The 288,358-nt window shown below is 34.6% G+C and overlaps 8 protein-coding genes, 2 long non-coding RNA genes and 9 pseudogenes across 11 annotated transcripts; 7 read left to right on the forward strand and 12 right to left on the reverse strand.

The window, feature by feature from the left end:
- Positions 1 to 18,519: 18,519 nt before the first annotated feature.
- LOC128172702 (uncharacterized) lies at positions 18,520 to 19,367 on the reverse strand. The gene has a single exon (XM_052838468.1). The coding sequence runs from the start codon at positions 19,336 to 19,338 to the stop codon at positions 18,535 to 18,537; it is 804 nt and encodes a 267-aa protein (XP_052694428.1). The 5' UTR covers positions 19,339 to 19,367; the 3' UTR covers positions 18,520 to 18,534.
- A 1,085-nt stretch (positions 19,368 to 20,452) lies between these two features.
- LOC128174638 (uncharacterized) lies at positions 20,453 to 23,415 on the reverse strand (annotated as a pseudogene).
- Positions 23,416 to 28,120: 4,705 nt separating this feature from the next.
- Positions 28,121 to 28,566, forward strand: LOC128172796 (uncharacterized). The gene is made up of 2 exons (XM_052838542.1): positions 28,121 to 28,320; positions 28,459 to 28,566. Exons 1-2 carry the CDS (start codon positions 28,126 to 28,128, stop codon positions 28,564 to 28,566), a joined length of 303 nt encoding a protein of 100 aa, XP_052694502.1. The 5' UTR covers positions 28,121 to 28,125.
- Positions 28,567 to 51,893: 23,327 nt separating this feature from the next.
- Positions 51,894 to 52,501, reverse strand: LOC128172859 (uncharacterized). Its single transcript, XR_008242371.1, has 3 exons — positions 52,385 to 52,501; positions 52,251 to 52,295; positions 51,894 to 52,062 (listed from the first exon to the last, which is right to left on the reverse strand). It is a non-coding gene; the product is annotated as an uncharacterized LOC128172859 (long non-coding RNA).
- Positions 52,502 to 59,099: 6,598 nt separating this feature from the next.
- Positions 59,100 to 70,264, reverse strand: LOC128172712 (uncharacterized; annotated as a pseudogene).
- A 12,428-nt stretch (positions 70,265 to 82,692) lies between these two features.
- On the forward strand, positions 82,693 to 83,154 carry LOC128174640 (uncharacterized protein K02A2.6-like). The gene has a single exon (XM_052840146.1). It carries the CDS (start codon positions 82,693 to 82,695, stop codon positions 83,152 to 83,154), a length of 462 nt encoding a protein of 153 aa, XP_052696106.1.
- A 2,310-nt stretch (positions 83,155 to 85,464) lies between these two features.
- On the forward strand, positions 85,465 to 86,433 carry LOC128174641 (uncharacterized). Its single transcript, XM_052840147.1, has one exon. It carries the CDS (start codon positions 85,465 to 85,467, stop codon positions 86,431 to 86,433), a length of 969 nt encoding a protein of 322 aa, XP_052696107.1.
- A 4,687-nt stretch (positions 86,434 to 91,120) lies between these two features.
- On the reverse strand, positions 91,121 to 92,069 carry LOC128172774 (uncharacterized). Its single transcript, XM_052838524.1, has 2 exons — positions 91,732 to 92,069; positions 91,121 to 91,535 (listed from the first exon to the last, which is right to left on the reverse strand). Exons 1-2 carry the CDS (start codon positions 91,775 to 91,777, stop codon positions 91,186 to 91,188), a joined length of 396 nt encoding a protein of 131 aa, XP_052694484.1. The 5' UTR covers positions 91,778 to 92,069; the 3' UTR covers positions 91,121 to 91,185.
- A 1,042-nt stretch (positions 92,070 to 93,111) lies between these two features.
- Positions 93,112 to 94,897, reverse strand: LOC128172778 (uncharacterized; annotated as a pseudogene).
- A 280-nt stretch (positions 94,898 to 95,177) lies between these two features.
- On the reverse strand, positions 95,178 to 96,825 carry LOC128172659 (zinc finger protein 182-like; annotated as a pseudogene).
- A 9,783-nt stretch (positions 96,826 to 106,608) lies between these two features.
- LOC128172666 (neurogenic locus notch homolog protein 2-like) lies at positions 106,609 to 193,119 on the reverse strand. The gene is made up of 6 exons (XM_052838438.1): positions 192,807 to 193,119; positions 191,206 to 191,305; positions 190,942 to 191,115; positions 108,325 to 108,438; positions 107,154 to 107,393; positions 106,609 to 106,895 (listed from the first exon to the last, which is right to left on the reverse strand). Exons 1-6 carry the CDS (start codon positions 193,110 to 193,112, stop codon positions 106,681 to 106,683), a joined length of 1,149 nt encoding a protein of 382 aa, XP_052694398.1. The 5' UTR covers positions 193,113 to 193,119; the 3' UTR covers positions 106,609 to 106,680.
- On the reverse strand, positions 124,378 to 127,614 carry LOC128172653 (mucin-2-like). Of its 2 annotated transcripts, none has more exons than XM_052838430.1 (5): positions 127,202 to 127,614; positions 127,078 to 127,119; positions 125,216 to 125,349; positions 124,867 to 125,069; positions 124,378 to 124,713 (listed from the first exon to the last, which is right to left on the reverse strand). In XM_052838430.1, the coding sequence occupies exons 1-5, from the start codon at positions 127,242 to 127,244 to the stop codon at positions 124,698 to 124,700; spliced, it is 438 nt and encodes a 145-aa protein (XP_052694390.1). In that variant the 5' UTR covers positions 127,245 to 127,614; the 3' UTR covers positions 124,378 to 124,697. The 2 variants fall into 2 exon arrangements, with proteins under 2 accessions (XP_052694390.1, XP_052694389.1); XM_052838429.1 differs by adding an exon at positions 126,029 to 126,949 and having other exon boundaries at positions 127,078 to 127,614.
- A 16,346-nt stretch (positions 193,120 to 209,465) lies between the features above and the next one.
- Positions 209,466 to 211,392, forward strand: LOC128172647 (uncharacterized). Its single transcript, XM_052838423.1, has 2 exons — positions 209,466 to 209,815; positions 210,210 to 211,392. Exons 1-2 carry the CDS (start codon positions 209,466 to 209,468, stop codon positions 211,390 to 211,392), a joined length of 1,533 nt encoding a protein of 510 aa, XP_052694383.1.
- LOC128172826 (uncharacterized) lies at positions 211,285 to 214,965 on the reverse strand. The gene is made up of 3 exons (XR_008242334.1): positions 214,845 to 214,965; positions 212,602 to 212,740; positions 211,285 to 211,422 (listed from the first exon to the last, which is right to left on the reverse strand). It is a non-coding gene; the product is annotated as an uncharacterized LOC128172826 (long non-coding RNA).
- Positions 214,966 to 241,114: 26,149 nt separating this feature from the next.
- Positions 241,115 to 247,153, forward strand: LOC128174642 (uncharacterized; annotated as a pseudogene).
- Positions 247,154 to 253,511: 6,358 nt separating this feature from the next.
- Positions 253,512 to 255,454, forward strand: LOC128174643 (uncharacterized; annotated as a pseudogene).
- Positions 255,455 to 256,042: 588 nt separating this feature from the next.
- Positions 256,043 to 258,580, forward strand: LOC128174644 (uncharacterized; annotated as a pseudogene).
- Positions 258,581 to 258,755: 175 nt separating this feature from the next.
- LOC128172728 (P2X purinoceptor 7-like) lies at positions 258,756 to 259,659 on the reverse strand (annotated as a pseudogene).
- Positions 259,660 to 266,878: 7,219 nt separating this feature from the next.
- On the reverse strand, positions 266,879 to 269,916 carry LOC128172631 (uncharacterized; annotated as a pseudogene).
- Between the last annotated feature and the right edge of the window lie 18,442 nt (positions 269,917 to 288,358).

Below are 288,358 nucleotides of genomic sequence, written 5' to 3' on the forward strand. Positions count from 1 at the left end.
TGTAATCTCCGAGCTTGTGTGGGATATCATCTAGTTTTATTGCAGGGACGTAGTATGGGGGGGGGGGTTGTCGCAACAATGATTTAGCTTGGTATATTTTCCGTTTGTTAAAATAGTTTCCTCTGCATACATAGATCGTTGAACTTCCTCATATATAGAAACGAAGTTGAGCCTTTCTCTCTCTCTCTCTCTCTCTCTCTCTCTCTCTCTCTCTCTCTGAAGTATAATTAAACTAATAAATTAAGTTCAGTAAGTAATAAAACAAAACATCCACACACAAAAAATATTCGGATATTTCATCTGACTTCATGACCTAATGTAAATGGGTAAATTGCAAACCCTTGTTTCATTTATTCACACCTAAGACAGATACCCCAATCCCTTACACCCGCGCAGGTTTTACACGTGTGGATACACCAGTGTACATTGTATATGTTTTACTATGATGAAAAGATGTTGTTGTGATCCCGTGTACAATAAATTGTAATTTTAGCGAACGCAAATAACTTCATGTAATTTTCTTTTAAACTGACCTTGAAAAAAAGTTATTCAGATTTAGCAAATCAATTTAACCCTCATCCTAATCCTGACTCTGGGGAAGTTTGCTTCAGTCTGGACGGACCGGGAACACAAAGACAGTGCTGTTTTGGGCCCGGCTCCGGGTGCGGTAGCCCGCCTCCGAAGCGAACACAGAACGTACCCGTTGACGCCCGACTCCGCATAGGCTCTGTGGTGATGCTCGTCTTGTCCGAGCCGGCGCGACGGATACAGCGGCAGACGGGGAAGAAGGGCCTGTCCGCAGAGGCTTTGCGGCTATGGTCCGGCAAGTCTGCTCCGGTTCTGGAAGCGATGACTTACTCGAAGCACGGATCCACAGAACCATCGGACGAAATGACAAAACCCGGCGCTCGGTTGGAAGATACATGAACATGTATTAAGCAGGGGCCTTCTCTATGAAGTGGATAAATCGCATTTTATCCGATGAAATTCTCCATTAGCCTCAATATCTGCACTCAATGTCAAAATTCGGAACCCGCCTGTAAAGCGGAGAAATCGCACTTTTCCTGATGAAATTCTCCACTAAAAAATCGGCTCTCGTCAAAATCGGGGGGACCGACCAGAAGACAGAAGCAATTTCCCTGGTTGGTCATGGTTAAGGTTTACCATCACCCAGAGAGAGAGAGAGAGAGAGAGAGAGAGAGAGAGAGAGAGAGAGAGAGAGAATTAGAATTCAAATGAGGCATCTACATGTCGTAAGGTCCTTACATAGACATATCAATATCTGTAAAGTTTGGGAGGGATAAAAAAAGAAAGAGGAAGATATTTGTCAAGTAAGTGCAGCTTTTTAATTCGGAAAGGGTGGCCAAATAAGAGGGGTCTTGAAATTCAAGTATCTTGACCTCCTTTTGATACAGAAATTGTTTCTGTTCTGAATCATTCATCAAATTAAGGTGATTGCAATAATTATTGCTGTCCAATTAAGAAATAAACACAATTGTTACAATGTAGAATGGTTTGCGCTCACGCGATTACCATTAAGACTTAAAATAAAAGAGAGTTCTTAGACTACGTTTTTGCTATTTTGCAGCTTGACTTAAGGGAAATAAAATACATTTGCAAATACTTATATTTACATATAATTAATGATTTTACATCATTAAAACGTTCATATACCGGCCCTGAAATCAATTGTGTGTATGTAAAATAAATGAGATGGAGATGTGTGAATATTTTTGGAATCAATATAAATGTTTTCTTCAATAAAATCACGGACTGTGTTGACTCTATGAACAAATGACAAATGAACAAATGACAGACTTCCAACCGTGAGAGAGAGAGATATTAGATCCTTACAATTTTAAACGTGCAAGTCATATTATTTACGGAAGCTTCATGATACATATCCCCAAATTACATAGGAAAAACTTAGATTAATCGTTTTATTATTTTAACAACATCAGAGAAAACATTTTCCTTGAACATGTTTCCAACATGCATATTTACGATGTCTCGCTTTCAAACATGCCTGCGTCAATTATTGTATAACGTCTGTCTATCGATGGAGGTTTTTTGCACTTGATGTCATCTTACTCGCAGGCACGTAGCATCGGGAAGGGGGGGGGGGGGGTCAGTGGGGCCTGCCCCCCCCCCCCCCCCCCGCCTTTTTTTCGCAACAACAATTTTTTTTTTTAAATTTACGAATAAAAATTTGAATTATCAAGGAGTTGCCCCCTCCCCCACCACTTTTTTGGGAGTATGTAAAAAATTGATATGAAAATAAAGAAATTAGGATTGATTATGATTTTGAAGATTTTGGGAAATTCCTAATTTTTTTTTGATTTTTTTTTTGCTTGTCAAGATTGTTTGGATGAGTCTGCCCCCCCCCCCCAGGCCTTTCAAAAATGATGCTACGAGCCTGACTCGTATGACGACTTTTTTTTGTTGCTTGACTATTTGATAACACAATTCATTTCTAAGCGATTATGTAAAATATACTTTTATATCGCCTGATGATCTGTGATCATTACAAAAGTTGTTATCTTTGCGTCACCTCAAACGCTGACGTCGCCATTTTACTACGAAATGAAATTTTTTATTGGTTAAAAAATGAGCATGAACAAATGTTATCCTCTATTTAATTTTTTTATTATTTAATTTGAAAAGTACTTTTCGTCACGATATCCATATCTGTATGCTGATTTTAACTTTTCATTTTTTATTTTCATTATTGAGTGAATAACGCTACTTATCTACGCAATTTTGGGACAATCCTCGTACATTGTGCTTACAAATTACAAACAGTGTCTATTTTTCCATTTTTTTTGTACCTACATGTATGTCTCTCTCTCTCTCTCTCTCTCTCACACACACACACACACATAACAGTTTGTGACATAAAAGGAACATCTATTCCGTTTGCCAAAACACTTGAATAAAAAGAGAGAGAGAGAGAGAGAGAGAGAGAGAGAGAGAGAGAGAGAGAGAGAGAAAACGTGAATAGATCGTAGAGCATGTTACATATCGAAAGAAAACACGTCGGATGTTCATTGGGAAATAAATCTAGACTGAGTGAGTCGTCTAAGGTGCGGCCTAATTAGTGTAGAACGGTTGCCGTGGAGCCATGCTGTGTCGTTTTTGTATTAGCATAAACAGGTCAGTCCAAGCTATAGAATTGTTTTGAACAGATGTTTACAAGCTTTGCATTTCGAGGATACAGACAACGTATTCGATTACGGCATGTAAATCATGGATGAAGAGGAGAAACATTCTAAGTCAATGGTACGTTTTTAAATTGTTGAAGTCAAAATATAAAGAGAAAATAGACTACTTTGCGTACAAATTGTACGTCATGAATATTTTCATTTTTTTCCAACTAATAAAATCATAATCTAAATAATTCCCTATATTTATACTAACGATGTGGACGCTGAGAAAATGGGTCAAGGAACAGACGATTGAGAAGATTATATAAATTACTCTCGATGTTTCTCTTTTGAATAGCGGGTCATGTCGAGAACAATTTAATTGCCTATCATGCCTATTGGCAAATAACTCTATAGTTAAATTTGGAATTTCTATTTCATGCAGTGCAGTTTTAGGAAAAATATCTCAATAACTTTGGTGTTAATTTCGGCATTTCACTCGGCGATTTGTCAAATAAGTCTGAATTGACCATGTTAAGAGATGGCACAACATCACTGCCAAATTATTCTAATGTTCTTTTTTTCCGTCTAGAAGACTCTTACAAAGCCTCCGTGATTTTCTCGAACACATCGTAAAAGGCTACACACTCGGACTCGGAAGTTGCTGTGATCATTATCCTACGTTTGAATCAGATGTCACAATACTAATATTCAAGCGCTTGTTAATGAATATACTGGCTGAAAAGATCCATTCAAAAGCATTACCCGAAGGTAGGTTGTCATACACTAAACGTTTATAGAATATATGCTTCGATCTAGAACCTTATATATAGTAATGATTATGTTTATAGTCTTCCTTTAAAAAATCACAATATCGCATCAATATTTGGGCTACTGAACTCCGAGCTAGATAAATTCGTCTTAGTCTTTAAAGGTCTGACAAAGAAAACACAAGTACAGGTAGAACAGTTTGATTTTCATGCATAACTAAGAAAAACGTTTTAGTAGTCAGGCTACATGAAAAGTCAGAACAGTTTTGCAAATTCAAAAAGAGCACACATTTAGTTTAATCTGATGTATACTGGTATTTATAATGATATATTTGCCTCTAAGATTATAACACATGTTTAGATGTTGGTGTCTGTTAAGTTGGATTGCGGTGTCTATTTTTATGAAAGAAATGAATTGCAAATGTTAGTTTGGATATAGACAAAACCGTTGAATGGATTAAGTGAACATACCTCTTTCTATTTACGTATGACCACTGTTCTCTATCATTTAAATATTATTGCAATACAGAAAAATGTTATTTGTGTAAAGTTTATATACAAAAATCTGCTTTTATGTATAAAACCCAACGTCACTGAGGATCCCATAGTCTACAATAATGTATGACAGATAATGATCACATGTTAAGTAATTCAAGATCACGTGAAGTATTGATTAAATTTAGATTTGAACTACAGGAATTTTCAATCTCCCAGAGCTCTGATGCAAAATAGCGTACTGATTTTGTATGCATCATACAGAACAAGTTTTGTGTGCAGCGATATTCATTTTTTTGTCTGTAAAAATACCAAACATTCAAGGTAAATCCCTGTTGAAAATCAAATAAAATGAAGAAAAATATGTTCAATTATATAAAAGTTGCATTAAAAAAAATATTTTAAAACTTGTAGTATACAATGTCCTTATAGTAAGTTAAAAAAATCCCTAAATAACTACTTGTCTATTAATTGAATTAATTATCTGTCGAAATGAATTTTTGTCATTCACACAAAAATCGGAATTTTATCTTATCCTTATTCATGCTATCAAAGCGAAGTGCGTTGCCCAACTCAGCCGAGATACACACTGCGCATTATCTCATTGTTATCCCCTCGTGCAACTTGTTGCGAGGGGGATACAGCATCGCTGCTGTGCGTGTGTATGTATGTATATACATTATGTGTGTGTTTCCATTATCAGCTCTTTAGCAAAATTCCAATAAACACTCTAATGAATATTCATCAAACTTTTACACTTCTTTGGCATGGTAAAAGGACAAACCCTATTGATTTCCAAGTCAATTGCTTTAAGTACTGTTCTATGTAAGATTCAGGCAGAGGGTGGCACATGTGCATGATGAAAAATATATTTGATCATTTTTATGTAATGTATGTTCACAGACTTGAGCTTTGAACATAACTTTTTTTTTCATTGTTAATCGTTGCTATGGTAACCAACTGGATATCATTCTTGGATGAAAGAACAAACAAATGTGCAGGAAAATTACAATTTTAAAGCTGCTTGGTCCGATTTTTTTGTAATTACAGTATCAACATTTTTTCCATACAAATCATTTATCTTAGAAAGTTATGGACTTTCTCCTATTTACACCAGCAGAATCAGTCTCCTTTCAAAGTTAGAAATATTCAAAGTAAATAAAAATAATTTCTCTTTGGGCAAACGAAAAAACAAACCAAAATGCATCACGGGAATGTTTAGAAAAGGAAACCGATTGGTTTCGTCCCCCGAATGATTGCGGTTATTCAACCCGCATGCTATGCATCGCTTGTAAAGAAAGCAGATTTTGGAAATATTAGCGAACAAAACGTACACATGTTTATTTGTAATTTGTCTGATCACTTCGACCTTTATTTAAAGCGATGTCAAAGTCGTAATACAACCATACCCGTCTCGTCGTCTGGGGTGAAATTTAACATGAGGCGAAATAACGCGGTACCTTTTAATGTCGTTTATTTTGTTAGCAAATTTTGTACGTATTTTTCTTGATTGAAATTTGGCATAATTGACGGGTAAAACTACTGCATTGTCTATTATTATACATATACTAAGCGTAGCCATCGTTTAAAAGCGTGCATAAAATTTGATATAAAATCGGACCAAGCTGCTTTAATGTATTTTCAACACAAAATCCATCAATCACTGCAAATTTCATAAAAAAAAAATTTGTTATTTTCAAAAACTATAATAAAAAAGGTATTTATTTCAACAATTCAAGTTTTGATTTTTTTTAATGTTTCTTAGCAATACTGATTCTTGAAATCTATAAATAGCCCAGTTGAGCAATTCTCAAAAATGCCTAAATTTTAATTACTTTAAAGTGGAAATTCATGAAAAAGCAATCAGTGTGTATAATTTCATTGATGAATTCAGAAACTGTAACCTTAGGATATGTAAATTATCAAATAAAAATTCTGCGTTTTCAGTTTTTTGATGAAACACACTTTGGGGGAAAAATGCGTTTTTAACGTATTTCGACAATTTCTAACATTAAAGATTCTGAATATAATCCTCTATCCCCTTAACAAAATTATTTTATTAATTGATAGTTCCACTAAATTAAAAAAGAAATGATATACAGAGCAAAAGTAAAGTATTGAATCATAAATAAGTGACATTATTGGTTGCTATGGCAACATTTGACATTGACCTTTTTGCCTAATAGAGATCTTATGCAAATTGTATAGCATTATTGCATAAAGTTTAATTACAAAAGATTAGACAAATACAGATGTCATGAGTAAACATATATTATTACTGGTATATACATGTAGGAATTGACATTTACATTGACCTCAAAATTAATAGAAGGCTGTTTATCCAGGAATCTCCATGGGTCCTTATTTAACCAAATCTGATTCTACATCAAATGTGAAAAATTTACGCATGCAAGACAATGGACAAAATGAGAAAGCAATAGGTCACCTGGCCCTAGAACACAATGCTATACCCAAGAAATTTTTCCTCTATATAATAAAATGATTTGAATTTGCCCAGTGGTTTTGAGAAGAGGTCAAACCATCAACTCCAAACAAAATTTGCTCAGAAAAACACAATAGAGCTTTCAGATCGGGTGAGATAAATTGGAGGATTTTCTAATGATGATGTTCAAAATTCACAGCAGAAGCCTAAGGGAAAATAACATCCAAAACAAAACTCAACAACATGGCATTACTAAGTTTGACCACACTATGTTATGGATATGCCATATAAATATCTTGGATGTAAACTTGACTCAAACAAATGTGATTTTTGTTGACAAGTATGAACTAGGTTCAAGTGATATTTTGAAAAACTTCAGCATTTTGAAGTTCACTTAGAACACTCAGCAAGTCACTGTCATCTAATCCAAGCTTTTCGGCACAAATCACATTTGCTTGACTGGAATTTACAGTAAGTCGTGAAAAAAAGGATGAAATTTGACTTGGCTGTAGCCATTCACACGGTGAAAACTTCTTCCTTCCATCTTCCACCAGATTCCGCATCTCTAATGCAACAGCTGTGGGATTCTCCTTTCTACCACTTTCCTCTCCTTTCTTAAATAAATCAGTCAAGAAACCCTTCACTTTTTGAGAGAATCTGCTGTATCTTTTTTCTTTCTTCAAAGCCCATCCTCGAACTGGCAAATCCACACTGTCTGAAGCCTCTGGTTCATGTTCAACTCTAGGACGAGTAGTTGTCAGCACACTGTTGCACGTTTCTGCCCATAGTTTCTTTGTTTTATCACTTGAAGATTCTCACAATTTTTTTAACACATGATTCCCAATGAGCAGATGCTCATTAAGTTTACCAAAAGTCTGATATGACTTCACACATCCATATTCAGGACAAAAGAACAATTTAGAGTTCATTCCAGTAGGTTCGTTCTCACACTCCTCCTCGTCATTTGATATGCTATCAGACCGATCATGTGATCCTGATTCATCATCTGTATTTGGTGTCTTGAGATGAATTTTACCATGGTTCTCAGGATAGTTAAAGTCGCTGATGATTTTCAGACAGGTAGCCGACTGGGTTTGTCCTAGTTTCTGAAGACTCTCTTTGTCCTTAAAGCACCCCTCTCCGATTCCGTAGGCCCTCCATGTCGTATTTCCTGTTGATGTGAACTATATGTTCGAAATGAAGCTCACTCCCTTCCATGAATGTTTTGTGACTTCTTGTTTGGTGACATCAACATCAACAACAGCAATGCAAGTTCCCTTTACTCCTGCTCCACTATCAATTGCTTCCTTCATTTGGGTTGCTGTATATATATTGTGACCTTCTGAAGAAAATATCCTCATCTTTGACCTCATATGAGCAATTTTAGCACCGCAGTAACTCTTTCCACTCTGTGCTTCATTATAGTCATAACGCTTCACAGTAATACCTAAAATAACAAGAGGCCCATGGGCCACATCGCTCACCTGAGAAACAATAGGTATGATAAAATCAGCTTAATGGAGTCATAATACAAACTATCTGGACAATGTACAACCGCATGTTGTAACTAAGCATAATTGATTCTCTCTCTGTGTTGAGAAGATACTTTCAATTGAACATCTGATCCAGGACCATATACAAAAGCATGTCTTCTAGCTTTGTCTATCTGATGTTTTGTTATCTCTGGAAATGTTGTCAATAGTTCAGCCTTAGAACACCTGTGTACTACATGTATCAGGGACAAAAGTTGACATCTGCATCTTTGATATTCTGGTACATTTCACAAACAACGAAAAAGTCATCATCAGAAGATTCTGAATTTGGCAATACTATTTTCTTAAGTCTTTGTCCTTGATGAGGAGCAATCGCATCTAGCAGAGCTGTACAAGTCTCTTCTGCTTTCCTTTTGTAGTACCTAATAATTACACAAACAATTAAGATACAGGTAGTTAAGAGTGCATGACACAAAATGGACAAAAGCTACACCAGTGCATATGAGACCAAACCATTGTGGGCATGCTCGCAATTAACTAATCTTTGAGTATATTTGGACATAACTTCAAAACACATTTAAACTTTGTGTGAAGAATGAACTTATGTTCATTAATTAGAAAATTATACATCAAACACAAATTTAACACTTTTTTCTGCCTGTAACCTTGAAATTGTCAAAATGACCTTTGCTTAGATTATGACAACCCTAAAGTCATTAGCTATCTTCGTGTCAAGTATCAACTTCTAAGTTGTAGACAGTATATTTTTTGCAAATAACCTTGAACTTTTAGAATGGTCTTGGGGCATACTCATTACACAGCCTCAGGTTATAAACAATTCTTTATCCCAAGTATGATATATAACTGAATATCCATTACAAAGTTAAAGCCCGGCAAAGACAGACGGACAAGGTAATTCCTATAACCCCTCTCCGGTATTGTTTGCAGGGGTTATAATAAACAAATTTTGTTGTGCATGGAAACAATGATGGTCTCGTATTATTTTCATCCAAGAAAAAAAGTTAAATCCTAGGACATTAGTGAAATTAAGTCACCTTAAAGTTCGTTCTTTAACATCCACCATGTCTGTGTCTAGTCTTGAGCGAAGAGGACAAATTTGACCTTGGCTTATGATGTTGATGGCTGCATTAACATCAGCCAACTGAATTTCATGAAGGGGAAGTGCCTCCTCTTCCTGACTCCAGTTAGAACTTTGGCTGCAAACTGCGCTGCTTTGACTATCACTCTGTTACAAAATCAAAAGTTATGTACATTAATAAATTACAGCTACATGTACTACAATGTATACATGCATATTATGCATGTACATGTACTTTGAAGACAGCAAATTTTAGTTTTTGCAATATATATTTGTTAGACATGTGATCCACATAACCCACTTGAGCACATATTACAGTTTTGGTTCTTTTTCATGGACACTACTTCCTTCAATCTCTTTATATGGGTGTAGAGAAGGTTTTCACTCTAATGACATTTACAATTTTAATAGATGCACTTTACAGTCTGACTGCCTCTCCTAATGAAAATGTATGTGAAGAGGTATAACTACAGTATTTCTTCAGATTTTTTGGCGTTTACATGAAATTCATTCAATTCATTCAACACTTACTAAGTCTTCATAAATGAAAGTATCCGTCTGTCTTGTACGGAGTCGGCAAGTCCATGCTTCATCATTTGTTTCATTCAAAGGCTGAGAAAAAGACATGATGGAAATGTTATAGCAATGTTCATTTGATAATTCATTAAATAAAAGCCAAATAATGAAATTAATATCTTTTTTTAGGCTTTTCAATACTCTACAGTCAGAGCTGCATGAAGCAATTTTAAATGCCTGTCTTAATGATCATGCAGAACTTTCTGATTCAAATTTCATCATTGGCAAAATTTACAATTTGAAATTATTCTGAAACAGCCTCTATAAATGCAAAATTTTATCCCTTTACTTTTCTTGATGTGGTACATATTGTTCTGTACATATGAGATCACTGATTATGTGGTTTTAAATACCATACATGTTGAATACAACTTGAAAGGTTCAAAACACTTTAAATTAACAAAATATTGACTGCAAGACATGAGTTTTACATACAGCATCAGTACATGAAGCTTTTTGGTTTTTGAGAGAGTCTGTTGTATGTTCTCTGTTGTCTTCTATGGGAACTTCAACCTAATAAAAATAATATATTTTACAATTTAATTAAACTTGGATACATTCATTTCTTTTTATCACAGCACACAGACCTACATATTCTTGTGTTGCCTAATGAGCAGAGTAATTTACACTTAGAGATCACTTTACCTGGAGTCTTTGTCTGAAACACCCCTTACATCATCTCAAAAACTGATGCCAAATTCATTCAGTTTTTCTGAATAAGTATTGCCTGATGGATTCAGCAAATATACCATCTGGGCCATCCTTTACTAGCATGGAAAAAACACAAATTAGTTATAATTCTTCATGAAAGCAAAAAATAAAATAAAAATATTTTAACATGAAAAGCAATTTCTTTGAATGCTTTTTTGTAAATATCATTAATTTAAAATGGGTGAATTTTAATGATATTCTGTAGAAATTTAATCAAACCCATTATTTACCTTGGGGGTGAATATCACAATATACCAAAGAAATGATTTTTTTTTATTTCATAAAGTTAAAGAGGTTTAATTTGAAAGACAATTGAACAGAAATTAACAAATTTAAAATTTAATGTGTGCAATGCCTGCATAGGGCCTGACTCTTACACGGAGCAGTACTTTATATTTAGATGTTTAGAAAATATTTGACATGTTATACTAGGCCTATATAATAATAAGAGATAAAAGAACAGAGGAAATTTAAACTATGCAGTTGATATTCAAATAAAATACAAAGTCGAAAAAATAATACTCGTTAATTTGTCTCGAGCAAATTCGCCAACTCCATTAAGTATTTGCTGGTAGAAATTTGAGAAAACAATGCCCTGTAATGCACAATATTATATTACTTACCGTCTTCTGTACCCCGAATTAAACCAAAGAGATGTAATATTGAACAGCCAAAACTCGATAACGAACCCGATTGTAATAATACACAAAAATGTACAAACATTACTTGACACTAGTTTACAGAACTTATTTGTTAGAAGTAATAAAATGATACAAGTGATGCATGATTTTATTTCTGACCACATACCATGATACCATGCATACTGGCCTTGTTCATTCACTACACACCGAACCAAAAAAATATTCAAAATTCCCACTACATAATACATATAGTATTATTATAATACATATATAGAAAGAATGTTCAAGTTATGCTATTGAAATTCAAAATAAAATGCTATAAATTACAAGACATTTACCTAGATGAGGTCAACATCCATTCAGTGAACCGGATATTACCTCAAGAAACAGAAGAGTTCATAAATAACCACCCCACCCCTCCATTTTAAAAAAAAACTTGATAATTATCCAAATTATCAATAGATTATTTTTAATATGATTAAGGTTATTTTCTATAATTTAACAAGCAACCTCTTGCGACATTACAGTGGTGAGACAACTCAACATCGCTATAACATATCAGGGGCATGCCTGTTTACATTACTAAATGTTCCTACCTTTTTCTTTATATCGTTTTCTAGGACTGCTTTCAGCTGAAAATGTATACATATTATGCATATATTTATTATGAACATGAGGTAAACTCTTTACCGTTTCACTAGATAAGCTAATTATACAATAAATCTTTTTTGTGCCAAAATCAACCATGACGTCATATCATCTATAACATGTGAGTTGCGTCAAGCGAAAAGGGACCTTCGTGACAACATTTAGGAAAATGGATTTTTGCTGGTTTATTAATAAGCAAGTCTTTCTGAGTATTTTGATGCAAAATGTATAATCAAATACTCAATTTCAGACTAGATAAAATGCATTTGAAATGCACTAACAATAAATTTCTACATGTACATTGTACAGTATAAATGTAAACAATGCAGTCTCTTCTCATGTTTTGAACGAAACAACACAATAAATTGATCAGAAATTCATCCACTGTATAAAAACACAGTAAAATAGTTACTTTGTTATCTGGTTTATTATTAATGCACTGTTTATCTATTCTACATACCTGATAAATCATCAAAAGATCGTTACCATTGGGAACTTCAGTTACACGTGTTTACATCAATTACAGCGTCTGACAAGCGCTTTCTGGACGCAGATTCAGACCCATACGACAGATGTGATATAGAAATTCTTCGTATATTCTCGTTGTTGTAAATTTCTATATACACATATGTGTAATTCGTTGTTATAGGTTTTCCCATGAAGTATTTAATCAATCAAACTACTGTTTGCGGTGTATTTTCCATATATGGAAATACTGATGCCGGGCATGTATTATGACGTCATATCTTATTATCCCTTCATTAGCATATCAGAGCGACGTGTAGCCTTATCTGCACTGCGTTAACTTGAAGTGTCAAAGCAAACTACTTTGCTTCTATCCTATTTTCAATTATTTTAGCAGTGTCTTTTGAAATGGTCAGCATCTCGAAGATGTCTAGATAGTTTGTTTTACTGAACTATTGTTGCTCAGATGATCAATGGATTTGATTTTGCGCCTTCTGATCTTTATTAATACATTTTTATTTTCTTCTGGTTTAATCGTCGTGGGAAAAAACAAGATAGACATGTTCTTGAACAGGGAACAGCTCCACCAAAGCCCCCTGTGACAGCGGCTACAAGTTTGCCACCTCTACTTCAGAAGCTCTCAAATCTCCCCACAAAAAACAAAGGAGACGTCCACGAATTCAGTCTGCCACCAAACACAGCAGGTACAGTCAAACTGAAAAGAAGAGTGAAAACCAAACCACCAGTACCTGCATCAACTCCTTCCAAGCAAGAGACTGTAGGATCACCTGTTGATCAGCCTTCAGTTCAGCTTCCATGTCATCCTTTATTATTCATTCCCCCGACATTTTCTCCAACTCTGCAGCATCTGCTCCCATTACTCCTACAGCTTTAAAGTCAACCAACTCCATCACTGCAGCCATTCTCTTCACCAATTCTACATGTTATCAGGGACATCCACCCAACCAAATTCCCCCTTGCCAACATCATATTCTGCCCACAGATACCACAAGAGGAAGCAACAGGAAGAGGAAGCTGGGATCAAGCGTAGAAAGTATGAAAGAAAATCATCTGTACTTTGTCGAAAGTACAATAAAGAGAGGCATTCCGCCGATCATTCCCAATATTACGGGAATGTTTTTTTGTTTTATGATATTGACATTGTGTACTGCCAATGATTATGACATTGTGTACTGGCAATGATAGTGATATTGTGTACTGGCAATAATAGTGATATTGTTTATACTCAATGAGGATGGCATTGTGTATATGCAGTGATACATGTACCTACAAAGGGGGGTATCTGCCACTAAAGCTATACCATCGGAGATAGAGACCAGTCAGACCACTGCTGCGGTTCTATTTACAAGGGGAAGGACCTACTAATCCCAACAGAACACTATTGCAGAGCCTTTGACAAAATCTGAGAAGGAATCCACAGAGGAGGAGGCATCAACTACTACATTGGGTATAAAGAACATAAGTAACGCAAACAATTGTTTTGATTTTTAAAAATATGTTTATTTATATTTTTAATACCTGTATCTGTTCTTCCTTTTGTTTTATATGTATCTGTTATTAGATACAAACGTAAGGGAAAATATGATATCGAAAAGAAAAATTGAGAGAAATCAATTGAAATGACGGGTGTTTATCATAAAATAACTCAATCATTGGAGAATAGTTTAGATAGTTTTTCATTTGATGAAATGAATTATTTAGATGGTGACTATGAGTCCATTCCAAGTCTTTTATGTCATAATGAATATCTTGAACCCCAAAACACTATGTATGTTAACAATTTATGAACATTTTTTATAGCTGTGCTGGAGACCATCATCGTCATTTTGGTGTTGTGTTATTTCCTGAGACAGTTAAGGCGACAACAGTAGCACTACCGCTTGCCACTTCACATGAATCCAGTGTATACACCTTCGCCTGCACCAACCTTGACCCCCGCATCATATCGTTCATCTGTCTCTTTAGTTGGTACAGCCCCCTAACAGTCACCTTCCCTTTTTTTCAGAATCGGATTCTGAAATTAATGCGTTTAACTCTACTTTAACCCCCGCTGCAGCTGCTGTTGCAACTTTAAAATGATAAAGATCAAGTCCCTTTTGAGTCAATCTCTCTGAATATGCTTAAAATTGAGTCTGGTGAAATAGGTGCTACAGTTAAAGTTAGGAAGAAATCCTGGACTCCTCGCAGTTTGAAAAAAAGGATCTGATTGAACTGGAAACAGAGGAGATTGGACCAATGACCTTGTCAAAGGCCACAAGGCTCAATATGAATTAAAACTATGCAATTCCAGATTATTTTCGGTAGAATTATGTTCTGAGTAATATAATCATAATAGGGAAAAAGACGAGCATTAATGATTTAGTTTGTGTATAATGGTCAAAATACAAACCTTGAGCCAACACGGATCTCCGTTACATTAGAGGTAGTGTACGTAAGTAAGTTAGAGTGAGTAACTAACTGATTGAACTCAACTTCTGTCGCGCTATTTTTACTAAGTGTCCGCTCCTAACGACACAGGGCACATTATAATATCACTACGACAAGGAATCAATGCACTGCACACAGTTAATGGTCAGTGTAGAATCAGCAGGGGGTAAGAGAGGGGCGATAAAGACACGGATTTATAACCTAAATGTAAAAAATGTGTGAACAATGAAGAGTAATGTCAATTAATTTAACATTTTTTTAACCGTTATATAATCCACCTTTAAACAGCTTGTATCCTCTGGTAATCTAAAACAAGAGGCCAATCGGCCTTAACGGTCACCTGAGTAGCATTTATACCATACACAAACTTGTCATGGAGTCTCATATATGCATCTAATTAATTATGTTTCATATTGGAGTAGAAAAATTATAAATTTATAATGACGACCACATTTCAAAAGAACTGTGAAACCTATAATTTTGGTGAAAAACTAAAAGATCTGGTCTACAAAATCATGAATTCAGTTTTCCTTTCAGATGTGTGGGAGTAAAGATAATTTTTTAACGTTATATGCATTAACATCTATACATCAATTTGGTCACTGCCCTAGAGTCAAAACCCATACTTGAGGGGACATGAAGTAGAGGACTTCCTGGTAAACATAATTATTAGTAAGTTTTTTATACAGATGTGAAAAGAGAAGAAAATTTTTAAACATTATATGCATTAACACTATATTGCCATATTGCGACCCCCCCCCCCCCCCTTTATGTCCTGAACCTCTGACCCAGGGGCCATGAATTTTACAATTTAGGTAAAGGAGATTGTGGATATCTTAACCATGTATTCAGTTTTTTGCCCACATCTGTGGAAGTAGAGAAGAAAATTATTTAAGATTTAAATTTTTTTTACTATATGGCCATATTTGCACCACCTTAGAGCCTGAACACCTAATAAAGGGGTCATGAATTTCACAATTAAGGTAGATGGCTTCATGGACATCATAACCATGCATTTAGTTTTTAACAAATATATATGGGAGTAGAGAAGAACTTTTCAAAGATTTAATGCATTTTTACTATACGGCCATATTGGCCGCACCCTAGAGCCTGAACCCCTGACCCAGCGGTCATGAATTTCACAATTAAGGTAGAGGGCTTCATGGACATCATAACCATGCATTTAGTTTGTAAAAAATATATATGGTAGTAGAGAAGAAGATTTTCTAAGATTTAATACATTTTTACTATACGGCCATATTGGCCCCACCCTTGAGCCAGAACCCCTGACCCAGGTGGCATACATTTCACAATTTTGGTAGAGATTTTTATGGACATCATAACCATCAACCAGTTTTTTCCTCACATGCGTTGGAGTAGAGAAGAAGATTTTTGAAAATTTGGAATTTTTTTGTGCATATTTGGCCCCGCCCGTGGCATCCCAGGGGTGATAGAGCTATGAAATTCACAATATAGATTTTTCTCACCATAAGGATGCTTCACACCAACAATGGTAACGACTGGCCCGGTAGCTTTTAAGAAGAAGTTAAAAATGTAAAATTGTTAACGCACGGCGCACGACGACAGGCTTCAAAACACCTCCAGAATTTATAAAATAAAACACCAAAAGTAGCGTTTTCACAATTTATATTACACGAAATTTCAAACAAATTCATGGACTGATAGTCGTCGTAAGGACACTGGTACACTGAACTTCACAGGTCACTCCATTCCTGTACACAACACTACTCAGTGTTCGATATTCGGGACCTCAGAAGCCGTGTCTGTATAATAAAATTAGAGAATTGAACTAACGAAACTGATAATATCAGGAAGAACGTGCAGGTGATTGCAATAGGTCACCTGAGTGACTCAGGTGACCTAAAAAACTGTCGATGGACACTAGTGTCGTGCCCCTGAAAAGTGGCCAAGATATCCTGCAATGGTTAAGTCAGGTTGCGCAAGAGTTGCGAGTTGTTTCCTTAGTCTGGTAAAGGTAATTGCCGTAGAATTTGGCACACCTGCCTCTTTTTCAAACCTACTTAGACAGTCTCCAGAAACCTCCGTATTTTGTCTCTGCTTTAAAGGATTTTCATTTTCTTTACCATCTCATCCATAAGCAAGATAACAATTTTTCTCTCCTTTTCCCCTCAATTTCAAATCTAGTATAAGTATTTCACAGCTTCTCAAATTCTTTTAGTGTGCTTAAAACTACTTTCTGAGGTTTTCAATTTCCTCCTCAGCATCAGAAAATTCCTCTTCAGCATCAGAAAATTCTTGCAGTTTGATACGTCTAGCTTCCCCACTTCTACGTCGGTTAAATAAAATCAGTTGCGCTAAGCACAGCTGTGCCATATTTGCATATAATGACAAGCAAAACTCATCTCCGCTAGCCAAGTGTCCGATTCGTTTTTCTCATCTCCCCCTTGGCAGATTTAGCAAGTCCATTGCTGCCATCTAGCGAGTTTTACGAGTCACTGTTCCTTGCGAGTAAAAATTTTAGCCAATCAAATTGCGCGTAACATATAACGCACTGTTTACAAAAATGGATTTGACAGAGGAAAAGAGAAAGGAGATCGAAACAACATTTAACGTGCCGTCTCTTAGAGAAAATCAAGTCAATGGAATAAAAGCAATATGTAACGGTAAAGATGTTTTTGTAGGATTAAAAACAGGTAGTGGAGAGTCGATTATCTACGAGAGTTTACCTTTCAACAAATTAGATCTGATATGATCAAAGAAGGCAAAATTCGAATCTTAATTTGTACGATCTCAGCTGGGATGGGTGTAAATTTCCATGAGGTTCATAATGTTATTCACTATGGCCTTCCGAAAGAGAGATGGACACTCTGGTTCAGCAGATGGGTAGAGCAGGAAGGGACGGTGAACCATCACATGAACTAATTATGTATAAATGCCATAAGGGACAATTAAAACAAGTAGAAGAGGAAGTTGTGCTAGTAGCAAAAGACTCGTAGTGTAGACGTGACATTTTACGCGCTTCATATGGAAGCAAAGTTGAAAAAGTTGATCCAATGCACATGTGCTGTGATATTTGTGAAAAACTTTGCAAATGTGAACTAAATGATAGTCCCAACACTCATCCTGCACTTCTGTTTGAATTGCAAGAAGATCCACCTGATCAAATGAGCCGAGATGGTAATTCATCAGAAAGGGTTCTTTTAAGACAGAAATTGGATGCATTAAAATTCAAACTGTCCAACTTTTCAACACTTGTGAAATCAGACTTTATACATGGTCTATCTGATGATGTCAATTATTATGTAGTTCAGCATGTAGAAAACATTTTTACACCTGAAAACATTTTATAAAACTGTCCAATTTGGTCATATGATGTTGCAGATCAAATTTCAAATGTTATAAATGAAATATTTGGCGATGATATGTACAATGTCATAGATACTGATGATGAAAAAATTTTTTAGTTCCTCTCTGAACGTGTATGCTTTTTATTATGAAAAAGAAGAGATTGCGAGTTTTATAATTAATGAACATGTATATCCTCCAAATATTTAAAAAAAAATTAAACAATATAAACACTAGATTTCATTTCTTTAATTGCGTGCTTACATGACATATCCTCATATGGTTTCGAAAGACAGTCTCTCTTTTTGTTTACATAACCACTTGTGCAAATCTACTACGTTTATTCTTGAAAACATGTCACAAAAAGTTTTAAAATTTTTATATTTTCTCCCTGGAATATAACTGAACACATTTCCAGCAGACATCTCATTCACCATAAGAACAATGTCGTTGTTGGTACGGGCTGGGCGAGTGGTGCCAGATTTTTTCAGGCCAGACTTTTCAATTAAATTTTCCCTAATCTCATCCTGAATTTGGAGAGTTAATGCTGTTTTTCGGGCACTTTCATAAGTTACATTGGATCCTTGGGATTGCAGCTTTGCTTTAAGGCGAAAAACTAAAATCTCTACCAAATTATCATTGGGAATGTTATGACCTGCTCCTCCTTTTAAGTTGGTAGTGCAGTTCCCTTTGTACTCGTACGCTTCTCTCGGACTAAGCAAGCAGTGATAATTTGCTAAAAATCTGAATAGCCATAATTGGTATTTTGTGTGATGTCCGATCCCTGAGAGAAGCATTTGAAATTTAGAATTGTTCATAATTCTATTACCATCTCCGAGTTGATAGGCATCACTAGTGTCTCTAAGTAAAAGAGCGCATTTCATAAATGATGCCCTATAAAGGGCGACTCGATCAAGATTTTCACCAGCATCTTGGTTCTGTTGATACAGCTGCCACTCGTTTTCTCTTACAAGGTGATTTTTCAAATGTCCAAGTGTCTTGTAAGGTCGCCGACATTCAACACATGAGTATTTTCCTTCACCTGCATCAAACATGTCCTTGATTTTCTGCTCCTGCATATCAAGTTCTTCAGAAGTGTGTTCCAAGGTGTGCAGTTCTAAGGGGAAAAATTTGATTAATTATAAACCATGTCACTTTATATCAATTCCTATTACCGTAAAAGATTACATGCATTTCATCATACAGGATTCTAATTCTTCACTTTATAGAAAAAGCATGTACCATATATATACATACCATTTTCCAGATTGATATACTTCCTCTGTATTTCTGAAGCAATATTTGCAATGAATTGCACCGTGTCTTCAGATGAGACTGCCTCAAAGAGAACCTGATTGGACTTTGGTTCAGATCCGATGTCTTCCATGCCCAAATGATGTATGCAAGCTCCCACTATGAAAGCATCAAAGCAATCGTCAATGAAAGCTGAGTGGGCCTTAAGAACAAACATAAGATCCTCATAGTGTCTTGAGTTTTTAAATATTACAAAAAGTTAATGAGAGAGAAATTGAATTGCTTTCAGAAAATTGATTAGTTAAAATCAATGAAACAGGATGATATTCATCTGAAGTTGAAGAGTACACGCAATTGTAATTGAAGCTTGGTATATTTTGACTGAGCTTTTTATTTGAAATCTAAAGTCATGGATACATACAGGTGTTTTGTTAATAACTTGCAATAACAAATTTGAGATGAAATATTCCAATGAACGTGATGAAAGCTAATTTTAAAAAAATAATTTTAAATCCTAGATTTTGTAATACATGTACTAATAATGTAGTAGCCAATTGGTTTACCTGTAGCTATCAAAAACTCTGTCTGATCCCTGGACATCAACTCTGTGAACACTGTTTCTAAGTTGGGAAAGAGTTCCATGGTCATTTGTAGAATAACTAGATGAAGCCTTGTAGAAATGCTGGTAGAAAATCTGCATGGAACAATTAAATGTTAGTTTTTCAATGGAAATTGTTTCATAATCACATTTTTGTGTACAGTGTATAATTTTGAAATTTGTTACTTTTATAATCACAAAATATAATGTATATATATAAAGCTTTTATGCTGAAAACCAGTCTAATACAATTTTTAACTGTAAAATGTCTTGCACAAGCATGTTTACTTCATAATGTATCTTTACACATAATATTTATACACATCATGCAATAAAATTCAATGAATATATAACATGCATCAAGAATAACAGTAAAACCAAATACAAATGCAAAACACCAAAACGTATGCAAGAAAATATGTGTCTAGAAGCTTTATTCCCTCTAAAACTTGTAACTACTGCACTATAGATGAATAAAATAACAACTGTTGATGTAACTACATGTAGATGTATTTCATCATAACAACATCCCAGACCTATCCACTGAACTTCAAAGAACATACAGTAATGGCTAATTTAAGAATGTAATCATATTTACCCAGTTTATAATTTTTCATACTTTAATTTATTTATACACAATGGATATTTAGCTTGATGAAATACATGTAGCTCTAAAGGGACACTGTAAAAGGAATAAATAAAACAAACAGTAAGTTGTCTACCTGACATTTGAAACTTTGAACTGTAACTTCAAGACAAACTTCAACATGGTCGATAACTTACCAGACATAGATTAATCATTCTATGTAGTCCTTCTGGTCTATGTATTACACCAGCTATTTGTTCAAAATCTGTTGCTCCATTTAGCATTGCTAACTGTGCAGTATAGGCTCTTTCATTGGTGAGAACACCCCCCCCCCCCAAATACTTTTTTTCTGATGACAGAAGGATGTTCCTCAGCTGTATGGGGGATGTAATTACGGTTGATATGCTCTAATATACTGATCATGTCCTCGTTCTTATTCTCACTTTTGTCTAGTAAATCTAATATCACAAAGTCAGATTTTGTTGACAGTTCTTGCATGTGAGGATGTTAAATACATTTTGGAATGTAAGGTTCATATTTTTGAAAGCAAGGGAAATATTTCACCATAACCTTCATGATATGATGAGTAAAGTTACTCTCCAGAGACTGGCAATCTGTGACAATGGGAATAAAGATGCTGTTCTCAACTGCTGAAATAGGTGTCACAGGAACTTTTATACTTAAATCTAAGTTTGTAACTCTCCGTTTCAAACCAACCAACAAGAACCAATGCCAGCTTTGCCGTTGCTTATCTTTGCTCATATGTGAGGGGCTCTTCCCTAATTATTTCCTATTATATCAGATGGTACTCTATCCTCGCCTGTATTTCTCTGATATGACAAGTTTCTAAATATGATCAGTTTGTTTTGCTATGAAGTCTGTCTTCTTCTTTGCAGCAGCAGATGATGACACACAAAGACCAAGCTTGTTCAGAAGATTTATGCACTGAAATATTAATTTCAAATAATTGACAAGAAACATAAACATGCACTGAAGATAATACATGCAATCAAAATATAGCAAATTATACCAAAACTCACTTTGCTTTCCAACGTTACAAAGCAGGATGTCATGCACTTTAAATATCTGATATAATTTATAATAATGTAATTCTTAACTCATTTCACAAATATTCTGTAACAAATAATAATACAATTTTATTAGTAAATACCTCATCTGTTGCACCACCATTATATAAAAGTTGAGATACTGCATGATGAAATGCAGACATGTGCATGTTTTTCTGTTTCTGAATAATAGCAGAAATCACAGCAACGGCTACAGATTTTTGATCGTCAAAGACACCAGAAATAATCTTGAATAGGACAGGAGAGAACAGTTGGAACTCTAAATTCCATGTTTCAAGTTCACTGTGGCCAAATCATCACTTGATGTTCTTCTTAGACATGAACCAGTCTTAGTTGATGAAAGTTTGGATAGCTTTTTTTTTTTTAGATCTTTGAGAACAGTTCAAGATATTTTCTTTCAAACTGGATTGTAGAGAAGCTGTGATATTCTCCGTTGATAAGCTATTTAAAGTCAATAGAAACTGTTTACTCAGCAGTTAGAGCTATTCATTAACGTATTACCGTATACGCAGCCATTACAGATACATGTACGAGGGCTGCCCAAAAAGTTCGTGGACAATCGCGTTTTTGTCATTTTAAACGGGTTTATATATGCATATTGTATACCAACATATTTGTCATAAAATTCCAAATCAGATTAAAGTAGTTTTGAATGTTTTAATTAAAATTAAACTTAAATTTTACTGTATTAAAGTGTCTCGAAAAGCACGAACGGCCCATTGTCAAAATTGTCCAAACTTTGAGATTGAGTTTTCAGATAAGAATATTAACAGTATTTTTAATACGGGTAAAAACGTCAAAATATTCAACTGTGACGTAGTCAGAATTGTGAACGTCATTTTCATACGTCATTTAAAGCCGTTTTTAGTTGAGCAGAGGATATTTCAAGGAGTTTACGGCAAGAACATGTCTTTGAAAACGCCAGAAAAAGCGACGTCGGCGGATCGCATGGAACAGCGCGCCATCATTAAATTCTGCGTAGACTCGGGGAAAACACCTATCGAAACGAAACAAATGATGGAGAACACAAAAAGGCATTGACACATATCAAGATCACTAGTCTACAAGTGGCACAAACGATTTTCGGATGGAGTTTGCGATTTAAAAGACGCTGAAAGAAGTGGAAGGCCTTTGCTTTGTGACGATAAAACGAAATCCCGCATTCATGACATTGTCATGAAGGACAGACGTCTGACGTTAAGAGAAGTCGCGTCAATAAGTGATGTTAGCAAATCTTCGGTTTTTAATATCCTCACTGAAGACTTTTGTATGAGTCGTGTTTGCGCAAGATGGGTGCCCAGACTTTTATCCGATAAGCACAAAAAAAGACGACTGCAGACAAGTAAGGCTTACATGCAGAATTTCAAAAGAGGAGGAGAGAAGTGGCTTGACAGAATCATTACTACGGACGAGACTTGGCTGCATCATTTTGATCCAGAAACAAAAACAGAATCCAGCATTTGGAAACACCGGGGTTCACCAGCACCGAAAAAGGCAAATGTTGCGAAATCCGTGGGTAAACAAATGTACATATTCTTTGCTGATCGGCACGGAATGATTTTGGTCCACGCTGTACCCTCCGGTCAGACGGTGAATGCTGCATACTACTCCAGGGTAGAGAACTACCCATTTCATCACATTTAAATTGTAATTACAGATTTAAAAACGTCCATTTCGCTACATTTAGCATAACGTAATTGATAAATTTAATACCCGGACATTCTAATCTTAATTTTGATTTATTTAATTACTATATATTAATAAACCCACATATTTTAAAGCCATACCGTGTACCAAACGAAACATTGCTTTTATTTATTACAGGTGTTACGCCGCGACTTAGTTTAGGCAATTAAGAAAAAACGCCCTGCCATGGCTGTGGACCTTCGAAATATCATCCTACACCAAGATAATGCACCTGCACATACGGCAGCTTCCACGTGTCTGGAAATCGAACTCCTAGGATTCAATCTTCTTGAACACCCGCCATACAGTCCGGATCTTGCTCCGATGGATTTTGCAATTTTTCCTTTCATCAAATCACAGCTAAGAGGAGTAAGATTTGAGAATTCTGATGAACTTAAATATGCTACTCGAACCATTGTATCTAAAATCGACAGTAAATGGTATTCGGATGTGTTCGATTCATGGCTAAGAAGGTGTGAGAAGTGTTTGCAGTGCAAAGGTGACTACGTTGAAAAGTAACAGAAACCAACGCGCTACATACGACGTTATAAAAACGTAGTGTAACCGTCAGACTGGGCCGTGCCGCCTGTACAGGCAATGTGTTGGTAGTGATAACTACATTATGAGAATGTACATTGTTCTGAATTTTATACACATGCATAATTATAGTCTATATTAAAATATTTTAATACTTTTCTAAATATAGCGTCGTTATTTAGAATGAAATCACATGTGTCCACGAACTTTTTGGACAACCCTCGTATGTTTAATAGATCTGTGAAATAAATCCCAATTTTTATGTTGCTTAATTGAGTAACCACGTGTCATTTCTCGGAATTTATACCTATTTAAAAACATGATCAAAAAAAGTTGATATTAAAACAGTTAATTCTGAAAAAAATGTCACTCATCTACGTCCTATCAAAGCCATTGGTACACACGTTCGCTTGCCACTTATTCCTGCTGATTATCTCGGACATTCAATGTACCCTTGGAGAAAATCAATGTTACAACTACTCAGAATTTTTGTGTTTAAAGTAAGTTTTTTTTTTCATTAATCAAGAAGAATAATACCTTATGTAATAAAAAAGCCCCAAAATACATGCCTTAACAATTTACTTTTATCACTAGAGTCTCCAGAAGACGCATACCCCCTTCTTCGATCACATGATTTCAACTAAAATCATTATTTGGCTCATATTAAAAAAATATCAAAGCAAAACAAAGATTCAAATGTTTTAATTAATCATTAATAATGTAAGAAAGTAATAATAGGTGTGATTATCATTATTTGATTTATTAAAATTAAATTTTAAAATAAAATGTAACAAAAATGCTATTTCATAATTTTTACTTAAATTCACATTTTTTAACTTATCTTAAAATGTTTTTGGTTAAACACAATTTTTTAAACTTTTAAATATTAGATTTATGTCTACTGCAACTAAAAAGCAAAACAAATATAGGACTTCACATGCTTCTTTTTTTTCTACGGCCTTTAGAACACATATACCCCCTTATCAAATGCAGCTTAAAAAGTGTCACGAACACAATTTAAAAATACATCAGTAAACAGCATTTTATTTCTTTGCTTTGATAAACCCTAAAATTCTTCTTTCAAAACTACATGTTTTGAGTACTAATTAATTTTTTGGATAAACAGTACCTTTCCTCTGCATATATAAACACAAACGTACTAAAATCTCAGTACAAAAATTCACGATTTCCAACTTTTGGACTCAATCAGATCAAAACATTTATATACTTGTAGACATTATTTACACTTGACTGCTTCTATCAGAATTATCAATTAAACATTAAAAATTAGGGCAAAAAAGGGTTAATCTGAACAAATATCGTTTTCAATTTTAAAGCAAATTATATCTGCTACATTGATGACGCGTCTGAGTAGGGATCCACCTTAAATGCTGATTTAGATGAGAGTGTGCCAAACTAGTAAAATATGGTTTCTTTTTTTAAGGACCTTTGTGCCACTTGTGGGAAGAAAGGGAGAAGAGGCCTCCTTTGGCTTTGCTGCGATGCATGCCAGCAATGGTATCATCGAAGTTGTGCAGGGATTTTCATACAGGCATGACCATCGGAGGAAATCCCTGGAAATGCAGACATTGCCACTGAGTGTTGCTGGGAACCAATTTGATATTTTGAAAGGAATAATCTCCTTTTTCTGGCATTATAATTTTTTTAAACAATTTCAATTTTATGCATTAATTAATTAATTTGATGGAATTAATTTGCAAATCATTTTCAAACCTGTTTGAACATTGGCTTTTGTACATAGCAATATCAAAATTGTATCAATATATTGCTGAAATTAGCACTCCAAAGTTCAAAGTTTTTTATTCTAAATTTGAACAAAATGTGATGGCACAAAGAAAATTGCCAATGATTTTTTTTTTTATTATTAAATTCATACATCAATCTTAGCATGTGCTTTATAACTTACGGAAATACGGGACTCACGATTTTGAATCTACCGCGCAACTCCGAATGACGTAAACCAATTCGCAGTCGTTTAATCTGTTTGTTCAATTCTAAGGTATTTAACTACAATTTTTTTTGTGGAAACGATTTTATAGTTTCTTTTTAAAATAAAACGTGAACATAAATGATAATAAAAGTAAATTTAACTCAAAAATCTTATTTTACGACATAAATATCGGTTCGGTTTTCGGCAATGCGGAGGAAACGTGGATTTAATTTTGAACGCTCAAAAGACATAAAAGTTGCTAAAGCTCATATAAAGGATGGTCGAGTCACATAATGCGAACGTTGACGCTCTCTTGGGCAGACCAATCATATATTTTGATATTACAGCTGAATAATTCTCATCACAGATGGAGGAAGATGACTCGACGCCAGCAGAAGCGATCTGTCCAGGTTTGACCCACATGTACATTCATTGAAAGAGTAAAAGTATTTGGTAATCTCAGCGAGGTTAAGTTCGTCGAGACTGAAATGTTTTGACACACGTTTTTTTCCGTTTTGGCGAATCTTGCTGAGATTAGAGTAAAAGTAAAATTGGTATGGACATCACCGAATTTTTCTTATGCCGATGTAATGCACTGGTGCTTGCATGCATTGGCCTCTGCTCATAAATGTGTACATGAAAGATGCCTATACCTATATAAGTAGGCATCGTACATATTCGGGAGTAAAGGCCCAATCACCAAGCATGGTGCCCAGGATCGCCGCCCCCTGTCACTTTTATCCAAGAAATAAGCACAATTATTTGCCGATCGCATCACATTTTGTCATTCGCAATGGCTTGCAGATTTGTCAATGGACGGCCTGTGTGCCCTGGTAATAATCCTTAAACAGTTTTTTTGCTCAAAATAAGGGAAGCGGAAAATACACATATCTTTAAAGTTATTAGCTATTGTTAATAATGTGTTTTTTTTTCTCCCGATAGACGACGCAACCACCGCGAGGATGCCGGCAATGTGTAAGTATGTGCATGACTGAAGTTATTGATCTTGTTTTATTTTTTATTTGTTGAATACTTTCTCGGGTGCAGATACACCTAGAAATTGATTTTTGTTTTTTGATATTCAATTTTTAGCAGATACTTCCTCTGTTCAACCCTCCTTAAGTCAAATATGTGTCGGACCAGTCGACCGTACAACACACAATTTCAACACGTACATACCCTCAAACTGTCACAGCGACCCCATTTACCAACGTTAATTCCACGCTTACAATCCATATCAGTACCCCGCATACTTTGACATCAGACATCACTACATCACATCATACACTCACCGCAGACAGCAGTACACTGTCTACTCGACCCACCATTCTCCGGCCATACAGTGCACATTACACGCAAACTATCATCATTTCTACTTTAATTACTAACATTTTTAACATATCACATTCCGTCAACATCAATACTGGTAATCACGTAGAACATACTCCGTCGACAGAGAACATAACAGATACCACCCAGCCAGGTACAACGACCCATCGAAAAAGAGACAGCGACACATACCGTAAAAAAGTACACAATTTGACAAACTTTACTTCTTGTGGTTGTTGACATTATTTCCTTTTGTATCAGCATGCGTGTGGCTTTATAAAATCAAGCGAAATCAAAACAAATTATCTCTGACGAATTTGTTTTTCTGTATTAATACCATGAAATAAATTGGTTTCAAAATTTTCGCAACGATTTCTTAGATTACACTTTTTACAACAAGTAAAAGTTATATTGTTTGATTGCATGTTTTCTTTTCGTACAGTGCATGATTTATAAACTGTTTTTTTTATTTTTTTTTATCATTACTACATTTGCATTGCATGAGGTGAAGTTGCATGATCCGGTAGTTCATATTCATGTAAGTAAATGTGTGAGGTATTCTGGTAAAATAAAAAAAAGAAAAAAAAGGGGCGGGGGGTGATTAATCAGAGAAATGGCAATATTAGAGAATACAGAATATATAGTGATTTATTTATAAAGAAATAGTCATGTCAGACAATAATAGCATTTAAATAATAAATTAACTCTTAAATTAAAAATAAAAAGAAGGCATTTACAATATCATTTTATTAAATCACAACAAAAAACCCCCCAACATTTTCCCCTCTCTAAACATTGTTTTATTTTGATATTATTTTAGTAACTGAAGCTTATAACATGGGTGTGGCGGCGCTCACCCTTGTAGCGGTAATGGTTTTGGGGTGCTCACTGCGCGCACTCCTCAGGCACTACAATGTTCAGTGCCGGGCGCCAGTGCGGAGGCGTCCGCGCTCCAAGGAAGAGTGTCGACTGGAGGAGGGGTCCCGGTCCCGGATCTCTCCACAACCCGCCCTCAGCGGAGGTGGCCTGAAGGTGAATGATATTTTAATTAAAATTCATTAGATAGTTATATATCTTACTTGATCATACATTGTGTAAATATCAGTAGAAATGGTACATGTAATATTTATGGTTATAAAACACAGAATATATGATAGAATATTGTTTTAGATCGAAGAGGTGGAAATGACAACTAAAGGAAGAAGTGGGCAACCAAGCGACGTGGAGGAAACGGACAACTCCCCTTCTAGCGCAAACACGCGCTCCAGGTCCTCATAAAATAAGTACTCTAAACCATTAATATTACAACTTATAATTTGGTGTCCAAGTTAGTTTTGTTGGGTTATTTTTTTCAATTTATTTTTTTTTTTGGGGGGGGGGGGGGGGGGCATATAGGACCTTCGCTTAAAATAATTATTCTGATTTTATTTCATTTGATGCTTCCACTATACTATTATTCTGATTAAATTTTTCAATTTTCTTTTTCAGATGACCAGGGATATGTGTTGTGTTTATTACATTTGAAATAGATCACAGCATTTTGAACAAAAACTTTCTTGTTTTGTTTTCATTAAGGAATATTTAAAGGAAACCTTTAAGTGTAAAAAAAGGTCATATGTTTTAAAACAATGATAAAGCTTACTGGTGTGTAAACAGGTTTTAACATGTGTCAATGACACCATCTCTTCATACGTTAGATCAGATGGATTCGTCAATGAATACCAGGGTGGTATACAAATACGGATATGACAGATTAATGAGGATCACTGCTGCGTATAGTTTTTTTTTAAAACCAAACAGAGAAATGTGCTATTAATACAGATAGATATACAGACCCTGACCACATGTACATGGAACAGACCAGACTCCTCTCCGAAGTCTTAGTTTGACCTGTGTATTCTAAGGTGTGTGTATACTTGCATATACATGCCAATAAATATTGACAGTATTCACTCGTCTCACGACATTATGCCACGCTAAGAGGATGACAACGTTTTAGGGAAAATTTTGAAATTAAAGGATTTGGATTGCAAGATGGGAGATTCTGGAAATTAAAAATGGTTTCCTTTGCATTTTATGGGAAGACAATACATGCAGATGGAGAATATGTGCCCCTAAATCAGTTGTAAAAACCACAATGTGGCACCTGCATATATCAAAAATATCTGGTCATCTCGGTATTAAAAAAATATCGAAAATCACAATTATGTCCATTCTTCTAGTGGGGAATGATACATGATGCCAAAGAATATGTACAAAAATGCGAAATATGTGAGGAGCGCAAAAACCCCTCCTACAGAAAGCGCCATTTATTGAAGAAATGCAATGTGGGGGCCCGTTTGAAAGAATCGCAACAGATATTGCTGGACCCTTTCCCACGACAGACAGGAAGCATCGGTACATTTTAGTAATCGGCGATTACTTCACGAAGCTTACAGAAGCTTACCCGATGGAAAACATGCTTGCAGAGACCGTAGCTGATATATTATTTAGAGCTTGGGTTAAACGCTATTGTTGACCGAGTGTGATACATTCCGATCAAGGACGACAATATGAAAGCGAGCTTTTCACAGAAGTATGCAAACTTTACAGATAAACAAAACTAGGACAACACCGTTCCACCCACAATCTGATGGCATGGTTGAACGAATGAATAAAATAATTTTAGACATGCTGTCTAAATGCATAAAAACAAATCAGCAAGACTGGTACCTTCATTTAGACTATATCACCATGCATGCAACGCGACACCCCATTAAGTACTTGAGTGACACCGCACTAAATGGTGTTTAACATAGAAATGACGTTACCCTTAGATATTTTGTCTGAAAACATTACAGAAAAGTTCAAGCTTAGAACAGATTATGCTAAAAATTTGAAAAAACAGGCTAATTAACACACATGATTTTGTAAATGCCTACACAAATCTTCTGAAAGACAAAACCAACAGTATGATCTAAATGTCAAAGAGAAAAATTATCAAGTGGGAGACATGGTATGGAGAAACCAGAAAATAAATGCTTTATGAAGAAAACAGAAAAAAGTAGAAATTGGAATGGTCCGTGGATTATGACTAAAAGAATTAAGCAGTATACTTTATGAAATCCAGCACAAGAACAGTTTGACATCTATTGTCGTACATGCAGATAATCTAAAACCATATAGAGGGGAAAATAAAGTAAATTGGTTTTATCCAGAAAACGAAAGTGAAGAGCAGGTAGAATTGCCTCATTTAAATGATTTCCAAAACAAAGATTCAGAAGTAGCACCAAAAACAAATTTTGAAAATAGAAATAGCAAACAGTGAAAAACAGCAGAATAATAAATTAGAGCAGAACAACCTAAACCGGCCACCGACACTGAATTAGGATCCGGCGCAGGCGCCAAATTAGAGTCGGTCACAAACGCTGAATTTCAATCGGGCAAGGACGCAAAAATAAGATCGGGCTCAACAAGCAAAAAGTATCAGATTACGAGGACGGGAAGATCAGTAAACAAACCAAGAAGTTAAGAAGATTACTACATTGATAACGTTATGAAAAAGGGATAGTACGTTGTACCGAGTGTCCAGTGACTTTCGCTAACTTAAGGAATCTGAAAAGACACAAGAACCAGAAACACAAAGATGACGTGAGTATGAGCAAATGTCCTATCGGAGGCTGCGAGGTATTTTCGTTCAGAATGGAGTATCTTGCTTCACACTTGCACATATCGCATGCAAAAACTCTAGAGGAAGCAAAAATAACAGCCAGAAAAACTCCTCTAGAGGTGAGGAAACGCTTAGAAATTAACAGCAGGAAGAATGAACAGAAACAAAAGAACATGTAATGTGTAAATGAGTCCAGTCGCTTCTTTGCTTGTCAATGCAAAATTAAAAGGCAAACAATTTTTCTCAATCACTAATTAGATTTATATTTAATATCATATGTCCCTACTTTGGGTAAATCAAGAATGAATCAAGATTAACAAATGATTGGCAATGAAGGAGGAAAACATAACTTCTGCTAATATTATAGATGTACAAGTTTCAAGGACAGGTCGGCTCTATTCGGGCCCCTAACCCTGACACTTGCTATCTTCCCTGACAAACTGTCAGTAATGTGTTTTACAAAGAACTTAGCTATAATTCAATCTTTAACATGCATATATGAGCATATCAAAGAAATACGATCAGAGCATCGAGATATATTTTTCTTTTATCTCTACTTTAACATGTTTAACAGTACTAATTTTCTAAAATACAGAAACTTTTTTGTCGGGTGACACAAAAAACCCAATGTTGATGCATCATGATGAAGAAAAATCGCACATATTTGCAATGCGCTATATTACACAAACTTCAGATGAAAAAAAAAACATGGGTTAATTTCAAATATGATAAACAAGTTTTTGAAAGCTAACAAGCAGTTTAAGTGAATGCTAATTGTAATACATTAACAATCATAACCACCTCTACATTGGGTTCCAATTTTTATAAGGGGTGACATTATACACAAAACCCTTTTATAAACATAGTTGATCACTGATTACAAATACAAAGCTCACTGAGACAAATCATCATCTTTATGAGACCACCTTTATTATATCATATGTTCATACTTAAGAAACATCATTTGTGCCCTATATATCTTAACAAAAAACTGACTTATTACAATGGTGCATCATTGTCACGCAAAACCCTTTTTCTGTATAGCTCGTTTGCACGTGTGGGCTTCCGCATTGACTGCATGATTAAATTGGGAATCTTTCATTCCCCATTTATTTAAGACCATGCAGGCAACTCAGGTGGATCACTAACAGAGGGGGGTCACTAGCGGGTAGTTCCGCTTTCACCGGCACACGGTGACCCTCCTCTTCTGGCTTCTGAATTTCCTCTTTCGACACAGAGATATCTGATCTAGAGCGACAAAAATAGGTATCCCATCTCCCCTTCTTAACAGCAATGTTAATCCCCATTACCATCAATCTTGGATGGACTAGAAGAGCCACATGGCCGATTCTGCCTTGGCTTATCCCGACAATCAGTCCACTACTTGGGCTGTCAAGCCCCAAAAAGTGTGAAACCCTGTTCACCACCTCCTGCAACTGCGCTTTCATAGCCTATTGTTCTCTCCTGTCCATCTTGAATCTGACTTAACTCTCCGCCAACAGCAAAATCTGAGGCGTCTGTGTCAAGAATAAAATGTCCTGCGCTTGTTGGTATTGCTAACACTGGTGGCTTGAGCAGTAAACTAATCAGCTTATCAAATGCTTCTTGTTGTTCCGCTTCCCACTGGAACCCCTTCTTTCCAGTCAAATCATAAAATGGTGCTGGAATTTTAGAGAAATGAGGAATGTAGCTCCTGTGATAGTTTGCAAAACCGACAAATCTTTCTACTGCTTTGACATCCTTTGGCATGGGCCATACCCGTACTGCCTCTAAATACTGAACTCCCATCTCAACACCATATTTGCTTACTGTGCGCCCTAAAAACTCTACTATAGGGCGGAATAGCTCACATTTGCGAGGTTTGAACTTTAACCCAAAATTGCGGAAACGCTCAAAAACTTGGCGCAAAATGTCTAAATGCTCTTGTTCAGTTTTGCCTAACACTAGCACATCATCTAAGAATGCAAGAGCAATTTTCAAGTTAATGCGGTGCAACACTAAATTGATAGCTCTGGCAAATGTTACAGGGGCGTTACATAAACCAAACCCTATCCGCGTAAATTCAAGAAGTCCATACTTCGTGATGAAGTCAGTTTTCTTCATATCATCTGGATGTATTTTAATTTGCCAGTAAGCTGCATTAGCGTCAAGCTTCGAAAACCATTTGTTTCCTGATAGAGTATCCATACATTCCTCTATTAGTGGCAAAGGAAAACTGTCTTTGATTGTGACCTTGTTCAGTCAACGCACCATCTCACGCTTCCATCATTCTTACACACAATCGAATGATTTCGCATCAGTTTATTCTATGAGTGTATCAATGCGAGGTTGAACAAAGACCGACAGAATTTCTTATACAATATACAATATCTTTTGAATAGAAATAAAATGTCAAATTCCCACGGACGGATGGAGGTAATTAAAACTTAAAACAGAGATTAATGTGAAAATGCCTAGCCTGTTTATATTCTAAAATGTAATTGGAACCAAATCTGCCAAGTCCCACGATGTGAGCGATAAGGTGCGAAAGATAGCGGGGAGAACTGTCAAAGCCTCTCCCCCATTCATAATTTACTAGTACATCATTTGCTGACCTTACAAGAATTTGTAGAATTCTTACTACAATGAAATTAAGGTTAAAATCTACTTTTAGCACATATAAAATTTATTTTTCAAAATGGCGCCTACCACGTTGTCTCGGCGTTGCATTGAATTTTCAATTTTCCCAACTTACATAAAAATTGACCCTGCTCGCAGCGCCATTTATCCCACCGCTAAGATGGCGAGATAATCGGTGAAACCGATAGGAATGAGCAACAACTTACCAGGTAGGCGTTAAATATCTTTTATATACTTCTAGGTATGACAACAAGCATTTACAAAAATGTGCGTCCTGCAGACGATCTCTGTCTATCTCTCTATATATATGCGCATGGGCGTATTTATCCGGTGCCCCATGAATTCGCCCCCGCACTAAAAATAGTGGGAAAAATTACCACACTTTCATCAATATTTACAAACTCATTAGACCAATCAGTATGTCGCGAAAAATATTATTTCTATTCAACCTATTTTTTACATGTTTACAAGTTATGTTCACATTATGATATCTATCAAACATATGTCTTATTACCTCTATATACCGCTCGAATGTTTGGTATTTTTGAAAGCCTTTCCACCTGGTCTTTCATGAGGGCAATCAACGGACAGCAAACGATTACAGTAAAACACGGTTATAGCGATCACGCTTATAATGAATTGACGCTTACAGCGAAGTGAATTTCATTCACCAAGTCTCTATATCATGTTGTAAACTTGACGGATATAACGAATTACGCTTATAACGAAGTTAAATTGGCCGTCCCTGGGACTTCGTTATAAGCGTGTTTTACTATATCTTCTTTGGCTCTCTCCCCACCGCTCTCTGTTGCGGAATCGCAATCTGGTACGGTAAACTCTTCCCGTACTATGTGGTAACATGGCAAAACAATCCTTGTCGTCCAAAATGCACCTTAAAGCTGACGTGAATTCATAAAAGCATTTGGTCGCCATATTAGTTTCGATCGCTCCTCTACTGCCACTGGGGTATATATACCGGTTGAGAAAGTTACGGTCGGTTGCTTTCCGATCGAGGCATTCGCGTTGCACGGACTTCTAAATGCATGAACTACACATTGTAGTTAAATGTAGTAATAAAGAATAAAGAAAACAATAATCAATGAAATACAAAATATATTTAATCTTTGAAAGGATGTCAAAGGTATCCGTATTATTTTGCACAGACAGTGCTGCCTTACTTCGCATGCACATCGAACACGTGTGTCATTCATACAGAGTGCATAACGTCTGCATCTTCTTGAAAACCCCGGCGACACTACATCCATCACAGTAGCTGAATGATAGTAAATCCAAGAAAGTAACAAAGTTTCCATACGTTCCTACAAAACCTCACCGTTTCTAAAATCCATGCGATAATTGACATTGCTCGATCTGCCACAGTGTGTGGTTTGCGCATGTGCGATGTTATAACATACACAGAAAAACGGTCTACAATTATCGAGGAATTTTCGAAATATCTGCGCATGGATTTCAGTATTTCTTGTTTCGTCGTTAATTGGATATATCTTGCCAGAGAAGTGTTTGTCGTATTTTTTTTTGTTCAAAACGCGTTTTTACAAGTCTTTTCGTCCAGGGTAACGTGTTCGGATGTATGAAATTCCTGAATGTTTATTAAAATTCTTTCTTTCATTCTTACTGTAATTGGTAAACATTTTCTTTACATACATGTAAATGTAACAAAATCAATATCCAATTACCTATTTAGTATTTACCTTCTCTACTATAGCCCTAGCTTTTTGGCCTCTAGAGGAATCCGAAACACACACACACCAATAATTAAAATAAATAAACGTACATGTATATATTGTTTACCCTGATGTGATTGTCATTTCACATCATTAAGTAACACATTTATAATTGAACATGTATAAGAATATAAAATGAACATGATATTTTTAAAAAATGATTTCTTTTTCAATTCAGTATTTAGCATATTTGACAAATGGTGAGATTCTCAAGAGAGCTATGGGAATTCTGAAAACATGCATACAAGGTGACATAGATCCCATGAAGAATGAAACCTCAGTGATCTGATTGTTGCTGTTTTTCTTACTAAAGCTTGCAAAGGAATAAACAGTTCCAAGCACACGAATTATGAAAGTGATTGATATCATATGACATGGTAAATTATGACAATCTTGATGATCATCTGCCGATATGGATAGTCACTACATTTCAGGAACACAATATCGTTTATGGATTGAACATTTTTTCTGGAGTCATTACTTAATTAATGCATGTGTGGTACAGCCAATGTCGCACTGGTGTGAAAGTTGATGGGGTCAGTTCTTTGATACCTTGATTACTAAAGACACTTACTCTCTATGGAAGAGCTACTCAGGACTGTGTTTTCAGCAATTTCGGGTAGTTCAAAAAGTTAACAAAGTGAAACATAAAAGTGACAGCAATTTTAAGTGAATAAAATTCATTGTTCCTTTTTTTAGCGAACATGAGCTGAAAGCTTGAGTGAACTCAGCTATTCTGATCACTTTTTGTTTGGCGTCCGTCTGTCTGTCAGCTTTTACATTTTTAACCGGGTTATTAAAATGGTGAAAATGGCGGGCGGGCGGGCGGCTGCCAAAAGGGTACCCTCATTGTACGGATAACTCCTCCTTCAGTTGTCAAGACAGGAAGTTGTTCTTTTGCAGATCAATTGTACATATATCAGAGGTGTGCATATTGCAAGGATTTTGATTTATGATAATTTTTGAAAAAATACCAGGTTTTGAACTTAGTCATTTTTTGGCAAAATTTTGCATATAGGGTAACCTCATTGTACGGATAACTCCTCCTTCAGTTCTCAAGATAGGAAGTTGTTCTTTTGCAGATAAATTGTACATATATCAGAGGTGTGCATATTGCTAGGATTTTGATTTTTGATAATTTTTGAAAAAAATACCAGATTTTGAACTTGGTCATTTTTTTGCAAAATTTTGCATATAGGGTACCCTCATTGTACGGATAACTCCTCCTACAGTTTTTAAGATAGGAAATTGTTCTTTTGCTGATCAATTGTACATATATCAGAGGTGTGCATATTGCTAGGATTTTGATTTTTGATAATTTTTGAAAAAAATACCAGATTTTGAACTTGGTCATTTTTTTGCAAAATTTTGCATATAGGGTACCCTCATTGTACGGATAACTCCTGATAGGAAATTGTTCTTTTGCTGATCAATTGTACATATATCAGAGGTGTGCATATTGCTAGGATTTTGATTTCTGATAATTTATGAAAAAAATACCAGCTTTTGAACTTGGTCATTTTTTGGCTAAATGTTGTATATAGGGTACTCCATTTCACTGGATACGTGTTGACATGGATTATGGATACAATTCACATTAAAAAAAACCCGGTTTGCTGTCACATTGACAGCTTTTCTCTTGTTCGACTTCTTTTCCCAAACCACTGTGCCAATATCAACCTAACTTTGGACAAATCATCCTTATTTAGGTGAAGTGATTCAAGTTTATTAAAACGAAGGACCACACCTTCCCTCAAAGGGAGATATTTAAGGTGGTATGGGACTCTTCCATGTTGTGACGTATTGTTTATCGACATCAACAATAAAATAAAGTGTAATTATATAAGTAGTTTCTTTCCAAAAATGGTTACCTTACTCCGTAGTGCAGTGAGTTAGAGGCTTTACTTCGAACCTGTAAGTCATGAGTTCGAATCCCGCTGGGGTTTTTACAATTTTTACCTTTTCAAATATTTTTAAAAGCTATTTTTGGTTAAATATTGTAAAATTTGAAAATTCTAAACTGGTGAAAGGTTTTCAATTATATAGTACTTTAATCCACATTAATATCGACAGATGTCCCATACCACCTTAAGAATTTTTAAAATTTGTTGGTACATGTTTCTTTTAAAAATCCTCTTCTCAAAAACCATTGGACCAGATAAGGTGATACAGAATGTACTTGTGTGAAAGCATCCTCAGGTAGTGTAGATTCAAGTTTGTTCAAATCATGGTCCCTCGGGGTAGGGTGGGGCCACAACTTTTTGTGCAAGATCTACTGTACTTATTTGTCAACATATTTTGAATTTGATATTGTACACTAAGTGCTTATTTGAAAAGCTTTTGTCGCTCAGGTGATGGGTGTGACCTCTGGGCCTTTTGTTTAATGATTTAGAAATCTGTGATATTTTCATTAGAACTATTATACTATTTCACCCAACTGTATAAACTTTATAGATAAAAAGTTGTTTTAGATTATGAAATATTTAATCAATTATCTGATGTGTAATTTACTAATGCATGCACTATACAATTATAACAAGGAGAAAAATATGCAAAAATTTAAGATTTTTTGGGATGAACATTAGTCAGTGGTGGTTATGTTTGTTAATAATGTAATGTGTGAATGTTAGAATTCACCTTCATTGAAATGAAGTATCAATTGTTTTATCAATAAAAAAAACATTTTATTATGAAATTGAGTTTTAGTCATCTTTAGAAAAGGGGTTAACGTTGTGATTAATATGTGGTAATGAATGATGAACTATGTCATTATAAATTATTAAACAAATATTGTCCCATTAAATCCTCCAAATTCTTAATCTACATTGTCTCACTCCACCCAGCTGAACTTGGGTATTGGCATATGCTGGGGTGGACTGGTGTTCCATTCAGGGAAAGTGTATGACTCCCATCCATTTAGCACCATGCACAGATACTTGGGATAAGCACCGGCTCTTTAGCCGTCATGGTTCGGACAAGGATTTAACTAACAACCCATCCACCCCCACCCAATCCAACCCCCAAAACTGCTTGTTAATTTTGTTAATTAAGTTTTTTTTTTTATTTTCATTTAAATTATATGGTAATTTTTTTTTTAAATATCACAGGACTTCTTTTCTTTACGGAGCAATAAGTGTTAAAAACAAATAATCACTGAATGTATGAGTTTTTGTGCATAAATTAATATATGAATTTAATTTTTACTGCAAATTCAGATTTTGGTCATTAATTTTCTATCTGCAGTTTTTTCTTTGAATTCATTGTGTTCTACACTCATTTTAATACCATATAAAAGAAGCATACATATGCATACAGTACATAAATATTCTATTCAAAAGGTACTGGTATATAACATTTCCTTAAATCTTTTCTTTTAATATGAAAAAAACCCTTTTTATCTCAAAATTGAAGTTTTAGTCATTTTTTTGGTAAAGATTTTGTTTTCATATGAATTGTTTTATTTTATTGTTGTAGGAATCACGATATTATCTGATATAATTTTGAAAAGACAAGATATTTAAAAAAATCCCGAAATTAGTGATTTTTTGGCTTTTTTCATATGTTTGACCTCAAAATGACAAAAATGTAATTTTTCATTAAAAATATGGCTGTAATAGGGTTAACAGATCATAATTTACTAAAAAAATAACCATGAAATGTTTTCAATGCATTGGGAAAATTTTAGGTCTTAATGCTCCTTCTTCTTAGTGATTTTTTGGCTTTTTTCCTATTTTTGCCCTCAAATTGACAGAAATGTAATTTTTCATTAAAAATATGGCTGAAATAGGGTTAACAGATCATAATTTACTAAAAATTACCATGAAATGTTTTCAATGCATTGGGCAAATTTTAGGTCTTAATGCCCCTTGTTCTTTGACCCCCGGGTATTCTACAGAGTCACTTTTCGTCGTTACACCGGGTATATCGAATCAGTAGTAGTTAAAACTACGAAAATTATTTGATACTATAAGTAATTTTCTTTTATTCCTAGAAATGCACTAAATCAGTTAAACAGTAGTCATATGCAAACACACTAATTATTTATCAGTATGTAATGTAATCAGCGTACTACATGTCATGCATGGATCGGGGGGGGGGGGGGGCGTCTGGTCGCCATCAACTTTTATTTATTTAAGGTAGACCCAGCCTTTAAGAAATTTGTGTCAAAATTTTTTTTTCTTTGAAACAACTTTAAAACTTATTAAAAAGACCGAAATATTTATACATTTGCACGTTTGTTTTAAAGGCTTTTTACAGCAATCAAACATTGAGAAGTAATTAATATATATACAACAAAGGCAAAAATGTAAAATGTCCCATACTTTAGAAACATGCAATATGTCCTTTGTATGCACTTGTTCTTTTTATTGGTCAGTTTGGACTAATTGGTCATAGATTTTTTTAGTCAAAATGAAAATATGTTAGTCTGAGACTAACAAACTAACGTTTATGTCAAATCCGCCCCAATATAAACATTTTCATTTATATTCCTACTGTACCATACATGTTTAAAATTGGTTCCTTAAAGTAGAAAATTAACCAATTTGACCTACATAGCACCCAACGGAAACTAACTTGAGGAAAATGCATTGCATTCAATGCAAACATCAAACCTTTTCACAAACATAGTTACTTCACTTAATTACATACAGATCTTTTGAAAAATGTGATTTAATGACAGTAAAATAAAAAGAAAAGTGATTAAAACCTGTCTTTGCCTTGCTCATGAAAAGGTTGTGAAGTTCGTGACTATTTCCTCGAGTCACTTGTGCATCACCATGGGACAAGACAACGGAAAAAAAATCACATCTATGAAAAATTTGGGTCAGCACTTATAAGTAAAGTAGAATTGTTCGAAAAAGTGGAGTCAAACTTCTTTTTTCCTCAAACCTAAAAACAAACTCAAACGTCAATCTTGCTATAATTTCTCTATTAAGAAAAAAGATAGGTTATGTCTTACAAATTGAGTGAGAACTTCAATATTTATAATAACAATATTCAAGATGCAATTCAAGAACTTTTTTTTAAAACTTGTAGGCAACAATTAACGTCAAACTTGTTGGTTTCATTGAACATCCAAAACAAATAAGAAAAGCTATCGTTGCCGATGACACTAAAAGCATGAAGATATCTTTCTGGAATGAAAAGAGTGATAATGTAACAACAGGAGAAAGTTATTCTATCAGCGGCCTTGTTGTGAGAAGTTTTGAAGGAGCACTTGTTTTAAACACCACTACAGACACTACTTGCAAACGTATTACCCCTATTAAAATTATCCATGATGCCAAAACCTTGTTTAATGAAAAAACACATAATGTATATATACAACAAATTCATGTCAGTGATCTTCGCCGCTGCCAGGCCTGTCACAAAAAAATAGAAGTAAATACAGAACACGTTACTGTCAGATGCTCAGCTTGTATGACCAAACAGAAAACAACAGAGTTGAAGAAATCACTCACTGCATCTCCTACCATTCAAGACGAACAGAACAATGTTTCAAAATTTTTTGTTCCACATGTTCTGAATGACGTCCTACAGTCATGCAACAAAGAAAGCCTCATTAATGAGGCTGATGACCTTGAAGACTTTTTCCTAGAAATAAAAAACATCAAGATAACCCACGGAAATGACAATGATGCCGTCACAAATATCAAAAAAGTTAATTAAGTACAACTTCCGATCGGAACGTTTTTGTCTGCCTACAAAATTCCTTAAATTGTTCCATAACATGAGTACATGTATTAAGTTTCAGGTGTTGCAGTAATCATATCTTGGGTTTGCTCAAAGTGACGGCACTCAGTGATTGTTTGAAATGTTCAATTATGATCAGTTTTTTATTCTTGTTGCATTTTTATTGCACGATCTATTGGACCGTCACATTTAAATTTACATATTGTTAAAATATATCAGGACATGTAGAATATTCAGGTTAACACATTTGTTGTAGTAATAATACTTTTTGATCAATGTACTAACTGTCTGTATTGCTGTAAGAGTTCGATTACACCAGTACAGTTCGCACATTCAGGTTAACATATTTGTTATAGTAATACATTGTAATACTTTTGAATCAATGTACTAATGGTGTGTATTGCTGTAAGAGTTCAATTACGTCAGTACAGTTAGCACATTCAGGTTAACATATTTGTTGTAGTAAAAATACTTTTTGATCAATGTACTAAATTTGTGTATTGCTGTAAGAGTTCGATTATATCAGTACAGGTAGCACATTCAGGTTAACATATTTGTAGTAGTAATAATACTATTTGATGAATGTATTAAATCTTTGTATTGCTGTAAGAGTTCGATTATATCAGTACAGGTAGCACATTCAGCTTAACACTTTTGTTGGATCAGTATGTGTAATGCAATAACTTTTGGTAATTAAAAAAATGAAGAAAAAAAATTGCTCTTTAATTTTCTTTGATGGTACTTCTCAAAAAGGACATTGGTTGGTACAGAAGTTGGTCATTATCTTTAAAGCTGAACACATATCACCAATATCTTTAAGCTGAACACAGATCACCAATATCTTTAAGCTGAACACAGATTACCAATATCTTTAAGCTGAACACAGATCACCAATATCTTTAAGCTGAACACAGATCACCAATATCTTTAAAATGAACACAGATCACAAATATCTTTAAGCAGAACACAGATCACCAAGTTGAAGGATAAGGTTCAACTGGACACTGAAAGATCTTGCCTACCTAAAATAACTTAGGAATTCTTTTCTTTAAAAAATTCATCCTTGTTACATGTTAATCATTTTGGAGTAGATGAGCACTGTAGGTACACATGTAATATAATTGCAAGTTTAAGGGACAAACTAAACATTCATGTAGGAATAAACCTACTACTCAATACTTTTTCACTTGACATATTTCAATTAAACTATGTACATAAAGACTAGATTAACCCTTGCATGGTTAAAGTTACTGAAGAAAAAAGTATTGCTTCAACCAAAAAAAAAATTAACCCATGTCCTTCATGTCATTATAAATATTCAATTTTTCTACAATCCAAACCTCATTCTACTAATTACAAACGTACTTTAGTTATTGGAAAATTCTTTCACGATACTTGTGTTACGTAAAAGGCCAATGGGCCTCTTGTTTATTAAAGCTCTTGGGATCAGAGTGGGTAGCCAATGTTGCTCAGGTGAGCGATGTGGCCCATGGGCCTTTGTTAAAGATTGACTTATAATTAAAACGAACGCTTGCTGATAATATATGTACATAAATAAGTCAGCTGATGCTAACAGCTTACATGTATATACATGCATATGTATCTTTTTGCATTGAACTATTCTGGACTGTTTTGGCTTAGTTAAAATAAATGCTTAAATGATGCAGTTATGTACCAGGGGAAAGCACAGAGTCTCCCACGAATCTTTTTTTTCAGTACTAAATCGTACATCGGAAGTTTTCCTATTCGACGATATCTCATAAATATGCTTAGCAGCGTTGAGTAGAAGGGAACAAAAAAAATAATACAAAGAAAGGATTTTTAAACTTAGTCTTAACAGAAATTTTTTGGAAATTTCTAGAATAGCGATTTCTTTACTTCCGAAAAGAAAATGTGCGTAGTGTCGATTTGCGTCCTTCGTTAAAAATTTTACATTATTAACTTTGAATCTACAAGGTACATGTACCCTTTCTTAATGTGAATCAGCTCTATGGAAATAAAAAAGGCAACTCTAGCCATGTGGACATGTTTTAATCAAAGTACTTGTTTTATGCGAGCAATCCATCTGCTGTTTATGTGTATAACTTTCCAGCAGAAACATTCATGTTTTGGACAAAGCAAAGAACCCGTAAGACATTGCAAATTTGCATCTCCTGCCAAGTTAGCAGCATTGTCTTCAGTAATGGCAACTACGTTTTCTTTGCTACCAAATGAGATAAGACATTTTATTTTATCTTCAAAGATATTGTAAATCCAGTCTGAGACTCATACCCTGCCTTACTTTGTAGAACTTTGTTTCCTAGAGTCCAGTCTTTAATGAAGTGAGCTGTTGTAAAATCAAAGTAGAACACCACTCAGTTGGAACAAATTGTTATTCCGAGGAAGTCATGATGTTGAGAAAATATTTGTACAAATTTAATTGTAGTTTCCTAATTTTACGCGAGTACTTTATTCCGCGATTTAAGCTTTCTTGTAGGGATAGAACGGTTTTAGAAAGGCACCACATCCTCTGCCAAAGGAACATACATCGGCTTCTTGAATTTGTCAATATGCAAAAATGTCTGCAATTTTCATTTAGCATCATTCTTTTCGATTATTGCATTTAACTTCAAGATTTTGGCGCGTATGCTTAGGCTGTGTCCCAGTTTTAAGTGTTGTGAGGGAGTCTTGTAAGAGTTGTCTTTTTCGTCGTGGCCAGCTAACGTTTTGATTCCAAGAATAAGTGTGTCCTAGTTGTCTGGATTTAGTGCAGAATTAATTGAGGTGATTTCAGTGTGATCTTTCCTATTAAAACATAGAACTTACAATTAAACAGTTTTCTTTTTCAACAAGATTGCAAAGATATTAATTTAGGGCATCATGTAAAAATTACAATGAAAATTTAAGAAAAAGTGGCCAAAACAAGAAAAAAAGGAAAATGATCCGGATTTTTTTCCTCAATAACAAATGTAACTATCATATACTAGTGCGTACCAGTATCAAGCTCACCAAAAACATTTTTAATTCCTTCGTTTTTTAGAAATCCACCTTTCCTGATTGGGTAAGTAAGAAAAAAATATAATTAAGTGCTCTGTATTGATTTAGGAGACACTCAAGCCGCACATATTTTTGTAGAGTTTTTTGATTTTGTTTGAATGGCAGAAAAGCAGTGAAGAAAGATATGACAATTTTATTTTATTTGAAGATGATTTTATTTCATCATAGAGGTATGTTTGATTTTGTGGACCATATCAAAGGAAACACAAAAATATTGGGCCCAGTAATATGCCTGTAATAAGTATATTACTGAAGTTTCCAAAATTTAGAGTTACCAAATCTTCTAAAAAGAATAGGTGTTTTAGAAATTCAGTTAATTCTTCGCGGGCATGAACAGACAACTCTAGATAAGCGATTGTGTAAAATTCTTCTGATCGATATTACATGACAATAAGCAGCATGTCATAGTTAGCATATAGTTGAGCAATATGGCACATGGGCCTCTTGTTTTTATTTTGCATTTGAGCTTGCTCACTGTTTTATCCATCTTAAAAATATTTTTGCTTTTCAGAAATGGCAGTCTTGATGCATTCCAACTTCATTTTTCAGGTGGTCGTAGAGGCAATGTAACATTAAACCGTATATTGCAGTTTGTTACCGGAGCAGATGAGGAACCAATACTTGGATATGCACTGCCCCCATCTTTATGTTTTGTCTTGTCTGCAGCTTCATTTCTACTTACCTCCAACACTTGCATCAATAAGTTAAACCTTTGCATTCTAGAGAAACTTGAGGACATTCCAACTACTGATGTTTGATTTTTATGATTATTCTTTTCGCAACAGTTACTTTCGATTGAATTATTTCATTTTGGAACCGTGACTTCAAATAGATATAGATGCCAAACTATGTATAATTCTGGTTTTTTTTGCAATTTGATTTCACTCATGTGACATATTTGTCCATTATTGTCAACAACTTTTGAACATTTTCATCTTTTTTTCTGCAATTATCAAATTGTTGTTAAGCATCTAAACGAGGACATTTTCATGCCACTCCTATTATATATTTTGAGTAGAAACTGTAAAAATAATTGCAATTTTAAAAACCCTTTTATCCTATTGTACTATCACCTTATAGAAAACAAATTGATATCATTTTTAGGTCACCTGAGTGACCACCTGAGTCACTCAGGTGACCTATTGCCATTGGTCTTTGTCCGTCATCCTATGTCGCCCGTTCACATTTTTAATTTGTTGCTGAAAAGGACAGGGCCAATTGTTACTGTTCTTGGTGTTAAACGTCTCACCATCGGGACATTGTAGGCAGGGCCAAATGTGCATTAAAAAGCCAAATATTTTAAAATCTTTTTCTCTACTCCCATATGTGTGAGGATAAAAATGTATGCATGATGTTTATGAAGCTCTTAACAAAATTTGTGAAACTCATACCCTGGGTCAGGGGTTCAGGCCCTAGGGCAAGACCATTATTAACTGCCAAAAAAATATAAAGCTATCATTTTTTATTACATGTATATTACATATCACCTTTATGTAAGGCAAGGGTTATAGTTAAAGGGGGGAGGATGTCATAATTATTTATTCTGCTCTGGAATTTTAATTAAAGAAACGAGTAAATTCACATATTTAGAAAACACAAAGAATAAAGTTGTTTATCAAAATTAAGATATTGTGAAAGAATATGGAATTTTTTTTGGGAGGGGGTGTTCAACAGTTAATGGAGTTATCTTCCCTTGCTTGTTAATATTTAGTAATTAATCATTAAAAGTGATGTAATTAGAAGAAGGTTGTATGATTAAAAGAGTTAAACAAGTCTTTTTATTGCTTGAAAAAGCTGCTTTGGAACTTTCTAAATAAACAGATAAAATTGCTAATAGTAAAGTATTAATTGACTAACTAAAATGATTGATAAGGAGAACATTTAAAATGATTAAGGGATAAATGTCAGATGGTAATGCAACAACAATGGTTGGATATTGAAAATCTGGAAAATTAAGAATGGAGTAGATATGATTGATAGTAGGGGTTTTTGGTCTGGTTTTCTTCAATTAAATGCCCCACAGGGAGAGTTTCTGTCTAACCCATGGGGATGGGGTATGGTAGGTTAATTGAAATAAAAGGTATAAAAGTCATCTTGTTTTATTTTATGATCTATGAAAATCTTGAACGTTAACAAACGTGGGTCCTAACAGTCTTGCACGTTTTCCGTATCAGGTTATGCAGCTCTTTAATGATCTTAGACCGGAAGTGACGGCCGTTCATGGTTTTACCTGATCACCCCTAGGAATTCAAAAATATATTATTCCTGAGAATTTTAATGATCTATCTTTAATCGTTTTTGAAAAAAAGGGAAGTATAAATCACTTTAAAAAAAAAACTGAACATAACGGTTGACCAGAAGTGACGTCATCAACAAAAATGCACGTGATAAAAGATCTCGAATTTTTGTACTATTCGTGAAAATTTCTTAAGAATCCGCTGTAGCATATTTGAGTTTCAAGAAAAATGTCAAAGCTGCTCTGTCCGATTTTATATCAAGTTTAATGCACGCTTTTGAACGATGGCTATGCTTAGTATATGTATAATAATAGACATTGCAGTGGTTTTAACCGTCAAGTATGCCAAATTTCTATGAAGAAAAATACATACAAAATTTGCTAACAAAGCAAACGACATTAAATGGTACCGCGTTATTTCGCCTCATGTTAAATTTCACAACTGACGACAAGATGGGTATGGTTGTATTACGAATTTGACATCGATTTAAATAAAGGTCGAAATGATCAGACAAATTACAAATAAATATGTGTACGTTTTGTTCGCTAATATTTTTTAAGTCTGCTTACTTTACAATCGATGCATAGCATGCGGGTTGAATAACCCCAATCATTTGGGGGAGGGAACCAAGCGGTTTCATTTTCTAAACATCCCCGTGATGCATTTTGGTTTGTCTTTTCGCTTGCCCAAAAAGAAACTATTTTTATTTACTTTGAATATTTCTAACTTTTAAAGGAGACTGATTCTGCTGGTGTAAATAGATAAATGATTTGTATGAAAAAAAAATTGATACTGTGATAACAAAAAAATCGGACAAAGCAGCTTTAAAAAAAAAAGAAAAATAATGATAATAGTGAAAAATATAGAAAAAGAAACCTTACAAAAAAAAATTGGGTCTTCCGTTGGAAACGGAAGGCCATAATAATAGTTATAATATAAGCAAAAAAAATTAAGCTAGTTAACGCACTAAACACCAGCAGTATTGTTATAGTCTTTTTGAACGGAAAATACAATTTTTGAAAAATAAAAGGAAAGGAAAAACAGTCTGCTCGAACTTCAAAAAAACTTTTTTTTTATGAAGATAATCTTTTACAATATTTTAATATCTTACTTGAAAAATAGACTTTAATTTGCAAGCAATATGTTTGTCTAAATGCATTGATTTTACAAAAAAGAAAGTTTTGATAAGATATTGCAATGAGATAGTGTATATCCATTTTACCTCAAACTTTGTTAAGGTGTGGAAGAGTAGCAACGCTGTTTGTTGAAGTCAACACCGGTCTCACCAATCTGAATTTGAAATCAAATATGAATATATTATGTACGCTTGTACATACTCAAAAAGACACCGACGTACAATGTACATTATTTATACATTTACACTTTTTACTTGTACCGGGCCAAGGCAGAGTCTTGTGCAGTTAGCCAACGAGGATACTTCAGCCATAGTAAATGTAGTCGGGAAAAAGATATGTCTTTATTTTCTTCTCATCCTCTGTTAACTCAAACAGGGTGTCCATGATCTACAAAACAATATTCAAATAAACTACACAATATTCCTATAACTCATATAGATATACATAGTGGGAGTTAGTATTTGTGTTTATTTTGGTATGTTTTTTGTTTAAAATATAAGGACGTAAATTAAAAACAAAACCCAAAAAAGCAACTTACGATTGAGTCCGCCTAAGTTCGTTGCCAAAGGTGGGGTGGCACGTGGCATTTACGAGCCTATAATGCCTCCCCGGCTTCAGGGACTCGATAGGCGTTTTCTTAAACGTAGAAATGTTTTTGGTTGTTGTCTCCCCCTGGACAATAGCCGGAACGTAGTATTTTAAACTTCTTCCAGACTTTTCATAACGGCTTATAATTGTCCTTATAGTATGTTCATGAAGAATATACACTCTGACATTCTGAAATGCTTTGAATAAATAGAAAGAAATATTCATTTATTGATACTGTTTGGATGTAAATTATGCTTTCTCAGGCAAACAAAGTCACCAAAAGACAACAGCACGTATTAACAACAACTCTTACTTTTTTGTAGCCTGATCCTCCATACTTTCGTTTCTTCAGGAAGCCGGAATGAATTTAACAGATTTATGGTGCAATATATATACATGTAAAAAGTGCTGACTTGGCAGTTCTTAACCTTAAACTGTTAAGGGTTTTATTTTTATTGGCCAGTTGAATAAAACAGTAGTTTTTGATTGGTTGTTACCAATCGCTCTATTAGTTGTGTTCGAATGGATCTTTGTGAATGACATTCATGCTCCGCGTGCTTACGTGGAAAAGTGCTGAGTAGACACTTGTAGACCTGAACATTTTGTTTCTTTGCTTGAGTAAACGCGATGAATGAATTGGCAACATAAATGACCGCTGTAGCGGGCTATTTATTCCAACTGATTTCTATGAAATCTAAGAATGCAATACACATATTTATGTACATATAGCATTGACATATTAACATTGTTTTGTAATATTTTACATATCCACTATATGTTATTAAAATTAAAACCACAATGACCATATTTTTAAGTTACAAACAAATTCCTTCATGAACAAACATTGCATGATAATAGGATAGATATACAGTCACCATGGCGCATTTAGTTAAGCGTCGCCTCTGTAATATAAGGGTCGTGGGTTCGAGTTCCGTTCGGCGTGTTCACATACTATTATTTAAATTGTGAGTGTAAAGTCAATTTTATGAATTTGTAACTGTTTAAAAAAAGAAACGAATAAAAATCTAAAATAAAAGAAATCCTTAAAATAAGTATGCAAGTTTATTAGTAAAAAAATAATTCAGGGATGAGGGGACTTTTTTCGGAAAAAGTTCGGATGTTACGCCATCATTTTTCAACTATTGAACTTGATTGAGTGCGCATCTTTCAAAGAAGATGGTAGGTAGATGACATGTGGATTGTCATTCCGACACTTAATTATTTTTATATTTTAGTATGGCGGGGCTTGATGGAAAGAAAATACTTGTTAGATTGTGAAAGGTGTAAGATGTACTTAACTCACGATCCATTTATTTTCCCATTAAAAGATCGGATTGCAGACGATGATTATCTGTCAAAGTGTCATACCCCGCGATTTAATTTACGGAACACGAGGTCACACTTTTTTAGTTGATGCATCGCATCAAAAAGTGGGGGGAAAAGGTATAAACAGTAGAAAGTTAACATATAAAGAAGAGAATACCTTGTGTTTTGTTATAAAAATACCTGCATATTTTTCAACTCGATTTACCATTCGAATTTCATCATCGATTTTTTGGTAACAAGATGATGCACGTGGGGGCCAAATTTCGATAAAACATTCACACCTTGATTTTCATACACCTTACCAAATGTATGAGTTCTACTTTTTAAAATTGAATGCAGAATATATATTAATTATTTTTATAAATTATTATGCAGAAAAATATAATATAATACCACACCTAGGGCCCCAAAAAGGAATTGGTAAGTGTAATATTAATTAATATAATAATGTCAGAAAGGGGAAAGGGGTAATCTGATCTCATAGTAAATATATCCAATATTTTCACTATTTATAAGTTATCTCTCTTTTCTCAGTAAACCAAGAAGACTTAACCGGGGAGAGGACAGTTCCCTTCAGTGGGAACTGTCGCCCATTGGGTTAGATTTTATTTTTATTTATTTTTTATCGCTCACAAGTCTTTTTAATTTAAATATTAAATAAAACAAAAAACTAATTCCAATTATTTCATAAAACTTATAAATATTAATATACTGTTTTACAGTGCAGACTCCAGCATCATCAACAATTCGTCGTAGGTTTTAATCTTCTTTTGTTTCGTATAGACTATCAATTTTCATATTCTAAAAGAATTCAACTAAGGGAAAAAATTGGGGTTGTTTTTCACTAAGATTTTATTTTTTTTTCTCAGTTCGGAAGTTCTAGCAATTCCCTTGTAAGTTTTTTTTTACACTACCTAAATTATCTAAAAAAAAAAAAAAAAAAAAAAAAAAAAAATTATTTTTAATACTCGCTCTTGTTTCTAATATAAAACTTTTCCTTTGTTTTTTTATTTCATTGCAACGATAGAGACCTCTCAGAGTCCGAAGAGATCCCTGTGTAAGTTCATTCACTTAAATTGTATATATTGTCTCTCATTTCATAATTTTTTTGTAGTATTTGTAACGACTTTTTACAACAATTTATATTTCAGATCACAGGACTGCGTGGACGAAGAAAAGAATTAACTATTGTACAATTTAATGTTAATAAATTATCAATGTGATCTTTTAAAAAATGTGTTTTTCCCTTTATCATATATCAATGATTCCATTACGAGAATATTGGTAAACTTTACTAGGAGGGTTAAACCTCTATAATTTTACGACTTGCGGACGGATCACTACGCAACATTCATGCACGGATCTAGAAAAGGAGGAGGAGGGGACGAGTCAGAGATACCCTTCAAAATTCCATTTTTTTTTTAAATTATATTATATTTCCAAAAATAATTTCAAATAACTGTCAGACACCCCCCCCCCCCCACCTCCTTTCGATTTTTTTTCTTGGATCCGCGCATGACATTCCTTCCTGTTCATTTTTTAAAAAAAGAAAATACTGAAATCATGTAAAAACAAATTTAATTATTTAAAAAAAACAATCTTCTTCTTGGAAGACCTTGCCGATTGGCCCCATGTACTCTGTCCTTGGTCTGAAATTAAAAAGAAAAAAGATATATATATATATATATAAAATTGGTTTTGAAAAAAAATGAAAATTAAAAATACAGTTCGACATATTTTGAAAGAGAAATGTTAAGAGCTTGATCATATTTTCATGTAAAAAAAAATACATTGGTATGAGAGAGAGAGAGAGAGAACGTTAAACATTGAATTACCTCTTTACTGGGAAACTTTACATGCAAACTGAGTTTAATATGACTCAGAATGAATGATTTAAGAGTTTCAAAAATATTAATATAAAACTAATAAGTACATACACGTTCCTTTGGAATAGTTTCCAATCCTCTGCTCCTCCTCCTCACTCGGGTGCAGTGTCTCATAATCCTCTTTGCTATCCACCCGAGCAGGAGGAGGAGGGCCAGAACCAATGACGTTATACTGATGTATAGAGCTGTAATAAAAAAAAAACCAATGAAAATTGATCTATTTTCTTGTTGAAATCAATACAGTAATGTATTTTAATATAATAAGAATATCAATACACTTTTTTAAATCATTAATTGACTTATTTCTTACATACACAAAACTTTCAGTGTCAGGTATTAATACATCATGTGAAAAAGGAAAATTTCTGGAACATATATAATTAAAACATGATGGAATCAATTGAAAGAATAAAACCATGCAAAACCGATTATTAATCAGATAAATATGTTTTAAAAAAGATAAACATAATTACTTTGATTACTGAATGATTGGTGTTCCTGAAGGTCTGGCTGTTAGTCTGAGTAGTGGGAAAGGGGGTGGTGAGGGGTAGAAGGTTCCTTACCTAAGAAGTGAAAGGGGGGGATGTCTAACACAAGTAGTATTACAGGTGGGGGCGAAGGTAGTATGTGTACTATCTGAGTAGTGAGGGGGGGGGGGGGGTAGTGTGTGTGCTGACCTAAGTAGAAAGGACGATGGAACAATGTTCACGAGACGGGGAATAAATTGATGTTTGTGGTTATGCTAGGGGGTGAATACTCAAGTGCATAACAGGGTAGTATCCAGGGGTTGGATTAACACGCGTGTCCGTTCACTGTCAATCGTTATGCTCGTCGAGGTTTAACGATGAGGGATTGTATCTGCAGTAAACGAACAACTAGAAACAATATACATGAGTAAAAATACCAAAGTACTATCCTTCGGCGTTTGTAATGAAAATAACAAGAAAAAAACAAAAAAACAAGAAAACAAACAAAACGAATAAATAACAAGAACAGGAATAAATAACAATGTCAATACAAAACCAACTCAACAAACAATGACTTACATTCATCGGACTCCTGGTCCCGCATTCTTGGAGTGATAAAATGCACTGAAAATAAAACAGAATCATAAATATTTCATCAAAAAATATATGACCGTATTATCACTTCGAACACATGTAATGCAACCGCTATTTACCTGGCGGGCACACAGCACGGCCGTTAATTAACCGACAGTTCGTGTCCATGTTGGTCCGATCGAGCAGTTCAGAAAATGAAATTGTCGTTACATTCCTTGTAGTCAGCAGTATTTTACGATATTGCGATTGGTCGAGATTGCTTCAAACTGACAGGGGGCGGTGTTTTCTCACGCAGTTGAGTTCCTCAGGATTAACCACCTGTTAAAGAATGAAAGAAAAGATAGACAGAAAAAACATTCCTTGTAGCTAGCAGCATTTTCTACAATATTACAATTGGTTGAGATTGCTTCAAACTGACAGAAGGTGGAATTTTTTCACGCAACCGTGTCCCTTAGGTTAAAACATGATAGAAAATGAAAGAAAAAGATAGATAGAAAAATATTCACGTTCAGGCATCTTTACTCAGACATTTACGTTCAGGTATCTTTACTCAAGCGACAACGAGATTTAAATCTACCCAATTTCCGTATCATTACTCAAACAACACCGATATTCAAATCTAGCCGATCTCCATTCATAGTTTCCACTCTGTATATTTAAAAGGACACCTTTCACTCCATATCAATTTTCTTTTACTACGCTCGGGTAATCAATCTACTCCATTTTCATTCATAGGATCGTGTCCTTACTCTACCCCTGTTTTAAAAGTACACGTTCAGTTTTACTTCACTCAGGTCTCCTTTCCCTTTCCTCTTTGTTAAGGTCAATGACAAATACTTGCTTTTGTCATCTCTATACAATACCCCGTTGTGTTTTGGTGGTCTACATATATCGGGTCGAGTGACCACCCCCCACCCCCCTACAATACCCATTGTGTTGTGGGGTTAAAAATCTTCATTGTCTTGTGGGGTTATAAATCTCCATTTCTTGTGGGGTTATAAATCTCCATTGTCTTGGGGGGTTAAAAATCTTAGGGGGAGAGGTGGGGCAGGTGGTCCCCACCTGCCTCCAATCGATACTCCCCCATTGTTCTCCTATTGTTCTTTTTTAAACAATAGCCCATTTTTTTTGGGGGGGGGGGGTTAAACATACGCCTATACTACTCCTATCGTGTATCAATCCTATCATATCGTGCGTGTATACTGTTCTATCGTGCGTTAATCCTATCCTTTCGTGCGTGAATCCTATCCTATCGTTTATCTTGTAAAAAATAACGATGCGGGTACTCTATATATATATATATATATATATATATATATATACACAATTTTGCAGCGGCCTTTAAATTTTAGCTTTAAAAGTTTTTATTTGTTAAAAATGAAAGTAGTTTTTAACCGGGTTTTCCAACGGAAAAATCCGGTTATTAAAATGGTGAAAATGGCGGGCGGGCGGGCGGCTGCCAAAAGGGTACCCTCATTGTACGGATAACTCCTCCTACAGTTTTCAAGATAGGAAGTTGTTCTTTTGCAGATCAATTGTACATATATCAGAGGTGTGCATATTGCAAGGATTTTGATTTCTGATAATTTATCGAAAAAATACCAGGTTTTGAACTTAGTCATTTTTTGGCAAAATAAATTTTGCATATAGGGTAACCTCATTGTACGGATAACTCCTCCTACAGTTTTTAAGATAGGAAGTTTTGTTTTGCTAATCAATTGAACTTATATCAGAGGTGTGCATATTGCTAGGATTTTGATTTATGATAATTTTTGAAAAAAATACCAGATTTTGAACTTAGTCATTTTTTGGCAAAATATTGCATATAGGGTACCCTCATTGTACGGATAACTCCTCCTACAGTTCTCAAGATAGGAAGCTGTTCTTTTGCAGATCAATTGTACATATATCAGAGGTGTGCATATTGCAAGGATTTTGATTTCTGATAATTTATCGAAAAAATACCAGGTTTTGAACTCTGTCATTTTTTTGCAAAATTTTGCATATAGGGTACCCTCATTGTACGGATAACTCCTCCTACAGTTTTTAAGATAGGAAGTTTTTCTTTTGCTAATCAATTGAACTTATATCAGAGGTGTGCATATTGCTAGGATTTTGATTTCTGATAATTTATGAAAAATATACCAGCTATTGAACTTGGTCATTTTTTTGGCAAAATATTGCATATAGGGTACCCTCATTGTACGGATAACTCCTCCTACAGTTCTCAAGATAGGAAGTTGTTCTTTTGCAGATCAATTGTACATATATCAGAGGTGTGCATATTGCTAGGATTTTGATTTCTGATTATTTATGAAAAAATTGTCACATTGACAGCTTTTCTCTTGTTAATGCTTACAAAGGTACATAATACAATACATACTTTTTATATTTTTTTTTAAATAAAAGTTTAGTTCTTTAATCAGATTACATAAATATCAGTAGCTAAATTATTGCTAACTGTTTCAAGTATTGCTTGTACTTCTAATTTTAATTCATGAAATAACCTTGCAGATCGGAGACGTTGCCAAGATAACTAAATCTCGCAGTGAGATTCAGATTTCCTCAGAAAACCGGACCGCGAACCTAACACTCTGGGGAACGATCGCAGAAGACTCATGTATCGAAGCAGAATCAACTTATAACATCATTGCCATTAAAGGTCATATGAAACAATATCCTGACCATATTGAGTTATATACGGGAATGAGTTCATAAGTGCCTATTTAATAAGACTGACATTATTTTTTGGATATTTTATGCAAAATGTGAGCGCCACAGTCGATCAAAACTACTTAATCGGGATAAGGAACATTGACTTACGTGGCTTACCTCCCTTGCTTATCACGTCAGTAACACCCAATCGCCTTATAAAGCTATGCTGTGAATACAAATATCCATGTCATTTTGCAGCATTTTAAAAGAAAAAAAATACTATTTTATATAAAAACTTGTATAATTATACAATAATCAACCACGTCAGTATTTTTTCTCTCAAGAAATGAAATCGTGTGCGTTTTCATTTACATGTAATAGCGTGTACATAATGATATTCAGTTTCTAGACTGCAGGGAGAATAAATGATTTTCTTCATAGATCCACATGCAAGTATAATATACTTTTAATATAAGCATATTTATATGTTTTATTTTGATCTTTTTAATGAAATTGACAAATTCAAAAATAAGTCTGCTCGTTTTTTCCCATTTGCACGTCCATGCAAATTCATTAAATTTTTTTCTCTAAACAACTTGTAGGCCTCATTGTGCCTCATTCGCTTCACGATTATATTGTTTGTTTCACTTTCAAATTCACAAATATGTTACCATTTAATTATATTTAGTCTAAGAGAAATTTCTTCAAATGTTTTGTTTTTGAAACGTGTACTTGAATGTGCGGTGTTTTGATTTTAAAACGTGTATGTGCGGTGTTTACTCACAGATTCCTTTTATCTCACTTTCTTCTGCAATGTTTTCTATCGTATTTTTTATCATTATTGATGCTTGTTCTTAATAAAATCTGTTGATTATCTTCACATTCGTTCACAACTATTTTTATCAAACAACCGATTTATTTTACCGATACATTTCTAAATCCTGAAATGCCATATTTCCGCGATCTATTTTAATAAAACGTTAATACACGTGTACACAAAGTATTTTCTAAAGATATTGCTACATGTATATATCAATAAGTCAGAAATTTATATTATTTCGAAATAAAATTTAAGAATAATTTTGCGGCATTTTATAGCAGCTCTTAAATACAAACTATGTACACAATGCCTCAAACATTTTCATTGGCCTGCCTTATATACTTTTTCATGTGACAAAATAAATCAAATCAATTTAAATGCTTTAATTCCCTTTAAATGTAGCTCAATCATTATACGTACCGAAGAAGAAAAGGATGTTTCTATTTCAAAAGGATAAGGATAATTCATTAATCAGCTGTAAATGTTGGAGCTTTTCTGTCGTTAAATTTCCACTCCAGTACGGGATCTTCATCATGATTTTACTTTTGTGAGAAGCTGATATTAGATTTATTCATTAACGACCAATTAAAACTAAGTCATCTGTAGGCTACTACGAAATCAAATGATCTCATTTGAAAAGAAAGACACGTTCATATATGCAAAAATTTCTAAAATTTAATCAATAAACTACTGTAAAATTACACAAGTTTTAATGCATTGTTTACATCGGTGGGTCTTTGTGACGTCATAAATCCACAAAATCAAGAACGATAAGCGGGTAAGAATTTTTTCAGGTGCTCAGTTTTCTGTTATCTCTCGGTAATGCAAAGGCAAAGAAATCTTACATCATGTATTTTAACATTTGTTTATACCAAGCTTTATATTCATGAAAGAAAATCATAGTGTTAAAAATCGTTTCATATGACCTTTAAGGCAGAAAATGAATTCCGAGGTCAACTGGCCTTCAACTCCACCCCTTCTACTATATTTGAAGTAATTGTTCTTCTAACATTATATATATATATATATATATATATATATATATATATATATATATATATATATATATATAAATCTGATTTAGGCATTGAGGAGACCATACCCTAAAATGTAGTTTAGGGAGACAATATACAAAATTTTTATATGTGCATATTTTTTATTGCAAATAGTCATTTAGAGGTCTTCAAGATTCAAATAACTTTACGTGTGTTTTAATTTTTCAATATATCTTGTCCTTAAAAAAATACAGCAAAAATGGTCCCCTTAATATTTTGTTACTCTCTCATAAGGCTTAAGGAGACCGTGCATATATTTTCATATACATTTTTTATGGCTTAAGTAGACCATTCTTTTTTCCCATAATTTTCATAATTTGCAAGTGCTCTATCATTTTTTATCGCCACGCAACATAGAATTAAGATATAATGCAAGGTCACTGTGTACATGTGCATGTATATGTAAGCTTTGTTAATATCTCACATAGTTGATGGTGTGGACTTTTAATATTCATAGATGGTCATTTAGAGGTCTGTGGAATGGCAATAATCTCACATTTGTTTTAACTTTTCATTACTACTAGCCCTTAAAAATATACTATATTGTCCCTCTAATATTTTGCTACTGTCTTATGCGGCTATGGGATACCGATAATACATTTTTATTAATATTACTTAATTAGGGTTTAGGTAGACCATTATTTTATTTTTTTTACCATAACATTCGTGATTTGCAAGCCCTTTAATTTTCACTGTCCGGTTTTTTTTCGCATGTCACGGAATTTGCGAAAATGGGGAAAATATGTAGCATTTAAAATTTGCGTCCCTACTGAAGATTATATTCTCAATTCAATCCATTCTACATGTATCCTAATGTGTTTTAGAATTTCACATTAATAAATGAAAAAAAAACATTTCAAGTTCATGAACAAACTTTACTAATCATCAAAACTAATTTCAAATAGATTTCATTTATAATTTATGGACCAGGGTGTAAACATTAGTTCAATTTTGAAAGTTTAAACAATTAATCATTTCAAATTTATTAATAGAGCAATCATTTGCATTCAAAATTCAGTGTACATAACATGTCCATTATTTTGGTGAACTTGCAGTTCAATTACAACAGTTTCATTTTTTTCTGTGCAACAAAATCATGTATGTAAGGATCTGTAAATTTATGAAATCAAAATATTCATAATCTATTTTCAACCTTCATATTTCAAATTTCATACATTTCAAGAAAATAAAGTTTTTAAAATTGATTTACTTAATATTCTTCATAGTTCATATATAACAATAAAAAAAGGTGATCAAAGATCACGTATTGAATGAACCATTCATTCATAAATGTTAATGAATAACATTGATAATAAGTACACATGTAAGAAATTGACAAAGTTTAAAAGTTACTCTGGGAGCAAAAATGACTGATCAAATGCATGGCATAAAAAATATTAAAGGACGAACAGGATTATGCAGCTAAAAAAATTTCAAAATGTTCAAACATAAAGACATTAGGATGTCGTCTGCAATACATATCACGTTTAGGGGCCACTTTCTTGCCTTATAAGAAACAAAGGTAATCACAGATTACAAAGTACCGAGACGAGGCATCACCTTTATAAAGCATCACCTTTATGAGACCACCTTTATCATATTACCTGAAAATCATAGTTAATGATCGTGGATATCTATGGATACTGTTTCGAAACAATATCATATTACTATATCATATGTTAAAAAATTGGATAATAATCATATGTTCATTTCATATATTAATATAAGATACACACATATAATAATAAAAATAAAATACTGTAATAAATAATGATGCAATATGATATTGTAACATATGATATGACATAGTGTCATGTTAAATACATTATTGCATTTGATCACATAATACAATATCATAATATATGATACAATGTCATATCACATAATACATCACAATTTTGTAACACATTATATTATATTGTATACTTAAGTATGATATTATATCATATTTGATACATAATATGATATTGTATCATAAGATACAATATAACTTGATTCAACATTGTATCAAATCATATGATACAATATCATGTGATACAGTAATATATTATATAATACAATATCACTTTATACAATATCGTATCATATGTTACAATATTATATATTCCAATATCAAATAATACTATTTCATGTGATAAAATAATATTTTATATAAACCAATATCATTTTATACAATATCATATCATGTGATAAGATATTATATATTACAATACAATATTGTATCATATTATACAAATTTGACTGGGGTTGAGGGCAACATTGATTATATTAGCCCCCGAGGGACGAAATATTGCCCGACGCGAAGCGGAGGGCAATTTTTTCGTCCCAAGGGGGCTAATATAATCAATGTTGCCCGAAAACACAGTCAACATTTGTTTTGTTATATGAAGAAACAAACCAAAATTAAGAAAGTAATTGAAAACAGATCGCCGTAATTTTCTCGGCTCAACAAAGAATTCACGAATTCAATTCTGTGCAAAGTTCATTTCCAAAATATCCTCAGCACCAAACCGCTGATATTCCGCCGACCGAAAGAATTAATATACAGATGTTCTACCTGATTTTACTTCACAGTAATTCGCAAATCTTCATATCCGTTATGATAGCAAACCGTCGCATTGCGCGTCCGTTGTTTACTTGCCTTGACTGACTGTCTATTATGACGTCACCTTGTTTTGGAGTCGCGAAGAGTTATTTACGTCATCGTTTACGAATCAACTAATCAGAGGCGATTATTTGAAAAAGAGGGAATGTTCTCTAGATATTATTCCTAGCCAGTCAATATAAAAAAAATATTGACCGGTCAATATTTTTCGGACGAGCTAATATTACAACTATTGACTATTCGTCTATATAGAGTTATATAGTGAGAATATACTACTGAATATAACAATATACCATATTAAATATGGCAATAATGATATAATATGAAACAATAGCATGTGATAAAATAGTATATAATACATTATCATATTATACAACATTGCATCATAATAAAAAATACTTTACATTACAATATAATGATACAATATCATATCATAATGCACAACAATATTGATACAATATCCTACTAACTTTTTATAATATAATATATGATATAACATTGTATCATATAAAACAATAGTGTATCAAATCTGACAATACTATATCATATGAATCATGTTATATCATTTAACAACAAACACATCTATCAATCAGGTTAGAGTGAGGTAGGATATTCTTTTTAAACATCCTTGATAATAGAGATCAGGATCTGAAACTGAAGCTACCTCTATGATTCATTTATATTATAGTTAAATTAACTATGCAAGCTATTGTCTATAAATAATGTGACCTGTTCCAAAATAACTAAACCTCATCCAGCATCCAAAACCTATGACTCAGATTCGGCATTCAAGCCTGCCAGATGCATCAGTATCATAAGACGCATCATCAATTCAAGTTTGGTTAAGTTAGGACAAGTAATTACTAAAATATATTTTTTAGCATCCTTGATTATGAAGATCAGGCTCTGCATCTGAAGCTACCTTTGCAATTCATTTATATTATAGTTAAATCAACTATGCAAGTTTGAAATAGTACTAAATAAATTTAATATATGACCTGTTCCAAAAAACATAACCTCATCCAGCATCCGAAACCTATGGCTAATATTCAGCATACAAGCCTTTCAGGTGCATCAGTATCTTAAGATGCATCATCCATGCAAGTTTGGATCAGTAGTAATTTAGAAATTGCTATCAAAGGCCACAAACTTTAACCTGTTCCAAAAACCTTAACCTCCAGCATCTAAAATTCATTGCCCAGATTCAGCATCCAAGTTTTTCAAGTTCATAAAAAGGTCCAGATGCATCATCCATGCAAGTTTGGTGAAGATAGGACAAGAAATAACTAAGATACAGGACCTGCGACAAAAACTTTTACCAGGTCCTGACGCCGACGCCAGCAGTATAGCATAAGTTCCCCCGAACTTCGTCTCGGTGAGCTAAAAATAAATTATCATACATGCCCTACGTCTTGTTGTTACATTACAGTTACATTACATGTAAAATGATGAGATTCATGTTTGCTTTTTCATTGATTTCATTTCATTTTTTAAATGTCCTAAGTCTTGTTGTTTTTCTCTCGTTGAAGATTTTAGATCTAATCTTCAAAAATTTGGTCCTCTCATCAAGCCGTTCCAATGAATACATTTCATGTTTTTCCAAAAACTCCTAGATTTCTCTTTTACCTTGAAAAGATTTTAAAAATAATATGAACAATCAGAATTATTATATTGTTACATATTCATGTAAAAAGGATAATACCTATGTATAGATTCAAGGCATACCATACTCTGTATGGTTTTTGCTTCCACTACTTCTTGCTGAATATTTTGATTTTCATAAATACATTCATGCTCGAACTACATTCATCCACTTATATGTCAAGATTATCTGTTTTGAAATGCCCCCTCTACCGCTTTAGGCTTCAATACACAACCCAAAATAGAAAGCCTATAGGGATTTTGCATTGCATCGGCCATGAAATAGCCTGGATGACATAATTGAAAAATTGTATGAGGTTTTTTAAGTGGGTTCCGAATGGTGAAAAGATGTAAACATTTCACATTATAAATCTCCATGAGAAATTTGTTTCCATTCCTGTAACGGTCACCTGAGTAGCATAGAACCCATACACAAACTTGTCGAGGAGTCTCATATATGCATTTAATTAATTAGGTTTTATTCTGGAGTAGAAAAATTATAAATCAGTAATGACGGCCACCTCCCTGCCTGAAATCTTTCAAAAAGAACTGTGAAACCTACAATTTTGGCAAAAAACTTAAAAGATCGGGTCTACAAAATCATGAAATCCAGTTTCCTTTCAGGTGTGTGGGAGTAAAAAGGATAATTTTTTAACATTATATGCAATAACACCTATACATTCATTTTGGCCCTGCCCTAGAGTTAAAACCCATACTCCAGGGGACATGAAAATTAAAATTTCAGCAGAGGACTTCCTGGTAAACATAATTATAGGTCAGTTTTTTATACAGATGTGTGAGAATAGAGAAGAAAATGTTATAACATTATATGCATTAACACTATATTGCCTCCCCCCCCCCCCCTCATGTCCTGAACCCCTGACCCAGGGGCCATGAATTTTACAATTTAGGTAGAGGAGTTAGCGGACATCGTAACCATGTATTCAGTTTTTTGCCCACATGTGTGGGAGTAGAGAAAAAGATTTTTTAAGATTTAAAACATTTTACTATATGGCCATATTGGCCCCACCCTAGAGCCTGAACCCCTGACCCAGGGGTCATAAACTTCACAATTTTGGTAGAGGGCTTCATGGACTTTATAACCAGATATATATATATATATATATATTTATATGTGAGTAGAAAAGAAGATTTTCTAAGATTTAATACATTTTTACTATATGGCCATATTGGCCCCACCCTAGAGCCTGAACCCCTGACCCAGAAGTCATGAATTTCACAATATGGACATCATAATCATGCATTTAGTTTTAACAAATATATATGGGGTAGAGAAGAAGATTTCCTAAGATTAAATACATATATACTATATGGCCATACTGGCCCCATTCTAGAGCCTGAACCCCTGGCCCAGGGGCCATGAATTTCACAATTTATGTAGAGGGCTTCATGGACATTATAACTATGCAACCAGTTTTTTCCTAACATGTGTGGGAGTAGAGAAGAATATTTTTTAAAATTTGGCTCTTTTTTTGCAAATTTGGCCCCACATGTGGCGCCCCGGGGGTAGTAGAGCCATGAATTTTACAATTTAGATTCCTCTCACCATAGAGATGCCTCACATCAAAAATGGTAATAATCAGCCATGTAGTTTTTAAGAAGAAGTTAAAAATGTAAAATTGTTAAGGCACGATGCACGATAACGGACGAAAACCGATAGCAATAAACTCAGGTGATCTAAAAATTGCTAATTCATCAAATTGTGGATAGATAGACCAAGCAACAAAGATATATCACCTGAGCTGCTTTTAGTCTTCTTGGCTGCAACTGGGCTTGCAAGAACTTTAGTTCCATTATCATCTTAGATCTCAAAGGAGCACTCTGTAATAACAATATCATGAATATCTTACTTTGCAAATACTAAGGACAGGCATGCATAAAACGTAATGAAAAGAGAAAACATTATGGATGGGTTTTAATTATTAAACGATGCAAATCAATGTACCATTGTCATCTTAAATAAAGAAAGAAAATTATTGAGAAAAGTTTTTATCATTTCAATAATATGACTTCTATTACCCCCCCCCCCCCCCCACCACTACCACACACAGATTCACACAAATAAAAAAAAAGACTGATCACCTTGTGGTGTAACATCCGATGCATTTGCATTTCCACTCTCGCAGGGTTTGGACATCAAATCTTCTTCAGTCTAATGTGATTCAGGTGCTGTACTTGGACCTTTAGGATTGTGCACATGTATTTCCGACACTGACCCTTTTAGATAAAATTTCAAAAATGTATACAAATACAAAAATTATTTAATGAAGAAAAAAAAAGAAAGAAATACATACACAGTGATTTACCACACTAAAGCACTGCCCATATGCAAATGTGGGGGTATTTTACCCAGTTTTAAGCTTAATTGTAAATTTTCCCTTACATGTAAATAATCCCTTTTACAGTATTGAAAGTGGTACTCAGCAAATGTAATTAAACACTTTACATTTTCATTACTATCTGAACATTTCTTGAAAGTCAAATGGAATTGTGCACTACAGCCTCTGTCACAAGTCACAAGGAAATAACTCCATCTATACATTGTCATTCAAAAGACTGAAGCCTTAACACCTAGCTGCAATAATGTCGCCCTCTCCTGTTTTTTTTTTTTTGTTTTTTTTGGGGGGGAGGGGGGGAGTAAACATCAGTTATAAAAAATCGGAGAGGGCTACATTGTTGCAGCTACATATGTATGACTAACCTATTATCAAACAAGAAAAACATTCACAAAATAGATTGAAACAAACCTATCAAGTTGACTTCTTTCATCACAGGAACTGAGAGAGGGAAAACAATGGTATGGAACTGCAAAAGATCAAAGAATCGTTATTGCATAAATAAAGTTTAAAACAAGAAATCTTTTAAAGAAAAAGTTGCCCCTTTAGTGGATTTATCAATCTTAAAAATGATTACTTTCTTTCACAAGTCAAAATTAATTATTCTTACTAGACTTTGACCCGTGCGTGCACGGGTTGACATTGCATATGATATCTGACATTTACTACATCGACGCACCGTATTGTTTACAATTACATAACCAAGCTTTAAGGGTGTTGTTTACTCAGGGTTTGAGTTCTCAAATTCCAATTGTTATAAAGTTCAATGTAATGAGTAAAATTTGTTCTAAACACAAAAAGTATTTATGAAATGAATTATTATTGACAAAACATTCAATATTTTTACTTTATTATGGAATTAGGCTCAAACAAAAATTGACTTTTAGCCAAACAGAGGAAATTCGGACTAAATTTTGCAGATTTTGTTTTCTGCTAAAAGTTTATTGGCAATAGTCTATTATTAAAAGTAAGGATTTTATATTTAAGTCTATGTAATTTTGCATATTTTCCGTTGGATTTACCTCACTTATTCATTAAAATAATCTTATGGCACGAATTATAAAAATATTGAAAAATGCTTAAAACCGATAAAAGACACCATATCTCAAAATGTTGATCATTGACCTCATATAAATTTTATGACAACAGAATAAGGTCAATATAAGTAGTTTAATACCATAAATGTTTTTGTATTATCATCATTCAATTTTTTGTAAAATTGGATCAAAAATGGAAAGGGATTTGACAACTGATAGAGGAAATTCGGACTGGATTATTTCTTAAAATTGTTGCTGAAATCTTAATGCTGTGTACTTATTTAGTGCCACTACCATTCATAAACTGTATCTTATTTTTAAAATGTTTAATTATTTGTATTATTTTTATACTTAAGAAAATCTCAATCGTAGAGTAAAATCTTTTGGGATTTTTCTTGATTTTTCAATAAATATTCAATGGCCATTAACTCAAAAAGTAGGTCATTGACCTACTTTTCTGAAAGTGAAAAATAACAATACAAGCAAAGGTCTATAACACACAATAGATGGTTTTTCATTATCATCAGTGGATTTTTTTTTCATTCTGAGTAAACGTCATCCTTAAGCCTACAATAATGCTATTAATTTCACTACAGTCTGCTTAGTTATAATAATCTGACAGGAATGCCTCCCATATACCCGTAATGTAGCAGAAAATTGCAGAATCGCTCCGAATCGATTTTTGAGAAAAATAATGAAGTTGTATTGAAAATAACAGTCAAGTTATTCATAACAAACCATTCTGAGGCTGTAAATACTTTTCATCTAAATATCTAATTCATATTATTAAAGGATTCAACACTTTTTTGCTCGCTTCAAAGTTACACACCATGTTGATATTCGGATCTCTTGGGATTTTACTCTAACACAGTGTATTTATATTTAGGAATATTATTACATATAGGAGAATTTATTACATCCATTACATTCCACTCATATCATGGAAATCAAATGCATTATCACAGCATTAGGGAGACCAGACAAACATGTTAATTGTTATACATAATAACGTTGCAACTTTGATTCTAATTCATTTACTTTATTCAAAATGCTCACTGTTTTCTCTGAGGTTCAAGATGTCCTGTTTTTCCATTGCGTTGCGGCTAGCTCTCAATAAATCTGTGGTGGACTCTGTATAAAAGTACTAATATATTGTATTGTAAATACAAACTTCAACATTTACTTTTTAAATCATTGCAAATTTTATTCCTTATGACTAATTAAAATAAATATTACAAATATATTACCGGTACATCCATTACATTCCACTCATATCATGGAAATCAAATACATTATCCCAGCATTAAGGAGACCAAGCCCCAGGATCACATAATAACATTGCAACATTTAGTTTAATTCATTTACCTTGTTCAAAATACTCTGTGTTTTCTCTGTGGGTCAAGATGTCCCGTTTTCCCATTGTGTTGCGGCTAGATCTCAATGAATTTGGGGTGGACTCTGTAAAAAGTACCAATATATTGTTTTGCAATTTCAAGTCTCTAAGTTTACTTCTTTATATCATTGCTAAGTTTATTCCTAATGATTAATAAAAATAAATATAACAAATATATTACATCCATTACATTCCACTAATATCATGGAAATCTAATGCATTATCACAGCATTAGGGAGACCAGACAAACAATTTTATTATACTTTCATGTTAAATGTTAAATACTGAAATCTGATTGGTTTAGACGCAGTTGGTAATCCGTTCTATTACCCTCAGCGTTAGCAACACACTTGGCAATTGGTAACACAACGAACTGTTACATGCGCTTAAATTATGAGCGTACGGTTTGTCGTAGAATTTACTTCATTTCTAAATAAAAGCAGTTAAATTTTCTTTAGAAATAAGACATTCAGTAAAATAAAATGAATAGTGCCTGTTTGGGAGGGTATCTATTGAAATTGACACCCCTCGAAAACCATTGTCAACCTCCGCTCACTGCTTTACCTTAGGGTCAAGCTGTCCTGTTTTTCCATTGTGTTGCAGCTAGATCTCAATGAAACTGGGGTGGGCTCTGTAAAAAAGTACCAATATATTGTATCATAAATACATGCCTCTAAGTTTACTTCTTTATCTCTTTGCAAAACTTATTCCTAATGACTTATACATGTACTAATAAGTATAACAAATATATTACATCCATTACATTCCACTCATATCATGGAAATCAAATGCATTATCACAGCATTAGGGAGACCAAGCCCCAAGATCACGAGCAATCTTAGAATTGAGTAGTAAACTGTACACTGTCAGTGGCGTAGCTACCATGTATGCTTATATGCCTGAGCATGCACATCATTTGGGGGAAAAATCAGTAAAAAAATAAATAAAGAAAAAAAAATATAAAAAAAGAATTCAAGTATTAAGGTCCATACTTAGTTATTCCATCAGCCCGTTTCCGTCAGTCGGTCCTACTTTATCCGAAATCAATGCTAAACAAAGACGTATTAAGCACCAAATATAGCCACGCAATATGGTCTTAAAGTACCATATTAAAGAAACAGTACACAATGCATGTACCTAAAAAGGCAAATATTTATTTTGCAATTGAACTTTAATAGTTTTACACATTTTAAATTTCCCCGATAGAATATCACAGCTTTATTGATATATTTATTACCATAAACTATGTGAAAATGAACTTAAGAATAAAAGCTTTGAGTGGGTCAAAGGCAAATGTCCAAAAAAAATTCTTCTTTTAACTTTTAATAAGTTTTGTGATTTTATTTTATGCCTAAACTATAACCAAAACAATTTTAACTGCCTAAAAATAGGCTTAAATAGTAAGCATTCCTTTCGATTTCTGCTTTAATTTTTGGTGTTAAAAATCGTCAGAATCCATGAGCTTCCGGGGGCTTTCGCCCCCTGGGCTTTGTCCTGGACCCACTGGGGGCCTCATGGTGGCCCCCACACCCCCTGCCATTTTAAGCATGCACTTCGTTTCAGGTCTAGCTACACCACTGACTGTATTAATGTTTCTTGCTTAAAAACATAATAACATTGCAACATTGAATTAAATTCATTTACCTGCTTCAAAATGCTCACTGTTTTCTCTGAGGGTCAAGATGCCCTGTTTTTCCATTGTGTTGCTGCTAGCTCTCAATGAATTTGGGGTGGACTCTGTAAAAATACCAATATATTGTATTGTAAATACAAGCTTCTACGTTTACTTTTTTAAATCATTGCAAATTTTATTCCTAATGATTAAACAAAATAAATATAACTGTTACAAATAATTATTACATCCATTACATTCCAGTAATATCATGTAAATCTAATGCATTATCACAGCATTAGGGAGACCAGATCAACATGTAGATTGTTATACACAACTACATTTCAAAGTATATCTAGTTAATATAAATGGAATTACTTCAGTCTGAATTTAAATGACTGGGCTCTTAGCCTCTTGTTCTTTCAGGTATTTTTTGCAAAGTGAAAATGGACTGCAGATGCAAAATTATTCTTTAAATAATAAGATTATACCCAAAACCTTCTTATTTTCATCTGATTCAGAATCAGAACTTGGCGAGTAGTTTGATACACTAAATGGGTCAGAATCCACATCAAAGGGAACTGAAAGAAATTAAAACAATATAGAAAATTTTCTTTCATAAACATTCATCAATTATTAGTTTACCACATTTGGTAATTGTTGTTTCTTTTTTGTAAATCTGACAACAGACCAGACTAAATCAAAATTTTCAGCCATGGTACAAAAACAAGACTGTACCAATATTCAGTGAAAAATGAATTCCAATTCAGATTGATGCTTAAATTAACTAACCTACCAAATCTGATAATTCTATGTAAATGTATATTTTTCAAGAAGTACATTCTGTAAATAATTTGCAAAATATACATATTTACTACAGAAACAGATTTTGTAATTTATCTAACAAAAAACAATTTTGTTCTGCAAAGGAGACTCTCCACATTAGTGACAGATTCACAATGCACACTAACTTATATTAATAGCTTTTTGTTGGCATGGGTGTTAGCGCGAGTGGGTCATGATGTGGGAAGAAGTTGGGGTGACTGGAGAAAACCCACGTGTCCAAGCAGGCGACCAATGTACCCTATCATATACAACAACTGTCGATCATGGGGATTAAACTTGGGTCGCAGTGGTGATAAGCAGGTGCATTGTCCACTGCACAACTGGACACCTCTTTCAAGCTTTTAATTTAATAGTGCTTGATAATGAAAACTAAATAAATCTATTCAGGTCGATCAGCACAAGAACCGTATATAATGTTAAAATTGAAAGAAAATCAAACAACTATAAACAAAATAAAGTGAAATAAAACCTAACAAAACCATTACCAAAATCAAAAGGATCACAGCCTTTTCTGAAATCAATCAAAACTAGTACCGGTAAAAACATGTACATGAACAGGGGCTAGTGTTTGTCACGATGATTGAATTTCAATCAATGATCAGTTGAAAAGGTTGGTGATTTATCATAATCGATTTTAGATTTTATAATCAAATATACTCAGTCTGGGTTTATTACATCAATATTATACCTATCATTTTGTTTTTTAATCTGTATTGAATGAAATGAAAACTGTTGTGAGCTGGGGGTTTTATTCAATCTCAAAAGATGTGTAACATTCTACTTAATAAAAATACAGCAAAAGTCTTATAAGCTTTTAAAAGGAAGTGAAAATAGCACTTATATATTTTAGATTATACATAGCATAACATTTAGTGCCCCATATTATTGAATTTAATATAATTTGTTACCGATTCGATTATTGATCGACCGATCATCAGTTGGCAAGAGACAACCAATTCTGCTGATTAATTGATCACGATTGTTAACCTATTTAACAACACTAACAGAAGTTTTAGGCTTGTTTTACAATAAAAACATATAAATTATCTATTCTGATACTTTTTAAATTCTTGAGAAAAACCTATTTTTTAGATTAGTTTAAAACAAATCAATGTACGAAAAAATGCAAAAACAAAACCAAAGCCAGATAACAAGATATCCAAAGCCTGATTGTAAATCACTAAACTCTCTTAATAATTATTTTTTGTGTATAATTAATCCAATCATTTTCCTACCTTGCTGCGCCACCGCAAGCTTTTCCCATCACAACCATAGTCATATACATGAAGTATCTCTTCCCCAACCACAATGTCTCTCTTAGCAAACAGTCATAGGTATTCCCTTCCATTAAACACTCTGAGTTTATGGTGGAGTTTGCATCGTCCTTGCCATCATTTACAAACTGGCAGATACATGTATGGTTGTTCACTCCTGACAGCATCAATACTACAGTGTACATAAAAAGAAATCAAACCTTAAATAAGAAGCATATAATTACTGGTATTTTTGCTTGACTTAATTAGAATTGTTTATAGTTATTTCTAGAAACATTACTGCCATACATAAATGTTAAAATATTACATTTAGCTGCAGGTCTGTATCTCCTGGTCTGAAAAAAAAATTTGGATAAACGTTGCTTCAATTTTTTTTTTCACATCAGGAGCTACATACCTCCAGCTTCATGTAAATATGTATAAATCGTATTACCAAAGTTCTTTTCCATTATATTTATAGATAAATATTTTGTTTTCTGTGCTTGTCTTCAATCTCTCCTCCCCATCCTGTCCTTTTAATGTTTCTCCTGCAGGAGAAAATCTCCACTGACATGTTTGGTTGTGCTAATAACTCCAAAACCTACATTAAAACCACAAGCACCTGTGTGAAAGCATTGTTTATATGCAAAGAAAACTTTTGGATTCATAAACATCTACGTTAAGCCCCATTCACAATTGGCGTACGAGCACTTTACAACTCTTTGCGATCGGAATTTTTTAAGATTCGCACGAGCTCTCTCATATATTGCATGAGGTCTCGCATTTGTTGCATGCGTTTTAGTGCTTGCATCAAGTCTCCTTAAAAATAGTGGACATGCACACTATTCAGACGCGACTGAATGCGATCCAAATCATCGAGGTGCAATGCACGAACAATATATAGTACGAACATATGAATCGCTGCTGTAGAGAGAGAGAGAGAGAGAGAGAGAGAGAGAGAGAGAGAGAGTTGAATGTGATAATAGTCTACCATATATCATATGTGCATGTTCTAGTGAGAACATACATTAAATTGGTAAACAACAAAATATTTACAACCATCGACCATTTCTAATGCTATCATGTATGAAACATGTCATGTTATTCTAATAAATCAACAATTACAGGGGGAAGGGCGCCCCGGGTGCGCATAAACATTACAATTAATACAAGTATCAAAAAGTAGTTTTAAAAGTGTTGCTACATTGGTCATGCTTCTGGATTGAATGTTCTTGAGAGCACATTGTGCTGTGCACAACGCTGTGTAATCAAGACATACATGTTTTGCCTGGTCAACAGATCACACTCAGCCCAACGGGAATCTGCAGACACATTGTTTACATTATTATTAATCATCAAAAGCCAAAAATTTTACAAACCTGATAATATCCGAAAAGCCAAACGGGAGTGATACTATGATATGTCACATTTGTAAATGTGGGTCACAATTGTAAATGTGGGGTGAGCATCCCGGTTGTAAACATGGAGGCCTGACTATGGTAGCAAGGGACAGTTTCGAATAAAGTACCCGTCAATATTTTTGTAAAAATGAGAATTGCTGTACTTGAAGGCTTATGAGTGTTGCTAAAATTCATGAAATGATTTTTAATGATTATCATTAGTTAGAGGGGTGTCTCTTGTTGAAATTGATATGCAATATGTAGGCCCCTTATGTTAGGTACATGAGAATCAGAAGTAAAATGCGAAACCTGCGGCTATGACTGTTGTGCTGACTTTACACAGTGAAATTGCAAGTTACAGACGGGAGGTAAAATAACACGAAAAGTAGGTGGATGGGACATTGTAAACTATACAGCGGTAAGTTTCTGACATGTGATAGTGCAACATGCACGCGGTACGGAAGGTCAACCCTCTGCAGGGAATTAGCTGGGGGAGGTCTAAAAAGCTGAAAAATCATGAAAAATTAGCAAAATATGAAAGGGTCAAAATCTCATCAAAACCAGTATGTAGAGAATTTTACAGGTTTTGACTAGTAATTTTCTTCAAAAATTGGTGATTGGCCTTATAAAGAGTGAATTAAAGGTATTTGTGCTGAATGGGAACTGAGGAAATTCTAGTTACAGAGTTCCGAAGACATGCATCCCTTGGCTACAATGAATTGTATCAAAAAAACTGTCCCCTGCCGCCTTCAAGACTACATGGTATTTTCATATTTCTCCTTTAAGTGAAATTTTGAGTGGATTTTGTACCATAAATAATACATTTTGTGAAAATGGATGATTTTCTTTGCTATAGATGTCATTACATGATTTATTAGCTAAAATGTTCAAGGGGAGTAACTCCCTCTTAAATGTGTAGAATGACCACCACTAGAGTAAATTGGCTAAGAGAGTTGGTATTTCCTATCCTGATGACAATTAATAGGCTTAAGTTAATTACTGAGATAAGAATAAATACTTTAAAACAGTTTTTATCAATTAAATCATTAAATTTATGATTTTGCAGTCATTTTGCTGTCTGATTTTATGAAATAACATTAAGCCACCTGACTTATATCACCCAATATTTTTAAAACAGCATATTTTTATTTCAAATGAACTTTACATGTAGACAAATGCAGTTATCAAAGTATACAATATGTCAAAAAACTCAAGTTTTTGCTCCTTCCTATCAAAAAATGGTATTTTAGATGTATTTACAGAATTGAAAAAGCCACCCCCTCTTTCCAATGGACTCCATTACCATTACATGTAGGATGTGTAAATGTACATTTGACCTTGAAATAACATCTGTTATGATAATTACTCTTGAAATGAACAAAAAACAACATATTTTTACCCTTTTATTGTATAAATGCATCAAAAATGTAGAAAAACATGAAAAATTTGAACATTTTTCATGGAATTCTCATCCGTCCCCAGGAACTCGGGTGTGTTTGGATTTCATTTTAATTAAACGCACACATCACACTCATAGGTCTTAATAATTTAGCAAAGTTAAAAGGAGACTAGAAACCAGAATATATAAGATATCCACTAAATATGATTATAGGCTTAGTTTTTCATGAAAACAAGAAATCACATGTAGGGCGACGTGACTTTTTGTGAATAAAAATGCTACAAATCATCCATTTACCAAAAAAAGATCAATTTTAAATATCAGTGATGGTTGTTTTCAAATATGTGTAAGAAATGACTCAAGGAAACGGCCACAAGTTTCATAATATTAGGTTAAAGTGTTCAAACTAATACTTCTTGTGAAAATCAAAAGATAGGGGGAGGGTATACATGTAAGGGTATTTCTAAGTGATGTGATGCTTTTATCATGATAATATCAAGCAGATGTATGTAGTATTGAATAAGGTTTCTTATTTTAGGAGGTTGAACAACAGTTGACCTCTAAAAGATTAGGTAAAGATGCTTTATTTGTGGAGACCCCTGTGAATCTGTGTTAAATAGAGGAAAGTGGAAATGGTGGGTTCACTTAAATGGCCATATTTTTCTTAAACCTCAATGGAATTGGCAAAATGTGGTGTACTTTTTTTCAGAATAGCATAAGCTTTTTAATTTTAAGACAAGATGACTTTTCGGAGAATGTTAGTGTATGTTAAAGGTAGCAAGGGACAGTTTCGAATAAAGTACCCGTCAATATTTTTGTAAAAATGAGAATTGCTGTACTTGAAGGCTTATGAGTGTTGCTAAAATTCATGAAATGATTTTTAATGATTATCATTAGTTAGAGGGGTGTCTCTTGTTGAAATTGATATGCAATATGTAGGCCCCTTATGTTAGGTACATGAGAATCAGAAGTAAAATGCGAAACCTGCGGCTATGACTGTTGTGCTGACTTTACACAGTGAAATTGCAAGTTACAGACGGGAGGTAAAATAACACGAAAAGTAGGTGGATGGGACATTGTAAACTATACAGCGGTAAGTTTCTGACATGTGATAGTGCAACATGCACGCGAGCCGGAAGGTCAACCCTCTGCAGGGAATTAGCTGGGGGAGGTCTAAAAAGCTGAAAAATCATGAAAAATTAGCAAAATATGAAAGGGTCAAAATCTCATCAAAACCAGTATGTAGAGAATTTTACAGGTTTTGACTAGTAATTTTCTTCAAAAATTGGTGATTGGCCTTATAAAGAGTGAATTAAAGGTATTTGTGCTGAATGGGAACTGAGGAAATTCTAGTTACAGAGTTCCGAAGACATGCATCCCTTGGCTACAATGAATTGTATCAAAAAAACTGTCCCCTGCCGCCTATCTTACCTATAATAAGTCAATTCGTACATAGAATAGTCGGCTATCTTGCCACTATACAAGTGAAAAAGAGCAACTGATCTTAATTTGCTTTTAATTCATTTAGGTAACAAGGGGTACATGTACATATATCTACATTACGTACATAATTAATTTAAAACAATATTACTGGTACATATAACTGTAATATAGAAAATTCTTCATGTCGATCTATTTACATAAAGCGACATTCTTCGGTTAACTTTTCTGTCCATTTTCAATAAACTAGCTATATAATTACAGGGATTTTTCAGCCTTTTTTTATTTTGAAAATGCCATTTTTTTTGGAATTGGGAAAATTGTATCGACAATTTCATGCAGTTGGGAGAAATCATATGTTGCATACATCATGATTTCTGAATTTATTATCATAATGGAAAATCAAAGAGCTAGACTTTAATTGAATAGAATCTAATTAACTTCACAATATAGATATATGTATAATATTCCTATATTTATAGTTATTAGAACAAGTCTTTTTCCCTGAAATAAACACCTTCAACACTGGTCATAAAAGTATTACATTATTAAGAATTTATCAACATCCCCTTTTAAATTGAGAATGTATTTTTCTGTTTGAAATATTTCATAACATTTACCTTTTACTTTTATATCAGTCTTGTGTGTGTAAAAAAAAACATGTCCCATTTACAGTACTGTACTGTATACCACAAAATAACGATGTTTTAGAAAAACAGAGGAAAATCGGATTAAAAGTTGGCGATGTTTATAGCGTGTTTTGAAACGTTTATGACTGCAGTTTTGCTAAATGGGTTTAATCATTTGTTAATACTGAACAATTATGGACATTCTGGTTATTTTACGAAGTATTGTTTGATAAGAAATACACATAAGAACTATTTACCAGTTGGGGAAAAATACTGCTATACTAATTGGGATCATAATTTGGACAGCTGCTGAAGTGAACTTATTTCCAATTGGGAATGGGGACGAGTTTTGCTTCGGAGAAGGTACTGATAAATCCTTGAATTACATATTACATCAAACGTACAGTGGAAATGAATATCATGCTTTTATTGTTAACTTCGTTTCGAATGTCCTCGAAGATTAATCAACAATTGGTGTAAAATAGTCAAGTTGAACACATTATCGCCCTATTTTATTTGAATATTTAAAAAAAAAACTTCATAAAAACATTACTAATTGTTCAATTGTAGTAGGATTATCAAAAGTACTTACCATAAAATGGCTTTGATTCCTAAAAGGCAACACGCTAGCGTTAAAAGGTCCATTGTTTTAACCCGAGACGTTCCGAGAGTACTCGGAACAAATGGCGGAGAGCACTTGCCAAATGTTCAAACATGGTCAAGAAATTAACGCCTTTTTTTCTAGTTAGGCTTTATACATAAAAAGTGAAAAAGTATTTTGAAAACAAGTTCATTTAGAATAATTAAAGGCTAAACAAATTATATATGTTAGATTTTTTGCAATATTGCAAGTTTTCGTTGGTCTCCTAAATGCAGAAAAATAGTCATTGCTAATTATACGATGGAGGCAGATTGAATTCCTTTTTACGAAAAAATATAGACAAAAGGCAACTATTGGATGTCAAATAATGGACACATTGATTCATTTTAGGCAAAGACACACCGTTCATTCATTTAAAGATAAGCCAATTACATTTTAGACAAGGTCAAAATAATACGGAGACCAAAATATGTCTCCCTAATCTACTGGTCTCCCTAATAAAGATAAAATAATACAATCGGTCTACCAAATGCATAAGTCAGGTATATATATATATATATATATATATATATATATATATATATATATATATATATATATATATGAATACTTTATGGAGGCTTTGAATACTAAAAAGTAGTCATAACTAATATTTCTTTTGATAAATCTAAAATACGTCAAAGAATATAGTAAAGATATTTCATTAAAAAAAAAACCTTAGTGTTGTAGCATTGCTTCTTTTTCTTTATCTTTTTTAGAATCTTCCGTTTTTAACGGAAGGCTCTTATTTTTTTATTATTATTATAATTACTATTATCATAATTATTATTTTCATAAGTACTTTTCTGCGGTTTCTTTTTATTCATATTCTTATTATTCTTTTTTTTATTTTTTTCCAACTCAAATATTTCAAATACGCTTGCATCGATTGCTTTGAAATTTACAGGTTTTATGTGTATCTAAAAGATCTCTATGAATTGAAAACATTATTTGATGCCATCATCAAATTCGTCAGATATTGACGTTTTTCACGTTTTAAAAAGTGATTTTGTCCGGAGCTATTCTCATTTTTGACTTGAGATAAAGCTATGAAATTAATAGAAAAGGTAGAACTATCATTTTACTTATGACATAAGACTGGAAACTAAATTCGGACACTTCCGGTCGAAACCGGAAGCAAAATCATTTTTTTAAATTTTCATGTTTTTTAATTTTAAAAATTAAACAAACGTATCTTACGGTAATTTTCATGCTGATTACGAAACTGAAAACCGTTTTTAAATCGGACAATGCACTACAGCGATATTAGACTTTAAAAATTGATTTTCCGGAAATTTTAATTCCGCGTTTTTTGTTAAGAAAGTAGTGTTAAGTTCTTGGTTAACTCGTAAATTAACTCGTACCTTAAATTTTAAAATATGTTTATCTTGTTGATAAATAATCTTTATCTTAATTGCCGATCTCGATTTTCTTTATAATCTTATCAATCAAATATAAAAAATTAAATTTATCGTTATATAGTACCCCCTGACTCATATATTTAAATTTGTACTATTGTAGAAAATAGAAAACGCCCCCGAAAAAGAGGAGGAATTTCGAGGAGGTGTGGAATCCGTCTCTTTCGAAAGGTATATGTTATGCATAATTAATATTAATATATGATTTAAAATTTATTTCCACTTATACCCATTCTTATTGTTGTTAGGTTTACATTTTTGTTTACCAAAACTGGTATTTATAGATACAATTGAAAGGTTATTGAAATTGTTTTCGTATAATTTAAGATTTATATATCACCATAATCATAAAGCATCAAAATCTAACGCAGTAATGTATTTGCTTAATAAGAAAGTAAATGAAATAAAATTTAAGTTGTAAATAATTCACTAAAACAAAATAGCATTCAAGTTTTGAAAGGAATTTCTTCTTTTTTTCAATTTTATATCAGAAATCATTTCATGTAATTTCAAATTCTTATTTTAGCAATCTCATCGAAGTTAATGGCACAATCCTAAATGTGTCATCATCGCAACTTAAACAAATATTCCCCACCAATACTTTTGAAAAGGTACAGAGAGAGGGGAAGAGAAAACAAAACAATGTGTCAGAAATGTGAGTAACTTTTAAAAAATATACAAAAATAATATTGCACCCACTGCTGAAACATAAATTGTACTAATGCACCTTGTTTCTGATAAATGACATTATACAAAATGTTTAATTACTCTTTCTTTTTATTGCAGACAACTGATCAAGAAACCAAAATCAGAATAAATAAATAAATAAAGGTCACATAAAAAGAGACCTCAGAGAGAGACACAGAGAGAGAGACACACAGAGAGAGAGAGAGAGAGACACACACACACACAGAGAAAGCATGGTCACCAATAACTGTCACAATTCTGCATGTTTGTTTTTTAGGTACTGTTATTTGAGATTGAATTGTAATAGTGTGTTTTGTTATTGTCAGTTTTCTTACCATTTGGGCATAATCCAATAAAGGAAATCACCTTTACTTTGATGCCTTTGGGTTGTTACTAGCGGTATAAATCTCCAGATTAAAGACTGCATAGTAAGTGTATTTATATATATTTTAAATATTTCCCTCTATAATGTCGAATGGAAATCTCCGGAAAGGAGATCAACCGCGTGATCAAAGGGCCAATTAGAAAAAATAAAGTAACTATTAACTTCTACAGGGAAGATATTCATATACACCGAATTAGATGGATTACGCCTATGCATTATTCAAACAGAACATATGCGATTTTTGCTCCAATATATTTGATTTCACCGTGAGAAAATGTGAATTAGATTAAGTCACGTGACTTTTAACGTCATAAGATTGGCCAATCGGGTCAATTATACTTTTTTTTCTACTATGAAATGTGTAGTAGAGTTACATGTAGGAGTTATAACTCTTACTGGCATTGTATAATAAAAGATGGTTGAATAAAAGTCTCAAGCTGCTGCGAGAAACATATTGGGTTTTTTGAAGGAAAACCCCGCAGTGTTATCTAATTAATGACAAAACTGTCGAGTCTAAGGGTATATATGAAATTTAAAAAAGTAAATTCTTTCTTGAATATAATGTATATTTTATTCACTATCTTTATCATTAAATATTCATAAAAAAATTAATAAAAAAAATAATTATAAACCTTTTAGGAATTCAAAAAGCTTCATATATCATTATTGTTTTATTTTTTAGAGGTAACTTACAGTACCATGGAAACAACAAAAGAAACCACCAGTGCTACCAATCCTCCTCTGAGACATCAGATTAACACTAGAGATACCAGAGCCCATTTAACAGTAAACACGACATCCCCATATACTACTTTGTCCAAGAAAATTGGTAAGTTTTTAAATGTTAATTAAATGTACATAAGGATGTAAAGAAATAATTCTTAAAATTGATTGAACATTTGGAAAGCATAACCAAATTTATTTTGGGCTGCATAAACGTTTTATTCGTCCTAACAACACATCTAAAACAGATTTTGACCTTGAAATTCTTAACCGCAAAATAACATCAACTCTCACATTGATTCATTTAACTTGTCTAAATAAACATTTTTCTTGTTTATAACTGATGTATATGTATAGCATACTTTATGGTTTTGGTGATGATTTTGTTTCAGGTCTCTGATGTCTTCAAATCGAAAACCTCCACGCACAGAGTAATTAGACTCGACCAAGGGGGTGGTGTTCCTATAAAGCTATGGGGATCCAAGTCATCCCTTTTCCCAGCAGTTGGATCAAGTATTGAGGCTACATCCTGAAGATGGCCTCGTACAAGGAAAAAAAAAGAATTTCATTCTACGCCAAGCACAACAATCAAAGTAAAGAGATATATTATTTGACAAACATTTTGAAATCTAATTACTTTTAATATGCATTTATTTCGAGAGAAAAAAAAACTAAAAGTGTGAATAAATGCAATACTGTTTTTTTAAAAAAGCTCAAGACTACCTTGATTATCAAAAGTGTACTCCAAAAAATAATGTTGATGTTTGATGCCACCAGTTTTTAGACTCTCAATCTTTAAAAACCCCCAGAAAAAACACTCATGAGGATTTACCCCCCCCCCCCCCCACAATGCAGTGGTTTTTTTTTCAGAAATCATTCCAATTTGGTTATTGACTACTCATTTAGAAATACCTACCTTTTAAAAACAAATATAAAGACAAATACATTAGTTTACTACTACTACTTTCTAATAAATGAAATAATTAGTTTTAATCAGATATCGGTAACTAAATTAAAATTAATTACAAATTGACTTACCAAAAAAAGTTTTGAATTTAAAAAATCTTGAGTTAAAAATATCTTAAAAGTTGATGATCCAACTCAGATTGCTACACGCTCTAAGTGTGATAATCCTTTTCAAAATAACTTAAAGCTTCAACCCATTCTAAGTGGGGCTTGAAGAGTGGTTACTCAAGTCAAGTGACACTGATTGATTGGTGATCCAACTCAGGTAGCTACACTATCCAAGTGGAAAAATTCTTGACCAAGCATTTGAAGGATTAATTAATAATTTATTCCCATTTAGCCTTGGAAGAATTTCAACGTAAGCATAAAAGAACAATTTCTACGAATGCTTTATCCTTTGTATTCAGACAGTTGGTGTGTATTCAAAACACTTTTAAATTGCTATTTTAAATCTGTACTGCAGGGTTGTCCCATTTGTATATCAGGCTTTACACTATACAGTTTACATAAATGTTTAGAAAACAAATGAACACTATAAATTTATTTTATTATTTCAGGAAGAATATTACAATGACTAGGCGCAGAGCAGGGGCGGGAGAAGAGAGGTGAGTTGTTTCAATTTGTCAAAAAATAACTTACTCGGTGAACGATGCTTTTTTATGTTTCTTCATTTTCTCTTTGGTCTGTCTAATGTCGTCCAATCTGTACTTTGTATAGGATTGGACAATACCGATACCATACCATATGTAATATCCGGAAATTTATTGTCCATTTTGTAATGGTTTCATGTTTAGTGTATTGTCTTGTTTGTGACGTCAGTTCCGTAATTAATGTGTACGACCACATGGTGTTATTCTTTCCCAGCAATTCATCAATATTACACTGGCGACGACGATGGCAATGAATCTGCCTCAATTTCCTGAATTCGCAGTACATGCAGAAGGAAGTACTGCAACAAGATGGAAGAAATGGAAGGATCGACTCGAGAATCTGTTGATCGCAGTGAATATCAGCGACAAAAAGCGCAGAAAGGCAATTCTTCTACACTACGCAGGTGAGGAAGTACACGACATATTTACCACGTTAACGCTAGCACAAGATGATGAAGACCCTTACAAACAAGCGTTAGATGCTCTCGATGCATACTTTGTTCCCAAGCGGAATAAGGAGTATGATATTTACAAATTCAGGCAGTCGAAACAGGAGACAGGAGAAACTATAGACACTTTCCACAACTTGCTGAGACATGTGAGTTTGAGAACATAGACAATGAAATTAAGTCACAAATTATTCAGTCGTGCAGCTCTACAAGATTGCGGAGAAGAGCTCTTCGTGAGAGTGAAATTAACTTGAAACAGCTACTTCTATTGGCACGTTCATTTGAAATAAGTGATGAACAGGCCACTGGTATCGAAAACGACGCTGCGCATGTCAACGCAATGAAAAACACTACTGCACGAAAACGAAACTAAAAACCACATCAACCTAACAGAGGAAGAGGCAATTATCACAGAAGAGGATACAGAGGCAACTATCATAGAGGGGGACACAGAGCAAACTCGGGAAGAGCAAACTCGGGAAGAGACAAAGAAGAAGAGTGTCGCAATTGTGGAGGATCATACCCTCATCAAGGAATGTGTCCAGCAAAAGGAAAGCGATGCAATTCCTGTGGAAAGGATGATCATTTTAGTCGCGTGTATAGATCAAAATCAGTGAAACAAATTCAGATGCGGGAGCCTGCTAACATTGAATCCTCGAGTTCAGAAGACGAATACACCTCTCATATCAAGAGACCCAAAGTAAGCAACATTAAACAACCGAAAACAAAGGTGAAAATATGTGACACAGAAATCAAAATGCTGGTAGACACAGGTACAACCATAAACATTCTTGATGAATCAAGCTACAGTAAACTAAGAAATTGCCCAGCTGTTAACCCTACTATTACAAAGGTCTTTGCATACGGAGCAGAAAAACCAGTTAACTTAGTCGGCAGCATTTATACAAACATTTCATCACTCAGTAGACGGACGTCCGTGATGACAGAAGTTTACATTGTGAGAGGCAATTGTGGATCCTTGCTCAGTTACCAAACAGCGGTGGACCTAGATATCATTCCAGTCATCAAGTCGATTACATCAGACCATATTCTTGGCGAATACTCAGACCGATTTGAAGGTATCGGGAAGATAAAAGACCTCCAGCTACATATTCATGCAGATGAAAGCAAAGCACCTGTTGCACAGTCACACCGACGCATACCGTTTCATATGAGAAAAGAAGTCGAGGCTGAATTGGAAAGACTAGAACAACTTGATATCATAGAGAAAATTGATGGGCCCACACCCTGGGTATCTCCCATAGTAGTCGCCCCTAAACCAAAGAAGCCAGAAGAGATAAGGATCTGCGTAGATATGAGACAAGTAAATACAGCTATCAAGAGAGAACGACACATCACCCCCACCATAGACGATGTAATACTGGACCGAAACGGCTCACGTGTCTTCTCGAAATTGGACCTCAACTCTAAATATCACCAAGTTGAACTTGCACCCGAATCACGAAACCTTACAACATTTACTACACATGTTGGACTCAGGAGGTACAAGCAATTGATATTTGGAATCAGTTGTGCAGCAGAAAAATTTCTGGCCATCATCAGATGGGACTAGGCGCCGTTCTGACTCAGGAAGGAAAAATCATATCATATGCAAGCAAGGGGCTATCAGATGTGGAAAAGAGGTATTCACAGACAGAAAACTAAGCATTGGCCATAGTATGGGGAATTGAACACTTTCATCTGTACCTATTTGGGTCAGAGTTCATACTGACCACTGACCACAAACCATTAGAAATAATGTTCAACAACCCTCGCAGTAAGCCTCCGGCGAGGATCGAGAGGTGGCGTTTACGGCTACAACCCTATGATTTTAAAGTGGAGTATCGACCGTGCAAAGGAAATTCCGGCGGACTATCTCTCAAGACACCCTGGACAGGAGGTGAAGACATTCAGACACTCAGACACTCAAAGATTGCAGAAGAATACTTGAACTGTATTGTTTCCTCATCCAAGCCAAAAGCACTTACTATCAAACAGATAACAAATGCATCAAACAAGGACCCTGTCATTCAAGAAGTCATTACAAGAATGCTCAAAGCAGAGTGGGAATCATCTCCAAATGATCCCTGCATTCGATCATACTTTGTCAACCGTGACAAACTTACCATCGCTCCTACTGAAAACGGAAGCATTCTTCTCTTCGAAAACCGTCTCGTCATACCAGAACACCTATAGAAGACAGTTGTAGAACTTGCACACGAGGGTCACCAAGGAATAGTGAAGACAAAGCAACTACTACGAGACAAAGTATGGTTTCCTGGAATCAACCAGCTAGTCGAAGAGATCTGTAAGAAATGCATACCCTGTGCTGCTAGTACTCCAACAAAACATCACGAACCACTACAGATGACAGACATACCTGATGAACCCTGGTCTCGTGTTTCCGCTGATTTTTGTGGTCCGTTTCCAACTGGAGAGTACCTATTGGTTGTGATAGATGACCATTCAAGATACCCTGTGGTAGAAGTACTGCGATCTACATCTGCCAGATCTGTAATTCCTCTATTTGACAAAATTTTCTCATTGTTTGGAATACCAGAAGAACTGAAAACGGATAATGGCCCACCATTCCAAAGTTTTGAATTCAAACAGTTTGCAGAAAAATTAGGATTCAAACACCATAGAATCACACCATTATGGCCGAAGGCCAATGGAGAGGCTGAAAGATTTATGAGAACCCTAGGCAAAGCCATCAGAACAGCCCATATAGAATCCAAGAATTGGAAACAGGAAATGTTTACATTTCTGAGAAGTACAGGGCAACACCCCATAGAACCACCACCCTATCTCCGGCAGAAAGTCTCCTAAACAGAAAAATGAGGACCAAACTACCACAGATGAAGGAAAAGAAGAAGAAACTGATTGATATCTTCAGCAAGGACAGACAGGCAAAAGAAAAAATGAAAGTGTATGCTGACACGAGGAACAACGCGAAGGAATCTTACATCAAGGAAGGCGATACAGTGCTCGTGAAGACTCCAAAATAAAACAAGTTATCAACACCGTTCAGTTCCAAACCGTACATAGTGAAGGAAAGAAACGGAAGTCAGATAACCGCAGAACGGGGAGGAAGAACCATAGTTCGAAATTCATCTCATTATAAGAAAATCAAAGTTGATCCTGACACACTGAAGGACCAAGAAGAAGGCAAAGATGAGCTGGAAGAAATCCGAATACCGAATACTCCGACTATCATTGAGCCCGACAAAGATCCTCTCCCATATGTTCGCAACAGACCAACACGCGCAGCCAAACAACCGGAGTACCTGAAAGATTATGTTATCACTTGAGTGTTCTTAAAATTGTTCGTGTGGCTTGTAAACATGTTTATTTGTTGAAATTAGACTCAAGATTCTAGTCATGCAAAGGTGTGTTATCTAGTCATGTTTTGTGTATCTTCTCTTACAGCAGTGAATTTTTTTTTTGACTTTGTGTACGAGCACATGGCGTTATTCTTTCCGAGCAATTCAACACCATAGGCCAACCGTTCTGAACCTGAAAGAGGCATCTACCGCGGAGAACGAAAGGCGGATAATAGGACCAGGGGAGGTCACTGAAGTATGTAACAAAACATCAAACTGTCCATACATTAATCTTGTGCCTTTTTATTTTCATAATAGCTGGAAAAAATAAAAACAAACATTTCAGTAGAAAGTGTTGAACAATACCAAAACAAAGTATTTTTATATTTCAAATATGTTGTATATATACTTACATCAACATTGAATTTACGGTGGTCTATACGATCTTTAATCACACAGACGATACAGTATCATTGAGTTGAAAAAAAATCCCCATACGACTGACGACATTCAAAATTAAAGTAAATTAAACACTAAAATACACAGTACTTGGTGATACTAGTATTTTTAGCAATGCAATTTTGTTTACGTTTACATTACGTGGCAGTTGTTCATTCCTGCAGCTATATACATATGATCCGAATAGACAGCCCTAGACGTTGCCAGCTGGTTACATTTTCCGATTATATATTGGGACTATAGTCTGTCGATCCCAAAATATTCATGCAGCACATCTGGACGATTAAAAAAAAATACACATAGCTGTTAAAGATGCAATTGAAATAGATCAAACGGGAAATATCCGACAAAATTTCACTGACACATCATTTTTAATAGGAAAAATTCACAGGATCGAAAACAGATTTCTTACGGAGATTTATAATGAAAAATGTTGACATCTTTTCTCTATTTGGAAGTCATTAAGAAGACCTTGCACAATTTTTCAACGTTATCATCTGGGTCTTTTGAAATGCAAAACCCCGTAGACTTCTTAATTTTTAGCCGTGTATTTAAAACAGCTGATGAGCTAAATAGGACGTTTTAGAGAAGGAATACTGAGAGTTTTTCATACTTCTGAAAGAAAATCGCTTGAACCCTGAAGTATATATAAATATCGAGTTATATTCAGCAAAATGAGAATTGGGGATATTTTAGGACAGAATATAGTGTCAATGCATGTAATGTTAATTTTGAGGAAATAATTATTCTTGAATAAATAATCTAATATTGCAAAAGAACAAAGGATTATAAAAATTTTAAAAAAAACCCTGTATACGCCGATTCACAGCACCATGATATTTAGCAGTCACAAAGTCAAGTCTCTGATCTCTCGGCAGCATTTCCTTCCCAGTCCATCTGTCTCACTGGATCGCTCGTGTTACTCTCTAGCATATTCGATTAATTCACTTTGCAAGTAGGTAAAGAAGTTCGCCCAGTCTATTTAATGGGGTTTGATGAATCTTGAAGTCGAAATTTGATGGTTTCGTTTCACTGTTCAAATGCCAGTTGGTGTAATTCTTCTCGCTGTTATAAGATTTATTGTTATCGTTTCAACCACGTCTGAGACGTCTGTCGCTGAACCAGGCTCCTAGCGCTGCACATCTTCAGTTGGATCATGGTCCATGGCCTCGTCCTCCTGATTGCAGTGATCAAGGTAGGAATTTTGAAGGTGAGGTCGTGAAGGAGCTATGTAAAATATATGGTATTAAGAAGTCACGTAGCACGCCATATCATCCTGAGGCAATGGGAAAGATTTAACAGGACACTGCACGACAGGTTGAGAACGTTCAACGCAGATCAAAAGAGAAAGTGGACAATGTATTTGCCAGAACTTGTTTATGTGTATAATGTTACTCCTCATTCTTCTACAGGGTTTTCCCCTTATTATCTCCTTTATGGAAGAGAACCGAATTTACCCGTAGATTTCTTACTAGGGATCAACAATGACAGCGAGTCCTTCGAAGTAGATGAATGGTTACACACACACAGAGAACGCCTTCGATGCGCATGGGCTGCTGCTGAGAAAAACACAGAAAAAAGTGCAGAAAAACGACGCGAGTTCCATGAGAGGAAATTTACTCCTTGCTCTATTGATGTCGGAACAAAGGTTCTCTTGAGAAATCATGTACAAGGTAGGAACAAAATACAAGATGTGTGGAAACCAGATCCTTATATCATAACTGAGACATTGCAAGAAAATGTTTACAAGGTTAAGTCAGCGGATGGGTATGATGATGTAAAAGTTCTACACAGGAACGAGATCTTAGATACTAAGGAAAAAGCCAACAATGATATTGACCTTTGTGACGAGCCTGACTCAGACGAGGAGATAAAGACATTCGAATTTACAGAAATAGAAAATGAAAAAGATAACCCTGATCCAGAATCTCAGGTAAGTTTAGGTGAAAACGATAATAAAGAAGACTCGATGCCTCCGGAAGATAATATTGCAGAGAACAAGCAGTCTGATATTTTAGATTCTCTATTGCAATTTACCCCGGGTCAGAGTCCCACTGACAATAAGGTTTCTGCTGGACATGGGCAAGAAATACCTCTTACACGCTCTAATAGGTCAACGGCGGTTAAGCATCCCAACCCTTTCAATTTGCCTAAATCAGTGTTATCCAGAAACATGTCAGTAAACGCAGATTCTTCTAGTTCTGAGTTTCAGGATTTCGGAAATGCTGTAGCAGCATTAGGTGCAAGTCTAAGCGCAAGCTCAAGTCAAACGTTTTCAGAATACTTGCATATGAAAAACAGGTCAAACTCAGATGATTGTACATAGATTTTTTTGAATGGGTATCCAGTTTTATATGTTTGTTGATGAGGGCATCAACATTATTGCGCGGGGGAGATATGTAATGGTTAAAAATATACGTGGTATTTGCGCGAATCGCGTACTGTAAAGTTTACCTGTGTTTATTCTATTTATAGAGTTTCTGTTCAGCGCAAATTCTTTTTTTTTTTAGAGATTATGTTTCTTTAAACTTATTAAAAATATCTTTTGAACATTTAACTAGTTGTTTTCTATTCTATTATGATAATCAGCAAAGTAAGACTAATTTGGGAAATTATGTATTTACTTATTATAATGTTTGAGATTTAAACAAGTTTATACGGAGTCTCACTTCGCTGACGCCCTTGAGAGTGTTCAGGTGTGAAACGGGTGAAACGTGTGAGTGATACTAGTACCTTGCATTATTTACGGTTAGAGAGTTATTTTCATGTTTGGAATAACTATTCATTTGTATTTTATTCCATACACAGTAATTTAAACATCATTTATGTGAGAATAATAAAATTGTTTTATATACAGACTGTTTAGATTTTGAGATAACTTTGTCTGTAGTATTTCTAGATTTAAGCATAAATATATATGGTGTTTTTAATTATATATACAGTCATACCTGTAGCAAGTGAGTGCGCTAGTCTACTAATTGACTGTGTGTGGCACCGCCGCCATATATTGGAGGTTTGTTGATGTCAGATTTTGAATTAAATGCAAATTGTGTATTATGAATTTTTTAGTGTTTCTGTGTTTGTCTATTTGTAATATGAGTTATTTTGTTTATATAGTAGCTCATTGCCAATAAATTTAATATTTAATTGAAATAAAGAACTTGAACAGAAAAAGCGATTTTATCCTATTACATATAGGTCTCCCTACATTTATTTCAATGTGTACGAGGAGGTGGAAACATTCAAGCTTATGTAACAATTTCAGGTTTTTTTGCTTACATAATTGGAAAGGGGGGGGGGGGTAAAAAACACAGGAAGTATAGTTCGGATATATCCGGTAGTCATAATGACAAATGATTATGACACTGAGGAAAGATTGATTTCCAGACAGAATCAGTTAGATCTAACACAATTTACCCCGGAAAGGAACCATGTATAAAATGTTGCAATAAATATGACTAATAATTGATATCTTTATTTATATCTTTAAATGTAGTATTTCGGTACCAGGACTTGTACGAAGTATGCTGTTCGAGAGCGGAACAAAAGAGGGAACTAGTGTTGCTTTGATTGATCGTCAGAATGAAGATTTATGCGATACGATTAAACAAAACATCATTCAGGGGGCCTAGTATAATATTCAAACGCTACAACAAGACAGCGAAATCTTTCATCCGTGCTACCCCACAAAAGCCTTGTGGTAGATTTTTTGGCCTCGACGCCAATGCACTATACCTATACTGCATAGGAAAAGAGTTGCCCTTAGGCGCTTTTGTGCGCCGCCACCTAAATGATACTTATAAACCCAGGAAGCGAGATAAATACACTTTCGCATACGATTGACCCGCTGTGGGAAATACGGCTAATACGGAAGGCGTCGTTTGGAAAGTCTGCGTAGATTTGTACAAAAATCTTATTCCACCTGAGGCTATATTTCTTGGACTTAAACACAACTCAATATATGTATATTCACGACAAACCTCATTCGTCGAACTTGTGCAACTGTTGAGAAAACTAATACATGAGTGTAGAAAGAATGAAAAAGTACCTTAAAAATGTTAATCCATGTGGAGGGACAAAGTTGCCTCAAAAATGTGTGTAAATGTAGGTAAAGATACCGATTTTAAAAAAATAGGGGCATAACTATTCAATGTTTTATCTGGTAATTCATTTACTTGACACATATTTTTTAAATGTAACAATTGTTTTTGCAGAAGCGAAAATTGAAAAATTCCTTTTAAGACACACCTCCACTGTGCGTCTCTAAGCTACTACTTATAGGCGGGAATAGACGAGTTTTTTTCCAGGCGTGGAAAAACAAGAACATTCTTAGACAACCGAAAGGAGATCTGAAACAAACACATCTCATCCCCTGGGCTAAAAGTAACGAGAATGTGAAGAATCAATTGTTACATGATGTTATCCGCGGTAATATTTCATTTAGGGGGTTTAAAGATCGATATAATCATTTCATGCATATCTTTTACAATTTTAAGCTATGCTATGGTATGCGATTTTAATGATATGCTATGAGATTTGTATGACATGCTAGGAGATTTGTATGCTATGGTATTTGAAATTAAAGTGAACCTCGTCAGTTTCTTTTTATCACTTTCCTCTCAATTGACGTACAACTCATCAACTAATATTCTCTTGTCTATTTGTTAACTCGTTCTTGTGATCACTGATACCCATAGAAAAAATCTTATTGCTAGCGCTTTCGAGCGCTACCAACTACGTTAGTCTTTTATTTTACTGGAATATACATGCTCGACTCCTAGTAGGGGGTTCTGGGAATACTGTAGAAAAACTGTACCATTTGAATTCCGTTTTCTCAGCTTCACAGGAAATTTTGTGTTTTATTGAAAAAGTAGCTTAGGTCTTAAAATGCGAAGTTATTTTAAATATTATAAAAATTGCTAATCATTCAAGCTCGGAAAACAACCTCGGATATGTTTTCCGAGCTTGCCGCAAAGGCCCGAGAAGATACTATTGCTACACAACAGTACCAATGGTTCTTTAAAATATTCACATCGAAATTGAAACATAATGAATAAGGTACAGTTAATGAGCTATGCCATTGCCGATGTTAAGCCTACTCTAGATTCGAAATTGACACCCCTCTTCAGCACAATTCCAGTACACCACTGTGCCTTCTTTTTGTTAATTAATTGTTTTATAAATCTGCTTCTGTGATTAAGGATGGCGCCGGTGCTAGCTCACCAATCTTTTTAAAAGGTAAGCTTGTATAGTTCAAGGTCTGTATTCCTCAACAGTTGTTGTACTAAACTTCCCCCACAATCTTCCGGTCCTATTCCTGTAGCACTACCACTTGATCCCGTATACTACTGAGGTCCCCTCTAGCTTTTCCCCAGCAGTAGTGTCTGTCTGCAATCTTCTCTTCTTGGCTTCCTCTTTACGGTGGATGTCTCTGGCCTGTGTCATCGGAGCGAGGGGCATTAACCTGTCTCCTGGTGGTCTGTACTTGGTGTTAGCCACCAGAAGCCACCGGTAGAGGCTCCACCGTACCCCTGTGTCTGATGTTCCCATGACGGATAACCTGTCCTAGCACTGATATACGGGCACCCTTCAACAGGACATCTGTATACTGAGACACATTCTTGGTGGTACTCCTGCAGTCCTTATAACTCTGGAAAAACAATCCCTCACACCTTTCTACTTCGCATTACATTCCACCCTCCTTCCAGAGGGGACGTATATCCCGGTCTAGTTCCATCAATTCTTCCTCGCTGACAAACAGGTGCAGTACAAATCCTTCCATTGACATCTCCCCAAAAATATTTAAACCAATATACTAAATACTTTTATTCAAAATCTGCATGTAGTTACAGGGTATAGAATAGAGCGCTCAACAGACCAACTGTCTATGAAATGTTTTAAAAATGGCCTTAAGTTTCCATTAATTCAGCATTTAATTTATAAAATGGCATTGAAACTGGTTTGCCTTCACAAATTTCACAATTTTTCTTCCATTTTTATCGACTGAAATTCCTAATGTGTTGTAGTCTAATAGTAATAGCTTTTTAAGACTCAAGTCATCATGATAAAAATATCGTTATTAAGGTTCCTTAATGATACACGTTAAACGAATTTTAGAAACATACAACAATAAAACAAATAATATATTCATAAATAATAAAATTTTACCATGTTTTATTGTCCTTGTATACATGTATTTTTTTTCTATAATATAATAATCATTTTTTTGAAGCAATATATTTATTGCTGGACAAGAATGCATCATACATTTTGTCCATCTATCATATACAGTAATCTCTGACAGATATTGAAAATTATATTTAGTTTTTAAAAAAATATACAAGTATAAAACATGTAAACAGGTAAAAAGATGTTATGTTTTACAAAAAAATACAAGCATATACAAAAATGGAAATAAAAAAAAATCATCTTCACTCCCTTCATCATCATCATTGATGATCTCAATGTAAGCACCATTATATTAAAAAAAAGAGAAGCACCATGAGTACATGAAAATCTGTAAGACAATAATAAAAATATGTAAACGAGCAAGATTAGTTTTTTAAATATTTTTGTATACATAGTTTTATGTATTACACATTATGACATTTATAGATAACAAAACTAAAAACAAAAGCTTCTTAAACAGTTCAACAGATTCTTGTGGAAAAAAAATACAACAAAAAATGTTACTGACCGAAATTTGTCTCAAAATAATCCTGGTTGGCACAATCACATAATTTTATTTAATGATAACTCCATATACTTGCATGTAAATATTACAATATCACAATGAATACACTACCAAAGAAACTAATATTTATTTTGCTAACAAGATAGTCAAAGGGAAGTAACTTCTAAATGCAAAACAGAAAACATGAAAATGTAGCAGCATAAAAAAAATTCTGAAAACAAAGACAGTTTACCATTAATGAAGAATGTTCAACAGAACAACTTGTAACTATTGACAAAAAATATTGTTTCAAATTAAGACCAAGAATATTGCTTTATATTCTATAGTTACTTTCCTTTGCATATCTAATTCATCTAATCTAACAACACTTGATCAAAATTAAAACTAAACTACACTGGTTTTAGACCAGTTTAGTCTTCGGGCACAGAACAGTCTGGTTCTGTGCCCTACTGGCTCTTCCTCTTCCTCCTCCTCCTCCTCCCGGTTAATCTCTGGCGTAGTGGCGACACTAGTACTAGACGGTGAACCACTGATGGTGGAAGATGGTGGTGTGTGCATCACCATCAGTGGTATCACGTTCAGCTGTCCTGGGGAGAAGGCCGGGTTCAAAGTGGGCTGCTGTGTTGGCTGGTTATTTGTTGATGGCTCTTCCCCGCAGCATTTTTTGAGAAACCATTTCTTGAGTAATACCAAGAATGCGGCAACCGATGCCATAATCGCCCACATTAAAAATCCTACAATTTTTTTTAGAAAAAATTAGTCATTTGACACCTGAGAAAAACATAAATTTATAACGTACATTAACAGATCATTTTTTTAAAAATTTAAACAGTTAATTGTACTGATAATTAGTTACTCTATGAAATTAAACTTCTGAAAAATGCATGATAGTTAGACAACATGAAGTTCAAATGAAAGTGAAGTAGTTACCTAAGGCCATGTCCGTAAGAGATTCAGTTTCCTCCGCTGAATTCATTGCCTTCAGAAACTTCTCTTTTAGATCCTTTATAGTCGTTCCTATAATAAATAATCCATAACCCTTTTTTAAAAAAAGGTTCAATCAATTTTCAGATTATTTTCTTTGTGTCCACCCATTTTTACATTTAACTCTCATTTAAAAAAAAAAAAACTTACCATGATTTTTAGACAGGGTAGTGCTTGTAAGAGTGGTGGTCGTCTCTGTTTGTTTGGTTCTTACAGTTGTCTCTATAAAATAATTTATATTTTCTGTAAGAGTTGTAACTCTTTATCCTACTACCAATTCTTTAAAAACGGAAAAACTAGATCGCTTTATTTTACTACACATTCCATAGTAAATTTTATTGACTCAATAAACCAATCATTTTGACGTTATAAGTCACGTGACTTAATGGCCAATACAGTGAATGAAAGTTCACACATCCCATGCTAACACAGGTGAGTTCAAAGTGAACTCAGCTCAAATGGGATTTAAACCCAGTTTACCTAAACTTAGCTTACTACTTAAATCTACCTTACCTAAGACACTGGTGTGAATATGGACATATATGTTTCCTTTAAAAAAATGCTTCATTATTTTCAAAAACTAAGTCTTGTCAGCGGCGATGATTTGTGCTTAGGTGCAAACACAGTTTCAGTTTCGGTATGCTAGAGTAACTGCATAGGAGAGTTGATTAAAATCAACTCCCAAAAAACACAATTCCTCACATGAATCATGAGTACATGTAACAATGCTTGCTACCCTCTGAAAATTTAACTCGCCATTAAACATCTCATTTTTTAAAGAATGTTTGAAACGATTACATAAACTGTGTTCGACAGATAGTTTTCCTAAAACATTTTCTTTCTTTCTTTTTCAAAACACGTTTTATATACAGGCTTTCAATCACAACACATTTTTATAACAAAAGCAGAACTGAAAGTTTAGTCATTATAAATTATTGACACCATATCACATACGTTTTCAACTTGCAGCAACAACGGAAGACCTACTCGTGGTTTTGCCACGAGCTCTGCTCTAGTTAATTCATTATTATACCAAGTAGAAATTGATTTCTGTCTAATTCGTCCCTCAAACGAAAGAAATAATATTTAATGATTATCTTTACTTTACTGTCCATTCAAAAGGTATTTGTTTGCCCAGTGTCCGAGGTACAACATAAATTAAATATCTAATCATTTCGTAATGACCCTTTCCCCGTTCAGCTTCTAATGCTCAATCTATAATGAGCCATATTGAAATGAGGATTTGTATTATCTTTTAATGCATTTCAGACATCATCCTGTCAACTTTTTTGTTCCTTAAAATTCATCAACAAACAAATTCTCACATGTTCAACCTCTCTTGATATATGTTGATAACAGATACATTTTAACACATCGAAACTTTACAAAAACAAAAAATAGTTTCTTTACAATAAAATAAGTTTGACTTTAACAGTTCATGGCCCACACGCTTCAAAAACCATATTTCGGGAGTGCTCTCCTCGCACGTCGCGAGCGTCTAAGAACGGGGACGGGTGTCGGCTCCCTTTGATGGTGTGCGGGGATCTGGACTGGCGTGGGGACTGTGACGGTTGGTTGGCGGCGACATGCAAGACACTTCCAGAATACGAAAAGCACTATATACAAAAGAAAACTGTAGTTAGTCTAGCTTAACATTTTCATTTCAAACCTCAGACACAGAAATATCGTCCATCGCTGCTGAAAGTCTTTGAAGGCTTTTTCTCCTGCCACATTGCTTGCGCACGATGACGACAAACACACATATCTCAATACAGTACAGGGCGAGGGACGATATTCCTGTGACTATGACACCCCTGCGAATGTTATTGTCATTTAAATTTAGACCATGTGGTTTTTATTTGACCCTTTCAGTTTTGCAGTAAAAATTGTGCCTCGTGATAATAGTCTATTTCCTAGAATTTAAAGGTACTTGAAGTCAAATTTAAAATCTAGGCTTTTATTGACTTTAAACTTTACCTTCATTTATAAGAGGATTAAACGAGTTCTAGAAATAAATATATAAATAGAAATTATAAATTTTCTGCTATTGCAACAATTAACATGCTTAGTAACGGTTCCCCTTTTAGGATTAATGTGTGATCCGCACCTGACCTAGTAATAGCATCAATTGTAAAACAGACTATATTATTTTATGCAGAATATTCAAAGAACATAGCTCGATATACTAAGTTTTATTGCAAACTAGACACCCATTTTTTTTTATAAAAAGCATGGTATTGCACGCCAAAAGCATCAAACATGGCTATGATTTTATTAGGCAACCAATGTTTATACTTTCAACCACGTGTAAAGTGGTTGAACACGAACGATAACTCTGTTCTTAATATTATTGTTTAGTTTAAATAACCTCTAGAGGATGAAATAAATTATATTTATTTAAAAAATTTTCACGTTTTACATAAATCATAGTAGGATATGATATGAAAAATGACCAGAACTTACGTATTTTGAGAATATTATCCGAACACTTATACTTCCGCTCAAAATTTCACAGGAACTGAACAAATCTCAGTGAAGTCTCGTGAACTTTCATTCGAGGATCTCTGGATTTATTACATTTTTAGCAACGATAAAGAAAACATTCCGAACACATTCGCAGGGGTGTATGATCCAGGGAGTGTCTAGAAAATAACAGATATGCTCAAAGTTTCAGTTTCAGTTTCAGTAGAGCATTTTCATTTTTTAAAAATATAACTATTCATGATTTTAAAAAAATATGTTTTACTATATAATAAAATACACTTTCTAAACCCAATGGATGCCGTCTCCATCATGGCCGTTGTCGTAGAGGGGTAACTTTTCATTCGGGTATTTGAAGCCTGACAAAATAATGGCATCAATCACAATATGTACAAGTTTACACAGTATGCACGTAAAGTTAGCATTTGAGCATACATTACACTTACATGTGTACACAATCTGCCCCCCAAGAAGACTTTGGTGCCTGGTCCACACTGCAGGTTGGAAAACTGCACCATGACTTCTACACGTCGTAGGCCCTGAAATTTAACTGCTTCGTCGGGACTCTGGCAATGATAAGGACCCTCACACCCTCAAGACGTGGAGAAGAAAAGAGTTTTCGACACACCATCACGTCATCCCATCTTTGACAGCAAGATGCAATGCAATACAAGTACGAAAAAAAAAACTACTAACACTGTCTTCATCATGGTTTCCTCCGAACGAATGAGAGTGTGGGGTCTGCAGCTGGTCAGTCGGGGACTTCACTGTGTATATACACAGAGTCCCCCGCGTTTGCCCAAGCGTGAAGCGCTAGCCGGACAACGTCCAAATCTAAGGCATTGGTTATGGACAAGCTAAACACAAAATAAAAAAAAAATACACATATATACAAGAGGGTTAAGTCGCCATCAATTCAAAATATATTTCGTCCTAAAAAAACGATTTTTATGTTTGTAATTTTGTCAATCCTCCACTTGCTGTCCGGCCTATGTCGCATCAAATGTTCAAAAAGATTTATATAGTCCATTTGAGATTTGATTTTCTTTCCCACATCGCTTATAGTGCTGATGAGAATAGGACTGGGAAAGAGAGTTTCATTCCTGTCCGGAATGAAATATCGGTATTCCCCCGTTTCGATGTGCCGTAGGATAAATCCTACAGAAATATTCATGCAAAAAACCATTTTTTCCCTCGGGCGATGTCTTCTACTTTCCGGACGATATCCGTGGTTGTGATGAGGTTGTCGGCTGGATAGTTTATATATTTTTTTAACTAAGCCGGTTTCACCTTTGCTTAGTATGAATTTCTTATCGGCCATGTAAGCAGATTTTAATCTCTCATCACCATCCCACGGAGCCGGTTCTCCCGTAGCCTCCCAAGGAAAATCCCCCACTTCACCGCTTCCAGTCTGGTGGTCGACTTTTTGGTGGATAAACAAAGTATTTCTATTAGGAAATACTTTGCTGCATATTCTGCACGTCGTTCGGGTTGACCTTTTTCTACGGAAGGTTTCCCTCCTCTGCATGAAATTTTCTGTGAGCGTTTAGTTCTTGTTTGTTCGATGAAACGTGGTCACACTTCCTGCATTTTATTCCCTTTTCCCTCTTCTCTGTGCTTTTTCTCCCTTTTCCGCTGTCTTAAAAAATATATGTCACATTTCAATCTACAAGTCCTTCACAAGTAACAATAATTCTACAAACATGTAAATTTGCCTCTTAATTATTTACCGATTTCTGTTCGGAACTTGAATTTTGATCCTACCCGTTGCACTTTGCCTCGTGTCGTATTGCATTTGTCTTGTAATCAAATGTTTTTTACATTTGTTACCCAAAAATGACACGTTCTAATGTCTCGCCTTCGTGTGAACTTTAAGCTCGTTTTTACGTTTAAATGACTTCGGACAATCTGGGCATTGCAACGAAGACGGCCGTACGACAGGCCTCGGTAGTACAGCAAACTCGTCTCTACAATTAAAAGGAAATGCATAACAGATGCATAATAGGCTTACACTGACCATTGTTTAAAATACTTGTATAAGTTTATGACTTCACAAATCTTACTCTGGGTCTTGTGTCGGAATCGCTCATAACTTCGTTGCTCTTTGCGACTCTTCCTTTCTACACACATACAAAACAGTGAAACAATACAATAATCTAGTGTACATTTTCAAACATGCAAGATATTTTGATAAGGGAACAAACTTACCCTGCAGATTGTTCTTTTCCCGTATCGATCTCGATCCTTATCACCTCGTCATCATTAACACTTTAACAGAAAGAAAGAGATAAAATTTAGAGAGGAGAGAGAGAGAAACACGTGTTCAAATACATGTTTGTTATGTAGATAAAATATATAACACTTACCTAATTTCTACCCTTCCGCTCTCAACTCTTCTAATTTTTCTACAACTAGTGGGTGATTGCTCAAACCATTTTTCTCGGCCCACTCTTCAACGGACTCCACAGTATTTAGGTCTCTCAAGAACATCTCAATAATTTCTTCCTCTGCGTTGAACAGAAAATCTGTAGACAACATTTTGATGTAGTCTCTAAGCATAGAGTAATCGCATCTTCAAACTGTCGTCCTTTTAAATGGTGCTCCTCCCTTAATCGGCAATGACACGCTGTTACTTAGTTACGCCATTAATATGTCAGGACTAGTTTCAACTCGTTTATACAGTTAATTATAATTAATGCATGTTGATTTCTTATTCATAATATTTCTCCCCATAATTGGTAAATGACTTTCACGCACCTGTTCGGACCCGACAAATTCACCTGCTCGGACCTTGAACAAGTCGCAGTCAGGATCCTGAATATTTTATATAAAGATAATTCCTCTTCTCATGTAAGCCCTTTAAGTTAGCTGTATGATCAAAATCTTTAAATGAACCAGGATCTCGGGATCATTCAGGATCAGCACGAAATGCTACTCCCTATACTACTAATGATGCTCGGAGTTTATAAGATTTTTAACCACGTTCTGTTCTTGGATCATCATTCTTATGGATTTAACCCCCATGGAAACCTACGTATACATTGAGTCGAAGATGTCAGTGATCACCATCATCATCATCATCACAAAATAGGTTTAATACTGTTAACCAGTGCAGGGCAGGATCATGAAGAATTAGAATAAATCTGGTCTACCCTTCGGTCAGTCGTCATCAGGGTAACCCGATTGATAAAAATCGTCCACCGACCTCGAAAGTTTGTGCTTGACGTCCATCAGCTCCAGGTCATTCTGGAATGATGGCTGAAACCGCTGGTGTATGGCGTCTTTGATGGTTCTTTTAATCACGTCATCCACGGCGTAAAACCATAAATTTGCAGCTCCAGTCAAGTGAAAGGGTAAGGTGTCGATGGCCATCTTCTCAAAGAGTTTCTGTAAGTTGATAACAGTTAAAAATTTAACCACTACTTTATGATGGAGGTCTTTCCATCATACTTTTCCAACTTGACTTTGGGGTTGGCCGTCTGATGAAGTGGTTCTGTTGGTCTTTTACTCTGGTGTCGCAGCTGTTCTTGTAAGTGTTCAATTTCTCCTTTCTCTCTGCCTTGCTTCCATTTCTCTCATCTGCTCCTCCTCATACCTCTCCTGAAGAGTAGTGATTTATCTCTTCACATTCTGGTATTTCATCCTTATGTGGTTTGTAATTGTTATAAACTTGATCAAACCAATATGATATGTCTGGATCTTTAATTTGTTTTTTATTAACATCAATACTTTGAAAGATTTCATTATGTAATGCACTGATGTTCATTTTGATAGCATCTTCAGTGACAGGTAAAGTTTCAATAAATGGACATATGTTTGATGCATTACATATTGCAGTGACAGAATTTCCCCAGTCTGTGTAATTTCACTAATCCTGTTGCAAATTCTTCTCCTTTGATGATACAGTAGTCACATCTTGTTTTGGTAGTATAGATATAACTGGTAAACGAGACAGGGTATCTGCATCTGCATTTGTTTTACCTGGTCTATACTTAAGATCAAAATTGTAAGCAGACAAAGCTGCAAGCCATCTATGGCCAGTTGCATCTAATTGTGCAGTTGTAAGTACGTAAGTGGATTATTATCCGTATATACTGTAAACTTGTGGCCATATAAATATTCTTTGAATTTCTCCTTGACAGACCACTGCAGTGCAAGAAACTCTAATTTATGAGCCGGATAATTTCTCTCAGCCTTGCTTAGACTTCTACTAGCGTATGCTATGACATGTTTCAGTCCATCCTCCTTTTCCTGATATGACAGCACCTAAGCCATGTAACGAGGCATCAGTGTGTAATTCAGATGATTTTGAATAATCAGGATAGGCTAATATTGGATAAGAAGATAACTGTTATTTCAGAAAGTTAAAAGAAGTTTCGTGCTCTTCTCTCCATTTAAAATCTGCCTGTGGATGATTAATAGGTGTTTTCCTTCTACTTCGGCTTTTCTTTTGTGTTGTAGGCATAAGATCTATTAAAGGTCTGGCTATTTTTTAAAAAATTCTTGATAAATTTCCTATAATAGCCTACAAAAACCTAAAAATTGACGGATTTCTTCACGTGATTTAGGTTGAGGCCATTCCAGTACCTTTGATACCTTTTCCTCATCAGACTCAATGCCTTTTTCTGAAACAATATGACCAACATATTTCACACGTGTTTTTAATAAAGATCATTTCTTTGGAGAAAGTTTAACTCCAGCTTCCTGCAACTTTTGAAAGTATAATCGGTCTAAATGTTCTTCATAAGTCTTGGAAAATATAATAATGTCAACCAAGTATATAAAACAAACTGTTAGGTGTAATTCTCCAAGACATTGTTCCATGAGCCTCTGATAAGTAGCAGGTGCATTTGCTAACCAGAAAGCCATTCTGTTGTATTCATAGAATCCTAGTGGACCAACAGTAAAAGCACTGCGTTCTTTATGTTTCTCTTCAATTTCAATTTGATGATATCCTGAATTCATGTCTAAAATTGAAAAATACTTATTGCCAGAAAGAGAATCTAAAATCTCATCAATATTTGGTAAAGAATAACTATTTTTTATGGTTCTTTGATTTTATTCTCTGAAATCTATGCATAGGCGTAATTCACCTATTTTCTTTTTGACAAGTACACCATTTGAAGCATAAGGAGAATGTAAACGTCGAATTATACCTGCACTTTATAACTGTTGCAAGTCATTTCTCACCTCATGAAACATTGATGGGGGAATTCGACGATACATTTACTTAAATGGAATTTCATTGGATAATTCTATATTATGCTTTACTGACTTGCTATAGCCAATATCTGTTTCACTTTTTGAAAAGATGTCATTGAAGTTATATATCAACTCAGTCAGTTTTTGTAAATTGTCTCTTGAAAGTTCATCTTATGGAATGTTAATTCCATGATATCAACCTCTTTGGGCACACAATCATCTTTAAGAGATGTAAAATTCTCAACACTGACTGGTTGAACTTCACAGAGTAAAGCATGTGGAGTCAAAGTAACAGTTTTTGTAGTAATATTACTAATATGTACAGGTACTACTCCATTCTGTCTATGGGGATATGATATATGTACAGGAGACACATATAAGTCTTTAGGTATCTTTGATTTAGATGTTGTCTGTAACAACGCACAAACTGGTTGATATGGAAGTTCTTTATGTAGATACCATTTGACTACAATATCTGTATTTGGGGGAATAGTAACTCTAGATGACTCAGCTAGTCTAACTAAAGCTAAAACATTCTTGTGTCTTTGTAACTCTTTGTCTCTTAAAGAAACACATCTAAATGCAAGGTGCCATGGAGCAAATACATTTGCTTCTTGTAAGTACCTAAGACCATGCGATTCCTTAACTAGATTCATTAGAACAGAGATAATCCGATTCAAAGGGGAACACATTTGTTATATGATGTGTTTGGTACAATAAGGAATAAACCATCTACACAAACTTGATTGTTGTCGATACCTTTAGCTTTCATAGAACACTGAATATAACCGTATATATAATATATGTATGTAACGAATATAACTGAATGAAGTAGTGTAATGATTGACCATCTGCACACTCTACATGTAGATATTAAAAATATTTGACAAAGATTGCAGTTGTATATTATACACCTTTTTTTTTTTATAAAAACTCTGACAAATTGTTGAAATTGAAGATCCAGTATCAACAAGTGTTGTTGTTTGATAATTATATATAGTAACAGAGACCTCATTTGTTGAACCAACTAAAGTACATGTATTGATGTTTTCTTGATAAGATTTTGATTTTGAAGTTTCCTGGTTGCAAAATCACTTTAAATGATCTGTTCCAACTCTACAGTATAAATCTGAATGTCCAGTTTGCCTACAATATGCACACTTTTCTCTTGCTGGATCATTTGATATGCTTTTAAAATGATTTTCAATATTGATGGAGCTTGGTTCTACACTTGTGTCTGCTATCTGCTCCTTAATGCAGACATAATCTAGTTTTTTCTTTCTGAACTGTTTGCTCCTCGGTTGGAATATCCTCTATTGGAATATCCTCTGCTACGGTATCCTCTGCTGTATTGACCTGGAGTCTCATATGATCTGTTACTGTTCATGGAATCTGTACAACTCGACCATTGTTGATATCCTTGCGGAGTTGACTGTCTACCATATTGTTGTGTTGATAGGAAGTTGATCGTTGCTCCTGGCTGTTGTACCTACCTTGATTACCTCTTCCTCGCCAAAATGGACGTTGACCTCTTCCTCCTCTGTTAGGTTGCTCTCCTCTCTCTTGTTTGATTTCTGATCAGGTGTTTTCAAAAGTAGTCATTTTTGCATCCATTTTTTCAATTTTCTTTAAGATATTCTCTAAGGTAGTATCAGTGAAACTTGTTATTGGATTATGAAGAACAGAGGTCCTAGAACTTGCTTTGGAATTTGAAATCTCTAATTCAATAGCTCAATAGCTAATTCAATTTCTTTTCTTAAAGAATCAAAGTCCTTGGTAGTTTCATATTTATACCTACTTGCATTTTTAAGTTCCGAATCTCTGAGACCTGACCATAATATAATCATATGTTTGCTGAATGATATTGAGTGTGTGTTTACAAAATGAACAAAAATATGGTTCTAGATCATAATAAGCATTGTATCATTTTTTTAAATGTGTGAACAGCTGGCAATTCCAATGCTTGTGCGGGATATTATCATGTGTATTTAAAAGTAAATGCATTATTTACCTTAAGTTTTGTCAGGTTTGTGGAGTTAAGACTCACAGTCTCTTTCCAGACAGCAACTTGTACACATGTGGCAGTGATACTTAAGTCTATGGGTTAAACTACCAAGTCTGCAGTTTCCCCCCATAACTTGCATATTATAATGTCTATGGATCACGTTTACAAAATTACGAACATGTTAGTGGCGTCGGAAACAATTTGAAAGTGGGGGGGGGGGGGGGGGGGCTGGACAAATCCTTAGAATTCTTGACGAGCGAAAAAAAAAAAAACCCTTTATCCCATAATCATGAAAATCTTAATTTTTTTTTGGGGGGGGGGGGGGCGCTAATATACACTATGACTCTAACTTCTCAATATTTTAATCTTTTCATGGTATATTTGTGAATAATTATGTTTACTGCGAGAACAAGTGGAGGGGGAGGGGGGCTCAACCCTCAATAATGCTATGTGGCCAATGGTTGTGTCTAACTTTGCAAAAATAAGTGTGGGGGCTAAGCCTCTCTAGCCCCCCCCCCCCCCCCCCCCGTTCCGACGCCTATGCTTGTAATCACCGATTCTCCATAGTAACAGGTAGATGGCATAATATTGAAAACAATTTAAGAAAAAAGTACAATGTGTGACTCTAAAAGTATTGGGGATGAATTTCATTATATTTTAGAATGTTCACATTTTGTAAACGATAGAAAAATGTTTTTGTCAAAGAGATATTATGAAAACCCTGCCCCCCCCCTCCCCACTTTTTTATCGCAGAAACAAACTTTTTTTTAAATTTCCATATAAGAAATTGAATTATCATGGAGTTGGCACCCCCCCCCCCCCTTACTTTTTGGGAGCATGTAAAAAATTCATATGAAAATAAGGAAACTAGAACTTTTTTTGTCTTCAACAAAAAGTAAGGGCTTTTCGACATCCCCTTTCCCTTTTTTGATTGTAAATGTCTATGTAATGTAATAAAAATCTATTTTTTATTTAATAATTCTTCACCGCCTTGGTATAATGAGTTCCCTATTAGAAATATAACTTTGTAAATAATGCAATGTCAAAAAAAAGATAACTTTGTAAATAATACAATGTCAAAAAAAAGATAACTTCAGAACTTTAAAAGTAAATATACTTTTAATTTCTAAAAGATTATTTCCAAAAAATCATAAAAAGTAAGTATTCCTTTCTCAAATAGAAAACGTGGTACATGTATGCCTAGAGTATTAATGTTCCACGTTCATTGAGCAAAGCGAGATAACTCTTTCTAAATCACTTTTTCAACTTTTAAAACGTTGCAATATTCACGCCCTTAAAACTCCTATAAGAAGTCAAAAAATGGCCCCACGGACCATAATTTTTAAATTGTACTCTTTACTCAAAACTTAAAACCGCAAAGATTTTAAAAATCGGATGAAAAATAAAAATGATAAAGCTAAAGGGTTGTTTTTAGCTTTGAGCCCTCTAGATCACTTATCTTTCAAAATGTTTATCCCAAAACATTTTCTGGTCTGCAAATTAGGTCCCTCAATAAAAATATAAAATATGAAAAAATTACTTGAAAACTGGTTGAGAAAAAGTGGCACGCGTTAATTCAGTTAAACATTAAAACACCCATAGACGATTTTTTTATCAACTTATAAAACCGGAAGTTCTTAATGGTTCAAACAAAACCTTAAAGATATGATAATTATGACAGTTTTTTAAAACATTTTTCGGTCCTCATTAAAGAAATTGGTGGTTATTTCAATTTTTAGTTTTTTCATCCCCCCTTTTTTCATAGTTTGAAGTCTAATATCTCAAAAACAGCAAGAGATAGAACAAAGTTGTCCCTTACGATTTTGTATATCAGACTATGAAGTATCTAAATCCAAAATGTCTTAAATTATAATCAAAAAATAAAATTGATACAAAGGTCCTTTTAATATTTTGTTTTTTGCATGTGTCAACTGTTGCCCCCCCCCCCCCCCTTCCTCCTCCTCCGGAAAAAAAATCTTGTTAGATGCATGTATCCCTCATTAAACTGTAAATAAAATGACAGTTTTCTTAGTAAAAAAAACAAAAAAACTTGCATTTCTTAATCCTTAAAATTATAAAAAAAACTTACATTTACACTTTTCTTAATTGTTGAATGATCTATCAAAATCAAAATATAATTTGGGATCTAAAAAAAGTTGATAAACTGGTAAAAAAAAATGTTCCTTAATATGTTTTAAAAACATCACGTAACGCTTAATAGACAAATGATCTATTGACGGAGATATGATCAGAAGTCTTTTTTTTTTACCTGAAGATCAATGACAAAATAATATTCAGCTTTAATCATTTAAAAATAAATGATTAAATCAAATGCCTATTTTCCACCCCCTCCCCTCAAAAAAATTACCTGGTTCTAAAGATTCGGAGTCTTTGTACATTCTTACATGTGTACAGTAGCAAATTTTAAATCATTTCTTGATTGGTATGTTTCTCTAAATGCACAGTACGATCTTGAAAACTGCTTTATAAATTGGGTTAAAGACAACTTCTGAGGGTCATGTACACATTAGAAAGAAGATTTATGATATATGGCCTATGGTTTAGGAGTGGAGATCTCAACAGTTTTCAAGATACTTGGTATTTTCCTGTTTCATTGGACACTCCCAAAGGGTCATAGCCTACATTATATTTGATGCATCATCATAAATTAAGAAAAAAAGACCCCTTCCTTCCTATTATAGCTCGTATTAACATGACTCTACATAACATACATATAATACACAAAGTCACAGTGTCAATATGGGGTCAACTCAATAGTGCAAGTCTGAAAAATGAAAAAAAAAACTTTAGCAACTGTTTAAATGCGACAGTATAGGTAACGATGATAACCTTATTCAAATATCAAAAGATGATGATACGGAAATCACATATTTAGAAAGTGAAAGTAAAACTTATGTATACCGGTGTCCCATGATATTGTGCTACTACATGTTTTATGCTTACCTATATTGTTAAACATCATAATGATAATCCAATTAGAACACAATATGAATCCATTAAGCTGATCATCACAAAAGACACGTTTATGCATGGTAATTAATGATTTTCTGCGTTGGAAAACACATACTGGTATGTACACCACGTGAAACCCATCTAACCGAAGAGCTGGGTAAAACTAGTACCCGCTAATGCGGCCTGCAGACATGTGTTCTTACTTCAGACAAAGATCAGTTATTTGTAACATGCATGTATTTTTATGACTTAAATCTTCAAAACCTGTTCCACTATTTTATTAGGTAAATAGCTATGTAGAGAACACAATTCAGTCTTAAGGTGGTACAGGACACCTGCATATTGTGATGCACTCCCTATTGAAATAAACTATGAATGTAATACCCCCCCCCCCCAAATAAAAATAAAAATAATGTTACCCAACAGTGAAGAACAATGGGTTAGAGCGTTAACTAAATGTCCGTAAGTAGAGAGTTCAAATCCTGCTGGAGCTTTTTTATATTTTATTTAAGTTTTAAAAAAAAATTTGGCCAAATACATGTATTGTAAAATTTTAAAATAATAAAACATCATCATGAAAGAATTTTGATTATAACGCATTTTTATCCACATAAATATTGACAAGTGTCTTATATCACCTTAAATCAGTTATTACATCCTCTGTCCTAGCAGTTCTGCATTGCTGGCTGTCAAATTAGTGATCCAGAGGAATCTTAATTCTTCATCTATAGCTATTTATTGGGGTATATTGTGTGCAAGATTACAATATTAACCAAGTTACAATACAAATTCTAGTTATTAGTCCCCTACCGGTTTTCACCGGAGGGGACTATAGCTTTCCTCTGCGTCCGTCAGTCTGTCTCTCCCACTTTAGTTTTCCACACTTTTTTTCTTTATGCGTTTGGGGAATAATATGAAATATGCTGAACAGCTTCAAAATGTCAAACTACAGATCAAGTTTACACTTTTGTAGCGTCTGGTTGACATAATTTCGAAAAATTAATTTTTTATATTCCAATTTTTTAATATTCGGGTTCGATATTTTGCATTACACAATTTCAACAAACCGGTAGGGGACGTGTATTGCTTATGCTATACACTCAGAACGCTTGTTCTTTGGTAAGATAATAGTATTTTTTATGGATTTAATGTATCCTTTTTATGTAACATTTTAATTTTTTTAAGTTATACATATTCATACAAAGTCTTTAGTGTACCTTGTTTTTTTTTTTTGGATACGATTTATTTTATCTTAATATAGTCTTTAAAATTAATCTATTTAACATAGTAAACAAACATTTTAGGTAAATATTTTTTAGTTAAATTGTCGGTGAGTACATGTATTTTGACCTTTTATGTCTCGAACTACCGAGCATGGGGAATCATTTGGATCAGGAAAGAAGATAAACATTTTAGAAGATGAAGATATGAGACATTTTTGATCAGTAGATGTTTTTGTATGCATCCAAGAGGAACTTGTTGGTTTTAAGCGCATTTATTAATTGTAAAAAAATGCTTTATTTACTTTGACATTTTATGAAGAACTACTTGATATTCCGCGCAAGCACGGGAATTAACACTTCTTAACATTAACTTGATACCATGCTAAAAATGTTTAACAAGATTTTTAAAAAATTGTTTGTATGTACTGTTTCCAAAACTTTTCTTAATTCCTTTTCTTAAATTGTTCTATAAAATTGAAAAAAAGCAAGTGCAAAAACAAAGCGGCTGAATTTTATTAGGAGCGGACAGTAACGAAACTCTAAATTGAAATTGATTTTATATACATGCACATGTACGTGATGACTAATTTTCTTTCGCTTTAACTGACTTGAAGAAATGACATTATTTTTGAAATTGAAAGGAGATCAATTCTGAAATTGTTTGATATTGTTATAGCCAAAAAATCGAAACATGCAGCTAAAAAGGAAAACAACATATCTGCAGATATTTTATTGACCCCAAACAAGACAGCAACAAATTAAAACTTAACACATACCGTTTAATTATTATTCAAGTTATTTATGAAATATTGAATCAAATATCCCAATAATAGTTTATAAAAAGCTTTACATTTTATATCAACTGCATGCAGTCTTATAATTAAACAAAACAATCATTAAACAAAGAGTTTTGTCACAAAACTAAACATTAACCTCATCTAAACATCTATATACTAGAAATTGATTGGTAGGAAAGAGAGTCATTCAGATAAAAGATATCAGCAATAATAATTAGACAGAGTATCCAAACACTTCAACTTCACAAAGAGTGAGATACTCAGTGATTATGGAGATCTTTACGAATCTCCCCTGTGATAATGTCGGACAGTCGATGACGGCCAGCTGTGACAGAGTACCGGGACCAGCAAAGAAACCACAGGGAGTATTGACATCTGATTCTGTCAGCCCTACAGTGACGGTGACATTCCGCAGACGGTCTGACTCATCTATTTAAAAAAAATCCACATATATTATTGTAAAATTTTAAACTAATAATACAGAAAACTGCATAAACTCCATTATATTCTTTTTTTCTCCTTGCTAAAAATAGAATAGTAAGAGATAAAGAGGTTTTTCCCGTTTTATTTTCACGGATGTAATCAAAGCTGTACTACACTACTTATCTTCGGTTTATAATGACGTAACTTGTAGACTATACCGTTAGTTCGTTGTACATTGTTACTATGGTTACTGTGTACCCTTACCTTTTCCATTTTTGTCCATTCCTCTATTGAATATTCTGACAGATTTCACGAAATAAACATTCTGTAGATCCACCAACCACCACGGGTTTGTGTCTCCACCCGCTGTGGATGAACACTTGTCTACGACAAAGTCTGTACCGTTGTTGCCATCAACTGCCAAATTGGCATAGTAGGTCACTCCTGCCCCTGTAAACCTTGATGACTGTTTTGCAGGTTTATTCAATGCAAGGTTGGAAACGGCTGTCGACAATATTATAAAAATGCAGATATTGATAGTTAAGTTTGGTAAAAAAAAAACCCAACACAATACTTAAAACTGATTAGCAACAAAATACAATTAAAATATTGTTTTTTAAACAAGATATAACATGTTCTTTAACAACTGTTATTTAACAATGTAGTTTTTTCTCCATATGTAGGTGATCGGAAAGTAATACTGTAAAACAACTTTTTTTTCGCGTGCGAGAAATTTTTGCAAGGTTCGTAAGAGCCTCATTTTCGCGAATACTTTTCGCCGCGGACCAGTATTTACCATAAAGTTGTGATGAAAAAAAAACATGAGTGGATAAGGCTTGGTCGTAAAAATTAGTCGCCGCAAACTAGCTAATCTCAGATAATTCGCGTTATAAAGTCATCGAGAAGTATAGTTGGTTTACAGTATGTCATTTTTGCTTCAGTACATTGTTTTACAGAATAACTTAATACAATGTTGCAACTCTTTAAAATTGAATGATCATCTACGCCCAGACATTTTACAAAAGGAATCATTTGGACCCCCCCCCCCTAAAAAAACCAAACAAACGAACAAAAACAAATGTCTTTTTGTATTTAATGGTATTAGATATACAATTTTAATCATGATTATAACATAATGTTTAAATTATATGTAGATTAATTACATGTACATTAAAGATAAATAGAGTAAAATCATTAGATAATGTTATACATTTAAAACAATGTGAAGTCAAAAATATTTGTAGGGGTCAAAACTATTATGAAATATTCAAAGTAATAAGATTTATGTTTATGAACTAGGTACGTGTGTGTTAACAAAAAAGTATCCGTTTTATCAATCTGCTTTCTTTGGTATCTAATGTTGAAATCAAGAAGCTACAGAAAGGTATATTTATTTTTTATTAAAAGAGAGGGGGAAATACATATAAAAATTTACCTTCATTACAGCGTGCCCCTGTCCATCCATCTGTACACGAACACGTGAAACACCCGTCCTTCTGTGTGAAAGTGCCGCCGTTCTGACATGGATTGTCCAGACATTGATTCATGTCTTTAAAAAATAAAAAAATGATAATCAACAGTTTTGGATTAGAGATGAGGGCAACATATCACCCCAAAAAGGTTCGTTTTTTTGATAGTACAATGCCGTAGTATTTGTTTCCACAGACAAAATAAGTTTGTTTTTTTTTAATTGAAAATAGGGGCTTCTAGATAATTGATCGAACAGACCCATGTATTTTTTTTTTTTATATTTTCCACAGTTTTTAGCGACTTTGTAACATCGGTAAAAAATAATAAAAGATTTCTACTACATATTGATTACTGTTTTGATTGGTTTTGTCCTGTCTTATTATCATTTATTTCGACATTCTTGTAATTGATTGTTATATGAAAGCGTTAAGTGATGTTGAAATGTTAATACTCGAACTTATAACAAGTCCTAATGACGCGCTTGTGTAAGATTTTTTGACATCCTGTTCTCGTACTTCCGATCATCACAAGAAAGATACTTTGAAACAAACGAAACATGTTTTATCAGAAAAAAAAACGACGAATTTTAAGAATTAAACTTATCTTACACAAATAAACTAAAACATCAGTGGTGTTTTTTTTTTACCGATTTTTGGGAGTTGATTATAATCAACTCTCCTATGCAGTTACTCGGACAAACCAAAAGTGAAACAGTGTTTGGACCTCAGCACAACTCATTGCTGCGGACAAGACTTAGTTCTTTAAAATAATTGATGAATTCGATGTAATGTATGCTAAAGCATTGTTTTTCAAGGAAACTTATTTATAAATACCTTGAAAATAGTCATATTTTAAATGGTACGAACAATTTAAATATTTTTTGTAGTCTTATGTATTCCTACGCCAAAGTTCAATATAGTCTCGTTAAACTCGACGCTCGGCTGTTTCCGTAAATCCTTGTCGGAGATTTACGGTGTTAGCCGAGCGTTTGGTTGAACGAGACTAGAGTTCAATATTGCTTGGATCCGTACAATTTTCGAGAAATATGCCCATCACTGATACATAGTTTGATTGAATTAATTTTATCTTTAGATATTATTTAATATTATTCATATGGGGTTTTCTCGACATTCTTGTCGAAAAAGTCCAAAAATTCATATTATAAAAATGTGCGTAATTCAAATTAGAAAATACTTGTACATGTACTTGTCATGCAAAATAACATATCATTGATTTTAAAATAAATAAACATCCACAAAATCAACTCCCGTCAGTTCTTCAGTACTTTGATTATATGTGTTGTCCTAAGCTAGGAGAGTGAAAAAAGTCAAAATATTTTGAAAAGTTCTGAAAATTACCAAGAATAGAATTCCTGGCTCCCCCACCGGTCAAGCATTATACTAGTATCGACCAATGCTGATTTTAGAACTTGACCAAGGTAATAGTGTTATAAACATTTGGTATAAATTGAATGAAAATCCGTCAAAATGTGTAGGCATGAGAGCGCTTACAAGGTTAATTTTTGGATAAAACGGAGTCATTATTGTGGTCAAAGTCCCATAACTCCAACAAAAAGTATCGACCAATGTGATTTTCGAACTTGACCAAGGTAATAGTGGTATAAACATTTGGTATAAATTAATGAAAATCCGTCAAAATTTGTAGGCATGAGATCGCTTACAAACAAAGTGTGACGGACGGAAACACGGACCCACGGACGGACGCCCAGCATTTCTATGTCCCCGCTCCGCGTTGCGGCGGGGGACAAAAAAGTACGAACATACTTTCGTCAGAACAATGACCGCTGACTCATATATATATATATATATATATATATATATATATATATATATATATATTAATAAAAAGCAGAAAAGCACCAGAATAAAAATCCGAATAAGATTGTAAAAAAAAAATTAAGTGCTTTTGATAAAAAGATCAAAGTCATCGTTTTTTGAACCATGTTGACGATATTAACGTTAACCTTATCTATATATAATGAAATAGTAATCATTTGTAAAGAAGCTTAACGAAAAAATAAAAACAGTAGCAGTTTACTTTTGCACTACGCTTGAACGAACATTTCTATATCATAATAGTATGCTCACACAAGTAACATGTTCAGCTTTCTTTTGTGATTGTCATCTACTCTACATTTTAGTATTTAATCTACAGGTGATTATACTTAAACTATATACGATTTTGTGAACGCGTTACATGTGATGAATCATAGCATTGAGAGTATTAAACGCTAGGCCAATTTGATATGTGCCACTTTAAGTATAAAAATGACAAACTATCCCTACTGTAAACTAATTAAGCGATTGTACGTTTTAATGAAACAAACATTTGACTGAGTTTTTATCCACATTTCTGCAATGAAACGACTTATTGAATGACAACTTTCATCTAATTAGTGGTTCAGTACTTTAAAAAAAAAAACATTTTGAGAAAAGGAATGTGTCCATTTAAAATGAAAGCATATTTTGTTTCTCTATGCATTAAAATTAGATTCCTTATGAAAATATCGGTTATTTGGTAATGAAAATATGTATACCCGATCATTAATACTACAAACATGGTTAAAATCCCAAACATTGTAATTTTTCACTTAACAAACGTGTGATTGTTAGTTGTATACAAAACCTTTACCCTCCTACATTTAATACAATACAATAAATGGTGTTTTTTTTCACGTGAATTTTTTATGTAAAGATAATTTGATAAATTTTGAATTGTATTCCTATACCCGATATAGCTTGAGTTCAACAGTTGGTTTTTTTTTATAAACATGTTTGCATATTGCTATTGTTATAAATAATGTTATAGGGATAAAAGATAAAACAAATTAGTATTCCAAGAAAGTAAGGGATTTAACTTGCTTTACCTTAAAATGTTGATTTTTTTAGCTTGTGATGCATAAAAATCAAAGATTTCTAACTTTTATAGATTATTTTTCAAAATTAACCAGCTGCTATGAGAACAACAATTAGTAATTTTTTTTTCTCAGATAAACGTGCGAAGAAGTTTGAATTACAAAAAGATAAGATACTTTTTGAGACAGAAATGGTAATCTCATCTTCAAAACTCAAGGGTTTCTGATCTGTTCCGCTCTACATAAACCCTTGGTCGAAAAAACGACATATATGCGGGTTAACGATTATGCCATCTAGTGAGAGTACTCATTTTTGAGACCTCTTGTTCTGACCTATCAGGGGATGCGTTATAATCAGAAACAACATAGCAATATGGACGTTCCCATAAACAAAATCAAATTTGTAAAAAAAATGGATTTACTTGGACTACAAACCGATAACAGTAAGTCAAATACTTACTAGCCCGTCTCAAATTTATTTGTCATTTGTTCACCACTGATCAATGCACAATTAACATAATTATTAAAACGACATTTCTTATTGGATCATGCACACTTGTGTGACACCAACCAGCGTGTGAGATATCTAACCCCGTCAAACACTATCTTTCGGTCAAGGATTTATGTAGAACGGAGCGAAATCATTATTTTGTAAGTTCTATGGTCGATACAAGGACCTTGTCTGCAGTACAATCTTCCGCTAGGTTGAATTGTCTACGGATTTCTTTTCGTTTTCCCAATTACGTCAAGGAGCACACGTAATGTGCGTCTATATGTAATTACATTGAAGACAATTACTGGTCTGTTTCTGTTTAAGGTATTCAATATAATTTTCATTGAGTTTTTCCGATAATTGCCGATAATTGGCAAAATTAAAAATCAATTTTAAATCAATAAAAAGTAGCATGTACAGATTGAAATTAAAAGAGATTTGTTTCAAATAGTATTTAAAGTATCTTCCAATTCGTATATTTTCTCTGAATCATTATACTAAATTTTATTTGCCCCCCCCCCCCCCCAAAGTTTTGAGGGAAATGCCTTAAAGGGGCATGGTCACGATTTTGGTCAAACATTAATTTTCCGATTTTAATGATTACAATGCTTTAGGAAGACATTTTTAATAGGCAACCAAAATTTGAGTGTCATTTGTTGAGTTATAAGCGATGTTTCGTTTGATATTAGAATTAAGATTAAAAAGCTATAAATTTTTTACCAATTTGGTAGTTAAACAAACCAAATCAATTTCCGACAAATTACTCAATCCAAACCTTATCAGGTTAAAATACGATGCGTCCTCTCATATCTGATCTGATAGCAGTAAGGAAAATAGAGTAACTTGTATTGTAACATTAGGGGGCAGTTTTGCTTAAGGGGGTTTACCTTTTACTTTTTTCCCCAAAAAGCTTACAGTTGTTTGTGATATACTGAATAAAGCTATGAAGGAACTGATGAGCAAAGTTGACTGCTGAATGAATACAAATTAGATACGTTCCTTTTGGAACATAGTAAACGTCTCACATTTCTATTATGCATAAACACTCAAAATAGATTTTTTTTTTACTGACAATTGATGATGAATAGTTTTGACAAGAAAATGAAATGTACGATTGAAAATCTCGAAATGGTTCCGATAACATTACTTTTCGATAATTATGATATTTCAATTACTGGCGACCGTTTCACTAACGTATCGTAGATCGTAAACGTAGACGTAAACGTGAACGTTGCACGTAAGTGCGTTTCACTAAGAGTTGCGAGTTGCGAGTTACGATGGAAGATGCTCTGTAGTCTACGAGCAGTCAGGGGCACTCTTAAATTGATTTACGTGCATGTAAACAAATAAAAATGGCCGCCGTGTTTTTATTAGCAGACGACGAGCAGAGAAAACTAATAAGAAGAGAACGTGTTTTTCGAGACAGAACAAACCCCTTAGACTTTTTGAATGACACGGAGGTGATCGAGCGGTATCGTCTACCAAGGGAATTTCTTTTCCGCCTCATAGATATTGTCAGAGAGGACGTTAAGCCGGACACCAACAGGAACCATGCACTCTCAGCTTTCACACAGGTGAATACATTTACCGAAGACCGAGTCCGACTAGAACTATGTTTATTTAGAGTTATCTGCCGTTATATATTTCATTTCATGAATGGTACATGTACACACGAAGGGAAAATACAACATGCAGTCACAGAAATATGTTAGTGTCAACTACTATAATACAAAGACCTTACTATGTAACTTTTATACTATAAAATCTATATACTTTTAACTTTTTTTCCACCTTTTTTATTAAATTACACATTGACAATGTTCGCTCTATGATTAGGTGTGCAGTAAAGAGAGAGAGAGAGAGAGAGAGAGAGAGAGAGAGAGAGAGAGTTTATGTAGGCCTAGATACGATTTCGCAAACGATATAGCATCTTTTTAAATATAAGAACATTTTAATATTATGTAAAATTGTGTAAATATATATCAAGTAAAATGCAAATTACACCGGTAACACTAATAAGTAACTTGCTTTTTAAAAAAAAATGTGCATAAAACGACAGCAATAACTTGGCATCTTCTGGTGTTTAAAGATGCATATAGTAAATTGATGAGAATACAATAGAAAGTTACATACGTATTCATATAAGTATATTTGAACCATTATAAACCATAACCCCATGAAAAATTATTGTATACTATATGTTATAAAGTATCGTAGTGCACAATAAAAATGAATTCATTCGTTTTGGTTGAACGCCGTCTGTGCTGTCCTGGAGACAGTAGTATAACTGTGTAAGGTAAAAAGCTGAAAGAATACAAAAACAATTACAGCAATGTGACAATAGAGTAGAAATAAATGACTTATGACAGGAACAGTGTTCCATACTTTTTTAGAACAAATACGGGAGGTTTGTAAATAATACAAATTTCCTAACAAATTTCTTGCTAAATTACTTATAGATAATAGTTAAATCACTTACAAAATATAGAAGACAGAATTATGAGTAAATCTTTCCTAAATTGCAATAATTAAAAGTTGACTGTCAACCACGTGTAGTACATGTGTATAAAACATCGAACAGTTATTTTGCAGAAATTAGAAATCATGCATAAAAAAGGTTGCATCAGAAGCCTACATTCATATCTAATCATTTACACAATGCATAAGACAAATAAACATTTAACTTACACTGTGGTAGGCCACAATTGCCTCGAACTACAAACAACGATCAGCAAACATGGCTGACGAGACTTTCCTAACAAGGGCAATAACTCCAACAAATGAAAAGAAAGATAACTCTTAAAAAAACAAAGGCAACACACTCCCCGCCTGATGTTACAAACATCACTATGCAATAATTCAAATCAACTGAGTTTCAAATATACAAACAGCACCAAGTTAATGCAAAACAGTTCATTCATTTTGGATCAAAACGACCAGTTCGGTTACAGGTCGGACAAACGTTGTGGAGTGTCCGTCGCGATACACTACACAAATTTCTGCTTTGCGTACTCGTCCATCAGTGCTCGGGAACACTCTGACGACTCTTCCAAGGGGCCACGAGTTACGGGTCACCGAATTGTCTTTTAGCAAGATCACATCTCCAATGACCAAGTTCCGCTTTTCTTGTTTCCATTTCCTGTAATTTTGCAATGTCTGAAGGTACTGGGTTCTCCATCTCTTCCAAAAGGTGTCAGCCAAATGTTGCACTCTCCTCCACTGGGAACGTAAGAGGTCCTTACCATCGGTGGGTATATAATCAACTGTATTGTCTGGTTTATGAGTCAGGATTAACGAAGGACTCAAAGGAAGAGGATCCTCAGGATCGGTCGACACCGGTACCAACGGACGACTGTTCACGATGGCCGATGCTTCTGCAAGAAACGTGGTAAGTATTTCATGCGTCAAACTTCCTGGTGGTATTTCCAACAGCATGGAATCAAGGACGCGCCTGGTCACTCCAATGAGGCGTTCCCATACACCTCCAAAATGAGAGGAGTGAGGTGGATTGAATAGCCATACAACTCCACTTTTGTACAGATACTCTTTCACGGGTCCATCCTCAACATTTACTGCGTTGATGCGAAGATCATCCGTGGCGCCAACGAAATTTGTCCCCCTGTCAGAGCGTATCTGCTTGACTTTACCTCTGATGGCAACAAAGCGTTTGAAGGCATTAATAAATGATGACGAGGACATCTCCTCAACGACCTCAATATGTATTCCTCTGCTAACCATGCATGTAAAGAGAATGGCCCATCTTTTGGCATTAGCAGCCCCACCTCTTGTCTTCCTGGTTACTACTTCCCAGGGGCCAAACGTATCTAGGCCGACGTACGTAAATGGTGGACCTGGCTCGAGACGATCAGGGGGTAAATTTGCCATCTTCTGATATGCAAACTTTCCACGCAGTTTTCTACATTTCACGCAATTGTAGATAATGGACGATATCAAGCGTTTGCTGCCTGTAATCCAGTAGCCAGCATTCCTAATGGTTCCAGCGGTAATGTGTCTCCCCTGGTGTTGTGCTAAATCATGGAAATGTCTGGTAAGGAGTGTGGCTATGTGATGCTTTCCTGGGATCACAATAGGATTTATCTCAGCTTGTGGCAATATGTTACTCCTATTCAAACGTCCTCCCACTCTGAGAATGTCATCTGAGTCAAGGAAAACTCCTAAACACAACAAGGAGCTCGTGCAAGGTAAGGCTTTGCCTTGCTTTAGATAGTCAATTTCCTCTCTATAAGCCTCTTGTTGAACGGTCTTGATGATCAGTTTTTCTGATTCTTGATATGCTTCAACGGTTCTTGATTTTGTGCAATAATGCCAACCCTTGCACTCGTTGTGGCCACAAAATGATCTGATGATGTGTTGAAGGAATGCAAATGTCCGTATGAGTATCGTCCAGTTTGAAAACTTGGAGAATCTAGCAATTGCACAGATGAGATGGTTTTTTTATGCAGATAATGGGTCTGATTTCCTTATCACTCTCAGGATTCACAATGTCAAAGTCTTGCTCTTTGCCTTTGCCTTGTTTAAACAGGTAAGTGGGACCTTTCAGCCAAGAGCTGTCCTTTAATTGATGAGTCGGCAGCGGCCTAGTGGCTGCATCGGCCGGGTTGTCTTCAGTTGGTACAAAGGCCCATTGCTCTGGCTTTGTAAATTTCCGAATGTACGATATGCGGTTGGCTACATAGGTATAAAACCTACGAGTAGTGTTAAATATGTATCCCAACACTACTTTGCTATCTGAGTAAAATTTGAAGTCTTGGATTGGTAGAGACAAGTGGTCTGCAATAGAGCATGCAATTTCTACTGCTAGCACAGCAGCACACAACTCCAGTCTCGGAATTGAATGTCCATGAGTAGGAGCAAGTTTTGCCTTTCCTAACACAAATCCGAGATGGCTTTCATTATCTGAGGAGGTTATCTTCATATAACCAACTGCCGCAATGGCGAGTTCTGAAGCGTCGCAAAATACATGGATGGATTTGTCCTTACACAGTTGCAGGGACTCAGGTGAGTAGTTCCGTGAGATGTGTAGGTTCTCTAAGTGAGATAAAGAGTCTCTCCACTGTGTCCAAGTATTTAGCTGGTCTAAGGGTAATGGATCATCCCAGTGTATGGTGCCAAGAACCAGGTTCCTCAGAATGCTTTTTCCTTCTATGATGACGGGTGCTGCGAATCCAAGGGGATCGAATATACTGTTTATGCATGACAGTACGCCTCTTCTGGTGAACGGTTTGTCTTGCATCATAACCTCAAAGAAGAAGGCGTCAGTTTCCAAGTTCCAGTTGAGGCCCAAACTGCGTTGACTTGGAAGCAGGTCAATTCCGAATTCTAAGTCCTTCATATCCTTTGCAAGATCTTCTGGGGGGAAGGCGCTTAAGACCTCTGACTGATTTGATGCAATCTTGTGCAATCGCAAGCCGCCTTCTGACATCAAAGCTCTCTGCGTCCTCTTCATGAGATCAATTGCCTCTGATGGGGCAGGTACAGAGACAAGACCATCGTCTACATAGAAATTGTTCACAACAAAGTCTGTCACATCTTTACCGAATGTAGACTCTGCCATCAGTGCAGCTCGACTCCATGCGGGTAGACTTCCAGCCCCGGAGGCTTTCACACCTCTAGAAATTAAGCCCACCCCCCCCCCCCCCCCCTCACCTGAGATTCACCACCCAGTAAAAATGTTCGGCCTTTAAATTGATTTTTCGTTTTTTTTTTATCTTTATTAACTGAAACCAGTATATTGGTATATTGTATCATAGCAAACAAGATAATTTCTTTCTCTCTCTTTCTCTCTCTCTCCATTCTAACGTACAAATATTTTAGTATTTGAATAAAGTACCACCGGTAACATGTATATTAATGTTGACAGCGGCTAATTGTACATGTTGGCATAACAAATGATTTCTAGTTACCGGATAATGTCCACGGATTCAAATAATTTGAATTGAAGTTCGTAATTGAATGATTGTCATTTAAATTCTTAATGAATGAAAGTCAACGCTAAAAAGTAATTTTTAATATCGACGATGTATTGTCTCCTTCTTTGTGTATGTCTACAGATAAAAATCTTTTGTCTGTCTTGGAACAATGAAAAACTCGGAACAAACGGACAAAGGCGCAGACTATTCACACGACCGGCTGACTGCGTCGAGTTGTTAAAACTGACCACCTGTGTATATGTGTTGTAGCGTAGTTATAAATAGATGTAAACGTCGGGGAAATACACTGTTAAAACAAAAATCTGAATTTTCACTTTTGATTAAAAAACCCATTACGGTTGCCGGGTGTCTTAGGATCATAATGAATTATAATCTGTCTTAAAGATTTTTTTTATTTACTTACAATTAGGTCTACTTGCATGTTATGCTTACAAAAGTGGGATTTATTACTTATTGACTTCGGTAAAGATACCTGTTGTCAGAGTTGGGTACATGTACCTCAACTCTGACAGGTGCCCCCGTCACGACATGCAGCTCGTGTGCCTATATGAATTTATTACACGTGTAATATAAATATACAGTCTTAAATAACTTTGGTTGATATGTTTTAAAAGCAATTGTCTGAATATACTACTTAAACTTACAAACCTTGGTGAATAAAGTGCTTTTTCTCCTATGTAGCGTTTCGGTGATGAGAGACTACTGCAGTCTCATAACCCCCGACTTCACCTTTAGTGGTTTTAGGGGCACCACCCCTTTCTTAGAAACCTTTTCCTAAAAAAGGTACATATATGAATTGTAATGCATTTGTGTATTTATAATGACAAACTTTACGCAGTTCATTGAAAAAAGGAAGGGGGGGGGGGGGTGATAAATGAATACTAACGATTTGAAATATTACATCAATATATTACAACATGTTATGAAAAATTATAAATGCACGATGGTTTGAATGGATTTATAGAGGATATCTATATTGTGTGATTTTACATTTGCTTTATCCAACGAGTTGAAATGGTGTATATATTCGCGAGGCTTGCCGAATTGAATTCACGCATGTAACGTTTTCTCAAACAGTTTTCAAGCAAATATTTTTATATTTTGTATTTGCAATAAGGGACCCAATGCGCAGACCGGAAAAGGTCTTGGGAAAATTTTTTTGAAAAATAAGGGACCTGAAGGGGTCAATATTAAAAACGGTCCTTTAGCTGTAACTTTTTTATTGTTTATCCGATTTTCAAAATCTTTTCGGTTTATAGTTCAGAATAAAGAGTACAATTTAAAAAATATGGTCCGAGGGGTTACTTTTCGACTCCTTATAGGGGTTTTAAGGGTCTGAAAATGATAACTTTATCGCAATTCAATTTCAAGAGTTATCTCGCTTTGCTCAATAAATGATTAGGATAGATATTGTTTAAATAGACGTAATTAAGATATATTCCAAGTTTCATTGAATAGTATTGAGTACTTCCGGTTTTATGAGCCGATGAAAATTGTCTATTGGAGTTTCTATGTTAAATTGAATTCACGCATGTAACGTTTTCTCAAACAGTTTTTAAGCAAATATTTTTTTATTTTGTACTTGTAATGAGGGACTAAATGCGCAGACCGGAAAAGGTCTGAGGAAAAAAATTCCGAAAAGTAAGGGACCTGAAGGGGTCAGTATTAAAAACAGCCCTTTAGCTATAATTTTTTTAGTACTCATCCAATTTTCAAACTCTTTTCAGTTATTAGTTTAGAATAAAGAGTACAATTTAAAAATCATGGTCCAAAGGGCCACCTTTTGACTCCTTATAGGGGTTTTAAGGGCCTGAAAATGATAACTTTATCACATTTAAAAAACATTAAAATTCAAGAGTTATCTCGCTTTGCTCAATGAATGATTAGCATTAGAGCTTTTGGCATACCAAAACTCTTGAATCTTAAATGAGTATTTTCTTATATATGAATTTTTAGAACTTTTATTTCAGGAAACAAACGATATAGTTGGATAAAAAATTCTGAAGTTGTCTTTCTTTGGGCATTTAATTTTTTAAATGTTAACGTGTGGGTATATGCTCATGATATTTTTTTAATTTTTAAAATACAGATTTTGAGAGAAAATATAATAAATTTAAATAAGGGGTTTTAAGGGCTGTCGAAAAGCCCTTCCTTTTTGTTGGAGACAAAAATAGGTCTAGTTATTTTTCTTTTTCTCGACAGATTTTCCGTCAGCGATTTTTTGAAAACGGAAAGGATTTTAGAATTAACTATGCAATAGTCTTATAGCATTTTCAAATGTCACCAGTATGTAAGGTTTTGGACTTCCGGTTCCGGTACTTCTGGTTTACACAAGCAAAATAGTAGAAATTAAATGAATCAATATATTGTTTTTATTTTGAAAGGAATTTCGTTGTAATTTTAGAGTTAGATCAAACATGTTGAGTTGTTTAAAAAGTAAAGCGGCGGCGAGTTTCTATCTCTTACCAGTTTTGAGATTTTAGGCCTCAAACTTGAGAAAAGGGGGGATGAAAAAATAAAAAAACTCAGAAAAGCTTAGGAATGTTCTAAGACGGATATATATTGTTTAAATAGATGTAATTAAGATATATTCCAAGTTTCATTGAAAAGTATTGAGTACTTCCGGTTTTATGAGCCGATGAAAATTGTCTATGGGAGTTTCTATGTTAAATTGAATTCACGCATGTAACGTTTTCTCAAACAGTTTTCAAGTAAATATTTTTATATTTTGTATTTGCAATTAGGGACCTAATGCGCAGACCGGAAAAGGTCTTAGGAAACAAATTTCGAAAAATAAGGGAGCTCAATGGGTCAATATTAAAAACGGCTCTATAGCTGTAACTTTTTTGTTGTTTATCCGATTTTCAAAATCTTTTCGGGTTATAGTTCAGAATAAAGAGTACAATTTAAAAATTATGGTCCGAGGAGGTACTTTTTGACTCCTTAGAGGAGTTTTAAGGGCCTGAAAATGATAATTTCAAAAAAATTAAATTTCAAGAGTTATCTCGCTTTGCTCAATAAATGATTAGGATAGATATTGTGTTAATTGACGTAATTAAGATATATTCCAAGTTTCATTGAATAGTGTCGAGTACTTCCGGTTTTATGAGCCGATGAAAATTGTCATTGGGAGTTTCAATGTTAAATTGAATTCACGCATGTAACGTTTTCTCAAACAGTTTTTAAGCAAATATTTTCATATTTTGTACTTGTAATGAGGGACTAAATGCGCAGACTGGAAAAGGTTTTAGGAAAAAAATTCCGAAAATTGAGGGACCTGAAGGGGTGAGTATTAAAAACAGCCCTTTAGCTATAACTTTTTTATTACTCATCCGATTTTCAAACACTTTTCAGTTAATAGTTTTTCAAATTCACAGTTCTTTAAAAGTAAATATTTTTCCACAAGAAGCCTGTTTTCAATTTTCCTTTTTGAGTTCCAACACATTTAAAGTTGGGTAAGTTTTAAGTCTACAAGTGAAAATATACTGTTTTACAATATAACTTAACAGGTTTTGTATTCTATACATATGGTAGTTTTTATATTTACCAAAAAGTATACTTTGCTTATCAAACATTAGGGACACCCTGTAGTTTCTTAAAAATAACTCTTCAATGTCACTCCATAGTTCTTTTACAATGGGCATTCCACAAAATGATGACTGATTGTTTCAGAATCTTGTTTACAAAAAGAACATTTAGGGGATTCAATAAGTTTAAGCTTATGCAAGTAATAATTTGTTGGTAATATCCTGTGTAAAATTTGGAATTGTTACCAATGGAATTTAGATTCTTGGGTTGTCTTAAAAGGAAGTTCAAATATTTTATACCAATCATTCTCATTAAATATTGTGTCATTCTCTTCCCATTTTAGTATTGCTTTATTTTGGACCCTCTTTTCCCTTATCAATATATTATACATATCTTTACATCCTTTTCTATTTTTGTAGAATATGGCTAATGTGTTTGGGATATATGGTCCAACTGTTGGTTTAATTTCTTTTATATTGCAGTCACCTATTCGTTTTAATATACTCTTTTTTAGACCATTATATTCAACAAAGTTAGTCTTAATACCAAGTTCAATTAAAGATTCAAAACTTCTAAAGTCACCATCTATATCAAAAAGGTCAATGATGCAAACAAAACCAGCATTAAGAAAACTTCTCAAAAATATACTTTCCTTGTTTATCTTTACCCTTGGGTTATACCATATGTGTTCAAAAAGTGGATTGGTGTTTTGGGAGATTGTCTCACTTATTTGTATGTAACTTAGGAACACCTCTGACCAAAATTTGTTACCTATACTTTTACTGTGTTTAAGTACATAATCCGAGCCCTTTATCCATAAGTTATTTATTTTTAGTTTCATTTGAGCTTCTAATAAATTAACCCACTTGGATTTTGATGTGAGGAGTCTACGAATCCAACTCGATTTCAAAGCAAGTGTAAAATCAGAGCAATCAATCATTTTCAATCCCCCTAGTCTATAATCTTGAATGACAATATTTTTTTTAATTTTGTGGACTTTGCCACATCATTTATATTTTATAAAAAAAATATATATAAACGTGATTATCGTTACAGAATTACTAAAAGAAGACGGTGTGAATCACTGGCAGATTATGTTCTACTGTATTCTGGGTGTTTTTGGCGTTTCGCTAATCATCAATGGACTACTTGTTCAGTGTGTGCATTCACGGTAAATACTCTTTACTTCAAATCTAGTTATTGTTACAATTAAACAAAAGCTACCTTTTTTTTAATCATAAGCAACTTGTTATCATTTTTGTCGATTAAATTTTCAGAGGAAGACGATTGAAGAAACAGAAAACAAATGACGAAGCACAGCGGAGAAATGGTGATCTTCTTAATGTCTCGCAGAACTGTAATGAATATGAACATTTACAGCAAACTCCTGTTGAAATATACGATACTGTCGTATAGGTGAAATATGTAGATGGTTTTGATACGTTATATTTCAGTGATTTGATTATTTGCCATTCTTGTGTTTCTTAAGTTTTAGGCTTCAACTCAATCTAGCAAAATTTACTAAAAATGATCAATCCAGATAAGTCAACACTGGATGAAGGCAGCGAATTTCGCGTATATCTTTCAATTGTTTTATGAAACTCTGAAGTGATAAATAACACACACACACAAACACACACACACATATGACAAATACCTGCACGGACGAAATTCACTTACATTTGAGCTCCACCTCTGCCCCGACTGGGGCTTGAACTTACGACCTTTGAAACCCACTCTCCTAGCAGTGAGCGGCCCACCGCGTTGACCACTCGGTCATCTAGGCAAGTCTAATATATATATATATGTTCTACGTTGTGTTGCTTTAGACAATAAACAGCGACTGATGAAAACCGGTATCACGGTCGAAATATTTTGAAACAGTGTTTTAAAGTTATATATATGTTCCTGTCACCCTCTTTATGGTGTCTAATTGCTTAAAAAACAATTCACTTAGTAGTAATAGCGACCATACAGGGGGTAGAGAACAAAAGACCTATTGTTCTGAGAACAATAGAAATGGTAATTGGATACCCTGGGGGGACTGAATAATGACCGAAATGGGGTCACCCAGGAATGGTAATTGGATACCCTGGGGGGACTGAACAATGACCGAAATGGGGTCACCCTTAGAAATGGTAATTGGATACCCTGGGGGGACTGAACAATGACCGAAATGGGGTCACTGTTCTAATGCGTAAAAAAAACTGAAAACAAAATTTACAATGAATGGACGAGTAAAAATGATCATGGTATCATGTCACATACGTACAAAGGGCAATCACTCTAGTATCTTTCCAGTACACCGATAAACAAAAAACGACACAGTTTCAAGATAAGTCCTCTACGACATGACACAGTGTGCGTCTGACCCCAGTTGACCTAGAATGATCTCATACAATAGAAAAAAGTGATGATAGGAACATTTTTTTTATATATATAATGGTATTTATGTCTATAGCAAACTCATAAATCTTACGGTACGCCTCTACAATGATGGTTGACACCCATGAAAAGCGTATTTTATTTCAAATTGCTTTTTTATATAATACAAGAATTCGAGTCGACCTTAGAATAATGAGTAATCTATCACACACAAAATACTATTTGTTTGGCTTCAGTAAATATGATTGCGTGGTGCAGACTTTTAGGCATCCTCTCCAATCCTGTTAACAATAAGATTCATTTTTACAACGAATCTGATTACACTTTGACTCAAAATAGATGTCATTTTATCACGAAAAAGATCGATGTGCTCTTTAAGAATTTGAACCAAAATATATACTTTAAAATTTACACCTGTAAAAAGATGTTTCGGTAAAGAAATTAAAAGTTACATTCATAAAGTATTTAAAGGCAAATATGGTACTAATACGAGGGTCATGTTTGACAAGTATAATATGTGGCTAAAGGTTTTTACTGTGACTAAATAATAAAGAAAAAAATAAAACAATGTTATTACACTTTTAATTAAACCAGAATATATTTTGTGATTTCAGTATCTTCTGAAATCAAATTTACAGTCTCACAAATGAGTCAAGGCTAGATTTGCGCCAATGGGGATATTTTGTGATTTCAGTATCTTCTGAAATCAAATTTACAGTCTCACAAATGAGTCAAGGCTAGATTTGCGCCAATGGGGATATTTTGTGATTTCAGTATCTTCTGAAATCAAATTTACAGTCTCACAAATGAGTCAAGGCTAGATTTGCGCCAATGGGGATATTTTGTGATTTCAGTATCTTCTGAAATCAAATTTACAGTCTCACAAATGAGTCAAGGCTAGATTTGCGCCAACGGGAATATTTTGTGATTTCAGTATCTTCTGAAATCAAATTTACAGTCTCACAAATGAGTCAAGGCTAGATTTGCGCCAACGGGGATATTTTGTGATTTCAGTATCTTCTGAAATCAAATTTACAGTCTCACAATGAGTCAAGGCTAGATTTGCGCCAATGGAGACTTCCATTCCTACTACACTATCTTCTGAATCACTCAGTTCTTGGTCTAATGAATAAGAAAAAATATATGAAGTTAGGTCAGACATCAGAATTTAAATACACACACTTGATCATAAAACAGAAAGAAATCATAAAGAACAAAAATATATTTACATATATAAAATTCAAACAGAGTAAAAAGAAATAGAAGTAGTTTTACCTCTTAGCAGGACGGAGGTGGTATCTCCCACCACCCCTGGCTGGTGGTGGTGTGGGGGCCACTCGAGGAGCGGGGCAGGGTGCCGCCCGGGGTGGGTGTAGTGTGGCCCCCGCCCGGGGTGTTGGTACTGTACTTACTGCCTGGCGTGGAAAGGGACCCATCTGGGGTGGTGGGGGTGGTTGTCTTCTTCTCTCCATTTCCATCTAATATAAAACAAATGCAAAATTTAGGATACATTGATGGAACATTTTATTTAGAGGAAGCCTCAATACACAATCTTAAAATAATATGTAACAGATTGTATAATAAAGGTATTTAAAATATGAATGTAAAACAAATTATTACTTACAGCTGTCTCTTTAGGGACAGTGTCCCCTCTCCTCCTCCTCCTGATCCGGGCCCACCTCCGGAAGAGGGTCTTGATGACCCAGCCAAGGAGGAGGAGGAGGGCCAACACTAGACTGGTGACACTTATCTCAAAATCTGAAAAAAAGGAACATAAAATTAATTCTCCTTTAAAAAATGTATGGAATGACATCTAAAATATTAACACATGAATATATATACATATATATATATATTAAAAATAGTTTAGTAACTCAGTTACTTACATATATATGACTTGCTGCAACAGGTGTTATTATATCATGCAGAAAAAGAAAAAATCATGCTAAAAAAAACTAAAACAGGATCCAATCAATACATTTTTTTTTTCTTAAATATTGAGTGACTCAGTTACTTATATGCACAAACCATTTTGCAACAGGAATTAGTACAAAAAAAAAGCATGGAAGAAATAAAATTAAGACATAATGCAATGAAATGAAAAATTAATAACATGCAATGCATACAAATTAAAGGTAAGGCAATCTTTATTTCACATGAAAATTTTAATATATTATATACAAACAAAACAAAAAATTAAATCCAAGTTTCATTTGTTTTCATGGATTTCATGTCTCTTAAAGATTTTTTCCACTCAAAAATAATGTCTTCATTATCATTTTGTATTTCATCATAATTGTCAATAATCACATTCATTGGAAAATCATCTGGAAGAGTTAATTGGTGTTTATTTTTATTTTTTGACAGTAGATAAAGCAACACAGGAAAATAAATATGGGAAGAATTAAGAAGCTAAAGAAAAAATAAACATATTTACTTTGATTATTCGATGTGATAGTGTTCTTGTAGGTGGAAGTCTGGTCACTAGCCTGAGTAGTGAGGGGGGTGGTGGTATGTGTCATAACCTGAGTAGTGAGGAATGTCCTGACCTTAGTAGTGAGGGGCATGGTGGTATGTATCCTAGTCTGATTAATGAGTGTGGTGATCACACGTGTTATAGCCTGAGTAGTAAGGGGGGTGGTGGTACGTGTTCTAGCCTGAGTAGCGAGGGGGGTGGTGGTACGTGTTCTAGCCTCAGTAGCGAGGGGGGTGGTGGTACGTGTTCTAGGCCGAGTAGTGAGGGGGGTGGTGATACGTGTTTTAGCCTGAGTAGTAAGGGGGGTGGTGGCACGTGTTCTAGCCTGAGTAGTGAGGGGGGTGGTGGTACGTGTTCTAGCCTGAGTAGTGAGGGGGGTGGTGGTATGTGTTCTAGCCTGAGTAGTGAGGGGGGTGGTGGTATGTGTTCTAGCCTGAGTAGTGAGGGGGGTGGTGGTACGTGTTCTAGCCTGAGTAGTGAGGGGGGTGGTGGTATGTGTTCTAGTCTGAGTAGTGAGGGGGGTGGTGGTATGTGTTCTAGCCTGAGTAGTGAGGGGGGTGGTGGTATGTGTTCTAGCCTGAGTAGTGAGGGTGGTGGTTAAGGGTGCCCAAGACTGAGTTCTGAGGGGGACGGATATATGCACACGTGTCCTAGACTGAGTACTGAGGGGGGGGGGGGGGGTGGATGCGTGTATAGTAGACCAAGTAATAACGGGAGTGGAAGTATGTTCATGAAATCGGGAAAATATTGATGACTGTGTATTGTAAAAAATGGATGTTTGAGTATGTAGCTGAGTAGTAGGCATTGGTGTGGAACTAAAATGTTGTGTCCGATCAATGACGATTGTTGTACCCGTCGAAGTTGAACGGTGCGAACTCGTATCTACAGTAAATATTAAATAACTGGAAAAAATAAACAGTAACAAAATTCCAAAATAACAATAAAATAACATGATAACGAAAAAAAGGAACGAGGACAGAACAAAACTAACTCAACAAATAATGACTTACATTCGTCTGTTTCCCCAGGCATCTGGGGTGATGGTGTTACTTCTGAAATCATAATTATTTCAATTAAAAACGTAATCATATCATCGTATTGAACACATGTAAGTTATGCAATTATGATATGTACCTGGCGGACAGATAGGATTCCCGTTCACTAGCTCGCAAGGCATCGTTACGAAATGAAATCTGAGATCACGAGTCGCGCACACTTTCCTTTGTAGTCAGCAGTATTTTACAAGGTAGCGATTGGCTGAAAGTGTGTAATCGGATAGGAGGCGGAGTTTTCCCACGAGACGGTACCCTTAGATGTTTGAGAAAGAAAGAAAAGATAGATAGAAAGGATGATTTTATCTGACCCCCCCCCCTACACTTTGGAAGACGGAGTGTGTTTTTAGGACAGAACGATTTGTTAACAAAAAATTACCTGAACAAATGAGAGGTTCTGACTTTGCCTCCAGCATCACAATTTCCCGTATGTTATTGTTAAAACAAAAATGTACAAAATTTTCAATGGAAGCACACTGTCCATTAATTAATAACTGTCCGATGGGCTCACTGGAAATAATTTGTTTCACATTACACTGTACAGTTACAACTTTAGTGTGTGTCGGACAAACAATTTCACCCATGCAATGTGAACCTAAGGCAGTAGGTTGATAAAAATCACACGCTGCTATATTTCCGATTAGAAGAGCACAAAGTATAAAACAAAACATGTTGAAATGAGCGGTTTAAGTTGTTACTTGAATGAATTTAATGTAAATGATTTGTATGTGTATGATTTTACTTAAAGTTCACGCAACGTATTTGTTTAACTGATTAGAGTTGACACCAATAATGAGAAAAATGGAACATTTCAATGTGTGACCCGCATAGCTATGTAAGGTGATGTCAGGTTACCCTGATCACCTTTTAAAGTGATGATGTATCGCTAAAGGTCGTTACTCAATTTGATGGAAAATTTCAAATTTAATGTGAATACTCCATTTTTGATTTTTTTTTTGCGCAATTCAATGTCAGTTGAGTAAATGGTTTTTTAATTCATATCACGTAAAAACCAGTTAACCCCCCCCCCCCCCTTTGTTGAACGTAATTCCACACTTTAAGGATTTGTTTAAACAAAATTATTTGTGGTGAAAAGAGGGTATGTATCGAAAATTTACCAATGAGATACATCCAAAAAATCACATGAGTTTTTTGTATAAAACGGAGGAAACACCCCAAAATTACGTCTTTTTTTCTCCAAAATGGACTTGTATGTATTACTTCAAATTAATAGTTTAATATACTTTTATGTGGGCTCACTCCGTTTAAAAATTTTTATTGACTATATATATATATAAATATATATATTTATGTTTAAGGAGGTGTATTTGTGCCGAAAAGCGGGAAATTGTGGAAGAAATCACAAAAATCGAAGGGAGACTTCGAACACTACTTCCACAGATTGAAAATATACCATGCTCGTGAGTGCTAGAACAAAAATGATGAAATTTGGAATTTACTTTACACTTGTCAGATAATTTTATTTATCATTTTTATTTATTATTTAAAGAAAGGATGCCGTAATGAACAAGCGAGCAGCAAGGTATGATATTTTGTAAAATGTATTAAAATGGTTTTTATTCCTCTTCTTATGGCTTTTAACACTCTTTCTGTTCTTACAAATTTCTTTAACATTTACATTTCAGTACACCTATCACGTGAGTAATACATGTGATGAAAACTAACTTTATGGTATTTATAACTACATTCACATACTTAAAATATTGCTTTCATATGGTATACTCATAAATATATCTTTAATTTGTATGCTTAGTGTCGATTTTTCTGTTTAAGATCTACCTCTTTGGAAGAATTCAATTTAAGTCAAAGGTTTGTTTTTTTTATTATTATTTTTAACACAAATTACATATTTTAATGTAAAACTCACTAACATGTCACTACCGTGTTAATGAAAACCTATCGTGAATTATATGCGTGTATCTGAATATTAACATGACACTTATATATTGCTTTAAACCTTTTTTACAGCCTGTCTGTTTGATGTGAGTGATTTCTAAGAATTATCTAATTGTGATCCTGATTATTATTAAAAGTTGATACACACACACACACATATATATATATATATTTAAGAAACTAAATGTATGTCCTTTTTCCATTTTCTCACAGAAAAGAGATGGACTGTGCCTTCATGGCAGACACTGTGTAAGTATTATTATTTCCAAAACTACAAAAGACAATTGTAGAGAGGTCATTGTCTGCTGTCCATTTAGTAAAACAATACTCTTTAAATTGACGATGACTATATTCCTACTTTTTATTCGTTTTCTTGTTTTTTCCTCAGTGTGGACTCTCCACCCGTGGAGGATAAGTCCCCGGCCGCTGAGCGTTAGCGAGGAATCCAACTGTCAAATTTCTTGGGCCATCCCAGCCACCTCACTAATACCTCTTCTTTCCCGCGAACTTTGCGTTTGCGCAAAATCTTATCAATTCTCCAGACTGTCTTTTCGTCTTTTAAGACTTTCTGCAGTTCGCTCGCATGAAATGTACCTTGAATCGGGTCATCTGCTAGGTCTTTTAATTTATAAATAGCAATGCCTTGAGACACAAATCTTTCTCGAATCACAAACACTTCTTCAGTGTACGTTTGATCATAATCCCGCTGAAACAGATGTCGTAAATGCGTAATTCGAACTTGGTCTCCCACTTTAAAGGTATATGGTAAACGCTTTTTCATCTTGGAGGATTTCTTCAGGGGAAGCTGTCGTTTTTCTTTTTTCTGTCGAACCAGGTAAGCATCTAACCTCACCTCATCTTCGTTCTCTTTGGTCACAGATGCCGGCTTGCGCCCATTTAGAGATCGATTCGGTGTGTGGTTGATCGATCGAACTACATCTTGCAAGATCTCGAGGTATTTGTATTTTTGCAGATGAGTGAAATATCGATACAATCTTTTTTTTAGTGTCTGAATGTATTTCTCGGCAAAGTTGGCCTTAGTTTCATTCAAGGCATAAACAATTTTGATTCCTTGGTCTTTGAGATACTGTTGTAAAAAACGGTTGTAAAATTCCGATCCTTTATCAGTTCGAATGGTTCTGGGGCGTCTCGGTCCCACCAACACATCTTTGAAGGCTTCAATAACGGATTTGGCTTTTCGGTCTTTCAATGGACGAACCCACAGGAATCGAGAGAACACGTCAACAATCACGAGAAGGAATTTGATGCCATCGTTGTGTTCGGACAAATTCTGAACATCCGCTAAGTCAGCTTCCCACTGGTAGTCCAATCCCTGTACCACGACTCTTCTTCTTTTAAATCCCTTTCTGCGTACTTTCTTTTGTAAGGAGTAAGCATCTTGGTTTTGTAAAAACTTTTTAATTTTACTCATACCCACGTTAAATTTACCCTCTTGTTTCACAACTTTGAGGGTCCCGCGAAAGACCCAGGATGAGCAGGATCATACCATATTTTTTTCAAGTACTCTTCCATGTCTTTGCGGTAAGACGGAGGATATATAAATGAGAGTTTATTCTATGTTTCTATCAGTATTGATGTTGATAGAATGTGATGTATTAAAAGTGATGTATTAAAAATGATAGTAATTAAAGTAGAAATGATGATAGTTTGCGTGTACTATACACTGTGCGGCCAGAAAATGGTGGGTCGAGTAGACAGTGTACTGCTGTCTGCGGTGCCCGTATGATGTGATGTAGTGATGTCTGATGTCAAAGTATGCGGGGTACTGATATGGATTGTAAGTGTGGAATCAATGTTGGTAAATGGGGTCGCTGTGACAGTTTGAGAGTATGTACGTGTTGAAATTGTGTGTTGTACGGTCGACTGGTCTGCGACATATTTGATTTAAGGAGGGTTGAACAGAGGAAGTGTCTGCTAAAATTTGAATATCAAAAAGCAATACCAAAGTGTATCTGCACCCGAGAAATTATTCAACAAATCAAAGGCCTGAAGGGCCATAATGGCTTACGGGTTTGATATGACTATATTTACATGGAGCGATTATGATTCTCTCTATTTCTAACGGAAACTTTAGTTTATTTATAGCTCTATAGAAAGTAACTAGCTACATGTAATTCATAGATCTATAAAAACTAACAGGACCAATATCATCATGCCCCATTTGTTGATTGGTTGAACCTTAGTGACCGAAACAGACAGGATTGAAATCTAGACGCCTCTTTTATCAATTGATTGAAACCACCATTACTTTTAGGAAAATCATAGACTGCATAAAATAATAATGATGATGTCAGACTCAAACTCCAATATGAGACAATTTGTTTCTTTCTTTTATCCAACGACTGTAGTATATTAACTGTAAATTCATTCAACTATATAGGACACAGAAACACTTAAAACCAACATGCTCTCAAATATCAGGGGATATACCTTGTATTCCTACGCACTATGAACTTGCGCGAGAGTTGATGCACGGTGTGACGTAACAGCGCCACAGCCAGCGCGAAATCACTGCGTGTAAAAATAATATAACCAAATGATGAAATGGACTGTATGTTATGTACTATAATTAGTGAATTCTCAACAAGTATTATTCCATTTTATTTGTATCTCCTAAATGTATATTTAAGGTCTTCCGTTTTCCAACGGAAGACCTTATTGTTTTCGTTCGGTTTCTTTTTCCCTATTATTAAGGTCTTCCGTTTTCCAACGGAAGACCTTATTGTTTTCGTTCGGTTTCTTTTTCCCTATTATTATTTTTTTTTTTCTTACAAAATTTGTGCAGGCGATTTCTCGAAAATGGCTCAGCCGATTTTCGTGAAACTTTCAGATCTAATAGATATTAATCCGAACTTAATATACTTTTTTTTATTTTTATGACGTCATTTCCGTTCTTGAGAAAATGACGTTTTAACGATTTTCAGAGGGTCGGCTTGTCCAGGGATCTCCTCCTAAACGGTAAAAGATATTGAGTTCAAACTTTCAGGGATTGTAGACAAGAGATTGTAGATGTGCTATTTGGCGTTCATATTTGTCATGCTCAAAAGGCGTTTAAGCTCGCCTGGTCCCGAAAATTTAGACTAAAAAAACGTCGTAATTTTTACTGGTTTTCTTAGTTTGTCTCTTTTCTGAAAAATATTTTGTTAACACTTGTAATGCAAAAAAGATTAATTTTTACAAGACCTTTCATTTGATATCAAGAAAAAGGAGCTGGCCCCTCAAATTAAGGGACCAAAGGGCTCTAAAGTCTTTCATCTGTAGCCCTTTACTGAGGGATATTTTGTGAACAGTTATAGAAGCAAATATGTTTATCTTACAGTTATGTATCCAATAAATGTAATGATTTTATCATGTGGTACGTAATTAGGGGTTTTTAAGGGCCAAAAGTCCAGAATTTTGATCACCCATATCTCAGAAAGGAAAAATATTTTGAAATAAAGTATAGAAGGAAAGATGCTCAAAATGATGTACTAAATAATATGCAATTTTTAAAATTTCGTTAAATGGCCCCTATAAGGAGTTATGGGATCGGCCCCTAAAACGTTCTTTCCTATATATCTCAAGAACGGTAACAAATTTCTAAACACTTGTTGAACAAAATGTGTTGAGATTTAAATGACCTTTTATTTGATATCAAGAAAAAGGGGCTGGCCCCTCAAATTAGGGGACCAAAGGGCTCCAAAGTCTTTTATCTGTAGCCCTTTACTGAGGGATATTTTGTGAACAGTTATAGAAGCAAATATGTTTATCTTACAGTTATTTATCCAAGCAATGTAATGATTTTATAGTGTGTTACGTGATTAGGGGTTTTAAGGGGCCAAAAGTCCAGAATTTTGATCACCCATATCTCAAAAAGGAAATATATTTTGAAATAAAGTATAGAAGTAAAGATAGTCAAAATGATGTACTAAATAATGTTCAATTTTCAAAATTTCGTTAAATTGCCCCTATAAGGAGTTAAGGGATCGGCCCCTGAAACGTTCTTTCCTATATATCTCAAGAACGGTAACAAATCTCTTAACAATTGTTAAACAAAATGTGTTGAGATTTAAATGACCTTTTATTTGATATCTAGTTAAGGTCTTCCGTTTCCAACGGAAGACCTTATTGTTATTGCTTTGTTTCTTTTTCCCTTTTATTATTTTTTTTTTCTTACGCTTTTTTGTACAAGCGATTTCTTGAAAACGACTCGACCGATTTTCGTGAAAATTTCAGATCTTGTAGATATTGATAAAAAGCTTATATATAATTTTTTATTTTAATGACGTCATTTCCGTTTGGGAGATATTGACGTTTTAGTGATTTTTAGAGGGTCATTTTGTCCTGCTATCTCCTCCTAAACGAAAAAAGATATTGAATTTAAATTTTCAGGGATTGTAGACAAAAGATTGTAGATGTGTTTAAAGGCATTTATGGTTGTCTGGCTTCAAAGGCGTCGAAGCTCGCCTGGACCCGAAAATGGAGTTTGAAAAAACAACGTAATTTTTAATGGTTTTCGTTCGTTATCTCCTTTCCTGAAAATATTTTACCATAACATATAGAGCAAATAAAATTTATATTTACAAGATCTTTCGTTTGATAACAAGAAAAAGGGGCTGGTCCCTCAAATTAGGGGCCAAAAGGGCTCTAAAGTCTTTCTTCCATAGCACTTTACTGAGAAATGTTTTGTAATATGTTTAAGAAGCAAAAATGTTCATCTTTTACTAATAAAACTATACATTATAAAATTGTTATTATGCGTTACGTAATTAGGGGTTTTAAGGGGCCAGAAGTCCAAAACTTCGATCGAATATATCTCAAAAAGGACAAATATTTTGAAAAGCAATATAGAATAAAAGATGCTTAGAATGATGTTTTAAACAATATTCAATCATAAAAGTTTCGTTATCTGGCCCCAATAAGGAGATTAGGGGTCGGCTCCTAAAACGTCCTATCCCAGATAGCTCTAAAACGGCAAAGAATTTCTAAACACTTGTTGAACAAAATATGTTTCATATCAAAAGAACTTTCGTATGAAACCAAGAAAAAGGGGCTGGCCCTTCAATTTAGGGGCTTAAAGGGCTCTAAAGTCTTTCTTCCATAGCACTTTACTGAGAAATGTTTTGTAATATGTTTAAGAAGCAAAAATGTTCATCTTTCACTAATAAAACTGTACATTATAAAAATTTTATTATGCGTTACGTAATTAGGGGTTTCAAGGGGTCAAAAGTCAGAAACTTCGATCGAATGTATCTCAAAAAGGACAAATATTTTGAAAAGCAATATAGAATAAAAGATGCTTAGAATGATGTTTTAAACAATATTCAACCAAAAAAGAATCGTTATCTGGCCCCAATAAGGAGATTAGGGGTCGGCCCCTACAACATTATATCCCAGATAGCTCAAAAACGGCAAAGAATTTCTAAAGACTTGTTGAACAAAATATGTTTAATATCAAACGAACTTTCGTATGATGCCAAGAAAAAGGAGCTGGCCCTTCAATTTAGGGACCAAAAGGGTTTTAAAGTCTTTCTTCCATAGCACTTTACTGAAAAATATTTTGTTATAAGTTTAGGAAGCAATAATGTTCATCTCACATTTATTTAACAATTTAGTATAATTATTTTATCATGTGTTCCGTATTAAGGGGTTTTAATGGGTTTTAAGGGGCCAGAAGTACAAACCGTTGATAACATACCTCAAACAGAACAAATATTTTAAAAAGCATCATTTTGAAAATCAATATAGAATAAAATGCTGAGAATGATGTTCCTAACAAAATTCAACCATCAATTTTTGTTGTTGTTGCCCCGATAAGAAGATAAAGGGTCAAATATCAAAGTCAAGGTCATATAACCTTCAAAAAATCGCACGGAAGACCTCCTCGTTGCTCGCAACGAGATCGTGTCTAGTTATTATTTTTTTTCTTACAAAATTTGTGCAGACGATTTCTCGTAAATGGCTCAGCCGATTTTCGTGAAACTTTCAGATCTAATAGATATTAATCCGAACTTAATATACATTTTTTTATTTTGATGACGTCATTTCCGTTCTTGAGAAAATTACGTTTTAACGATTTTCAGAGGGTCGGCTTGTCCAGGGATCTCCTCCTAAACGGTAAAAGATATTGAGTTCAAACTTTCAGGGATTGTAGACAAGAGATTGTAGATGTGCTATTTGGCGTTCATATTTGTCATGCTCAAAAGGCGTTTAAGCTCGCCTGGTCCCAAAAATTGAGATTAAAAAAAGTCGTAATTTTTACTGGTTTTCTTAGTTTGTCTCTTTTCTGAAAAATATTTTTTTAACACTTGTAATGCAAAAAAGATTAATTTTTACAAGACCTTTTATTTGATATCAAGAAAAAGGGGCTGGCTCCTCAAATTAAGGGACCAAAGGGCTCTAAAGTCTTTCATCTGTAGCCCTTTACTGAGTAATATTTTGTGAACAGTTATAGAAGCAAATATGTTTATCTTACAGTTATGTATCCAATAAATGTAATGATTTTATCATGTGTTACGTAATTAGGGGTTTTTAAGGGTCAAAAGTCCAGAATTTTGATCACCCATATCTCAGAAGGGAAAAATATTTTGAAATAAAGTATAGAAGTAAAGATGCACAAAATGATGTACTAAATAATATGCAATTTTCAAAATTTCGTTAAATGGCCCCTATAAGGAGTTATGGGATCGGCCCCTAAAACGTTCTTTCCTATATATCTCAAGAACGGTAACAAATTTATAAACACTTGTTGAACAAAATGTGTTGAGATTTAAATGACCTTTTATTTGATATCAAGAAAAAGGGGCTGGCCCCTCAAATTAGGGAACCAAAGGGCTCCAAAGTCTTTTATCTGTAGCCCTTTACTGAGGGATATTTTGTGAACAGTTATAGAAGCAAATATGTTTATCTTACAGTTATTTATCCAAGCAATGTAATGATTTTATCGTGTGTTACGTGATTAGGGGTTTTAAGGGGCCAAAAGTCCAGAATTTTGATCACCCATATCTCAAAAAGGAAATATATTTTGAAATAAAGTATAGAAGTAAAGATAGTCAAAATGATGTACTAAATAATATGCAATTTTCAAAATTTCGTTAAATTGCCCCTATAAGGAGTTAAGGGATCGGCCCCTGAAACGTTCTTTCCTATATATCTCAAGAACGGTAACAAATCTCTTAACAATTGTTAAACAAAATGTGTTGAAATTTAAATGACCTTTTATTTGATATCAAGAAAAAGGGGCTGGCCCCTCAAATTAGGGGACCAAAGGGCTCTTAAATCTTTCATCTGTAGCTCTTTACTGAGGGATATTTTGTGAAAGGCTATAGAAGCAAATATGTTTATCTTACAATTATGTATCCAAGCAATGTAATGTCATGTGTTATGTAATGAGGGTTTTTTAGTGGTCAAGAGTCCAAAACTATGACCACCTATATCTCAAAAAGAAAAAATATTTTGAAATGCAGTTTAGAAGAAAAGATGCTAAAAATGATGTACTTAACAACATGCAATCTTCAAAATTTGGTTCAGCGGCTCCAATAAGGAGATAAGGGACCGGCCCCTAAAACTTTTTCTTCTAAGATATCTCAAGAACAGTGACGAATTCTAAACACTTGTTGAACAAAGCTCTTACACCTGTAACAAAATAGTATCTGGCCCCCTAGAATGTAGACTCTGTTTTTTTTTATTCTAAATCATGTTTAACTATTAAATAGCAAAATCAAGATAGAACAAATTCTAAAATCAAACGGAAGATCTCCTCGTTGCTCGCAACGAGATCGTGTCTAGTTATTCATATTTTTCTGGGTTTTTTTCAATTTTTTTAAGAGGCTGACCTTCACAAGCTTTTATAAGAAATATAGATTCACAAGGCAGTTCTAACACCTTCTGTTTTATTTTTTTCCATTTGTACAGAGATATATAAACTCTTTGGGGGGGGGGGGGGCAAGAAACAGGCAGAACTATGCAATTACAGCAAACTTGTTTTGACACCAAATTTAATTAAAACTAGACTCTTGTTGCAAAAGCAACAAAAAGGTCTTCCGTTTTGATATAGAAGTATCAATTTAACTGTAAGACATTGCTTCTCTAACATAAATAAAAAATGGATACGAAAATTATTGTGAATGATAAAAATATCAAAATTGGGTGTACTTCCTTTGACGACCGGAAGTTACGCCGGATAAAACAAAATAATGTTAACACATGTACATAGATAGGTCTATCATCCCACAAAGTTTGGTTGTTCAAGTCGTTACTGTTTTTGAGATCTCGTCGAAATAAGGTTTTTGGTCTCTGGACAGGAAACGGGCAAACGGCAGTGTTAAATTTAAATTGTATTCAATATTTCTTGTATACTTGCCTTTTATACATTATTTTTCATTTATCTAACTAAAATATATCAAAGGAAAACAGTTAAACTGATAGACAGCTCTTTTTTTTAACTCTTCCGGTATGGACCGGAAGACAAAATGAAACCGGTTAAACACATCTTCAATCAAATGTCTATCATCTATGAAAGTTTCGTGTCTTGATCGCTTATAGTTTCTGATATCTCGCGGGTACAAAATGTGTTTTAAAAAAGCTACCTGAGATAATTGAGATATCTCACCGGAAGTAGAATTTTTTTGTTGATATTACATCGCAGAGATTTCCTATGAATAGATTTATTCTTATATATTTATTCTATTGACAAAAAAATTGATGCGTAAAAAAAAATATTTTTTAAGTGCTTCCGGTGACGACCGGAAGTTATGACGAACAAAACAAAAGTGTTTAAACACATCTACAGCTATAGGTCTATCATCCCACAAAGTTTGAATGTTTAAGTCTTTACCGTTTCTTAGATCTCGAGGTGACAAGCTTTTTGTCGCGGGACAGGAAACGGACGACCGGAAGTGAATTTAGAACATTTTTAATTAAAATCCTCTAGATCTTTTTATTTTCTGTCATTCCTAAAAATTTTATAAAAATCCATCAAGACATCTCTGAGAAATTCACGAGAGAAAAAGGGGAAAAAAATAATAATAATAACTAGACTCTTGTTGCTATAGCAACAAAAAGGTCTTCCGTTCCTCATGTATTAATCTGCACAAAAAATCCAGTTATCTTGTAAACAAAAAATGGATATAATATATATAATCTTTGTGTCTTGATCTATCACAGTTTCTGAGATCTTATTTATACTTTGTTTTTAAAAAAGAAGGCTATCTGAGATATATGAGATGTCTCACCGGAAGTAGAACTTTTTTTACCATGTGTAGAAGACTTTTTGTATTTCTATAGCTAAATGTTACTTCAATGCTAAATAACCAAAATATTTTTAAAAAATCAAAATTGGGTGTACTTCCTGTGACGACCGGAAGTTACGCCGGATAAAACAAAATAGTGTTAACACATGTACATACATAGGTCTATCATCCCACAAAGTTTGGTTGTTCAAGTCGTTACTGTTTTTGAGATCTCGTCGAAATAAGGTTTATGGTTTCTGGACAGGAAACGGGCAAACGGAAGTGTTCAATCTGAATTGTATTCAATATTTCTTGTATACTTGCCATTTGTACATTATTTTTCATTTATCTAACTAAAAAATATCAAAGAAAAACAGTTAAACTGATAAACAGCTCGATTTTTTTAACTCTACCGGTATGGACCGGAAGTGACGGAAGACAAAATGAAACCGGTTAAACACATCTTCAATCAAATGTCTATCATCCATGAAAGTTTCGTGTCTTGATCGCTTATAGTTTCTGAGATCTCGCGGGTACAAATTGTGTTTTTAAAAAGCTACCTGAGATAATTGAGATATCTCACCGGAAGTAGAATTTTTTTGTTGATATAACATCGCATAGGTAACTTATGTATAGAATTATAGTTTTATGTTTATTCTATGGAAAATAAATTTAATGCGTAGAAATAATAATTTTTGAAGTGCTTCCGGTGACGACCGGAAGTTACGACGAACAAAAAAAAAATAGTTTAAACACATCTACAGCTATAGGTCTATCATCCCACAAAGTTTGGGTGTTCAAAACTTTACCGTTTTTGAGATCTCGAGGTGACAAGCTTTTTCAACGCGGGACAGGAAACGCACGACCGGAAATGAATTTTGAAAAAATGAAAAAAACGCCTAGAGATATTATCATTGTCTTTCATTCCAGAAAATTTCAAAAATATCCATCCAGCCATCTCCGAGAAATCTTGGGGACAAAAAAAGGGAAAAAAAAAAATAATAATAATAAACTAGACTCTTGTTGCAAAAGCAACAAAAAGGTCTTCCGTTTTGATATACATGAATCAATTTTACCGTAGACATTGCTTCTCTTACACAGAAAAAATAGTTAATATGATAAGTATTGTAAATGATATATCCAGACGTTACTTCCACGTAAAACAACGAGATTGAAAAAGAAATCAATTTTTGAAGTACTCTCTGTGACAATCGGAAGTAATGCCGAACTAACAAAAGAGGTTACAAAGTTTGGCTGTTAAAAATATGATTTATTTGAATCCTTTCGGTGAAAACCGGAAGTGGCAGTTGACAAAATAAAACCCACTCAACATATCATCAATCAAATGTCTATCATTCATGAAAGCTTTGTGTCTCATTCACTTACAGTGACAAAAATCTTGCGGGCATCAAATTTGTAAAAGGGAAAGCTACATAGAGATATTTGAGATATCTCACCGGAAGGAACAGTTATTTGAAAATTTAACATTATAAAGATGACGCATCTAAGATTGTATACTGATATATTCATTTCATGTAAAAGAAACAAATAAAGAAAAAACATTATTTGTAGTGCTTCCGGTGACAACCGGAAGTTACCCCGAACAAAATAAAATAGTTTAAAAAAATGTACATATATAGGTCTATCATCCCACAAAGTTTGATTGTTCCAGTCGACATCGTTTATGAGATCTCGTCGAAAAAAGGTTTTTTGTTTCGGGACAGGAAGCGGACAAACGGAAGTGTTCAATGTAAATTGTTTTAAATATTTCTTGTATACTTGTCTTTTGTACATTATTGTTCATCGAGCTCACTACAAATATCAAAGAAAAACAGTTAAACTGATAAAAAAATTCGATTTGTTTGAACTCCTCTTGTGTGGACCGGAAGTGACGGAAGGCAAAATGAAACCGGTTAAACATATCTTCAATAAAATGTCTATCATCCATGAACGTTTTCCGCTTTGATCACTTATAGTTCTGAGAACTTGTTTGTACAAAATGTGTTTCAAAAAAGCTACCTGAGATATTTGAGATATCTCACCGGAAGTAGAATTTTTTTGTTGATATAACATTGCATTGATAACGTATGTATAGATTTATACTTATATATCTATTTTATGGCAAAAGAATTTAATGCGTAAAAATAGTTATTTTTGAAGAGCTTCCGGTGACGACCGGAAGTTACGCCGAACAAAACAGAATAGTATAAACACATGTACATACATAGGTCTATCATCCCACAAAGTTTTATTGTTCAAGTTGTCACCGTTTTTGAGATCTTATCGAAATAAGGTTTTTTGTCTCGGGACAGGAAACGGACAAACGGAAGTGCTTAATGTAAATTTTATTAGTTATTTTTTGTATACTTTCCCTTTGCATTTTATTGTTCATCAAGCACACTACAGATATCAAAGACAAAAAGTTAAATTGATAAACAACTCGATTTGTTTGAACTCTTCCTGCGTGGACCGGAAGTGACGGAAGACAAAATGAAACCGGTTAAACACATCCTCAATCAAATGTCTATCATCCATAAAAGTCTTGTGCTTTGATCTCTTATAGTCACTGATATCTCGTTTGTACAAAATGTGTTTCAAAAAAGCTACCTGAGATATTTGAGATATCTCACCGGAAGTGGAATTTTGTTGTTGAAATAACATCGCAAAGATTACTTTTGTGTAGATTTTTGCTTAAATATTTATTCTATTGAAAAGGAATTTAATGCGTAAAATTTGTTAATTTTGAAGTACTTCCGGTGACGACCGGAAGTTACGACGAACAAAACAAAATAGTTTAAACACATTTACAACTATAGGTCTATCATCCCACAAAGTTTAGATGTTTTAGTCTCTACCGTTTTTGAGATCTCGAATGTACAAGCTTTTTCAACGCGGGACAGGAAACGGACGACCGGAAATGATTTTTGACAAAATGAAAAAAACGCCTCGAGATATTAACACTTTCTATTAGTCCTGAAAATTTCAAGAAAATCTATCCAGCCATCTCTGAGAAATTTTGTGGACAAAAAAAGGGGAAAAAAAAAATAATAATAATAAACTAGAGCAAAGCTCGTTGCAAAGCAACGAGTGGGTTTTCCGCTAATGTCGAAAGCAACGCTAGAAGTACGTCTAAGAAGCAGAGTTCTTTATCTAGTAACAAAGAAACCTAAGTACAAAAAGATAAAAAAAAAATCGAATGATTCTTGGTACAACTTAACATAATCCGAATGTTTTTAAGTACGACTTAACCAAAAACCCTTAACCATTTCAAGAACGACTTAACAAAAAAAACAATGTGTTTAAGTACGACTTAACAAATTTGACTTCATTTTAGGTACAAGTTTACTTTACCTTGAACTAACATCTTTTTTCTTAACCCAGAATGCAAAATTAAAATTTACGAAAAAAAACAATTTTGTTTAAAACATAATTCTGAGCAACTTTTTCTCTTCACTGCTTTTCAAAGGGTTGACCTTTCGTACTGTGTGCTCGTTGCGTCATTAATTGTCAGAAACTTATCGATGTAAAGTTTACTGTACCTCTGTGAATATTTTCTATGTAAAATTACTATGAACCAGACAACATTGAAATGGTGAACATTTCAAAGGGCCCCGCTTATGTTATTTCAGAGAATTCTGCTTTGACCTTGACCTATAACTTGAAATTTTTCCAGCTGGCATAGAACTTTTAATTCAATTTCATTCCCCCTAACATACATGCATTTTTGTTCAATCTGACCAAGATTAAGCATATTTGGAAAATAATCTACTGTCTAAAACTAATTTTAAAAAGATCTGCTATGACCTGGCTTCACATTGACAGACTTGGTTCAAGGTCACTGCACGCCATTAACCAATAAACTCTGTAAAGGTAAAATATTAGCCAAATAGGGGCTAAAAGGAGAGTATATCTATGCTCTTAAAATATGGATTTTTGTGTGATCTGATATGACCTTGACTCTTCATCTACAAATATCATTCGAGGTCATTGCATATATTTTGATCAAAGGCATCATGTGGGTGAAGTATGAGGCTGAATGGAGCAAAGGGAGAGAAGATATACTCCGGACAAGGATTTTTAAAAATATAATTCTGCTATGACCTTCACAGTTTCTTTTCACTGAAAATAGGTTCAAGGTCACTACAGACCCTTTCACCCTTTACTACAACGCTCTGCTTATGTGAAGTCTGAGCCAAATTGGGGTTAGTAGAAATTATATATGCTCTCAAAAAAGGATTTTTGCATGATCCGATATGATCTTCACCCGTTACCTAGAAATTTCATGCAAGGTCACTGCACATCGTTTAACCATTGAGACACTCTGTGAGTATTAGCCAGATTGGACCAAAGGGAAAAAAGATATGCCCCAGACAAGGATTTTATATATATAATTCTGCTATGACCTTAACCTTATACTTAAAAACATGGTTCAAGGTCACTGCACATCCTTCAACCAAAGGAACCCTGTGGATGAGGTATGAGCCAGATTGGGCCAAGGGGAGAGAAGCTATGCTCCTGTCAAGCCATCTCGGATGGACAGACGGACAAATTGATCACTAGAAGGCGCCCGCATTAACATGCCTTTTTATCTAATTTAAAATAGTATCCATGCTATCTGCCCATGGTGAATAGTCATCAAAACCATTCATCAGCAAAATTTGATTTCCCTCCTTTTTAAGGTAGTATGGGACATCTGTCGATATTAATGTGGATTAAAGTACTATATAATTGAAAAATTTTCACCGGTTTAGAATTTTCAAATTTTACAATATTTAACCAAAAAATAGCTTTTAAAAATATTTGAAAATGTAAAAATTGTAAAAACCCCAGCGGGATTCGAACTCATGACTTACAGGTTCCTAGTAACCCTCTAACCCACTGTGCTAAGGAGTTAGGTGACCATTTTTGAAAAGAAACTACATGTACTTATATAATTACACTTCATTTTATTGTTTATTTCGATAAACATTACGTCACAACATGGAAGTGTCACATATCACCTTAAACTCGGAACACCTCTGACCTAATAAGATCGTCCATTAAATACAAAGTTTGATTTAACTCTAATTTGTTTATCATCAAGAAATTGTGCATCGCTGACAAATAAAGTTTTCTTCTGTATAATGAAATACCAATTAACTGACTATTCGGACAATAGCAAGTTTATTGTCCCACTCCACAGCAACTATTTCCCTTGGCTTTGCCTCATTAAATAGTTGCTGTCTTTGGGGACAATAAACTTGCTATTGTCCTCATACCCAGTAAATACTAAATAGGCATATAATATCCCATCCACCTACATTTCATGTTATATAACCTCCCGTTTGTAACCTTCAATTTCACTGTAAAGTCAACATATCTGTCATAGCCGCTAGTTTCACAATTTATTTCTGCTTCTCATGTACTTAAAATTAGGGGCCTTAATATTGCTTACCAATTCCAACAAGAGACATCCCTCTAACTAGCTATTGATAATCATTAAAATTCATTTCATGAATCTACGCACAATGATAAACCTTCAAGTACAGTCACTCTCAATTTTACAAAAATATTGACGGTACTTTATCCGAAACTGTTCCTTGTACCTTTAACTTAGTACACTAACATTTTTATGAAAAGACTAAGAAAGCTAATGCAATTCTGAGAAAAAGAATACCACATATTGCCAATTCCATTGAGGTTTAATAAAAATATGGCCATTTAAGTGAACCCACCATTTCCAATTTCCTTTAGTAAACACAGATTTACAGGGTTCTCCATAGTAAAACATCTTTACCTGACCTTTTAGAGGTCAACTTTTGTTCAACCACCTTTAAAAAGAAACCTTATTCAATACAACATACGCCTACATGATATAATCATGATAAAAGCTTCACATCACTTAGAAATACCCTTACATGTATACCCCCCACCCCCCAATCTTTTGATTTTCATAAAAAGTCATGGTTTGAAATGTTTTACCTAATTTTATGAAACGTGTGGCAATTTCCTTGAGTCATTTCTCACACATATTTGAAAACAATCATCAATGATTCTAAAATTTGATCTTTATTTGTTTATTGTATGATTTGTACCATTTTAATTAACAAATAGACAGCTGTCCTGCTTGTGATTTCTTGTTTTCATGAAAAAAGTAAGCTAACAATCATATTTAGTGAATATCTAATCTATTCTGATTTCTAGTCTCCTTCTAACCATGCTAAAACAGTAAGTTACAACCTACAAGTTAGACATCTGCCTTAAATTAAAATTAAATTCAAACACACCCAGGTAGCTGGAGACAGATCGAGTTGATTTCCATGAAAAATTTTCAAATTTGACATGTTTTTCTACTTTTTTTAATGCATATATACCTTAGAAAGGTAGAAATAGGTTGTTTCTTGTTCATTTCAAAAGTAATTATCATAGCAGATTTTATTTCAAAGTCAAATGTACATTTACATATCCTACATGTAATCTTAATGCAGACAATTAAATAGAGGGGGGGGGGGGATTTTTCAATTATGTAAACACATCTAAATATCTTTATGAAATAAAAAATAAAGGAAACATAATTGCATACTTTTATTAAAAAACAAATTTTCACAGCAATTATGAATTTCTTTATAAACAGCCTTAATTTTGTTTTCATAATTTCTTATCAAACACAAACCACAACATGGCATGATGCTTTCTTCAAGTTCCATTATTGTTCATGCATTATCGGATTTAATTTGAATTACCGGTAAATAGTCTGTAGAACACAAGGAATATGCATGTGGATAGAGGTGACAGGTTAATCTCAGGAGCTGACCCACAAGAATCAACAGGTACCGGTAAAAGCCATGTGGTAACAAGAGGCTGTTTTGAGCTGAAATAAAAAAAAATAATTAGCTGTGTTTACATACATGTACTAGTAATAGCTGTGTTTACATTAACATATGCATAGTATTTCTGGAAAAAATACACTGACCATGCAGTGTAATAGGTATGACATATCCCAATACATGACATAACATTTAGGCAGTACAAGATCAAAAATTTGCATATCAAGTCATAATATAATATTAAAAAATTTTCATAGGTATAAACACTTATCAAATTGAGAGAGAGAGAGTTTGAGAGAGAGAGAGTTTATTACCGTACTTGTAGTGCAACAGACAATATTTCAATTCGTAAATTACAAACGAATATTACCCACCGAACAGCGTCAAAGTACATGTACTGGTATTAGCTTCTGGTATACCATTTTTTATCAATTCTACTGTGTTTTTTTTTTTGGCAAATAAATTTAGCGAGGGTTTTTGCTTATTTTCTTATAAATTACATGTTTTAAAAACAATACTATGTGTAATAAGCATAAAACATGTATGAGTAAACTTAATGAAGAATTTTTAATAGATTATTTTTCACAGAATGTGGTACATTTCATGTATGTCAATCTTTATAAAACTAGCGTATATTTCGTGTGCCATAAATTGCAAGTTTTTTGTAAATATCATTTACTTGCATGATAGGTATATATGGTCTAACCAAAATTTTCTTCATAAAGCTACAGCTGTATGTACCACATATATGTTTTGTCACAAGTATACATTTAAAAAAAAAAAAAAACCCAAATTCCAACAGTTGAAATAAACTCAACTCATTCTCTGATAAGTTCATTGTGTTTTGTGCGTGCATATCTTATTTGTCCGCTGCAACAGCAGCCAATCAGCGGTAAGCTGAATCCACAAAAAGAGAGTTTGTGTTTTAGGAGCGGGTAAATTGTTTATGCGACACTGTCAAGAAAACCACACCAAATAATAACAAGAAACAAAAATATTCACTTATATGTATTGTGTTGTAAAGTAAAGGTTTTTAACACTTATTGCATCTTGCAAAACATGTGATGACCCTTAATCATCTGTCATATATCTGATATACATGTATATGTAAAAGATGGGAGAAATAACGACGGAACAAACTGGGATTCGAACCTGGCCCTCTGAATCTCTAGTCAAGTGCTCTACCAACTGAGCTACATGTATCTGGCACCGGTATTCAAACCAGTCTGACCGTCACATTCCTTCCCCCTTAAATGATCTTCACCCTCGAAGATCACCCCTGGCAGGAGTTAACCTGTTAGTTCCAGGGTTGGTCACAACACCAATATTGTAACAGGATGGGAGAAATAATGAAGGACCAAACCGGGATTTGAACCTGGGCCCCCTGAATCTCTAGTCAGGTGCTCTACCAACTGAGCTATCTGGCACTGGTATTCAAACCGATCTGATCATCACATATATAAAGAATTATTTTAAACAATGTTGTTCAATAAAAAATAACAAGCGCAACCTTCAGTTTTTGTCTGTAATTAATCAATATTGGCGTGCGATCAGTTCTCGCCGAGTACCATTTCTCACCAGTGCACTGTTACGTCATTTTATCAACACATAAAATTATATACGAAAATATGATGTAACAGTGCACCAGCGAGAAATGGTCCTCGGCGAGAACTGCTCGCACGCCAGTACTGCCAGTAGTCAGATTAAAAAAAGAGAATAAAAAATTACATTTAAAACATTAACAAGGACAATTTAAGTACACATCATAACTGCTAAACAAGAAAAATTATGTGAACTGGTAGAATAGTACGCATAGTTCTAACTTGTAACCTACATGTACAAGTACATGTACCGGGTACCCGTTGGTCTGCTAAACCTTTCTAATGATACAATGATTGGCATCATAAAGATATTAAAGTCAAGTTTTAACTCTGAAGTCTGAAGTATACAATTTTATTTACTTGAAGTTATGTCTACAGGATATTCATGACTACATTTGGAGTCTTCTGCACAAGAATATATGATATGTTTCTAATTAGACCCTGCTTTGAATTTTGAGTTGAAAATTCACAATCTGTTATTTTTTTAAATAGATAAATTCAGTTACCCTTTCCAGTCCCCCATGAACCTCGAGCGAGTCTAAACATCCATGAAACATGTAAAAATTACACGTTAGTAAACAAACACCCACACCATAACAAAAACAAACAGTGTGCACGTACTTACATGTACATCTATACTATATACTAAATTTTAACTTTAACTTTTTTAAACTTTAAAAGGAGTAAAAGCCTCACCTTCTTCAGTAACATCCACATAAATCACACACTTTAATGTCCATCTTTTCTCCTTTATTACTCGTAGCTTATCAACGGCTGATCGTCGACAGAAGTGTGGCTGTCAGAATTTCCTCGTAAACGATTCACACGAGAAAAATATCCTCCTTAAACAAATATGTAGTATTGTTCCCTGTGCATGTTCATATGTTTCACAGTAAATTGAAAATGCATTTGTACATCGAAAGAATACACAACTTCTCTTCTGTATTACGGCTCTCTCTTTTCTACAATGCTGTTTACATTCGGCGCGCGCGCGGGGGTTACAAACAGGGGCGCCCCGACAAATAGTTGCACATAGAACGTTAAAATAATGTGTGTTCATTGAATTCATAAATTATATAGATGAAAAAAATGAAATTGAATCACAACTATTTATCTAAGACGCAACACAACGTAATGCAGTAAATGCCTGGGCCTTAAAGTGGCATTTGTTCGCTTGTGTGTCTATGTAGACAAATTAACTCGTTCATGTAACGTTACGATTCACACATATTTCTTTTATGAAATTTGAAAAAAAAATAGGGCACAGAACTTTTTAAATTTGATACCAAATGACATTATTTAATATATTAACAATAACTGAATTAATTTTTTTTCATAAAATGATAACGATTTTTGCTATTAGAAAAGTACGTGTATGAGCTGCTGACCCCTAATTACAGGGGCCAGCCCTTTTTTCTTAATTTTAAATGAAAGCTCTCGTTATTCTAAACAACTTTTGTTCTATATGTATTAACAAATTATTTTTAGTTTAAAGGTTATTATACAAAAAGCAACAAAATTTCAGACCCCCCAAAACCTTAAACTTTACCGGCAAATAGCTTAAAAACTAAAACACATTTTGCCAAAATTTTCAAGCCAGCAAAACTATAAAATGTTACCAACAATCCTGCTAAATTTCATGCAACTATCTTTTGTAGTTCCCGAGATCAACTCTGGACAAAAGACCCCCCAATTTTCAATTAAAGGGCAATAACGCATAACCGGAAGTGAATTTTAAAAATTTGAAAAAAACGTCTCGAGATATTAACATTGTCTACATACCCTGAAAGTTTCATAACAATCAGACAACAAATGTACGAGAAATGGCCTACACAAAATTTGCGGATAAAAAAAAAAAATAATAATAAGAAACAGTAGAATAACAGAAGGGTTTTCCGTTGAAAAACGGAAAACCCTAAAAACCTTACAATCACTATAAGGTCTTCCGTTGGAAACGGAAGACCTTAAAAACCTTACAATCACTATAAGGTCTTCCGTTGGAAACGGAAGACCTTAACTAGACACGATCTCGTTGCGAGCAACGAGGAGGTCTTCCGTCTGATTTTAGAATTTGAGATATATGTTCGATCTTGATTTTGCTATTTAACAGCTAAACATGATTTAGAATAGAAAAACGGGGTTTACATTCTAAGGGCCAGATACTATTTTGTTTCAGGGATAAAAGCTTTGTTCAACAAGTGTTTATAAATTCGACACCGTTCTTGAGATAAAAAGTTTTAGGGGCCAGTCCCTTACCTCTTTATTTGGGTTGCATTTTGTAAAGTACATCATTTTGAGCATCTTTTCTTCTACACTGCATTTCAAAATATATTCCTTTTTGAGATATAGGTGGTCATAGTTTATGGACTCTTGACCCCTAAAAAATCCTAATTCCATAACACATGAATAAATCATAACATTATTTGGATACATAACTGTAAGATAAACATATTTGCTGCTATAGCCTTTCATTAAATTTCCCTCAGTAAAGACCTACAGATGAAAATGTTTAGAGCCCTTTAGTTCCCTAATTTTAGGGGCCAGTCCCCTTTTTTTTTATATCAAATAAAAGGTCATTTAAACCTCAACACATTTTGTTTAACAACTGTTTAGAAATTCGTTACCGTTCTTGAGATATATGGGAAAGAACGTTTAAGGGGCTAATTCCTTAACTCCTTATAGGGGCCGTTTAACGAAAATTTGAAAATTGCATATGATTTAATACATCATTCTGAGTATCTTTTCTTCTTTACTGCATTTAAAAATATTTTTCCTTTCGGAGATATTGGTAATCAAAATTCTATAACTTTGGCCCCTAACAACCCTTATTATGCAACACATGATAAAATCATTACATTGCTTGGATACATAACTGTAAGATAAACATATTTGCTTCTATAACCGTTCACAAAATATCCCTCAGTAAAGAGCTACAGATGAAAGACTTTAGAGCCGTTTGGTCCCCTAATTTGAGGGGCCAGCCCCTTTTTCTTGTTATCAAATAAAAGGTCATTTATATCCAAATCCATTTTGTTCAACTGCTTAAAAATTCGTTACCGTTCTTGAGATATATGGGAAAGAACATTTATGGGGCCGATCCCTTAACTCCTTATAGGGGCCGTTAAACGAAATTTTGAAAATTGCATATGATTTCATACATCATTCTGGGCATCTTTTCTTCTATACTGTATTTCAAAATATTTTTCCTTTCGGAGATAAATGTGATCAAAATTCTGGATTTTTGGCCCCTAAAAACCCCTAATTACGTAAAACATGATAAAATCATTACATTACTTGGATACATAACTGCAAAATCAACATATTTGCTTCTATAACCGTTCACAAAATATCCCTCAGGAAAGGGCTACAGATGAAAGACTTTAGAGCCGTTTGGTCCCCTTATTTGAGGGGCCAGCCCCTTTTTCTTGTTATCAAATAAAAGGTCATTTAAATCCAAACCCATTTTGTTCAACAACTGTTTAGAAATTCGTTACCGTTCTTGAGATATATGGGAAAGAACATTTATGGGGCCGATCCCTTAACTCCTTATAGGGGCCGTTAAACGAAATTTTGAAAATTGCATATGATTTCATACATCATTCTGGGCATCTTTTCTTCTATACTGTATTTCAAAATATTTTTCCTTTCGGAGATAAATGTGATCAAAATTCTGGACTTTTGGCCCCTAAAAACCCCTAATTACGTAAAACATGATAAAATCATTACATTACTTGGATACATAACTGCAAAATCAACATATTTGCTTCTATAACCGTTCACAAAATATCCCTCAGGAAAGGGCTACAGATGAAAGACTTTAGAGCCGTTTGGTCCCCTTATTTGAGGGGCCAGCCCCTTTTTCTTGATATCAAATGAAAGGTCTTGTAAATATAAACTTTTTTTGCATTACATGTGTTAACAAAATATTTTTCAGAAAAGAGATAAACTTAGAAAACCATGAAAAGTTACGACGTTTTTTTAGTCTCAATTTTCGGGACCAGGCGAGCTTTAACGCCGTTTGAGCATGACAAATATGAATGCCAAATAGCACATCTATAATCTCTTGTCTACAATCCCTGAAAGTTTGTACTCAATATCTTTTACCGTTTAGGAGGAGATCCCTGGACAAGCCGACCCTCTGAAAATCGCTAAAACGTCATTTTCTCAAGAACGGAAGTGACGTCATCAAAATGAAAAAATGTGTATTGAGTTCAAATAAATATCTATCGGATCTGTAAGTTTCACGAAAATCGATTGAGCCATCTCCGAGAAATCGCCTGCACAAAAATGCGTAAGAAAAAAAAACAAGAATAACTAGAGCAAAGCTCGTTGCAAAGCAACGAGTGGGTCTTCCGGTAATGTCGGAAGTAAAGCAGGAAGTTCCTGTAAGAAGCAGAGCTCTTAAATCAACAACAAGAGTAACTAAAACAAAAAGATGAAAAAATCGAATTCTTCCTGGTACGACTTAACAAAATCCGAATGATTTTAAGTATGAATTAACAAAAACCTTTCTGATTTCAAGAACGACTTGACAAAAAAAAAATCCGAATGTGTTCAAGCACGACTTAACAATTATTTTTGGTACAAATTAATTTTACTTTGAACATTACGCTATTTCTTAAACCAAGGACGCGGAATCAAAATTTCCGGAAAAATCAATTTTTAAACCCCGATATCTCTGTAATGCTTTGTTTGATTTTCAAACGGATTTCAGATTTGAATTCACCATGGCAAGTTCTATAAGACTGTAGTATTGTTTTATTTTGTTCAAAAAAATGAAAATTTCCAAAAATTGGAACTGCTTCCGGTTTTGAGCAAAATTGATGAACAAAATTTTAAACCCCCCAGTACATTATAGAATTGATACATCTATCATCAGTAAAAAATTCAAAGCGATATCTTTAAAGTTAACGGAGATCTCTTCCGGACAAAATCACTTTTTTTAAATTAAAAAATGGCCGCCAAATTTGAACGGAAGTGACGTAAATGCTGAAACTTTAACATCTTTGAGGCACGGTAAGTTTACAAAAGCTCTGAAAATTTCATTGAAATCGGATGAAAACTTTTTGAGATATAAAGCCGAGAAGGAGTCAGAAAAAAAATAAAAAATAAAATAATAATAAAAAGAAACCGAAGAAAAACAAGAGGGTCTTCCGTTGGAAACGGAAGACCCTAATAATAGGGAAAAAGAAACAAAGCAATAACAATAAGGTCTTCCGTTGGAAACGGAAGACCTTAATAATAATAAAAAGAAACATTACAATCACTATAAGGTCTTCCGTTGGAAACGGAAGACCTTAATTAATTACTGCACTATAACTTTGCAGTCAGTTTCTCTTCACATGACATCTGTACACAGTCATTTACAGAGGCATACTATACGTTGTCTCTATGTTATAGTAATGTGACATCGCTTCCGTATATGACTTGCAATCAAGCTTAACTGCATATTGTTTTCTTATTTGAGTACATTTGGTCTCAAGTTTCCAATATTTTTACGACAAATAAACAGTTAAATCATAGCACAACCAAGGTAAGTCCATCGAGGGAACATTGTGCTATTTATCCCCAACATTCGATAATGGCGGAGGTGTCGAAGAAGGCACATTATATTAAAACAAGTAGTAATTGCCCCTCTATTTATGCATTTATTACCGATTTATAATCCCAGTTTCAATATATCTCAATCACAAGTTCAGTTAAACACTTTTCCCCTTGCTGAGATCGATGTCGATCGAAGTTAGCGACGCTCCCTGCGGTTGCAAACATTTTTATGAAGATTGAACGAAATAACGACAACTTTACATTTACTTATCACTGTTAGGATCTGAAATAATTAAGGAAAGATTTTTTGCTTATAATACATGTAAGTATGCATAGCGGAAAGCATGGCTACACTGTGTGATGCATGGCGGGGGCCCATACCTCTATGCAAAAACGGCCTAGGGAAAACACTGCAGTTAATATTCATACGCGTTAGATTTCGAGTTTGTTTAAATAAAGTCAGTTCATATTGCTTACAATAACATAAGTGATAATAACATATGGAAAATATAATCTTGCTTAAAGATATTTATTATGAACAACAAACAGTTAACTTTGCAACAATCGAATAGAACTATTTTTTGTCGCGCATGTTTAGATAACTGAACTCTTTGCCGTAAAGATTATCCGGCAACTAGATGGCCGTAAGCCATAATAAAAAATAAAACAAAATCAACATCTTCAATCATGCACATACTTACACATTGGCGGCATTGTTGCGGTGGTTGCGTCGTCTATCGGGAGGGAAAAAAAAACCTATTTACATTAGCTAATAACATTAAAAATAGATTTTTCCGCTATCCTTTTTTGGAGTAAAAAAAAATTATTACCAGGGCACAAAGGCCTTCCATTAACGAAACGGCAAGCCATTGCTAAATGTGATGCAATCGGCAATTAATTGTGCTTATTCATTGGATAAAAGTAACAGGGGGCGGAGTTTTCTCACGATCGGTGTTTTCTTATGATCGGTCTAACCTTAGAAGTGTGAGCGCAGAGACCCGTTTAAGGAAATAAAAAAATAATTACCTCTGCACCTGTTGTTTTTCTCTGTCGAGTCCAGCATGACTGTGTCTTTGATCTGGGCCTCTTTGCATAAATGTACATACTGTACAATAGATCCGCAATTTACCCCTAAGTCGTAATTGTACGATCGGAACTAAGGTGGTTATATTTCGAATGAAACATTCTACCTCTACGTATGATGCATAAAAGGGACAAACCTCCTCACCAGTGCACGTTGCAAAATTGCCAAAATCAATTTGACACATATCACATCCCGATGTCCCTCCAAATAGCATACAGACAGAGAAAAGAATCACAAAATGCATTTTAAGGAGGTAATAAAATCTTATCTTTTATGTAGCAGTGTTATTGAATAACTGAAATGCACTAATTCTGAACTTTTAATCATGAAATTAAAGTTTACTTTTTCACCTGATATTTTGATCAGTCATTAACACCCGTTAACAGTGCGGGTTAGGGTGATCCCGAACAAATAAAAAGTGATGATAACCAATTTTTTGGGACTGTATACAGACAATCACTGTATTGTGTATATCGTCTGACCATTATGACATACATTTGTGTCTATCAAAATTTGCTTATTTGGTCATTCTGTACCTGACGAGGATACCGATTACACAAAAAGTCGCTTTTTCGAAGTTTTATGAATTGTTTTAATTTTAACGACAATTGATTTGATTTGAAATTCCCTTTTAATAATTGTAGGCCAAACCAGTTAGGAGGGTGCGTAAGGGAATTAATGTCACGCGTTCGAACTCGTGATTAACCTAGTGGCCGTGCTTGACGGTTTTAAGTTTGCAAACATGTTATTTTTCAAAAAGTCATTTAGACAATTTCTAAGGAGAAAAGTACCTACCGATCTCCTTCATCCCTTTCTCACGATGAAGTTTTAAGATAGTGATAATATTTATCAAATTCCGACGAAATTTGACAGCAGGAGTACCAAATATAATTACCAAAAAAAAAAATGAACAAAAGAATAAAAAATCAAAGTAACATAAAAAATGAACGGATGAGTTTCAGAAAAGATAAGAAAGCATAATGGGCCCCTCCATCTTTTTTTTCCTAAACCCAAATTGCCTCGAAATTTGATTTATAATATTTTTCTAAATTTCTTTAAAATTATAATGAGCACGAGAATTTTCAAAGCTGTATTAAAACCGAAGAAAACGCTCAATAAAATTGTCTTTGGAATATATTCACAAGGATTCAAACATGGCAATGTAAGTTTTCTTTTTACCTATGATTTTTGTTTCATTTTTTTTTTATTTCAGAAATACAACTAGTAAATTCTGCACAAGAAAAATAGCGATAAAATTATTTATTTCTCTTAACTATAATTTTAAGTCGCTGTACTTGCGGGGAAGTGCGTCAAGTAATGAGAAATCTCGCGCAAGCGATTAGCGACTTAAACGACCTGCCATGTCCGTGAGTAATTGATAATAGAAAAAAAAATAACACGATTTTACTTAAAAAGTTAGCTACAAGTGAGTCAATTTTTTTTAAACACACATTACAATGAGAACTTCACAACTGTAAAGTAAAAAAAGTAAATTTAAGGATAACTTGAAATATGAAGCAACTTTGTGTGAAAATATCTTTTGTAATAGAATGTAGAACGAAGTTGTAAATTAGTCTTTTCATTTTGTTTTGTTTTTGTTTTTTAGTATGGAGCATGTGCCACTCCACTTCTTTCTTCGTAAGTGTCGTTTGTGTTGTTTTTAGAAATAAAACGTACTCTCCAGTGTATATGATTTTAATCTCCGTTCTGTTTACTTTAACCAAATTTTTATTCTTTATGATTTACACTTAAAAAAATAAAATTGATCATCATTTTTCCCCCATATGTAAAGTACTCCAGTAGCATCCAGAAAGAGGACGTACAGCTCCTCACCGGGATGTTCGTCAGGGTTAGTATTTTTCTTTCCAAAATTAAAAGTATCAATTGTTTTATTGTTCAGAAATAATAAATTCTACACTCAACTTTCACTCAAAATTAATAGCATTTCATATTCTGTCCGTACATATATAGCACGCCGATGTCAAAGAAGAGGAGGGGAAACTTGTTAGTACATTTTATATTTAATGAAACGCAATTTATTGTAAATGATCTTAGAAATATACGTATACATTAATTTTTTCATATATTCTTAACTTTAGTCCCTTTACTCCGTCGGTGCCGATTGGGTCAGTAAATTAATTTTGATTTTATCCTTTTAAATATTAAATTCGTAATTTATACATTGTGGTATGCAGTAAATATAATCTGACCCTTAATTCTCATGTTCATTTAGATTACCCCCAAATGCGCCGATTAGTCCAACGTTAGTATGATTTTTTTATTAAATTAAAATATTTTTGTCACTGAGTTATTTTTTTTTTTTAAATGTTTGATTGGTTATATATGTAAAAAAACATTTTTTGCTCGAATGAATACAAATAATCACACAATTTTTCTTTATTTAACAGGAAAAGGATCGAAATCGTTACAATTAGCGATGAGTAAGTTACGTAACAAATTTACATGTTTCATTTGGTTTTATTTAAATATATATAGATTTTTTTAGTTCCAAATTTTACCTCTTTTTTCCCGTAGTTCAACCACGGAGAGTTACTGTCTTCTGGACAGTAGGTATGTATGTCTTTTTTAATCACCATAGAATATCTGTTATATCAAATACGAACTGTATTATATTTATGTCATTTTTAATTATGGTTTTGGATGTTTACGTTATTTATTCATGCTTTTATGTATGACATTATCTAACCAATTTTGCACCTTTTCTTTACACTGTCTTTTAATCATTTTATTTTAGTCTCGAGAGACAACTGCTGTGAGTTATTATTTTATATAATAACGATTTCATTTAAAAGAAAGAAAGAGAAAATTAAAGTTTTACGTGTATGTAAATTAAGAACTATGAAATACAGTTATTTGTTTACAAATATTTATTCATTATTTCATTAGATACTGTGGTTTCATTAATATTCAAGGGTATCAATATTCATGGATATAGTGAAAATCACAGTTTCAAGGATTCGTAAATTCGTGGCCAATGACCCTATCATAATAAAATGTTAATAGAAATTGCATTTCAATGAACACTTAATTTCGTGGATCAACTTAATAACGAAATCCATGAAAATTGGTATTCAACGAATATTGATGAAACCTCAGTAGTCTATTTTTATTCTTTTTTTCTTTCATTTATTTATTAATTCTATATTTTATTAATTTTTTATTTGGTTGATATTAATTTTTTTTTTAACATAGGAATGACACTGTTTTTGGGTAAATTCACATTTAAAGTTGAAAATAAGATAGATATAACGGGAATATTAGGCCTTAAAAAATTAATAACTTGGTTCTCAGGCCCGCCCGCATGTCTTTTAACAATGCGCATTACCCATTTTTATCATCAAATGAATAAAATAAAAATTCTCTCGTGCGCAGATCGACTGAAAAAAAAATTCCGGAATTCGCCGACCGCATCCCGATCGTATTTTAGAATCACTAAAACTCAATCGGTAATCCTCGGCCGACTCCATTACGCTAAGGTAAAGTGTGCGACCTTGGAGTTCCGAGTAAACAGATAAGCATTGCAATGCAAATGGCGGTCAGATCAAAAGGTTTGTTTCAGTTTGACCACGATGGCATTAATTTCGGCCCAAATTCGGAAGGGATCAACTGTTTTGCTTCCCTGGCATATAGTTGGTGGGTTTTCCGAGGGATGTACTATGTTAGAACTCTTTCAATCCATAAAGAACGGCTCCATTGACCTCGGGACTTGGGTTTTCCCGGAAAAACTGCGAGATTTGCCGATAACAGTTTCTGTTGGAAAATCAAAGACTGACGCGTTTGACAATGTGATGGCAAATATGAATGTTGTCCAAACAGTATCGTTGTTTGGTCATTATGTGAGATTCAACCTTGTAGAAGATAAAGACCAAAAGAGAAGCACCGCTTGTGAAATGCCTTCGGAATCGGGAACGGAGGATTCTGGCGCTGAATCTGGTACGTACAGTACTATGTATTTAGTTAGTGTGAAAAATCATATTTTATATATATGCTTAATATTTCACGATATTTTGGGCATATTTTCACACCATTGTAGTTGGGTATTTTCCTGATTTTATGTGATGATTTGAGGCAGAAAAGAATATTCGTATTAAATTTTAGAAAAAATATAAAATTGAATAGCACCACTATTAAATATTCATTGAAATATTTGCAACACAAGAAAAAAAACTGATTTTAATAGTGAAAGTTATGAGTACATTCTCTGTAAATGTAATTTACAATGCCATATGTAAAGTTTTTAAAAATCCTTATTGACAGGTAAGGCCAAAAGGAATGCATTTGAAGTTCTGATATCTGGTGCTCGAAAGCTGTCTTTACCAGAACCATATGCAGCAGATGGAGATATCGTTAACAACAAGAGGGTGTTATACAACAGAGTTTTACAAATGCTGCAAAAGGCAGGATTAGGGTTTACACCAACCAATTTCGACCAAGGCAAAACACTGATTCAAACCATAACAAACTGCATTTGGACCATTGACCCACATATTGATACTTTGAGAGAAAGAAGTTTTTATGTTCCTTTTCTGTTTGAACATCTCATAGGGTACAACATTCCTGAGAATCATAAACACAAGGAACTTCAATTAGAAAATTCTTCTGTTCTTCATCTTGCTTCATGCCTTGATAGATGTATTGAACAGCCATATATGAGTGGACCAATGTGGTTTTCATTCAAAAATGCCTTGACTCAACTGTCTGAAAGTCTCCACAATTATTCAGATTACTTGGAAAAAGCAGCCAATAGGATGGAGGAAAATAGAGCAAAAATGTTTCCTGTGCGCAGCCCGGATGAAGGACAGAGTATTGAACTTATTTATCCAAAATATATTGTGAAACCTGGTATTGTTTCAAGGTACAAGGCATTCGTAGATCATCTTAGAAATACAGAAGAGTACAAGCCAATTTGTGTAGATGAATATACACCAGAATCCACCAGACAGAGACGTTATTACTTAGACCATCTCAAATCTGGATTACCATACAAGTGTATGCATCTGACATTTTCTACCGGTAATAACCTTGGGTCACATAATTTCATTTGGCGAATTTCTCCCAATGTTGAAGAAGCGGATGCTGTTGCCAAAAATACAGAAGTCATACAGCTTTTGAAACAAGAATTACCAAGTTACCACACAAGAGCTATGCGTAGAAGCTTTATTCGCAAAGCATCTCTCATTTGTAATTTAAAAGCAAAAGATGCACGCTTCATTTACAAGCAACTTTCTGGTGATTCTGCAGAAGCTGAAACAGCTGATCAGAAAGAGATAGATGCACGTGTATACCAAGCCTTTGAAATGGAGGATCCGGATATTATTACTGATCTGAGATGTCATAATAAAGGCCAACCATCGAAGTACGATGCCTTTTTCGAGAAAGCAAAACAATATCTTGAAAACGTTATCGAGACAGCAGTAGATGAGAGACGTCATGATGAGATAACCCACTTGGCACAAGCAATATCCGTTCCAGACCTTTTGCGTTGTGTAAAGGAAACTTGTCCACCAGAAACTGCTATACCTTCAGAACAATGGCTCAGGCTGCAATTTGCACCCAAATGTGCATCAACTTATGCTTCTTTACAGTTTACTGGCAAACTGCAAGTGAAATTTCAAGTACAGAGTAGACAGTTGCGTAAAACTCATGAAGATACACATTATGCATCCGCCATATTCAGATATCTGAAAGAATTTTGTATCAAGTTTCGTGACTTTACCGTATTTGTTTGTATGGACGATAAACATCATTGCAAGGTTGGTGAACCAGGGCATCCTGTGGCTGCGGTGGACAGAGGGAAACGTGTTGTAGTAGCTGAGGACAAAGTATTTGCAGTATCTGACCACGACTTCACTAAATTTAGTGTGGTACCAAGTGTTACCATGTTGGTAGATATACCTGAATCTATTGAAGAGGGATCCTTCTACAGGGGACAGGTTTATGTTGGTGTTAAAGATTTGGTCCTTGAGCCTTCTTTACCACTGCGGCACATTGCTGAGCTAAAGCAGATTTTATTGGATGAGGAATTGCATTCTAAGCCTATATTGTGTCTTTATACAGATGGTGGTCCAGATCATCGGCTCACCTATTTGTCAGTACAGCTATCGCTGGTTTGTCTTTTTTTGAGCGGAGACTTTGATATGTTGATAGCAGCAAGGACTCCACCCATGGGATCATGGAGAAACCCACCTGAGCGCATTATGTCAGTCTTGAATCTAGCACTTCAGGCTGTGGGCTTAATGAGATCAGAGGCTTCAGATGAGTGTGAAAAAAAGCTACGTTCAGCCGGTGGATTAGGACAGCTCAGGGAAGTGGCAAAGGATCCCGCAATGCGGCAAGAAATGAAAGACTCTATTGAGCCAGTAAAGGTATTTATTAAAAATATGTAGATCTTGTACATTCACTTTTAATGAAAGAAATTCTGATCTAAGCAATAACAGTAGATGTACAGTAAAGGTATATATGATTATCACATTAAAACATTCAAAAATTTAATTTGTCTTCTCCATTATAATTAAATGCCTGTTATTTACCTTGCGTTCAAACCAGGATAATTTTCCGCTGTGATATTTTATTAGGAATATGAGGCATGGATATTAAACTAATCCCCATAACTGATAAATTCCTCTTAATGGTTTGGGCAAGACTGTTAAATCTCTTAAAAGATATGAATGCAGCAGTCTCTAAATTGCGGGTTAGTTATAAAGTTATTTGTATATTATATGCGACAAACCAGGTTTGTAAATCAACTAATGTTTAGGCTCTGACATACATGTTAGAGTTTTTATAATGTGTGATCTGTAGTTTCACAGGAAAATTCCTCTATAAGCAGGAATATATGATATCAGAGTAATTTTGTTATGCGTCGCCATATTAATTGCCATTAATTGTATCTTACTGATACAAGTAATCAGTTTAATGTTTGTATTTGTTTATCTATTGCAACATTAATATATGCAGTTGCAGAAAAAAAAAATTATACACTGAAAACAAATTCCTTTTCTGTTTTGGCATACGGTGCTTTATAATGATTGCAATCGAATACATTGGTGTGTACGTACTGAGTGTCCAATCTGGCGGAAGTCGTCGGAGGGGCAGGAGATCAAACCGTTGCAGCTGGATCAGCAGAACAGGCGGCGCGAAATCAGGCGAAGACGATTCAACCCCCGCTGGTAGCAGTAGTAACGAAGAACGTACTGCAAGCATTGAGGGAAGAGAGGACAGTCGCCAAAGAGGCTGTAAGCAGAAAAGGGACACTGTACGATCAATCTTATCAAGTACCTCTTCGTGTAAAAGTGAATTTGGCTTAGACAGCCCAGATTCCAGTGAATGTTATTCGGTAGATTCGGACGATGAGCAGCAATTGTTATCAACTCATATTGCGGCACAAATTGACGTCAAGATATGGCAAAATATGTACATAGAATTTTAAAAACTATTGCCCTATTGCAGTGAATTCTGATTTCTTATTGGTTAAGTAAAAAAAAACAGGAGCATCATAAAATAAACTGATCAATTTGCTTTCCTGAAAATTTTACGATATATTCAGAGAAATTTCCTAAATTGGTTTCAGCGTGTAAACATGATGAAATTGTCAGGGCACTAGCATGTAGCATGTCATGGAATGTGTATGACAAACATGTCAGATAAGATAATGAGGCCAGAGCCACACCATGCGGGAAGTTACACTATGAAGAGATATACTAAAAGTATCAGTGTAATTTATCATCATTAAAAATGTCATGGATTACGTTATTGTCCTTGTACCTCGTCATATTAATCATATATATCATTATCAAATGCTAATAACGTTTTGTGATAGAATCAATCCCAAATTACCTGATCTTGAAGAAAAATGTGTGCACTGTGTATCTTGATTAAACACATGAGTCTAATGTCACTTGTTTTTTTTTTCTTAATTTGAATAGATATTTAAAGAAAATCAGCAACAGCATTCATAATTAATCCTTGATTAGTGTGACGCCGCTATGGAGGATTAAAGTTTTACTTAAAAAAAACCCATGACCCCAGGGTCAGGGGTTCAGATCATAGGGTGGGACCAATATCGTCACAAAGTCAAAATGTATTAAAACTTTAAAATCTTCCTTCCCATTTACTATACATTGAATGTATGTATAACTAAACATAAACACACGGCTACTTATAAGTCTGTAAATTTTGCCGTTTTCAAATGTTAATTTTTTCAAGTTTTTTTTTCTTTCATAAAATGGGGTTTGGTGAATTTGGTAAACACCCATCGTAATATTTCTAGTAAAGACAAAGATGGAAAGTCACAGTTTATTTTAAATCTACGAGTGAAAACGTGCTTCTTTTTTTGAGAAAGTTTCCTGGTGTCAGCAACTTGAGTAGTTGATATGGTTGTTAAGCTTCATTTAATATTTCATTTAACAATCCTTCTCGGTGTATGATCTTGAAAAAATGGTGGTGAGAAAGTGGCAATAACGCTTGTGGAAAAAAATGTGCAGCAGATAATTGCGATATGTAAATGGAAATAGATTTATTTGGTCCATTTCATCGTTTTCGGAGAAGTACAGACTTCAGAACCTGTACAGATAATGATGTACTTCCAAAGCTTACTTTTACAATGATGTCACTAACGAGTCTATGACTCTAGATGGACACATATCTATATAGCTATAATTTCAATTCTTTAAAAAAAATTAGGGAAAGGAGGGATGTCATGTTAAAAGTTGAAAAAAAATATTTCATAAGAGTATTTTTGTTCTCTTTTTTCAAAGATTTCGTTGATGATGTGAGTGAACGGTTCGGTCTTTTGTCCCATTGCTAGAAAAGCAGCATTGTAGGAGTGAGTTCATTATGAGATCTCAAGTCGTGAATTAACTATAATTTAATTGTTTACTTACAAAATGTTGTTTACTTTATAAATTGACCAAATAAGCATCTTGTAACACTACACATTTTAAAATTAAAAGTGAACAGCTTATAATTTCCTCCTTTAGAGGGTGGTCAATTAAGTTTGCTCGTAGGATAGAATTTCGTTTAAAGGTGTTATATTGTGTTCCAATATTTTTAGCTAACATAATAAAAAATAGACACGATCTCGTTGCGAGCAACGAGGAGGTCTTCCGTCCGATTTTTGGGAGTTGATTTTAATCAACTCTCCTATGCAGTTACTCTTGCAAACCGAAAGTGAAACAGTGTTTGGACCTAAGCACAAATCAACACCGCTGACAACATTTAGTTCTAATTAATAAATTCGGTGTAATGAGTTCTTAAGCATTGTTCTTCAAGGAAACTCATTTATAAATACCTTGTAAATAGTAAGATTTTAAACGGTACGAACAATTTAGATATTTTTTGAAGTCGTACATTTTATGTATTCCTACGCTAGAGTTCAATATAGTCTCGTTCAACCAGACGCTCGGCTGTCTCCGTAAATCTCCGACAAGGATAGAGTCTCTCTTGCTTGTCGCAGATTATAGGAGACAGCTGGGAGTTTGGTTGAACGAGAGTAGAGTTCAATTTTGATTGGATCCATACAATTTTTCATTACTATTTCGATTACTAATACGTAGTTTGATGGAATTATTCTTTGAAAATTACACAACATGATTATATTGGATTTTCACGAAATTCCTGTAGGATTCATATTATAAAAATGTGCGTAATTCAAATACTTATAGGAATTTACTTGCAATGCAAAATAACATATCGTTGATTTTAAAATGAATAACAATCGATAAAATCAACTCCCGTCAGTACTTTGATTAAAATAAGGTACGATCTTGCTCTTGATCTTCGTCAACGAAACATCTGGAAATGGAGATGGGATCTAAGAGTAATGAGTGAAAGACTCTCTACCACTTTGGTGTCCTTTATTTGAGGGATCAGCTCCTTTTCCTTCATATTAGTAAAAAGGTATTTTTGTGTACCGCTAATAATTTTTTTTAAAATTGGTTACCGTTTTTGAGATATCTGGGGAATATTGTTTTGATATCCACTCTTTTTAGGGTCCTTATAACAAACAATATATGGTTGTACATTGTATCCTACATAATCTTGAGCATCTTCTGTTTAATATTGCTTTTCAGAATTTTCCTCCATTTCGAGATATTGAGGATCGAATTTTTGGATGTCTGGCTCCTTAAAACCCCTAATTACATAATATAGAAGTAAATGATTGCCATGTATAGATAAATAACCTTAGAATGAACTTAATTGCTTCTACAACGTATCACAAAATATTTGACAGTAAAAAGTTATCATTACAAGACTTTAGAACCCCCTCAGCCCCTTATTTGAAGGGCCAGTCCCTTTTTCTTGATGCCATAAGAATGTTCTTGTCAATTCAAACACATTATGTTCAACAAGTGTTTAGCAAGTCTGTACCGTTTTCGAGATATCTTAAGAGGGTCGTTTTAGGGGCCGATCCTGTAACTCCTTTTAGGGACCGCATAACAAAAAAATTATAGTTGCAGATTGTTAAGCTCAATATTTTGAGCATCTTTTGTTCAATATTGCTAATCAAAATTATCCTCCATTTTGAGATATTGAGCATCAGAGTTTTGAACTTCTGGCCCCTTAAAATCCCAAATTACGTAACATAAGAGTACATGATTGCCATGTGTAGGTAGATAACGTTAGAATGAACATAATTGCTTCTATAACGTATCACAAAATATTTCATGGTAACAAGCTATCATTTAAAGACTTTAGAGCCCCCTCAGCCCCTTATTTGAAGGGCCAGCCCCTTTTTCATGATTTCAAATGAACGCTCTAATCAATTTAAACACATTTTGTTCAACAAGTGTTTACAAATTATGTACGGTTCTCGAGATATATTGAGAGGGTCGTTTTAGAGGCCGACGCTGTAATTCCTTTTACGGGCCTCATTACAAAGAAATTATGGTTGCAGTTTGTTAAGCTAAATATTTTGAGCATTTTATGTTCAATATTGCTTATCAAAATTTCCCTCCATTTTGAGATATTGAGCATCAAAGTTTTGGACTTCTGGCCCCTTAAAATCCCTAATTACGTAACATAAGAGTACATGATTGCCATGTGTAGGTAGATAACGTTTGAATGAACATTATTGCTTCTATAACGTATCACAAAATATTTCACGGTAAAAAGCTATCATTAAAAGACTTTAGAGCCCCCTCAGCCCCCTTTTTGAAGGGTCAGCCCCTTTTTCTTGATGTCATAGGAAATTAATTAAATGGGTTTTCTTAGGGATTTACCAAGTGATACCAACTATTTCACCGAGATCTCTGGTAAACTTATTTAACACCAGTTTGTGTCGGTGAAATTATAGGGTGTTTGCTAATACATGTATATTTAAATAGCACCCCCCACCTCCCTTTTATTATTCAAGTTAAGAGTTCTCCGATTGCACCTAAATTATTGCAAAAGGTGTAGCCGGTGAAATAGAATCTCGGTAATTTTACACCGAACTTCACCGAAATATTTACCAAGGTGCAAGTTCTGGTGTTCGGTAAAATTCAAATATTGATGGTATATTAAATCATTTTTATTAGATTTATCTTGGTCATTAAATTGGATTTTGGTAAGTTTTACGTAAATAAATCATAACTAGGATTTAATGAATTTTGGATTAAATGTGTCCAATTTCATTCTTTTATTTTTTACATGCTTTTACTTATATAGAAATAAATGGTAGAATATAATTGGTTCTTATTTCAAAAATAACAGTAAAGGTTGATTACTATATCATTACATTTAAAATTATTTCTTGGGATTTAAACAACTTTTAAAGGAGATTGTGTTACTGTGTGTGATTGAGTGTGGATTACTTATTTTATCATATTCACAACAAAAACTACGCACCCTATTAAAATCGTGTTGACGAGTTCGCCTCGCATCATAATATATATACCGCCTCTTGATGATGATCGCTAAATTGATACTATAATAAATTGACTTAACTACCGCTTATGACTCGAAGGACATTCATAATATTGTATATAACTGGAAATGCCATAATGCAGCATTGTCCACATTTAAAATTTGTATCGATACAAGTGATAAAAAGAACGAGTTAACACGTAGACGAGTGACTAATAGTTGATGAGTTGTACGTCAGTTGAGATAAAAGTGATAAGAAGTAACCGGTGTTAATTTATCCCAGTGTGTTAACGAGTCATTGCTCGTTCAGTTTAACCTTTAGCTCTGTTGGCATATTTTGTTAACTCGTACCTTAATGTAAATATAATTCAATACGACACAGAGACTGATATGATGGTGTACCTAGGTAGTTTCTGGCGTAAAGCACAATCGGCCTTAAACTGAATCGAAGTGTTACGGCATTAAATGTGGCGCCGCACCGAGCGGTCGTACAACAACCTTTCATGATTTCAGTTTCCATGATATTTGTTCCTCACATTTTTAAAATAGATGCCAAATTTCAAGTCTACCGTTTATTTACACATCACAAATATAAAAATTCCGAACAAATAATCCACACTATCAAATCCAAATAAACACAATCACATATACACATTTATCCAAAATCATAGGCGAAATTAATAAACCAAGTGCTAAGTAAGTCATATCTAACTTAAATTAAGTTCTGACTATTTGTCTAAGTAAGTGACCGTGTAACTAGCTATTGTCGGGCTGTATTTATCAAAGACCCGCTCCTGACGATAAGGAGCACATTTAAAGATCCTTACAATCAGGAGTCAATACATTGAACACAATGGTCAATGTGGAGTCAGCAGGGGGTAAGATAAGATGGGCGATTAAGACACAGATACGATTTATAGCCTTAGTGTAGATTATGTGTGAACATTTAATTATTGAAGAATGATATTAATGGATGTAACATATTAAACCGTTACAACTCTCCCTGCCTTAAGATTTCCGTTCAAATATAAAGATAGCGCGTAACAAAATCTTTAAAACTAGCAACATATATACGAATAACACGCAATAAAAACAAAACAATTCAAGTTATATGCTAACAATGCAAAACAAAAATTGTTCAATGAACTATTTAAATATATTATTTAACATCATTTGAAAATGCAAATTAATTTCGAAGAAAAACAAAAACACATCTCAAATTAAAACAAGCAATTATTTACATATTCCATATATTAGGTTAATATCGACGTAGTACTAAACACATAGAAGAAAAAAAAGTCACAAGCAAACTATGTATCTCTAAATCATTTAGTCGCACAATTTTAATTCCACAATATTTGCATATATATTAATCCATGTATTTACATCTTGCCTGTTTTCTGCGTTATGTAAGAGTGAATAAAAAAATACTTTTTCGGTCGTATTTGACGTCCTATGCGCGTTGTCTTGAAAACGGGAATTTGCGCGTTGTCAATACCAAGAGCTTGTTCTGATTGGTCATCGGGTACTGTTTGATCCGGAACTTCAGGTCCCGTTCACCACCCGTCATGTTGTTATTATCATCGACTCGATATAAATTATCATCTGCGGCTCCTGGAACTGGTTTTAAGCTATATGCATGTACCACTATATAAGTATGTATATATACTGTATATTATTAATATAAACATACATATTGTCATATCTTATACAAATATGTATAATATCATTTCTTACAGTCTTCTGTACCACACCTCAACAGAACAATCCGATAACGAACCTGACTGTGATAATACTAAAAACCCCGTCGAATAAATTTACAACGCAGTGCTTGACACTGTTTTCCAGAACTTTTTTGTTTGTTAGAAAGAAAAAAAGTAATGATACAAGTAATGCACGATGCACACAATTTCCTCGTTTATTCAATACACACTAAACAGTTGAAAAGCCCAACCAGATTGTGATAATACAATAAATTTCGATTAAACTCGAAACATAATACTTCCCACAATTTTACAGAACTAATTTGTTAAAAATTATACAAGTAATGATACAAGCAGCGCATATTGCTGACCACATACTGGCCTCGTTTATTCAATACACACCGATCCTGATAACAAACCCGAACATTAAACAATAAACTTTCTCAAAAAGTGTTTACCAGACGCTACAAAAGTGTCAACCCAATCTGTTGTTTGACATTTAGAGGCTGTTTAGCAAGTTTCATACTATTTTATTATTTCTCAAACGCATAACGAGAAAAATTTAAAAACTGAAGCGGGACAGACAGACTGACGGACGCAGAGGAAAGCTATAGATCCCTCTGATAAAAGCGGTTTTGGACAAAACAGTTAAAATACATTGATATAAACGCGTACCTAAAAAGTAGGAGGCACATTCATCTGCTCATCTTTTTTAAGTATTCCATTCTCTCCTTTTTTCAAATCTTTTAAGACTTCCCAGGATCTGAGCTTGTTGTACTACATGAAGCACAGTATTAAATTATTTTGCATCCAAGTGATGACACTTTATATATGTAAAGTTCACAAAAACATAGTCCATTGATGGGGGTTATTTATGCAGAGTTCATGTACACAGAAACATGGTCCACTGATGACGCGTTATTCATGCAGAGTTCATGTACACAGAAAAAGGATCCACTGATGACGCGTTATTTATGCAGAGTTCATGTACACAGAAACAGGGTCCACTGATGACGCGTTATTTATGCAGAGTTCATGTACACAGAAACTGGGTCCATTGATGACGCGTTATTTGTGCAGAGTTCATGTACACAGAAACAGGGTCCACTGATGGCGCGTTATTTATGCAGAGTTCATGTAACAGAAACAGGGTCCAATGATGACGCGTTATTTATACAGAGTTCATGTAACAGAAACAAGGTCCACTGATGACGCGTTATTTATACAGAGGTCATGTAACAGAAACAGGGTCCACTGATGACGCGTTATTTATGCAGAGTTCATGTAACAGAAACAGGGTCCACTGATAACGTGTTATTTATGTTGAGTTCATATACACAGAAACAGGGTCCACTGAATACGCGTTATTTATACAGAGTTCATGTACACAGAAACAGAGTACATTGATGACGCTTTAGATATGTAAGGTTTATGTACACCGACACAGATTCCATTAATGTACAAAAATGTCCAGCTCTCCCATGATTCCACTGAACTCCTCAGATCTCCATGGCAGAGGCTCAACTATGATGAAAGAGTGGTCGTCACTATTCCCCTCTTACTCTGAGGACATGTATGTAATACTAGTAGCAAAGGCATCATTAACACACGTCTTTTTTCACCCATTCAATTTTTCTGTCAATCAAGGATGTTCTCGACTACAGTTTGTACAAAGAATAATATGTGTGCATTAAGAGAATAAAATCTACACTACACGCAAATAATTTAAAAATCTAGTTATCTTTACATGATATGCATGTACATGTACATGTCCATGTCAATATACATAATATAATATTCTGAAATTTTTAAAATGTGTTAAGTGTATGTATAATATATACACCATAACAATACAATAAGTACATGTACACGCGATCTGAAAACAAATCTGTCCATGGAGGAGTCGGGTACCCTTATTGTGTTCAAGTGGAGTATGTAAAATCTGTTATTTAAGCTTAAGTTTCTTTCTTCTTTATCTTTGGAATCTTAATAGCCATGTCTCAAAAATAAACTAAAATCATCTTATCTAATCAGTATAACACAAGTCTCGAGAATTTACCATTTTGGGAGTTGATTTAAAGCAACTCTCCTATGCACTTACTCTGGCAAACTACAAGCGAAAAAGTGTTTGGACCGAAGCTCAAATTATCGCCGCTGACAATACTTGGTACTTAGTAAAAAATAAAAAATTCAATTTAATGTATTTCGAAGCATTGTTTTTCACGAAAATTTATATAGAAATACCTTGAAAATAGCGATCCAAGGTAATCTTGTCCTTCTCTAATTCAATTTCTAAATTCTGATCCTTTTTTGTCGGTTTCTTTTTTAATGGTTGATTTTTAGTTTGCCTAAAAAGTCTGTTCCTCGACAACTCCATCCTCTGTAAATTCAGTAGGTTTTTTTTTCCCTTAAAATAATTATGTATTTAATTCAATGTCGTTCTAGAAACCACAAAATCCCAGGGTCAAAACGTATGTAGCACCAATACGTCAACCGAAAAAGAATGTAACGATTGCGGTATGGGACTTTTTTTTTTTTTTTTTCTTTTCTTAAACAAAAGGTTAAATATATAAATCATTTTATGAAACATTTACTCTCTCACTTCTCACATTTTCATCCCATATTGTAATATAAAATAAAGAGTAGGGTAGTTGCTTGTGATAGTTATGCCTATGCAGTAAAACTGCAATCCATGTGAAAAAAAACCAGACAAACAAACCAAAGAAAGAAAAAAAAAACAGAATACCAAAAAACAAAAAACATAAAAATTTTAAATTGATGCATTATTGTACACATGTTAATTCTAAACTGCCAGATGATTAATAAAATCAATCCAAGGAGACCATGCTTTTTCAAATTCATCAATTTCTGATTTCTGAATATAAATATACTTTTCAGTCTTGTATCTTTGATTTAAATAGTGTAAAAGCCCTAAAAAATGTGGCGTCTTACTTTGTTTTAAACATAAAAATATATATTGTTTTGTATATAGGATTACAAAGTTTAGAATTCTGTTCTCCCAAACAAGGGGATAAACACCAAATAATACATTACAAACATCAAAATTAACATTTTTGTTGCATTTCTCATATATAAGTATACTAAGTGCATTCCATAGAGGCTGGATTTTCTTGCAAGTTGCAAAAACATGTTTTATAGTTTCAGGCATATCATTACAGAACGTACAGCAGTCAGAGGTAGTAATTCTGATTTTCTTAAGATAATATTTAACAGGAAGAATTCTATGGAGAATTCTATATTGTAACCAAGTAATAGTTAATCATTGGTAGTTCTAAAACATATTTTAAACACATCATGTACACAGAGATCATTTGGCAAAATATCACATAGCTCAGCATTCCATTTGTTGATAGCTGTAGGTACACAATCATTTAAGGTTAAACATATGTATATATGCTTTGTTACTTTTTCTTTCAAAAAAATAGACTCATAATAAAATGGCATAAATGTAGTGCAGTCTCTCTTCAAAGTAGACTTATCAATAGACAACTATGTCAAGTATTTTGATTTTGCACATATAACACTATTATATAACATTGGAGGTATATATGAAAAATGGAATCTTTCAGTAAAATCTATTCTTGACAATATGTTTCCATTTTCATTCATAAAATCTCCAATGATTTTAACCCCTTTCATATACCAATCTTTGATAAATACATATTTACATGCAATTTTTATATTTGGGTTGTACCACACAGGAATATTGAAAACATTCTTGGTATTTAATGAGCTTTTAATCATTTTCTTAGTATAGCATAGCCAAGAATAAAAAACATCTTGCCAAAAAATATTGTTTCTTTGAACAACCATGCATGATAGAAAATCATCACCAAAATCAATAAGTTTTTTTGCAAAATCATCACCATTTATTGATAAAAAAAAAGTCCATCCATGGTTTGTAGCCTTGAGTTAATTTCTTAATCCATGAACATTTAAGAGATGCCATGAAATTAGAAATGTTAACCATTTTTAAACCACCCTTTAGGTAATCGAGAGTAACAATTTCTCTCTTAACTTTATCACACTTTGAATTCCAAATGAATTCGAACAGGCTCTTACTAAGAGATAGAATGACTTCTTGTATTGGATTTGGAAGTGAAATAAACAGGTGGTTAAGTTTTGGAATAATCAAACTTTTTACAACCGTGATGCGCCCAATGGGAGTTAAAATTCTCCTCCTCCATTGTTGAATTAGAGAAAAAACTGTTGGCAGTTGTTTGTTATAATTTAGTGATGTCATTTTATCTAAGTCGACAGAAAATTCTATTCCAAGTTAATTAAAGAAGTGGAGCCCCAATCAAGTTTCCAACGTGAATGGTGAAAAACTTCATTAGAAAATTTTTTAGAACCTATCCATACAATTTTTGTTTTAGAGCTGTTTATCTTCAAACCTGAAATGTGTGAAAAAAATTCTAAAGTATCAAGAACTGCGAAAAGTGACATTGGTGAACCATCTAAGATAAGTGAAGTATCATCTGCATACTGAGAAATCTTATGTTCATTGCCATTAACAATTATACCTCTAATATCAAAGTTTTGTTTTATGAGAATAGCTAAAATATCTGCACATATCAAAAATAAGTAAGGAGCTACTGGGTCACCCTGTCTACATCCTCTTTGGATTTTGAACTGTTCCGACAGGAAGCCACATTGTAAAACAGAAGCCTTAAAATCTTTGTTGAGAATCTTTATCCAATTTATAATATTATTTCCAAATCCAAAGTATTCTAGAGCTTTGTATATAAAAGACCATGAAACAGAATCGAAGGCTTTCTCAAAGTCAATAAGAACTGGTATGTTTTCATTTTCAGTGAATGACATTAAATCATAAATAATTCTAGTATTTTCTCCAATATATCTTCCTTTAAGAAAGCCTGTTTGTGTATCAGATATAATATAGTCTAGTGTAGATTTAATTCGATAACTTATACATCCTGATATAAGCTTATAGAGAACATTCAGAAGAGTGATGGGTCTCCAGTTTTTCAAATACTGTCTTGGTTTGTCACCTTTTGGTAAACATGATATAATTCCCAATCTCTGGGAAATAAGAAGTTCCTTTTTCAGAAAAATAAGGTTGATTGCATTTAAGATAAAAAGTTTTAGATCCTTCCAAAAGAATTTAAAGAATTCAACTGTAAAACCATCACTACCTGGTGATTTGTTATTTTTCATATTTTTTAGAACCTCAATAACTTCTTTTTCAGAGATTTCAGCTTCTAACGAGCTAGATATATCTGGTTCTAACTTAGGAATATCTACTTTAATAATTTCTTCAAGGTTAATATTTATTAAATCTGAATCAGCACATGTATATAGATTTTCATAGAATTCTTTGACGTGATTCAATATATTCGATTGCTTGTATATAATTTCCCCTTCTTCAAGTTCTACTTTTTTGATAGTTTTGTTCAGAAAATTCCTAGACTCCAAATTTAGAAAATATTTTGTTAGTTTTTCTCCCTGCTCGATCCATCTTGCTCGAGATCTTATGAAATGGCCTTGAAGTTTGTGTTTTCTTAAATTTTGAAGATTTGATTTTTTTTGCTCTATTAGTTCAAAATTAATGTGTTCTTGAGATTCTAAGGATGTTATTTCATTAACTAGGGAGATTTCAATCTTCTCTCTTTCCTATTTCTTATGAGATGAGTATGAAATAGAAAGACCCCTTATTTCCATGAGAAGCACCTCTAGGAATATACTGTCGTCTATATCCTTACTGAAAAATGTATGCATATCAGCATTGTATGCATACTGACTCTTTACTCTATCTATAGTTTCCTTAACCTTATCAATGAAAACCATGTCAGTCAGTAAACTACTATTAAATTTCCAAAGCCCCCTACCTCTTTCAAAAGGGTTTAACTTTAGTTCTAAAATAACAATAGAATGGTCAGATCTGTAGCCTGATTTAATATCAAAATGTTCTACTATATTAGACAGACTGTTTGAAATCAAAATATAATCAAGGCGACTTTGCTTTAAAGGTTTTTTTTTTTTTTTTTTTTTTTTTGTGTCGCAGCTTGGTTTGGCCATCCTGAGTCTTGGAACAAAAACTGTTTTTTCCACGATAATAAGTGCTATCCTCTTTTACTACCATCGTTACATCACGATTATTCGTAAAAAGCTCCCAGCGCTGCCACCTAATTGTTACACACAAAACCTGAACACAATCTAATGATTTCACATCAGTTTATTCCCTGAGTATCTCAATGCAAAGTTGAACAAAGACTGACTAAATTGCTCAAACAGTATATTTAAAATAGAAATAAAATGTCATACTCCCAAAGACGGGATGCAGGTAATTAAAAGTTAAAACATGAGATGTTTGTGAATCACTTGGAAACATCTACAAAGAAAACGTAAACTGCAAATAGCTGGAATTTGTTTAAGTCCAAGGAGTATAACTTTGCCGGAAATTCTCTTTCATACCCAAAATCGAACTTAACATAGACATTATTAAGATGAATCTGTATACGAAATTTCATATCAATATGTGCGTAACGGCCTTTGGACGTAGAATAATTCCAGTTATCTGCAGTTTCCGCTCATTTTCTTAGCAGAGAATGAACATATTTGAATGATTTGATATACATGTTTATCATGATAATATCTAGGTTAAGTCAATATTAGGACGATCGAGCAATTTTTGACACAGTTATGGCCCTTGGACGTAGAAATATTCCAGTTATTTGCAGTTGCCGCTCATTTTCTTTGCAGAGGACGAACGTATTGATTTGAAATTTGGCATACAGTTTTTATCATGATAATATCTAGGTCAAATTCGATATTGGGTACGATCGAGCAATTTTCGACAGAGTAATGGCTCTTGGACATAGAAAAAATCCAGTTTATTGCAGTTTCAGACTATTTTCTTCGCAGAGGGAAGGAAGGTAATCTTTACAGATTTAATTAATTAATATATAGTATTAAAACACTCCAAAATATATTTATATAAATACATCCAGATAGAGGTTTTTTGTCTTTAAGTCTTAACTAAATTTATTGGGAGTTGATTTAATTAACTCTCCTATGCAGTTACTCTGGCACACCGAAAGTGAAACAGTGTTTGGACCCAAGCACAAGTCATCACCGCTGACAAGAATTAGTTCTTGAAAATAATAAACAAAAATCTTTGTAATATATGCTGATGCATTGTTTTCAAGGAAACTTATCTATAAACACTTTGAAAATAGTTAAATTTTATATACTACGAACAATTTAGATATTTTTGTTTTCTCTTTTATTCCTACGCCAGAGTTAATATAACCTCTTTCCACCAGATGCTCGGGTGTCTCCGTAAATCTGCGACAACCAGAGAGGGGACTCTCTAGCTTCTCGGATATTAACGGATACAGCCAACCGTCTAGTTAAACGATATTAGAGATATATGGAATACAATGAAATTATCGAATATATTTTTAAGTCCCAACGACTTAATTTTCAAAGTTTTTAAATGGTCACATCTAGTTCGAGATAACAAAGTTTGACTGTATATATCTTACCTCCTACAATATAAAGTGAGGAAATCAATGGTTAATATTGGTTAATGAACACCGTGTATATTCCATACACAGTCAGTTCGTAATATGCAAAGACGTAAATCAGCGGTAAACAATGATCGTTAAAGCTCATGTTTAAAGCATATTGAAGAAAGTTTTCAAGCAAACTTACTTTTCTTTATTCGAAACAGACGACTGAATTTAAAAATCTCGGATATTTGCGTGCTATAAACCCGAACCCACAGTTTAGCCGATATCTGGTCTTAGCCAATAACTGGTACAATACCAGTACACAATGTTGAATTATTTTTTTAAACTTGCTGTTTTTAAATTTTAATACTAATGTAGGTTATTTAAATAAGTTTTTGTAATAAAGTATTATGATTTTTCAATTGACAGGAGTCTCTGCCAGTACCGCTCTACCCTCGGAGAGAGAGACCAGTCAGACTACTGCCGCGGTTCTACCTACAAGGGTAAGGACTTCCTAATCCCAACAGAGCACTATTGCAGAGCCTTTCACAAAATCCGAGAAGGAATCCACAGAGGAGGAGGCACCAACTACTACAACTGGCACTGTACCAGTTATCGGTTATAATTTAACGTATTCTTTTCGTGTTTCCTTATTTCTTGATATATTGGAATAAAACTTTTAATAATTTAAATTGTGAACTCCTTATTTATCTATCGGTTAGATTATATCATCATTTAGAACCCAAAACATTTTTTTTGGATCAGTCTGTATTTGTTGGTAACGAACCCGATGATATTGCGAAGTAAATATTTTCCCACAAATAAATTATACACAGTCAATAGTTAAAATTTTCAAAATTGTACTGAAAAGTTGCTTACCAAAAAGTAGGTCCAGAGGTTTGCTTGGGTGAATTCGCACGGCGCTCGGATCGCCGATTATTGTCACTTTCTGGAGGTGACACGCAGTTACGTAAACGTCTCTCACCTCAGCAGAATGAACCTCAATTTCTCTACAAGGGAGAGTGCATCTTCTTATTGGGATGGAAAAAGTTAAACATACCGTGGAAAGGCAGATAAAACCTATGAACATAACTTTGGCAATGTTTGACTTCATCTCATTTGGGGTTCACAATCTCCAAATTAGTGTCGTGAGGGTTTCCCAATAAAAATCACGGTTTTATCACCCCTTTACCATAACTTTGACCCCTTTTTTACTTTATCTCATCTGGAGTTCACAATCTCCTTATTTGTGGCGTGAGGTTTGACCAATAAAAATCACGGTTTGATCATCGTGATGCTGAGGACTAAGTTTGGTAATAATAATACAGCGGTGGATCAAGGTTTTTTTGTAAAGGGAGGGTCCGGGTTCCAGTATTATTATTTTTTGGTTTTCAAAGAGGGTGTGGAGGGCTTTACTCTCAAAATACTTTATTTTTACCATGTTTTGGTAAAACTTTCTGTATAAATGTAGACACTAAATCTGTGTTTAATTCATAGCTTTGGACATGTTAAGACAGTATTTATAATAACAGTAGTTATAAAACAGTACTTATCTGGTCACATTGTACTTCTGCGCAGGTATGTCGTGACAGAGCGGTGTTTTTGAAGTCAGAATAAATTTACCGGGTTAAATTAAAATGAAAATCATATGAACATGATTAATTAGATTAATTACATATGCATTGTACATGGTGTACCGTCACTTAATTAATGTCACCTCTTAAATTCTAAGGATATTTTATTTTTAACATATCAAATTTAAAGGTTACCAAAATGGAAAAACTTGAGTATTACCACCTCCCGGAAAAACCTTTCCTCCAATCACCACCTAAAATTTCTTCTTTGGAGGGTAGAAAGATGTGAAGGACTGCGGTCAGTACACATCAATGACCGAGATTAAAATCAACATGGGTGACGAGTACCTTGCGTTTTCGTAAGTTTTCTTTACTTATGTATAACAATCGTTTTTCTGTTTTTAAAAGCAAAATTAGTTCAAAATCTGAATTCCTTCATTTTGTTTTGTTGTAAATGCATTGCATGTATACGCCGTACTAGTTTGATGCATAGCACATATCCGTAGCTTAAAGGGGCATGGTCACGATTTTGGTCAAATTTTATTTTCCTGTTTTTATTATTTACAATGCTTTTCGAATGCATTTCTAATGATCAAGTGAAATTTGGGTGGCCGTCGATGAGTTTAAAGTGAGATACAGGGCTCACAATTCTTCGTCATGTAAACAAGGCTCGTGCCCTGTTTCTGTTTACATAGGTTCAATATACCAGTAAAAAATCTTTTTCAAGATGATTTGTCAAAATTCTTATTCATTTTAAACATAAATAAACAGTTCCTAACCATTACTACATTCTTTTTAGGTCTAAAACTAGAATTTTCACTACAATATTCAAAATGTAAACAAAAATTTTGTTTACATAGCGAGGAATTGTAAGCTCGGTTACTCGCTCATAACTCAACAAATGTCACTCAAATTTGGGTTGCCTATTAAAAATGCCTTACTGAAGCATTATAATCATTAAAATCGAAAAAATATTTTTTGACAAAAATCGTGACCATGTCCCTTTAAAATATGCACATAAATGCAAAAACCTGTCGTTCTTATAGCCCAAGCGTCCGTAGCTGTCTTTCCAATCAGATGTATTTAAAAACAGTTTGACTAGTTTTATTGGCTTCGCAGGGCAAAATATTTTATTTATATAAATTTTATTTAGCGGAAATTTTAACACGATCAAACGGACGTCAATTCAAAAAAGAAAATTGAGCGCCCATGACGAAAATTCTGTACTTTTTGTTCATATTTTACTAGGTTAGGATATCTTTACTCTTTGTTCATATTTTACTTAAAGAGTATCAATGATAAAAATATTTATCATTTGAGTAAATATATCTTTGAATAAATATTTTTTTTTTTTAAATACGCTACAAGTACCTTTAGTGGCTCGACATTGGGACCGGTGTATGATGAAAATGACCCACTCCTCAACAAGAAAAAGACAGATATTAATGTAGAGGACTCCATACTTACTACACTTTGGTAAATTATATATAAAAAGGATATACTCATGCTTTCACTTTCGTATATTCCCGTTTTGGGAAAGATAGATGTAGCCAACGACAAATCGCTTGAGAGTACTGGAAAATGACTTACAATAAGTTTGCTGGTTTAATAATTCACTAAATTTCGAGAAGGGCTTTGTGGTATTTTGTTAGTTTTGTTTCTCTGTCTGGGAGAATTTTGAAAAACTGATATGGAACCGCCTTATATCGATCTGTACAATATTGTTGACATATTCGCGCGTAAATCGTGTTGGACAGCGGGTATTTGTCCACATGTAGACAGGTTATAGGGCGTTCCAGTCTTATAAATCACTGATACTGGCTTGTTGACTCACAAAAAGGGCAAATACAAAAGCTGAAAAATGTGACTGCTTGGGGTTTGTTGGTGTTTCTTTTCTTTAATCGTCTTAATTGAATTTGTTTCATCTCCCATATCCCTGAATCCTACTAGTAAGAGATTGTCACGTGATCTCACAATGTCAATGCTTTGTTGAATTGACATGTCATCAAGAATTACGCCTTTTCAGCCCTCCTGTGGTATTTGTAGTGTGTCTGCCTCTACATACACCAGTTAAAAACTAAAATCCTGGGTTTTGGTCGATTAAACTCTTGAACAAAACAAGCAGCTGTTGAAAAGGTAGAATGACCATACCTGAATTTGCCTTGAGGTGTTCTTGTGTACAGGTTAAGACAAGATAATGCATCCTTCCTATTGACGATTCGTTAGATATTACGTGTAATATTTGTTTGGTCAGTGAGAAATTTCTGTTTTGTTTCTGTAATTCACATGTAGTTAATACTCTTTATTGTTTGTAGCTGCATCAACATATTGAAATGCACTTATTTGACCAATTTAATATAAACATAAATATTAGAGTGTATGCATAGAATTTTGTTAGTTTAAATTCAGTGTTTAGGTTCAGTTCTGTTTGTTGCAGGTGTACATGTAGTAATATAGTTGGCACACTTTTCTTTGGTTTCGTTTCTTTAGAGGAATTAAAGAGTAAGAAAAGTGAAACTACACAATCATTTCCTAGATTACAAAAGAAGTGGGTCCACTGAATCAAGATTATTAGTTTGCAAGAATTATTGGCACGACTATTTACCTAACAACGCAAGATGATGTGTGCAGGGAACAAAATAGTGTGCACAACACTGAATATGTTACCGAATCAATGTTCAAAAAATTCATGGTTGATCAAAATTCGGCTGTGATGGCCATGAAGAAATCCTTTGACGCAATAAATAACTTGATTTAGGTGCAAGCAGAATCGGCAGATGACAGTGATTCTAAATTGGTTGGAAAACAAAATACAACAAGAAAGGCCGACAACGTTTCTAATAACGCGGCAAAAAGGTCAAGATAAGACATGGGCGGACATGACGTAGAAGTAAACAAAATTGGCGGCTCGGATAAACATGAAGATTTTTTCGCTGTTTCCAACAACATTGTTAAGAAAAAAACTTCCGTATCAACACAGGACGAATACTTGCCACCAACGACGACAGGAACAAGTTCTGGTTCAATTTTGTCCAGGAAAGCTGAGAACTCTCTCCTCTCTTCGTTTAGGTAGATCGTTTAATCATTTGGTTTATGCGAGTCAGTTAATATATTTGTTAATAACAAACCATTCTTTTTTCTTTTATTACATTTTGCTTCTATATTTTACAGACAAAATAAAAAGAGAAAAATGGAGGCCTTAGAGAGGAGGTTCACGGACCCTCATATACATGTAAAAGCGTGCAAGGAGTTTGAAGTTCTGCAAACGTTGCAGAAGATGATATCCTTGGACATACAGCAATGCGAGATAATAGTAAATTATCTCACAGATAAATATGGGGATCTGGAACAACCTCAGAAGAAACGAGTAAAGCTCTCTACTTTACAATAGTTTCCATTGAACTTCAAAACTTTAAAAAACTTGAGGTTATAACGGGAAATAACTCTTGCCAAGTTCAGACCAGTCGAAAACTATCTATAGACTTTTCATGTGCTGTTGAGTAAAGAATGTTTTATAATAAAGGAAATTAATACCTTTCTATGTTGTTAATTGTCAAATTTTGTGCTGTTGCATTGTTGTCCAACCTCTGTGTTTTACAGAGAATTAAATGGTGCAAAAGATATCAATGCTGAAAATTTGAAGCATGTAAGTTCCTTAATGATCTCTACACCTCGTATTGAAGATCAGCCGGAAGTACCTTTGTTGTTTTTATAAAACGTCAAAAACTATTACAATCAACAAATTTTTTACGGTTAAAACAGATTTATTTACTTTAAAAACCTATAATTTTGCGAGAGAGTTGTGGTAAAAAATTGTGTTTCATTATTTTTGCGGAAAATGAGCTGTAATGTCTCTTTAAGACATATTTCTAAACAAAGTTTTCTTTTACATATAATAACTTAAAGATAGTAAAACACGTACCTTAATAGTATGAAATAAGAACCCGGACTTTCTTCAAGTCTCACTGTACACGCTCCTCTATGTGATAAGTATATCCTTTGGTCCCTTACCTCGATTACATATGTATGTGCCCACAGACGGTTTGACCTCGGACTGTGTTGTATGTGTAATTCCCTCAAATGTTAATGACCTTGTATACCCCGGATCTTCTGTCCAAGAGAGAGTGGCCATTCTAAAGCTGACACAACAATTAAATCAACACAATAAGGTCAGCCCAAATAGTTAATTTTTCCTTCTTTAACACGTACAGGGCAAATTGAGGTTAAAGTTTTCTCTACATTACTTAAAAAAGAGGCTAGTATATTAGATAAGAGGATGTAATACAAAACGTTCAAATTAGAACACCTTCTAATAAATGTGTGGTTTCACGGTAGATCGGTCTTTAAAACTCCCTTTGATCAGGATAAATGCGTTATCAGAACCCGCAATAATTAATTCGGAATACCTTATTGATGGTACAGAGTGTATATGGTTGATTCGTTTAAAATAACGATTTTTATCGAATTAAGCATATTTCATTGTACACTTCAAGTGAAGTATGAACATGCAATCACGAGAATTATTATAAGGCCGTAGTAGGTATTGCAATATTTATGTACATATGTTAAACTTTAAAAAAAAAACACTTTTAATTCAGCACTAACTTTCATTTCCCTTGACATGAAAAACCCCACCGATAATGAGCATATGATGTGGGCTAACACAACATATATTGTACTTGTGTATATACGTATTGTATACCGGTTTAAAGTACTTGTGTCATATTTTATTTTCTTAACAAACTACTTGTAAGTAGGAATTTATAATATACAGCAGAAATACAATGACTGATTTTGTTTCATAACTACATTTATAATACATATATCTAATGTTTCTGTGTAAAATTATTCAGTAAGGCTGATATCATCAACCGAGTTAATTATTTGGTCACGTGTATAAAAGCGGTGTTTAATAATTGAGCATGCGTCACACCACAAGTGCATACACCCTGACCTATATCGACCAGGAAATAGTTCAGGTCGGGTCCTTTGCGCAGGTATTGGACAACCGGGCGGTATTTTCAAACGTGACTAAAAAGGGGTGCAGATGATGAATCTGATCAATGTGGACACTTCTCGGTCATTACTCAGTCCATCAATTAGTGTTACGAAACTCTAAACACCCAATCATCACCAACAACGTCCACCCGAAAGTATGTATAAATGGGGTGTTTGCAAACAGAAATTATCATTGACAAGAAATTTGATCATGGCAGAAAAATTCCTTGACTTTCTGTAAGTAAAAATATTCCTTTTTTTTATAATTACTTAATTTTTTCTTAACTTGTTTCATTTTTACAAGTACATTAATTGTTAAGCTTAAGAGTTTAAGAATACAATTTTTTTCACAATTTCAAAACTCCTAAATTGGTTGTGATTAGTGACCGAAACATAACAAAGTAAAGGGTATTTCACAAGTTATAAACTGAGTAGGCAAGGATTCGTTAATTTCATTATTAAAAATATAAAGACTATTTTATGCATTATTATTTAAATGCCTAACATTTTGTACGAAAGTAATATAAAACATGGTTAGATGCAATTCCTTTGTTCATTTTCTCTATTTCTGAATTTTCATACTGACAGTGACGCCACAAACTCGGCAAACTCGTTCGTCGAAGTTTGAAAAAATGTGGTTGAAGATGGGGTAGAAGTTGGAAATGGAAGGCCTGCCAAAGATGTGAGTTTAACAGATTTTGTAAGCGTTATCGTTCTTTGGCTTGATTTAATATTATTTTAGTCCTAATAGATAACGAAGTTTGATGACATCTGTTCTTAAAATTAATAACATGATAATAATAATAATAATGAAAAAGAATCCGAAGAAAAACAATAGGGTCTTCCGTTGGAAACGGAAGACCCTAATAAAAAATTAAAAAATATGAAAGAAAAAAAACGTAAGTGCTTTATGTATTTTTTTAAACATTTTCTCTCACTCTTTTATTGAAGTTATATTCCACCCCTTCCCTCTCCAAACGACCATTCGACATTAAGTACAATTGGCAAAGAAAATGAGTCATTAAAAAGGTAGATTGGATTCTTGTGTAACGTAATGTACCAGAATGTGTTATATGTATATTTAATAACTTTAAAAAAAATAATCTTTAGTCATTACATTTTCATAAGAGCCAGAGTACCTTTACGCCAGTTGCCAGTTACTCGCCGGCACTCGATTCCAACTGGCCAACAGTAAAATCACCAAGTTCTGACGAAGGCAGATTTAGTCACGTGAAAGACTCCATTTTGACTAATCTGAGGTGATGAATAATTGCAAAACTTTTTAAGTAATAATAACAATCTATGTTCATTATTTAACATTTAATGTATAATCACTTTATTTGCTCATATGCTTATGTTTTTTTTACAAAAGGGTAAACATAAGTTCTTAAAACAAAACTGCTAATCATCAGTTTGTAAGATGTAGATTAAATTCTAATGTGGTATCTGACACCCTGTATGGTTTTCATAAACCGGAGAAAAACCCTGAGAAGACTGAACAACTTAAAAAGAGAATGCGTACGCCAGAAAAAGCGCTCCCAGACTTTAAAGAACAGTTCAAAACTGTAAGGAGCTTGATGACGAGGATTGAAGAAGATTGCACACAAATAAAGATTATTGTTAACTTTCCAGAAAACAACTGTCAACTTCATTTTCGATAATAATTAAGTATAGCTTTCTTAAGTTTTGAATTAATTATAAACTCCAATCTTTTGTCTCTCTTATACATGATGATACGAACAAACTTTCTCTGTTTCGGCATGAAATCATTTTAAAAAAATTCCCAGATCTCCTTCTACCGTCTCATCGCGATCTAACATTTCCCCCTAAGAAATATTTTAATCTTATAATATTTCCCGCTTTTATTTAAACAATCGTTGTTTTTTTTTACCGCATATTTTGATTTTATGAACTTCTTTTTTTCAGTCATTCTTTTACGCAGAGGAACGATGATGAATTTTGTAATATAGATCTCGGACCTACCAATATCATTTTATATCATATGAAAAACGAAAAAAAGCGACTGACCACATAGCTTCTATCAAACCAAGATGCCAATGAAATCTTAGAAAAACAAATAAGGGACCTAAAAAACAAATGGATGCTCTGAATAAGGAAATATATATAATGTCGAACTGTTTACAAGTCTTGAAAGGAGACATCTATGTTAAATGTTTAGAACTGTATGTTCAATCTTGTTAGATAACAAAATGAAATGTGACTTACTTTTCAATTGTTTATCCAATGAATCTTCCCTGCTAGATCTGGTCTTCTTTTTCTCGTTTATACAGTGAAGGATAATTTATGTAACTAATTACTGACAAATACATTCATTTTCTCGACTCATCACACAAGCTGAATTTATCTTTATTTGATATATTTTTCTTAGCACGGTGAAACTTTTATACGTAATATATTAAAATTAGGTCAAGATTTCAATTTACTGAAAGTTGATTGAATTTCGGATCAAGTGTTATACGTAATATAGTCAAACAGCTCAAAGCAGGATTTTTTTCCTTCCAGAGTATGCTATAGAATTAGCGTATAAAGTTTGTTTTATACCAGACTTTCATGGAAAAGGAATTCCTAATTGATACTCTGAATGATTGTGCGGTTAAATTTTTTAATGGTTAAGCTGCATTTATCTTAATTGTTTTATTTTTTAGCACGGCACTTTAGTACAAAAGAATATTGTAAACTGAATTATGCAACCTACTTCCACGAATTGGAGTCATGTCGTCTTCAAAGCTATCGTTTGAGAAACAAATTTCTAAAGCAGATGAGGATGTGCTACAGTTTGTATTGAAAGATAATGGGAGTTACCAGGATAGGCAGTTTTCAGTGCAACTGTCATATTTTAGAGAAAAGGTTTACTGCCACCTTTAAAATTAGTAAAATTGCGTAATCATGTATTTTGATGAAAGTCAGTATTCCTAAAGAAAGTGAGCGCACAAGATTGTAAATTTGCAGGAATTCTCGACACGAATCAATTGTGATTTAAATGTCTATAATCTCGAAAGGCTTTGTCATAATATATTATGAGTCGAAGTACATGGCTATTCCGGTTATTAAAAAACTCACAAGCTTTCAAAAATGACAATGAGAGGTAAACCGATAACTAGTTATATTGGAAATGTTAATTCAAACATAATTAAATGAAGTTATATTATGTATATCCTAAAAAACTAGTAATAAGAAAAGAAAATAGTGTTCATACAGCAGATCTAGAAATCAATAACGACAAATCAAAATATACCGGTATATTATAATTCAACATTATGTTATAATAACAAACATTTAAAACAAAAAATTTTAATTAAAAAAAAAAGACCACCGGTTGGATTTGAACCCAAAACACTGCATGTTTGTATTCACTAATCCAGTACGAAACCACTGAGCCATGCGAGACTTGTAAATATGTGGTGTAAAGTACTGTTTGGAACAACACTGTCATATCAATGGACTTTGTTATTTATCCTTCAAAAAATAATTTTAAAAAGTACATAATTAGTCATCTCTGGGTCATCTCTCCATTTTTTTTTCAAAAGCGACTTTTTTAATGTTGAAATGCGTTATCTTTTCACGTTTCAAATTTGTGGAGAGAATACCCAGAGACAACAAAATCATTTAAAAACAGTTGTAAATAAGTAGGATTTTGCAAAAATTGCATCGTGTTGCTGTATTTAGACCCATATTATGATAAAACCTATTGCATTACAAATATTTTTCCACTCATTCCACATCCAACAGAATAACCAAATAACGGTTATAATTCAAAAAATGCTTAAAATTAATTGATGAAATTTTTACTCTCCTTGTGCGCCCAGATTCCTGCCGAATGTACATCTTAAGCGCCCACTTTCTTTTGGTTAAATACATCATAAAGTTTATTATTAACATTAATAAACATCTACAGGGAGTGTCATATTAAAGCTGCAAGGTTTCTTCTTTATAGTACATGACATATCAAAAACACTTAATAAAGAAATATATTTCCATATGACAATATAGAATGTAATGATCATATTGAAGTCAAAGACACGGACAAAAATAAATATATACCAAATATATATCAACCAATACATCGTCGAGTATTACCTAAACGCGCATTGCAAATAACTAACATTTATATTTCTATTTTTTATAAAGAAACCATCATAAGGGAAGTTTTCCTACCAATTGAAGTCTTTGATGCATTTTGGATCATTAGAGAAGACATAGGCACCTGAAAGGTTAGACATCTCCAAATTGGTAGGTAAATAATAACTTCCTTACTTCAGAGAATTTGAAGATGACGATAGGCAAGGAATGATACCAGTTAACCATCAATATGGTTAGCTGAAAACGCAACAAAAACAAGAAGGGGGGCAAAGTTAATTATATGCAATTTTTAGGAGACGAATTTATCTTCAAGTACATTTACCATTTCGATTCATTGGTATTCAATGATAAGGGGCGACAGGTTTCTTTGTCAATTTACGTCTTTGATTCCTTTTGGATCAATAGAGAAGGTATAGAGGTCGGCTTGGACCACCTGAACAGTTTAGCACCTCGAGCAAGGCTGCTTCTGGTAAGTAATAACTAGTAATAACTTACTTTATAACTTCCTTTTTTTAATTTTTTTAGCGGTTTTTACAATATGGGGGATTTTTTAGTTGTTGCAAATTCATCTTTGTAATTTCAGATACATTTCAAAAGGCAAAAACTTCTTGGACGAACAGACTGATTTTAATATGTTTACAAAGCTGGCCCTAATAAAAAAAGAAATATGTACCTAAGTAATTTTGTTTGATTTAGAATACACATATAACGACAACCTTTTATTATGTGCACGACACACCGATGTTTAAAACCAGTAAAGCAACGGACCCGTTTTCGATGTCATCAAATTGTCCCTGTGAAAAAATTGACACACGAATTCATTTTAGTTATCGTCCACAGTGACACAATGAATGATAACGACCGCAGCACATATTTATCTTGGTATCATCATGAAGTAAGGTAATAAAGTAATTGAATCGGTAAAAACTAAACGTTAAGATGATGAAATCTTCTGCAATATTCCTGTAAGGGGTTGGTAAATGATCAGATCTTAAAAATGATTGACTTTGGAGTTTGTAGTTATTTTGTAGTCATTTTTTCACATGGTCACAAAAAAGTACGTAATACAATACTGAGTGCCCACTGCTTCCTCCCCCAAACGTTTTGTTACCCCCCCCCTTCTCCCAGGCTAGGTGCTTGTGCAGTATTATCAATTTAATAAGCTTATATTTTTGAGACGTGTATAATGAACAGAAATCCAAAGAAGGAAATAAATAAAGTATTTTAGAATTTAATAAGGTAGTTAGATGGATTGTTTTGGGGGTTTATTTGGGTTCATTGTGGTAAATAGACACATAAAAAATATTGACGACAGTTTAGCATTTTCGAATAGTAGAGAAAAATATCATGATGCAGAGGAGTAAAAAAATGGTCTGAATATTGATTTTTAAAAACATCATTCAAACGAAACATTCAATGAAATTTTTTACAGATCTTTTATTCGAAACTATCTGTCATTCTATCCATTCCACCATTGTGCGCGGGAAATGAGTAGCAGAGGCAAAAGTCATGAGTAAGTTGGTTTCAGTCAGTTTGTGATCATGATTCTAGAGATACTATATTTTACGATTTTTTTTTCTTTTATTGAGATTTTTCATTTATTTGACGTACATCATGAAAATCTTTTACGGGAATGATTTTATTACCGTAAAGATGGATGATCTCGCTTTAGCAACATTGTCTCGCTAAGTATTGCTAAAGGGGAATCATTAGAATTTGGACTACTCGTCAATTTTGAACAATTTATATTTTACCCAACGCAGAATTTAGACTGTGTCGATAAAGAGGAATCGTTCCAAACTTATATAACTAAATAAAATAATACATCCGAGTTTGGACTACTCATCACGTTAGAAAAATCTATATTTTACCCGACGCAGAATTTGGAATGGTTAGACATTCAAAGTCTTTTTAGACGGGGTCACGTGACCCCGTCTATTGGTTTACTGTCAGCCGAATTCTCAAACCGGAAGGCACGCGTAGAACATATGAATTGAGTCTACGCGTAAGAAAATAGTGCAGAATGTTTTCATGTATTTCAGTAAATATGTATCATAAAAACACGCATTAAATCTTTTTAAGTCCTCTGTGGATAAACAAAGTTTTATTTAGAAAATAAACATCTTCAATTGCAATCTTCGCGTGGCGAACTTTTTGTAATTCTTGGAGATTGCGGATGTTTCCGGATGTTTCCCGGAATGCCACGATGTTTCTTGATACTGCAGGGCCCACTCCTCTGATCGTTTGGAGTGCATCGATATCAGCAGAATGAATACGAACGCTCTCGCCACCTTGTGCCATTTAGTGATATCATAAGGTTGGCAATGTTTTATAATAGATAGCAACAGATAACAAGCATACTGAGAGTATTGCATAAGCAATACACGTCCCCTACCGGGTTGTGTAATTCCATGAAAGCTTCGACACATACATCTTTTTCAAAACTATTATAAACGAGATATTATGCTTTAATCAGAGAAAAATGAACAGAGGAAATTCAAACTACATAGTTGATATAGAAATTAAATAAAAAATGGGTTAAATAATACTCTTTATTTTATCTCCAGTAATTTCGCCAAGTCCATTAAGTATTTGCTGGTAGAAATTTGTGAAAACAATGCACTGTTATGCAGAATATCATTTCTTACCGTGTTCTGTTCCCTGAATCAACAGACTAACCCGATAGCGAACCCGATTGTAATAACACAAAAAACCGCATCGATTAAACTTACAACGCAATACTTGACACTATTTTACAAATTGAACTTATTTGTTTGTTAGAAACAATAAATGGAATGGTACAAGTAAATCACGATATTATTTCTGACTACATATTTTCCTCGTTTATTCAGTACACACTGAACCCGATAACGAACCCGAACATTAAAAAATGAAATATAAAAAATTAATTTTCTCGAAAATATGTCAACCAGACGTTACAAAAGTGTAAACTTGATCTGTAGTTTGACATTTTGAAGCTGTTCAGCAAATTCATATTATTCCTCAAACGCATAAAGAAAAAAAGTGTGGAAAACTGAAGTGGGACAGACGGACGGACTGACGGACGCAGAGGAAAGCTATAGTCCCCTCCGGTGAAACCGGTAGGGGACTAATAACACATGAAAACAATTTGATTAACTTTTGGAATAAACAATTTAAGTCAAAAAAGTCCAAAATAATAATTGCCAAAATTTTAGAGAATTATAAAACGTACTGACGTATAATAAAGCTTTTCAAATAATTGAAAATGTAAATCATATTCTCAAAAACTTATAATTTAAATGAAAAACAAACACTAAGAAATGTAAACCTCGAAAAGATTCAAAACCAGAAGTTATAAACAGTTGTTTACATTTACCCGGAATGGTATTCCCCCCGATACGTCACAGAATGTCGCCAAATTGATATAACAAAATGGCGTCCGTCAAAATGAAGACAAGGTTTGACCATAATACGAAAATTACGGAAATAATAAAAAGAATAGAATATCTACTTAATTTTCGTCGCTAGCACGTTTAACGACGCAAGAAAACGACAAAATATAAATGAAACTATACGTGAGTTCCGTATACCACGTTATGTACATCACCACGTGCTCACCGTCAGTACGTCGTGACAAAAATAGATATACATTGGGAGAATACAATATGTGTTTACACTACACGGTGGCTTAATGTTCACAGAAAATTGTCTGACCGTGAACATAGTAAAATTAAAAACATCGTAACGTTTTCAATTTCTACAGTATTGAACTTTGAATTTTTTTTTTAAAACCTCAAATTCTGAGTAAACGTTATCCTAAATCTATGACTTATGCTATGATAAGGGTTAAAGGGAGAATCCGAACACGTCAACGTCACAAAGAGTGAGATACTCAGTTGTCTTGGAGATCTTTACGAATCTCCCCTGTGGTGACGTCGGACAGTCGATGACCACCAGCTGTGACAGAGTACCGGGACCAGCAAAGAAACCACACGGAGTGTTCACATCAGATTCTGTCAGTCCTACAGTGACGGTAACATCTTGCAGCCGGAATGACACATCTTAAATTAGTCAATTTATAGATGTCAATGAAAAAATTAAAAAAAAATAATTTAAAAAACTGCATTATTTTAAAATAAAAATTACATATTAATACATTACTTATATAGAATATGAACTTCTTCAAAACGAAAACAATTGCAATCATTTTTTAATAAGTTTTATTTGAGATCACAACAGCATATTAAATGAAGATAACATTAAACAAAAGAAATGTCTACACCCAAGATATTTCAATTTTGCTATGTCATTCCTCTGTACGCTTACCCGTTCCGTACTCATCCATTCCTCTGTTGAGTATTCTGACAGATTTGATGGAATACACAGCCTGCAGATCCACCCTCCACCAGGGATTTGTGTCGCCATCACCTGTGTGTGCACAGTTGTCTAGGATAAGGTTTGTACCATTGTTACCATCTACTGCATACTCGGGCCCATGTGTTAAATACGTTGACGATTGTTCAGCAGGTTTACCAAATGCAAGCTCCAATGGAACTGTAACTGATTAGCAAGGTTTTAATGTTAATATTAAAATATGTAAATTGAAATACAATATATACATTGTAAATAATTTGATAAAATATGCCGTTTACTTGACTGTTAATTAAAATGTGCTTTTCAATGTGTAGATGACGCATCCCTATGTATGCGTCTGTATATTGTTTTACAAAATAAGACTGTTCGCTCCCTCCACTCGAAAATTATACTTAATTTAACAAAAGTTTTTGAATTTCTTTCTAATTTCAAGTAGAATGGTACATCGTAATCATTCAATATACCAGTGACATAACGGCATGTTATGACGTATTCACACATAGTGTTCTCGTTGGGCAGGTGATATAAAATGTGTAATGTGATTTAGTGTTTTGCCCTTTTTATCAAAACATGATTTTTTGCCTATTAAAAACTGAAATAAAATGATAAAGAACAGAATTTTAAAAAAAAATACAGCGCACCGCACACCTTCTTTCCCGTAATGAAAATAAATCCATAAATATGTATTTACCACTTCAAACTGGGTGATAATATAGGTAAAAATGTAGTAAAGACCTAGGTATCATTTTCGATCAACAAATTACTATGTACAAACATGTATCCTGGATCGTCAAGTCGTGTCATTTTCGGATATGCAACATTGGGCACGACGCTCCACACAAATGAAACCTGCAAATTTTGTTAACGCGAAAAACACTATCAGACTGGACTATGTAAATTGCCTTCTATATATTGTTATTTCCCGTCCTTGCGCGGAATATTATTTTGTTGTATATAAAAAGATTAATCGTTTGAAAAATTCAATACATACCTAACTGTGCTATTTTCTGTGCTTAATTTTATTTATGCTGAAGTAGCCATTCACCGTTAATATTTTTAATCGATTTCTTTAAAAAATACTTTTTGTAAACTTCATGCTTCATTAAAAATTTATTTCTTGTCGCTATACTGTTTGTTTTTGCTGGCGCTGTGAATATGGTTCAGTAATTGCGTATTTTGAAAAAAAAATAAATTAAATTTTATTTTCAAATGGAATATTTAAGGTGTCACAGTACTCCTTGCAATTTTATTCAATTCAGCGGAAAAGTAATTAATAGCAAAAGACAACATGATAAATATTAATATGTAATTTTCGACAAATTATTCACAAAATATAATCAAAAGCCTCAGGAACTTGTGAATTAAGCGGTTCACTAGTCCGCTTCTTTATCCGTTGATCTATGACGTTATTCAATCAGTTTGATTGTTACAAAAACCTTAACAAAATAGTGTAAATCAACATATTGTGAAATAGTGTCTTAAAAATGTATAATCCTTGGTGTAATGAGCTACTTTGAATAAACCCAATTAACCATTTAACCCCTCACCTTCACAGACAATGTCGTATTTCCACTCTCCGTTTGATTGACAGTTCAGCCGCCCTGAACCAGACTGGGAGTATCCGTCAGCACACGAGGCGTGTATCCTCCTGTGTATACCAATGGCGTCCTCACGTCGTGTTGTATTCAGGTCTATTCCTTTTAGATCGGGTATTCCACAGTCTTATGATAAAAAATGACATATAATAAGTTTTTATGCTACTCATATAAATACTAATGTGTACGTTAAAAAGAGAAAATTGGTGATATTACCGGACAAAACACATTCAAAGAATTTATCCTCAGAATATCTTTTGTGTTTACATGTCTCGTTGAATTGACAGTTCGAGTGTGAACAAGCTCCAGCAAGACCCTACAATAAATGCTATTCATTAACGTAATATATAATTAATAATAATAATTAGCTTATTGTAATATTTAAACATATTAAAGGTCTGATTGCAATCTAAAGCCAAACTACTAGCTTTTGTTTTAGAATGTGTATGTTACAGTGTTTCATAGGTTTTAGAGTGATTGTACTTGATAAATGTTTTTCTAACACGTGTTATTTCTTGTAGGATCGTCGATGTCAGTAGATGCGCCCTCGGTCTGAATTTCCCTATCACTATTGATAACATTTATAAAAATTGCTCAGCCCTCAAAGTTTATGTCCACGTAATCATAACCTACAAAAGTGATCCTTGTGAAATAAAAACAATTTTTTGAAATATATCTCTTTTCTGGAAAAAAGTTTTTTGACGGCTGTTCTCATTCTGTTAAGCCCATTTAGACTAGCAGCCACTATGACCGTTACAGGAGCACGTTAAATAGCAGTATCAGTTTTGTTTTATAACGAGTAGGTGAATGCTGTTTACGGCCTGGAAAAAAAATTCATGTGTAACACCGATGTAATCAAACAGCCACCTTGTATAAGTATTATGGTATGTGACCTGTACACAATAAAAAATTCTATCTTTATATTATAACGGTTATATTATATAAATAGTGCCTATTTGGGAGGGTAACCGTTGAAATTGACACCCCAAGGAAAGCATTGTCAACCCAAACAGGCACTATTTTTTTTGTTATACTGAATATCTTTATTTAAGAGAATATGTTACTGCTTTTATATAGAAATGACGAGAATTCTACGGCGGACCGTACACGCATGTAACAATTTGTTGTGTTACCCGTTACTAGGTGTGTTGCTATTGCTAAGGGTTATAGAACAGATTATCAACTGCGTCTAAACCAATCAGATTTCAGTATTTAGCATGAAAGTATAATAATATAAAATATCTCTTGTCTAAGTGACATTTACTGCCCCCTAAGTATGAAATTCTCAGAGAATTTAGTTTATGCAATTATCATTTTTAAAATGATAGATTATTTTAGTAATATCAGAATAAAGAAATTGTTCTACTACTTATTTTCATCATATCAAGTTTTTTTTTCGATTTAAAGTTGTTTTAAACAATATTTTTTCTACTGAATAATGTTTTTCATGGCAGAGATAATCCTTATGTGAAAACTTTTGGACATAGCAGAAAAACGTTTCTTTATCTTTGGTAATTACATTAAAGAATTTAAATTTATAAAGTCATTAATTTGTCTTAATTTTGCTTGGTTGTCAATTATTTTTAGTTAAATAACTGGTTAAGGTTTAATGATTTTAATGTAGAATCTTTACAAATCGCTAAACTATGCCTTTTAAATATATGGAACGAATGTTCACTAGGTACAAGGAAGTTATCATGTTGGGGAAGAATAAATTTAAATAAACATAATTTGATGAGACCATTTACCCAGACTGTCTGATTATTAATAAATAAAATATTCTAACTGATGGTAAATCACAACTCTAAAATGTTTACCTTAGGCCAGTGCTCCTTTTCACTGTACACCCATCCAGCATTGTCCATGTACATTGTCTCCGCTGTCGTCTTATTTTCGTAATTGAGTTCACAGAAATTAGCCCCTTTGAAATAGTTGACAGATTTACACCGTGGTGTTACTAGACATTTTATCACACAGTCCAGGAAACTGAGTTCTGTGAATGACTGGATCAGTTTCCTGTCCAGTCTGTGTCCTCGCTGGAGTTGAGAGAAGCCCGGCTGTAAGCTTCCATAACACGGCACAAGAAAACTGTATATAAACCACGGATATCTGAAGATAAGCATTGTACTGTAGGAGAAAACTTCAGGAGAAATAAAACTCCTTTAAAATCGGGACCCGTTAGAATTTAAATGGAGTATACATTTAACAGTCAGGATGTTTTGACTAATGAGCAATAAAAAGCATTATAACAATAAAAAATATTTGATAATTTGAAAACATAAAAGAACAACGTTACTTGCAATAGTTATAGTCGGTCAACCATATCGGTGAGTTAAAGGCAATTAAAGAAATGCGTCAATAAAGCATACATAATACATAGAGATCACTGATGCAGCAACACAGTTTCTTTTAGATCAGTAATACAGTTACATTAAAAGGTATAGAGCATCAGTTTCTCAAATGGATTTAACATTGTATTTAACTGAGGTTTACCGTTATGTATTTATTGAATTGCATGTGTCACATTCATATTTATGTTCCGAAAACTAAGTAAGTAGCTAACATTTATTACTTATTAGGTTAGTTACTGATCATGACCGACTGCAGAAATATATCTGGTTGATCAATCTCATTTTTTCCCAGTATTCAAGTGAGACACTTATTCACAAAAGCGATGACCTACGCAAATCCGAAAAATTAGGTGGCCTTACATCTCGTCGAGATATAACCGAATGAAACTGTTAAGTTGGTGAGCAAATATTTGACATTAAAATGTGGCTTGATTTTACGACTTCTTTTTATCACTGGGGCCAAGCCCGTTTTAACATTAATTTCAATGTAATCAGAAATAAAGAAAGGAGTCGAACTCTGACCCAGATAAAAAAAAAAACTACCAGATCGCTTCAAAAGCCTAATAAATCAATTTTTTAACACCTTAATTACAGTTGAAACCAAACTAATTAAGTGCGCCCAGTAAAACAAATAAAATAATTCAGTGCGCCCAGACTTACAAATTTATATAAAGATGATCATTGTAAGAAGCTAAATATCAAATAAATAAAACTTAAGAATATATAATTAAATAAATGGTGTTAAATCTGAAATATGTGTTATTTAATAATTAAAGGACAATGTTTTGGGCCTTTAAATTTCTAGTTAAAAAACTGAATTAAAGTAATAACTGAAATCCATCATTTTTGGTTAATGATGAAAAACAGTCATAACTTTTTTTAAAGTTTATTTTAACATATAAATTGACCTCTGATAAATGAATATTACTGTACTTCATCATTTTTTTCTTCAAAATTGTAAGTCTGAAGTTAGCAGAAATGACAATAATCAGTTACTTTTCAATATGATGGATTTCAATCACACCCTAACTGGTATAGTCGCCGTCTCTGGCACTTCCCTATAAGCGTGTTTTACTGTATACTGATGAGTTCCTTTTACTTTGGATTTATTTCCTTATATATACATTTTAACTTGATTTTGTCTTGGTTTAAATGCAATGTACAAACCTTTGGATTTTAGAGTTGTTTATCTGTTATATTGGACATGGATCTAATTGGAATTGATTATTGTTTTGGCGGGGACCATCACCACTGACGGTGTTTGTTCTTGAAGAATTGTTGGTGCGAAGATATGCCAATGGTGATATCTGGTTTTGCCCTGGTTCTTCATTCAAGACGACTATGTCAGTGAATGAGAAGCACTTGCAGACTATTAGACAAGAAATGAATTCATTTTGTTGAAGTTTGCGACTTTGCAGGATGGAACTGTGAAAATAGGACAGAACGCTGGTGAGTAGATTTTTCATTCAATGTGATTCAATTAGTTTGAACCGTATTTGAATTTTCATATTTTTATGTTGGTCTATTCTTTTTGGTAATTAAAGGTGTATTGTTAATTTTACGTTGTTTGGTTTCGATTATGTTTTATTCAATTACATTGTTTTGTTAATTGGTTTAAGATTTCAAATCTCACATTAAGACTGTCATATCATGGTTTTGATAGGCACTTTTGTGGTTCGCTAAAATACAATACAGGTTTACAAAATTTTTACAGAAGTGTTTGGTATGAAATATGTTCTGTAAATTTGTTTGGGAGGAAGCAAATAACCATTTTTTATAGGAATAACCCAGAGATCGTAACGGTTGGTTCGCCAGCTTTGTTCCAGGTCGAATCGATAATTTTGTGGATTATAGATCGGTTCGGTGTGGAGTTTCCTCTCAATCATACTTTGAACACTGTACATCTCCATCTGTCCTTTTTCCAAAATCTTCGGAACAATACGAATGATGTTGTCATGTGATACTTTTAATAAGGCTTTAGCTAGCACAGCATTCTATTTTGATAAGTGCATCCATCACTGTACACGGTGACTTCTTCGATTCCCTCATCAAGATTATCTACATGTACATAACCAGTTACACATGAGGCAAATGCATTTGCTGTTAAATCTCCCTCCGCTTCATGCCAAAGGTAACATGCCACATCTTTTGACAAATCAAATACTGTAAAATAAGGACAACCCAATTTCGTCTTGTACTACTCAGAGCTTGCTTTCGGGAAGATGACAAAAACAACATGTGGATAACCATCTCACGTGTTCTGAAAAAACATTGATATGAGCATTGAACAAGACCAAGGTAGATATTAAGGACTTTCTACCGGTTTCAAAAAATGACGATTCAGTTCAGGAATTCTAGAAATGATCCTAGCAAGTGTCCGTTTAAAAGATAAGCGAGCAGGCAGAGATTATGAGAGGAAAGTGATCTTGTGACCCAATAAGAACCTGTAGTGTCAGCAATATTGATAAACAGTTAGGATTTTTCGATTGCCTTTTTCTCGCACTAATGTTCCAAAAGATCATTATATTTTCTGATAAAACATAACTAGCATATCTTTTTCTCATCATGTTTGTTTATAAGCATAACAAATGAAGCCGGTTAAAATATGTTATACTACACTTACATATTCACAGGTAACTAACAAATCCCGCTTCACCAAAAGTCAACTAAGTTTGGAAAGAAAACATAAAATCATTCTATAAAGTTAAGAAGAAAATGTTCAAAACCAACACAATTTACGTCATTATTACGTGATAAAAAGTCGTTATTACGAGATAAAACGTTGATATTACGCGATATTGCTTTTTATATACCGTTATATACGGAAGCCCATTTAAGACCTACTCAACAAATAAACACAGTAAATGATACATGTACATGTAAATACAAACAGAAATATCAGATTTTCCAAACCATTAAACATCAATTGAAAACAATCGAACAAAGAAAAACCATGAAATATTATTGCCAAATAATATGTTTTATGTCATGATTGTAACTCTAGTTCTATTTTTAGAAATTCTAATTTAAGTTCCGTTTTTATGGTTATTTTAGCTAATTTGTCCATCCTGTACCTATTAATTAATGCCTGTGCTTGTAACTTGTCATTAGCCAATGAAATGAGAGTATTTCGATCACTTTTGTTTTTACTGAAGTGTGAGAAGGACGTGTTTTCGTAACCTAAGATATTGATCGCTTTGTAAAGTTAAATTCCCGGCCATGTGCTTTCCGAAAGTTTGAGAAGTATTGGACGCGGGAGAATTTGCTTTGGAACGTTGTTATTTAGTTAAAGTAAGTGTTAAAATAGGTGTGCAGTGTAAGTTTTTACCATCAGCGCCCGGGGTATGTACTGATAATTTGTAAACAGTCAAAATGGCGGATCGAACGTCAGTGTGCAAAACAATTGGAACGATTTATTTTACAAAACCCTGTGTATGAAAACTTGGGTCTCGATGAAGAAAAAAATGAGTGTGTGTTTTCGGGGCCAAGCGGTTTGTCTATTTACGGACTTGCTAACTCGTCCAGATTGTGCGCGTTTTCGACAGTTCCTACTTTATTTGTTCTTGTTGTTGTAGGGGGTAACGATGCGACAACTTGACCAGCACAGGTCATTGTACAAGACATTTTTTCATTTGCGAACTATTTGGTACATGGATATGGTGTAAAACCCGTGATCATCATTTGTTAACTGTTGCGCCGCGATCCTCGGAAATCACCGGTTGGATATAACGAGGAGGCCATCAGTATAAACAAACACTTGGAATATTTGACAAGTTTGGGGGAGCATGTCCATTTCTGGAAACATAAAGGATTTTGGACAAATTTTGTAGATTAGGATGGATGTTATCCAGCACCCATGGTCAAATACTTGATATACATAGCTAGAAGTAATCAACATGATCAGTTTGATGTAAAATAATTAAAGAAGTACTGTATTTTTACAAAATATAGAATATTTTGAATCTGTACACCATAATTTCATCATTATAAACCGTCAACAAATTTAAATTTGAAATAAATTTGGGGAAAGCCGTTCGTAAACTCCTTGTCTAGTTTTATATTTTTAACGTAATTATTGAGAGTTAATGTATCTTCTTCTTTTTCTTCAGAATACTGAGAAGGGCTCTTCAAAGAGCATTAACACATAAACAAAGAAAGAGTGGTAATAAAAATAATTTAATGCGACTGAAAAAAATTGAATGTCATTATAACTTGCTATTGAGGTCGCATTATAACGTAACCTTGTTTATAAATCAAGCCGTCTTCCTAGCTACTATTATGCAACATCAGTAGATCGAGGTCAGTTAATGGAGCATCTTCTTATGATCGAAGTCAGTTCATCGAGGTCAACTGCATAACTGAACTAGAGCCGAGCTCGTCGCAAAGCAACGAGTAGGTCTTCCGTCGCAACTTCATGTCGCGAAAAGATTGTCCATCAGTCTGATTAAAATACCTCCTTCTCCTGACACTTGTCAGAGCCTGACAGACCCTGTATTAATAAAAGGTCATCTTTACATGACAATTTCTTCTTACGAATTAGAGCTTTAGAAAATTGATTGGAACTCTTCAAATGGAGACCCAAAAATTTTTATTCATACCTGTTTTCTATGTAACCTCTAGATTGAGTATTGCACTACTCATTAAACAGATAAAGGCATATCTTTGCTAAGTAGGTGTTTATTTAATTTGTATGCAAATGTGGAGGTCAAGTGGGTATAGTCTGTTATTGATACAGGTCTATCAGAACCTGGCGAGTGTAAGGAGAAGGGAAATGGTTTTTAATTATACTGGATTATCAATATGATAATAGTAAGTTCAAGAAATCGAAAACGAGACTCGATTTCAAAGTATTATTTTCATACCAGGCAAGTTCTTCGTTTAACTTACTTCAAGTTTAGGATAACTTTAAAAAGTACATCATTTATGTACATGTATATAATTAATTTAATTATAATATAAGTGTGGATGTGGCGGTGGGGGAAATGACCCAAAAATCAATTTTCTTAGCGTTAACTTAAGGGAAATTTTGGTTGAGAGAAAGGGGGCATTGCTCCCACTGGACCATCTAAAAGGTACTGTTAGCAAGCTCACAAATGATATCCCCGCTAAGAAAGAAGTCATTACTCACGTATTTCTCTATTAGAGAATAATGGATGGTTCGTTTTCTTTAAGTAGTGAGTCAGACAAGGCAGGGTATATTTACAGGTCACAAGTAATCTTTATGACAAACTCTAGCTTTTACTCATTTCCATTAATACAAGATATGACACATGTTTAATATGACTTTGAACTTGCGCAACTGACCGTGGGTCAAGTTCATGACACATCATCGGTCATCAGGAATCTTTACATGAAATAGAAACTCCCAATGTTTCTCCTTAAATGACTTAGGAACAAACAAATCATTACACACTCTCAGGTCATAAGCAATCTTTGTGTGAAGTTAGAAATTCCAAAGTGGACCGGAAACAAATTTTGCACTTTTCCTGCCAGTGACCTTTACTTTGACAAATCACCTTGGGTTTAGGTCATGACGCTTCGTCAGGTAATGAGTATTATTTGTATGAAGTAAGAACACTTCCAATGTTTCTCCATCAGAAAGATATAGACCGGACACGACGTACGGACGGACAAGGTGATTTTTATTTAAACCCCCCCCCACCTCAATTTATTTTCGTGGGGTTTAAAAATCTTTTTCGCCCGTTTTGTGCGGCACAAAAAAGAATTATATTTTTCAATTATTTCTATCATATCTCATATAAATATACATGTAAATGTATGATTTGTATGCACATTTGAGTTCTTCTCATCATCGTCGGAAAGGATAAGAAACCCTTGGGGTCCAAGAATGTTTTTTCATGGGCATTTATCAATTTGCATCACTAAATGATTTCCAAGCTATCAAAGCTATTGAGATGTTAAATGTAGATATTGAATTTCTATAGATTTAAATTTAAGGTTAGGAAAAAAAACACTTTTTTATACAGTAAAAAAAAAATATTAAATAGCTTTATGTACGCGTACACATAAATAAGAAGATGTAGCGAAAGCTATAAAGACTTTATTTCTTCTGTTCTAGACTTTTTCAGAGTTAACAAGCTACAAGTTAACAATCTCCCATTTTGACAAGCTAGATTAAAAATAAAATATTCAGCTGAGTTTTAATCTGCATTACAACCTCATATTACACAGCTTCAATGATTTTTTTTATCAATGTGCATATAACAATAAGTAAAATCCCCAAGAACAAATATCTATCGCAATTAAATGCATACATTTTTGGGAGGCAGAAAAGTCGCTATATTATAGTCTGCAAGTCAATTGAACTACTACAATTATTTCAAAGAAATAAGAAACTGTCGACACTTGCAGTACTCTGATGATTTAATGACGATCGACCGACTTTATTGCTTAATGTAGTCGTATATCATTACTTCTAATCCTGAGAACAAATTTTATTTAATATTTGACTTAAAACTGTTAACTTATAAAACCAGAGACATAAATAACTTATTAAGTTATTTAAGTCTCTGATAATATATATTTTATTCTGTTCATAACTATAGAAGTTTAGCGTGTTCAACAGGTTAATTTTTTAGCCACATTCTCAGATTACGATATCGCACCTTTAATGTGAGGTTGATTGACATCGAATATTTAAACACTTATTGTTTAACAATTGACCGCTGCATTGAAAGCATCCTTCCAAATGTTACTCAATTATTTATCAATTGCTGATCTGCAGCCCGGGGGCAATATTTTAGGCTATGAGCGCTGACGCGACACGAGATTTTCGGTCGCACGTGGAGTGGATTCATTTGACTTAGCATAGACTGACCGAATAAACACACGGGTGGGAAGGTGACATACATTGAGGAGAAAAATGTACACATGTTAAGTAGTCGCCAAAAATGGGTCTTCGCTACATTTTGAAAAAAAAAATCCCTTGCACTGTGATCATGAAACCGATAAAATCTAAACAAATCTTGTTTAAAAACACATGTGAACATTCTAAAAATAATCACTAAATCCCTCAATTCTATCGTGTCAGCCTCTACCGCCAATCACAACTTCTCGGGCCTTTCTGGCAAGCTCGGAAAAACACTTCGAATGTATTACCTAGGCGTCCATGACGACCCCCCTTTTTTTAAAACTTGATATAATTACAACACATTTTATGATCTGTTGAGATGTGAGCTATACTTCATTAAAGGTATCAATATACACTAAAATATAACACAGAAACGACATACACAACTTCTTGCCGATACTTATTTTAATGGGAAGCGACTCCATTTTGTATAATATTCTAACATCCGGTGATGTTAATACATTCGAGGTGTTTTTCCAAACTTGCCAGAAAGGCCAGAGAAGTTGCAATTGCCTCTACCGCATGTGTTAATTTGATATTTGATTTTTTTATCCTGCCTTGAACGCTTGGAGACTGTTTCATTTTCTTAATTCGGCTAAATAATGCTTCCAATTTTGAGCGCGCTTCTCTCTCTCTCCCTCTCTCTCATTTTATGTGCAACCTTATGAAGACGTCAACTACTTTCTACGATATCTATAAAACCTCTCAGCAGTATTTAGCGGAAATATTCGTGGGTAAATAAAAAAAATCTTAAATTGAAACACAAGTCAATCTTACATGTACCGGTCAAAATCTCGAATAAACAAATAGTTGGAATCGTACAAAATATCAATAAACATGCACGTGTGATAAAGTACATGCAGAAGAACACGAGCTACCGCGGATCACTTGTCCACTCGCGAGGGATCTCCTTGGCTATGTTCTAGGGGTGATCATTTGAAGGTTTAATCTTTGTGGTTTTTCGTTGTTTATCTATAACATTATTAGTACATGTATAGTTTTTAGAACATTTTAGAATTACAAATTCACTATTGATTTATGTCTGATGATGTTTCTGATTTGGAACAATATCGCTTTTATCAATTTTTAGAGGGGCTTCTCAATTCACATTCTAATGTTTCATTCAATAAATTGAAGGTGAACAAAAAGAACATAAAATTGAAACAGTTCTTGTATATATATCTTGTTATTAGATAACCGCTGACCTCTAGGTAGTGCAGCCGCGACCGATTTCCTCGGCCGCGGATGAGGGATCCGATAACTTACGTAAAGTTAAAACACACATAAAAAGCTCAGAACCCAGGAAGATTTACAATGTTTGCAGTATGATGAATAAACTCTAATTAATATAAGTTTTTTCCCCCTTTAATCCCACAGTTGATCTATCTGTCTGATACTGCTTCAGTTCGAGTTTATGATTAAACAGATCGATTTCTTATTCTATCGTTTAATTCAAATTAAGAAGAGTAAGCTTTAATGTCATTGTGTACGATTCTTGTGTTTGCTGCTAAGTAAAATCACATATGACAGACGCGATTCTTGTGTATTAGATAACCGCTGACCGCTAGGTAGTCCAGCCGCGACCTTGGCGATCCATTTTTATCGGCCGCGGGCGAGATGGGTTATGTAATGACGCACACAACTAAGAATTTAGGTCGATTTGAAATGCTTGCAGTAAAATGTCTCAAATCTATTTCATGGAAGTTATTTTTTTTTTTAAAAAGAACGTTTATATTTTCTCGTTTTTGTTTTTCTTTACGGTTGTCCACTATAGGACCTAAACAGAGGTTACTCCAAAAAAAAGGCTGTGAGAAAAACATGTACACGTATACTTTTTAGACACTTTTCAAATGAATCAAAGCATCCCGTATATGCTGGAACACTTTCAGCTGTTAATATATGTACGTTTTTCGCACGAAGACGATTCGCTTACTTGCCAAATGAATACAGGTACATGTTAACAAGACAAGCTTTTTACACTCATAATACGCATTACCGGTACAAAATAGTTTTGTAACGACATTGATAACACAATAATGAACAACTTATCTATCGACAGCTATAGCGAAATATTAACCATTTTTGAGTTATAAAGCGAAGACTTTTAAGGGCTCTAGACCCCTAATTTAAGGGGCCAGCCCTTTTTCAATGGTGTCAAGTGAAAGCCCTTGACATTTTGCACATATTTTGTTCTATATGTGTTTAGAGAAAATTTTAAACTAAAGAGCTACATAACAAAAACACAACAAAAAATCAGCATTTTTTGAAACACAAATTCAAATTATTTTTTGAAACTTTAAAGGAGGAAAATTGTAAAAACAAAACTCGGAGGACAACGTTCAAACTCTCTATTTTGAAGATTTGTGACTTTGTAACACAGGCTGTGAGCGGTTTCAGAGCCTTTGCGTGCACAAGAATGCCTATATTTTGGGGGAAAAGGGGAATAACTCGGTACCGGAAGTGTTGATATCAACGATTTTCCACAGATATTGAGAAATAGTAACTACCAATAAGCTCTGCAAATTTGAACCATATAGGACAACAAACAAGCAAGATATTTGAGTTTTAAAAAACGTCTAGAAGAAAAAAAAGAATAAAAAGAATTACCAACAGAATCAGTACAAGGTCTTCCGTTGAAAACGGAAGACCTTAATAAATCTTTCGATCGATATTCTTACGCGTGAGACAAAATGTGTATTCTTGAATTAACAGGTCGAACTGTATTTAATGTATGTTTGCATTACTTAAGGTAAATGAATTGAAATAAAACTGAGTAAAATGTTATATAAATATCAAACCAAATCTTCATGTTTTTATAAGAACTACTTATGCAAGCGGAATGTGTGCGCACGTGGAAGCATTTGCTGGATGCCTCATATAGACACAACAGTGTTCGGCCGAAGCCGATCAGAAAAACTCAAGGCCAGTTAATTAAAATTAGTTTGTGAAAGAAAAATTTAAAAAGATTGTTGAGAAAATTTTTAATGAGTATAACTTGAGTGATTTCTAAGCAAATGAGTATGCATACCTAACATGGTAAATTTTTGTTTACATAAGCATAAGGAAAAACATTTTGGAAATATTCTATGAAGAAATTTTAAGAATATTTGATTCAATCTGTACAGTTAATGTACAGTGATTTTATAATGCACACTTTCTTTTTTCCGCTAGTATATTTCTGCATGAATTGAACAAATGAAATTCTAGTTACAGAGTTCCGAAGACACACCTCCTCTGCCTACAGTGTATTGTATCCAAAAAAACTCTGTCTCCTATATGAATTGGTACAAATACCAAGTACTCGACTAAAATCTTTTAGTTTTGTATTGAACATAAATGTATTAAGGTATTCGATTTAAAACAACCATTTTGTACCTTATAAACGAAAGGTCCTATATTCTTAATAATGAAATCATTTTGAATATGTTATCATACAAAAATTACCCAATAAAGGAATTTTCAAAATTTTGATTGAGGTCGAACTAATTGCACCTTGAATTTTGCATTGAAGTCTATGGGAAACGTATCTTTTATTAAAATATTGTAAAAAGTATCTTTAAATTCGTAAAATTAACTTGGTTAATACATGCATAAACTATCTCTTTATCAAAATATGGAATAAAATGAATCAAATACCGCATGTATTTTGACGTATTTAATTTTTTTTCATAGAGAGGAGATCATTCTACAAATTTAAGGTGCAAAATGAGCGACTACTTTTATGTTGTCAGTCATGTGAATTTGGTTTTTTCGATCCTGTTATTTAGCAATTCCTATTTAACTAGTTCTAAATGAATCAAAATTGGTCAATATCCCTTCATTATACATTGAATACCTTAAAACGGCTACATAATTGTGATATAAATATAATGTAATGGTATAAAACTAATTAGACTACCTCTAATACAGTGGACTTTCTTACTGGAGAGCGTCACACACAGATCGTCAGTAGAGCATGACAGGCATTCATCTGGAACGTGGTCAGTCTACAAGAAATAAGGATGGATGAGTTTTGGGGATAAGGGGATTTGAGATAAGAGAGGGGCTTTGTTCAGATAATCAGGTACGCTAAATCTATCGAAAAGATGTGCGAGCGCTCTCGAACTCTTGCTCTTCTGGCTCCTTCTTCTTCTGAAAATGACAGTTTCATATATATTCCCATAGTAAATGTACCTCTACTTTGAGATGGTCCCTAAAAAGAACCAGGCGGTCGATTTTCTTGAAACTTCGTAAATAAACTAGAATTGGTTTAAATGACATATGGTTAAAAAATAATAAAGTTTTGCTATCGTAGTTTTTCCGCAAAAAAAACCCAAATCGGCATTCTTAAATGGTTTTTTAAATGTACATTACACCACTGAACGTGTCTTGTGTAAAGAAGTTCGCTAAGTGCATGCGTTCCCCTTCTTGAGTCCGCCATTGTATTGTGTGTTCTTTAATCAGCATATGAAACATTAATAATTTGTAATATTAAAAATATCGGAATCGACTAGTCAAAGCATATAAACCTACATTATGGTAATGGCACGAACTAGAAATTGTAAAATTACAGTAATTCCCATTTCCTAAACTAGATCTTAGACATAAATATAAGGGATAAAGCCAACCTTTTTCCGCTTAATTGAGCAAATAATGTATAAAACTCAGGTTTGTTTAATGTGTAAAAGATACTTTGAATAGAAGAGTCAAAGAGAGAGAGAGAGAGAGAGAGAGAGAGAGAGAGAATTGATTGCATGTAGCTGTTCGTGTTCAATTCTAACATACTCAGATTTTGATTCCGTTTCCTTAATGACCGACACGAGTTCACACAGTAGTTCCAGTTTCTGATAGTTGACTCCCCGACACAGCTTGGGTCTGTGTCTACATTCCCGGACACACTGCTGTTGTCCAATCATCCCCACTACTCGAACAACGGGACCACGATACCTCTCACCATGAACAACGGCAGCTGGCGCTCTTTCGTATAATGATACCAAACAAAACAATACTGTTGTAAATGTCACGACATTCAAAGATTTACTAACCAGAGAGCCAACCATTCCTTGCGCGTTCTAAAAAAAGAAAACAGTTTTAAAAAACTGTTTTCTTTGCTTTACTGACGATTTAGTAAATGCCCACAGCGTATTATCGTATAACTGGTAACTGATATTGATTTCTTTCTTCGTGGCTTTTGCGCAATAAATTTTATATATATATAAGGAAGTGTTCGTTAATACATTGCAATTGTCGTTAAACGGTTCGGAATATTAGATCAGGAAGCACACGACCTGAAATTCTATATATATTCTCTATATTCTCGCATATCTACCTGCTTAAAATTTACAAACAAAGTACTAGTAAGCCTTACAGTTTCCAATCAGGTAAAATATATTTTTTTTACTGAAGACCAAGTACCGAAAAAAATAACTCTAAATACATACATGCATGTAATTTTTTAATTCAATTTAATTGATTGTTAAAAGCTGAATGGAAGTCAAAAGCTTTTCAGGGAAAAAAGTAATTCAATAGCCAATGCTCTATAGGAAATAAAAACCCCCGTAAGGATATGAGGCGCAGTGGAAGTAAGGAGATGTTGTACAAGAAGGCCCTGGGTTCTCGTCTTGGGCGTTTTGAATATTTTTCATTTTATTTTTTAGATCAAAAACCGTTTTTAATACCTTTTCCTGTCTTAGAATCATTGAAATTTGCGACAGAATATACATTATTTACTTATCTATTGTACATGTTCATGTATAATCGATTTCACTTGTTAAAATCGCTGCGTTGTGTGTCTAGACATACTTGTATTTCTTTGCATATATCTAATCAAAATCTATTCTCTGTTAAACTTCAGAAAAACTCTGGAACTAACACAGGATATACAAGATATACACAACAAGTGTATTTTTGTCCAGACGCACAGCTTTTTTGATATAAATACTTTGAATATACATTTATTTGTCCTTTGATCACAGCTAATTAAATTGTCATAAAGTTAATACATTTTGTTGGTAAATTAAGCACAATATTAAATAAAGTTTTTTTTTAAAAAATGGTTAAAGGTGGCTTAAAGAAGTTTGGACATTAAGGACCAATAAGGTGTCTTAAAGATAGTCTTTAAGCTACCTTTATTAACTATTAAGCTATCTTTACGCTTTCATTAAGCCCCCTTTAGCAGCACATACAGCTTTAAGGTGGTTTAAGATAGTTTTTAAGCTATCTTTAAGGAGAACTTAAAGATAGCCAAAATCCTGTGAAAGTATTTGCTTTATAAAAACACAACAGTCAAAATTTCTTTTAAATGTTTTCCAGCTTTTAACACAATTGTTTCGTTTATAGTCTGTCCCAAGATTTTTTGGATGCAGATTTTGCACGATTACTCGATATTTATACATATCACTGAGTTAAAAAGATATCCATTCAATAATATGAAAAATTTCCAAGACATCTGCTATATTCATAGTTTTTCAAAGTCTAACAGTTAACCTACACAGCCAAAAATTCGATCCTTACGGGAATTTAACATTGGAGAAAATGGCTACCACTTCGGCAGGGGCCTGTCATTATTCACATAAGTTCGTGTCTATACGTAATTTTACGTTTGTGACGTATGTAACGTCGCGCACGTTGATCGCGTTCACGCTTACGTTCGGAAAGTTTCTGTACTTGCCGTTTAATTTAACACATCTGCTCCGAGAATAACCAAAAATATAGGCCTAATATAGTCTGCTTTTGACTTTAAAAAAAAGCCTTAAAAACAAGAAGAAGAAGAAGAAAAAAGATGCCTATGATTAAGGGTGGGAAGACAGTCAAGTGTATGGAGGTAAAATTTTTTCTTGCAACTCGAGTTTTTCCGATTTTATTGCAAAAAGGACTTCATTGTTTCTATTTATTCTACAGTATACACGTTAATGATATCAACGTAGCGTAATTTGAAACCGTTTAACGGTAAAATCTTCCATCCAAATGTTTTATTTCTCCATTATTTCTTTGAGATTAATACAGTATTTTGAAAACACATAGGCCTACCTTGAAATCATCGTTGAAACTATTCCTTATCCTCAGAAGAACAACACAATTATCATATTTTAAACGTCCATAGCAATCCAAAAGCAAGACCATATATCACCACCTGGACATAACACTGCAAGATTTGAATTTCAAGTTACATCCTCAACGTTTTTTTTGCTGTCTGCTTTGTATGATGTCACGAAAATTTGACCATGACCTTTGTATAAATACCAACAGGTACCATGTCATTTTAGACCCCAATTAATTAAATCCGTATACATAAAGAATACAGTGAAGTCATTTTTGTAAATCTGATATATCATGAGCCATTCACAACTTTCAATAACATGGAAATATTTTGGATTTCTTAAAAAAGGTGTATTGGGGTGTAAAATACAAGTTGTGAATGGACAAAGTTATATTCATATTACATGCATTGTTCTTGAAAATCACTTCAAATGTTTTAACAATATGAGCTATTCACAACTTATAATGATCAAAATTATGCTACATTAAGTTGTGAATGGACAAACAATTTAAATGCACAGGCGCCTGAGGTTTTTTTTTTTTTTTTTTTTTTACATTTTTATAATAAAATAATTCCATGTACTTGTCCATGTTCTATAATTAATATAATTACATGTATTATGTACATGGAATTTTTTTGTTTAATATAGTACCAGTACACGGACTTATTTTCTTGTAAAAAATATTCAAAAAAAAATATCAGGTACCTGTGTATAAATGCTATATATACATCTTGATCTTGATATATATAAGATAATTACATTAATGTGCAAAAAGCATTCTTTAATCAGATCAGTTAATTTGCATAAACAAACTGCAAGGGAAATAACAGCTTTAAAATTTTATTTCAATGAAGGGTTTGAAATTTAAAAAGATATTAAAAATGAGCAATCATTGAATAATATTCATCATAAATCAAAATTTTCACATATTAGAAAAATTGCAAGTGCCAACATCTGTTTTCCATGAAAAATACTTTAAAATAGTAAAGGGAAAAAAAGAAAAACTGATATTCTTTGGTTTTTGAGTGTATATTCAGGTGTACTATCATATAGAGAGTCAGACTGAATATATTTTCAACAAACATAAGATACTTGTCCTGCAAAATTTAATTTGTAATGAATAGAATAAACTGGAATACTATAAACAGTTATACACCATGGAGCATTTTTCTCAAAATGAACAATGCAATTTGACATATTTTAAAATAAATTTAAAATAAAGATACCCCTCCCCCCACACATTTTTGGGGACAGTTTAAAAAAAAGTAAGCTTAACCTATAGAACAAAATTTTAAAAAGGTTAAATTGGCAAGGATTTTTATTTTCACTTTCAAGGTCTGGGGTGCCAACCAAGTTCCTAGTATCACTGTGAACTTTTAAACATAGCTGTTTATTACTTACCGGTATATCTATGTTTGAAAAAGGCAAATTGATCCGATTCAGATATATGAAGATAACAGTGTGTTTAATGTTAAAATCATGCAATCTTAAAGCGTGTGCAGTAATGAATTTGACATCATTAAAATGCTCAATAGAATTCGATGTTTTTTGCTTTTCTGTAGGTTAATTTTATACATGATTAGGTATTGAATCAAATGAATACAGTGGCGTCGGAAGCAAATTGAAAGTGGGGGGGGGGGGGCTAGACGTGGGTCCAATTTTCAATATCACTTTTGATATTTTATTTGATATTTAAATTTATGAACAATTATGCTTGCTGCGAGAAGAAGTGGGGGTGGGGGGGGGGGGGTTGGCCCCTCCCTGAATGGGGGAGGGAGTGGCCCCTCCCTGATGCTATATGCCTAATGGTTAGGACTAACTTTGCAAAAGCCCCCAGCCCCCTAGTGTTCTAGTGTTCTTAATCTAAAACATGCATGTTCTTTTCTACAGCCTACAGATCTCTTAAAGAAGATATTTGAGCATTTTACCATGGAATGCAAGCAGGGGAGGGTGAAGAATATCAAAAACCCTTTGAAAAGACTCTCACTCGCAACTGGTAAAAATAAGTCTTTGTAAATAGAAAACTCATTAAATTCCTTTCAAAAATCGATATCCTTTTTGATACTTTGGATGCATTTTTTTCCTAAAACAAATGATGAAAATTAAATTCAACATTGGCACAAAGCACCATGGATGACAACTTACATTCACAGATAGCAAGCCAGTAGGTTCTCTGAGTGACTTAGCTTAGAGACCTAAATTTATAAAATTGTTAGCATGAATTTGTATTAATCCATGCAACACAAATGTTTTGTTTACATGGTACATGTACTAGTAAATACATATTTAATAAAATCTGTTTTTACATCTATAGGAATATCTGAGAATACTCTAAAGAGAAGAGTTATGCAAGACCCAGTTGATATGGTGGTGGAGGATTTGCAAGTCCCTGCTCCAAAGAAGAAACCTGGACCCGATAGGAAGCTGGATGACTTCGATGCAGACCTGGTGAAGAGGACCATCCATGACATGCAGTTGAAGGGCCAGTACGTTTCATTGCGCCAACTGTCGGATGTTCTGGTAGAAAAGGGAGTCAGGCTCTTCAAGTCTTCATTGGGGAGACTCGTGAAGGATCTTGGGTTCAGGTAAGCACATTAAGACAAATTACTTTGTCATGACGTAAAACTGAAGAGTCATATGCACTGTAGATCTGAAAAAATAAAAATTACAGGTAGACTTTACTAAAGCATATCATGGCCAATTAAACATGCCTCACAGGTCATGACGGTCCTGGAATACCATAGCCCATAGATGGACCTGTCAATGAGTGTCATGGTTGCATTTAAAGCTTCATTATTGGTGTCTACATCCTAACATGGCAAATTGACAATATATCTTGTACTTAAGATGATGTTAAAAATGTAAAATTTTAACAAATTATGATGGACAAAGACCAATGACAATAAAACATTCAAACCAAAATAAAATTATGTGATGAAAAATGATAGGTGCATAACAACATGATATCCATTTTTTCAGGTTCTACAAAGCAGGTTCCAACCAACGCTACATTGGAGATCGGAATGACATCGTAAGTATGCGACATACTTACCTGAGGTCCATTAGGAAGTTTAGAGAGGAGGGTCGTCCTATTGTGTATTTGGATGAGACTTGGTTGAACACCAATCATGTAGCAAGGGGAGATTGGGTGGACTGTCCTAGGACATCTACCTCTGCCTTTGAGTCACATCGTGGAGGTCATGGGCGTTTTGTCCCATCTGGGAAAGGCTCTCGTCTGATAATTGTGGATGCAGGTTCTTCGGCTGTGGGCATGATCCCGGGATCTGCTCTCATTTTCGAGTCGAAAACAGGCAACCAGGATTATCATGATGAGATGTACTCGGAAAACTTTACGAAGTGGTTCACTGAGCAGTTGCTCCCTAACCTACCGGCTAATTCAGTCATAGTGATGGATAATGCTTCCTATCACAGTCATCTGGATCCTGAGTCTAAGTGTCCGACTTCGTCGACACCGAAGGCCGAGATCCAGTCTTGGCTTGATAGAAAGGGTATCCATTACGCCCCGGGAATGATCAAGGCTGAATTGATCACATTGGTGAAGCAACATAAGCCTCGTCCTAAATATGTTATAGACGATTTGGCTTCAAAGGCAGGTCACACAGTTTTGCGTCTACCTCCCTATCACTGTGAGCTTAATCCTATTGAGTTGGTCTGGGCTGAATTAAAAAGTTTCGTCGCCAGGAGCAATTCCACATTTAAGAAAGATAAAGTGAAGGAACTCTTTAATCAGGCTAGATCAACTTATGGGGTTGAGAAGTGGCGTAAGGTAGAGAGTCACGTGATAAGAGAGGTCGAAGAAAAACTGTGGAAACTCGACGGAGTCCAGGATGAGGAGGTTGCTCCTGTGGTCATAGACTTGACGGACTCGGAAGACAGTGACAGTGACATGGACACAGATTCTGGTGATGACGAAAATGACTCTGACGAATCCATGGGCTTCGTTGAGGAGTCTGACAATGAAGTCACTTGTTGCATATGTGGTGATTACAATGCTCCTGGAAAGTCTCGAAAGATTGTTTGGGTTGAGTGTGAGGTGTGTAAGAGGTGGAGTCACCGCATATGTACCAAGCCCTCTCTAAAGTCAGGTAAGTGTGTCCAATGTTGGAACGCTTTGTATGGACTGAATCCAGCTCCTTCATGAGCCTTCCCATGGTCTCTGGAGAACTGCTCCCTTTTAAAGGTAAAAGAAAGAAAATTAATCACTGATTTACACCTAATTTCATAATTAATTTTCAATTTTCAAAAGTGGCGTACCAGTATTCTTTACATGTAGTCCCACATAATTTGGGGGAAAACATATTTGAAAACATCTAAAAGAATATTTTACGTACCGGTAATGTAGCTTATCTTTTGTTATTCTGACAGAAACACAACATTCCAAATATTTTAAAATGTTGTGTCTTTAAGGTCAGACGCGACCTACCTTCAATTATTTTGTAAAAACAATTTCTCATATCCGCAGTTTTCGTGGATTGCCTAAATTTTACAGGTTCATGGGGACATAATTTCGTGTATTCTCTTAAACCTACGAAGGAAATATGACTTTATTACCCTTATATATTCATTCGTGGAAGATGTTGATTCGTGGATGAGAGGTACCCACGAATTCAACGAAAATTGAGCCACCACGAAATCTAATGATTCCACAGTATACAATGTATGTATTATTTATTAACGAACTGGTAATTTAAACTTTTTTGGAAATTTTGTATCAGTGATTAGTTTCATTTCTTTATTTATGGGACTGCTATTTATAACTAAGCATCTTTAATTAGTTTTTTTTTTACAGGTAAATATGATAATTGACAAGTATATTTTACCTCTCTTTGAACAATGAGGATTAAATAATATACTGAATACTGTTTGAAATAATTTTTAAAAACTTTAATCCTTCTCTTCAACAAATATTCATTCTTCAAGTTTGTCTCGACTTTCATAATATTTAAAACAGTAAAGTTGTCCATCCAGCACCCAGAGTACTAGTATTGCTCACATAAATAAATATTTTGTATACTTTTTGGTACGAGACAAAATATCATTTGATAAATCATAATTGATGCATCTGAGACCTATTAATATATTTGAATTTTCAAAGGGGTATGGGCCCCTACCTTCTAGATCTGTCTTGTAGCATGATGACTACAAATGAATGATGAATTCAATGTGCTAATAATGCATGCTTGTTTAGGGTGATCAAACATAATACAACTCCCAAATTAATCTACAAATGATTTCTACTTGTACAAATGATCTTTTCCATCCATTGTTAATCTTTTTCATTGATTTCAATGACTATATATATTTGAAGATGGTAAGTTATAAAAGCAGTCCCAATACTGAACTAGTATACCTGACTTTTGAGAAGTGAAACTTCAACTATTCTTCTTCTGCATGTTATGAATGGCTTCGTCAGCAGATCTTCATCTATAGTATCAATCTTCCTATAGCGATCAGCTCTCTCTTTGTAACAGGGACTTCCATTATAATACCTGTATATATGTTATTCAAGTTCAATCACAATTATGTATTACCAGTAGCTTCCTCCCCACACGTTTTGTAAATTTTGTGATTAATATGAATTTGTAAATTAAATTGATTTAATTACATGTAATGACTGTGATGTTGCATATCTGTGATTTGTTGCTTACTTTACAAATACAAGTAACCTCTTTTTGCTTCTTTGTTGTTGAATTTGAAATTGTAAATTTCAATTATAATTATTACATGTAATGGCTGTGATATTTCATATCTGTGATTTGGTTGCTTACTTTATAAACAAAAGTAACCTCATTTTGCTGCTTTATTGTTGATGAATTTGAAATTGTAAATTTCAATTATATTTATCACATGTAATGGCTGTGATATTTCATATCTGTGATTGTTTGCTTACTTTAAAAATACAAGTAACCTCATTTTGCTGCTTTAATTGTTGTTGAATTTGTAAATATCAATTATATTTATCACATGTAATGACTGTGATATCGCATATCTGTGATTGGTTGCTTATTTTATAAAAACAAGTAACCTCATTTTGCTGCTTTAATTGTTGTTGAATTTGCAATTATAAATTTCAATTATAATAATTACATGTAATGACTGTGATATTGCACATCTTTGATTAGTTGCTTAGTTTACAAATACAAGTAACATCATTCTGCCGCTTTGTTGTTGAATTTGAAATTGAAAATTTCCATTATTAATATCACATGTAAAGACTGTGATGCTGCACATCTGTGATAATATAATATCAAACATCTAATTTTAACTTCACATCTATCATTATAAAATATATTGTTAATGATTATCTTTCATGTTATAATGAAAACAAAAGGTTTGATCATGAATGACCTCTGTACAAAATAAACATTATAAAATTATAATAACATTTCTCCTTGTTGTTTTTTTTTTAAAAACTATGTTTAATACTATAATGTAGATGCTGAATGGGATTAATATGGATATTAGCTGTAAATTGCAAGTTGCTAAAAATTTTAATAACAATTTCTGCTTTGTATACAGGTACTTGTAGTTCAGCAATATTTTGTCCTATTGATGACTTCTTGAACTAATTTCAATTGATGAATATTCTTGCTGTTCAAAATTTTAAAACAGCTGGCATATTAATATTGATTTAAATTGTTCAGCTTGCTCGAATTAGATGACCTCTGATGTTTGTAATTGGATCTTGCATAAGGCCAAAGTAAAATTATTGTTTGTTTGGAATTGCCTTACACCTCATTGAAATTCCCCTCCCCCATGATGAAATTTTATTTGCGAAAAAGAAGTTTTTATATGGAGATTTTTCTTTTCATCAAAATTTGATAAGATAAATTTCAAATTTGAAAAAAAAATCCCCATCCCCTCTCTCCTGGGTCTAGAAACCTCCATGCGGCAATTCTAAACAAACTTTTTTAAGAATGGCATAAGAAAATATATAATTCTATAACATATTAAAAGAAACTATTTCATTAATGAAATTATATTATCATTTAAAGCCATAAATGGAACAGGAAACAAAATACTGCAGATATCAGATAATTCTTTGGCTTATGGTTGGTAATTTACATGAAACGAATTATCATACATATCTTGGCCTGGTTATTATAACCATTAATAACAGTATAAAATTAAAATAAATAAATACAATTCTATTTTTAAATTTCAAAAGTAAGGTAAACTACATGTTTAGAAATTGAACTAATTAATCAATAAACAATTAAAATTTTAAGCTGTGGGTTAGAGAAAAGCAATGAACAAAATTTCAAGAAGAATGCTCTTTTATAATGCTGATTCTTTGAATGTTTTTCCACCCCTACTTTCATTCACATGATATAATCATTGGCCCACAGATTTACAAGTGTGCCAATGTCAAATTAACAGTAGGTTATTGTCAAGTTTGTGAGGATTTCAATCTATTCCTGTTTAATATATTAAGTGATTGATTTAACGGTATGTGTTCAACAAAAACTCACAGGGGTACCCTACTTTCGCTTTCGCACTGCAGATTCATTTATAAACAAGTTACAACTGAAGTATTATGATTGCTCTTATTATCAAACCATTTACGATACATAGAACAAAATATTAACATACCTTTGTAAAAAGCTTTCCAGTTGCGCTGTCATTGAAACGTTCACAGTCCCAACAGTCACTCATCATGCTTAAAATGTCAGCGCATCGTAACTTATACGTATCGATATATAGGTCATCATTATAGTTGTACTGCATCACACTCGGATTTATGTTTTCCTGACTTAGAATTTACAAAAGGATAACTAACAGTCTCGCTAAAAAGCTAAATTATCATTTATATTTGCACAGATTAAATAAAACATTATGTTTTATTTTTTTTTCGATTTATTTTAAGGCGCATGAAAAATAATAACTACTCCCTCGTACCTTTGGCAGCAATGGCCGAAATTAACATTGTAAAGTCCCGTAGACTTTGAAAATCGGCCCATACATAACTAAGGGAACATTTATGCGGTCAGTTACCTGTTATTTTGTTTGGGAATTTTTGTTAGCGTTTAATTTTATTCATTTTACTAAAAAATTCTCTGACATATATTAAAAATTGTCAAAATATCCCGGAACCGAGAACCTGGGACAGACTTTATATATTTTTTTGTGGTGTCTTCGGTATGGCTGCAGTCATTTTGAATTCCTGCGTAACACCTTTGGGGATTTCGATTATTTCACGCGTATTCCGAACGCGAGAATCTTGGCCGAAGATTCCGTAGCCAATGCGCTGATTGGAGGACTGAATTCACTGGATTTGACCTGTGAAAGGGGTTTCGTTAAATCTTTGTGTAGCGATCTATTAAGGGCGTATCAAAGATCTTATTTTAATTATATTGTGTGGTATGGTAATATGTTTCAGATGTGAACAGTCTGTCAAATATTTCAGGGATAAAAAGGAATACACGACAGTGTTACCGAGGCTTGGAATGACATCAATCAATGGTTCATTGTGGATGACTCCATATAACAGATGTAATGGCCGAGCTATCACCACCCCCACACCGATGTAAAACAGCACGATCTGGAAGGCATATTTCATTTTGTAACAACGGCTGCATGTGGCATTTCCGTGAACACAGGATTTCAAAATGGCGATGTTCCAAAAGGAGATTCCTTTCAAAAATTTGAAACAACGCGGGTATGATAAGGCAACTCACAGCGACAAATTCCTCCGATCGATATGACGTCACAATAAGCAGCATGATGTCATATTTTACTAAGAAACATGTCGATTTTAACTTTATCTCTGGTTTAAATTATTAAAACAACAGACATAAAATATCACTAGAAACTCTTCTAACTGAATATATCTTCGATTTCTCTCTATTACGTATGATTATCATTAATGACGTCACAAGCATGTTTAAAAGAGAAGATCATGTCGGGGACAAATTATCGGGATGCAGTGTAAACAATGCCGAAATAAGACTTATTTAATACAGATACCTAAGATTTAGATGAGTGTCAGTTAGAATATAATCAGGATAATACAGACATGAATATTTTGTTTAATCAGCGAGTGTTACAAGGTAAGCGGATCGACATAAATTATATGGCTCGACCAGCCTTTCGTCTGTCAGTGTGTACAAAAAATGGCAAAAGTGTAACACTACCCCGGATATTAGGAAAGATGATTTTGGTAAATATCAACGGTATATGACCTAAACTACCTGAAAAGTGCTGCTAGAATCCTGTGCTTTGTTGTTTTAAACGAAAAAAAACGTAGTATTTTCAATGAAATATTAGAAGTTGAGAGGATTTCCGATAAATAATTATAATATTTATTTTATGCGATGTATAATAGGATTCTAGCAGTAATACTAATAAACATGAACTAATTGCCAATCGAATTATTGTAGCAAACATACAAATGAACTTCGGGGTAGTGGTAAACATGTTTTGTTAAGGTAAAAAAGTGTTCTATTTTTAACTGTCACGTGATACCCTGGCACGGCAGCTTCAAAGATTGAGTCGATTTCGAAGTAGAAAAATAATATCTTGGTGAACTCTTTCACTTGGTATTAATATCCCGCGCTGTTTTAATAAAAAAAAAACCATTTTTTAAATTGATCATAATTTTGACGGTCGTTAAACTCGGAGTTGCCTTAACCTACCCGCGAAGAAACGAAATTTAAAAATGAACTCATACAGTTATATATATATATATATATATATATATATATATATATATATATATATATATATATATATATATATATATATATATATATATAAGCAAAGTAATGGACTCGCCTTGGATGCAATAATATTTAAGTGTTGGTCAATAAATAATAATGTCATAAGTTCTTGTAATGTACCTTTCAAAAACGTACATAGTGAGATTCTTTATCAACAATTTTTTTATACCGTGAATTATTAATGCCAACAATGACTTGATATCTTAGCCTTGTCAATTAAGAAAGACACAAGAAGTTAAAAAGTTCACCGTGATATGAACTTGGTTGGTCACGTAAACAAATCTTGTGAAGCCCAGAAACCTTCCTTTCCCCCAATCCCCCTTCAAACAATTTCTGTTTCTCCTCCCTAGTTGGAGCAGTTTCCTGAAAAATAAACATAATATTTTGAGTACAATAAATATCTTGCAAACAAATTATGCAATTATGACAAAATGTAAAATATGAGCTACATGTATGATCGATGTTAGAAGTTTTTCAAGAAACAGGCCTCTTAGATGTAAGATTTATAAAGACTAGAGCTTACATTGGCCAGCTTTCATTTTCTTTACATATATATATTTAAGCATGTTTATTATACAATTTATTTCATAGAATCACTAGTGAGTACATGATGAGATATGAATAATTCAGATTTACCTGACTTGTACTCGCCAAAACGCAAAACCGTTGGGTCCAATATGAGCTTGAGACTACAAATTGACCAGCCCTGCCACGCATGTTACATGTACATTTTACCTCTGGCTCTCACTTGTCTGTACGCAGCAAATGCATTTCTAACTGCAGATTGTACACTTTGAACAGATGTTGATGGCTGAGAGGAATCTGAATCGGTTTGGTTTTTTGTCGATGTTGTGGTGTTTGTCATTGCTGCGGCAGCTTGCCGCAGCAATTCAGCTGCCCGAAGTTGGTTATTCATGAAAGCTAAAAGATCATTGTAATGAAAAGTTTCAATGAAGAAATACTCTTTTCACATTATACAGTTTATTACAAATCATGTGACACATAACTTAGCAACATAACTTATGTACCAGGTAATATGAAATATAGGAAATACAGGAGTGTATGTGTATTTAAACAAATAAATGTTTTCTTTGGTGTCAGTTTCAGTTGCTGTAGGTTTCAACCAATCGATAAACGGGGCATTTAGATTTCAGTCCTGTCTGTTTCTATAGAACTATGAATTAACCATAACCACAAGTTGCTGTCCTTTAAAAAAAGGACTACAATACGTGGACCATTTGTATGTGTTTCCACCGAAAAAGTGAAAGCCTTAAGAATATCAGAGATTCCACCGACTCTAGTTCTCTGCTTTTAACCACTAAATTTGTACGTTGTATTACGTATACATGTATGTATAGCCCTGACTTTTTATCTCAGAATTTAAAGGATTCATACTTCTAAAATAATTATGATCTATCTATGAATGAAGTTTGCATGTACAGTATCAGGCATTCGGTGAATTCTACTATTTGCGCACACATTACGATTCGCACTACTTTTTTAACTATGCAGTGACAGCTTTGTGTAAATTAGAAATTTCATATTCATATGATGCATTTTTCTTGAGATTTAAACTTTTATAGTGACATAATTATTCAATCATACTTAATTGCTTAAAAAATTTAATCGGGAAGTTCTCTAGCCTCGCCTACTATAAAAGTAAAGTTAAGTTACTTGTGTATTCGGAACACAACAAAACATTGCAAATTATTTATTTTTTATTTATCTTTTATTAAAATCATTCTTCATCACAAAACATACATATTTTGATACTCGTATCGTATAAATATATCTTCTGTGTAATAAGCATAGTTTTACATGCATGAAAAAAAAAATACTGTTGTTATACATATTAAATCTATTGTACAATAATTATTATAATTAGTATTCATCATAAACATACATCGTATTACTGTATCACATATCATATATCAAAAATATGGTACTTCATATACTGTTTTGAAATTATAGAAAGTTTCCAACATTTTTATAAAAATCGTTTTTATTTTTACCAATACTGGTGATACTTACATTCTGGAGAAAAAGAGTATTTTTAAGCTTGTGCCTTAGGTCTTGCTCACACATTCTTTCTTTCTGAATTCTACATTTCATTTTATATTTATATATTGTAAAACTAATGAAAGACAAAAAGTTATTCAAAAAAGAAGTTTTCTCGCTAATTTCATTGTGAAAACCTATTACAACAATTTTCCATGTGACATCAAATTTTAAGTACATGCTTATTCTCTCCCAGAAATGTTTGACATTGCAAATTATGCTATTTGATGCATGTTGTAGTTTCGGCATAACATTAACTTATTTCATAATACTGATAGTTCATATCACATGCCAATCATTTTTTAAAAGGAATGCTTTCTTTCTGTACTGTTTACCGACAACTTTACAATTACAGCACCTTTGAACTTATGTGTGCATATGGCACAGAATCCCGATCCCGATTCAGATAAATGTGTGCTACCCTGGTTCCCTGAGCTACCCATTACGCACAGGAACCAGGCTAGCTCATGCGCAGGCTGAATTTTCCCCATAGCAGCCGGTTTAACCTCGCTTATATATTTTCTGCGTGGACCTCAGGGTCCACGCAACTAGAAATAAAAGGAATCATGCTCGGTAGATGTAAAAAAAAAATATATATATATATATATATATATATATATATATATATATATATATATATATATATATATTTATATATTAATAGCTACATGTATATTTTCATTCAAGAAAATTCCTGAGAGATTTTACTTAACAAATAAGGAATCATTCCTTGAGTATCATGAGGTTATCAAATATTGTCGGGTGTGATCAAATCTTTTTTGATCACCTCACAATATTTAAAGAATGATTTTCTAGTCCGAAATATCTGATTTTTTCCTGGCTTTTTTAACAATTTTGATATTTCACTGTCACATGGCAGGACAATGTCAAAACCGGCGCCATTACGAAAACTGGAAATTCATTGATTCCAATTGGAGGCAGCATTATTGGCTCGATTTTAAATAGGTCAACAACACTATTGTTTATCAGTGTGATTATCAACATGTTCAGTAAAGTTATAATTTAAGCCGTATTATTTAGTATAAATATATATCTATTTCAAATGGAGCCTAGAATGTCGCTTCCAGTTGGAGGCGGTGCTTTTCCAGTTTTCGAAAATGCGCCGGTTCTGGCGTTTTCCTGGCATAAGAAGACCCTATCGCTTTTTGAGCCAATTAGCCCATCAACTTTCAATACTGTGTTACGTGCCTATATTTATTATAGGCAACAACTCGTATCACGGTATGCATGGTATGTAATGAATGTTACGTTGAGTAAATTCGGGTACTGCGTAAACAGCAAGTCGAATATTTGTACGAATGAATATCTAATAAACAACTAGATTACAAAATTATCATACATGTATCATGATAGCTTATATCAGTAAATCATATATGATATGTTACAGAAACGAAAGATTCCTCTTTTGCTTACCTTACTATTCGCTTATTTAGGCAGACTGTGTCTACATCAGTATATGTGCTTCGCCATTCATACAAAGCTAGCTGCGTGTTTACGAACATGGGAGCAGCAATTGTAGCGAACGCACTGCCGCCTGGCGGAATTACGCAACATAGAATTAATCATTAATCATAACATAATGAATAAAACAGAATCAAAGTGAAATATAATAAGCAAGGATATGAATACAATAAAGTGATATACATGTGAAGATGTCATAAAGAATAAAGAAGTTAGCAGAATAAGAATAAAAGCAAGATACATAGAATTATGGCGGTAATTCCCTTCCATAAAAAGGGGGCAAATATGCACTTCTATCATATATAGTACTTTAAATCAGTTCTTGTATATAGGGCTATATATACTCAAACACGTTCATATACATGTAAGCGTGCGTGTGCGTAAATTGTAAATTAGAAAACCACTTAGCGCTAGGTAGTGCAGCCGTGGCTGATCTCTTTGGTCGTGGACCGTATGCAGTTCAAATCAACAACTTGACATTTTTTGGGATTAAAATCTAGTGAAGGTTAAAAACAACAGTTTGTAGTATTGCATGCCAAACGTTTGCCAAGAGATTAAAGTCATCGAAAAAAAAACACCAGTCGACTTTCGGTAAGATTTTCATCATTACTTACAATAGAGCTCAAAATTCAGAAGAGGCTTTGACAGATATCACACATTCATCGCGTGAAATTGTTTTCATATTGATAATGGCTGCATATCTACAGACCCTGAAACGTACTACTACACCAAAAAAGCGTGCGACTTTCGTGCGAGAAACGTTTCGTGTAAACCGTTTAGCGTTTCGTGTAAACCGTTTAGCGTTTCGTGTGAATCGTGAAGCGTTTCGTGTAAACCGTTTAGCGTTTCGGGCAAAGCGTGCAGCGTTTCGGGCAAAGCGTGTAAATCGTTTCGGGCAAAGCGTGCGAGAACCGTGTGAAACGTTCATCAGATTTCATTCGGAACTCTCTGACAATTTAATTGTTTCAAAATAGCGCTCGTGTTAAACATTACTTTAAACTGTTCGTGATTGGCAAAACTCCTTTGAGATATTCTCGTGAAAAAAATCTATAAGAAATGATACTTATCTTTTTACAAAATTGAATTAATTCTTAACAAACAAAAGAAAAGTACGCGTATTGAAAGAATACTAGTTACTGAGACTGTTCGGCTGTGTACAACTAGTACACATAACCTCGGACATCGGGTAAGACCTGCACCTGGCTGAACCTGTCAATCAAACTCTGTGTATTCGTTTTCATTGGATGGTCACGCGTCTCTTTTTTTGTCAATAGCCAATAGAAATTTAATGACTTCAAGGTAGTCGAAATCAGTATTTGATGATGCACACAATTTCAATGATAGATGATTTAACATTAATTTGAACAAAATTAAATGTTAACATAGAAAGAAAATATACTTTTCATTTCTATGAAATGGGGGAAGAAAATTCTTCTGAATCCCGATTAAGAATATTTGTACAAGTTATTATTTTAATTTTTTAAACACTGATTACGGAAAACTGTTTACAACAAGTAATTAACACACTGAAATTCTCCTAAAATGTAAACAAGCAATTAATTATTATGGGAATCTATATGGCTTGCATGGTACTCAATTCAAATATATTATGATAGAGATATTTTACGCCGTTATGCGGGGCGCCGGTTATGTATACGAATATTGAGACAAAAATTTAAACCATTTTTTATTATTTTTTGTTCTTTCAGAAATCCGAAATAGTAATGACATCTTTCTTTATTGTTTAATCGATTGATTTTTTTCTGTGATATTATGTACGGAACATTTATTTACGCGAATAATTCGACATAAGAAAAAAATTAATCGGTAGTTTTATAGCATTTTCTAACTTATGTGACTAATTTTATTTTACATATCTTTCAAAATTATCAATGTAAATAATTACGGGTTTATTTACTGTTACATGTAGTATTTTTACATCGTATTCTCTGAAACCAATAAAAATATTAATGTGAGAAGAAAAATCAAATCCCGCCGAAAACTGAAAAACCGATTTTAGTTTGTAATCATGCGGATTTTATTTTTGGTATTGAATATTGTGTTACGGTAACTTTTTTCTTTGGAATTTTTATTATTTACGGCACTAATAAGAAACATAGATATTTCTTTTGAGCAATAGATATATTTATAGAAGTAATATTTTTGGCTGATTATGTGAAAAAATAATTTTTTGTTTTAGATATAAGAACCAAATTAATTTAATTAATCAATTCAATACTTATGTACATATATTTTTTCTAATATCAGTATTTCTATTATTTCGTGTTTTCTTAAAATTAATTCTTACTAACAGAGTCAGGGTAAAATCCGAGAGAACCCGAATCGATCAGAATAAAAGCGTGTCCAAAGCGTGTGAAAAGCGAGCAAATCGTTTCGTGCGAGAATCGTTTCGTGTAAACCGTTCAGCGTTTCGTGTAAATCGTTTAGCGTTTCGGGCAAAGCGTGCAGCGTTTCGTGTAAACCGTTCAGCGTTTCGTGTGAACCGTTTAGCGAGCGTGTAGCGAGCGGGCAGCGAGCGTGTGGTGTAGTAGTACGTTTCAGGGTCTGTACAACTATGGTTTGACATACGACAAGCAACTATAGAATGGTCCATCAGAGCAGACACTACCGACCGCTAGATCTTAAGCTACGTTTCATAATGTATATGGATCGTTTATGTATGCTTATATAAAAATGAATAGCACTAAATCAATCTAAATTTTTAAACGTTAAAGCATATGTGTTGAATTTCTGCTAGGAATAGGAAAACTTTTCAACCACGTAAATGTAACCTCCTTCCCAAATTTATACACAAGGAAGCTTTTGGATTAGAATAAAATAGATATTCTGAACTCAAAGTGGATTTAAAAAATATCTGAGTCATATTTATTTCGATCTGATAAATTTACATGTATTTTCCAAATATCACCATTTGGGTATTTTTAAAATAAATCTTTTTAACAGTATTTAAAAGGATTGTGTGAAATATGTTCCTCAGCAAACTGACAAAATGTAAATGTCAGAATTTCTGTTTAGCATTGCATGTACATGTATTTCATCTGAAACCACAGGGGGTTCATATGTAGAAGTACATTCTGTCCCAGAGTTGCTTTGTAGAATTTTGGCTTGGCTTGGCTCTAGTTATTGAATTTTCAGAATCATGGAACTAAGCGATGTTTATGTGAATGACAATGAGCTGGACAAATTTCACAGAATTATTGCCGCACTCACTGGCCTTACCAGGGCATGGCCTGCGAGGTGAAGGACTGTGGTTCCAACTTATATCCAACTCTGCGTAAATACATGCGTCATTGGGATAGGACCCACAAGCAGCAACACGACCTTTTGTCCTCGATGTACCCAGAATTTCGAGAAATTATTTTTTTTCACCAGACATCTTCAGAGCGACCATTATCCATTATTGGCTGTAAGCAAAGAAAAAAACTAACAAACTCTTCTATTCTCCAGGGGATACTCTTCCGCCAATATTTTGGAAAAAACTACAACAAAGCTGAGAAGAACAAGGATACATCAATTGAAGGGAGAAAATTAGCAGAAAAGAGGAACAGAGAAACAGAAGTAGAATAGAACAGGCACAACTGGAGGAACATTTTACCGGAGGATGAGTGTATTTCCAATCCGAGATATAACATAATCGAGTTTGACGAGGACAGAAATGCTCAACTCAAGTTTAAGAACAACTATCCAAAAAAGTAAGAACTTTAGATTACATTCAACTTCACTGCAAAAAACTTTGAAATCTAATGTCGTTTTTCTTTTCTCACCAATGTATTGAATCATTAATTTGTTAAATAATTAATTAGGTTGAGAAGCCAGTGAGAAAAAGGTAAAAAATAGAATAGAATGTTTGAAATTTGGTTAAGCAGCTTTTAAAGACCTAAAATAAAGTATTAAACTATATGTAATCCTGCTGTAGATCACTTTGGTGTTGTACAAGTTCTGCATATGTACCAACTTCTCAATATATATGTACAAACTTCTCTATATATAAGGAATGTCTTTACAATCAACTTTCTGACTGTAAAACCTTCCTAACAAAACTTGATGATTGTTATCATGATGCTGTTTCAATTCAGAAACAACAGCATAGTGTATTTGTCAATGCTGGTTTTTAATTTGGTTGTCACAGAACTGTATTAGAAACATCAAAAATTATTCATGGATGCAGCATTTCTGCGTTATATCTAAGTGATGTTTGCAAGGTTATGAGAGCAAATTACCTAATGATAAAAGAGGACAAAAAAGCAGAGGAAATGGCAAAATTCATCTCTCGTTTACAGTTGTTTTACAACTGATTTTGCCTTCAGTATTTGCTAGTGGTGATGAATCAGTAAAAAAAGAGACAGTCTGATTTAAGAAGAACAGTTAGACTGCCAAGTATAGAGAAAGCATCTTAAGCTTTCAAAATTTACAGAGGTCATGCAGATCATCAGATTCTTAAAAATCTTCCTGCAATGCACCTACAAGCAGTGTGCGACTGTAGCTTACGGTTTTTAGATATATTTTGTGGATATCCTGGTTCTGTCCTTGACTCTAGTGTCTTCAGAAATAGCTCTGTTCATGATGCTCTCCATAATCTCCAAGGTAAGTACCATCTAATGGGAGATTCAGCATACACCTTATCGATTATGTTGTTGACACCCTTTCGTGATTATGGCCACTTAACATCCGAACCAAAAAATTCAATGCAGCCTAGTTTAACCAAAGTGGACATTGAACGTTCATATTATTTGTTAAAAAGCAAATTAAGAAAGTTAAAATTTCTAGATATGAGAAAGATGGAGCAATTCCTGGTGTAGAAGTGTCTTTTTGTGTTTTACATAATTTTATTTTAATGAATGAGAGTTTTGATGAATACATTGTTGAGTTTGAGAGGGATGAGAATGTGAATGGGAGTCGGAGTAATACTTCTGAGATTTCTGAGAGGAATGCTGAAAACCTTTCAGGTATTAAAAATGCAAAGAAATAATGAATTTGTTGGGATAGATTAAAGTTCATGCAAAGTATCAGTATGTGTATGCCAATCAATTTTTAATGTTGTAACATTTACAGAAGAAATTGTGAGTGATTTTCATCCAAAATATATAATATGCTTTAGGTTTCTGCAGTACTTAGTGTGATATTTGTTTTAGATCATTTGAGATAATTAGTCAAATATGTGTGTATTAAGAGCATGTCTACGAGAAAACCATGCAAATATGGAAAAAAAGCTGCGGCAGCAAGTCTCAAGAATGAACAGAAATTTATCATGGATTTAAAGGATACCCATCTAGAGTCAGATTTATGATGTTTGTTTTTGCACTGAATGTTTCTATTTATAGTAACGGCCAGTATTGCATTCTGGTTAATTAGCCTCTAAAATCCAGAAAAGTTAAGAGAAAAATTGTCAAATTCAGTAATTAATTACAAAATGTATAAACATTGTTTGAAAAAAATAAGACCATATTCTTAAAGAGGAAGTTCAAACCTTTAATCGTTGCATATTTTTTTTTCATATTTCTATTTACACCATGAAGTCCCAAGGGTGTGAATGTTGGCAGGATGCCAAGAAATGATAATTATACATTTTTGTCAATTTTTCAGAAAGAATTTCTCAGAAAATGGCGCATTAATTTTTGAAATTTTGTGTTAATAAGAAACTGTTTGATGTATTGTTACAAATATATAAAATCCATCTTTGGACTCTCAAGGACTAAAAAGTAATAAATTAACAAAAACATCCCATTTTCAAATAAAATAAAAATTTGTTGGTTTTTGAAATTTAATTTACAAGCGATTTTAATCCACTCAAGTCAATATTTGTAATTAAAAATGAAAAAAACACCCTATTTTGCTTTTAATTAAAAAAAAAATTAGTTGTTATAATTGTTTCTCAAAGAATTCTTATTCATTACATTTGCATTTCATTACTACTGTTAGAACTGTCTCCCCTGTTCCGCTCTTCTGTAGAGAAGGTAAACTAGTCAGACTGTTGACAAAGCTATACAAGTTCAAGTTCAGGTTAAGTATTGAGAAATGCTGTGAGTGTTGTTAATATATGTTATGATATTGAATGATTTTAATTGCACAAAAATTGCCCAATCTTGTTAGTGTTATTCACTATATCACATATTGAAGTTTGATGGAGACTTTTATCTAATCTATAAACTGCTATTTTCTGTCCCGATATAATTAAGCAGCACATTTGGACGAACTTTAATCAAAATATACAAACTTGTGATAGAAGTGCAATTAAAATAGATGAAGGGGAAATTTTCCAAGATAATCTCATTCACAGGTTATCATATTTTACTCGAAAAAATCCACAAAAACGAGAACTGATTTCTTACAAAGATTTAATTTATAATGGGGTATGTTGAAAATGACAGATGTCCTACGGACCCGGTTTGACCTGAGCGTAGCCTGGTCACGCTAACATTATTCTTTCTATGTTAAAATAATTCGGAATTCACTAGGAATGCCTCGTGCAATTTTTCATCGTTATCATCGGAGTCTGTTGCAATAGACATCACATTTTTATACGTGTACATTTCACTGGCCATCTAAAAACTACCCTTCAGATGTTAAGGTTAGACTTCATGGAATCTTGAAATGACGGGAAGGGGGCCAGGGTTTTTAAAGTTCTTGAGAATGTAACACAGTAAGTACATCTAAAATAAATAAAGAGCTTACTCCCTACCTCTCAGTCTCTATTAGCAGTTTATCTCCTCTTGGAAAATAATAAAGTTTGTACCTTTTCTTAAAATCAAAATATAGTTGTAAAGGAAAAAATGAGGTGTGAGATTACCCTTTCCCCCGGGGATCTCAACCTGCAAAAACCGCATATAAATATAAACATAAATTACCGGTATAAAAAAAAAGTTATCCCAAATATTAATATAGACATTATAATTTGTTTTTGTGGGATTGCTATTTGGGATGTTATTTAATTATAACCCATCATAAGAAAACCTGGTCCCAGAGTTATGAAGCAGTCTAATAAAAAGTCAAAATTTTTACACTCTCTTATTGTCTTGTGATTAAAAAAAAGGAAAAAATGAAATGCTAATAAAATGTGTCTCTATATTATATTACGCTGATATTTACAAATTTTAAGCATAATTTATAATGTATCATATTTTTATTAACATTTTTTCAGGCTTAATATCGGGTCCCTCTACCCCTCAAACAATAAAAGTCCAATCCTTTATACTGTCAAACAAAAATAATTACCAAATCTACCTTATTCTACGATCATTTAATATGATGGACATACATTTGCAATTGGTTCCACACCACTTCGACATTTTAAAAAATCGTCTGTTAAATTCAACAAAGATATGTTTAATCCTTTTTTTTTCATGGAGGTGATCCTTTTGTTGTTTGTTTTTGTTTGTTTGCTTGTTTCGCGGTTTTTTTGTTTGGTTTGGGGTTGTAGTTTTTTTTTGGTGGGGGGGGGGGGGGCTTTGAAATTTTGTCCTACTTCCTGAATTAAAAGATCACCAGTTCAAGTATAAAAAAACAAAAAGATGAATACATAATACATGTATCACTATGTTTATCGAACAAGTTTAGATTTTTAAAAAAGCTTACCGTCTTTAGAGCACCCCCCCCCCCCCCCCCACACACATACACACGGATTAACGGATTAGGATTTTGAAGATTTTGGGAAACTTAAAAATTTTTTTTTCTTTTTTTGCTTGTGAAGATTTTTTGGATGAGCCCCCCCCCCCCCCCCCCCACACACTTTTAAAAACGATGCTACGTGCCTGAATACGCATGCTTGACTCCATAGTGGGGGATTCTGGGAATACTTTACTGCTGTAGATAAACTGTACCATTTGAATTTCGTTATCATATTCACATGAAGTTTTGTGTTTTATTGTAAAAGTCAAAAAGTAACAATACCTAAAGGTCTTACTAGTATCTTAAATTCTTAAATTCCTTCAAGTTCGGAAAACAACTTCGGATATGTTTTCCGAGCTTGCCGGAAAGGCCCGAGAAGACTGATACGATTGCTACAAAACAGTACCAATGGTTCTTGAAAATTTTCACCTCGAAATTGAATTTACAGTAACTACATAATGATTAAGGCAATAAGCTATGTCATTGCCGATGTGACGTCAACTGTAGAGTCACAATTCTAAATTGAGACCCCACTCCAGCACAATTCCAGTAGGCTACACTACTGTGCCTTCCTATTAATTAATCGATTTAGAAATATAAACCAATGTTTTAGAAATCTGCTTCTGTGTTTTACGATGGCTACAGCGCTAGCTCACCAATCTTTTTAAAAGATAAGCTTGTTTCAACTCTTTATACCGTCTTCCAAGGAAGACGGTAATTAGCAGAGAGAGAGAGGGGGAGGAGAGATTGTCCATCTGTAGTAAACAATATGTAAAATTACACACCAAAAGAGCCCGGCTTTAAGTACTTCAGTACTTTGAATTTTGTAGTTTTGCCCCTGTCATTATTCATTCGTGTATCTAATGGGCACTCTTCTTGTCTTAATGTGTAGCACTGGCAAATAAGTCCACTTCAACTTACAGGTATATTCAAATTCCCATTTTCCCATGATTTCTCATGTTTTAATGGCATTGATTTTAAAAAAAAAACCTGAAATGTGTTGAAGCAACCCTTCAGATCAGTAAAATATTGTTTGGCTCGCGAATATGTCGGGTTTTTTCCCCATTATATACATGTGACAATGTAAAGCTAACGCCAAACTACAGATTCTGGAGAGTTTTAAAAGTAGAAAAATGTTCAACTTTAAGACAATATATTTGCAATATTATTGAGAGTCCAAAGACAGATTTTTGATATATTGTAAAAATAAATGTCCTTTTATAACTAGAAACAGATTTAGTGAATTTAAAGTGCCATTTTTTGACTTTTAAGCATTTAAAAAATGTATATTTTTACAATTTTACAAAAAGTTGGAAACATGCCAGATTCGTGACCTATCTGCACTTAACAGAAAGAATATATGGGGATTCTCACAAAATGAATTACACAAGTGTATCTTGTTAGTGTTAACTCTAAATGACTTTTTTAATTCGTATTTAAACTAAACTCAGAATTCTTAACAATAATTTGGTGAATTATACAAAATTTTATTCTTAAAAGGGTCAAAATGCTATTTTTAGTAACAGTGCTGCAGAACCAAGTTTAGACTGACCACATCAAAATAAATTTTGTGGCAAATTAATTCATATAGATGCACACTGTTACACACAAAATATGAAGTTGATCAGAGAACCTTGCTCCCACCACCTTTTGCATGGTTTTCTCGTAGACATGCTCTTGAGCTAATTTGAACAAACTTTTTCCTTTATCCATTGTTTTTGCATCTGTCAAAGCTTTCCAAATTCAAAAAATCTTCTATTTAACTCATTTATTCTGAAGTGCATCAATTTGGCCGTTTTCAACCAAATTTTGCATCATTTTTATGCAAATATTGATAAATATAAGTTTGTTTAGTTCAACTACCACACCCTTTTTGAGAGGTTTATCAATAAAATATGCTTCTCTTTACAAATGCATAAACCAAAAGTCTTCAAAACTCTTCATCAAATCTTCGGAATTGCATATAAATGCCGAGTTAAAAATAATACATGAATAATGGTCTTTTATACTGTAATTAATTAACTGATAGAAATATATAGATAAAATATTTGTATCTGTATAACGAATTTTTTTCATATACAATATACCGGTATATGCATTAAATACCTGAATTTCTAAGTTCGCTTACGAGTTTCACTTTGAATAAGTAAACTGTAGATATCTATGACATCAAATGAACAAGAGGATCTGACTCATTAAATGTATGCTATTTATTATATAAATTTAAAATAAATTAACTAAAAAAGTAATCAATTAGGTATATAAATAAACACATCAGGATTCCGTTGCACGAACGTCAGTTAAATTAACTCTTAGTTAAAACCGTAACTAGCTGTTAGTTTTTTAATTGCAAGCTACATTACTAAGAGTTAATTTTGGGTTGCTCGAAATATTGTTAAGTGTCTATTAGCTAACTAGGATTTAACAGAGCGAACTAAGATAACTCATCGTTATAGCCGTCTGCACCAGCGTTTACCTTACAGTCTGACAGTGACCATGGCGACTAAGCGAGAAAGAAGCAGTAATTGATCACTGTCAGAAATCAGCATTTTGACTGAATTTTTTGAGAAAAATGAAGATGTTTTGAAGGCAAAGCAAAGCAATTTGATTACCAATCCGCGGAAGAATGCAAAATGGGCAGAGGTGACCGAAATGATAAATTCAGCGGCGCACGGTTGACCAGGTAAAATTCAAGTGGGGTAACTTACAGCAATGTGCCAAGAAAAGTTTCAGCGCTGCACAGAAACAGGCTAAACTCGCTGGCGGAGGCCCTCCACCAAAGCCCCCAACCGCGGCTGAAGAGAAAATCATCGACAGGTATGACACAATGTGGGTTTTTGACCGATAAATCAATAAATTAATACAAATTCTTGAAATAAAAACAATTATCAATTTTACTGGAAAATTTCACCGATGACTGAGATTGTATGGTTTGTTTACATAGTCGTCTGACAAACACCTCACAAATTGATGACGTCAATTATGGGTACACATTGAAATTACAGGGGATTCCCCGAATGCAAACAAGCTTAAAACTTGTGATTAATACATATACCATTACTTACCTTGTATTAAGTACTTGTACAAGGATGATACTTTTATACTGTAACATATTTCTTTCACCACAATGATATTCAAAGCTATCGTGTCCATATTCGCTTTTCTGTGCAGAAAGCGAATATTGAGTATAACAAGCAATAGCATTATCTATGCCTTGTTATTTAAAGGTTGGATTTGTCAATCCAACATATCCTTCTTTAAATCACATAAAAACTATAATACATACTATATACATACATTACGTTTCTTTTACATACAAAAGTTGATACTTTACTCACATTACGCACCATTGAATAAAACCATCTGGGTTAGCCCCCCTACTTCATTTAAGAAAATGACGTCAATATTCGGGTGCAAAATAGGTTGTTTTTAAATTTTATACACTATGCATTATTCTTTTTTCAGCCTTCATTTAAAGTAAAAACACGTGCAGGACAGGCACGTATCATCGTTTTTGAAAGTGTGTGTGTGTGTGGGGGGGGGGGGGGGGGGAAGGGGGGGGGGGGGGACTAATACAACACATCTTGAACAGCAAAATAAAAACAGTAAAAAAGATTAATTTACAAAATCCTGAAAACCCATATCCGTGGAAGGGGGGGGGGGGGGGCAAGTTAACCTGTATCTTCAATTTCGCTGTGTATTTCCTTATTATTTCAATATTTTACATGGTCCCATAAAAAGGGGGGGACAACTCTATGTTAGTTCAGTTTGTATGTAAATTTAAGAAAAATCTTTGCTGTGCAAAAATGTAGTCCCCCCCCCCCTCCACGATGCTAGGTGTTTGCAAAATCTGTTATCAGTTTTATCAATTTATTTATCTATAATTTTATTAATCGGTAACTGTGTTTGAAAATTTATCACTTATAGAGACTATAAGTGATAAATTTTCAAACACAGTACACTAAACTTAAAAATAAAGTGTTTTATATATTGTATAATATTAAGGGTTATGTCTGATTATATTATTAACAGTTTTTTTCTTACTTTCAAAGTTGCAGCATTACTCTATTATTATAATGTTATAAATTTCTTTCTGTAGTGGTTTTTAAAGATGCTAGCGGTACCTCTTTCTCTGTTTGATCTTTACTTATTAATTTGTCTAGAAATATTTTTTAATGCGTTCTGCAATACAACCTGAAGCTATTTTATATATGACATTTAGAAGACTAATAGGGCGCCAGTTTTTCAAAAATTGTTTAGGTTTTCCATCTTTTGGTATGCAAGTTATAATCGCTAATTTATTTTGTTCTGAAAATTACATTCATTCTTTAGATTTATTGATTGCGCAAAAAATATCTTATATCTGTCCAGAAAAACTTGAAAAATTCACATGTAAATCCATCAGGACCAGGAGTTTTGTCATTTTTCATTTTTTTTAAACTAAGAATTTCAGACTTTGCTAATGGGCCTTCAATGCGTTCAGTAGTGGCCATCTCCTTTGAGGAGGAGGAGAGAGAGGAAGAGGAAGGAGACATTCTTGCCAGATCTTCCCTGTCCTCGTCGTTGTTTTACTGAAATCCAATCATCAAATTTAAAATCAATACACCTTATCAACATATTGTGTATCAATTATGATATCAAATGACAGAACCTGTATTTATTTGTATCAATCAACAACGGGCATTTTGTGTACATATTTTGCATGGTACAATTGACAACATTTTTTGTACACATTTTACAAGGTACATGTACAATTGGGGACAATTTGTGTATACATTATGCATGGCATAATAGGGGATTGCATTACATGAAGATGACAGATAGCACCCTGAGTTGATAAAGAAAAAAAATCATTTATTTTAATATAAAATTTCATCATTTCCCGTTATCTTTATATGGAGCTCTTCTTTTAAAGGAGATCAATTTTGACTAAAATGGCAGCCACTCCCCAGCCTCCTTAATTCGGTTAAAGAATTTTAGAGATGTTTAAGTGTTTATCACAATGTATCTTGCTATTTCAATTACACACTTACACATGTTTCCATTCCAAGTAAAATAAAACATGTAATTATGTCTTCCTTTTTCTATTCTTGGCTCAGCTTCCTGGGGTGTAAGTCTGTCCCCTACATATTCTAGCAGGAATTCTCCTTTCATGAAACTTTGAGTAGCAAATACTCCAAATTCTTAAATAAACATATATACATCATTATTAAAAGGTGGTTCGTGGCGACGTATTTTCATCGGTAGTGTAATCAGGATAATTTTCATAAGTATTAAACAAATGTCTAATGATTGTGTATAGGTTCATGGGGATGTCAATTCATTGGCAAGGGTCACGGTACATACAAAAGAAACGAACATTGGTCCTCCACGAACAATGATGATTACCGTACAAAGTATTAGAAATTAAACCTCGCTTAACATTTTTTTTCAGGATAAGCTCAACAATGAAATCCACAAAAAATTGGTATTCGGACAATATTAATGCAGGGATTAATCTTGGTTTTGGGAAAAACTACCCCCTCTGTACAAATTGGAAAAAAAACAGCTCGGAGGGAGGGGGGGAGGGGGGCAGAGGGCTGAAGCCACCTGGCTGAAATTGAATTTCAGCATTTTATGACTATCAATAGTGCACACAATTCAAATGCTGATTGGTTACATAATTTAAATATTTAACCCAATTTGGAGTAACTATAGGCATGTTAATAAAAAAAAAAACATTATCTAAGCTTTTTAATATAGTAAAGGGGAAATTTTAACTTATCAAAAGGGAAAAAGAGGAGATTCAGGAACATTCTCTTGGGGAAAAATACTGAATATTAGTAGAAAGTATTGCCCTAGATTAATCCCTGTGATGAAACCACAGTATTTTACATAAGTAAAATTATAACAGATTGTATCTCGATTTCCTTCAAATGAAGATTCCGCATACCATAAAGTCGTGTGTATAATATGCATAATACATTCTTTGTTCCAGCCAACATTTTATTAAAAGTGGGAGGTGCGTATTAAACGTAATAAAAAAATATATCCCATTTTTTTAGAACATGATTCTGATACCGCCAGAATATGACTGTCGATATTGCATGTTATAAATGCGATTTATATGAGTGCACATGTATAATGTACATCAAATTTTATTTTGTAAAAAATACCTTGTAATTAATCTTATTCTTCGGCAATGCATGTATTAGAATATTTATCAACCCTTACCACTTGTCCTTGCATCAAACAAGTTCCTGCCAAAAGACAGGTGTTCAGAAAAGCTCATTGAGCCTAAAATTCTAGTTCATTCCTCAATAATACCAACAAAATTTCAGCAAAATGAAAACTAAATGTTTATTCAATAAGGTGTATTTATCCATCGCTGACGTGTCATCGCGCTACCTCTTCCTAATGAACTTGGGGCAAGTTCATGACACACACTCAGGTCATTAGAGAACTTTCAGTGTTTCTCCATAACTTTAAGTATTGACCAGACACAAATTTATTGTGGTGAGGGTATCAACGAAATTTGATTGGGATAACAATGGGTTCACTGGGAAATCAATCGGTAAAAAAAAAAGCCGAGTTGTTGAAATTTCATTCATTTATGTAACATGTTGGTACATACAATTCATTTAGTGTATCGATTATGAACATACTTAGTATCATTGGGGTATTTTGAAGTTCATAGGGGTAGCGTTGGGGTTCATTGGGGTATTATTGGGGTAAAAGGACGCACTTTTGCGTGATACCTCAATGAACTTTAAATACATAAAGTGATACATACTTAGTATCATTGGGGTATCGCTCAACTTTGGGAATTCAATTTTCTTTCATATTGTAATAAAAACCTTTGATTCAATAATTTTCCTTTTTTGTATAAGTATTCATAAAATGATTTTGTTTCATCTAAACTTTTAAACTGCTCAGATACAACTTGTCCATCATCCTTAACCACTTCAGATATTTGCTTGCTTATGTAATTTATTGATTCTAGTGAAGTGAAATATTTAGAGGGTTTCTCTCCATCTTCTATCCATTAAATCTTTGCCCTAATACACTGACCCTGCATCTTTTTCTTTCTGATAGCTTCAAGCTATGTTTGTTTATTTGTTAGCTCTTCTGTGGATTAATTTATTAAGTTTTGTTCTATATTTGTTTATCTTTTTCAAGAGCTGACTCTTTTTCTCTTATTTTCTGTTTTTTACAGGTTGCATAAGAGATCGTTTTCCCTCTAATTCCTGTTAATAAAATATCCATGAAAGTTTCATCTTTGATGGTAAATTGTATTGTATCATTGTCTATATTTAAAGGACAGGTGACACAAAATCATTTTCTTCTAAAAACATTTTCTTTGATATATATAAATCAGTTTATAACAATTTTTCCATTTGACTAGCATCATATAAGAACACACAGCTCAATTAAGTGTGCTGAAAATCCCAGCTGCAGCAGATCTCCGAGTTTTGCCGATCTTTAATGAGATAAGAAACCCCTGTGCGTTATTCGTCAAAGATGACATAGTCAGCTATCGGCTACATAGTAAACAGAGCAATGGACGAGGATTTATTTACACGTACAGGATAGTGTATTTGTGTTGCAAATGATGATTTTGAAATACAGCACTATCAGATTAAAGTGAATTCATTAAAAGCATATTTTATTGAAAAGTTTAGTGTATAAACCCTCTCCTGAAAACAAAGTAGTAAGATTATAGAATGACAAGATTACAATCATGTTGTATTATTGGTTAATGGAGTTTTTGAGAAATTTTGTGTACATAAGATTGTGGTAGTAGGATTTGGAAAAAAGTAATTAAATTAGAATGAATCTGAAGATTCTGTGATTGATAATCATTTATTGCAGTTTATCATCCTGTCAGCCGGACAGGCAACCACTTGTTCAGATTGTCAGTATTCAGTAAAGTTTGAAATATATTGTTTGAATATGCATATTAATCCAATCTTGCAGATCCAAAGCATTGATTTGAATAACTTTATATTAATCTAAATATTTTTTTTCTTTAAAAAAACTCAACTGGGAGCACGATGAGTTAGATTTTTATCATATCACATATAAATCCTTTTTTGTGTACTATTTGTAACAATTGGTGTTACTGTAAAAAAAATAATTCATTGTCCATCTGAATCTAATGTCAGTATATAAGAAGTAATCAGTGTGCATAACAGCTCGTTTTATGTTTGATCAATAGAGAATAAATTATACACAACTCAGAAGTACTACCAAAAAATGATCTTCATAAACTATTAAAAGAAAGATCAAATTACATTTGGGTAAAATTCAAGGAGTCTGAGATTAATACGTTTTTAAAACCTGAATACTATGTTAAAAAAATACTGTTTCAGTCTTTACTGATTATGAAAATTGGTATATATATATATAGTTCTTTTAATTAAATTTCAATAAACAAACATGATCAAATACCATACTAAAAAATGAAAATAAAAGATGTTATTAGTATTGAGATTAAGGTAGACCCCTGATTTTGTGGAACTAAAGACATTTACAAACATATTTGCTTACAGGTACCAGGATTTCTGGTAATACTTCTTAAATCAAAAAATCCTTTATTAAGTCCAATTAACTTAATTAGGGTTTATTTAGGGTTTAAGATCCAGTGAAATTCCTGGTTACTAAAAGTCTCTATACATTATCACTTACTTTGTGTTGACAAAACAAAATCCTTTCTTCAGAAACAATGATTCCATGGTTTTGATGATTTTTCTCTTTTACAAATCCAACATCTGACATATTTTTTCCAGCATGAAGTATATAGATCAATGAAAAGTTAACAGTACAGGTCACAATTTTTACTCCTTTTCATAATTGCTGAGGAAACATAAATGGGGTTTCTAAGCTTAGAATAACTCTGTTCATGTACTGGGTTCTCAAACTTTTAATAGCAATGAGCAAAAGTTAATGACTTCAGATTTTAGATAAGAGCAATTCAGTTAAATCCCTATGGTTTAAAGAAACAGCGAATGGGCAGTGTGTCGGCTATTACGTCGCACCGAAGGTTTACGATCTCAGAGGCTTCAGATATGCATATTGAGGTCACGCGTCTTATCAGCTCAGTAATTCAGCAATAGCTGTGAAACAGATGGGAGTAGTAAGGAAAATTTTGAAGAAATTGTATCCCACTCACAATTTAACTTGTTGGTCAATGTTTTTGTGATTGTGTCACCTGTCCTTTAATAAGTTATCTGCAATAAAAACTGGACATGAATATTGTATTTTAACATAATTTATTGTTTTCTTAACTATATTAACATAATTTTTATCTGTTAATAGTGAGTTGTTGAACTTCAGAACCATCTGCCTCTTTTTAAGTTATTTATTTTGCAGTAAAGGAATACTGGGGAATGGTCTGGGCGATAACTATTTTCAAATTTTACATATGGGGTCATTGCTTGTAAAGTTTCTGATATTAGAAAAAAATCTACCCTTGCTTGTTTTGTTGGATTTTTTCTTCTCCATGTATAACTTTTTCATTCTTGATTGTTGCTACGGTAAATATCCTTGAGGTTGAAATTATCAGGAAATAACAAATGAGTAGACAGAAATGGTATCATATGTATCCCGTTGATTGAAAAATGCATGAAAGACGTACCGATCGTGTTATAAAAAAAACCCGATAATTAAATTAAAAATTTATTAATTCAAATATTTAGGTTTTGTGTATACACACTTTTTTGAGTTTCTAATAATTGTACGTTTGCCAAAAAAAAAATAATAATAATAAAAGACGTTTATCAGACGTGAATTAAACGTTAGATAAACGAGCACAGGAAAATGCAAATAAAACTGTTTATGAATTGTCTGTTTTATGTAATTATTTGTAAGACGGCTTATTTTCTTTCTGTAGCCTCTTACACTCATGACAGAGGAGGCCAATAAACTTCTTCACCACCCATTTTTTTTTCTTTTTTTCCTATCGCAAATATATCCAAAATACTACAATCTCTCTGATGTCTTCAGATGTTAATAAACTAGCAATATATTCGATGATGGGGGCGGAGCGCGATATAACAGTATAGAGATGGACAAACAGACGCACGTTTGTACTGAATTACAGACGGAAAGGAGTAAAACAATATGCCCCCTCCAGCTCGTCTCTGTGTTAGCATATAACATTTGGTATGAATTTTATGAATATCTTGAAATTTGTAGGCATGAAAGCACTTTCAAGGTCAATTTTTGATATAATAATGAAGTAATTATTGTGGTCAAAGTCCCATACCTCCAACAAAAAGTATCGACCAAGGCTGATTTAGGAACTTTACCAAGCTATTAGTGGTATAAACAATTGGTATAAATTTCATGTTAATCCGTCAAAATTTGTAGGCATGAGGGCGCTTACAAGGTCAATTTTTGGATAAAACGGAGTCATTATTGTGGTCAAAGTCCCATAACTCCAACAAAACGTATCGACCAAGTTGATTTTCGAACTTGACCAAAGTATTTGTGGTTTAAACATTTGGTATAAATTTAATGAAAATCCGTCAAAATATGTAGGCATGAGAGCGCTTCATAAAAAGTGTGACGGACGGACGGACGCTCGTCATTTCTATGTCCCCGCTCCGCGTTGGGGCGGGGGACAAAAATTGCGATGTATGTTATCAATATCTTCTGAATTGTTATATGTTAAAGGCAATAAACTTTTGTTCCTCAGTGGTTGATAAGTTTGGTGGTAAATAGAAAGGTAGATGCTGCTTATAAAAGTAAGAAAGTGATGCTGAGCAAATTTATAATTTGACTTTCTTAAAATTACCTTCAAACGTGTCAACACGCTGGAATTAAGACAAATGTCTTCTCGCCACTGGTCAATTTGCATAGTTGTTGCAGAAATAATACTGTCCACAGGCGGCATGTCAAAAGTTGCGCATTTCCCCATGAGCTTACAGACAACCTTTCTTAAACCCTGCACGGACTCCAATGTGATTTCTCTCCTCTGGCTATTAGGTGATGTAGGTATGTCTGTGTACTAGAATGAAATGCATTTATGTTTATTTAATGGAATTTATGGATCTCTTTGACAAACTGTGTCTTTATACTGCAAGAAAAGTTAAATGGGTGTAAAATTAAGGCCATATATAATTAATATTTAGATTCTCATCCTGATTTGCAAAAAATATGGGGCATATGGGCGGATTTTACCTTTTTCACTGTTCATGATTTATAAATAACAACTGTTCTATTTGTTCAAGTTGTTCATACTACTTTGAGTACACAAACCCAGTTATAATCTTTTTTCATTTTATTTCTACTTAAATGTTAATACATGAAGATATTTGTATCCAAATGATAACAAACATGACTGGAATCCAAACGATAATCCATATGGTCAAATACCAAATAACTTGCCATTCACCACAGCTTGAATGACTTGTTCAGGTGTAAGTTGACTTTCACCATTTGACACTTTTCTCGAGATTGCAATTTTTTTTTTCAACTGAAGGTTGGTGCGAATACTGTAGCGAAAAGTGCATTCGCGCATTTCAACGTCATTGTAACCTCGTTTTTGAGTTATATCGTTGCAAGTTTGGTTTTGATTTGCCTCTTTTGAAAGAGTTTGTCGTTTTCAACATGGCAAGTCAACCAACAACGATGCCCGTGCCAGTAACATCAACGTGTCAGTTGCTTCGTCGTATCCGTCGACTGGAAAGCGTCATATTTTCTTTTCCTTACCCGAATTGAGTTTGTGTTTAATGGTTTTGTATTTCCTACAGTAGGACAACCAATCCAACCACTCATATTCAATGGTAAATTTATCTCGTTTCTGGGGCCTGAAGTTATCGTTTAAGCGCCTGCGCACAAAAGCGCCGACGGGCATTTCTCTTCCTATACAATGTAGGTATAGCGCATTGGCGTCAAACCCTATAATTCTTCCGCAGGGCTTTTGTGGATTACCACGAATGAATGACCTTCCGGTCTCGTGGTAGCATTTGAAAATTATACTCCCCCCCCCCCATGATGTTTCGCTTGATGGTGTCATACAGATATTCACTCTCGCGATCGATCAAGGCAAAACTAGCCCCTTCTTTTGTACCACTTTCAAACAACACTCGCCGTGCAAGACCCGGTACCAAAATACTACATTTATATATATCAATGTTTCGTTCGAAATAATACTTTTGCAAATTTTTAACGGCTTGTACGAAAGGTTCCACATCAAGGTTGTTGTACCAGACTAGAAAATCGCAAAAGGTTGTCATTTTCTTCTTTTAGTTCCAAACTCTTTGACAGAAAACATACTCTTCGTCGGTAATTTTGGCATTCTTTAAACTGGAATAAAAGGCCTCGTGATTCGGTCGCAATCTAGTTTGTCAGTGTCAATATTCTAAAATATATTTCGTGTTCTCGAATGTAAAGAAATTTAGTCGACCGGGAGAGCCAACCAAACAATTTACAAGGTTTTAATTGATGGAAAGTTTAAAGGGTTGACATTTCACAAAATTATGATTAAAGTTGATAGCAAATCCTCAACACTTGCGTTTACAAGAAAAATGTAAATTTCCGGACAATATCCGGTCAGATCTATCAATCCGGAAATAGAACCAAGAAGTCAAATAATGTAATTTCATGACGAACGATATACAACAAACATGATAAAGATATGTACTTTTAGTCTAATTCAGTTGTCAATAGCATTTGCAAAGTGCGGTTGTTTTCGAGCATGTCATTTTGTATCATTTGCAACAAGTCATTTTGTAACAAATCTTCTCTCACGCGTCAAAATAGAGACGTACATGAGAAATCAGAAAGTTTTCGATGCGATATTTGTGATAAAGTTCTAAATCGAAAAGACAACTATGATCGTCACGTAAGGGTGTGCAAAGCGAAATTCAAATGTTTGTACTGTGACTACACGTTGAAGTGTTTATCTCATCGCACCGCACATGTCTACAATGAGCACAGAGATAAATTATTTAAATTTGAAAACTGCAGCGTCGAATATTTTTAAGAGAAAAAATGGCAACGACACCAGCAGACATGCAAGGTATGCTACTATATAGTTTTGATTTCTATATCTTTGTTCATGAATTTTAAAATATATTTATCGTGCCTGCAGGCGCCTGCATCCGTGCCGGTGAATCAAATGGAGTGCTCACCTCCCCACCTTCCTCCGTCTCTGTAAATTATATTCTCCTTCTTACCTATAGAAAATGTATGCGTATAAATTCTTTAAAATAGTTTATTTCAGTTTTATCTTTGAATGCACTTTTGAAACTTACACAATGTTACAGAATCAATATTTTACATGTTGTTTTGTTATTTCATTGAAGAGATAAAAATCTAATGAATCATACATACCAGTCTAAACATAGGGGCTCTCGGGGTTGAGTGAATTATAATCGGCCTGGCATCTAACCAAACATCGTTAGTCTAAAAAATAAATAAAATAAAATAAATTTTAGATGTCTATAAAAAAATTTACTTATATGATATTGTCGATATCGCATTTTCATCGTTTTACATTTGTCGAATGGTAATACCCAGCATTTTTATGCAAAGTATCTCTAGCTTAGAAAACTCGCGGAGTCTTAGTCTTGTGAAATTAGATTTTTTTTAATATTTATATTTCGTTTATTAAATACATAAAGAACTTCAGAAAAGTCAATATGTTAAAAAGTTTATATCAAAAGGAGGTTGGAGAAATCAATCAGTCAGTCTGTTGGGTGGGCGCCTCTGCCTTGTCGACGGCGGAGTGGTCTTGGTTGAGGAGCTGGCATGACTGGTGGTGGTGTGGGGGTCGAACTTGAATAGGTACATCGTGGACTCTTCTCCTCACACATAGCGTCAGAATTAACACTAAAAAAGTTAATTTTTTTTAAAGTCCCTCATGATAACTGCATCAAACTCGGTAAGTGACTGGGACTCGATCTCGATGTCCACCCGTCTCCTCAGACACCTTCTCTTGATCGCACAAACAATCATCACCGAAAAGACCACCACACCCGTCCCTCCCACGATAACATATATCCAAGGTTTGTCTTAATAAATCTACGATATACGTTTACATAACTTTTTATTTTTTTACGGATGGATAACCTTGTCATGCTTGCTGTGCTCGGATTTAGCAAAGTAAACTAGGTTATGTAACCTTTGCTTTTAAATAGAATGTTAAACAATAACTCTTAGTAAGGAAAAAGCTTTATGACAGAGTAGCAGGATGTAATAGTTATGGCGGTGTTCAAAGAAAGTGTTCGGGAGGTATACTTAAAAATACATCATGAATGTAATTGAGTGAAACGCGTGTCTCCGGTGTCGGTAGAAATTTCTGAACTTAATCTGTTTATTGGATTAAAAACTGTCATTTATGCTAAAATAAAAGCTACAAGTCTTATGTCTTTGTCGATATTAGCCTACCGTGATGAAGAAGGAAATTACGTTGACCTAACAGGAAATCATGGTACAACAGAGTGAAGATCGTATGCTCATGGAATACGCAAGTGGTGATGGAAGCCAGAGAGGTTAAGCTTCGACTACTAACGGCCACCTGAAGATAGGCGACAGAGATGGAAGGCAAATATTGTACAACAGAGTGAAGATGATGAGCTCATTGAATACCCAAGGAGGAGCTGGCGAGGACTATTTAATTGGCCGATATTGAGAAGGTGCTGGATTTAAGTGGTGCCGGTACTGAGAAATTTCACGGCAGTGCTGTCATTTGCCCCATGATTAGATGTTCTTTACCAAACCTAGCCTAAGCCTGGCAATATTTAGAAAGTTTTCATTTTGAAGCTGTTCAAATAGTTGAAAAGAACCTCGATATGTATTTTAAGCCTGGGATAACTTGGAATTTATTTTAAAATGTTTCTGACACTTAAATGCAACAAATTTTGAATCAACGTGATAGTGCTGTTATTTTAGAATTCATTCTGATCATACATGTACTTTTCGAATTTCATTTTGCTGCAACAGAATGGAACTCGGTTTCCGTAATCATCCCCAAGGAGGTCATTCCAGCCATGGAATATCTGGCCAACCCATTGACAAGGAAGAATTTTGGCATTAAAGGGGAAAACATTTTTTTTTATTTGCCAACTCGGGTAGGGATGTTATTCCAGTTGTCTACCATGTGCTGATATAGTGATCATACATGTACTTTTCGAATTTCATTTTGCTGCAACAGAATGGAACTCTGTTTCCGTAATCATCCCCAAGGAGGTCATTCCAGCCATGGAATATCTGGCCAACCCATTGACAAGGAAGAATTTTGGCATTAAAGGGGAAAACATTTTTTTTTATTTGCCAACTCGGGTAGGGATGTTATTCCAGTTTTCTACCATGTGCTGATATAGTGATCTGATTTTAGTTTTTCCTTGTCAAAGGTTTTCTTCACAAACATTCCTTCACAAACAAAAAAAATATATATAGATACATTACCTATTTTAACAGCTATGGATGTTGTCAGAGCGGTCAGAAAGTCTCAAGAAGTCGGTGTGACCTCAAATTTCCAGAGAGAGTCCATGCGACGAATCTGAGGAAACACTGTGCCACTATAGCTGAAGTAAGTTATGATATTATTGTTGGGTTGTTCTATTTTAAGTTATTATCAACATATAAAACTGCACCATTGATGAAGAAAAATATTGTCAGAAATTACTTTTGAAAATTAATTGAAATTAGTTTCTTAAAAAAAAAAATCCTAGGATCAAGGTACTTTACATATTTGTTCCTAGATTCTCACTGTATGAGAAGTCGTTTCTGACTTTAGACAGGGGGCGACAATCTCGCAAATTTAAAGTGAAACAAAATGTATATAGGTCAATTTTCGTCCTTTTCCTAAGAAATCAGAGAGCGGTTTTGTGAAACGTTTATTAAGTGACATGTTGAAACAAGTGAAAAAACGCATGCAGTGTAATCCTAACGATTATTTACGATTGAACTTAGGACACCCCTCTTCAGACTCTGAGATTTGGTACGAATTTACTCAAAGTAAAAAACTGAACGAAGCTACCGTTGTCATCAGTTTTATAAACATAATACTCTGTTATTGCAGTAATATCATCGTTAAAACATCAACCTTATCATCAACCTGAAATCCTTTAATTCTAAAAGAAATAAAATTATTTTTTAAAAAACATTGTTAATTTGTATACTCTTAAGAGGATTATCAACAAAACACATCGGAAATAGAAATTCTGACGTCTGCATCAAGTGATAACAGCCTCTCAGATATAAATCTTGGATCTACTAGTTCGAACAGTTTCACGACCAAAGACGAGCCAAACATATCAAATGGGATTGAAGTCAGATTTGGATGGAACGTTCACATAATCAGACACTTCTTTCCGTTTGAATCTCGTGTCCAGATATTTCTAAAACTAGTTTAAAGATAAAATAACTTTAAATTGATTATAGCGATGATAGCAGCGTATTGCTGTTAAATACACGAACGGTGGGCTCAAGTCTAGGGACGATACCTCCTGTAATTAGTCAACTTTACGTATATTGTAAGAATTTGAAACACTCAATAATCATCTGAAGGTGATCAATTATTCCAGTTCATATGGAGAGTTATTTGTTTTAGGAATTTAAATAAAAAGAAATAAAGGTTTCAAGGTTAGTTTTTAAACTGGATTACTTTTTTTTTAATTTTCCAAGGTAAACCGATGAAAGAAGTAAGCAAATCAATGTAACGATATATGTAAATAGAAAGCACCAAAGATTATAAATGCACCCTCCTTGCATTATTTTAAATTGAACGTTTCTATGTTTTGTTTTATAGAACTTGATAGATTATCTACATGAATCACCACTTATGGAAGGGAACAAAATGCTGACTCTCATAAACGCCGACAAATTCCTGAACCCTGATGACAGACTTCAACCTCTGTTATCAAGGAACAACAACATCATTGAAATCGCTGTGGAGGAACTGGAAATGGTAGACCCAATTATTTTTAAAAATATAATGAGACGGTCAAAACACAAAAATCAGATGAGAATGCAGAGAAATTGGTTAAAATGGCCTTGGGGAAATTGTAAGTCTCTCTCTCTCAACTCATAGACATCCTGTTTGCGCATAACTACTTATAATGAGATTTTATAATTTATTTAAGAAATAAGGAATCATTCATTGAGTATTATGAGGCGATAATTTCGGTCGGGGCGTGTTCAAATTCAATATAGCCCAAAGGACTCTATGATAGATTTCATCACATCCCGCCCGAAATAATACGTCAGAATATTTAACAAATGATTCCTTATAACTTATATTTATATATCATTTTTCAGCAATTGTACGATCAAATATTTGAATATAAAAAAGCAAACCCTGCTTGTGCCCCAACTATACGTCGTTTGAATTTATTGGACTGTTTAGTACAAAATCGATACACTGTGTTATCATAGGCAAAGACAGTAATGAATGTAAATATATTTGTATAATATAATTTGTAAGGGTAATAAAAAGGAGCCTGTGGCGGTACTTAATCAATACACACTATTGTTTCTTGCTGGACGACCTTTAGACGTCCAGCGGGAAGATGAGACGATAGAGGGGGACACCTCCCCTTCGATTGAGGAGTTATGCCAACGAAAGAATTTGAGGTTCCCATTGGAGGTAACCTTCCTTGGAGGACCCCCGAGAGGCGAGAGTTCTTTGAGAAGGCCTTAATCGAGATGAAAGAAAAACTCTTCTATACCACTTCGAATTCAGAGATTCGTTTGGTAGAAAACATTGAGTTCTTGGCGACCAAAATGATTTCTATTCTGGATTACTAATTGGTAATTAAATAATGTTATCACATGCACAAAATGCATACCTTGCAAAATGTCAGTTTTAGCTGCTTTTAAATACCAGATCGTATCCGGGCAAATTGTGAAAGTTGCTGTTCTTTTAAGCTCTGACACTTAATCTGAAACCTAAAACTACAGGCCTCTGAATTTCTATAAATGAAAAGAATATTTTATATAGAGGGGGTATATTAATCAGTTATAAAAATGCTTATTTATAGAAATTCAGGTGCTTATATGAGCTTTTTTATATTATGGAACTTTAGATAGGTCATTCAGAAATAGTGAATGCTGTCTTGCCGGAGAGACTCCTGGGCTTACGAAGCAGTCATATCCGCTGAAAGAGTGACATTGTCCTTTTGACCCTTAACTACGGTAAGCGACAAACTTTTCAATAATCTTATTCAAGGGGCATATTACCTCTATCCTTTCGCCTACTTCCAGCTTACGGGTAATTGGACCTTTTTTTAACGAATTAAAAATGCATTACTTCATTCTTACCCTCTTCTGCAGCAATGCTCCAAAGATCAGACCCAAAGACGAATTTTTAACAAAGATATCAAGTTAACGGCTTTTGAGTCTCCAATGTCATTCTGTGACCCTCATTGCAGAAAGAGATTCCTACTTTCAATTCCTAAGACGAACCAAATCGAAAGATGGAAGAAACGTACTTAAAAAACCTTTGTCTTCTGTCAGTTCAACTTGAAAACAGATTTAAAAATGTTAAAAAAAGTTTTTTACGGCTAAATGCCAACAACTCTTAATTCTTAGATTAGAAATTTCACCATGTCCTGTCTGTCGAATGTAAAAAAGAAAGCTTGAGCTGCATGTCTGTGTCTTGTTTTTGTTTTAATCCTCAACTGGGATAGCATTAGCTGAACACACGATCATTAAAACCCACAAATATTCATTACCCGATTTTATACGAATTAAATTATTTGCTGTCTATCCTTTATCCTCAAATTTCATTGAAAATCTGTGATTGCATATTTACATGTATCAGCAACCTGTTCAATATCCACGAAGAATAACTCTCTCATCCCCGATTTCATTTGAATTATGGAGAATGCGCCTGTTAAGAATGTTAACCCAGTGACATTCCAACACCTTCAAATAGCCGCTCGCGACCAGAGTTTGACCGGGCCTGTTCATATTGTAGTGGTTGTCGACTACTCCAAGGACGAGTTACCTATGATGACGGGCTGTGACGTCACCTGGCGGGAGCCCGTGGCGAAGACCCCGATCACTCTTTGGACTGCTGCCTGAACGAGAACAAGCCGTATTCCAATACAGACCAAATCAGCTATGTATCGGTAAGTTCGGGGCAACCCACATATGATATAGGTGTAAAAACACTATATTGGCGCCCAACTCGAGGCCCGAACTCCGATTTAGCGAAAGGAAAATTTTTTTCCCGTAGTCTGTCAGAATTTTTTCTTCTTGAGTCAAATTTTTCAAAATAAACGTGTGTAGCCGCCATTTTGGGGGCTCCGCGTGGTTAAACTTATTGAACATATAGCATTCTATGATAGTATTGTTAGCTTAGAGTAGGATTCTTTTATTTGTTTAGGCAACGTTGTTTTTGCATCATACTTTTATATTTTGCATTTATCTTTGCACTATTTTTTCTGTCCACGTGCTTCGGTGTGCGCCATTTTGAAAATGAACGATTCTTTAGAGAATGCCTTTGCAGCGTTAGGGCTTAGCGAAAGTGATAGCGATGACACCATAACGCCCATGGGGGAACCTTCTGTTCAAATTGGGCGCTCGTCTCGCAAGCATAGTTATGGTAGGCTAAGTGATGAAGAGGATGAGCACCTTTACACTCCTAGACCATCGGTGAGAGAGCACATGTACTCTGCTTCAGACAGCGAGGAAGAAAGTCACCCCCCGGTGAGTAGTACGGGGTACCTTCGGGGTGAAACTGCGTTGCCCAACCGTCAGGGGAGGGGGGTTGGTAGTACCCAGGGTGCCAGTTATATTAGGCCAGCACAGTTTCAGGTCCCTAGTGCAGTACATTCAGGTGTTAGTCAGGGGTCTGTGATAAGATGCAGTTCGCCGGTGGGGGATTATGACTTTGTCCCACCCAGTGCTATATATAGGGACCCCATTTCATGCGGTTCTTATGTGGCCCCTACCCCTGGGAAATCCCCGCCAGGCCATAGTGCTAAGGCTACACTTGAGTCCAGGGATCCTGTTATTTTGCCTCAGCCGGTATCTTCAGCCAGTCCTGTACTGGCACCTCAGGCCTTGGTCTTTGATTCCCCACCCACCCCTGGTCAGCAGCCCCACCCCTCTCCTGCTGGGGCCACAGGCCCCGCACCCCAGCCCTTGGGGGGTCAGCATGCCAGTCACCTGGGGGCCTCCTCAGTCCTGACGAATCCGTTTCCGGGGAACAATTATGTAGCTCCTAGTTCGGCCCAGCTCACTGATTTGCAAGTGCAGGGCTCTACAACGCAGACTTCTACGACCCAGGGACAGATTGTAGTGACATCTAGTGGGGGGACTTCCACCTCGGGGCAATTACACCAGTCACATGTCGACCCAGGCTATGCACATACCACGCCCTACCCCTTCCCGGGCTATCAAACTGTAGTTAGCCCTGATGGCACCCCCTGGGGCCTGTTCGTACCTCCATCTAGCAGCCTTGGTTGCCCTGCCCCTGCACCTGTGGTGCCGCCCCAGCCTTATTATTTTAGACAGGAGGGGGGAGGTAGAGTAGCTCAGGTTTACCCACAAATGTACGAGTCCTCTCCCAGGGAGACTGGGGTACACTTTCTTAATCCTAGCATACATGCTTATGCCCCACAGCAACCCAATGGCCCCCCACCCAGGGACCTTTCACCTGATTACGGGAGAACCCAGGCCCCCGCTGGGCCGCCCAGTTTGCTGACCCGGCAACATCGTCCACCCTTTGCATTACCTACCCAGCCCTTGCCCCACCCTGTTACCACTACCTCGCGCCGCACATTACGCAGTCACGGCGATAGGCCACCTGCGCCCCGTAGCAAGCCGAAGTACAAGGACCTGCGGTATGATGGCAAATCCAGCTGGAAGGCGTTCCTTCATAAGTTCGTGAGGCTCTCGCGCAGCCAGCAATGGACCAAGGCCGAGCAACATGACCAGTTCTGCTTTTTCCTGGAGGGCGCAGCCAGCGAGTATTATACTCTCCTACTGGAAGTCTGTCCCCGTCCACGGTTTAAGGACATCCTCAAGAAGTTTGACAAGCGCTTTGGTACCTCGGCTCCGGATCTCACCCACCAACTCAATTTCCAGTCTGCAACGCAGAACAGCGGTGAGTCCCTGAGAGAATGGGCAGATCGTGTGCTCACATTAGCCACACGAGCTTTCCCCCAGTTGCCAGACATTCACACCCAGGCCATCCCCCGCCTATGCTATGGTGCGGAAGATGTTGACGCTGGCCTGCATGCGCTGGATGGCAGCCCTAAGACGGTCGAGGAGGCATTGGACAGAATGCAGTATTACCAACACTCGCGCCGCAGCAAGCCTCACCGGCATAAGACAGTGAGGGAGTTGACAGAGGAGGCCGCTTGGTCAGAGGGAGTGGAGGCAGACAGGAAGTCTAATGATGAGATTGCGAGCCGTGTATCTAAGCTAGAAGAAGCCCTGAGGGAGAAGAGAGACACCCCCGCCTTGTCAGAGAGTAAAGAGGTGCAGGACTTGAGAGGACGGGTGTATCAACTGGAGATGGCCCTGAGGGAGGCCGGAGGGAAGCTTGAGGCCACCCCATCACCTATGAGTAAGAGTGGGGGTCCCAGGGAAAGTTTGTGCTACGGGTGCGGTGAAAGAGGACACTTCCGTCGGGAGTGCCCTTTGGATAATAGGCGTAGGTCAGATGGAGGGGTAGGTGGGGCAGAGAGACACCCCCCACCCAATCGAGGTGCCAATCCAGCAGAGGGGAACCGCGGAGGACCTAGGTTAAGGAATAGATCCTCCAGTGAGAATCGGCCTTCAGGAGCCGTGCGCATGCTGACCCCGGATAGAAGTACGGAGGCAGGGAGGCACCCCGTAGATGATAGAGTTCAGGGACAACCTACGGAGAAGTCAAGTTGTGACCAGCAAGCAGCTGAGGCTCGCTCTTGCATGAAGAGCGGGAAGGCACGTAGTGGGCTGAAGGTGAGATTTGAGCGGTCCAAGTCACCCGATCTGTTTTCCGATGATGAACCTGTGGTTCCGGGGAGGGGATTCTCAACTCCAACCGACCAGAGTCCTGAGCGTGTGCCGGATTTCAGTGTAGAGATTGCCGAGTTTAGGGAGACTGAGGTTGAGGTCATGGAGGACATTGAAGAGGACTGGATGCCCCAGTCAAGTAAGACGGCCGGGGAGGTAGAGGACCTGTGTGTGGTGGTGGGGCAGGTACGCCCACAGACCAGTTACTCGGTTCCATTGAGGATCCAAGGGTTATCTATAGAGGCCGTGGCGGACACCGGGGCAGAGGTTAGTGTCCTAGGGAAGATGTTTTATGACCAGCTAGAACAAAAGCCCCCTATTAAAAGGCATGTTACCTTGCTGCAGGCAGGACACGGAGCGAGACTTAAGGGTTTTGTAGCAGGACCATTTGATTTTCGTGTGGGCCAGCGCACACTTAAGGTTGACCTGTATGTTGCTCCTCTCAAGGACCAGATGCTACTGGGGATGGACATCATGAGAGACCACGGTGCTCAGCTTGACCTGAGGCATGGGATTCCGATACTAATTCTCGGCGGTGAGACAATTCGAATGACCTATGGACGGGGGAATGCTCGGACGGAAGCCAATGTGACTTTGGTGAGGAAGGTTCGAGTTCCTGCAGGCTCTGTAGTCATGTGCCCTTTTAGGCTAGAGAGAAGACTGTCAGATTACCTGGTTGTGCCAAGGATTGAGGACTTGTCGGATGCCTTACTCATGCCACATACGTATCACGCTGCGGGAGAGGCGTCCCTGGCTTGCTTAGTTAATGCGTCTGGAAAGGATGTGTCCTTGGAGGAGGGCAGTGTTATCGGAGAGGCAGTTGAGGCGGAGCCATACGTGCCGGTGCCCTATTTGATGAGGGAGGTGCGTAGCATGGCTGAGAGTGGGCCCGAGGGCACACCACCGGAAGTACCCACCCATTTGCAGGACCTGCTAGAACGATCCTCTGCGGAGTTGAGTGATGAGGAGCGGTCCCAACTTGCTAGCCTGCTGTCTGAGTTCCAAGATGTGTTTGCCCGGAGTGAGTTTGATTTTGGAAACTTCACTGCTCTTGAGCATGAGATTGACATTGCAGATGCACCGCCAGTCAAGGAGAGGATGCGGCGTACTCCTGTGTTCTTTGCGGGCGAAGAGGAGGCGCACCTCAAAAAGATGCTTGACGCTGGAGTGATCCAGCCCTCCATGTCCGAGTGGGCTTCAGCGCCAGTCCTCATCCGTAAGAAGGACGGACAAGTCAGGTGGTGTCTCGACTACCGCCGGTTGAACAATGTCACCCGGAAGGATGTTTTTCCCCTTCCCCTCATTGATGAGTGCCTTGATACCCTCTCGGGAAATGTGTGGTTCTCGAAGCTAGACGCTAACTCCGCATTTCATCAAATTATGATCAGCCCCAAGGACAGAAAGAAAACTGCCTTCATTACCCGGTATGGCCTATTTGAGTTCCGGAGAATGGGGTTTGGTCTCTGTAATGCCCCTGCTACCTTCTCCCGGGCGATGAATTTAGTGTTACGCGGGCTGACCTGGAGTATCGTTCTGGCCTTCTTGGATGACGCCCTGGTGCTGGGGAGTGATTTTGATGACCACCTGGCTAACTTGCGACAGGTGTTCCAGCGATTCCGAGATTATGACTTGAAGTTCAAGCCCAAGAAGTGTGAGCTGTTCCGGCGCCGAGTGGAGTTTCTGGGAAGGCAGGTCAGTGGAACGGGAGTAGAAATGGGGGATGAATACATAGAGGCCGTGAAGCATTGGGAGACTCCCACTACTGTTAAGGAGGTGGAGCGGTTCCTAGGCTTCGCCAATTACCATAGAGGGTTTATTGCTGGCTTTGCTCAGATGGCACATCCGCTGTATAACATCACTGGCAAGAAACCCTTTGTCTGGGGACCTGAGCAGCAGACAGCCTTTGAGAACCTCCGGAGAGCCCTCACTTCACCCCCGGTACTGGCTCTGCCTACAGCCAATGATCAGTTTGTGCTGGACACAGATGCGTCTGCAGAAGCCATAGGAGCTGAGCTGTGCCAAGTTGAAGAGGGGCAGGAGCGAACCATAGCCTACGGGAGCCTCACCTTGTCCGCGGAGCAGAAAAAATACTGTACTACTCGGAAAGAGCTCCTGGCCGTCATCCGGTTCACACGCATGTATCGCCATTATCTACTAGGCCGGAGATTTATTGTACGTACGGACCACCATAGTCTCATCTGGTTGCTGAACTTAAGGTACCCCCAGGATCAACTAGCTCGTTGGTTGGAGGAGCTCAGCCAGTACAATATGGTCATCCAACATCGGCCCGGTAAGCGTCACGTGAATGCTGACGCGCTTTCTCGACCAACCATGTCTTCCAGATGTCAGGGGGTGGACTTCACTTTGAATCTTAGTGATTTGCCCTGCGGTGGATGTCGCAAGTGCACCAGAGCCCATCAATTGTGGAATGTATTTACTGATGAGGTAGACGATGTAGCCCCGCTTGCTAGGCCAGGAAGTTGGATCTACTCTCCTTTGCCGGAGGACGAGCTCGAGGGGACAGTAGACGGCCGTGCATCAGGAGAAGCCCAGCCATCGGTCAGTGAGATAGCCCTCGGATATGTATCTGGAGGACTTCTGGGACGGACTGGCGGTTTTCCCTATCCTGAGATTGACTCTGAGGGCGAGAGTAGCCCGGATGGACCTTGTAGGACCCATATCCGGATCAGCAGGTACCCTCAGTTCGCTTGCGTGATGGGAGTCTCTCCAGCGGACCTCGAAGGCCCGACGTCACTTGTAGGCCTCACCCCTAAGGAGATGAGTCTTAGCCAGTCTAATGACCCAGAGTTAGGCTTGATCTTGGATTGGTTGGAGGGAGAACTGGGACCAGATGAGGGCGAATTGTTTCTGACCAGCCCGGCTGTGAAACACTACTACATCAACAGGAATCTGTTATATCTGGATAGTGACAAAGTCCTTTGGAAAGAGATAGAGGAGGGGGGAGAGAAGAAAAGAGTTTTGATTGTGCCCCGTGACCTGAGACGAGAGGTACTGCGCCTTTGCCACGAGGTGCCGGCAGCTGGACACCAGGGAATCGAACGAACTAAAGCCAGGCTGAGGGAGCACTTCTTTTGGTACAGAATGATGAGAGAGGCTGAGAACTTTGTCAGTACTTGCGGCCCTTGTAGTAGAAACAAACGTCCCCAGCGCCACGCCAGGGCGGAGATGATTAAGTACCATGCTGGGGCACCCATGGAGAGGGTGCACCTGGACTTCTTAGGACCACTTCCACGGACTCCGAGGGGAAATGAGTATGTCTTGGTCATGGTAGACCAGTTCACAAAATGGGTGGAATGCATTCCCCTCCCTTCACAGACGGCCGAGGTTACAGCTACAGCCGCGGTAAATGAGTTCTTCGTTAGGTTTGGGTGCCCATTCCAGATCTATACAGACCAAGGGCGTAATTTTGAGAGCAAGCTGTTCACGGCGGTGTGTGAACTCTTGGAGATCCACAAGGCTCGTACCACCCCTTATCGCCCGTCGGCTAACGGACAGGTTGAACGTTATAATCGGACTCTCATGGATGCTGTCAGATGCTATATTGACAAGGCCCAGGATTGTTGGGATGAGCATCTTGCACAGATAGCCGGGGCTCTGCGCTCTGCAGTGAACCGTAACTCTGGTTTCACCGCCAATAAACTGATGTTGGGCAGGGAAGTTAACACACCAGCCAGCTTAATGTACAGGCCTCCCCTTCAAGAGGATCCGGTGAATGTTGGTACTTATGTGACAGATCTAGAGGAGAGGATACAGTCGGCGCATGAGACCGCCCGTAGACGCTTGAACACCTCGGAAGAGCGGATGAAGAGGGATTTTGACATTAAGGCAGCCACCCGCCCCTTTGAGGAGGGTGACTTGGTATACCTGCTAGATACGGCGACTGTTAAGGGCAAGTGCCGGAAGTTGAGCCCATCCTGGAAGGGCCCAGGAATCATCCTCAAGAGGCTGTCACCTTACCTTTACCGTGTGAAGACTAAGACAGCTGTGATGGTGGCAAACCACGACCGCCTTAAGAAGTGTAACGACAGGGATATTCCCTTGTGGCTGGCCCGATATCAGGAGAAGTTCGTGAGTGGTTCACCATGTGATGTAAGATCTGATGAAGATTCCGAGGCGCAAGGTTCGACTTCTCAGGGAAAAAGAGCCATCGAGGGCCCAGTTGAAGGTGATAACTGTCGGCCTCAACCCGCTCGCCGCAGAGGACGTCCTCGGAAGCGGGGTAAGACTCCTGAGGAACCCTATCGAGGAGGAGACCGACCCCCGAGGCCCAGCCAGTCATCCTCTGATACCACAGAAAAGTCCCCAGAAACATCCACAGATACCGAGCTCTATTGCCTCTGTCATCGTCCTGATGACGGAAAACTAATGGTCCAGTGTGACCAGTGCGACCGCTGGTACCACGGCTTGTGTGTGGGTGTCTCGCCGGAGGACGCCACCACTATGGACCAGTTCGTGTGTCCGACGTGTATGGGGGGAATATCTATTAATAGGGTCTTTTTGTTTTACAGAGATGACGATGATTACGATGAAGAAGAGGCCCCGCAGGCCCCCCCACCACCGGGGGCCGCAAGGAGGAGAGGTTCGAGAGGGCCGAGTTCGACTTGCCCGTTCCTGGGGTGCCTGGTGCGGACCCGCACCATGAGAACTCATGTGACAGTGGCCCACCTACATCCAGTGTTCCGGAGGTCTGTGCCCCCTGAGGCGGGGGCCAGCCTCCGGTACCGCGTGCTTATGTGGATGTCTCACCACCTGCTGGGGGAAGGAGCCACTCCAGAGGACCTGGCGAGGGACGTCCCAACAGGCGAAGTGTTCCAGGAGCCCGCCGCCGGTGTTCCCAGCGATTTGAATCGGGCCATGGAGGCACTGTGCCGGTTCGTGGGGGAGGACCCCCCTCACCGATTTGCCCTGTTCGGTCGGCTACATCCCGCTCTCCTGTTACATTGGAGGGTTCAGGCACATCTAGTTTCCCGGTTGGGCCCGGACCTAAGGAGGGCCTACCGGGAGCTGTGGAGCAACGAGACAGTCAGCGGACACCCATTGTCACAGTACGGTATGTTTAGGCTCTTGCCACCCCCGCCCCCGGCTCCTTGCCATGAGGACTGGGATGCCCCTGATCCCCCAGTCCTGGGGAGCATCTGCCTGGAGGAGGACGAGGACGAGGACGCCACTACCCCTCCAGAGAGCTTCAGACAGGAGGAGTCCGAGGACGAGGAAGCGACTACCCCTCGAGAGAGCTTCAGACGGGAGGAGACCGAAGTAGATGAAGCAGCGACCCCGCCCGAGGAGGAGCCGGAGGACTATGGCCCAGACCCGACCTCGTCCGAAGATGAGCTGGTTGGCGCCTTGGAGCCCTGATCCCCCTGGGTTGCAGGAAGAGCGAGGGGAGTAGAGTTCTCTCCGGAGTTCCCCCGCCCGCCACCTGGGACTGCGACAGGAGGGTACATAGCAGTAGACTACCCTCGCGGATATGCTGGAGCCCGCCGGGTCCACATCTTGATCCTGGAGGAGTGGTAGGTACCCGCCCTCCTATGTCCCCCCCCCCCCCCCGACCCTGTTTCCTGGACGGTTAATAGTTGGCGTTTTCTATTGGGCGGAGGCCATCATGTCTTGTATGGCCCCATCTGCCCATATTCTGAACTCGTAAAAGTGAGGGTTGTTGATCCCAGTATTGATTGGGATGGGCGTTACGCGCCCCCTGGTGATGTGTTGGTTGTAAGTCCAGCTTAGTGGAGTGGACGGAGCCGGCCCACTGGTAGTGTGGGCCGAGTCCCTTCGAAGAAAACGGAGGGGAGTGTAGTGGTTGTCGACTACTCCAAGGACGAGTTACCTATGATGACGGGCTGTGACGTCACCTGGCGGGAGCCCGTGGCGAAGACCCCGATCACTCTTTGGACTGCTGCCTGAACGAGAACAAGCCGTATTCCAATACAGACCAAATCAGCTATGTATCGGTAAGTTCGGGGCAACCCACATATGATATAGGTGTAAAAACACTATAATATCTTAGCTAACGCTATCCGGCCACATTGTTTACAAGCGGCACTCATTTTTATTAATAAACTGATGAACATATACTGTCCTCTCAACCAATCGCTAGGCGCCTATCTATTTTATATGTATCACAACATTGGGTATCGACTTCAGATGGACGGAAGCACGCTTTCTCTTCTTTCTATTATCATCAAAATTGACTACACAACTCAACAATTTTTACTTTCGCACAAGTAACAAGCGACATAGCGTAGGAATCTTAGGATTAAAAGAGCCACACTGTATAGATGATGTATTAAGCTTCATGTTAACTATACATTATCTTAACTATACATTATCCAGGGCTGCTAAAATGCAGTCGGTTGAGTGATATGGAAGTGTTAAGTAACTGTGCATTCCTGCAGTTCATTCATTCAGAAAGAAACTAATGAAGAACATGTTATTTTAAAAAATAATAATTAAAACCTACAATTTATAAGTTCAAAATTTTGATGATGGTTAATTATGATTTTTTAAACACATTCAATTTGTCAATACCAAATGCAACTCAGCAATAGAGGAAACATTTAAAGTAGTGTTACCTACTATATTAGATGGTACCGTGTAATGAATATTAGACTTCTGAAATCACAATGTGCACAGGTTTTTATGTTTTTCTCTAACACTCTTTTTCTTGTTTTTTTTTCAGGAAGATAGTTACAAACAGGGAGTGGTGTGGGTCTTTAAAGTACTACACCAACTGCAGACAGACTTGGGCCATTGAAAACTTGTTCAGTCACACCCTCCTGCACTACTGTCCCAAACAGAATTCTTTTTCCTGATTCTTATCATATACGAAATATGTTGGCTATCTTAGACCATAAAAACCACCTGGGAAGGGCAGTGCGTGTAAGAGAAGATGGAGAACCATATGTCCAAGCACAGGTCTCAAGACGTACAAAACAGTGGGTTGCTTATGAAAAAAACAAGTTGTTGTCCTTTAAAAAAGGACTACAATACGTGGACCATTTGCATGTGTTTCCAACAAAAACGTGAAAGCCTTCAGATTACTAGAAATTTCACTGACTCTAGCCCTCTGCTTTTAACCACTAAATTTGTACTTTGTATTACGTATACATGTATGTATAGCCCTGACTTTTTATCTCAGCATTTAAAGGATTCATACTTCTGAAATAATTATGATCTATCTATGAATGAAGCTTGCATGTATAGTATCAAGCATTCGGTGAATTCTACTATTTGCGCATACATTACGATTCGCACTACTTTTTTAACTATGCAGTGACAGCTTTGTGTAAATTAAAAATTTTATATTTTGATGCATTTTTCTTGAGATTTAAACTTTTATACAGTGACATAATTATTCAATTATACTTAAACGCTTAAAACAATTCAATCGGGATGTTCTCTAGCCTCGCCTACTATAAAAGTAAAGTTAAGTTACATGTGTATTCGGAAAACAACAAAACATGCATTGCAAATTATGCTATTTGATGCATGTTGTAGTTTCGGCATAACAATAACTTATTTCATAATATTGAAAGTTCATATCACATGCCAATCATTTCTTTAAAAAGAACACTTTGTTTCTGTACTGTTTACCGACAACTTTACAATTATAGCGCCTTTGAACTTATGTGTGCATATGGCACGGAATCCCGACCCCGATTCAGATAAACGTGTGCTAGCCTGGTTCCCTGAGCTACCCATTACGCACAGGAACCAGGCTAGCTCATGCGCAGGCTGAATTTTCCCCATAGCATCCGGTTTAACCTCGCTTATATATTTTCTGCTCGGACCTCAGGGTCCACGCAAAAATGTCCTAAAGAGTACAAGTATATTCCAGGCAAAATTGATTTTGACTGTCCTCTTAAAAAGTTATATAATTTAAGTTCTATGTTATAATTGTTGTACAGTGTACATTATTTAAATTTCCTAAAGATAATCTCTTGGTGTATTGTTTTTTTCTATGGTAACTTAATTAAATACTGTAGAAGCTCATATTCGTTGGGTTAAAATTTGGTTGTTTTTAAACCAAATAATATTTCGTTGGGATTTAATTTCATTATAACGAAATCTCTAAAATGTATTAAGTCTGTATTTATTAATAATTGGATTTAAAATTGTCATGGACGTTGAATAATACTAACAACGAAAAAACAAAATTAAATCCTCAAGAAATATTTCTGCTTCTACAGTAGATAAAAATGCATAAGAAGAATCTGCATACCAGTATAATCCAATATTATTGAAGAATATGATTTCTTTTCTAATTTTCATGAAATATTTATTATTCATGAGTATTTTGATTTGCATGTTGCAGATTTGATGGTAGCCTGCATGAGGGAAACATATGGGAAGCCTTTGTCCAATTACATGAAAAGTGAGAAGGAGCTGAGTTTGAGGTCTTCTCAGCCTAATTTATCTGGGACGCAAAATCCAGGATCAAAGTTGCTTTTAGCATGTATGGAAAGCAGGAAAAACAGGTAAATAAGCATCTTTATTTTGGATTTAGTTAAAGAAATGCGTTTATAGTTATAACAATCATTATGAACAGTGAAAAGCTAATTACAATTCAAACTTGTGTGAAATAAATAGTTATATTAAATAAATATAGAGAAATATATACTTTATATACAATCTTTTGCATTATTTTATCATGGAATTAATCAGAGTCTGAATGTGCCGAGTGATACCCAGTGTACTGCCCATTAGGCTCTGGGAACCTCTGACGCACTGTACGACATACACAGGCTGGTACAGGAATGCCTCTTCCTGCACCAAGACGTCCATGTTGCCACAAAATGAAATTTCTGTATGCTTGATTTCTGAAAGTGGACATAGAAAAACTAGGGTCCTGGTTAGTTCTGTAGCTCCAATTCAATATGATTGCAACCCCCAGCACATCATGCCTCAAGCACAAATTGCGAAATTCAGGCTTTGAGGTAATGCATGGAGATTGCCTGCAGCAGATGTTCATGCGAGGATCATCAAAAATATGACAAACTCCACATGAACACCATGGCACATTTGAATTGGAACTACCAGAAACCTGTCCAGTAGCCTGTTGCTGTCACATCATAAACCGTTGCATATACTCTGGACCAGCTGCAATGGACGCCTTCATGACAGCTCTCATTTGATCTCAACTGCAGCCTAAAATTATAAAAAAAACTGTTATCAATAAAATGCAAATTGCTATCTTTAAAATGTTTATGCCAGTACCTCGAAATATATTTGAATAATTACCATTAGATTAATGCATTCCAACTCATTTGATATATTTTCAGGTCTAGCTTGAGCTGCCATCGTGTCATTTACACTGGGCTGATTATCAGCTCTCACATTCCTTGCACTCCTCCCTGCGTATAGATTAAATCGAACCTAGCGATACAACAAGAAAAAGAAGTGAACGAACTCGAGCATTATTCCTTCCAATCCAGAAGGACCTCATTGTAATGGAAGCGTGAACACCTGTACTTATGAACAACGCTCCTCGAAAATACATGTACATTTACAAGTATAATACTTACTGTAGCATTTGTCTTGAATTCACACAGTGGGTTCATGCAGTTGTTACAGCCTCTTATTTTGCAGACACAGCTTTTACATTTGCCTCTATTATCACAGGGACAACACCTCTACAAAAGTTTAACAAATAGTCAATAATATATAATTAGTTGCAAGTTCAATGTTTTTTTTTCATACAGTGTGTTTGTTTTTCATGATCAGAGAGACAAAAATTGTCCTTGCTTATTTATGTATAGTTACATTGTATGTAGTACATGTTTATGTAGTACATGTATATCTCAAGTGAATGGTTTATGATGCTCAATGCTCTGCTTGTCTTGTAAGGATCAGATTAGAATCTTTTGATTGTGAAAAATGGGCATATATAACATGCTGCAATTTCTTTGATACTTTTTTTAAGGTCACCTGAGTCACTCAGGTGACCTATTGCTATTTGTTTTTGTCCGTCGTTGTACGTCATTTGTTGGTCGTCAGTCGTTAACTTTTTAACATTTTTAGCTTCTTCTCTGGAACCACTGAATTAATTTCAACTAAATTTGGCTTACAGCATCTTTGGTAAAAGTGGAGTAAAAATTGTTAAATTTAGGGCCTCTGCCCCTCCGGGGCCTGAAGGATGGGGCTAAAACCATCAAAATTAATGCAATCTTTTAAAAAATCTTCTTTTTTACTCCTTGACATCAAACAGTCAAACTGCTTGCAAGATTGTAATAAGCATTGAGCTCTCTACCTAAATGGTGAAATTCATGGCCCCAGAGTCAGGGGTTCTGGCGCTAGAGTGGGGCTCTGATATTTATATAGTGAAAATGCATTGATTCTTTAAACATCTTCTCCTCTGCTCCAGGCCCATAAACTAGTACATACAGTACCGATCAGACCCAACCTAGCTAACACCAGAGTAAACCTAAATTAACCCTGGGATTACTTTTGGGGTTTACTCTTGAGTTTAATTTTGAAAATTTGGGTCCACTCAGGGTTGACTTTGGGTTTACGCAGGAGTTACTTTGGGTTTACTCGGCAATTGCTTTAGGGGTCAACTGTACGCACTGAAGTTTGAAGCAGACCCATCTTTTTTCTTACCATCTTACTGCCTGTAATACCTGTCCCTTGTATATTCCGAATACGCATGTAGTGTCTGCTTTCAGGAGTATACTTCTGATTTGGGTTTACTCTCCGTTTCCACTGTGGGTTTTCTTCAGTTCGTGTTTACTCTGGGTTCAATCTAGTTAACCCAGAGTAAATCCAGGTTTTAGTTGGGGTTTATTTTCTGTAAGGTTGGGTCTGATTGGTACTGTAGTTATGATAAGAAAGAATGCTGCTTTCAAAATTGTTAATTTCATGGCCCCAAGGTCAGGAGCTCTGGTGTTAGGGTGGGGCTGTAATGATTATTTACGGAAAATACATAAATGCTTTTAAAATCTTCTGCTCAGCTCCTGGATATTCTGCCCATAAATTAAGTACCTATTTATGATGAGAAAGAGTCCCTCTTTCAAATTTGTGATTTTCATGGCCCCTGGGTCAGGGTTCTTGCGTTGGGGGGTGGGTGGGGGGCTCTAAGTGAATGCAGTAATTATTTAAAAATCTTCTCTTTGCTCCGAAATTTTCTGCAGATGAACTAATTAGTATATTTTTATGATGAGGAGGAGTCACTCTTCCAGAATTGTGAATTTCATGGCCCTTGGGTCGGGGGTTCTGGTGTAAGGGTGGGGCTCTTAAAGAATGCAGTAATTCTTTGAAAATCTTCTCCTCTGCTCCAGGGTATTAATCCGATGAATAAGAAGATAGTTATTATGATGAGGAAGAGTCCCTTTTCCAAAATTATGAATTTCATGGTCCCTGGGTCAGGGGTTCTGGTGTTAAAGCAGGGCTCTAATAACTATGTAGGGTAGGGTGGTGTAACTTCGACCAATTATTTATTTTGTATTTAAGATTTTTTCATTTATTTCACTATATGTTTTGCAACAATTTTGTAATAATTTTTTTTTAAGAATTTATAAAAAGCCACACTGCAGTTACTTAGGTGAACGATAAGGCCCATGGGCCTCTTGTTATAAATTGTGTACCAGTATTTTGATTATTCTTTATACATACATCTGAATGAGAAAGTGCGTGGTGTGTGCGTGTGTGTGTTTGTGTGTGTGTGTGTGTGAGAGAGAGAGAGAGAGAGAGAGAGAGAGAGAGAGAGAGAGAGAAATCAGTGTGAAATTTAGTAGCTAGACTGTGAGAAGTTATACTCATTGTTATGATAACAATAAACCTTATTAATATGTCATGATATACCTTATAAAAATGTGTATCAAACCATAACAATTTCTCAATGTACATTGCATCTAATTGCTATATGCATAAACAATAAAAACATACATAATCATTGATGTTAAATAATGCATGTGTCTTTTCCAAAAATTGTAAATCTGCATGTTCTTGCATTTTAATTCTTTTGTTATAAATTAATGATAACTGTGAAAATGAAATTATATTCAAAACAATACATTATCAGTTGTACATAAATGTGGAAAGAATTAAAATATTTCTTGCATCCTCAAAAAATGCATGTGTGTTAGGTTTTATCAGTATTGTCTTTCATCATGTAAAAAATACTAAGCATATTATTCACCAAAAATTTGAAAACGCCATGCATGATGATATGTTCATATAATGTATAATAAAGAAAAGTAGATCCGCTCCTACATTTTGTACTTTCATTTTGCAAATAAAATAATGAATGCTCCCTAGTGAATGCAATCATATCGCTTGTCTTTCAAGCACTTTGTTGACCCTGACCATTGTAGTCGAATGTGTACATGTGTCGGTTATCTTGCATTGCTCAGCCATTCTCCAGAAATGGTTCCAAATATGGGATTGCTTTCAGTGAAAAATTGAACTTTTGATATTCGTGTTTTAATTGTAATAATATTGAAGTACAACTATTCGCCGATATAATTATGAAATTTGACTCACCAAAATTTCTTCGTTCACGAAATATTTGATTTTGAAGACCATATTAAAAACCCTGTTACGGAAGTCAGAAGTGAATTAATGCAACTAATCCTCGGCCTGTACAATAACAGTAAACATCACTAGCCACTTTGTTTGATATCATATTGAATACGAATGACATATTTGACAGAATCATGAAGAATTTAAATTTAAGGGGAACATATTTTCAAAAATATCTTTATTTTAAGAAAATCTTTATTTTCAATAATAAAAAAGAAAATAATGCATCATCTTTCATTCAAATTCAAATGTAAACTAGGAACAATTTCATATGTTCAATGATTTTAATTAAAATATTGAAACAACAGAACATTAATATAGAGATGTTGAGAAATTGTACATCACAAATTGATGTCAGAAGGATTTTTAAAGATAATGACCCAAAGTTACGGAAGTTAGCAAATGACCTTTTTCATGGAGAATTATTTTTTCCAATACATTTTACAACCAAATATTAGAGAATAAAAATCAAATACAGGTTATTCATTGTAGAAAATACATTTTTAACTTAATAATCACGCTTTTTATAAAATTTCTTTCCTTTAATTAGTATGTAATCAACATTACATAGATTTAAAAATGTTGACATGAAATATCTGTCTAAAATAGTGAAATACCTAATTGTATTAAAATTGCATGCTCTGATTGATGTCCCAAACACAATTATGAAATATACCGGTAAAAAGTCAAACATATAAATCGGTTGTCTTTTTATATTTGATAAAAAGCTTGGATGGTTCGTTACGGATGTCAGAGATTATCATTTCACAAATACCTACTCCTATGATGTTTTAAATAGTCATGAATTTTAATGGTTATATCTTCCTAAACTTCCTTTTTTATGTGGAGGAAGTGGGGTCTTATCCCCTTTAAATATGGGTTGACTGAATCCACATCTCACCTTTTTCGGATTTTCACTTATGTTTCTCCATGTTTGCCTGCTTTGCATTAATGTATATACGCATATAATGCATTAATGCAAATATATACATATGTATATGTATTGTTACTAATAAGTCAACTAAATAAGGTCTGTTTTTCGCAAGTATATATAAACTCTTACTAGTTTTAGTTTCGGGTATTAGTTCTTTAAAATACTGACATCCGTAACTAATCATGTTTAAAAAAAAATCATGAACAGAGTATTTATCAAATATTCTGATCCGGGAATCATACCATTTCGATATAAACATGCATGCATATTAATGTAACGTTGAAAAGCCAAATATATTTTGGTCACCTGATATTTTTTTTTTATCAAATCACATGTTGTAGAAAACAATAAGCTTGATGCACTATATTTCAATAGAGTAAACTTTAAATTGCATATTATGCTAATATTACATAAAAAATGACCACTTTGTTGATTTTAAAACATAAGAATAGATTATCCGTCGTGGAAAATATACATAAGAAGCACTGGAATGAACAGATGCCAAATCTGTTTTTCCCCCTGATATCCGTAACGCTGCAGCAAATATTTAGAAAATATTGTCAAATGATAAACTAAAACAGATAAATCCACACATAATGATTCATATTTTTTCAATAGTTTAGTACACTCTCATCATATTTTTCTTAAAAATGCACTTTGAATCAGAATATTAATTGCTTCAGTTAAGAATATCAAAGTTCCTTTACTTTCTAAACTCATGTTCTGTTTCGCTTAACAATCCAAATTATTATCGATGGAAAATCGAGCCATATATCACTGATTAAAAATACTGTTACGGATGTCATACGTTACGCCGGTCAGGGGTTTTAGTAAATTTTCCTCTCACTGTACCATGCTATTACATTATTTTTCTACAGATGATGATAGATAGCTTTGGAACACTGTATACTCCAAAGGCATCATGAATAAGTTTTTCAAATGCCATGAATTTAGTTGAATATGGCGTTACGGAAGTCAGGCCTTGAAATGCGTCAAACTCAATTTTCAATTTTATAATCGATGATGAAAAAATCACATAGATTTTCGACTGTAAATTGTATATATTTTTCTTTTAATATGCCTATGACATTTAATTACTATAATATCAATAGATATTGTTTTGAATATCATCGCTTACTTTTAAGTCAAACACGTGTTACGGAAATCAGGACTGTTTCAGCGACAATATATAAATCGGGGGGAAAAAAGAAAGAAAAGATTTTTATCAACAGGTGTTTAGTGACAAAACACGCTATGTGATGCTGAAATAAAAAATGAGTTTAAATTGTCTCTTTCATCACCGTAATGCTATTTAGTATTGTAGTAAAATTGAAATATTCACGTGCGACATGCTGAAAAATACACAAACCGATTTTTTATTGAAATAATTTGACATCATTTGACACTTCAAATGCATATTGTTTGGTATCAAAATTTGTAATTTTTACTGTAGATATCTCCTGAGAAAAGTATCAGCCAAATACATTAAACGGCAAATAATAATTTTGTGATGAATGCTGGCGACAACATTATATCATAATTGGAACCATTTCTGGAGAATGGCTGTGCTAGTTTGCTTATATTTTTACTGCATTTATGGCATTTTGCTGTATTTGTTGCATAGCACTAACCTGTGCAATTGATGCCATTTTTTACTTGGAGTCTTTCTTCACTAATTGCGAAATGGTACGCGAGTACTCGGTCAGCGTGTTCGAGGACTTTATTTACGACGGCAAAGCGTGGGTAGCACCTACACAGGTGAAACCCGAACATCGAAATGCGTTCGACCGTTAACTAACAAAAGGCTTATATAGGGGTTCTGGAATGAAAGGCGAATTGGAAAGAAATATGGCGGACAATGCCTATTTACGAGCGGTGTTCAGCTTTAAGTTACAGTAGAACAGCTTGCGCACAAGTTTTTCGTCACATACTCTAAAGTTTCACACACTTTTTAATACATATAAATGACTGAATACACTCGTTGATAAATAATACAACTCATTCACGATGTCTTAACTCGCTTGAATATGTAACGAGATCGAGGAAGGGGTCAATACTGTTTACGATTATGTCAAACTTTAACCAAAATACTTGGGTTCTGTTGTGTAGCCGAGAAACTACAAAACATATAGTACAAATATCTGGTGTCTTACCTGACGATATGCGGCAGACAACAGACAATAATCACAATATACAAGGAAAAAGGGTAACAGGTGTAGTGTCGTATACAGCAGAATCGGAACTGGAGCTCCAGTAGGTTGGACCAGGTAAGGTTGGGGTGGACCAGGGTCAGAGGTCATGCATAACAATACACATACAAGAATACAATGGGTTTACACTACACTCCTCCCCGTTTTATAACAAAAAGATGTGGGTATATATACTACAGTAGGTAATCTTTTTTTAAAAAAGGTTGACAATACAAGATACTGAAATATATGCTAAAATTTCTCTAAACATGTTTTGGAGGAATTATTTAAAAAAAAAAATACCAACATTCTTAGTCCGCCGTCTCATGATCCGCAGAACATTCTGCTCCGTCATGAACTTCGGAAAAGTCCTGTTGATTTAGCTGACTTTTCTGTAACTTGGAAATGGTCTTCTGTTGCATTATATCAGAATCCGGAATTGTTTGTATGTATGTCTATACAAGCCTTTGAGGATGTTGAAGCAGTAGCTGATGTTTCCTATATATACCGGTAGATTTACTAACTTAACAGTAACAGAGAGCTATCAAATACCAATTACCCGGTATTCAAAGCACAAAATGGATTAAATCTAATTATGACAATCACCCTTTCTTGACTAACAAATTATTTCTTGTATAATAAATAACAAAACTAACTAGTTTTACATGAAAAGGAATGCTTCTTTCAACTACACACTGTATCAAAATATAAACAACCAAAAATAAGAAAACATGGACAGGGAATGTTAACTATAAGATGCTGCATGACAAAGTATACTGTTAATGATAAACTATAAATGTGACGTGACCCTGATCTTGGAACTCAACTTCTTCATCGACTGAAATACAAGGTACATGTACATGAATAACATACAGTAACAGGTACTATGATAATCTAAGTATATTGAACATCAGTAGTGCAAATGACAAGCATATAACATTCTACTGACTTGTTCAGAACATAATGCATATATCTTACATATTGAAACAAAATGCACATTGTACCGATATTTTGTTTATACTTAACTATGAAAACTACTAGCAAATATTACATAACTAATACATGTAATTACAAGTTTCTAATAGGAAAATTGGCTTGGAAACAATGTTTACTAAAAAATAATGATTGTCAGATCTACATATTTAAGTTATTCTTATGAGGATTTAATTGTTGTTCATACTGGTTTGTCAATAACATAAATTTATCAGCAGCTGCAAATGTCTTGATACATGTAACATTCTGCTTAATGAATCATACTAAGTTAATAACAAATTTACAGTTATTTCTCACTAGCAGTCATATTTCAGATGATTCTGCTCAATATCAATTGCTTCCATTCTTTTTGTGATGGTCTGCATGTCTGTGACCAAAGAGTCGACATAATTCTTCAGGGTGGCAGCCGTTGGTAGACCTCAACATAGTGTCTCTTGACTGTCCGCAGCAAAGCGTCATGTTCTTGTGTATCAAACACCTCTGGCTGCTCTCTTCCATCAGTCAGTGCCTCAGCAAGATCTGACATTTCATGTTCATTGCAAACACCTTGCCTATCATCTTCACCACAAACTTCTTGTCTTCCGCTACTTCTTGCGTCAATGTTACCTAATGCTAACTGCTGGGTTGACAAATGTTGTGCAGATAACACTGATGCATGTTGTTTCTCCATAGTATTCAGTGACACCATATGAAGGTGCTGCTCTTGTGAGCCAACTGCAAACTGTTGTTGTGGTGATAGTGACATGATTTGCTGGTGAGGTTGTTGTTCCATATTTTGTTGAGAAGGCAATTGAAGTGCAAGAAGTGGTGCATGCACACTTTGCAAATGTGGTTGTTGGCACTGCTGCAATAACATTAGTGTTTGCTTAGATCCATAGGGCTGTGTTATCCGTGCATGGTCAGAACAAATGCTTGCTTTGACTGTTTCAAGAATATTGCCAGACAATGAAGAAGAACTCTGGTCAGATACCTCAACAGTTAGCGGTTTTAAAGCGCCCACTGTCTGGACCGACTCAGAATTGTAGCAAAAACATCTGCATCTTGGAAATCTTCTCCACATTTCCAGTAATAGATTCAGTACTGGCTGAAGCCATTAGTGGTTCATAATCACACCTTGCAACTTTGCCGGATTGACTTGGTACTGAATGCTATCCGTAACTGTCAAACCTGCTCCAGGGGGAGGTATGTTACTGCCATTTAACAGAGTCGGACTGACTTGATCTGTTAGGCCTGGGGTCAGATGCTGCATCAGAGCTGGTGCCATACATGTATTTTGGCATGGTACATTTTGCAGTATTTGACATGGTACATCTCGCATTTGAGTTTGTTGATGTACTTGACCAAGATGACTTGCATTTTGCAATTGTTGAATGGTGTACTGCTGTGTTGGAGTGGTCTTCTGATTGAGTAGTGTCTGTAAGTTGTGTTGTTGTTGCTGCTGAATGCTGATGGGTGTTGGCAATGCCTGAGTATAAACCTGTTGTGTCAACTGATTTTGCGTTGCCAATGTCGGAGCATGTACCTGTTGTGTGAGCTGATCTTGTGTTGTTATATGTTGAGAGTTAACCTGCTGTGTAGGTTGAAATTGTGTTCTCAATGGTTGCATGTTAAGCTGTTGATTGTATTGTACAGTCTGCTGTTGTGTGCATTGAAGAAACTGACTGGGTGTTTGTGAACCTTGTTGTGGCTGCAGTTGCTGGAAACCTGGTGGTGGTTGAATATGATTGTGTGTCAGTACCTGTTGTTTAGTGCTGTATTGCACAACATGATTTGGTGTACACGGCGGATACTGGTTGGAAGTATTTGAGTTCTGTGTTGATTGAACTGGTGGATACAATGTTTGTGACATAACCTTGAGATCAACACCTTGACCAGTACATAAAATGTAACCCGCTTGTGGTGTAGTGGCTGTTACCAGGTTTGATTTTGTACCTTGACCACTGAATGGTATGACACCGCCATATTGTAGAGCTGCAAGGTTGGTAAGTGGTGCAATGCTGACATTTGTATCTTGACCACTAATTGGTATGTAACCACTCTGTGGTATGGATGTGTTGTTTGTAGGTGGTACATTATTGACGTTTGTACTCTGACCACTAATCGGTAATTAACCGCCCTGTGGTATAGGAGTACTGTTGGTATATGCAGTTGGTACCATGTTGAGATTCGTACTATGACTATTCATCGGTATATAGATGCCCTGTGGTATAGGTACACTGTTGGTAGATGGTACAATATTTACATTTGTATCTTGACCACTAATTGGTACGTAACCACCCTGTGGTATGGATGTATTGTTTGTAAGTGGTACAATATTGTCATTTGTATCCTGACCATTAAACGGTACATAATCACCCTGTGGTATGGGTACATTGGTAGTAGATGGTACTATGTTGACAATTGTTCTCTGACCAGTGAATGGTATGTAGCTGCTTTGTAGTATGGGTACACTAGTGGTCGGTAGTATTGATGTCTGTGAAACCAATGACTGGAAACTGCTTGGTGCCTGGGAAGGAAATCCACTTAGACATGATGTTGTTTGGTATGGCATCATTTAAACCCCTGAACACTTGACGGTATGGAACCAGTCGAACCACCCTGTGCCTGGGAAAATGTATCAGTGTAACTTGTTCCAGTGGCCCTTGAAACGGTATATCCAGTTGGCATCACTCCATTGGCATTCGACGGTAAATAACCTCCTAGTGTCATGGAAGAACATCCAACTGACATATTTGTGTTGTTATTTTCTGGTCCGATTGAAACACTCGGCGTTACCCCTGATGAATTTAGAATAGCACTTTGTGGAGGGTATTGAGCTGAATATGGTGTTCCACATGGTGCAGGGATTCCATTCACAGGATGAATCTCTGCCATTCAGTCAACTGAATGATAACTGAATGGTCTGGAAAGGTGACTGAATGGCACACATAAGCCATTCAGTAACATTTCAGTTACCTTTCAGTCACCTTTCAATTGACTGAATGGCAGAGATTCATCCTGTGATTGTAATGTTGGGTGAATCCTGGAGGGGCATTATGACCATGTAGCACTGCACCTGTCTGCAGGGAAAGTTGGCCTGTAGACACTGGACCTACTAATGGTTGCTGAAATGCACTCTGTGCACTCACCCCCTCACTAATATATCCAACGTTGATTGAATTAGAATACATCTTGTTGATCATATTGATGGTAAGTCAATGATTTGTCCATTATTGACTGCATGGTTGACTGCATGCTGGTGATCACAAGTAATCAGTTCTTACTTTAGTAATTTCAAAGCCTGAACTAATTTTGACAAATACAAGAAATATCTAAAATTCAAAAACTTGTTTTAAAACAGAGACTGAACAAAAATAACCTAATTGAGTGAAAAAACAGTTTGAAAAATTTAGAAAAAAACAAAAATTCTCTTCTTTTTTTAATAAACAATTTTTCCCCTTTAGTGTAATTTTAAAAAATACAATATAATTGTCAATAGATATGAAAAGACCTTATGATATCCTGAACTGCCCAAAACTGATATACTGCAACAGCAGCAAAAAGAGTTCAAGAAAATATTTCAAAATATCAACTCTCCTAATGAATAAAGTAAATGTTCAGGAAACATTATAATAACCTTACTCAAAACTACTAACTAAAGCTTGAAAATATAGTTTATAAACTACTAACTAGTCTAATGTAAACAAACACGTCTTCAGAAAAGTGAAATCGAAAGTAAAAGTTACTTTCACTTTAAAACGTCACAGTCGATTTGGCGCTAAAAATGGCGACAGACAAGACGACCGGTACAGTAAACAAAATGTCAAAAATATGAAAAACATTCTCTAGGTAATAATAACTACAAATATGACTTTCAAAGTTAGATAAATGCCTGAGTGTGACAATATACTACATAAATACGAAAAATAATTGAAAAACTACGAAAATTTTATACTCTTGAACACGTTTTACAATTCACGCTTATCATGCATGAGAAACGGTCACCCACGTGTTTACAGAAACACAAGTGACAAAAATACAAGACGAATTATACTAAATTTCGTTCTAAGTACGCTTATGAAAATGCAAGTAAACGACAATACACAACAGAAAAAATAATGACAATATTGAGTTCCGATAAGAAAACATCACGACAACGCACGTGCTAACTGTCGGTACGCCGTTACAAAAACACACTATGAAAACATGAAATTACCGGTCAAATTGTAGGAATAACGCACCTGACGCTTATAATAAACGTCCAATGCAAAAAAAAAATATTGTTCAAAAACGAATTTGACCAAGAAAATCCAAACGGCGATATGTGTATTGCCGTGTGGACAAAAATATCCAAAAATACACAAAAATACGATAAAAGTTTACCGGCGACGCCAATGTTGTGTAGCCGAGAAACTACGAAACATATAGTACACATATCTGTTGTCTTACCTGACAATATGCGGCAGACAACAGACAATAATCGCAATATACAAGGAAAAAAGGTAACAGGTGTAGTGTGGTACATGTATACAGCAGAATCGGAACTGGAGCTCCAGTAGGTTGGACCAGGTAAGGTTGGGGTGGACCAGGGTCAGAGGTCATGCATAACAATACACATACAATAATACAATGCGTTTACACTACAGTTCTGTTCTATCCATAACACATGCGTCGGATTTGCGATCTTTATAGATCAATGAAGAACAACACCTTTTGTATAAATGCATTGTACACCAATTACATTATATAAAACACTAAGTAACAGCCTAACTATGTTAGGATTCTATTAAAGCTAAACACCGCTCGTAAATAGCACTGTCCGCCATATTTCTCTTTCAGCACCGCTCTCCCTACAACTTCTATATAAGCCACAGATATTTTAACTGTTCAAAGTATTTCGCTGTAAAGGTCTCACCTGTGTGGGCGTACATCGTGCCTCGCCTTGTTTCCCGGTCGCTAATAAGTGAAGTTTTAGGCACCTTCTTTTAAAAACAGGAGAGAACGTGCATCTAATAAACTGGTCAATGCATGTTTTACATACATAATATGCACATTAAATAAGAATTACATGCAGATAAATCCAAGACAACAAAAAGAACACTACACGTGGGCCACGAGTTTCAGATGTGCAATCGGGTGTAACGAAATCCATGGGTTTATACACCAGGTACCTGTGTGACGGTGCCTATTTGCGAGCGGTGTTCAGCTTTAAACGGTTATAATGCTACAAATAATAGGGCTTTCTGCTACCTAACAAGATAAAGCCACCATTAGGCACCAAGCAATAGGGCCTCCAACAAAAACAAAAACAAAAAACCGCAAGTAGACTGGAAGCCAATGAAATACCAATTTAATTTGTAAAACATCTGTGTATAACCCGTCCCGATTTTAACTTCGGCTTGCGCATGAAGTTTGGTAGTATTCAGGTGAAAGATTGTCAAAATAAAATTCACAACTTTTCAAAAATGGCACATTGCGTTTGGGAACTTTAATTTCGATTCCACCATCAACCTCTTTTATTTATCAACGAGCTCGTACACCAACTGAATCGTCAACGGCGCTGTGCATTCAGTTACGTAACGCATTCCACATCTGCACCCGAGCAAGAATATTTTGATCAATAACCTATTTGTTTATTTTGTAAATAGAATTTTGTTTATACATATAGGACTTTTAGATTTAATGCGTGTTTTATGATACATATTTACTGAAATGCATGAAAACTTTCTGCACTATTTTCTTACGCGTAGACTCAATTCATGTGATCTACGCGTGTCTTCCGGTTTGAGACTTCGGCTGACAGTAAACCAATAGACGGTGTCACGTGACCCCGTCTAAAAACCAGAAAATTTGTGGACGGAAGAGTGACAGACGGACAGGCATACGGACGGACGGACAGAGTGATTACTATAGGGCCCTAATTATAGGGAGTTTGGAGATAGAACCTTTAGAATAATACAAAATGTGTATATAAAATGGTCGCTTGACATGTGAATTTCTGTTGATTCTGCCTACTGAATTACCATACCGAATTTGACGGACGGACGGACAGACAGTGAAATCCTTGCGGGGCCCTAATAAGACTTATTATTCAGTGTACTTGTGATATTTGTAAGGAGTGGCCAAAGCAGATAACAATTGTATACAGAGATTTTTATTTTTGCACATAGGTTACTAATAATCTTTCTATTCTTGCAGGATGGATTTAGTGGAAGGTTTTCGGACATTAGAAAAATATGAAGGCGTATATTCTTTTGACCCCTGATTCGAAAAGAGCATTAGAAGTTCTCACAAGATACAGATCTGCTGTTGGAGTTCGCCCAACAAACAAATACTGTGGTGTCATCATTACTCGTTAAACACCAATTTTCGAGGATTTCGTTTTTTATTTGATCAACGAATTCAAGTGTTCATCGAAGTTTCGTGCTTTTTTCTATATGAAAACCCATTTCCGGTAAACGTAATAAATCCGAATTACTGTAGCGTATATTGTTATTAAACACTTTTGATAATCGTACCGTATCAGTAATATAAGCATAAAATAAATTGGAACAGTATAAAGGAAAATTAATGATATTTATTTTCATTTGACATATTATATACATATAAATTGAACAGGTGTAAATAGTATATGCATAAGTCCCTCGGTAGTAAAGTGAATCATTACCATGAAGACGTGATAAACACACTAGTAGATAAAAGTAAGCTAGCGTTTAATCGTTTATCATACAAAGAGACAAATAGAAATTTAACTAGAGCAAAGCTCGTTGCAAAGCAACGAGTGGGTCTTCCGGTTGTGTCGAGAGTAAAGATAGAAGTTCCTGTAAGAAGCAGAGTTCTAAAATCAACGACAAAGAAAATAAAATAAAATATTTTTTAAAAATCGAATAATTCTTAGTACGACTTAGCAATGTCTGAATGATTTCAAGAACGAATTAATAAAAACCTTAATAATTTCTAGAACGACTTAATAAAAAAATTCCCGAATGTATTCAAGTACGAATGAACAATTTCCGAATTATTTAAGGTACGAGTTAATTTAACTTTTAACGTAACACTATTTTCTTAACCAAAAACGTGGAATCAAAATTTCCGGAAAACTCAATTTTTAATCCCAATATTTTTGTAAAGCATCGGCCAATTTTAAAACGGATTTCAGTTTTAAATTAAGCTTCATAAAAGCTCCTTTGTCGCTTTATGATTTATATCAAATTATTGGTCAGAAGAGAGTTATTATAAAAAGACTTAATAGCCCTTCTGGCCCCTAATTTGAGGGGTCGGCCCCTTTTTCTTGATATCAAATAAAAGGTCTCGCTAATAGAAACATTTTGTTCTACAAATGTTCACGAGTGGTTAACCGTTATCGAGATATCTAAACAACTGTATTTTAGGGGCCGACCCATTAACTCCTTACCGGGGCCACTAACAACAAAATGTATGGTGTTATATTGTTCAGAACATTATTTTGAACAACTTTTGTTCTATATTGCTTTTAAAAATATTTCTCCTTTTTTTCAGATATTAATGATCAAGGTTTTGAATTCTGGCCCCATGAAAAACCCTAATTACGTAATATATGACTTAGGTATGATACTGTATAGATAAATAGCTGTACAATGAACATTTTTGCTTCTATAATTCATTACAAATTATTGTTCAGTAAAGAGCTCTTGTAAGAAGATCTAAGACCCCTCTTGACCCCTAATTGGAGGGGCCAGCCCCTTTTTCTTGATATCAAATGAAAGGTCTTGCAAATATAATCATATTTTGTTCAACAAGTGTTCACGAAATATTAACCGTTCTTAGGATATCTTTACAAATGTGTTTTAGGGGCCGGCCCTTTATCTCCTAAATGGGGTCATGAACAAAAACATTTAAGGTGGCATATTGTACAGAACACTATTTTAAGCAACTTTTGTTCTACAATGCTTTTCAAAATATTTCTCCTTTTTCATATATTAATGATCGAAATTTTGGACTTCTGGCCCTTTGAAACCCCTAATTACGTAACATATGACTTAGGTATGGTACTGTATAGATAAACAGCTGTACAATGAACATTTTTGCTTCTATAATTGATAACAAACATTTGTTCAGTAAAGAGTTATTGCAAAAAAACTTTAGAGCCCTTTTGGCCCCTAATTTGAGAAGCCAGCCCCTTTTTCTTGAAATCAAACGAAAGTCGTAGTACATTTGAACAACTTTTGCATTACATGTCTTAACAAAATATTTACACATTAAAAGCTAGGGCAGAAAATGTGCGAAAATTACGTAAAAAAAATTGATGCCAATTTTTGAGCTCGGGCGAGCATCGGCGCTTTGCGCATTTTTCAAAATATCAAATAAATAGGATCATCTACAGACATTCATCTACAATCCCTGAAAGTTTCACGTTTCTATCACAATTACTTTTTGAGGAGTTACGTGGACAAAATCGTCCTTAAAAATTCACTTAATCCTCAGAATCTCAAACCGGAAGTGACGTAATCAGCCAAAAATTTTATAATATCAAGTACGTTTGATGCTCAATATGTCCTGTAAATTTCATGCAAATCGGTCGAGTAGTTCACGAGAAATAGCGTTCGAAAAAAGTCAGAAAAAAAATAAAAAATAAAATAATAATAAGGAAAAGAAACAATAGAATAACAAGAGGGTCTTCCGTCGGAAACGGAAGACCCTAATTAATAGTAGTTAAACAAGTCCTGCTTTTTCGAATCCATTCCTAATTAGCACCTCTTTTTCCTCAATCGCTTCATGGGTGCTATTTACCCAACGCGCATGAATTGGTTTGACCACTGAAGTGTAATAAGACTGCTACCCAAAAAGGGGGATAAATCCTGCTCCTGGGACAGTCGGGTACGGGGGTGACTACCAATTATTCCTAATTGCTGATTAGTAGTCAGCAAAAATAAATGAAGTCAACAAAAATCAAAGTTTTAAATTAATAACAAATTTATTTGTAACAGATGAATGGAGATGAGAAACTGGTACCTCCAGTTGAACAAGTCAATGAAAAATATGTATGAAAATGACAAAAATTACCATGAAAATATTACAAATTTCACTTTAGAGTTTAAATAAGAAACGAAAAAAACTCTTTCACGTTTTTATTCGAATTTATATCGGGCTCGAAATTCAAAATATTAATTAAACTATGGCGGCTAGTCTGAATAAGATAAACTTCTGAGAGAAAAGACCTAGTTTGTATTGAACAGTGCCGTATCAAAATTGATACCGAAGTCGGTATAAAGTGCTTCGAACGGGAAGATGAGTTTATCCGAGAAATAGGCTGCTATAAGCAGTGGACGCAAGGCGAGCAGTCCGCCGAACTACTCGAAACACGCCTTTATATAGTGCGAGTACACAAAAGAAACGATCAGCCAACCATGAAATGTTACCCTACCCCTTATTGAATAAAATTACAGGTGATAAACCTATCAGGTAAACCCTAGTGAAATACGTTTTGAAATAAGGACCAATATGGCTGACCTGTATAAACAAAATATAAACTTGAACCGTAATGTAAGTGTAAAATAGCTTATTACAAGAATTGAAGTTACTATTTAAGTATCTTATATTGAATTATCCCTAGCTTAGTTAATTGTTTACTGTAAATTCCTAATTAAACGCGAAGAATTAATATCCGCGTAAAATCGCGAGAAACCCGTCTCGCAAATTCAAAAATCTCGCTTTTAATTTTGGGAGACATGTAAACTACATGAAACTGTGATGAAATTTCGCCATTCGCGATTTTATGTTCTCGCGATTAGACGGTAAATCGTTGAATCGCGGAATTAAGTACTCGCGTAAAATAAGGAATCTACAGTATGCAATTTATGATTTTTAATAAAATAAACATATGGTATAGGATGAGTTTTATCACATCCCCCCCCCCCCCCCCCCTTAAGACCAAAAAAATATATTTATTTTGTCAAAACAAAACATAATGTAAAACTCATAATAAAAAGTCAATCAATGAGCAATTCAACGTAATAGCACTAAATGTTCTTATTTCTTTTTCAAGGACAGCCTCAAGCGTTGTGCATTGCCATTTACATCGAACACCATCACTTCATCACGATTCACAGTTGCGTTTGTTCTGGTAGCCCTTTTTTCATCAAACAGGGGATTTCTCTCACACTCCTCTAGCAATCGTTTCCTCTTTTCTTTTTCCTCTTCTCTCTTTCTTGACCTTTCCTCTGTCTGTGTCATTTTCCTCGGAAGGGGTGTGTCTCCAGATGAAATATAGGAACGGTTCTGTACCATGATGTCTACCAATAGACCGTCCACATTATTCTATCGATGAGAGGCGCTTATATGTTTTCTGGCTGGTGCTTTTGTTCTAAAATGTGTTGTGGACAACGCTATGCTTAGAATTCAATTTCAAGCCTCTCATAGCGACCATACACAAGTAGTAATAGTATGCTGATACTAGCACACTTTAGATCCGCCCTAGATCCACCCATTCCCACTCTATAAGTCTACCAAATATGTAAATATAGCAGAAGGCTTGGAGACTACTAGATCCACCCATTCTACTCTATAAGTCTACCAAATATGTAAATATAGCAGAAGGCTTGGAGACTATCCCTACCCACTGTCACCCATTCCACTCTCTAAGTCTACCAAATATGGACACTTTAGATCCACCCTACCAAATATGTAAATATAGCAGAAGGCTTGGAGACTATCCCTACCCACTCTCACCCATTCCACTCTATAAGTCTACCAAATATGTAAATATAGCAGAAGGTCTACCAAATATGTAAATATAGCAGAAGGCTTGGAGACTATCCCTACCCACTGTCACTCCACCCATTCCACTCTATAAGTCTACCAAATATGTAAATATAGATCCACCCATTCCACTCTATAAGTCTACCAAATATGTAAATATAGCAGAAGGCTTGGAGACTATCCCTACCCACTGTCACTCCACCCATTCCACTCTATAAGTCCACCAAATGTACATATAGCAGAAGTTTTGGAGACTATCCCTGCCCACTGCACTGTTAAATATATGTACCAAATATGCAAATAAAGGTAAGGCTCAAATTCATTTACTTATGTTCTTACAGAAGGCTCAAGATCTAACCCCACCCATATAGATCCACCCATTCCAGGGCACTGACTCGAATTTAACAATTATTTATTGACTGGAATTTTAAAAAAATAAATAAAAAAAAACCAAAAAAAAAACCCAGACATTTATATTTATTGTTTAATAAAGTCAACAAAAATCATTTTAAAAAAGTCTAAATATTTTTTGACACATATATCATGTATATAAAAAAATAATAAAAACAAAAAATCAAGAACATGTATGTATCTTCTTGATACGTACCTTATGTATATTAAGAAAAAAATATAATAATCAATAACAATTACAATTTACATCAAATGATTGTTATCATGATTGGCCATACATTTTTGACACATGTAAAATAAAAAATAAAAAGTAATTTACATCAAATGATAGAGTATATAAAATCCAAATTCTTTTTGGCACATATTTCATGTATATTTATAAAAAACAAAACATCAACAATAAATAATCAATAACAATTACAATTTACATCAAATGATTATTATCATGTTCGTTCAAACTTTTTTTGGCACATGTATGTATCTCATGTAAAAATAAAAAATCAAAAGTAATAAATAATTATCAATTTACATCAAATGATTGCATATAAAATCCCAATTCCTTTTGGCACATATCTCATGCATATATAAAAACAAAACATCAACAATTACAATTGTACATCAAATGATTGCCTATTACATCACACAAAATCTAAATATATTTGAATTATTTCTCAAATTGAGATATCCTTCTTGCCTCGGTAACTTTTTCTTAAACATTAAATAATCATAATCCATGAAGTTCTTTGTAAATGTATTAACCTTCATAATTAACCAAAAAAGATTGCACTAGTTCTACAAGGAAAAATATTACTGTATTGTACTCAATAGAATCAAATACATGTAAAGTTTTCATCATAAAAAACAGTTTCAATAAACCTTTACTGACATGTTTTTTATGACATTTATTAAAGATAGATACCTAAGGAAAATATTAGCTTAACCACTCATCACACACATACATTTGTAAACAAGAGGCCCTGAAATCACTTTGCTCACTCGGCTAACATTATCACAAGTATAATCAGCTAGCAGCATCATTAGGAATGAAAGAATGACCAAGAAGATAAAAATATGAACGTTTATGATGCTCACTTGAACCTCAATCTCAGAAGAGCTAAAAATTAAAAATCCACCCATGTAAACATGCCATCAAGATGAAAATATTTAGAATAAATGAACGATAATGAAAATGCAAAAATCACTACATTATGATTTAAATGATGAGGTAGTACAAAGATTAAATTTTACAGAATGTAGTTGAAATAATATCTAATATTCAAAGAAAAGCAAACACTGTCTAATATTCAAAGAAAAGCAAACACTTTTAAAAAAATCTTAACCCCTACATCAAAACAAATTCAGAATTCAAAATTGTATTAAAATATAGAACATTATACATATTCGTCATAGCCATACATTTGGGGGGGGGGGGCCTCCTTTGTCTAGCTGGCAATTCTCGTTTTTTAATAATTTGAGGTTTTGAAGGTACTTTTCTTTTCTGAATTTTGTTTTTTGTTAGCCAAAGATGCTTAATGTGTTGATAAATGTCTTTACAAAAATGAACAGCATTCTCTAAAGTTCTTATAAGTTTATCTAGAAGTTGACACAAAACAGATATTATCCCGACCAAACCTGTAAAAGATTAAAAAAAAAACAATTTTAACAATCATGTTCGGCGGACAGTCTTCTCTGATTACACCTTCTCCAGCAGGAGGCATATACACTGCAAAAAATTAAGCATCCAATACTTCCGGAGGATAGAATGAGGGAGATGACTGAAAGTGAAAAAAAAAAAATCTATAATTCATCCACCTCATCATGAATCGCATGGATTCTATCTAGAATTCTTTGTGCTTCGGCAAATTGTTCTCTCATGCTAATCTTATTGCTTAATTTCTTGAGACTCTGTAGTCTTTTCCTTCTTGCATTAAATGCGCGTGTGCAGCAGAAAGTTACTACTGACAGAGTGATGCATGAGAATATAAATGAAAATACTGAAATAAAGTAGAAAGATGATATGTAAAACAGAATGCATGATTTGATATGGTTTACTTATTAATGTGAACATGATATTTCAAACAATGATAATAAAGCCTTGAAATGAAATCAAATGATATAATATTAATGTACTTACTAACGAGAATGGTGAGCGTTTTTCCATCAAACTCGACATTGTCTGTTTCACTGGGATTACTTGACACAGACGTTGTGGGATGCACCTATAAAATTGCTAGTGTGCTTATTGGAGAATTTTCTTTTACTTAAGATCTTCACTCATATGTGGGAAAATCATAAGTTAAATAATGAGTTAATAAAATCAGTTACTTTATTAGTGTACTTACTTCTTCGCTTTTAGCACTTGGAGAGGTCATTTTGAAGGATGTCAATTTTTCATTATTTCAGAACGATATTGATAACTTATCTTACACATTCAGTTTGCGATTCTCCAAGATAAATGGTGACAGCAGTATGTGTGATTACATGTGCCTTCATATCTGCGCATGTGAGTGTGCTGCTCTCGATTGATAGCACCTGTACTTTACTACATCGTAGGCCCAAAAGACCGCCATCGTTGAACTGATTGAATGTGAGCACAGGAATGTCGCTCACACAGCCCCTATACTACCCACTTCCATACCATGTACATCGGCCGTTGGAGTCGCAGATAGCGTCCAAGGGTGGAGGTTGTGCTTGTGTACAGCAACACAATAACCATGATAACCCGAGAGTGACAAAGACCAGACCAGCCATTGCTAAGATCGCGCTCTTCCATCAACGGTGTTGAATTTCGAGCCCGATTCTATTGTTTCAAAATTAAAAAAAAACATTTATTTTGATTTTCACTATTTAGATCTTATATGCTTTGTTTGAATATTATTATTATTGCACACATACAGAACTAAATTCATGATCTTTTAATTACTGCGATAAGCTTTAATTATTATGATTAGCTTGAATTACATCATTTAATGTAAAAATACAAATAAATGTCACAATCAATGAGGAAATTTCTCGATATGCTAAGTCATCAAAATCAATATTATTCAGTCAAAACAAGTTTTAAACAGTATTGCGTTTACAAGGACGAGTCATTGCCCAAGAAGTTATTGTACACATTAAAATGTGAATTCGTAAAAATATCTATGATATCAAATTTATATCAGTTGTAATTTATAAATATAAAAAGTTGGGAGTCTGATATTAACATAAAGATTCACTAACCTATGAACTATATACCTTGGTTAGGACATTGCAAAAAAGAAAGTGGTTCACGTTTACATAATATTTAATGAAAGAAAAGAAGAAAACGTAGCGAACATCAAGAAATTTGTTTGGCACTTGCTTACATATGCTGAGTAATCAATATCAAGAGTCCAAAATCAAGACCATGGTTGTTTACTTCTTTACAAGACAATAGTTGTTTGCTATATTTGAACTGTTCAACTTGTTTTGATTATATTTTATTACTTTGTGAGGGGTATATATAACAGATTGGGGATACAACTCAACTCAAACAGCACTATGGCATACAAATCTGCGCAACCCCACTTTACTCAGTCGTTTGAGGACGACGGTGAAACGCCTATGTTCGTCGTTGAAAGAAATGATGATTACAAAATAAGGAAGGTTCAATATTCCATCAAAATGTCGTTTTTTAATCGGAAAGTTTATTTTCACATCCAAAGTAAGTTATGCCTTTATTTAATTTTATATTTTTGTCCGTAAATTTTAAATTATTTACAAACGACTTTAAGAATTTTTAAAACTAATTATTAAATGTCAAAGCATTTAACTATACACAAGTGAAAAAAATGTATCTAAGCCGAATTGTTTAACAACGAATAATTTTTGCTTAAATATTTTAAACCCTTGTAAATTGTAGAGCGGTAAACTTGTCTAGTGTTTTTCCTCCACCGTATTAATGTGTTCATTTTCCTTTGACAGACAATGTGAGGGGAACTTCAACCTCCCTGCCGAAGGAAGTTGTGATGGCTATAGCAGACATGGGGGAAGAGCTATAGGCGGCGAGAGATGTATTGAAAAACTTGCAGCCACCAAGTCCCCCGATGGTGAGTTTAGTTTTGGTTTTTTTATTTGCAATATGTCACAAAGGGTAGATACTTGTGTTCTTTTTACATATTCTGTTCAGCTAGCGATATATTTTAATTCTAGATGATTATATTGGTTTAAAAAATTCTACAATTGATCCCCATTTTTTTAAACTATAGCTCAGAATTACTCCTCCTAAAAAACGAAAGGTGACTATCGTGGATGATGACAACGATGGGGAATTTTTTTGAAACAAAGAGGCATCAACTTTAAATATACATGTAGATATAGTTATTTGTATAATCAAGAAAATATATTAATCAAGAACGTTCGCAACTTGTACGTGTGAAGTGGAACAACCCTACCATCACCATTTTCTTTATCATTTTTAACAAGATTCCATCTTTACAACATTGCTGTGAAAACGAAGTGAAGAAAGAAATGTTTAAACTTTTATTGTTAACAACTACGCTTATGGAGAGAATCGATAAAAGGTTGGAAGAAATCAAAACGGACAAGCGGCAACTTGAGATCATTATGGCTCGTGTGTATGACATCAAGCGTTTTATGAACACCATGAATTTAAATTTTTAAAGATGTGAATTTAAATGTGACTTCACATAATTTTTATCATCTAATGTCATGTGTTATATTGTGTCAAGATCTATTAATACTGTTTAAACATAAATGTGATTTAAATTTTGGTAAGAACACAAACTTTTTCTGCATAACTTACTGTGTGTAGTATTTTTAATTATCAATTGTTCAAGGTATTGATGGATCTCAAGAGTTATTAAGTTCTTGTTTCCTTATAATTCTTTTATCGGAGGTGTAACCATCAATTTACAAAAATACCATTTCACACACATTAGAAAAATTTAATTTTTTTTTATTTATTAAAGAATTATGTATATATTTGAACTGCTGACATTCTAAAAGTTGAAGAATGACTTCACGACTCTACGTTTCACCTCTGTATATTTATCTATCCAATAGTTAAATAATGTCTCAGTAATCGGAAAACAATATTGAAAATATATGAAAAGAAAACACAAAATCATCAATATTACTGTTGCAAGCTTTTGAAGATTGAAAATGATGGCGCTTAATCTTAACTGAAGATTTTTGTGTTTTCTTTTCATATAATACCGTATTTTACACACATATATATTTTCTATATTTATCAAGTTGCATCTACCTTTTTTTCAATTAATGGGATATTATGTATGTAGTATATGTAATTAAGATCGGGTTCGGCATTCCGATCAGCTGATTGATTACTCCTCAGTTGTGAACAGAACCTGAAATAGTAAAGACGTCCCCCGGTCGGCTAGGCTATTCAAGACACAACTCAGGTGGGTAGTAACTTTAAGTTACCCCTCACCACTTGTCACGTTTAATACTAACCAATAAATAAATCCAATTACTAACATCACTTCACAACATTGGCGTTGTCGGCAGGATTATTCGATCGGTGAAGTGTAATTTGTGTATTTGGATTTCGCGCCAAATATTTTTTCTTTGTGAATTCGTAAGGTGTTATCAATTAAAATATTTGTTTTGATTTATGTCATTTGGGGTTTTCTTTCATTTCGTATCTTCTTCTTACAAATTACATATTTTGTTGTCGGATTTTCTGATAACAAATTTAAAAACAAAATTCACTCGAGATTTTGTTGTCGGATTTTCTGATAGAGAAGTCAACAATACGTCTATTTCTTCTGTCTTTATTGGTGTTCATTAATCAATTAAGATGGCGAGTAGTTCAAACCCTGTAGACATAAACAATGCCAATTTGGCAGAATTAAAATCAATTCCAAACATTGGAGAAAAAAGGGCTGGGGCTATTGTTAAGTTGAGAGATGAGAGGGGCTCTTTGTCATTAGAAGACCTAAAAACAATGTCAACAGTTCCAAACACAATCTGGGATCCCCTTGTGAGTGAGGGTGTGATAGTTTTCAGAGAGAGAGTGAAACAACAAGAAAAAACACACTTGAATGTTGAAGATCTGTCAAGTCAAGTATCTAAGTTACAAGCAGAAATTCTCAGACAAGCAAAAGACATAGAAAGAAGGGACATTCAAATTGCACAATCTGAAAAAGACATTACTGCTAGACAAAAACAATTAGATTCATTAGAAAAGACTTTGACATTAGAACATGAAGAACGACTGAATAAATTACAACAAAAATTTCAAACAGAATTAGAAAACACAAAATCTCATTATGAAAAGACAATTAGTAAAACAATGACTGTTAAGGACGATGAACTTGCACTCATGAAACAAAGACTAGTTGACCAAGACAGTAAGTGGATAAACAAAATGCAACAGTTAGAAAATAAGCTAAAACAACTCGAAGATGAAAAGATCAACAGGGAAGTCGACAAGCTGGCACCACATGGGGTGTATTGGAAATCATCAACAAACCCAACTGGATTTGCAGATACGCTTCAGTCAAAGGGTCCTAGTCCACCAAAGATGTCAACATTTGACGGAAAAAATGACTGGAAACCTTTCTTCACACAGTTCAACCACATTTCATCCCGGTATAAATGGTCCGAAGAACAAAAGCTGGACAAATTGATTGAATGCCTCAGAGACAAAGCTTTGAAATATTTCAGCTCTAGACCAATTTCAGACCAGAAAAGTTTCAAAAAGCTGAGTGCAAAGCTTGATGAACGGTTTGGGAAAAAAGACCTTCCCCACATTATCAGACGACAACTGCAAGATGTCAAACAAGGTTCTGAGGAGACAGTTGAAGAGTTTGCAGACAAAGTTCTAGAGATGACCACTGATGGATACCCAGACACACCAGAAGACTGCCGCCAAACCGTGGCCATAGATGCGTTCTTGAGAGGTTGTTACAACAAACAAGCTGCCCTCATTGCCATGGACAAGAACCCACTTACACTAGATATGGCAACACAATACATGAAAACTGCAGTCACAAACCAAAAACTAATACTAGGTGTGAGAAGGTCTGAGACAAGAAGGGTGAAGTTTGAGAGTTCTGAAAGTGAGAGTGAGGATGATGATGAAAACATAAGCAAAGTTAGGGCTGTTTACGATACAAAACAAGCATCAAATCAATTCACAGATCAGACAAGACTCTCCAAATTAGAATCAAGGGTCAAAAGAATTGAAGAAGATAATCGGGAAATGAAAAACAATATTCACGATATTCTTCAAATTCTTAGAACAAACAGGTCTAGATCAAACAGTAGAGAAAATACAAGAATGTTTAGATCTCCTTCTAGCAGTCCTAGAAAACAAGCTTGTTTTAAGTGTGACCAAGAAGGGCACTTTGCGAGAGAATGCCCTATCAGTAAAAGTAGTAGTTTACCATTTCAGTCTAAGAATAGGTCACCGTCACCTCAGACAAAGCCTTTAAACTTCAATCGGTTGGAGATGTAGGCCATTCTTCAACCTATTCAGATACATCAGATAGGCCTCCTCCTAAAGTAAAATTTAAAACCATAGAAAAAGAACTTTACAGGAACAAAAACAAATTGAAAAACACTCTCTATGTTCCCTGTATTGTAAACAACAAAACAATCAATGCTGTTATAGATACTGCTGCCCAAGTAACTGTCATGAATTATGAACTTTTTGAGAGTTTAAAACCAAAGCCCCTACTTCAGAAAGATATCATACTAAAAGGAGCAGGAAAAAATAACATCATTAATGGCAAAATAGCAGAACAGGTCAAGTTAAGAATAGGGCCTACAGAACAAAGATGGGATGTTGTAGTGGGAGAAATAGCAGATTCTTTATTACTTGGTTTAGATTTTTTGAGAGCTCACAATTGCATCATTAATTTGGAAAACTTTACTCTGACAGTAGATAAAGCATTAATACCTATTACCAAAATCAAAACAGAGGGTTCAAAGAATGATGTTGAGATATATAGAGTTTCATTGCAGAAAAGAACTGTTAACGCGTTCCAAAATAAAAACAGAAAATCTTTTTGTCTGTTTTGAACGTTTTACCTCATAAAAGCACAAATATAAGCAAATCAAGACAGTTTAAGCTTTATTTTCCGCATAACACATCATAACACGTAACAAGAAATCAAGAAACTCTTCAGAATAGAAATTTACCCCCAAAAACTAACCAAGCTTCTCTGTATAAATAATATGAAATTAAGAATTTTTAAGGGGGATATTAGGAGAATAAACAGTCAAAGACAAATGCAAAAACAGTTACTGGTGAAAGTGAAGCTTTGACATATCCTAAAAATTATACAGAATATATTTAAATTCTATTTACAATAAATTGTTATTTTCAAGAAAAAAATCTAATCGTTTTTTACAAAGTAAATTTACCCCCAAATACAATGCAGTTTATGCAAGCGATTAATCTGAGTAAAGTTCGACAATGGATTATATGTTACACTGTTCGGGCAAATTTACCCCCAAGATAAAACATCGTCTTTACAAATTTTCAACCTTAAAATCTATACAGGTATGCATATCTGTTGCAATTCTTTGGGGGTAAATTTCCCCCAGAACAAGACGACATCAATACAAAGTCGACGCGATATAGATATACAGAAAGTGACTGTGTTGCAATATCTTTGGGGTAAATTTCCCACAACACGACATCTATACGATCTCAAAGCCTTAAGTTTACAAATAAACAGAAAATAACTGTTGAAATTCATTGGGGTAAATTTCCTCCAACACAAGACATCAACCTTACAAATTTGAAGACTTAATGATAAACAAAAAAATGACTGTGTTACAATTCCTTGGAGTAAATATCCTCCAACACAAGACGCATCTTTACAAAGACAATGCCTTACAAAAAAAGTTCTGTGTTACAATTCTTTGGAGTAAATTTCCTCCAACACAAGACGCATCTTTACAAAGTCAAAGCCTGAAATTAAAATCCTAAAAAAGACTGTGTTTCAATTCTTTGGAGTAAATTTCCTCCAACACAAGACCGCATCTTTACAAAGTCAGAGCCTTAAAAAAATGTCCGTGTTACAATTCTTTGGAGTAAATTTCCTCCAATACAAGACGCATCTTTACAAAGTAAAAGCCTTAAAAAAATTTCTGTGTTAAAATTCTTTGGAGTAAATTTCCTCCAACACAAGACCTCATCTTTACAAAGATCTTTACATCTGTGTTAACATCCTTTGGAGTAAATTTCCTCCAACACAAGACCGCATCTTTACAAAGTCAAAGCCTTAAAAAAGTTTCTGTGTTACAATTCTTTGGAGTAAATTTCCTCCAACACAAGACGCATCTTTACAAAGTCAAAGCCGTAAATTAAAACCCTAAAAATGACTGTGTTTCAATTCTTTGGCGTAAATTTCCTCCAACACAAAACCGCATCTTTACAAAGTCAGAGCCTTAAAAAAATGTCCGTGTTACAATTCTTTGGAGTAAATTTCCTCCAGCACAAGACGCATCTTTACAAAGTCAAAGCCTTAAAAAAAATTCTGTGTTAAAATTCTTTGGAGTAAATTTCCTCCAACACAAGACCGCATCTTTACAAAGTTAAAGCCTTACAATTCTTTGGAGTAAATTTCCTCCAACACAAGACCGCATCTTTACAAAGTCAGAGCCTTAAAAAAATGTCCGTGTTATAATTCTTTGGAGTAAATTTCCTCCAACACAAGACGCTTCTGTACAAACTCAAAGCCTTAAAAAAGTTTCTGTCGTACAATTCTTTGGAGTAAATTTCTTCCAACACAAGACGACATCTTTAGAAAGTCGAAGCGATAAAAACAAACAGAGAATGATTGTGTTGTAATTGCTTTGGGGGTAAATTTCCCCCAATATAAGACGACATCTTTACAAATTTTAGGACAATAATAAACAAAAAAATGTGTGTGTTGCAATTCTTTGGGGGTAAATTTCTCCCAACACAAGACGACATCTTTACAAAGTCGAAGCATTAGAAATAAACAAAAAATGACTTTGCTGCAATTCTTTCATGCAGTCTCATGACAATGCGGACAGTCAACTTATTTACACTGGTCGTCTTATCAAAGACTGTTTTGGAATGCTTTAACTATACTTTGAATAAGTGTAGTATTTATTTATTTTCTTTAATCGCTAAAAAGCTACATATTCTGTTTAACGATAATTTGGAGGGATGATCGCATTATTAATCAAAATTTAGCTAGGAAGCCTTTATGTAATTTCTGGCATTTCGGGTACATTGGTTCCTGTGAGGATTTAAAGACCTACACGCCAAGCTTTCACAATCGTAATTTTTTGCGACACTCGGGAAAATATATAGCGTATAGAATAAGATCTCTCGAGAGTAGATGCCTATATAAACTTATATTGTCTTCCTATTCAAATTCCTCGAAAAATATCCACCCTGACGCGCTGATATGTTTTCACGAAAGTTGTTGCCAATAAATCCTTCCAACACATCCAGTCAGTATCTCATGAATATTCCATGTCTGATATACATGTAGGTGTTCAACA

This window comes from Crassostrea angulata, chromosome 2, assembly GCF_025612915.1.
Source record: "Crassostrea angulata isolate pt1a10 chromosome 2, ASM2561291v2, whole genome shotgun sequence".
Taxonomy (NCBI): domain Eukaryota; kingdom Metazoa; phylum Mollusca; class Bivalvia; order Ostreida; family Ostreidae; genus Magallana; species Magallana angulata.

Coding starts and splice junctions, on each gene's coding strand:
- LOC128172702 (XM_052838468.1), bottom strand. CDS start 19,338: ATGCAGGAGCAGAAAATCAAGGACATGTTTGATGCAGGTGAAGGAAAA.
- LOC128172796 (XM_052838542.1), top strand. CDS start 28,126: ATGGGTGTGGCGGCGCTCACCCTTGTAGCGGTAATGGTTTTGGGGTGC. Junction 28,321..28,458: donor TCAGCGGAGGTGGCCTGAAG/GTGAATGATATT, acceptor ATATTGTTTTAG/ATCGAAGAGGTGGAAATGAC.
- LOC128174640 (XM_052840146.1), top strand. CDS start 82,693: ATGACAGACATACCTGATGAACCCTGGTCTCGTGTTTCCGCTGATTTT.
- LOC128174641 (XM_052840147.1), top strand. CDS start 85,465: ATGTATTTGCCAGAACTTGTTTATGTGTATAATGTTACTCCTCATTCT.
- LOC128172774 (XM_052838524.1), bottom strand. CDS start 91,777: ATGAATTCAGCGGAGGAAACTGAATCTCTTACGGACATGGCCTTAG. Junction 91,536..91,731: donor TCTTACGGACATGGCCTTAG/GTAACTACTTCA, acceptor AAAAAATTGTAG/GATTTTTAATGTGGGCGATT.
- LOC128172653 (XM_052838429.1), bottom strand. CDS start 127,156: ATGATTACGTTTTTAATTGAAATAATTATGATTTCAGAAGTAACACCA. Junction 126,950..127,077: donor GCCTGGGGAAACAGACGAAT/GTAAGTCATTAT, acceptor TATTTACTGTAG/ATACGAGTTCGCACCGTTCA. Junction 125,350..126,028: donor TATCACATCGAATAATCAAA/GTAAATATGTTT, acceptor CCTTTTTTTCAG/ATTTTGAGATAAGTGTCACC.
- LOC128172666 (XM_052838438.1), bottom strand. CDS start 193,112: ATGCTTATCTTCAGATATCCGTGGTTTATATACAGTTTTCTTGTGCCG. Junction 191,306..192,806: donor AAAAGGAGCACTGGCCTAAG/GTAAACATTTTA, acceptor CATTTATTGTAG/GGTCTTGCTGGAGCTTGTTC. Junction 191,116..191,205: donor CTTTGAATGTGTTTTGTCCG/GTAATATCACCA, acceptor TTTTATCATAAG/ACTGTGGAATACCCGATCTA.
- LOC128172647 (XM_052838423.1), top strand. CDS start 209,466: ATGCAACACAAATGTTTTGTTTACATGGTACATGTACTAGTAAATACA. Junction 209,816..210,209: donor GTGAAGGATCTTGGGTTCAG/GTAAGCACATTA, acceptor CCATTTTTTCAG/GTTCTACAAAGCAGGTTCCA.